This window comes from Schistocerca piceifrons, chromosome 7 (genome assembly GCF_021461385.2).
Source record: "Schistocerca piceifrons isolate TAMUIC-IGC-003096 chromosome 7, iqSchPice1.1, whole genome shotgun sequence".
In the NCBI taxonomy this organism is placed as follows: domain Eukaryota; kingdom Metazoa; phylum Arthropoda; class Insecta; order Orthoptera; family Acrididae; genus Schistocerca; species Schistocerca piceifrons.
In genome coordinates, this window is record NC_060144.1 from 411,851,699 (window position 1) to 412,140,056 (window position 288,358).

Below are 288,358 nucleotides of genomic sequence, written 5' to 3' on the forward strand. Positions count from 1 at the left end.
TGTGGTTAGAACAGGAAAGAATTGTATGTGGGACGCGGTTGAAGTTCCAGCAGGAGAGAATGGATAGGGCATGAAGGTGCATGGAAGATGGGACAACTATGTAGCAGCGTGCAGGGTACCAGGATTGAGGATTAGTGGGTAGGATATTGGGTGCCAGGATTGACTGTTGCGGCTAATGTATTGGATCCGAAGGTGCTCCAAAGAGAGAAGGTGTGGGAAGTGGATGAGTTTGAGTAGGACGTGAGAATGTAGGCGGGCGCAGAAGGCGAGGCAGGGTGCATATCTTTCCAAGATTTCATGGGACTTGTAGAATTTAGGGGAGGTGGAAATCAAGGCAATCTTGGCGTCAGTTAGGATGGGGTGGATGAGGGATTTGTAGGTGAGTAAAGTGGTAGAAGGATGTAGGTGCAACCTTCTTCTTCTTCTTCTTCTTACGTTACGGCCTCTATAGGACCACAGGTAGCCCCTTCGTGGACTGAATTTTCTTCCTCTTCTTCTCCCAGAGCCTCTTCATTCTTTCTTTTCTTCTCTCCCGCTCTTCTTCCGAGATCTTCAGTTTCCATTTCTCCTGTCGGCTCCACTGGTGACACTCTAATCTTTTCCTGTGTTCTTCTCTGTCACTGATCTCCGGCATATTAGTCGGTGTATATTTGTTTCTCCAATTTTCCTTTCCATCGACCTTGATCCCCAGTTCCAACCAGTCCTTCCGAAGTTCAACAACCCACTTGGTTCCTGTCTTTCCCCTTGTCATCCCTGTTGTTTCCCACACTCTCTTCGTCATTCTGTCCATACTCATCCTAACTACATGCCCAGCAAACCTTGCCTTTTTGAGTCTGATTTCCCCAGATATTGTTCTCATGTTCCGGTACAATTCTTCCCTATATCTTTGCATCCACCTCTTTTGGGACCAAGTATTTTTCTCAGTATTTTTCTCTCTTCTTTCTCTAGTTGTTCTGCCCCATTTCTTCCTAGTGTCTTTGTCTCAGCAGCATATAATACTGCATTTCTCACCGTTGCCTTGTTGTGGCTTATCTTTGCCTCTGTGGATATATTCTTTTTATTATATGTGTCTCTCGTCATGCAGAAGGCTGACCTCATCTTCTTTATCCTCTCTGTTATTCCCTCCTTGCTCCTGTTCCTTCCTGTTATAAATTTTCCCAGGTATTTAAATTTGTTCACCATTTGCACAGTGCCTTCCGGTGTTTCCCAGTCTGTAGTGGTGTTTAATGTCTTTGTCTTGTTATAGGAGATCCTCAGTTCCACCTTTCTGGTTACCTTACTTAAGTTGTCGAGTTGTGTCTTTGCGTCTTCTTCCGTCTCACTTACTATTGCTATGTCATCTGCAAAGGCTAGGCAGTCCACTTGAGCCCTGTTGTCCTTTTTGTCCCCCACATGGTTCTTTGGTATTCTCATTTCCTCGTTTATTGCTCTCCACTGCCTGATAACTTCGTCCAGTGCCGTATTGAACAACAATGGTGACAATCCATCTCGCTGCTTAACACCAGTCTTGATCTCAAATTCTTCCGACAGTACTCCTCTGAAACTCACCCTTGCTTTTGTGTTTGTCAGAATTTCTTTTATGAGTTCTTGTGTAGTTCCATCAAGTTCCCTGTTCTTCAGGATCATAACAAGAGTCCGTCTGTCGATGGAGTCATATGCCTTTGTGAAGTCCACGAAGGTTATTACTGTCTTTTTGTTTTTAAGGCCCTATGCTCTACCAGTTGCTTCAGGATAAATATCTGTTCTATACAACCTCTTACCTTCCTGAATCCCGCTTGGTAGTCGCCAACTGTACTTTCTACCTGTTCTTTTACTCTCTTGAGCAATAGTTTTGACAGCACCTTGTATCCGACCTCTAGTAGCGATATTCCTCTGTAGTTGTTTGCATCTCACTTGTCCCCCTTCTTATGTATTGGTACTATAATTGCATTCTTACATCCTTCTGGCGTCTTCTTTGTTCTCCATATCTGGTGAATTATGTTGGTCATGTTGTCTATTGCTTTGTTGCCTCCCCACTTTATCATCTCGGCTGCTATACCATCTTCTCCAGTTGCCTTATTATTCTTTAGGTCGCTTATGGCTTATGTGCTACTTCATCCCTGGTTGGAGGGCGTGGCTCTCTCTCTTCTGTGTCAGTCCCCAGTTCAAGCTCTTTTTCAGGTGGTTCACAGTTCAGCAGGTCGTGAAAGTGCTCTGCAAAAGTCCGACAGTTCTCCTTCGCACTGGCAGCCAGCTCCCCTTTCTTATCTCTTAGAAAGAGTTCTCTACCCTTGTATCCAACCAAACCTGCTTGTAATACATACTTTTTGGCCTGTCTCGTACTTTGTGTTGGAGGGTAAGGCTGCGTGCTTTCTACATCAGTTTTCTGTCAGAGATGTAGAAATGTGGACGACGGAAACGCTGAGTGGTGCCGTAAAACATGGTGGCTTGGCTTTTCTGTGGTTTTGCTTGAAGTTTACAAGCATTAATCTACGAGACAAGGAGATCAGAGTGGCACTGGAGACAGGTATGGGAGATTTGGAAGGCGTAGTGAGTAGCTAAATAGGCAGTGTTGTGATCATATTCATGACGTAGATTGGGGGGAAGGGGGGAGTGTCTGCAGTGTACATGATGTAAGAGAAAGGGGGCAGGATAGAGCCTTGAGGTATATCAGCTGTAGGGTGAAATATGTAGTAGCAGATGTGGTTGGTTGTAGTGCATGTAGGACGGTGGAGTAGGAAGGATGCTGTTAGGCAGACACAGTTAAATGGGATTGCATAGGTATGTAGCTTGAAGCCATCTTGAAGCTATTATCCAGATGAGGGCAGCCAGAGGTGTTCTTATTGGCCATTTCTGTGATTTTTTGAAATTTATTTGGTCTCCTAGCTGTCCAGCTATGTTGTTATTTAATATGTTTCTAAACTGCTTATTAATGCTGTGAAGGTTCGATACATCGCTGTCTCTTAATTGCTTATTGTCACTCCGAATAACACAAGCTTTTCTTTATTTCATGGTGACGTGTAACAGCAGTGTGCTGGGGTTGTTAATAATTGTAAATAGTACTCGTAGCAAGTTTAATGGGATGCAACTAACAGACCTAGGAACTAACACTGCAAAAAAATAACCAGATAAATCAGCGCAGAATGTTTCATCCTCTGACTGTACCCCGGTGTTTTCATATCTTGGGATTCAGAGATGAATGTCGTCTCTTGATAAAATCTTGCGATGTGGACATAGAGATTTGGCACTTGTGGGAAGGGAAATTCGCAGTTTGACGATTGCATTATACAGCTGATCTGTTGAACAACGTATCGGAAAAGGCGAGCATATATGTGGTTTAGATATGCCAGTTATGAAGGGTGATCTTCGCAATATCGTGAGGTTAAAAGACAGATTCTGTACATTCCTTATTATTGATTTTCCATGACGTCCTGCAAGTTTGAGCTATGAATACCATGTTATTTTAAAAATGGGTACTTGAATTCTTGCAATTTTTCATTCTTCCGTCATGTTAGAGGTTTACCAAAACCAGTACCAGTCATCAAATGCTTCTTTCGTTATAATACCTGCAAAGTCTGAATAAGGGAGATGTATTAAGAAAGTTATTTTTCAACAGCTTGAATTTTGTTGGAATATATAGCGCACTTGACGGCGCAACTAAAGAATGCCGAGATAGTTACTACTGATTGACCGTCTCTGTAAGGAGAAAAACATCGATTATTCAATGATTGATGATAATTTGCGTCGCGAAATTTAAAATTTCAGGTTTTTTCACATTTCTAATTAGTTTATTTTAAAATGTTGTGGAACAAAAACGAATAACGTTTGAAGGGAGAGTCATCGTGGGGCTCAGTTTGTTAAGCTAATGAATTGTTCCAGAATTCTTAGCAATTATTTTCAACTTATATAGTACAATGCAGTTAAATTAATTACTCCCATATGCAAGTAGCAGGACGTGTGCTAACACAACAGGCAACCCTGACCGTAAAATTAGAACGGCTTGAACCAAAAATAAGCGTGAAAAGCATTGGTAGTGGCTTAAAGCACTTTCCTGGAATCGACAAGAGAAACTTTGGCACCAGAAAGTAAACTTCAGTCTGCTGGGGAGCTTTAGAGGGCCCGTTCACAAAGCCCTGAAATGCTTTTAGCTGCTGCTTTCACAATTGATGTTGCAGCACACATATATTAGTGGTACCTATGAAAGATGCGTCTGCCGAGAGCTTGTGTACGACGCTAGAGTACTCCAGTTTTTCCATTCCTTATGAGTCATCAGTCGTCTTACTGGTATGATGCGGCCGACCACGATTTTTTCTCCTGCGTCTACCTGTTAATCTGAGGATAGTTCCGCAACTCAACATCTTCAGTAATTTTATGTACTCTACTGGCCATTAAAATTGCTACACCACGAAGGTGACGTGCTACAGACGCGCAATTTAACCGACACGAAGAAGATACTGTGATATGCAAATGATTAGCTTTTCAGAGCAAACACACAAGGTTGGCGCCGGTGGCGACACCTACAACGTTCTGACATGAGGTAAGTTTCCAACCGATTTCTCATACACAAACAGCAGTTGACCGGCGTTGCCTGGTGAAACGTTGTTGTGATGCCTCGTGTAATGTTTGAATACTCCATTAGTAGTGTAGCACTTGACACAGTCACGTCGATTAAATATTTGGGCGTAACATTGCAGAACGATATGAAGTGGGACAAGCATGTAATGGCAGTTGTGGGGAAGGCGGATAGTCGTCTTCGGTTCATTGGTAGAATTTTGGGAAGATGTGGTTCATCTGTAAAGGAGACCGCTTATAAAACACTAATACGACCTGTTCTTGAGTACTGCTCGAGCCTTTGGGATCCCTATCAGGTCGGATTGAGGGAGGACATAGAAGCAATTCACAGGCGGGCTGCTAGATTTGTTACTGGTAGGTTTGATCATCACGCGAGTGTTACGGAAATGCTTCAGGAACTCGGGTAGGAGTCTCTAGAGGAAAGGAGGCGTTCTTTTCGTGAATCGCTACTGAGGAAATTTAGAGAACCAGCAGTTGAGGCTGACTGCAGTACAATTTTGCTGCCGCCAACTTACATTTCGCGGAAAGACCACAAAGATAAGATAAGAGAGATTAGGGCTCGTACAGAGGCATATAGGCAGTCCTTTTTCCCTCGTTTTGTTTGGGAGTGGCACAGGGAGAGAAGATGCTAGTTGTGGTACGAGGTACCCTTCGCCACGTACCTTATGGTGGATTGCGGAGCATGTATGTAGATGTAGATGTACTTTCGAATTCGCTTACTCAGGCTATGAAGTTGTGAGACAGCTAAAACAGGCCATCCCAAATATATCCAAAATGAATAAATTTTGTCAAATTATTTCGGCTAGTATGGTGAATCTCATGACGTTCGCAAGCAATTTTTATCATTCATCGTCGCCGAATTACGACACCGACTTTGTTTTTTACTAATGGGACTACATATATACTTCTTTCTGTGTCATTTGGAAATAGCTTCTAAGAGAACTTCAGCGACATAATATCTAAGGGACTTGATCAAATAATAGTATGAAGATAACAGCGACGCAAACCACTGTCCCGCCATCAGGAGAAGACATTCCACAAATATCTGCCCTGTTATCCCAAATGTAATCAAAGATGTGACTTTGGTACTGTTCTTGGTTTACCTGTACGTTTGAAGCCAGTCAATCTGTGTTCTCCTGTTGTATCAATAAGGTAACTTTGCTCGTAAAGCTATTGAGACATTCACAATGCATACAACAGTCAATTCGTTTATCGCGAATGTCGCCAAACTAGACTGAGGGGCAAATAAAAGTGCCGCGGACGAGTGGATTCGATTGGACGAGAACGTATGCATATAACCACACTCCGTGACACGACCACCATCTGTACGCCCGCCACGTGATCCACATCGGTTCAGAGCCTAGTGCAGGCTGCGTCAATGTTGAGTGGAGCAGTGCAAAGGGGGCGAGGGGGTACTTCCAGTGGAGCTGCGGATGATAGTTGTGGAAACCTACACGACAAGAAAATAGTGGAAACGGTGTGGTCAGTTGTTTGCCGAGAAGTTTAATGGTGCCAAAGTGTCAGCAAAGAGCGCCACGTGACGCTCAGCCCGGAAACTGCGTCAGACAGGATCTGTTTTTGAACAAGTCAAAAAACATTCCGTAAGTGCCCGCACACGAGAAAATGAGGATGCAGTTCGCCAGCAAGTGCTTCAGAGTCCTACTAGATCAACCCGTTGCCTGTCGCAAGGGACCAGCATATCACGCCGATCATACAAACGAATACTCCACCTATACCTTAACGTTGAAATCTACCCCCTCCTTCCTAATTCCAACAGTAGTGCACATTACACAATGCCTTTTATGAAGATTTGTGAGGAGCGAAGATTGCAACAAACTTTCATGTTTACTTAGCTTGTCGTGTTGAGATGGCTCCAGTTCTTCTTTTCTAGGTGTCTGATTCATAAAGCTGAAAATGCCACACCAGGTTCTCACCGTTGATTTGAACTAAGTAAATCTGAATATTACTGTTGCAGCGTTCTTTTTACCTAAACATATTTTCCCACATTTTAGTATATAATACAGTATTTTGATTTTTCACATTAACAAAGCCGAAATTGCATTGTTCGCACAAAAATACAAAAATACGTTCGATAACATCAGAGGCACGCTTACCACTCTCACACTCTGCGGAAAACAAATTTCTACTAGCTTTAATTTCGATTATTATTTCATAAATGAATCCAGAAATAAACATAGTAAGCAATACAGGATTGCGTAATTCATAATAGAAATTTAAGGTATGGCAATAATTCGTAATTTCAAATGTTTCTAAAAAAAATAATTTTAACTATACATTCACAATTACGACGGTAATCCCAAAATTAAGGTCGCCTATTCTTTTATAAGTTCATAGACCTGTTTACTTCTACAATGGTTTACATCAGTTTACAGCTTGAACATTTAGCTATTTTTCGACGTAATCACTATTTCTGTCGATGCATTTTTGTGGAGGCTGTGGTAGATTTTGTATGCCCATGTCATACCAGCTCGCCGCCATGCTGTTCAGTAAGTTATGAACCTCTTTTTTCACCTCGTCGTCGGAGCTGAATCGTTTTCGGGCCAAATGTTCTTTTAACCTAGGGAACAGGTGACAGTCACTGGGCGCCAAGTCAGGAGAGCAACGGTTTGCCGAGCAACGTACGGCCGAGCGTTGTCATGGGGAATGTGTACGCCTTGCTCAACAATCTTCTTCTTCGGTTCTGAATCGCCCGTTTGAGTTTTTTCAGAGTCTCAAGTTTTTTCAGAGTCTCACAGTACCTGTCACCGTTAATTGTGGTACCAGTGGGCATAAATTCGATCAACAATAACCCTTTCCGACCCCAAAAAACGGTTGTCATGACTATACTGGCAGACTGTGTTCGTTTGAATTCCCGCGGCTTTGGCGAAGAAGGATGCCGCCACTGGCATAATTGTTGCTTGGTCTCGGGTGTAAAGTGGTATGCCCAGGTTTCGTCACCCGTGACAATAGAGTCCAGAAAGTTGTCATGTTCGGCTGCAAGGCGGCGAAGAAATGCGCGGGAAGCATCATCTCGTTGCCGCATGTGGTCCTCAGTCAGCATGCGTGGCACCCATCTTGTGCACACCTTCCGGTAGTTCAATGTTTCCGTTAAAATTCTGTGAGCGGTGCTTCGGGTAACCTCAGGAATCAACGTGCAGAGATCATCCAGGGTGATCCGCCGATCTTCTCGCATGCTTTGCTCAACCTTCAACACTGTCTCCTCAGAAACTGAGGGTCTCCCGCTCCTTTGCTCTCTACACCACGTACGAACATTTTTGACATCCATGCACGTCTCACTATACACTTCCATCAATTGGCGATGGATTTCAATCGGCGCAGTGCCCTTTGCGTTCAAAAACCGAATAACTGCGCGCAATTCGCACTTGGCGGTAACATCCAACGGGTGCTCCACCCTCAACGGCTGCCAAGCCAAGACTGAGCGCCTCAGCGCCGCGTGCGCATGTTTACACACAGTGCGTGAAGCACTCTTCGTAACAGTGTGACCAACTGCCACACAAACAGAGTTCTGTACTTACAAAAAAATAGGAGACCTTACTTTTGGGATTACCCTTGTAGTACTTATCGATTATAATATCGAGACTGAAATATTTTGTAAAGTAATTCCTTTTCATAAATTTTAGCTTGAAATATAACATACTGTATATAAAATTACATGAAAGTTTTCAGAAAAGCAACTGAGATAATATTAACCTGTCCAGATTGCGAAAAATAATACTGTCATTTACAACTACTGTTGAGGAAAAGTAATGCTAGAGGAGGTTAGTACTGTATTTCCTTCCTTCATTGAGGTTCTTTGTGCCCTGGAACTCCGTCCAGTAGGCCACTTTTATTTGCCCCACCCTGTATTAGAGCAATGATGCGGTTGTATAGTGAAGAGTATCCAGATCGTGCCAGGCATGCACGGTCTGTCTTTGAAAACATTATAAAGAAATTATACAAACTGTATCTGTGCAAAATAAAATACATCAAGCAAAAAGAAGAGTAATTGATGAAGGAAATGACACTAACATTTTAGCAACAGTGATACGCAATGCAAACGTCACTAGGAGGCATGTTGTAAGTACGAGAGGGATCAAGCAAACGAGTGTTCTGTAAACACTACATTCAGTCACATTTCATCCTTTTCACACTTCTCTGGATCTACAGTTTCATGACAATGACTTCCAAAATTGTTAACAGTTCTCCGACTGTTATCTACGAAAAGGGCAAAGTTATGTGGCATATATATGCTAAACTTTGTTTAAGGAAGAAGCCTCGTATACCAACCAAGAGCATATCAATCTTCGCAGTATGCATCAATCGTCAGTTGACTCAGGGAAGTGGACAGAAACAACGCAGCGCGATTTGAGGCGCCATGTCACGGATTGCGCGGCCACTCCCGCCGGAAGTTCGAGTCCTCCCTCGGGCATGGGTGTGTGTCGTTCTTAGCATAAGTTAGTTTATGTAGTGTGTAAGTCTTGGGACCGATGACATCAGCAGTTTGGTCCCTCATAAATTCACACATTTTTTGAAAAAACAACGCTCTTCGTCTCTCAACGTTTGGTGCGAGTTTTTCAGGACCCGTATCATTGGTACCTGTTTTATTGATAGGAATCTACATAAAACACTCGAGTATCTCGAGTTCCTCAGATATGCTGCTGTCGCAGTTATTGGAAGACATCCCACTGGACATATGGAATTTATTCCGGCGTGACGTCAAACGTCGGAACGCAAGACGGGAACGTTCAAGAGGAGAGGGCTGTGAAGAACACGTCAGTCAATTGCACGCGGACCTACCCCTCTCTAGCACAACAATACGACGCCAGTGCCCTCTACACGAAGAGGACATAAGCGCCGCGCCGCCTGGTAGCGGCCCAGTTGAAGACCAGCCGTTCCACAAGCTCTACAGCAGCTGCTTAGGAACTGTATAATATACGGAAGAGATTTTTCTTATTTTGTCTCCCATTGCTTGCGACACATCATTGTAAATTCTCAAAGTTAAGTATTGTCATTTATTTTACTGTAATAAAAATTCATTAATACGATTTACTTGTATTGTTGTCTAGCGATCGTAGAAGCAGGGTTACTAGGCACTTCATATTTGACGAGTACGCAGGACACAACTGAAATTAGTGTGGTACCATGACAGATGTCTCATTCTGCACATGTAATGACAGAAGCTCCTTAGTGAACATTTGGAGAACACTGCAACCGTCGTTCAGGAAGCGCAACAGCGACGACCCCCGAAGGTATGAAATACTTTGTAACACGGGCCTGTGCTGCCGTTTTGTACATATGAATTTTAACGTGCAGCATTGTTTCTCCGGAATTACTTTATAGAGTGTAGCAATGCTCAGGATCAACATTTTTAGCACTTGTTTGACAGCCGTGATAATAAACACACAAACCGAACCTGAGTTACGTGCTTGCTTATATTTGGAATATTACAGCAGACTTTTGTAGAACCTCTCCTCCCTACGGCAGGACATTGGTTTGCAGCGGTTATCTTGATATCAGCTACATCTACATCTGCATGGATACTCTGCAGATCATATTTAAGTGCCTGGCAGAGGGTTCATCGAACCACCTTCGCAATTTTCTATTATTCCAATCTCGTATAACGTGCGGAAAGAGCAAACACCCATATCTTTCAGTACGAGCTCTGATTTCCCTTATTTTATCGTGGTGATCGTTTCTCCCTATGTAGGTCGGTGTCAACAAAATATTTTCGCAATCAGAGGAGATACTATTTGATAAGTCCCATTGTATTGCAATGTATGGAACTGGGGACCTATAAACGACGGAGAGGCTTCGCCCCCGTCCTAGCCTTCAGTGGTTCGCAACCCCACAACAGGCTACAGCAGTCCGCTCACCCGACCGCCGCCCCACACCTAACCCAGGGTTATTGTGCGGTTCCTCCCCCAGTAGACCCCCCTCCCCGGAAGCGTCTCGCACCAGACGAGTGTAACCCCAACGTTTGCATGGTAGAGTAATGATGGTGTACGCGTACGTGGAGACAATGTTTGCGCAGCAATCGCCGACATAGTGTAACTGAGGCGGAATAAGGGGAACCAGCCCGCATTCATCAAGGCAGATGGAAAACCGCCTTAAAAACCATCCATAGATTGGCCGGCACACCGGACCTTCACACTAATCCGCTGGGCGGCTTCGTGCTGCGGTCCGGCACGCTTTCCCGCCCGGAAAGCAGTGGTTCAAATGGCCTTGAGCACTATGGGACTTAACTACTCAGGTCATCAGTCCCCTAGAACTTAGAACTACTTAAACCGAACTAACCTAAGGACATCACACACATCCATGCCCGAGGCAGGATTCGAACCTGCGACCGTAGCGGTCACGCGATTCCAAACTGAAGCGCTTAGAACCGCACGCCCACACCGGCCGGCGGAAAGCAGTGCGTTAGACCGCACGGCTAACCGGGCGGGCCGGCCGCGGTGGCCGAGCGGTTCTAGGCTCTTCAGTCCGGAAGCGCGAGAGTGCTACGGTCGCAGGTTCGAATCCTGCCTCGGGCATGGATGTGTGTGATGTCCTTAGGTTAGTTAGGTTTAAGTAGTTCTAGGTTCTAGGGGACTGATGACTTAAGATGTTAAGTCCCATAGTGCTCAGAGCCATTTGAACCATTTAACCGGGCAGCCGGTAAGTCCTATACATGTTAAGTCGTTGAAGTTTTCTTATAAGCTTCTTTCAGATGCCAAAGGAAAAGTATAGAGTTCCACTGGACGTAGTAATTCAGCTACCATAAACGATAAAAATTACTTGCGAACGCAATGAAATTCGCCATATGGTCTACTATAACTTGGCGAAAACCGCACTCGACTTTTTTTTTTCATTCTGAATGTATTTAAGGTGGCTGTCGTAGCTGTCTTAGATTTTATTCATCCAATGTTTCAAAATAACATTTAGCGAGTCCTACAATTTTGGGCATAATTTCAAATCTTTTCTAAACTTTTTCTCACTTATTTGCTTAACATCAAAATCTAACAGATCAACTCACTTGTAATGGATGGTTATAAGACATTTGCAGCTGTTAAATACGTGCGAGTTCGATTCTTTTAAGAGTCGGGGATTTTCGGGTTTTTATTTACTGAGGGAGTTAGTGAAAACCGCAGGTCATTATTTCAGTAAGTCGGGATCTACAGTAGTAACTTGTGAGTACTTTCATGCTCAGTAGATGGACCTCACGTCCTATACAGAACAGCACTTCAAATCATACCCTTTGCTGCCGTTTAACTGTGCCTTATGCCAATATACTGACCTTGAGTCATGCCTTTAGACGTTGTAACGCTATAGCTTTTACAGTCTCTGTGATGTTCTTTGCAACGGGGAACGCAAGCCTTTGGTTGGCTGCGAACGGACATCTTTGAACGATAATGAGAACATGATCGCGCTTTATAGAACTGGTAGAAGCGAACTGTTGTATGAATTGCTATATTTGAAAACTATTTTTGTTTTCGGTCTAACGTGATTTGTACGCTGCCAATCGTATTATCAATCCGCGTGGCAAGTGCGGCAGAGATCTACAGCTTTTAGGCGAGCAATAAGCAGTACTTTGAATTATTACTCTCAGAACAGTAATTAACAGGAGATGAAAATTTGGACAGATTTAAGCTCAGAGTTATAATTTAGAGTACTGTGGGCCATTGAAACTGCTATCTATGAAGACGAGATGCAAAGTACGTCATACTGGCCTACAATATACTACACGCTTTCATAAGCAAGTACGAGTATCTGCGTTTCAACACAAACGCACGACGTAAGTAACAGTAATGCCATTACATAAAAGTAGAGTTTACACAGCGGGATTCTCATTTAGAAATCGCATTTGAATGTTGCTTGTTTGTGGGAAAAAATGTTCGAATGTGTGTGAAATCTTATGGGACTTAACTGCTAAGGTCATCAATCCCTAAGCTTACACACTACTTAATTTAAATTATCCTAAGGACAAACACACACACCCATGTCCGAGGGAGGACTCGAACCTCCGTCGGGACCAGCCGCACAGTCCATGACTGCAGCGCCTTTGACCGCTTGGCTAATCCCGTGCAGCGTCTGTGGGAAGATCGTGTTACGCCTCGTAAGAAAGAGAAACGGCTACGCGGAATCGAAACCGGGTCGCACGACGGATTGATCAGCCTGCGTTCTAACCTAGCCTTCACATCTCAGCGATATGCGGAGTCGCCAGGAAAGACACGTGTTTCGTATTCCATGTTGAGGGGCTCCATACCAGCAGAAATGTTCAAATTTTCAGTTTTTCTTTTTTTTTCATTGATCTTAAGCTACGGAATGCCGGCCTTCCTTGTGTGCATGTAATTTGTACATTACTGCCGTATTCCTGGTTTATTCATTCATTTACACAAAACACGGTGTGGCCTGACCATTTTCCAAGACTTTGAACAGTTGATGAAGGTAAGATTCATCTATTATTTAGGAGACGGAGACTCAAAAGCTTTCAAAGCAGTCAAGGATGAGAAGCCACATGGAGAAAATGTAACTATGCGCTAGGTCATCCACAAAAGCGAATGGATACGAGGCTGCGACGACTCGAAACAATGGAAGATGGGAGACGTTTATATGGTAAGAATAGATTCACAGAACCTAAAATCTAAAATTATTATGTCGTGGCCATCAGGCAAAATGGTAGTACGAAATAAATCTCGGGTGAACAACATGGTATGAGTGTGCATAGGACACAATATTTCGGCAATCGACCAAGTTGCCATCATCAGGTGCGCAGTACATCAGCGCACTTGATGATGGCAACGTGGTCGATTGTCGAAATATTGTGTCCTATGCATGCTCATACCATGTTGTTCACCAGAGATTTATTTCGTCATAAAATACGCCTGGAGAAATTGAAGAATCACATCAAAATGTTAGTAGTTAGAAAGCTGTATGGGCAATTTTGTTTCGCCTCTTTTCAACAGACCATAAACCTACTTATGATCTGAACTGTCAAGGCAGTGATTCATGGTGAAAATAGATGACAGCAAAATCGTGAGAAAAATTTATTCACAAACCAACTATACTTTTTGTCATGCTGGAGGTCGTAAAAGAAACTTTCAGAGATTTGTCAGCTACAAGAATACTGAAGAAATGGCCGCACCCAGAATTATGACAAGTCCATCAACAGTGTAATCTGGCCCAGAATTCGTGAGACAGTGTTTGTATCAATTAGTATACTGCGTTTTGGTGTGTTTGATGCAGTGGCAACGTTCAATGAAAGAAATGTTGCAAGGAGTGAAGTCGTAAAAAGATTGCTACAAACTGTTGATGGTTTCACACTGAGACAAATGTTAAATTTAGATAAAGAAAGATTTAGGGCATCAGAGAGAGCTATCCGAGACTTTGAAACAAGGTCAAGAGAATGCAGACGAGCAGAAAAAGCGGTATTGCAAGATGAGATAGAAGAGCGTGCTGACAATCGATCTTACGGAGCTGGAATGAATTGACGATTTTAATGACTGTTTCCCGTAAGTTGTACTTTTAAAAAAATAAAGGGTTCTTTTCTCAGTTTCTACTTGCCAGAATTAGCTCAAAATTCATAGTAGTATTGTGCATATTTTAACACATGAGCTTTCTTATTTTGTAAATCTCAAAGAAGTTAGAGCCTTGCGTACATAGAAAAAGTAGGTAGTTTTTTACGCCAATGTCCACGATTTACAGAAATAATTACTATCTTAAAACTAACCAATATTTTTGGAAATATTTCTGCTAAAGCGGCAAGAAATGTGTACTGTACAAGCCATACTTTTTACAAATTTTTGTTCGTAATAGTTTCTGATAAAAGGTACCTTTCATATGAATAAATTTTACCTTACTTAAGATAGGGATTGCCGCGCGGAGTGGCCTCGCGGTTTGAGGCGGCTCCTCCCGCCGGAGGTTCGAGTCCTCCTTCGGGCACGGGTGTGTGTGTTGTTCTTAGCATAAGTTAATTTAAGTAGTGTGTAAGTCTAGGGACAGATGACCTCAGCAATTTGGTCCCTTAGTAATTCACACAGGCTTGCACATTTTTAAGATAGGGATTACCAACCATCCCGGACCCTTAAACTGTAGGTGCCCTTTACCCGGTTGGATAACTAGAGAAGGGTGGGGAAACTCATGTAGTCGAAGTGGCGTCCTGTTGGGAGACATGCAACAGACCACTGAGCCACGCGAAATTATGTATTACTGGTTGGTAAACGGGGTCTTGCCCAGGCACTCATTTTGCCAAGAAACGAAAACACAAAATGAATTTTAATATCCCGGGCACTTTCTGTACGCTGGTCACAGCTGCTTTACGTTTTTACAACGCTGTTTTGTAAACGTCTCTATGGCAAAGCCTCTTCGTAGCTGTACAGACGGCGACTATTTTCTCCTACAGCCGTTTCCGCTTGGCAGTTGAAAGCTGTCAAAAGCGCTGCCAGGTGTCAGGGATTTCCTCAAGTTGACTCCACTGTAGGAGTGTCTTAGCAGAAAAGAATAAAATTATTACAACTTTAAGTATGATGCAGCATTTTTTCACGTATCTCAGTGCTTATGAAGTCAAATCTCCTGAACAATGTGTCGTACAATGATATATTTGTGTAGGTATGTTCTGTGTCATACGTGGATATTTTCAGCGAAATATGTCTTCATTACAGTTAGCAGCAAAGAAGTTATAAATTTGAACGTCATGGATGTTGCAGCAGTCTTTCACGCATCTGAGTCCTTATGACGTCGTATCTCCTGATCTATGTATAAGCCTCCCCACCGTCCAGGTACTGCTTCCCGCGGACTGTATCCTTTATTGGGCCGAACAGGTGGAAATCCGAAGGTGCGATATCCGGACTGAAGGGTTGGTGACAAAAGAACAGTCTAATGAAGTTTTGTGACCTCCTCTCGAGCGCGCAGAATTGTGTGAGGTATTCCGTTGTTGTGGGGAAGTTCGTTTGTACTTTTGTGACGACGAACATGCTGAAGTCATTTCTTCAATTTCCTGAGGGTAGCACAAAACACTTCAGAGTTGATCATTCCACCATGAGAGAGGACATCAAACAGGATAACCCCTTCAGAGTCTCAGAAAACCCTCGCCATGACTTCACCGGGTGAGGGTGCAACTTTGAAATTTTTCTTTAGAGGATAGGCAGTGTGGCGAAGCTCCATGGATTGCCGTTTTGTCTCCGGTTCGAAGTGATTTACTCGTGTTTCATTGCCTGTGACGATGTTCGACAGTAAGTTGTCACGATGAGTCTCGTGACGCGCGGGCAGTTCCACACAGATGGTCCTTCGTTGCCCTTTATGGTCTTCGGCTAGGCGGCGAGGAAACCAGTGGGCGCACAACTTTGAGTATCCCAACTGGTGGACGAGTGTGTCAGCGCTACCAACATAGACGTCCAGTTGTCCAATGAGGTGTTTGATTGTTATCTGTCCATCACCTCGAATGAGAGTGTCCGCACGTTCCAACACCACAGGAGTCGCAGCTGCGTGCGGCCGGCCGGCACGCGAGAGATCAGACAGGTTTGCGAGACCTTCTTACGATGATGACAGACGCCTCTCCCAATTGTTCACAGTGCTTTTGTTCGCTGCCGGGTCCTCGTAGACATTCTGCAAGCGCCTATGAATATCTGCGATGCTCTGGTTTTCTGCCAAAAGAAACGTAATGACAGTTCTCAATTTGCAACGCACCTCAGTGACAGGCACCATTTTGAAGGCTATGTATAGTGCCGCCATCTTTCGGAACTTTATGAAACTATAGGGGCTAAAGCGGGAGTATTCCACGATCTTCCACAATAGATTCTACATTTTTAACCGAAATTGCCCGACAAAGAAAACTGTGTTGCATTAGTTATTTAAAGCCCTTCATATGTGTTTTGATGTAAAAATAAGCTGAAGAAATTTTGGAGGGAAAAAACTTCAAAACTTTTCGGGATTTTAAAAGAAGAGAATTTTCAACTAAAACATAGAAAACATTAGTAGATTATCCTATAGTTAAATATAAGTCAGAGTATAGAAAACACATTCCATTATACATAACAAGTATTGAAGATGTACCAAATTACTGGGCATTTACTGAATGCCGGCCGGAGTGGCCGTGCAGTTCTAGGCACTACAGTCTGGAGCCGAGCGACCGCTACGGTCGCAGGTTCGAATCCTGCCTCGGGCATGGATGTGTGTGATGTCCTTAGGTTAGTTAGGTTTAATTAGTTCTAAGTTCTAGGCGACTGATGATCTCAGAAGTTAAGTCGCATAGTGCTCAGAGCCATTTGAACCATTTACTGAATCTTACTGAGGTACAGAAGGGGTTTGCTCATAAATATCTTTTCTGCTACCAGTCACGATTTCTTTTTATTCCTTTTTTTTTACACGACACGTGTCGGGAAATGATTCCCATTTTCAATAGTGTTTTCTCTTTGTAATATGCCCTTTTTACGAAATATTTTCGTAGTGTGAGGTTCTGCTTTGTTTTGTTGACTTAACTGCAATATATAAAACACTCGAAATTTTTGTTATTTTGTTATATACATTACACTGAAGCCAACAAAACAAAGCAAAACCTCACACATTGAAACCTTGTGTAAAAGTGGCATAGTAGAAAGAGAATACACACTTAAACATGCGAACCATTTCCCGAAACGCGTCGTGTACAACATGAATTAAAGAAAATCGTGACTGGTAGCAGAAAAGCTATTTATAAACAAACCCATTCGTTTCACAGTTGCAGGCTTTCGCAAGGCCATTTATAGTGTACAAAATAAGAAAGGTGAAGAAGTAACGAAATGGAAATGAGCGTTTGCGTAATTGGCCGGGAGGCCCCTTGTGGGGCACGTCCGGCCGCCTTTGTGCAGGTCTTATTACATTCGACGACCTGCGCGCCAGAGGGGGATGAAATGATGATGAAGACAACACAACACCCAGTTCCTGAGCGGAGAAAATCCCTGACCCAGCCGGGAATCGAACCCGGGCCCGTAGGACGGCAATCCGTCACGCTGACCTATCAGCTATCGGGCCGGACAGAAGTAACGAAATAGACAGTGAAGAGGATAGAACCCGCTCAAGATTCCATTGAAAAAATCGTAAGTTACAATTAAATAAATATGAAGGTAAAATTAAAGGCAAATATCAATTGTAGGGTTACCACAGGACAAGTTACAGAACCAATACGATGGCAGTAGAGGAAATTTTTAATAACTCAGTATGTGGGAAGGTGCGTTTTGAGTACTTAGGCGGGATAGATAGTGTTTTACAGGCCAGTGTTACATTTCACGATCCGCTCCGGACGTCACCGGGGATTACAACAGGAACCCTGAAGTTACCACGTAGTTAATTCGCTCAACATGTTTCACCAACACTGTGTGTCGCTGTCAGCCTCGCGCTATGTGATTAAATTCGTTGCGATGTACTGCGATATTCAAGCCGAAACACGAGCCATCGAATGGTTCTGGATGCACACCTATGACGGATACAGAGTAATTTTTGCGCTGCGGTTAGTAACAATGGTCAGATATAGGAAAATCTAGGATGAACACTCTGCATTCGTAGGTGCGGAGCAGGTTTTTGATAATGTGGAATGGGATAAAATGTGTTTCATTCTTTGGCAGTGCGGTATGAACTACAGGGGTAGACAAGTAATCCGCTACCTTTATACGAGGGCTGTCCAGAAAGTAAGTTACGATCGGTCGCGAAATGGAAACGATTATGAAAATCCGATAAAGCTTTGCAAAGATGTGTTGGGCAGTGTCTCTAGTATGACTCTAGGTAGAATTATGTCGCTCTTTTCATTCCTGAGCTCTTAGTGAGCGCGTAAAGATGTTATAGAAAATATTGTCTCCCGCCAAGTACGAGGGCCTGGTGAGAATTTTCCCCTGAAGCTATGCAACCAACATTACATAACTGTCGCGCGGTTTCTTCTTCAAGACAATTCTCAGCCTCATTCTGCAGGGGCAATGAAGATGTTCCTGCATCGTTTCAATTGGAAATGTTTGGTTACCCACAATACAGCCCGTAATTGTCTCCCATTGAGTTTCATCTCTGCTCAAATGAACCGCTGGCTATGAAGACAACATTTTGGCACAGACAACGAGCTTTAGGCCAGCGTAGAGAATTGGCGGAAAGCGCTGGCGGCTGTCTTCTATGATGAGGGTATTGCAAAGTTGGTACAACGCTACGACGAATGTCTGAGTCAGAACGGCGACTACGTAGAGAAGTAGCTGAAAGGTGTAGCTAACTGTTACAAATGAAACATTTCTGATTTTCACTGTGAGTTTCATTTCGCGATCAATCGTAACTTACTTTCTGGACAGCCCTCGTACGAAGCAGGATGGAGTCAGAACTGACGAAATGCTACAAAAGCCGAAAACCAGAAGAATGTCACCACTGACATTTAGTTTAAAGAAGCAGAGAAATGAAGAACCATCTCGGGTTAAGAGTTGAGTGTCACGAACAGAAAATCGGCTAGATACGTTTTGTTGTTTACACTGCAGGAACTGAATAGTGTATTTTATCAAAACGGCAGGTGTGATGTCTGTAAATCCAAAAAAAATGGTATGCGAAGAAGGTGGATATACAGCAGGAATGCTCGTTAAACCTGGATGGGTCTTGAGGAAGTGATCGAACTTATTTATTTATTTTTATCTCGGAACTATCAAACATACTGCTTACTTCGTAAGGTGTAGTAGCAAGGACTACTCAAGGTAAAACGGATTTCTAAAAAAAGAAACAGCTACTAACAGCTAAAAATATAAATCCTTAGAGTAGCAAAAGAAACTTGAAACGGTGTGTTTTGTAAGTAAATATTTCGATTGCAAAGTAAATCCAAGATATTGCTGTTACATTCCTATAACAATCACTGATACTTACGACATTTTTGTAAGTAAGAGAGACACACCGCGCGGCCACCTCGCGCGGCCAAGCGTCATTAATTGCGTATTTGCACATCACAGAAAAGTCGAATCTGCCCAATCTAAATGTAATCTAAATGTACTGTACGAAGTCCGATCTATGTTATTCCACATAATGCAAAATTATTTGTTGAATTGTATTTAATATAAACAGGGTCCAACGTCGCCAAATTCATCTGCTCGCCATTGAGCCTCTCTACCAGCAAAGCAGGTAACAAAAAAAAAAAAAACATAACAGACCATTATTAGTAGAAATTGTAACACATCGTGATTTACTTTGTTCAATTGTGATTTTCCTATACAGTTTCTGCGATGCTCACTGTGACTCGTCCCGACTTCCGAACAATTGAGATTCGGAAGAAGGCTACATCAGCAAATTTCTCAGTTCTGAAAAAAAGTAAAAAATATTTTAGTTTCCATCTCCTAGGTCTCTCCTCTCTTATCGAGAGAGTTACAGTTTGGAGAATGTGAAACATGGACAGGGGAAAAGATAGAAAATTAAATGATTAGAAACATTTGATATGAACTGTTGAGACGAAACCTATGATCACCTGATTAATGGCGAGTTTGTTCACCTTTGAAGCTCAGTACAGCAGGGAGTTTGCGTGGCGTGGATTCGGGAAGTGCTTAGTAGGTTTCCGGATGTGTGTGGCACTAGACGTCTAAGCACAGGTCAGGCAGTTCCCGTAAACTGCTAAGTATATCCCAGATGTGTTCCATCGGGTTCATATCTGGCGAATTATTGGCCAAGGCATCAACGTGAGTTCACCATCACGCTCCCAAACCACTGAAACAAGATTCCGACATTGTGACACGGACCGTCACCCTGCTAGAAGATGCCGTCGGCGACGGGGAAGGCGCAAACTTGAACAGATGGGTGTTCCGCAGTAATGTTCATATAATTCACAGCAGTCATGATGTTCTCGTAGACTACCTCAGATCCCATGGAAGCCCATGTGAGTGGTCCCATAGCATAATACTGCCCCCACCGACCTGCGTCCGGAACCGCTGCATGTTTCGAGCAGTCGCTTGCTTGACTGACGGAGTACCTGCATGGGACCATCGATCTGAAGTAACAAGAAACTCGTTTGTTCGACTAGGTGTCACGGGGCTCAACACGGCAACACGTACGAGTTGCCTGCTGCTGGGCACCACGTTCGACACTGTGCGCTGAACGGCGTGCTCCGAAACAATTGTGTCTGCACCACAGATCACTGCCTATTTCCCTGTACAGAGAGAGCAAGCCTCCGACAGCTATGTTCTTCGAAGACGGTGGACGGCCAACACCTTGTCACCTACACGTGATTTCACGGTCCTTCCTCCACTTTCCACAGATGCTTACGACAGCTGCTAGCCAACAGCCGACCAACTCCGCCGTTCCCAATCTGCTTTTTGTCAAAGTTGCTTATGTCAACAGATCTCCACATTTGCTGACCATATCGTCGCTAGAACGATTTCCCATACGTCCCAACTCCGGCTATACGAGGTGCAGCAATAACGTAATCAGACTAGTTAGAAAAAAAATTTATTTAAATTTTTAACCAGCTACACTGGTAGCACATTCGATGTAATTTCTTTGTGCCTACACACACTTACGATGTCTTTTGTTTCGCTGTTGGTAGCTTAGCTGGAACTCAAATTCTACTATACAAGTAAAACCCCTTTTTACAGTTGTCTGCATGTCCCGTACTCCTGCAAAACGACGAATTTCACCTTTACGAATAAAAAACTCACACTGGGCCATGTCGGTTGAATAAGGTTATGGTAGCACTGCAGTGAACTTTGACGCGAAAACCGTCCCACACATAAGGCAGTATGGGACGGCAGTTATGAGGAGCTAACAGAGGAGTTCACTCTTGATTTGAACATCGTAGGTATGCACCACTTGCTGTTGTGATGGGGGAGACTGCCTGTCGTAGCAAGCTGCAGGGTTGCCACCCTAAGGTGGAAACACGTGAGTCTCATTACTTTGTCATTGCACCTCGTACACTTTCCATGCCGCGTCACGTTCCCACTGCGGTGCCGGCGGCTGTGGCCGAGCGGTTCTAGGCGTTTCAGTCCGGAACCGCGCTGCTGCTACGATCGCAGGTTCGAATCCTGCCTTGGGGGATGGATGTGTGCGATGTCCTTAGGTTAGTTAGGTTTAAGTAGTTCTAAGTCTAGCGGACTGATGACCTCAGATGTTAAGTCCCATAGGGCTCAGAGCCATTTGAACCATTTTAAGCCCACTGCGGCATCAGGTTTCAATCAATCTTGCGGCGGGTAATGACCACAATGTTTGTTACAAGAAACTGTTGCAGATCAAATGGATTGCTCGAGTAAGAATGGAGACGTTCTGCCATGAGTCAGTGAGAAAAATTATCTAATGAAAAGCACAATCAACCGAGGAGACAAAGTGGTTGGGCACATACTGCGACACGAGACGTTGTTGAAAACAAGTTGAAGGGGTGATAGAAGGAAAGAAAGGCAGTTGCAGACCTAAATATGAGCTCATAAGGCAAATCGAGGATATTGTGGTAAGCAGCTGTTACGCAAAATTAAAGATGATGATGATTGGTTTGTAGAGCGGTCAACTGCGCGGTTATCAGCGCCCGTGCAAATCCCCAACCTTTGCTCAGTCCAAACTCGCCACTTTCATGAATGATGATGAAATCATGACGACTGCACAAACACCCAATCATCTCGAGGAAGGTAAAAACCCCTACCCCCGCCGGCAATCGAACCCGCGACCCCGCGCTCAGGAAGCGAGAAAGCGACCGCGAGACCACGAGCTGCGGACTGAATTGAAGAGGCAGCGATGGGGGCGTACAGGGTGTATCATACAAACCTTCGGGTTGATGACGAAAACAACAATAATAATTTATGCTTGCCATTTTCTAATTAAGAAATCTTAAAGTAGGGTGTTCCCTTCAGAATACTTACCTTCAAGGATGAGAACCTAAGTATGGAGAACAAGTATGAACAGTCGACGAAAGAACCAGAGGGGAGTTCGAGTGTATAACAGGTAAATTTATCTACTTTGCGCGCCGCGGAATAACGAAATGTAATATGTCAGTGTAAACGCGACGTAGTTTATGTAAGTAAAGGTCATAGAAGGGAAAAAAGTTGCATAGGCTAATGGACGTGTATTTTGTTTGTGTGGCAGAACGGAACAGCTTTCGTAACATTCAGGTTTCATCCGTAACTTCGCCGCGTGTTGCTGCTGCACGCTCGTGCATGCGGCAAACCGCGCTGCCGGCGACCGAAGGAGTTAAGCTGGGCATCTGCCTGCTGGGTAAGCGCCAATAGATGGAATGGATTAATTACCGGCGCGGCCCCACAGCACCGAAGAGCACCTAGTGGTAATCGAACAGTGAACTCCGACCTAAAGGTCACCCACAGCGTCACGATGAACAGTGTATGGAATACTTAGGACAATTTCCGGACCGGCCGCGGTGGCCGAGCGGTTCTAGGCGCTTCAGTCCGGAACCGCGCGACTGCCACGGTCGCAGGTTCGAATCCTGCTTCGGGCATGGATGTCTGTGATGTCCTTAGGTTAGTTAGGTTTAAGTAGTTCTAAGTTCTAGGGGACTGATGACCTCAGCTGTTAAGTCCCATAGTGCTCAGAGCCATTTTCAACAATTTCTGGCTGTCACACATCCATATAACTTCGAAAATTCTCTATTTTATAACAAATATATATGATAAGAGTATCAAGAGACAGTGTTCAGGTATAGCGAACTCATTGTTGCCACATGTAAATTCTTTTAGTCTCCCGTTTTTGCGTTAAACAGTAGAGGCACTAAATAAATTTATTAATGAATTAAATTACCTCCCGCTACACTTGAGAGGGCTACGAAAGTGAGCTGGTGCGCTCCTGCCGCCAGTCTCCATCGATTGTCATCCCGATCGTTATGAGTCGATTTTCGATGCGTGCTTGTCTTCTTCGCATCTTTGGCGGTTGGCTGTTTGACTGCGGAGCGCGCGCTCTGCAGGAGCTTGCCTTATACAGTGACCTGTGGCGGTAGCGAGTGACCGAGTCAGTACGACGAAGGAGCGTGGGCAGCTGCTGCAATGTGTTTCGCCGTTTGAATGCAGATCCGCTGCCGACGCTGCTCACGTCCATCACTAATTTTCACTTAAAAAAATTGTAATGTCTTCATGTTAAGACTATTTAATATGCTATTATCATGTATCTGAACCTCGTACCTGTGAGTAATACTAAAGAGAAGGTTAGTCGGGTCCATTAATCTGATAAGACTTTAATTTGTTACAATTGATTAAAATCAGTCCTTGGAAGCAGTTTTAGAATTTGATATTGAAGCCAGTTCCTATCTAAGTCATGAAGCATTCAGTTGTGTCAGTTAAATTTTATTAATGGGGTTTTATGAACTTTGTTTTGATTAGTGAAAATTGCTTGAGTAAATTTTTAAAGATCTATGTCTGTGTTTGTAATAAAGAAGTGTATGGTAACTACAAGCTGGTTACGTGTTTAACTTCGATGTGTCGAAAGGGACGATGCATCAGAAAGATATAAGTGATTATTTTCTATTTTTTAAATCAGCCGCCATAGACGGTAAATTTACGTAATGAATGACGATACTTTTTTCTACTTTTCACGTACCTTATTGTTTACAGATAAAACCAAGTTTGGCAGTTTGCTATTATTCTAAACTCCAATTTTGACAGTTTGCTATTATTCTAAACTCCAATTTTGACAGTTTGCTATTATTCTAAACTCCAATTTTGACAGTTTGCTATTATTCTAAACTCAAGTTTTGACAAATGTTCAAATGTGCGTGAAATCTTATGGGACTTTACTGATAAGGTCATCAGTCCCTAAGCTTACACATTACTTAACCTAAATTATGCTAAGGACAAACACACACACCCGTGCCCGAAGGAGGACTCGAACCTCCGCCGGGACCAGCCGCACAGTCCGCGACAGCAGCACCCCAGACCGCTCGGCTAATCCCGCGCGGCCCAGTTTTGACAGTTTGCTACTACTCTCACCATTATTCAGTGATTTTAAACCGAAAGTCACCAGTATCACAAATTTATCTAAAAATGCAGAGTGTATTATTGGTACCGCTACAGCAGAGGCTATACCTTCCCATGTTTCCCGTGCGTTCAAACTCTGTTCTTTTGCTTACATTTTTGCCAGTGCTCAACTGCAGAAAGTACCTCTCTATGATACGATGAGCGTTCAGTAAGTAATGCAACACATTTTTTTCTGAAAGCAGATTGGTTTTATTCAGGACTCCAATACACTGTGTTATTGCCCGCTCTTTTAGCTACAAAATCCTACTCTTCAACCTAATGTCCGTTCAATGCGACGGCCTTAAGTCGTGTTACTGGGAACGCTTGCGTGCCAGCACGGTACATCTCTACTGGTCGACGTCGGAGCCAAAGTCTTGCTGCATCAGTAACCTACCCATCACCCATGTACTGCTTCGCGCGGAGTGCATCCTTTATACGGCCAATAAGACGGAAGTCGGAAGGCGCGAGATCCTAGCTGTAGGGTACATGAGGAGGAACAGCTCAATAAATTTTTGTAAGCCCCAATCGCGTGAGCAGACTTGTGTGAGGCTTTGTGTCATTATGAAGAAGGAAAAGTTCATTTGCATTTTTGTGGTGACGAACACGTTGAAGCTGTTTCTTCACTTTCCTAATGGCATCACATTACATTACAGAGCTGATCATTGCGCCACGAGGAAGGACACCGAAAGGAATAACCACTTCAAGAGTCCCTGAAGCTGTCACCATGACTTTACCGCCTGAGTGTGAGGCTTTGAACTTTTTCTGTGGAGGATAGGTAATGTGGCGCCACTCCACGGATTATCGTTTTGTTTCCGGTTCGAAGTGATGAACCCATGTTTCATCGCCGGTGACGATGTTCGACATGAGCTTGTACAATCAGCCTCGCAGGGTGCAAGGGATTCCGCAAAGATGGTTCTGCTAGGCGGCGAGGAACCCAACGGGCACATACGTTTGAGTACTCCAACACTGGGATGGGAGTGTCAGCATTACCAAGAGAGACGTGAGGTCGAGTAGCGAGATGTTTGATTTTGATATGTCGATCACCTTGAATGAGAGTGGCCGGCGTGCCGGAAATCGGACAGGTTTGCGCGTCCTTGTCGCGATTATGGCACACGCCTCGCCCGACTCACCGTGCTTGGAACGTACCTCTATTACATTTTGGAGCCTACGTATAGCGACGCCACCTAACCGAACTTCATGAAACTATAGGGACGGAAGCGTGAATATTCTACAACGCACAAATAAATTCCGCATTTTTTTTCAACCGAAACTGGCCGAGAAAAGAAAGTGTTGCATTACCTATTGAACACCCCTCGTATTTATAACAGTATTTAGTGTCACAAAAACGAATAATTGTTATGTCTATAATGAAACCGAATGCACGAGAGCTTCTTAATTGAAAACACTGTCTGTCGCTAATGACGGGCACTGATGACGTCGGCGTTAGCGCTCATAAGTTCTAAACACACACACACACACACACACACACACACACACACACGCACACACACACACACAAATGATGTGGTTTAATTTATAACGTTTGTCTCTCAATAGTAGCTAGATGTCAGTATATATAGAGAGAGTGTATATTTTAACTTGAGACAGTTAAATATTTCGAAAACTACGCAGTGTACGAAAAAATGGCTCAAAGTGAAAAGTTAAGATTAGCAAAGGGGACGTCTGCCTGTGCTACAACTGGCCACATTCTAGTTACCCTCCTGCGTGGCCGACTTCAGCTTTGTATTTTCAAACGGGAACTCATATTTTTATTGAATATTCGAAATCTACGCAAAAAAAAAATACAAGCGGGTTTGCTTAAACCATTGTTTCCCATTCGTAGCAGATAGCACTATAATCGACAAATACCAAGCGTGACTCATTTTGCGATTAAGAACCTACTAATTTGTTCTACATTTCATTTACCATCTATATGTAAGCTTTTCTGCTCTAACGGTTGATATCTATGTTGGATATTTACTTTAGGGTTGCAGATTTGATTGTACAGGACAATGTTGTTAGCTGTTTCAAAGCCTGGTTAGAAACAACGCTGAGCTTAATCCAGGAACAACGACATACATGTAATAGTTCTCTGTTCCCTTCGAAATTCTTGATTCCACCACTCCTGTTGCCTCTCACTATGGGAGTGCTTGGTTTCAGTGAGTCCCCTTTCCTCTCACCATTGTGGTGCTTGATTCTGGTGAGATCCCTGCCCTCTCACCATTGGGGTGCTTGGTTTCAGTGAGCCCCTTGCCTCTCACCATTGGGGTGCTTGATTCTAGTGAGACCTCTTGATTATCACCATTGGGGTGCTTGATTGTAGTGAGTCCCCTTCCTTCTTACCATCTGGGTGCTTGATTTTGGTGAGTCATCTTGCCTTGTACTATTGGGTTGCTTGATTTCGGTGAGTCCCTTTACCCTCACCACTGGAGTGCTTGATTTTGGTGCATCCCTTTGTCTCTCACCATTATGTTGCTTGATTTTGGTGAGCCCCTTGGCCCTCACCATTGGGGAGCTTAATTCTTGTGAGTTCCCTTGCCTTTCACCATTGGGGTGTTTGATTCTGGTGAGTCCTCTTGCATCTCACCATTGCGGTACTTCATTTCGGCGAGTCTTCTCACCATAATTGTAATTCATAATAATTGCTTAAACTGACGACCTCCCATATCGATACATTTATTAATTTGTGCATGGAATCCATACATACAACCTAAAAGCAAGTGTATTGGAACGTTTGTGCAAGCATTTATGATGCGTTCTTTCATACTCTGTCGAGTAATTGCTATATCTTCATACACTTTGTCCTTCAGAGGAAGACACAAGGAAAAATCCTACGACATAAGGTCGGGTGATGCGGCAGCCCACGTTACTGGACCACCTCTACCAATCCAACCACCACTGAAGCCACGATTCAGTGCTTGTTTGGTCTTGAGGAGTAATATGACAGACAACCACCATCTTGCACTGTTCCAACCACATGCTCTGTCACAGTGTGAGGGGTTCATCTTCCAACAGAATGGGTAGCTCATTTTGCAATAACTTGACACACCTTTCCCCGTTCAGTGTTCCTACCACAACAAGGGGGACGATTAATTTGCCGTCTGTAATACCCCATCAAATGTTAACACACCCAGGACGCTGACGAGCAGTTTCATGTATCCAGACTGGGTCTCACACTCCAATAGTGCATGCTATGCTGATTAACTTCACTATAGTTCGTAAATATTGACTTGATAGAGAACATTACCTGGCAAAAGAATTGCGGATCTGTATGCATTCGCATGAATGCCCAGTCCACATCTCATTCTGAAAACCACTACCATGAAGTTCTTGATGCATGTTGATTCGGTAGGGGTGGTATTTGTAACGTGTACCGTCATCCAGACTATTATGTAAGCGATTCCAGACTGTCATGGATATTTGAAATGCCCTGGGTTTGAAACAGTTCCGGAAGAAACACACGAGCGTGAAGTTCATCCTCTGTGTTCAAGAACACAATGACTTCGACACAAATGGTCTTCGTTGACCGTCATAAACAATTAACAAACCTTGTAACTGGTTCCTAACAGGAAAATTAGTTTACAACTAAACGCAAGTAGTTCGAATACCAGCCTTGGCTGAGGAAACAACATAATGAAAGCCTCTACAGTTCGTTCTCCACTAGTTCGACTATGAAATCTTTAAGCCCTCGCTCTTCTGGAGCGGAGCACTTTGGAATAGACTAACACGTGAGTTATGATCCGTACGAGTTTACAGTTTCTACAGTCTAGCCAAATGAGTCTGACAGAATACCAACGGACACGCGAGCACCTTACCGAGTTCCTTTGGCGGAGAATGCAGCTTGCGGTGGAGGCGAGGCTGGATCCGGAGCAGACTTCCTCTCTTGACTAGCTGCGTCGTAACTGCTGTGATCGGCGCGGATGCGGTCCTAAATTCCCTCATAGCGGAGGTACACCTCCTCCTGATTTGCTACACGTGTCACTGGCGGATGCAGCAAAAGGCTCTTGGGAGGAGCAACCTCTGTTGCTAATTTACACTCCCTCTATGCTTTGACCTGGTTTACGTGAAGGTCGTCTGCAGGTCGCGCTGCGAATGGCAGTGCCGGAACGTGACGTAGTCCCAGGGACTGAGCTGGCAACCAACCCGCCGGCAGTGTGTTGTTGTGTGGCAAAAGTGCCTGACGGCTTTTGCGACAGGCCATTCCTCTTCCCCTCCCAAAGTGACAAAGGCGAGGCGAGTCCTCAACGAGGTCACTGGTCTCTTGTCTCAGTCAGGGAGGTGAAGGCGGAATAGGATCAACTTCCACTGGGGTGTCCCACTGGGGAGAAGCGTCAAGGCTGACATTCCAGGAAACAGATAAATTTTCTATCGATGGAACAGAGTTACGCCGCTGTCGGACCTGATTGAATGTAACTGCGATAGCCGCCATGTAGAGTAACTTCCAACATTGCACGGCCAAGGATACGTGTCACTGCGGCAGGGAGCCAGCAGAGACTTAGCCAGCAACCAACCCGTCGGAAGCGTGTTGGTGTGCGGTGTCGGCGCCTGATGGCTTTTGCTACACACTAATAGTATTACCATGTGGACCATCGCAGTTGCTATTGCAGTTTCATTATTGATGTTATCCGTTACAGTTTCAGTCGTCACACTTCTTTCAGTAGTATACAGTTGTACAATGCGATGAACAGTTGCATGGGATCGTGGCCTATCGGCAAAATGTTCGGCATTAAGAGCAAAAGCGGTGTCCAACTTTCCTGCATCCTCGCCATAAATTAAAATCATTTCGGTCTCCTCTGCAACAGAATTAAAACGGATGTAACCTCTGTTGTGCGATCTGTACCAGAACCGGCTCCAGTGAGGGGTGGTGCCGAGACATTCGCTGTTCGTGCTTATAAAGGCCCTAGCACTGCAATCGGGCGTGCCACGTGGTAGGTAGCTGATCGATGGGGCGAGAGTGTGAGTGTTTGCACATTATGGGTGTATACATGGCAGCTGCGCCTGTCATTATAACTTCATGGACATTTTACCTGATTACAACGGTTGTGGTTTGTGTTCGGCAGGTAACCTAGTAGCGGCCAGAGCGAGAGTTACGGCCGTCTGATGGAAAGGTATACAGAAATCAGTCGTCCTGATGGCAAGGTTCGAGGTAGAGATGGGTCGTTCGCGAACTAACGGGTCCAAAGGAACGGCTCACCAAGATGAACGGAACGAGCGAGGAACAAATTCTAAGGAACGGTCTTTCATAGTTCACTTCGGTCGCGACTTTTTACTGCAACGTAACCTTCCAGTACTGGTGGTTGTATAAGTCCACTTAAGTAGGTAGATTACCGTCGCTTTGACATGTCCTACCGCTCCTGCAAGCTACCGTCTGTAGTAAATGGTTTCTTAAATTCCTGTGGTTCACGAAATTACTGGCCCCTATGAGTTATTGCTGGGTACTAATAATTTCTAGCGGAAGGTTTTAACGAACCGGTAGAAATTTGAACGCAACGAATAACGCATTTTTTGAACCACTACAGAAGGCACCTATACAGGGCTGTATAGGCATTATATAGCTTTTATTTGCTTTCATGACCCAGAATTCTACTGTGGTACTGACTGCCACCTATTTTTTATGATGCAAGGAGTAAATAATCAGTCGAGGGTAGAGATTAATTGATATTTATTGAGTACCGATGGTATTTCAACAACTAGTCGTGTTTCTCTTGCAATGTACATCATCATAACCGGTCTCTAGTTAACATGGTTCAGTTTCGCCACGTAATTATGGAATGGGACAGAGGAGCGCAGAACTGGCTTCAATGTAATTCTATACAACCGCACAATTATATCTAAACCTTCGGTTATTACATTCAGTTACTATAGATTAGGTTCGATTCCCGGAGGGGTCAGGGATTTTCTCTGCCTCGTGATGACTGGGTGTTGTGTGATGTCCTTAGGTTAGTTAAGTTTAAGTAGTTCCAAGTTCTAGGGGACTGATGACCATAGATGTTAAGTCCCATAGTGCTCAGAGCCATTTGAACCATTTTTACTATAGATTACTCAGAACAAGTTCCACAAAGACAATACAAGCAAAACTAGGTCAGGCTGGAAGAGCATCTCGCAAATCTTTATCAAATCAGTGGGCATTAAAATCCGATACTTTTCCTAGTGGCACGTGTATTTTACTTAACGCACAACATCGCCAACAAATCAACTCGTTATGGGGGTGCACAAGAAACATCACTTCAATGCTGTTCAACCCACATGGCCAAGTTTCAGCAGCCAACAGAAACCCAGAAAAATATGGACCCACACGATTATTCCTTCCCTATTTTACACTCGCTCACTATCGTATGGTTCAAATGGCTCTGAGCACTATGGGACTCAACTGCTGAGGTCATTAGTCCCCTAGAACTTAGAACTAGTTAAACCTAACTAACCTAAGGACATCACAAACATCCATGCGCGAGGCAGGATTCGAACCTGCGACCGCAGCGGTCTTTCGGTTCCAGACTGCAGCGCCTTTAACCGCACGGCCACTTCGGCCGGCTCACTATCGTATGATTATTCATCGTGTACAATATATTTTCGGACCGAAACTACAATTTATCAATGCGGCGGTTGTCCCAACCGACCACGTGGCGCGAAAGCAAGTTCACAGAGAAAACGTATGGAAAATAAATAAAAAACCCAAAATTTTACTGTAAATGGAAGAGCAGATTAAAATACATTGAATGAGTGAATTTCCGTTAAATACAGAGCAATAACGTGACCGTGAGCTTAAAGCACATGGTGCGTTGCCTGAACAAGGCACTAACGCAAGGTCTACTGAAATTCGAGTAAATTAAGAAAATCAATTCCCTTATGGGGTTCAGCGGTAATTTCGCACCTGATTTCAACATCTGGACTTCATTACAGAGCAGATTTCAGACAATCTAATACCTATGTTAACATTACCAAAACGAGAGCTGCGTCTCCATGTCTGTCCAGCACCACGGCCCAGGAACAAGTGCTCTTCCAACCGAATTCGCCTAACCGTTCCGCTTACAAACGTGGTGTGGGTGGCGCGCCTACCTGACAGAGGCAATACGAGCGCCTTCGTGTCATCTTTGCCCTGACCTGCAAACTTGGTCTCTGCTAAACTTGTTCACGCTTGGGGGGTTGGTACTACCCTACCCTAGAACGACCATTCATGGAGTGTTACAATCTGTGCCTAAAGCTTTCTTCTAGTTCACACACTCACACATTTATACCGTCCAGGCCGCACAAAGGAAAGGAAAATGGGAAACGTGGTACACAACAGAAAAAAATTCAATAAATAACCCTGTTTAGTCCATTCACTCCTTTTGGACACCAGCTGAGGTATTACCTGCAAGAGAGGAAACTCTTGCTAATAATTTCTGCGTGATAGCAATTTATTAAAACATTGGAACAATACAACAAGTTCCGTTTCACTACTTACAGTTCCGGGGAACGGGAAACGGTCGGTCTCGTTCCCGCAACGGTACGTCGGCCGGTCTCGTTCCAGCCTCGGTCCTGTTCCGTCTGTCTCGGTCTCGGTCTCGCTCGGCCGGACTCGTCCTCCTTCGCGTGGCCACTCGTCGCAGCTCCACTGCCGGCTGCTCATAGTTAGTTCAGTATCGAGTTGCTATTGTTCGTTTCGTTCGCTTCGCACGCCCATTCTTCACCTGTTTCAAACCTTTTTTGAACTCTGAACTCCACGACCGCTAATTAATAAGTATTATATAACTACGTAAATTACATAAAAATTACGTGGTATGTAATACGTACATCTTTTCAGGTAACAAAGCGGCGTATGAGCTTACTTCACTATTTCGATAAACAACAGAAGAAATACCTGTAAAAAGGCAAGATTTTTTGTTATTACACGTGCAAAGACGTCGGCACGGCACACACGAGTGGCCATTTTCCGTCTTGTTTTGATCCAAAGTAAAAGAGCATGTTCATTGTTGTGGAAGGCAGACCGACTTACAACCGAATGAAGCCCGAGCTTCGTAATCGAGTGTATGGTGTCACATTTTGTAAAGAGAATATGATAACTCCTACAATATTACTTCAATGGTACAGGGAGGCGCACGAAAAATCGGCCCCGAGTATTAGACTACTCATTGTCGCTTACCAGTCGTCATCTATTGTTTCGCAGTTGTTTGCATTAGCTTATCTGTTATTTCTTCACTGCCTAATTATTACATGTTTATCTATTCTGCTCGTAACGGTCAACAAATCGTGCGTAATTGGCGAGCAGTCTGTACTCGGGGCCGGTTTTTCGTGCACCACCTTATATTACATCACCGCGATCAGCCACATAATGCTACAGCTGGCTAAACGAGATGTTTTGCAGAATCACGAAAATTACAAATGTGTGAGAATTCTGTTATGAATAAAAACTCTGTACTCCAGGGGGCAGGTAAGTGCCACCTCTTGGCGCCTTCCATTTTCAGTCACCTATGGTACTAATTTTCAATTTTTCAGAAGAATCATATACGAAGCACAATGAACGGTGAACGAGTAAAAATGAACGGTTCCCAAAAAAGAGAGATCACCAGTGAACTAGTTCCCGAGGATGAACGACTTTGCCCATCTCTAGCTCGAGGGCGGTCGCCGAAATCAAGCATTTCCATTGTTTGGGGCTCACCACAATCAAACCCGTATAATAAAAAAAGGTACGTTATCATACAAGTAGTGTATTTGCCAGAATGAAAATGTCTTGCCATATTTTTTGCACTGTACAATCACTTTTGCAACACTTAAGTCAGGATCGAACATAAATATCAACTGTTACAAAAAAAGATTTACAGCTACACCGTAAATCAAATGAAGACTCAAATGCGTCGGTTCTTAATTGCAGAAACAAATGCACATGATATTAGTCGATTACAGCACCATCTATCAAGAACTGGATACAACTGTTTCAGTAAACCGAACTATTTTTTGGCGTGGACTCCGAATACGCATTGTAAATGAGGGTTCCCATTTCAAAATACAAAGCTCACCCCGCCCAGGCAGGGGGCAGGATGGGTGGGGGCGTTGTTAGGAGGTGCCCAGTTGTAACACAGACTTTTCACCTAGAACATTTTCTTTTTAATACTTTGCATCGTTTTCGAGACATTTAGTTGTCTGAAGTTAAAACAAACGTCTTGTATTTACAGAAGGTGACCCTCCTGATAGTCGTCAACCACATTTCCTCTGGTGTTTCAGCAGATATTTGCCACTACGTTTTTGCAATGTGTAGCTGGAGGCAGCCCAAACAAATACTGCCCATCACGTCTTTTCTGCAGTACCCAGTGACAACCGCAAGTGTCGATTTGTTTCCCGTTGCAAACAAACAGGTTTTTAAAGTCGGAATCCTACGTTCCAATTCTACAAAGCTGTCCCAGATTAGTCTAACGCCATATCTGGTTCATCGACATGTATGAACAGGGACAGTAACATCCGAAGAATAACCAGTACAGCAGCAGCGACTGAGCAGCGCTGCCGCATGGCGCCGGTAGTCAGCCCGAGTCTGGACGGGGCTGTCGCTGATGGGAGTTTTACTGTCCCAGTTAACACATATCGATGAAATGGTTATAAAACTAGATTAACTTTGGACCGCTCCATCGAACGGAGACGTAAATCTGTGCTTTAAAAGTAGTGACGCTTTTCATCTCCACTGGACATAGCATGGGAGACGTGATTAGGAGTATTTGTTTGGGATGACACCAGCTACACACTGCAAAAATGACATTCCAAATACCTGACGAAGCACCAGAGAGAACGCGCCTGGTAACTTTTTGGAGGGACACCGTATTATACACTCCTGGAAATTGAAATAAGAACACCGTGAATTCATTGTCCCAGGAAGGGGAAACTTTATTGACACATTCCTGGGGTCAGATACATCACATGATCACACTGACAGAACCACAGGCACATAGACACAGGCAACAGAGCATGCACAATGTCGGCACTAGTACAGTGTATATCCACCTTTCGCAGCAATGCAGGCTGCTATTCTCCCATGGAGACGATCGTAGAGATGCTGGATGTAGTCCTGTGGAACGGCTTGCCATGCCATTTCCACCTGGCGCCTCAGTTGGACCAGCGTTCGTGCTGGACGTGCAGACCGCGTGAGACGACGCTTCATCCAGTCCCAAATATGCTCAATGGGGGACAGATCCGGAGATCTTGCTGGCCAGGGTAGTTGACTTACACCTTCTAGAGCACGTTGGGTGGCACGGGATACATGCGGACGTGCATTGTCCTGTTGGAACAGCAAGTTCCCTTGCCGGTCTAGGAATGGTAGGACGATGGGTTCGATGACGGTTTGGATGTACCGTGCACTATTCAGTGTCCCCTCGACGATCACCAGTGGTGTACGGCCAGTGTAGGAGATCGCTCCCCACACCATGATGCCGGGTGTTGGCCCTGTGTGCCTCGGTCGTATGCAGTCCTGATTGTGGCGCTCACCTGCACGGCGCCAAACACGCATACGACCATCATTGGCACCAAGGCAGAAGCGACTCTCATCGCTGAAGACGACACGTCTCCATTCGTCCCTCCATTCACGCCTGTCGCGACACCACTGGAGGCGGGCTGCACGATGTTGGGGAGTGAGCGGAAGACGGCCTAACGGTGTGCGGGACCGTAGCCTAGCTTCATGGAGACGGTTGCGAATGGTCCTCGCCGATACCCCAGGAGCAACAGTGTCCCTAATTTGCTGGGAAGTGGCGGTGCGGTCCCCTACGGCACTGCGTAGGATCCTACGGTCTTGGCGTGCATCCGTGCGTCGCTGCGGTCCGGTCCCAGGTCGACGGGCACGTACAGCTTCCGCCGACCACTGGCGACAACATCGATGTACTGTGGAGACCTCACGCCCCACGTGTTGAGCAATTCGGCGGTACGTCCACCCGGCCTCCCGCATGCCCACTATATGCCCTCGCTCAAAGTCCGTCAACTGCACATACGGTTCACGTCCACGCTGTCGCGGCATGCTACCAGTGTTAAAGACTGCGATGGAGCTCCGTATGCCACGGCAAACTGGCTGACACTGACGGCGGCGGTGCACAAATGCTGCGCAGCTAGCGCCATTCGACGGCCAACACCGCGGTTCCTGGTGTGTCCGCTGTGCCGTGCGTGTGATCATTGCTTGTACAGCCCTCTCGCAGTGTCCGGAGCAAGTATGGTGGGTCTGACACACCGGTGTCAATGTGTTCTTTTTTCCATTTCCAGGAGTGTATATAATATAAAGGGTGATCATTTTAACTGAAGAAATGAAATATCTCGAAAACTACACATCGGATCAAAAGAAGTTATAACTCCAGTCTGTCTCGGAGGGAGACATCCAATGATATCACACTCGTGGGTGGCGGGGAGCAACTTCGAAATCTTCAATGGGAACCTCCGTTATTTACTGCAGATTACAATTCTACGCAAAATCTACATCCGTTTTGTCTTAAGCATTTCCTTCATTTTGGCACAGATCGGAGGAATGTAATGGGTTAGTTCAAATGACTGTAAACACTATGGGACTTAACATCTGAGGTCATGAGTCCCCTAGACTTGGAACTACTTAAACCAAACTAAACTAAGGACATCACACACATCCAAGCCCGAGGCAGGATTCGAACCTGCGACCGTAGCTGCCCCGTGGTTCCGGACTGAAGTGCTTAGAACTGCTCGGCCACCGCGGCCGGTGAATATAATGGGTACACAATCGTAAATTACGACATGCTACTCAATGACCCCTGAAAGTCACGTGGGGTCCCACCAACATGTTGCGAGGGTAACAGGCCAGTATTTCATAACTTCTATTTGGAAACTGCGTTCGCAACGTTGTATTCCTTCGACATATAGAACAGGGGACTACTCAAAGCGCCAATTTGTCCAATTGGAGTAAGTGTTCAAACGTATACCACCAACTTCAATACAATTAGTGATGACTGTACATAGGACGCAAGCATATCAGCGGGAATGGTAGCGCAGACGTTCGTGTGCGGTCGACCTGTCTTCATGGCCAGTTGACACTCGCTGGTACACCTTATCTTTCAGATATCCCCACAGAAAGAAATCCGGCAACCCAGCGGTCCAATTAATAGGGCCACGTCTGGCGATCCACAGACCAGTGTAAACTCTGTCTAATACCTCCCATGCTACATTAGAATAATGCGCTGGGCAACCGCATGCTGAAACCACATACGTTGTCGAACGTCCAGGGCAACATCCTGCCGTAGTACCGGTAGGCCCTGTTCCAAAAAAGTTCGATATTAGCGTCCATTAAACGTGCCGTCGATAAAATACGGACCACAGAGTTTGTTTGCCATGATGCCATACCGTACGTTAACCGACCAGGCACGTTAATGGTCAACTTGCGGTAACCAGTGCGGGTTGTCTGCACTCCAGTATTGGATATGCCGCTGGTTAACGCAGCCACGGTTTGTAAACGTAGACTCTTCAGGAAAAAAGTACCTCAGCAAAAAACGCGAGGGAACGTGTCACAAAACACTACCCGGTTACGAAAATCGGCACCATGAAGTTCTTGGTGCAGTGACACGTGGTATGGGCGATACTTATGACGATGCAGTACTGTGAAGATGCTAGCTACGGATATACCCTAATCGCGGTGTTGTTGCCGGACGCTTATCCGTGGTTGTGACGCACAGCCGCTAGCACAGCTGTTTCATTAGCTTCGTTTCCTTTTGCCGGTCTGTATGCTGCCATCAGATATAAATGCATTCACACCGTTGTAAAAGATTGAACGAGAGCGAGCTTTCTCTGGAAAACGCTCGGCATGCAAGGCAACAGCAGCCTCAACATTTCTTCGACATTCTCCGTAAATCAGGATCATTTCAGTTTCTTTTTGTGTTTATAATATTCGTCATCCACTTACACGTTTGTTTTTCCAAATGATAGGTAGGTATGCGGGTAATAAACATTGCACAAGTATTGTGATGTTTAGAGCCGCTTTCCGTTCTTCGTGAGCTCCGGTCGCAATGTACTGCCTATTATGATATGTCGTAGTCCCCCTGAGAAATATAACGTTGCGAATGGGATTTCCAATTAGAAGCTATGAAATACTGGCCTGTCCTACCCACGCAGGATGTAGGTGGAGCTCCACGTGCCATTGGAAATTCAAGGGCCATTGAGTAAAAGGTCGTAAATTACGATTGTTTACGATTGTATAACCATTTCCATACCTCAGATTACAGCGCCACACGTGGCGAAATGAAGAAAACGCTTCAAAATCGTAATCTGCAATAAAAAAAATGTGGTTCTCACTAAAGATTTAAAAGTTGACTCCCACCACCTACGCACGGGGTTGGGTGGGGGTCGAGTGTGGTATCGTTGGATGTCGTCATCCGCGACAAACAAAATTATAACTTTGTTTGGTCTGTTTTGTAGTTTTCGAGATATTTCATTGTCTTCAGTTAAAATGAACACCGATCAGCTAGAATATTGTGACCATATACCCAATAGCTGGTATGTCCATCTTCGGCATGGGTAACAGCGACGATGCGTCGTGACATGGGAGCAGTGACGCCTTGGTAGCTCGCTGAAGGGATCTGGCACCACATCTGCACACAAAAGTCGGCTAATTGCCGTAAATTCCTGGGAGGGTGGCGATGAGTTCTGACCACGTTCAGTCACGACCCACATGTGTTTCATCGGGTTCAGATATGGTGAGCTGGGGGGGGGGGGGCAGCACATCAGTTGGAATTCGCTACTATGTTCCTAAAACCACTCCATCACAACCGAGCGAGGTGGCGCAGTGATTAGCACACTGGACTCGCATTCGGGAGGACGACGGTTCAATCCCGTCTCCGGCCATCCTGATTTAGGTTTTCCGTGATTTCCCTAAATCGTTTCAGGCAAATGCCGGGATGGTTCCTTTGAAAGGGCACGGCCGATTTCCTTCCCAATCCTTCCCTAACCCGAGCTTGCGCTCCGTCTCTAATGACCTCGTTGTCGACGGGACGTTAAACACTAACCACCACTCCCTCACACTCCTGTCCTTGTGACATGGTGCATTACCTTGTTGAGAAATGCCACTGCCGTCGGGAAACATGGTCGTCACGAAGGGGTGTACGTGGCCTGCAACCAGTGTACGGTACACCTTCGCTGTCATGGTGCCTTGCACAAGCTCCACTGAACTCATTGATGCCCACGTCAATGTTCCCCAGAGCATAATGGGGCTGCCATGCCACAGTGCAGGTGTCCAGCATCTGTTCCACTGGAAGATGACGGAATCGTGTGCCCCCCATCGGTATGATGAAGAAAGTATCGAGATTCATCAGACGATGCAGCGCTTTGTCATTTCGTCAACGGACCATGCAGCGCTCTGCCATTTCGTCAACGTCCAGTGCCGATAGTCAGATGCTCATTTCAGTCTCAGTTGCCCATGTTTTGGTATTAACATTGGCACATGCACGGGTTGTCAGCTACACAGGCCCATAGTTAGGAGTGTTCTGCACAATGTGTGATCAGACATCTCTCAGCATCTGAATGAGTGGTGGCCGCCCTGTGGTATCGATAGCTACGATGCCACGGCGTAGGTGAAAGTTCTTAAGTTGGCATTGCGACAGACACCGACGACAGCGCCCTCTAGCGAGTGCTGTGGAGGTCTACGAGCTCCGCTACAGATTCTGCCCATTTTCATCAAGAGCAACGGTCTAGAAACATCACTTCAGAGGGTGTTGGCTTGCCATTGACACTTTGTACTAGTTATGACGGGAATACGGTTTCGCACCTACGTGCTCCTCAATGCAAAATTATGTATTCAGTTACTATTGTGATATAGTAAAACCATTTCTAAGAGCAGTACCATTTTCACCTTTTCCTGCTTCTACTCACTTCCTGCATTCGGCCAACTTTTCAGTTTTCAGGAGCAGAACCACGCGCCGCCTTCCAGGCGGGATACAAAACGTCCAACCCCACGATGTGACTTCACGTTGGTTTCACCATGTGTTGAACACACTCACCACAGCACTCCCGGAACATCCGACATATCGTGCAGTTTCCGAAATGCTCGTGCCGAGCCTATGGGCCATCACAATCTGCCCTCGGTCAGTCTCAGATAGATTGCGCGCCTTCCCCGTTCTAAACACGAACTGCACGCAGCACACTCACTGATACTACATGCATCGTGTGTGTGTTTGGACAGCAATCAAATGTCGGGGGAGATCAGGTTAGACGTTGGTTAGATGTTGGTGTAGACTGGAATGCAGAAGGCAGTGAAACGAACTGCACATAACACAAAAGAGAGAGATGTTGAGCAGTTAGTGAGTCAACACATTATTTATTCTCATAAACTCAGTGATAAAACGTCAAAAATCAAAAGTCAAACCAATGGAGAGAGAAAAGATAATGATAATTATGTCCGTTGAGTATCAAGTACGGTTGACTGAATCACACAAAACACTACCGAAAAATGGGGTGCATAGAAAGAAAGCGGTGGACAAAAGTGAACTTCCAAAAAAGTTCTATACTTTCGTGTCGGAACACATATGGGAATATCACTCAAATATTTGTTTGTCTAGGTTGGTAGTGAACCAATCTAGCACGGAATTTAAACTTAGTGACATTATCAGTTGATTTTTGTTCACTCCATGACAGTCATCGGATGTGGTCTTCAGTTTACTTACATCGAACTTATTTATAAGTACCAATCTAAACTGAGTTGTTTTAATTTAAGTACGTGGTAAACAAATCTGTAGCCCCGTTTCATTAACAGAAAGTTCAGCTTTCAAGTATACTTTGATTTGACTTGCGTATAGGCTAATTGAGAACGTAAGGCTGTGTTTTCGGAATTCGTGGGGTGAATAAAAATAGTAATGGTCAGTGCCTGTTCAGAAGAAGACCAAGAATTTGACGAAATGGAGAACCATGTGGCGCCATCTTCAAGGTAAGAGATTATTCTGTGATTAAAGTACACACATCAAAAAAAGTTTTGAATCACCTCGGTTCCGAGAGTTCTGAAACCTTTACAGAAAATTGGAATAGAGATCAACATAAACATCATTTCCGCCATTTTCACTGCTCATAAAAAACACAACTTGCAATTTTGTACCATCATACAGTGAGACCTTCCGAGGTGGTGGTCCAGAGTGCTGTACCCACCGGTACATCTAATACCCAGTAGCACGTCCTCTTGTATTGATGCATGCCTGTATTCGTCGTGGCACACAGTCCACAAGTTCATCAAAGCGCTGTTGGTCCAGATTCTCCCACTCCTCAAAGGCGATTAGGCGTGGATCCCTCAGAGTGGATCGTGGGTCACGTCGTTCATAAACAGCCCTTTTCAATCAATCCCTGGCATGTTCGATAGGATTCATGTCTGGAGAACATGCTGGCCACTCTAGTCGAACGATGTCGTTATCCTGGACGAAATCATTCACAAGATGTGCACGATAAGGGGCGCAGATTGTCGCCCACGAAGACGAAGGCCATGCCAATATGCTGTCGATAAGGTTGCACTATCGGTCGGAGGATGGAATTGACCTATCGTACAGCCGTTACGGCGCCTTCCATGATCACCAGTGGCGTACGTTGGCCCCACACGATGCCACCCCAAAACAGCAGGGAACCTCTACCTTGCTGCACTGGCTGGACAGTGTGTCTAAGACGTTCAGCCTGACTGGGTTGCCTCCAAACACGTCTCCGACGATTCTCTGGTTGAAGGCATATGCGACACTCATCGGTGAGGAGAACGTGATTCCAATCCTGAGCCATCCATCCGGCTTGTTGTTGGGCCCACCTGTACCGCGCTGCATGGTGTCGTGCTTGCAAAGATGGACTTCGTCGTGGACGTCGGGAGTGAAGGTGCGCATCATGCAGCGTATTTCGCACAGTTTGAGTCGTAACACGACGTCCTGTGGCTGCACGAAAAGCGTTATTCAGCATGGTGGCTTTGCTGTCAGTTTTCTCCGAGCCATAATCCGTAGGTAGCGGTCATCCACTGTAGTAGTAGCCCTTTGGCGGCCTGAGCGAGGCATGTCATCGAAAGTCCCTGTCTTTCTGTATCTCCTCCATGTCCGAACAACATCGCTTTGGTTCACTCCGAGACGCCTGGACACTTCCCTTGTTGAGAGCCTTTTCTGGCACGAAGTAATAATGCGGACGCGATCGAACCGTGGTATTGACCGTCTAGGCGTGGCTGAACTACAGACAACACCAGCCGTGTTCCTCCTTCCTGGTGGAATGACTGGAACTGATCGGCTGTCGGACCCCCTCCGTCTAATAGGCGCTGCCCATGCATGGTTGTTCGCATCTTTTGATGGGTTTAGTGAAATCTTTGAACAGTCAAATGGAATGTGTCTGTGATACAAAATCCACAGTCAACGTCTATCTTCAGGAATTCTGGGAACCAGGGTGATGCAAAACTTTTTATGTGTGCATATGAAAAAGATAAGTCTTTTAGATTGCATGCATGTAAGGTTTGTTATTTAGATAGCAAATTTTTTTCCAAGGCCTATTAAACACATTTATTTTAACAGATGATAAGTAGTAAAGAAAATGTCCCTCGAAAGCTCTTCGTCGCTCCTGGAGATACGACTTGTACTTTCAAAGACATTATTTTTAAAAATGATTTCAGTGACTTAATGATTAACAAACAAACCAAGTTCATCAAATTAATCTTAAAATAAAGTAATTAAAATGTAACAGTTTTTATTTGGATAACCGATTAAAAAACCACAATTCGTTCAATATTTTTAGTTTTTATTTTCCTAGATCTAATACAGGTTTCCACATGTTCCTATTCACTGCAAAGACTAATAAATAGAAGAAATAAGATTAACACAGTTGTTTCTGAGTGAATATAAACATCATGTTTTTTTATGTTATAAAAGCGTGAATCATATCCCAAATCTAATTATTAGTTTAAAGTTAGGAACAAAAATTATAATTCCATATAACTGACAGTATTCTATTTGTTTTTAAAATTATCAACTTTTTCTTCTACATTTGAAAACTGTTTCATCCATTTTACGGTCCAACTAAGTCTACACCTACATCCGTATTCTGAAAACCACTGTCAAGTGCATGGCTGAGGGTTCTTCCCAAGGTATCACGTATTAGGGTTTGATGCCGTTACAGTCGCGTGTGGAACGCGAGAAAAAATATTTCTTAGATAGCTCCGGATGCGCTGTAATTAGTCTAATCTTGTCTTCACTGTTTCTACGTGAGCGATACGTAGGGAGTTGTATATTCCTAAATTCCTCACTTGTTTTTGAAACTCTGCGCAGGATAGTTGGCAGCTATCTTCAGGTTTGTTACAGTCAGGGTTTTGAGTAAAAGTGTAACGCTTTCCCATAGGTCAGACAAATCTGTGGCCATTCGCTTTGCCCTTCTTTGTATGCGTTTAATATCCCCAGTTCTCACGAGTGTTTTGTAAGCTTTATAAGACGGGACGCTACCAGCCAAAAGTATAGGTTTAAAAAATAGTTTATCTAAATCAAACAATTGTCGGTTTCGGATTTTTTAAAAGTCGGTTTTCAGATGATTCTTACTGACTTTCTTGTTTCCCTGTTGGGGTCGCGTCTCGAAGTAGTTGATTCTGTGAACTGTAAGCTAAAGGTTGAGAATTTGGTAACTTAAGCGAGAAACATTTTTTTATTACTTGACAGAAATAGACAGGTAATGTCCATTAGGTTAATAACACGTGGAAAGAGGCGATAATTTACGTGCTCCTTATTTCTGTTGCTACGAATTCGTCGTGTATTTCTGTTATTTGCTTTAAAATAACCATAATTCGGCACGAGCACTGTATCAGAGCTCTCAAATTCTCGTAGAACTTTTTGAAAACATACCATCGTAGTTTCACTGCTGCCTACACTCTTGACATTTACAAAACGTTGCCCAAGCGTCATGTAAGTAACAAAAACTTAAGTAAGAAAGATGCTAAAGCAATAAAGATGTTAAGTTAACCGACGCTGTGTTTATGAGCACAGCGAAATATGTATTTTAAAAGGAGCGAATTGAAGGACAAAAGAAACAAGTTATATCTGGAAGGTCTATTATATGAGTCATTTTATAATGTATCGCTAAAATTTAACAGCTTTCTACATGTCTTTAACACCTCATACGTTCGTTGCACTTAACAAATGTTGCCGGGAGAAATAGTCAGCAGCTGAGTATGTCCTAATTAGCCACAACTTCATTCTTTCTCTCAATACACATTTCTTCTCTATCCGTCTTACATACATATACGTCGATTTATTAAGTATCTGTGTTTTCTCCACATTCCCCGCATTTGATTCAGACGTTGTAATGTTGTACTTCTATCCTTCTTGTGCATTCCTCCCTCTTTGAATGATAGTGAGTGAAAGCGTCTGTATATTGGGTTTTCATAGTGTTTGGCATGGGGTAAACTTCTTGTCTGCTACTGTGGCAGTTTAGCCAACTCCTGTGTAGGCTTAGCGTGAGGCAAAGAGGTTTCGTTCCTCCTGGTCGAAGCGCTATTGTGCTTAAGTTGGCAGGGCGCAGAAAGAGTTTTATCTGACGACTTTCGCTACTTGTGTGGACCGCAAATCGTCTGGCGTGTTCTTCACTCATTCCTGGTATTTTTAAGAGAGAAAGTTACTGTAAGTTTCAGACTGGCTGAACTCTTGAGCCGTTTGTTTTTGCAGCTTGAAGCCTTTATAGTCAAGTCGAATATTTTATTCAGAATAAAATGGGAGAGTTTTTGTAATTCTTCAGTTTTACTTACAGATAATTACTTTCGCCAGCCAGAAGTTAGGTATGTGGGAGAGTGATGTGGGAGCTATACTCAGTTAGAATTCGTGTTTCTCAGTGTGAATGTGCATCTGCTTGCGTTTCTTATATTATAATTTCTTTTGTTTCGTAATTTTCAATTCCATTCCGTAACTTCTATCCGTTAGCACATGTGCCTTTGTTTGTGCGATTCCACGTGTTAGTTGATGGTTTGGAGAGCTCTCAGTTAGCGGAATCTGTTTCACCTTGCAATTATTTCACGATAATTTACTTTTGTGAGTATTTCCTTGCGCGGATTAACCCGTTTTTCGGAATTTTAATATTTCTTTCCTGGCCTGGCTTTTTATGGCTTGGACCACGCATTTAAGAAACAAACGAGCCTCCATCCCGTCGGTTTTCTGTTCTTGCTCCATACTGGTAGGGCTTAAATTACATTGTCTTCACGTGTATGATGTGTCTTACATACATTCCGGATCTGATTTGCATTTCGATTCGTAGTTCTTGAGTTTTCCGTGATATGAGTTATGCCGGTGGAGTAAACCCTTCGCCGACTATGTGTATCTGTGGTGCTCGTCGTATTTCTTCCAGTTTCTTTTTTTATTTTCTGTGTGGTGTTAGTGTGAATGCGAAGTGTGTGTGTCATTTCTTACCATTGAGATATTCCTATTTTATGAGACCCAATCATTTACAAGCCCATCAGGCAAGGTATCCGATTATTTGTTGCACCCGAATAATTGTTTAAGGCAGGCACCAACAACCATTACGTTTTTTTACGAGAGTGTACTGCATTTCTAATTGTCTATAGTAGAGTAAATGTTCAGTCCAAGTTGAACTGAATTTCACTGTTGCTGATGGCAGTAACATCCCACACATTCCAATCTTTGTTCCATGGGATACATCCTAGAGCGTTTTCTGTTGTGCAAGTGCATACAGGTCCATTCATTTATTTTCTTATTAAGTAAAGATTTATTTTATAAAGTAATCAACGTAGAAACAGGTTGCCTGTTTGATTAATGATAGGTTTAAGCTGTGAGTCATCTACTTTCAGGCTACCCGTATACAAATAACTGGTATTTTGAATATGCTCTGTTTATTGATAAGAGGCACATCTTCTGTTTATTGAGTTGCAAATTATTTACTGTTGAGTAAGAAAATTACGTGCTGCTGGAGATGCTTTCAGCTGATCCTTAGACTTAACCAGCAATCATACTACTGGCTCATTTAATCTGTTAATTTAAAAAAATATTTGATATAATCGATTACTTTATTTAATGGCGACCTTAAACTAAATTTCCATTCGATTAAATCTAAATACTCGTATATAGCTTACTGAATATGTCTTTTAGATACCATTAACTATACACACCGTTCAAGTTGTATAGGATAAATACCAGTTTGAGATTTTATTGACTGTTCAAAGATTTCGTGATAGTTAAACTAATGGTTTATGAGTGTGAGCTACACTTATGGCATTTCTCCATTACCTCGCTAATGAACCGAAATGTGTGACCTGCTGTATCTATCACTGTGGTATTTGTGATGGAAAAGATCGCGAAAGGTTTGTTGACTGCGAAAAGAATTCATACAGAACCAAACAAGGTCGGGTAACTGTTTTGTCTGGCGTCTATTTGTGAATAATGGACGGTCAAAATGAGAGAGTAAATATGGTAAAGTAGATTTTGAATGCGGTTGTGGAGAATGATGTTACAGTGAAATGGATTGAGGAACAGGGGATGAAATAATCGTGGCTGGGGCGTTTTTTACGTAGAGATTGCCTGATTCATTGAAGGGAAGAGAGAGATAGGAAGAAAACGCTTGGGATGCTGGATGACTGGAAATATGTACAAAGTTACCATCAGGTTAGGGGAGAGATAGTGAACAGTGGAAAGTGGAAAACGTCCAGTCAGTACCTGTCAGGAAAATGATATACTAAATAAGAAGACACTGCCACGCATTTCCTCTCCATACTGTCAGGACATTAACGTTGGTTGGTAGTATTTTATTTAGTAAGATGGCGTCTGAATACAGATCAGTACGTACAACACCGATGATGTTGAACTTGTTACGCTTCGCTTGTAGGAGGCTAGTAGGGCAATTTCTTGAAACCGTGTCTTCCTAACTAGTTATTATCTGGGCAGCACGCATGCGAGCCTGGCAAGCTAAGTGTTGCGAACGTAGTTGGTGGAAGTTTGGAGGCAAGGAGCTTCCTAATGCTGTGGTATTAAGATAGATAGTTGTAATCTTCAGTGAAAACCACAACGAAGACGCAAGTTGGGCGAGCGCTGTAGTTTGTCGCAGTAAGAGGCGTAGAGCTGGGGGGGGGGGGGGGGGGGGGGGGGGGGGGCACGCTGGGCTACAAGCTGCGGGTGGCGGCAGGAGGGGGTGTCGTGGTACTATAACCTTTTCCTTCATAAGCTTCAGTTAGAAGGCGCTGACGTCTACGTTCCTTACAGTGTCTAATGCGAGTGACAATCAGAGTAAGTCTGCCGACGTAGTACGAAATTATCTCCATCGGCTGCACTAACTCAATAAACTACTGGAGACCATACTACAGTATCACTGTTTCAGAGTCACTGTACGAATATGTTGGAGAAAATCATACTGTATAAAGCAAAAAGTGAGCTGCCTCAAGGGTCATTGTTGGCTCCTTATTTTATGTAACTTCTACATAAGCAACATTTGGGCAACAACATCTCGGAAGCTATTCCACTAAGGTGACAAAAGTCATGGGAAACCTCTTAATATCGTGTCGTACATCCTTTTTCCTGGCGTAGTACAGAAACGCGTTGTGGCATGGGCTCAAAAAGTCGTTGGAAGTCCCCTGCAGGAATAGTGAGCCATACTATCTCTATAGCCGTCCATAATTGCGAAAGTGTTGCCGGTGCAGGATTTTGTGCGCAACAGACCTCTCGATTAAGTCCCAGAAAAGTTCAATAGGATTCATGTCGGGCGATCTGACTCACCAAATATAACCTCGAATTTTCTAAAATGTTCTTCAAACCAATCGCGAACAATTGTGGCCCAATGACATGGCCCATTGAAATAACAAAAAAATCACCGGATATATCTACAATATTTTTCTAAAATATTAAGCCACACAGTATAAAACAACACAAAATCAATGTGAAATCGTTATTCACTTGAAATGTAACGGGAACAGTTATCAGATACAGTCACACCAGATGTTATATATATATGTATATATATATATATATATATATATATATATATATATATATATATATATACGTTTGGGTAATGTAGACATATTTGAAAGTGGAAACCTTCGAAACAGCTGTCTAATAATCAATAATTTTTTTTAATCAGTGGTACTGTAACCTTACTTACAATGTCCTTTCAAGACATATGTTTCGCAGCAGGCCCAATTATCAAGAAAATAATGCTTTTTATTGACTTCAGAGGTGCACAGTTAAGCCACAACTACCGTTCTGATCGACAGTGTCTAAAATTTAGGAAACATCACAAATAACCGGACAAAAAATTTAAATAGGAAAAAACATGCTGGGCAGCACAACAAGACACCTATGTATGGCAGAACAAATTATTGTGTATTCTGTTACCGAGCACTATGCTTTGACGTGAGCAAGAGGTAGTTAAGTCAACTCGACTGATGGGCAGGTAAACGACACAATGAGAATTGACACTGGCACGCTAAAATCGACGTTAAGTAACTGTCCTCATGTTCTGTAATATAGCATCATCCGATCTCAGACAATAGGCGGTGACCAAATGCATCAAAACAATTTCTAGAAATTCTCCACTCAGCAAAAGTTTGTTTCACCTTCCACATATAAAGCATAAATCTAAAACATCCTGGAGCTACCTCAAACAGATCAAATACAGGCATGCAAAATGCTAGGCAGCCCTATAATCCTTAGCCGAGAATACGATTGTGACGCAGTGATGCAAACACCAGGAAAAGTATCCAAGGAATAGAAAAGCAACTGGAATCACTCAACAGAGGAAAGTCCACTGGACCTGACGGGATACCAATTCGATTCTACACAGAGTACGCGAAAGAACTTGCCCCCCTTCTAACAGCCGTGTACCGCAAGTCTCTAGAGGAACGGAAGGTTCCAAATGATTGGAAAAGAGCACAGGTAGTCCCAGTCTTCAAGAAGGGTCGTCGAGCAGATGCGCAAAACTATAGACCTATATCTCTGACGTCGATCTGTTGTAGAATTTTAGAACATGTTTTTTGCTCGAGTATCATGTCGTTTTTGGAAACCCAGAATCTACTATGTAGGAATCAACATGGATTCCGGAAACAGCGATCGTGTGAGACCCAACTCGCTTTATTTGTTCATGAGACCCAGAAAATATTAGATACAGGCTCCCAGGTAGATGCTATTTTTCTTGACTTCCGGAAGGCGTTCGATACAGTTCCGCACTGTCGCCTGATAAACAAAGTAAGAGCCTACGGAATATCAGACCAGCTGTGTGGCTGGATTGAAGAGTTTTTAGCAAACAGAACACACATGTTGTTATCAATGGAGAGACGTCTACAGACGTTAAAGTAACCTCTGGCGTGCCACAGGGGAGTGTTATGGGACCATTGCTTTTCACAATATATATAAATGACCTAGTAGATAGTGTCGGAAGTCCCATGCGGCTTTTCGCGGATGATGCTGTAGTATACAGAGAAGTTGCAGCATTAGAAAATTGTAGCGAAATGCAGGAAGATCTGCAGCGGATAGGCACTTGGTGCAGGGAGTGGCAACTGACCCTTAACATAGACAAATGTAATGTATTGCGAATACATAGAAAGAAGGATCCTTTATTGTATGATTATATGATAGCGGAACAAACACTGGTAGCAGTTACTTCTGTAAAATATCTGGGAGTATGCGTGCGGAACGATTTGAAGTGGAACGATCATATAAAATTAATTGTTGATAAAGCGGGTACCAGGTTGAGATTCATTGGGAGAGTCCTTAGAAAATGTAGTCCATCAACAAAGGAGGTGACTTACAAAACACTCGTTCGACCTATACTTGAGTATTGCTCATCAGTGTGGGATCCGTACCAGATCGGGTTGACGGAGGAGATAGAGTAGATCCAAAGAAGAGCGGCGCGTTTCGTCACAGGGTTATTTGTTAACCGTGATAGCGTTACGGAGATGTTTAGCAAACTCAAGTGCAGACTCTGCAAGAGAGGCGCTCTGCATCGCGGTGTAGCTTGCTCGCCACGTTTCGAAAGGGTGCGTTTCTGGATGAGGTATCGAATATATTGCTTCCCCCTACTTATACCTCCCGAGGAGATCACGAATGTAAAATTAGAGAGATTAGAGCGCGCACGGAGGCTTTCAGACAGTCGTTCTTCCCGCGAACCATACGCGACTGGAACAGGAAAGGGAGGTAATGACAGTGGCACGTAAAGTGCCCTCCGCCACACACCGTTGGGTGGCTTGCGGAGTATAAATGTAGATGTAGATGTAGAAAAGTGGAAGATCTCGTAAAGGCTTCTCAAAGGCAACTGTATGATTAATTTCAGTGAAATTACAGCTCTGATGGAGCTGTGATATTAATAATGTTTCTCTGAAGTTTCACTTCGTACATTATTATACTTGTTCGTTAATGTTTCTGTGTGTTCGTTTTAGGACCTAAATTTTTTGCGTTATATGCGTCACTGTTTGCTGTATATAACGACTAATCTTCACATCAAGTCCTATAGTTAGATAGATAGTCTTCCTATACATTAAGGCCACATATTGATAGGCAAAACAGATGACATGCACAATATTGGGCGTCACTGCAAATAGATCATTAAGTTTCGCTGGGATTGATGTTCTGTTCTGATAGCTGATTTTCATCTTTTAACAGCAGTCGCATATTCTTATCCTGTTATGTACCCCCTTCACTGTAATACCAAAATAAAATCTTTCTCTCGCTCCACAAATTTTCTTGAACCTTCATACCCTTATCTTGAATTTATGTCATTTACATCTACCAAAAAATTCTCTGGCTGACATTTTTTTCAGTACTCAGTGCGTTCATTGGTTCATCTACACAAGCCCCCCTCATAAATTTTGCAGGACTTACAAAAATCATTTGTTTGTCTTTCTCCCGAAATTATCCTTTACTGATTTCCACACATTATCCAAATTTTGATATCTCCTGCTATTCTTGCATAGTTTTTCAATTTTTGTTTCTTCAGATACCCCCTTTTAGAAAGTATGATTATTCTTCTGTACAATATATGGTACACTTTCTCTCCCATCTTCACACGTTTATAATTTAGGATTGTAAAGGATGAGCCAGACAATAGGAGATTTTACTTTATTATATGAGCCTCCAACCGGTAACTTCATTTCTCCATTACGGCCAAGCCACGGCCGGCAGTGTTAGCTGCCTGTAAATTCTTTCGTCCCACGGTCTGGTAACAGGAAGTCAGCACCGAGAAAGGGCACCTTGTTCACGCGCCTCTCTCGTGTGCTGACGAGGTAACGCCGTCCCAGGCGTCGCTTAGCAGGCAACGCTCTGGAAAGTTCCATGCCGCCCGCACGGTTTGCTCGGTCCTGACCAATCAGGGTGGAGGAAGCCGCGTGGTGCGTCGAACATACCCGGCCGCCCGTCGCCGGGCCCCCTCTCTTGTATTCTTGCTCACCCGCGAGTCGGATGCGCGTCCTGTAGCATTGAACATCTCCCGCTTCTCCCGGTGCTGCGACACTGTGGACTTAGTTTTGGCAGACAACCACTTTCGGTAGCTTCGCGAACAATGTTCGCCAAATTGTAAGCTCTGGCTCACCCTCACCTCCCTAGGCCTATGTAGCCCCTTTCATCATGCTTTAGCCAATAAATGGCCTTTCTCTACAAATTACTCTATTATTCCATAACGCCCACCGCCAGCCCATACCCGCCATCCTGTACAGGATGTTAAGGGTTTTGTCTGATCATGTAATTTATACAGACGAATCGTTACTTCTGGTTCATCACATACTGAATATTCTTTCTACCTATTTAATCATATAGATATACCTCTAAACTTGATTTTTTTTTTCAAATGAGGATATACAGGGTGGGTGAGTAGTCGCTCCCTAGTTTCAAATGTCCATAATTTTTCTGATTGTTGATATTTAGTAATTAACGCTGTTATTTTTTGTTATGGGGTCCTCGAGAATACCTTGACCATCCGTATCATTTCTGTACGGTGGACGATGAGAAGACAGGAAAGTAGACTTTATGCAAAAATGTGGTTCAAATGGCTCTGAGCACTATGGGACTTAACATTTATGGTCAACAGTCCCCTAGAACTTAGAACTACTTAAACCTAACTAACCTAAGGACCTCACACAACACCCAGTCATCAAGAGGCAGAGAAAATCCCTGACCCCGCCGGGAATCGAACGCGGGAACCCGGGCGCGGGAAGCAAGAACGCTACCGCACGACCACGAGCTGCCGACAGACTTTATGCAAAAGGCCGCACAGATGGCTTCGTGGTTTGAAGTGTGCCGATCTGTAGGCGTTGTTCAGTCATGGTGGCAGGGTTTTCATGGACCTCATGCCACACTTGATGTCAAAACCACTAGAAAAGTCACACCAAGCTAATGCCAAGTGGGTCGGTTGTCGATAAACCACGAAGAGGGCGTCCTTCGGCTGCGCGGTATACAGAAAACGTAGCGCCAGTGAGGGACGTCTTGACGCGCAGTCCTCGTGAATCAGCACGACAGGTATCTCATGAGAGTAGAGTCAGCATGTTGTATTAAAGAAGGACATGACCTGGAAACCATAGAACCACCATTATATTCAGGATTTATCGTTGCAGGATTGTGAAAGTTGGATGAAATACGCTGTCATGGCATAACGATTGGCCGGATTTTTGAAGAACATTCTTTAGAGTGATGAGGTGGTGTTCCACGTAGGGGGATTCGTCAGTTGACTCAATGGCCATTGCTGGGCAGAAAAAAATCCAGGAATGACAATTTAAAAATCGGAGAGTCGACCAAAAATGAGAGTCTGGTGCGGTATGACTGCTGATCGTCTGATTGTTTCCTTCATATTGCGAAACACCATGAAAAACAACCGGTATCACCAGAGACTGAATGCATATATGTGGCTACTGATATCACAATGGGACTATGTTGCGGTTATCATTTTTCAGCAAGACGGAGGACGACCTCATTTTCTCTGAATCGTTCGTGCCTCGGTGGACGAACACTTCCTAGCACATTGGCTGGGACGGCTGGGAACCCGCGAATGACCTCCGAGAAGTCCCGACCTCATCCCTTGTGACTTCTTCTTCTGGGCTTGGGCCAAAGAAGACAAACCCACGCACTGTGGAACAATTAGATGAGAGGATCTCATTTGCCCTCGGAAATGTGCCTGTGACTTTTCTGCGGAAATCAATTGATGACATTCCTATACGTTTACGTCGTTTGATCGACAGCGCAGGAGAATACATTGGGTTGTAGTGTAGTACACACATTCTCATGGTTCTGAGAACCGACAACAAATTGTTCCGTGAGCAAATATTCATTAATATAAAAATTACGGATATTTGAAACTAGTGACTTTGAAAGTGTTGTTAATAAAAATTCTCTATTTAAACTAGACTGAACTGCATGTGACTGCTTTAGTCTTTAATAAAACTTGCATCTGACTGCGTATTTAACTGAACTGAACTTTATCTGACTGCATCAAAATATCGTTGGAAAATTAATACTCAAAATACACATCTGACTGCATGAAAGTTTAGTGGTAAAATAAATGAGTCACCAACTTGCATCTGACTGCGTCTGTGGACTTAGCTCGTGCACCCCTTCCCGTTTAGCCGATAATAAAACATACATTCAACTCAGCCGTAGTGCAATGGCATAAAATTGTCATTCTAGATAACTTTACTCATTTTGGCCCTGTTTGTTACTTAATAAAAATTCTGTCCTGATCTGAATAATTTGCCAACTGTGCAATGGCATATAGATTATTTTACTCTGATAAATGAAATTATTAGCTTTACTCATGGGAACTTTAATGTACCTTTTGGTTCAATGCAAGCACAGGATGCGGAGAACGACATAAGGTGTGAGATGAAACTCTAATTTTATCTAAAAAATATTTATTGTTCAAACTTTTAAGGCATATGTGAAAAACTAAAAAAAAACTTCTATAGCATGGATTTACGAGAAAGTTTCGCAAAACGCTTATTGCATCAACAATGGGATTTGTATCTAGCTTTTAGACATTATTTAACCAAAGAAAACCTATTTTATTAATTATTCTTTCTAGTTTCCCCAGGTATGTGCCGAGTTTCGCTCAATATATAGCTTATTATGTGCGTAGCGCCAATTCTTACTTTGATGCTGTCACGACCCGGCTGCCTCCTGCAGGCATCTAGCTCCGACTCGAAACACGTCTGCTGTCTCTGCGCATCTCCTCACCACTACTCAAACTTTTACCGCGTGCACCTAGCTTTGTTAGCTGTCAAAGATCTTACTACTCGAAGATATACTACTCGTCCAACCTTGCGGTTCGGAACTATCGACATTTTTCACTGGCTCTATCCTGATCGAATCTCAGCACATACCTTTCAACTTCTCACCAATCCTGAATTTATTTCAATTATTTGACTTGACCAAATTAATGCCTTGTTACATTACGTGTAACGGTGGTAAGATTGGAGAGACCGGGCGCAGCTCTGCGTCACCCCGTCAAAGGAAAGACTGAGAGTCTGTGGAGAGAGCCTGGCAGGCCCATATGGAGAGCGAGCCGACAACAACGCACCAGGGCTCAAACGAGAGCCACTAAGGAGAGCATCATTTGAGAATCCTAACGTGCCAAACAAAGAGAGAGAGCAATCGAGGTAATAAAGAATGATGGTTGCGATGACTGCTTACTATATGGTGGTATGTGTCGTATCACGGCAACAGCGCAGTGCTGTCGTGCACACCATTTGAAACCGGAACGAAGTTACTGTCTTCTGCTCAAAGTAATGCACAGGCAAACCGCAATTTCAGTCAAGGAGGCAAGTGTCGAGAGCATATCGCATTCGTACCAGAGTCGTCTTGCTGCTATTGCTAGTCTGAAGAGAAGCTGGCAACCTGGATTGGGCCGACCGCGCTCTGAGGTTTTTGACTTCATAATGCCCGCACTCCAGCGAGCTTCCAACTTCAAAAAATAGGGACTGGCCCCTGTGGCCGAGCGGTTCTAGGCGCTTCAGTCTGTTTGCGGCCCTTGTGGCCGAGCGGTTCTAGGCGATTCAGTCTGGAACCGCGCAAACGCTACGGTCGCAGGTTCGAATCCTGCCTCAGGCATGAATGTGTAAGATGTCCTTAGGTTAATTAGGTTTAAGTAGTTCTAAGTTCTAGGGGACTGATGACCTCAGATGTTAAGTCCCATAGTACTCAGAGCCGTTTGAACCATTTGAAAAAATAGGGCTAGTACCAACTGCTAGGAAGACAGTTGGCAAGGGGACTTAGAAATCGACATCGTCTTCGGTCCACTAAGGTTTAACATCCTGCCGTAACTCCAACCGACGACACGTGGTCGTCTTTACACCACTGCACTCCTCGAGGAACGAAAAGAGCTGTTTGAATTTTTATCTGAATTCAATGTTTGTCGCTATCTAGATAAAATAATTAAATCCTATCATATTCATAAATACTGGTTTCAACATGTCAGGGATCTGTCTATTGCGGGCTATTTTCTCTTTGATTTTTTTAATTTTAGGTAATTTCTAATGAATGTTTGGGAAACCCCGATATAAAATTAATAACCCGATGACAAGTTCGCGAGTGAGTCAGTTATTAATAATGGTTCCGAAACCTGCAATGATACGTACTGATTATCCATTATTCGGGGTTATTTTTTTGTTAGTGCCCTCTCGCGAACGCACATGTAAGTAACCCGATGCGTCTTGGGCCGGTTAGAGTTGTTTTGCTACGACCGCAGTATGGCCTCACCTACATGCCCTGCTGAATCTTGATCCATCACTGTACCAGTTTGCTGGTTCACTGTCGCCTGCATATAGTCTCCAGTAGCATTTTTCCGAGGCTTTACGCTCTTTCCGTGTTAGAAGAGTTGCTGGACACATTAGCTGTAATGTCACGTGTTGTGGGTTGGCAGGAGAGCCAACACCGTGATTCTAGAGGAAACCGAAAGGCACGCGTTTTAGCTCACGCAGGCTAGCGTGAGGTCTGGAACAGATCAAGGAAATTAGACTTTAGAAAAAAAGGACGTAGCTGTTGGAATACTTAACTTTAATCCGTAAATGGTGAACATCGCTCTTGACGGTACATTATTCATAATCTCAATAGTAACTGATAATGTCGCCTTGCTAGGTCGTAGCAAATGACGTAGCTGAAGGCTATGCTAACTATCGTCTCGGCAAATGAGAGCGTATTTTGTCAGTGAACCATCGCTAGCAAAGTCGGCTGTACAACTGGGGTGAGTGCTAGGAAGTCTCTCTAGACCTACCGTGTGGCGGCGCTCGGTCTGCAATCACTGATAGTGGCGACACGCGGGTCCGACGTATACTAACAGACCGCGGCCGATTTAAAGGCTACCACCTAGCAAGTGTGATGTCTGGCGGTGACACCACATCACGAATGGAAACGAACTCTAGGCCCTCTGAAAAGTGCACGCGGTGAGTGCAGTCGGCTGTTGATAGCGAGGTAACATGGATCTCTCGACGAGTCGCCTGCCCCCGTGTTTATTTCCAGCGCTGAGTGTATTTGCTAATAGAATTATTTCATTTAGCGGACCCTCGGCAGTGGCTGTTGACTGTGCGCTCCGAAACGCAAATAGCGCCACCCGGACAGCCGTGTTTGTTTGCTGTTGCGAGCGAAGGGAAAGTTGCATATGCTGTGAGTGAGCTTCCCAGGCTCTGCAGCACCTCTGCACGTGGTGAGGCGGTGTTCCAGCAGGGGAATCGTGGCGTCATATTGGTCAGGCTGTGTCTGCGAGAAGGTCGTGAAGGAAGCGAGATTAGCGTTTGACGCCCTGGCGATGATTCTGTCATTAGATACGAAGGACAGACTCGGAATCGGGAAAGATGTGAACGGAAATTGGCTGTGTGCTTTCTAAGGAATCATGCCGTCAATCGCTTTACGCGACTTTGAGAACCTGAATAGCGATGTTAAAGCGGGGGTTTGAACGGCAGTCCAAATACTAATCATTCTAAACTTTCATAACACCGATATAACTTGAAATTTGGAAAACGCTGATGGTCAGTGGTAGAGTCCTGTTTGCGACTACCTTTTTACCCTGCTAACTTTCTCGTGGGAACTTGGCCGAGGTTTGCAAAAAAAGACTGTCTCAGTTACGCCAAGGACCGAGCATTACTCTAGTCAATTGCCGGCCGGGGTGGCCGAGCGGTTCTAGGCTCTACAGTCTGTAACCGCACGACCGCTACGGTCGCAGGTTCGAATCCTGCCTCGGGCCTGGTTGTGTGTGATGTCCTTAGGTTAGTTAGGTTTAAGTAGTTCTAAGTTCTAGGGGACTGATGACCTTAGAAGTTAAGTCCCATAGTGCTCAGAGCCATTTGAACCATCTGAACTCTAGTCAATTGCACAATGACGACATCACTAGTACTTTGCGGCACGCCTTCCTGTATGAAATTTCGGGGCAAACGTCTCGATCGTCATATGTTGCACATTTCACGCAGATTATGTCGTGGTCGTGCAGGAATTGAGAATGGAGAATAAAATCTCAGTTCTTCGCTGCGAAATTCTTTGCTGGAGAAAAAAACGCACAAAATATGAATACAGTTCTCAAACTTCACAAAAGGCCCATAACAATAACAACGAAAAATAGTAATCGTGATCATTATAAAGATCTGTCTGAAACATTGAAGATTTTAACTATACCACCTGTGTACATTCACCTATCACTTGTGTTCGTCACAAATAATCTTAATACTTACTGCACAAACATTCTATACTTGACTATGGACAACGTCAGGCCAGCCCGGTTGGCCGTGCGGTCTAACGCACGACTTCCGGGGCGGGAAGGAGCGCCTGGTCCCCGGCACGAATCCGCCAGGCGAATTTGTGTCGAGGTCCGGTGAACCGGCCAGTCAGTGGATGGTTTTTAGGCGGTTTTCCATCTGCCTCTGCGAATGCGGGCTAGTTCCCCTTATTCCGCCTCAGTTACACAATGTCGGCGATTGCTTCGCAAACGATTTCTCCACGTACGCGTACACCACCATTACTCTACCACGCAAACGTAGGGGTTACACTCGTCTGGTGTGAGACGTTCCCTGCGGGGTCCACCGGGGGTCGAACCGTACAATAACCCTGCGTTAGGTGTAGGGCCGCGGAGGGGTGAAGTGGACTGTGGTAGTCGTCGTAGGGTTGTGGACCACTGCGGCTGCGGCGGGGACGGAGCCTCCCGTCGTTTCTAGGCCCCAGGTTAACATACAATAAAATACAATGCAATAGAATTGACGACGTCACGGAGAACTTACACTTATGAAGAAAGAATAAAAGAACAAAAACCTCAAATTAGCATTTCCTACCAATGATGAAAGTTGTGTAACGCATTTCCCTACGAGATTAAAGATACAATTAAAGCTTGATTCAAAAGGCATTTAAACTGTATCTAGTAAGCAGTATGTACTCTTAATAGAAGATTTACTTGAATAACACAGAGTAGGGGTTCCATAAAAAATGTAGCTTGAGTACACGAAAACAAAGCACCTCTGTCACTTCACAACAAATTTTCGCACTAAACTGACCGGGCGGGTTAGCGCAGTGGTTAGCACACTGGAGGATGACGGTTCAAATCCCCGTCCTGCCATCCAGATTTAGGATTTCTGTAATTTCCCTAACTCGCTTATGGTAAAAGGCAGGATGGTCGTTCGAAAGGGCACGGCCGCTTACCTTCTCCATCCTTCCTCAAGCCGAGCTTTTGCTCCCTCTCTAATGACTTGGGTGTCGACAGTACGAGAAATACGAACACTTATCTTCTCCTCCTCCTCCTCCCGCAATAAAATGATTTTTTTTTTAAATCTTGAAGGCCTTACACCAAAGATGTATAATGGATAACACTGACATGCTATCCTTTTTCTGAGCTCAATATCTCATTGTGTATGGAGGGATGCCAACTACGATTTTTGAAGCAACCAAATGGGAATTCACAAATCAAACATCATCGTCATGGTCCTCACGTCAGTTGTTATGTTTAGTGTGTATAGTGACTGGCGTTGAGCAGAGCATTGCACATTATGGACTTGTTTAGAAAAATTTATTAACAATAGGTAACCTAAGTCGGGGATAAACCGAATGTGGTTGCACTGTTTTCAACAGTCTGCCCTTGTGTTCTGGAGGACGATGACTCTAGCCCAAAATCATCTAGCCATCCATTCTCTGAATTACTTAACCCAAACAGGGGATGACACCACTACAAGGCCAAGGTCGTCTACTGTCCCACTGTTGTCAAACTAGAGACAAAACTGTGGAAATGTCACTATACGGGCTGATTCAGCTGCCCCTACCGATATCGATTTATGCAATTCTGAATATTTGGCCTTCAAAAACCCCTTGGGAGACTCACATTCCCTTGCTCAACACACGGGAACTACTACTCTTATAGAAACAATGAACAGGAAATTTTTGTAGGAAATTTACTGTAGTTAAATCTTGTATCGGGATATATTACCGCTGGAGGCCACGATTTTCGAGTTATTGAAGAAAAATGTATACAAAAGTGACCTTGAAACGCATCTCCATCCCTCACCACAGTATGTTGTTCGTGGCACTCCCTCCCACCAGTGTACAAAAATTTCCGACTACACAAACTATTCCCGATATCTGACTGTACTGGTCTCTGTTGATTGGGCTATTACGCCACTAGCATGGTGGTACTTCGTTAACGCTATTAATTTAACCGTGCCCGTGAGGGTAATGAAAGAAAGACGACGTTTGTAAACGTTACGCTAAAACTAATAATGTTGGAAATTCGATTGAAACTTCATTCTTACAAGCACAGTAGGTTCGTAGTCGAAGGCCTGTAAAAATTCACAAAAGTTTGGTAAAATTTACGCGAACGTCAATTTTAGAATTTTTAATTGCTCGACTAAGTCGGTTGCGTAATAAGGCCAGTCGATGAATACCAAAAAAGGGCAAATGCAGGAAACAATTCGTGCAGTCGCAAATTTTTGCTCAGTGGTAGGAGGCCGTGTCATGAACAACGTACTAGAAATCCTCACTGATGCTGAGTGTCGTAAGGGGGGAGGGGGTGCGTTTGAAGGTCAGTTTTGTAGGTTTTTCTTGAATAACTCTAATACTACGTTCTGTAAAAAGGCCCTCTTCACTTTTTTCTGTAGGACTAATACTTTGCACATAGCGGGCGAGGGAATAAGAAAATCTCGCGCGTGGTTTTTAAGACCAGATATAGCATTGCCGGTTGCATAAAACGACATCGGTAGGGGCAGCTAGACCAACCTGTATATGACTTAAGAAGATCAGTCTTATTCTAAAAGTGATCCACGGAAGAATATAAACTACCACAGCTACAACAACAAGTGCTACTACTACTACATTGCTGGGCATTAAAATTTCAACATGAAGGCGGCATGAAATAAACGTCAAATTGGCATTAAGCGTAGTGCATACTTTGAAATGCAGATGATTAACATTTCAGCAGAATTGCACTAAACAGCTTGGAGTAAGGCGATCTACGTTCTATATAGAAGGAAAGTGACTTCTCTGCCAGAAATCGTATTTGAATGTTAATTGGTTCAAAAATGGTTCTGAGCACTATGGGACTTAACTTCTAAGGTAATCAGTCCCTAGAATTTAGAACTACTCAAATCTAACTAAGCTAAGGACATCATACACATCCCTGCCCGAGGCAGGATTCGAACCTGCGAGCGTAGTGGTCGCGCGATTCTAGACTGTAGCGCCTAGAACCGCTCGGCCAATCCGGCCTGCGTTAATTATTTGTGATAAGATCGTGTTAAGGCTCGTCTATCAGTGTGTGTTGGAATTCAGCAGCAGCATTGTCGGGGCCTATCCAGACGTCAAACAATACTTCTCCACCTCTATAGCAATGTTCTGCAATCGTAGCAAGTGGCAAGTAATGTTGTGCCAATCTCTCGGCTCGAAATGTTTCCATTGGCGTAGAGTTTGGGGAACCCCCAGGCCGGGACAGTAGTCCAACACCCTCTGTATCGAGGTAAGTCAGTACATCAGGGCCAATAGGTGGTCTTGCGATATCCTGTTGAAAGATGTCTCGGAAACCTCAAAGATATTGCACAGCGACTCGCCTTAACACGTCAGAACTGCAACGGCTGCTGCCAAAATTATTGACTATGTGAGTCAGAAGTGATCGTGTTGTGTACACAATGGTATCAGTCGTAGGATATGGTGCGGATGTTTGGGCTCATAGACTGCAGCTAGTGAAGCCAGTATCGCTAGTCAGAAGAGTTCAACAATGAGTGCTACTCCACTACTCCGAATAATGCTCTGTTAGTAATTCTAGGAATATGTTCAGTGGACTTGAAAATTAGGGATAGGGGGTGGTCTTTTACTGCTTAAAGGAAGGAGACCAATACGAAAACGTTAATAAAAGATGTCATATTACAACATTCCATTAGAGCTACTGACAGCCTTGGGAGAGCCAGGCCTCACAAAACTCTACCATCTAGTGAGCGAGATGTATGAGAGAGGCGAAATACCCTCACACTTCAAGAAGAATATAATGATTCCAGTCCCAAAGAAAGCAGGTGTTGACAATTGTGAAAATTACCGAACTATCAGTTTAATAAGCCACGGCTGCAAAATACTAACACGAATTCTTTACAGACGAATGGAAAAACTGGTAGAAGCCGACCTCGGGGAAGATCAGTTTTCATTCGGTAGAAATGTTGGAACACGTGAGGCAATACTGACCCTACGACGTATCTTAGAAAATAGATTAAGGAAAGGCAAACTACGTTTCTAGCATTTGTAGATCTAGAGAAAGCTTTTGACAATGTTGACTGGAATACTCTCTTTCAAATTCTGAAGGTGGTAGGGGTAAAATACAGGGAGCGAAAGGCTATTTACAATCTGTACAGAAACCAGACGGCAGTTATAAGAGTCGAGGGGCGTGAAAGGGAAGCAGTGGTTGGGAAGAGAGTGAGACAGGGTTGTACCCTATCCCCGATGTTACTCAAACTGTATAGTGAACAAGCTGTAAAGGAAACAAAGAAAAATTCGGAGTAGGAATTAAAATCCATGGAGAAGAAATAAAAACTTTGAGGTTCGCCGATGACATTGTAATTCTGTCAGAGACAGCAAAGGACTTGGAAGAGCAGTTGAACGGAATGGACAGTGTCTTGAAAGGAGGATATAAGATGAACATCAACAAAAGCAAAACGAGGATAATGGAATATAGTCGAATTAAAGCGGGTGATGCTGCGGGAATTAGTTTAGGAAATGAGACGCTTAAAGTAGTAAACGAGTTTTGCTATTTGGGGGGCAAAATCGCTGTTGATGGTTAAAGTAGAGAGGATATAAAATGTAGACTGACAATGGCAAGGAAAGCGTTTCTGAAGAAGAAAAATTTGTTAACATCAAGTATAGATTTAAGTGTCAGGAAGTCGTTTCTGAAAGTACACTCCTGGAAATTGAAATAAGAACACCGTGAATTCATTGTCCCAGGAAGGGGAAACTTTATTGACACATTCCTGCGGTCAGATACATCACATGATCACACTGACAGAACCACAGGCACATAGACACAGGCAACAGAGCATGCACAATGTCGGCACTAGTACAGTGTATATCCACCTTTCGCAGCAATGCAGGCTGCTATTCTCCCATGGAGACGATCGTAGAGATGCTGGATGTAGTCCTGTGGAACGGCTTGCCATGCCATTTCCACCTGGCGCCTCAGTTGTACCAGCGTTCGTGCTGGACGTGCAGACCGCGTGAGACGACGCTTCATCCAGTCCCAAACATGCTCAATGGGGGACAGATTCGGAGATCTTGCTGGCCAGGGTAGCTGACTTACACATTCTAGAGCACGTTGGGTGGCACGGGATACGTGCGGACGTGCATTGTCCTGTTGGAACAGCAAGTTCCCTTGCCGGTCTAGGAATGGTAGAACGATGGGTTCGATGACGGTTTGGATGTACCGTGCACTATTCCGTGTCCCCTCGACGATCACCAGTGGTGTACGGCCAGTGTAGGAGATCGCTCCCCACACCATGATGCCGGGTGTTGGCCCTGTGTGCCTCGGTCATATGCAGTCCTGATTGTGGCGCTCACCTGCACGGCGCCAAACACGCATACGACCATCATTGGCACCAAGGCAGAAGCGACTCTCATCGCTGAAGACGACACGTCTCCATTCGTCCCTCCATTCACGCCTGTCGCGACACCACTGGAGGCGGGCTGCACGATGTTGGGGCGTGAGCGGAAGACGGCCTAACGGTGTGCGGGACCGTAGCCTAGCTTCATGGAGACGGTTGCGAATGGTCCTCGCCGATACCTCAAGAGCAACAGTGTCCCTAATTTGCTGGGAAGTGGCGGTGCGGTCCCCTACGGCACTGCGTAGGATCCTACGGTCTTGGCGTGCATCCGTGCGTCGCTGCGGTCCGGTCCCAGGTCGACGGGTACGTGCACCTTCCGCCGACCACTGGCGACAACATCGATGTACTGTGGAGACCTCACGCCCCACGTGTTGAGCAATTCGGCGGTACGTCCACCCGGCCTCCCGCATGCCCACTATACGCCCTCGCTCAAAAAGTCCGTCAACTGCACATACGGTTCACGTTCACGCTGTCGCGGCATGCTACCAGTGTTAAAGACTGCGATGGAGCTCCGTATGCCACGGCAAACTGGCTGACACTGACGGCGGCGGTGCACAAATGCTGCGCAGCTAGCGCCATTCGACGGCCAACACCGCGGTTCCTGGTGTGTCCGCTGTGCCGTGCGTGTGATCATTGCTTGTACAGCCCTCTCGCAGTGTCCGGAGCAAGTATGGTGGGTCTGACACACCGGTGTCAATGTGTTCTTTTTTCCATTTCCAGGAGTGTATTTGTAAGGAGAATAGCCATGTATGGAAGTGAAACGTGGACGATAAATAGTGTAGACAAGAAGAGAATAGAAGCTTTCGATATGTGGTGCTACATGCTGAAGATTAGATGGGTAAATCACATAACTAATGAGGAGGTATTAAATAGAATTGGGGAGAAGAGAAATTTGTGGCACAATTTGACTAGAAGAAGGTATCGGTTGGTAGGGCATATTCAGAGGCATCAAGGGATCACAAATTTAGTATTAGAGGGCAGCGTGGAGGGTAAAAATCGTAGAGGGAGACCAAGAGATGAATACACTAAGTAGATTCAGAAGGATGTAGGTTGCAGTAGGTATTGGGAGAGGAAGAAGCTTGCACAGGATAGAGTAGTATGGAGAGCTACATCAAACCAGTCTCTGGACTGAAGACCACAACAACAACAACAACATTACAAATGTGGCAAAATGAATGAGGCACTCCAGGCACAGGCAGGAGTACCAATTTATAACATCAGGGAGAGATTAAAAATGAGATTTCTTAATCTGTCGAATGAGTAGTTACATTACCTGACCGGTCATGCCCCAAATGTTACGTATCTATACAAAAACAAGGGTAGATGAGTGATAGCTGGGTCTGCAGCAGTGTGAGGACACCAGAACACACATTGTGGGACTGCGTGCTCTAGTAAAGATGTTGGATCCCAAATCAACACTAAGGAGCTAGTCGACCTGACGCATCTTGGACGATACTGCAACTGTAGTATCCTGGAAGGCCAAGGAACAGTTCACGAAGCATTCAACCACACGTTAGCATGCTGCCATCTCCGCTGGACAACATTTTATGCTGAAGCAGAGAATGAAATGGTTTCCCAGGAATCTAAACTGCGTTGGTGCAAGTGATTATGGAAGTGTGGGCTTTAAGACGTAACATTGATTAGAGGAATTGTTTGTTGTAGAAGAAACGCTGATGGCGTACTGCCGACGCCCAATGAATCCAGCAGACAATGGTTGTTGACAGGGATAGTATGAGAGCCGATCCAGTAGCGAAAATTACCATCGACAGGTTAATGAGCAAAATAAATGAACAAACACAGAACACATTCCATATTACTTGAATTGGTAGTTGGGTAACTGGTTAAGGGTTTTATAGTAGTTTTGTAGTAGTTTTGTAATAGTAGAAGCAGAAAAAATAAGTTTCAGAAATAGTTTATATATGAATTTATTATTATCCAAGAAAATGAGATTTGTACGGCCTATCTCAACTTTCCAGGTAGTAGGCTATAATTGTGAAGAATAAATAAATAAAAAAGGGCGACAATAACACCCCATACCATCACGATAGGTGCTGGGCCCATACGAAGATGAATAGTGCAATCTAGCAATGTCCATTCTCTTCAGAACCACGTCGTACGGAAATGTCCGTCAGGAAGTTGTACACACGGTATTCATTTATAATGACTGCTTGGTACCACTTGTGCCTGACAAGGGAAACTCCCCATCCCACCCCCTCAGATTCAGTGGTAAGAGGGCCCAGTTAACAGCCCATCAAAAACTGATCATAGATCAAGCGTGAAAACAGGAAGAATGTGCAATGAACTACGAAAAAAGACAAAATAGAAACAGTGAAAGGTCCAAGCAAAGAAGTGCAGTATAGGGCAGACTGAAGAAGCGACGGCGTCGTGGTTATGTGATTACGGATGCATGACTGCCTAGCGGGTGAGCCCTGTTCAGACCTCCCTAGTGCATTCTTTTCTTCTTTTTTTTGCGCTGTTTGATACCTTCAAATTTGTGTCTGTGTCGTGGTGTAACGTCCGTTTGCAAGAGCGAGGTCCAATGAAGAGACCTATAATGATAGCTGATTCCGCACAACTACTCTATTAGCAGCCGAAAGGAAGTGACTTTCGAATGGTAACCGCAAACGTTTAATGAGAAGGCGACAAGTCAACCGAGTCCGCCACCGAAAAACATGTCTGGTGTGTCACACACGGCATTAGTGACAGTACGTGTGTCATATGGTAGGAATCTCTTACCGGCGCACCTAATTTGTACGCCTGGTAAATGAGTGAGATATGCCTCCTTGCGCGATTTAGCTTTTCGTATGAACGTGAACATGATTACTCCCAATCAAATGATGAAAACAGAATAGTTTGTCACATAAGCTGCAACAAATGAAAAATCACAAAGCTTCTCTGTGCTTTGTCAAAACATATGTTTTTGAGGATTTTGAAGTTGCGTTCCGTTTTGGATATTTTGATTCTTGAATTCCTTTATTGTAACATAGTTCAGACCCGTTTATTTGGTGTTTTCATTTCTGTGAGATGTCTGTGTGGTATCTCACCTGCTCTCACTATTCATCACGTTTACTTGCGATGGTAACGTATTCCTACCACCTGACTCATATTCTATAAACAATGTCTAGTATGGCACCTGGCAAGACTACAGAAAGAGAACAAACATTTCAGTGATGGGACGGACAGTTCATAATGTTGTGCAAAAAAATTAAAATATGTAGCTGGCGGGTGTTTTGAACTCGGCTCGTCTGCATTACTGTCCAACACCCTGACCACTTTTTTGTGTGCGCGATTGTTCTGCCACTTTTTTTCGCTTAACCACAACACGATAGCTCTTGCAGCTGCTCTACGTTGCACTCCTGGTCCTTGGACCGTTCACTCCCCAAGCGAGTAACGCGGCTATGGTCAACGTATGGATCTTCTCTTGGGAGTCACGTACCTTCTTTCCGATGCACCACTGCCAGTTTACTGTATCCCTCGCACCCTCACATTGACGAATTAACACAAAAATGGCGACACTGTTAAATACTAAAGGATCCTTGTCGACTTCTCCCCAAGCGAGTAATGCGGCTACGGTCAATGTATGGATCTTCTCCTGGGAGTCAAGTTTCTTTTTCCGATGCACCACTGCTAGTTCACTGTATCCCTCGCACCCTCCCATTGACGAATTAACACAGATATTGCGTCGCTATTAAATACTGAAGGATCCATGCCGACTTCTCCCCTTCTTCCTGTTTTCATGCTCGAATAGTGTTCAGGTTTTGTCGGGCTATCCACTGGCCCCTCTTACCACTAAATCTGAGGGGGCTGCGATGGGGAGTTTCCCTTGTTAGTGCTGTCCCTTGTTAGTGCTGAGCTCACCATGTCGGTGCAACTCTCACCGCTGACGCGTCGCGGGAAGCCGCAACAGTGTCGCCGTGGAGCCGCAGGCGCTGTCCCACTGGTCGTGTGGACACTCGTCTTACTGGAAACGAGCTCACCGCTGACTGAATGAATGTGGCGTGGCTTCACGGTCCTGCGCTGCTGAGCGAACGATATGCTACGTAGCAGTGGGTGTGGTCTTTCTGGAATCATCGATTCCGTATTCGCCTGACACTCGTAGAACGCCGAGTAAACGTGAACAGAACATCGCAGAACGATATAATTCCGCTCTATAGCCTTAGGAATAAAATGCGAGCATGCAGAATATATCACACCAACTGAAGAGTTTCCAATAAATACAACACAGAACGTCGTTCTGAACGGAAAGAAATCTTCAGACGTAAAAAGAACTTCGGGCGTACCCCGACGGAGTGTTATTGCACCATTACTTTTCACAATATATATAAATGATCTAGTAGAAAACGTTCGAAATTCCATGTGGCTATTCGCGGCAAGGAGCGACGCCATAAAATTGTAGCGAAGTGCAGTAAGTCCTTCAGAGGGTCGACGCTTGGTGCAGGGAGCGGAAATTGACCCTCAGTATCACAAGACCCTTTATTTTATGGTTACGTAATTGCAGAACAATCACTGGTTGCAGTAACTTCCATAAAGTATTTAGAAGTATGCGCACTAAGCGATTTCAAGTGGTTCAACCACATAAAACTAATCGTGATTGAGGCAGATGCCAAACTGAGATTCATTGGAAGAATTATTGAAAACTGTGGTTCAGCTGTAAAGGAGACTACTTATTTGGCACTGGTGCGACCGTTCTTTGATACTGCTCTGGTGTTTGGAATCCCTACCACATCGGAGTAAAGGAAGGCATTGACGCAATTCGGAGGCGGACTTCTAGATTTGTTACCAGTAGATTCGACAACACGCAAGTATTACGGAGATGCTTCGTGAACACAGGTGGGAATATCTGCACGGAAGGCGACGTTCTTTTCGCGAAACTCAATGAAGAGAATTCAGAGAACCGGCATTTGAAGCTGACTGCAGGACGATTCTACTGTCGCCAATGTATATTTCCCAAAAAGACCACTAAGATAAGAAAAATTAGGACTCTTACGCAGGCATACAAATAGTCGTTTTTCCCTCGCTCGATTTGCGAGTGGAACAGGAAAGGAAATAAGTAATAGTGTTGCAAGGTCCTTTCCGCCACACACCGTGCGTTGCTTCTGGAGTATGCAAGTAGATGTAGATGTAGAAGTACTTAACTAACAAACTAATTTTGTTTTCGCAGCACTGTAATTACATAGGGTGAAACAAGAATAAACAGACAAATTTTCCGGCCGGAGTGGCCGAGCGGTTCTAGGCGCTATAGTCTGGAACCGCGCGACCGCTACGGTCGCAGTTTCGAATCCTGCTTCGGGCATGGATGTTTGTGATGTCCTTAGGTTAGTTGGGTTTAAGTAGTTCTAAGTTCTAGGGGACTGATGGCCTCAGAAGTTAAGTCCCATAGTGCTCAGAGCCATTTGAACGAGACAAATTTCAATAGCAGTTTATTGGGAGTTGAGCAGGAGATTCAGGACAGAGACCTGCGTCCTAGTATCTCATTCAAAGTCCCTACAGTGGCTACAATTTTGCTGCATAGTGTCAGGCGATTCTCCCTAAAACTTGACAGTCTGTAGCACCGTTGGATAACATTTCCGGATGTGAATTTTATCGTCAATCTGTTCTTCAAAATCCGCTTAATCCCCCACGAAGTTTGCTGGTACATTTTTGTTAAATCTTGTAATAGACACAGCTTTCCCAGATTCTATACAACTCATTCGGTATAAATACACTCCTGGAAATTGAAATAAGAACACCGTGAATTCATTGTCCCAGGAAGGGGAAACTTTATTGACACATTCCTGCGGTCAGATACATCACATGATCACACTGACAGAACCACAGGCACATAGACACAGGCAACAGAGCATACACAATGTCGGCACTAGTACAGTGTATATCCACCTTTCGCAGCAATGCAGGCTGCTATTCTCCCATGGAGACGATCGTAGAGATGCTGGATGTAGTCCTGTGGAACGGCTTGCCATGCCATTTCCACCTGGCGCCTCAGTTGGACCAGCGTTCGTGCTGGACGTGCAGACCGCGTGAGACGACGCTTCATCCAGTCCCAAACATGCTCAATGGGGGACAGATTCGGAGATCTTGCTGGCCAGGGTAGCTGACTTACACATTCTAGAGCACGTTGGGTGGCACGGGATACATGCGGACGTGCATTGTCCTGTTGGAACAGCAAGTTCCCTTGCCGGTCTAGGAATGGTAGAACGATGGGTTCGATGACGGTTTGGATGTACCGTGCACTATTCCGTGTCCCCTCGACGATCACCAGTGGTGTACGGCCAGTGTAGGAGATCGCTCCCCACACCATGATGCCGGGTGTTGGCCCTGTGTGCCTCGGTCGTATGCAGTCCTGATTGTGGCGCTCACCTGCACGGCGCCAAACACGCATACGACCATCATTGGCACCAAGGCAGAAGCGACTCTCATCGCTGAAGACGACACGTCTCCATTCGTCCCTCCATTCACGCCTGTCGCGACACCACTGGAGGCGGGCTGCACGATGTTGGGGCGTGAGCGGAAGACGGCCTAACGGTGTGCGGGACCGTAGCCTAGCTTCATGGAGACGGTTGCGAATGGTCCTCGCCGATACCTCAGGAGCAACAGTGTCCCTAATTTGCTGGGAAGTGGCGGTGCGGTCCCCTACGGCACTGCGTAGGATCCTACGGTCTTGGCGTGCATCCGTGCGTCGCTGCGGTCCGGTCCCAGGTCGACGGGTACGTGCACCTTCCGCCGACCACTGGCGACAACATCGATGTACTGTGGAGACCTCACGCCCCACGTGTTGAGCAATTCGGCGGTACGTCCACCCGGCCTCCCGCATGCCCACTATACGCCCTCGCTCAAAAAGTCCGTCAACTGCACATACGGTTCACGTTCACGCTGTCGCGGCATGCTACCAGTGTTAAAGACTGCGATGGAGCTCCGTATGCCACGGCAAACTGGCTGACACTGACGGCGGCGGTGCACAAATGCTGCGCAGCTAGCGCCATTCGACGGCCAACACCGCGGTTCCTGGTGTGTCCGCTGTGCCGTGCGTGTGATCATTGCTTGTACAGCCCTCTCGCAGTGTCCGGAGCAAGTATGATGGGTCTGAGACACCGGTGTCAATGTGTTCTTTTTTCCATTTCCAGGAGTGTATTTAACAACTCGATTCATTCCAGATAAACGTGAACAGTCGGCGAATCCCCTGCCTGTGTGCACCCTCTGAATCGCTAACTAGCCTTCTTGTCTAAAAAAAATTATGCGTCTCCATCTACTCATTTCGCGTTATCAGTTAAGACAATGCCGGCCGCTGTGGCCGAGCGGTTCTAGGCGCTTCAGTCCGGAACCGCGCTGCTGCTACGGTTGCAGGTTTGAATCCTGCCTCGGGCATGGATGTGTGTGATGTCCTTAGGTTAGTTAGGTTTAAGTAGTTCTAAGCCTAGGGGGCTGATGACCTCAGATGTTAAGTCTTATAGTGATTAGAGCCATTGAACCATTTGAAGTTAAGACAATGCGGATTTTGTGTGTGTGTGTGTGTGTGTGTGTGTGTGTGTGTGTGTGTGTGTGTGTGGGTGTGTGTGTGTGCGTGTGTGTGTATGTGTGTGTCGATTGTTAGCTTGCAGTTCGCTGAATGGCACTGCATGTTTCGCATATTTTTTTATCTAAACTAATCCTCAAGAGCTTTTACCTACATTAGCGACCTTAATGCAACTTTTTCAGTGAATGTGTCATCAGCGGAGTCAGACTGAAACTGACGCAATAGTAGACCCTTCAGACGTATGCGATAAAGTCACAAGTCGCTCGCAATGAACACAGTCGAGAAATACGACTTCGTCCTGTTCTGCAAATCTCCGTCGTATGTGAATGCCACTTTTCTTATCAACTCTTTGAGAGGCTAAGACAATGGAAAATATTTTGACAAAACTCGTGTATATATCAGCAACGGTTGACTCTCGTAATACACTGCAAGAATAAGTTTCCTATTCCAAACCTTACACCTTCCTTCAAATAACAACATTCCTTTTATGTATAAAAATTTCGATACATCGAAAATAACGATATTTTACACCCAGTACATCGGCAGCATCAACATCATAGTATTTTGAAAAATCAGTTTATCGTTAATCTTATGTTGTTCATATTGGACTGTGAGTTGGATATAAATGACGAAGTGAAACAATTATCTGTGTTAATCACTTTTATCTTCTTCCAACATGTTCTCAAACTATGAGACCACAGCTCAGTTCCAAAACAAGAAAATTGGGTCATTATCCAAGAAATATACCGCAATGAGTGTTTAATAACGCTTTGTTGATATTAGGAAGTTGTAAAAATGTAAACAAATACAGGGTGTCTCCTTAGGAATGGTCAATATTCACGGATATGACAGGAACACCCATTTGAAGCAAAAAGTTCACATGGACGTATGTCCTATCCTAAAATGGTTTCCAAGATACAACACGTTTAATGTACATTTGTTTTTGACCTAGTTGCACACACGTATGAATCTTACCCAACCAACCTCTTTGACGTGTTATTCTAGCGAAACTTGCCTCCGTACTTTCAACATCTTTGCTCGAAATGTCGTTCTGCCATGGGAATAGTAGTGGACCCAAAACTGAACGCTGTGGAACCCCCTTTGTGATTTCTCTCCAGTCATTAAAATGTTCTGTCTTTCCAACACAGTCAGAATTATTCAACCCAACTTTTTGTACTCAGTTCGGTAAGTATGATTGAAATCAGTTGTGTGTATATCTATCAGTTCCATAAGTAACAATATGTTCTATCCGGAAAAACAATTAAAGTAGAGTGTACGTCCATATGAAGTTTTTTGCTGAAATGGTCGTTCCAGTTGTAACACTTATATCGATTAGGAGTATGTTTATATTATGTAGCTGTGTATCTGCAATTATGGAATGTGTATTTTGTGTTAGCTTAAATCATTGATTTGTGACTGGAAATTTAGAGTTTTGTAGTGTATATATGAAAAAAGCAAAATGATTTGTTAAAATAATAAGTTTTTTATAATATGCGTATGTTTGCAAAAAAGGCAATGGTTATTGGAAGTGGTAATATATATAAAAGACGTAGGGAAGTCCCTCTGCAACGGAAGTAGCATGGCGCGATGTAAGAGGTGGTTTTGACGGTCGAACATGGCGGCTCCTCGCTGCGACCAGTGCGCAGTATGTGGCTACCCGTAGCACGGAACACTTTGAACTTGCCAACAGAGGCCATTGGAAGCTGTTTTAGAAGGTATTTTTGCCTCCGATGTGCATGTGGCTATTGTTTGGTATTCTCGGTAAAAAGGAATGGCTCTAATATGTTGAAAATCCGACGCCAAGAAGAAATTTTATAGAGCATTTGCACATTAAGAGCCGTGAGTACAGTTAGCCATTATGTCGCTTGCCACCAAAACTTCACCACTGCTTTACTAACTTCGTACATCCAGCTATGTATATGGGCATGGACCGGTTAATTTGTGTGTTTGGTTTTAATAATAATCCAAATGCTATAAATCTGTATCTGGAACCATATCTTCTATCTCGATCATGAACCTATGCAGGGTCCTCACCTAAGTGGAACTAAAGCCGCGTATCCTGTTTTAAAAGAACAATTCCTGCATTCATGTATTTCGAAGCATTTTTTTTTGTCAAATGTAAAAGGAGTAGCATAAGTTAAAGTTAAAACCACTGAAGTGAAGTCAGATAGGATTTGGCTAAAGTACTCTCAGTTTATTGCAAAGTATAGTTTTGCAAGAATACAGTGCCAGAGTGTGTAAATGTTATTGTCTAAAATATCTGCTTCACAGGTGATAAAAAAGGTAAATAAGTTAAGCTCATTTTAAAAATAGTGTGGTCTTAATTTCTATCATGAATAGTTCCTTTTTCGAAGTTAATTAAGCTCAGTGTTGAATTTTTTGCCTTAAAAAGTAAATTATGAACTACTCCAAGGGAAATGAAGGATTAGCTTTGTTTGAATTAGTCTTTTTTACTGAAATAATCATAGAGTTTGGCTAGTGACACTATACTAGTTATGGGTCTCCATCATATTCTCCACATATTAGAAAGATAGTTGGTCTGTTACTGTTGCTAAAGAAAACTGATAATGTAGAGGTGTAAACTGTGTATTTGTGATATTATTTATCTTTATTTGTGTTTTTATATGTCAGTTAAGATAGACGCCCCTCATGTCCAAATTTAGCTGTGCGCTTCATGCAGTAACATAATGACCTTGAGTGCAGCTGTTATTAGTATGAGTTTGGTACTAATTTGCTTTCTATAATTACTGGTGTGTGTGTGTGTGTGTGTGTTATTGATAACTGCTGCTACACACAGCTTAGAGTGCCCTGTGTCAGTTTGTATCCTGTGCGCTATTCAAAAGGTAATATCAACGAAAGTAACTTTAATAACCAATGTTCAATTTTCTTAAATATATATTTCCAAATTAATGTGCCTAATTGGGCTCTAGACCGTTCATTTTTTTCATCCACATATGAATTTTACCACTTTCATTAATTCCCAAGGTTAAAGTCCGTTTTGTTTTTCTGTTAATTTCACCATAATCAAAATTATAGTCCATTGTCCATTAGACACACGCACGGTAAAAATTCGAAATCCTCTCACAGGGTAACGATACCATGTTTCACGGTACGCTTGTGCAACATACGCGGCAAGTTAGCGTTACACATGGCTTTTCCCGTGACAGGATTAATGATTCGGTTGTTAGGGAAGAGTGACATAACCAAGCTAGCCGGTATACAGTCGTATCCTGAATATTAACCGTTCTTCCCAGGACACCCTGAAAATGCATATTTGCTCTTTAATTCGCAATGTAAGCTGGTAATATTCTTTGAATTACAAGCCATAGTATTCATACCTGCACGATCTTCGGACTGTATTTCTTTTTGTTTTGTGTTTCAGTGTGATACTGAGTACTAGGAAAAAAAGCTTCCGGGTGCTTTTTACTGCAACATTTTGTAAGCAGCTCTGTTATCGTTTATAATGCTACAATTCATTTCCAAGTTATGGTAAAAAGTGATACATAATAGTTAGTGGCTAAATGAAGCTTAACGCAGACAGCTGGCTACATCTAGGGAAATTAGTTCCCAGTACACCTCTCATGAGGGTGTTAGTCCTCGAAACGCATAATGAAGAAAATAAAAGTGACTGGCACAGATGTCTGTTCTAATTTGTCTTTTATATTTATACATCGATACTTCCAAGTTTTTTGCTATCTCTAGTTAGGATCCGTTAATGCCCCGGCTGCACCTTTATCCTTGATGGTGGGAATCCTATAAACCGGCATGGAGGACAGCAAAGATCTGGCGATGTGAAGTCATGACGGTGCAGCATAAACATATCCTTTTATAATCATATGTAACTATACTACGCAGGTCGTTTTTTCATTCCATGGGAAGGAACAATCTAATGATGTGTCAAAGCTGATGAATACGCAGTAAAACCCTTCTATCGCTACATTGAATCATGTTCCTCGGAAACCGATAATAATAATCTTACTGGTAAATTGTTGGCGAAGTTTCATTGACATTCAATATGGAATTGCAATAAAACGGACATTTATTTGTCATTGCATTCATGCGTTTCCCTGTAAGGCGGCAATATTTTGCCTCCATACATGTAATATTATATCATTTCTCTTGCATATTTTATTCGGTATGAGATCGCAATTTACGATGGGTAATCGGGTCAGTGATCACTTGTTTGGTTGATACTACGTAGTGCACAGTCTAACATAACAATCGCTACACCCCGTCTCGTTTTTGTTACCCCCGGCGACAGCAGCTGCCCAAGCGGCCAGCAAGCGACGTTTCTGAATACGATAACGGGTGAGTGCGAATACTAACGTTTACATTGATTTTTTACACATTTTTTACAATAAGGTGTGTAGTGCCATAAAAGTCGACAATAACAATGATGGAGGAGCAGCCATATTTGATGATCTTAAAAGAAATCGCCACAAAGCCATTCTAGGCATCAAAAAAATGACACCACATTTGTGATTATTTAGTTTCCTAAGGACCCTGGGAGACGCGAAACGATGCATTACAGGACAGTTTATTTACGATTCTCTTGCAACGAACACACATTTACTGAATAATGCGGTTTTCCTTTAATAAAAAAAATGTTGGTAAACACCAAAAGACATCATCTTTTGCAGAAAGACATCGTATATCTATGTAACAAAGAAAAGTTCTCCTCGCTAAATCAGTGAATGTGGAACGAAGGAAACCTGTATGGAATGTAATACCTGTATTATATAACGCATCAAATAAGCGTCACAACTGTAGCTTAAGGGAAAATCACACAGAATGATAATATATCGCCAAAATCAATAAAAATGTTTCCCAATACAGGAGAAACCAAGTCCACAATTGTTGCCAAATCTGAGCTACAAATGGCAAGAATATGGAACACATTCGCTTTCGAAGCAAAAGCAATTACATTTGCAAAAATTTTCGTGTATCCTATTAGAAAGTCAAGTGAAGTGTAAGAAACGGCGAATCATTGTAATCAATAAAAAAATTAATATCAAGGAAGGTGCCTATGATAGTAACAACAGACAACAACAGAAATATATGCATGTGATGTACGAAATTCGTTTGCATACTCTTGCTTTCAGCGGAATAATCTGCATATATAGACATATTCGAAAGCTTTTGTTCGTGAATGAGTTGTAGCTTACATCATTGAATCAATGTGATTCGGTTGTTTTTAAATGTATTTAACGATAATTCATGTCTCTTAGTATTTTACTAACACATGGAACGCACTTTTATGACAACTGTTCCGTTAATTAATAGGAAATAATTAAAAACAAACATTATCCTTACGACCCATGCAACTGGGTGCTTTCTCACCGCTTGGAACGCTAGCGTCGCTCCAGCTGTGAAACGGTAACAACTTTCGCGTCAGAGATTGTCGTAATTCTATATATTAGACAGTGGTAGCACCAAGTACTAACATATTCTGTAATGTTGCATACTTGGGAATTAATTTGAGCTGGAGGCTGGCAGCAGAAGCGGTGACCATTACGCGTTCCTGTGAAAGTGGCAACCGTCAGAAGAGAGGTTCGAAAAGAAGCCGTGTCGTGTTCGACTGAAAGGGATGTTTTACTGCTCTAAAGGGAACAGAGTGTCGACTGAGAGGGATGTTTTACTGCTCTAAAGGGAACAGAGTGGCGGCAGCGGCTTCACAGCCCTGATGGCGGCCTCCCCTGGCGAGGCGGTGAGCCGATGCAAGACGCACTCCTAGGGCTAGCAAAAAACCGGCGAAAACAGCCAGGTGCTGGAAGCCAGAATGGAGAGTGATAGCATGTTATATGAGAAGGAGCCATCCTTTTAGTCTGAAGAAATGCACCGGGGTCACGAACGGCGGAGGCAAATTGCAATATTTCTGGCTTAGTCAGCCATCATATTGGGCTCCAGGAAGCTGTTCCCAGAGCAGTGGAGATGCAGGAAGTGTATAGATGACGAAATGTGGTGTGAGGTACCTGTGACAGATGTTAGATTCGGTACCATTCCCGTGAGAAAGACCACCTGCATAATGCTACTGCTCTGTGATTGGCTGCTGTGTTCGGAGCAAGGGCGCCAAAACGTTAAAGCATAGTTATTATTATTACTTAAACTACTCATTGGAATCACTTCACTTTTTAATATAAATATCTGTCAACAGCTGACTATCAACCACTCATTTTAGAATTATTAAAAGCAATTTAAATCAAAAACGAAAGACTGACGAAATTGCAGACGAAGCACTTCGGAAGCGTTCGGGTCACGCCTTTTCTGGTATGGCGCGCGAAATGTTTCGGGCTGTTCGTCACTCTGGATTAGCCAGTCGAGAAGAACAGACACGTTGTCTGTCGTAGGATGTGTTTCCAATTGTTATTTAAGTTCTTGTTCGTCACTCTGGATTAGGCAGTCGAGATGTACACTCATGTTGTCTCTGTCAGGATGTGTCTACCAGTATTCAGTATTAAAAGATTCACTCCGGTAGTTATGAGGCACAGACACGTGCCACAAATAGTGTAAAGATACATTTTCGTAAACATTGTGTTTTATCGTGTGTTTTGCTGTCTCAGAACGTGTTGTATTAAGATCATGTAGCCTTCTCGTGTGGCTATATTAAAATACGCGAGTGGCATCCCAAAGAAGTGATACATTATTTCAGAACAGAACCTACGACCTGCGTGCTGTTTTCTGAGCTGAGAACATCGACTTGAAGACAGCAGGTTAGTGAACTATAACAGAACCACTCAGTGCAGTGGAAACAACTAGGCGCCTCACGTGTACTGCATGTACAGAACAGATGTGCTCAGTGACACGTCATCTGCAGTAATGCAGAGGAGGTAAAGGAGGATGATCATTATTAACACCAACAATCAATTCATTCTTCCTTTCTTGCCGTAAAATTGAGCCTTCGCAGATCTTCTGATGGGAGACAGTGAGCTACGTTTCCAGCCAAAAAACAGAGGAGTGAATTTCATTGATGGAGTCCACAGTCGTAAAAGGAGTTTTACAATGTTCTAGAACATCGTTCTACATGGAGTATGAAGTCCAGGTGATTGGTTGGCAGCTTATTGACCGGTGTAGAGGGAGGAACTGCTTTTGTGACAAGGATTGGGATTTGTTGCAAGTTTCACACACGCAGACCCTTGCTGGAAACCGGTGTACGGGTGTTGAAAGAGGACACTATGCTCAGGGAGCAGCTTATACACTTCGCTGACAAAAGCGTCAGTGAATAATCTCACAGTAAGAATTTGAAAAGTGTCGCTTTCGCTACTAGGAGCAAATTAAGTCGTTTCTCTGTAAGCAGACTGACGACTCTTTGCTGCTCTGTGCGGTCTGAGGCATACTAAAGTGCTTCCTTATAACCAAATACTTGAGTTTCTGATTCTGGCTTATGAGCAATGAGTGTTTGGAATCCGTACTGGGTCAGATTGAAGGAGGACATCGAATCAATTCAGAGGTAGGCTGCTGGATTTGTTATCGGTAAGTTCGAACAAAGCGTTAAGGGGAGATTTGCTATCTTTTGGTTCAAAAATCGATTTTTTTTAATTGCATTTTAGAATCCACCCTTGAAACGGTTTTTCCGAATACGGCACGGAAATGTTTGTTATTCGCGGTTGAATAAAAAAATGCACTTGCCTGAAATTTGCCTTTCACACGCACCAGTTTTTTTTCGAGAATTTCGACTTTTTAGCCGGGAAAAATTATTCTTTGCGCTTGCCCATGACTAAACTGATAAAGTGATCAAGGAGCTTACGACGTACTACGTCTTGGCAATCCGACGGCATTCCAATTCGGTGGAACGGATGAAGAAGGCAATTTGGGCAACGTATTTCCACAAGTGTTCGACGGATGACCACCCACAACACCAAAATTGTCCGGCTAGTTGGTGCTAGCGGCGCCTTGCAGAGGCTATCGGACACCTGGAAGAATATCAACACGACCAGTGTAGTGGGACGAAATTAAGCGTCACCCATCCACCAATGTCAGCCCAGTTTGCAGGTGACTATTAGTTCAATTTAGTTTTGTTTATGTATTTTTCTTAATATTTGTAATAGCTGTGAATTATCTAAAAGTTTTGTATTTTTTTTATGTGTTTCATGTACGGAGAGGGCGGCGCAACGAACGGAGACAGCATCTTCGTTGCCGCGATCAGAGAGGAAATTGCTGGCCGCTATACGTCGCGGGTCGACAGCCAAGGAGCAACAGAAGATCCTGGAACCGAATTGTTGCGTCGTGCTTCTAAAAATTAAAAATGAATTTTTTATACTCTTTTGGTACAACAATGACGTCATATAGAGCTTAATCTTATTGAAAAGTCAGTCACTGTCTCTCAACGGTCAAGTTCACATCTGTATGTGTAGGAAGCTAATAAAATAGTGTATGCTACTAAAGTTGAAACACGTGTTCTGAAGATTTATTTACGAAGAATTATGTGAACGGATTAATAATATATTTGACAAGATTAGTGATTCTGACAGCGTTCACCGAAACTTTGAATCTCAAAAGTTTATTTAATGTGTGATTCTGATATCGATTAGATCAAGATAACGTGTGTCAATATAATTTCTGAGGAGAAACAAACGAAATTTAAATCGAAAAAGTTACAAAAACCAATTGGCCCAAGTGATGTAATTCTTTGCATACGACTCAACTTATGTTTTACAGTTTCGTTCAAGAACCATTCTATGACAATTTAAAAAAGAATATAAATCATTTTGAAGTGGGTTGTAACTGACGTAGGTGACGAAGTCTGCACATGGTCATATATCAAACGAAAATCGGTTATAAAAAAACTTACGTCGTTACACTACACCGTGGCGACCTTAGAAACAGGACCTGTGTGCAACTAAGGCACACAGGTACGAAACAAAACATCAAGAGTCCTTCGGAAGTCAACGCGAGTTTTCGTGGAGCTTTCACCAGCCACCGGCGACTTCGCGGGTGTGGGCATCTGACGGAGCGCAGCCAAGCAGTACGGTCACGCAGTTGTTCCACGAGAAGGCGCATCTGTTGGGCAGCAGCTGAACGCTGCAAACCCCGACAACCTTTTTTCTCCCTAAACTAATAGGCCCAGTACGTCAGCTGCGGGGCGTTCCTCCGGCTGGTATTAGAGGTGTTGCTCAGGGCTTCGCCTGTCTACGGCGGTGCCGGGCGTGGTCGCAGCCAGTGACGTTTCCGGTGTTCGACTCAGCGTCCTGCCGGTTGCGGAAGCGGGGTCGCAGCATCTCAGCGGCTGCATCGACGGCTGTTACATCTGCAGCCCATAGCAGTGGAAGTGGAGTGTTGTATATAGGGAGTGTGCTTTTATAGGATTGTTGATTACAAGTCTGCGTGTGTAAATAGTTAATATCTTATAATAATGTCGGGAAGTGAAATGTCAGATGAAGAGCTATCTATGTCCGACAGGAGCATGAGATCCCTTTTTAGGGCGATCGCTAAATTAAAACAATCTAACGGGGATTTTCTAGCTGAATTAAAACAGTCTAACGAAGAATCTGCTGCTAGATTAAAAGAGGAACTAAAACAGGAATTAAAACATTCTAACGAGGAATCTACTGCTAGACTTAAAGGGGAGCTAACAAAATCTAAAGACAGGTTACAGGAATATCTTAATGAAACCAGTCGAGAATTAAGTGATAAAATAGAGTCTTCTAAAGTTGAAATGCAGGAAAAATTAGTAGGACTTAGTAATAAGATTGCTGATAATTGTAAAAGGTTAGAAGAACATATCCAGGAATCGCGCGAGGAAAAAGCTCGCATGCGAAACGATATTACTGACTTAACCGAGAGACTAGATAGTGTCAATATCTTAGTTGTAAATGAAATACAGAAAAATAACGATATGTTACGAGAGGAATTTTCTATGCAAACGGAAACTGTTCGTAGAGAATTATTGGAATCTATTAAAGAGGTCTCTACCAAACCTGTAGAGATTTCTTCAATAGATAATGTAGAATTAGAGACATTAACTCATCAAGTAGAAAAGGACCATACCGAAATCGAAAACATGAAATTTTTAATTACTGAAATATGCAGTAACCTTGAGACTGCCAAAGATAATAACATTGACGAAGGTACAGAGCGTTCACATCGTGAACACAGTGAAGAATCGATATTAGCTAATCGCGTATCCAATACAGAAATGCGAATACAGGAAATTACTAAACGGTTATCGGAATTAGATAATAATGAAAACATTTCAGGTAGCAGAGGTAATAACATAATCAGAGACAACAGTCCCATCGAATTTGCTAGCTCGGACGACATCAATATGAATAAAGAAATCACGGCAAGCCAATCCGATGCAACTCCGTCTCTGCAATCTAAACAAAATCCGACTATTTCTCTCGCAGAACGTCTGGATGACATAACGACAAATTCAAATGTAGCAAGTCGATTTCCTGTATTCAAACCAGGAGGCGAACTTCACCCTATAATCTTTATAAAAGCTTTTGAAACATCATTATCTCCTAAATGGAGTAATGAAAAACGCATTCAATTTGTAATAGGACATTTAGAAGCAGAAGCTGCGGAATGGGCAGTACTGCATAGAACTGAATTTAGGGACTGGGATGATTTTGTTAAGCAGTTTAAACAAAATTATTGGTCAAGAGGAAAACAACAACACTTAACTTTAGAGTTGTTAGACCCTCCTCCATATTCTAAACGGTGGGGAGGTTATAGGAATTATTTTGAATGGCATTTAAACCGTGCTAAATTAATTGAAGAACCAATTATTGAAAGTCATTTAATACGAGCCCTAATTAGTAGGTTACCGTATTATGTAAAGGAAAGAATGATAGAAAGAGAATGGTCACAACCTTGCGAATTATTAGGATATTTAGAACAGGTAGATATACTTAACAGAGAAAGGGAAGACGAGAAATTTAGATTTGGTAGAAATTACAATCCTCGAAATAATAATAATAATTCAGAACCACGAAAAGCTAACAACAACAATCATAGCCGGTTTTGTTATATAAATCGTCAATCTAAAGATAAAGAGAGCCAACAAAATCATGGTAATAACTCTAAAGTGCGGAAATTACACAATAAAGATCATGAGATAAATCATCCTCAAGTAATTAATGAAGGTCAAGTGGTAGGTGACGTCATCATAGAAAGTTCGGAAAACTAGTAAAGTCCTTTAGTACGGGTCAACTAAAGGGAACTGTTAGTCAAGATTATACAAGACCCAATTGCAATTTATCATTAAGCTGCCAAAAGGACGGTGACTGGCAACAAGATTTACTTCAGGAAGACAATCAGATAAGGGAGAATATAACTTTTAAACCCGTTATTAAAGGTTATATTAAAGATACCGAAGTAAATATTATAATTGATTCGGGTAGCGAAGTAAGTATTTTATCTAAAGAATTATTTCAGCTTAAAAGAAAATATTGGAATTTCCCAACCTTACCTGTAACTGGGGTGAAAATTATAGGAGTTACTGGTAAAAAAAGTCAAAATATTACTGAGGAAGTTTATGTAACTTTTGAAATTGCTAAACAATTAATTGCTCACTCTGTACTCGTCGTAGCCAACTTAAATGTGGCCATAATTTTAGGTATAGATTGGCTGTGTAAATATAAAGCTATATTAGATTTTAAAGACTCTTCCTTAACTATCCATAAGGAGGCATGTGCTTTTAAAGTGAGGTTTTCTAATAATCAAGCACCTGAAAATTGCTACGAATCCTTACAGATTAAGTACGCACCGACCATGAACCTATTAACAGATTTTAGTGATCTTGAGTATGCAGTATACCAATGTCAGGCTAGTAATAGTATCGAAACCGAAGTGAAAGAAAAATGTTATTCTACGAATTGTCTATCCGAACAAGAAAAGGAAGAGTTGGAATCTTTGTTGTTAGAATTTAGAGCCGTCTTCTCAGATGAACCGGGGAGAATTAAAGATTACGTTTGTAAACTTAAGATTAAAGATCAAAAACCATTCTTTAAGAAACCTTATCCCATTCCAGTACAATTCAAAGAACCGGCTAGTAGAGAAATAAGTAAGATGCTAGAACAAAACATTATCGAACGATCATGTAGCGCTTTTAACAGTCCGTTGTGGGTAGTTAAGAAAGCTACTGGTGGGGTACGACTAGTTCTGGATGCCCGGGAATTAAATAAAATTATAGAGATGGAAAGAGACAGACCTATTCCTATGGAGGACGTACTTCTTTAGATTGCTGGTTCTCGTTATATGAGTACAATGGATCTAACCGCCGGCTACCATCAAGTAACATTACACCCGGATTCACGGCAATATACGGCTTTTCTTTTTGAAGGCAGACCATATCAGTTCCAAGTTTTACCTTTTGCACTTAATATATCAGTGTCAACTTTCATTAGGGCATTAGATTCTGCTTTGGGTCAGCAATTGTTACAAAAGATTATTTTATATGTAGATGATATTTTGGTAGCTACTAAAACGTGGGAAGAACATGTAACGATATTACGGGAATTGTTTAACCGTTTAATTGACAGAGGAGTTACTTTAAAATTATCTAAGTCTTACTTCGGAAAGGAGGAAGTGAGACTTTTGGGGCATATAGTGGACCGTAAAGGTATTAGGCCAGACCCAGCACGTATTGAAGCTATTGCTCGATGCCCGAGTCCTAGAAATCGGAAACAATTGAAATCATTCTTAGGAATGGTAGGATTCCTGAGAAGATTTCTTCCAGGGCAGGATATTGTTAATCCTAAATTACTAGATTTATTGAAAGAGAAGTCAGTATGGCTCTGGGGACAAGAGGAAGAGGAAGTTTTTAATAAGATAAAAGGAGCGTTAACCGAAGCCAAAATGTTATACCACCCAGATTTCAATCAGGACTTTTGTATGTGTACGGATGCCTCTGATTATGGTGTGTCTTGTGTAATATTCCAAGGTGATCTGACCAATGAAGAGGGATTATATCGTCCTATTTGATTCGCTAGTCGAACTTTAAATAAACATGAAAGAAATTATTTTGTATCCGAAAAGGAAGCTCTCGCAGTGGTATGGGGTTTTCAACGATTTAGAGGATTATTAATGGGAAGAAAAACAATTGTATATACTGATCATCAGGCTTTAATCTTTTTGAACAATTGCCGGTTACTTCACCGTAGGCTATTACGTTGGGTATTATGCTTGCAAGAATTTCAGTACGAAATTAGGTATATAAAAGGATCTCAGAATGTAGTTTCAGATGCTTTGTCGAGGTTTCCCGTAGGAATGGAGAATATTAATATTGCAGAAGAACCAGGAACAAATTACCATGTTTATTTCCTTTTAACTAAGGAGAACGAACGTAAGGTTAAGCGGATAGTAACTGCTGTTAGATGCAATCACAGAAATGACGATCAATATAGGGACCTTATACAAAACCTTAATAATGGGGACGAAACAGTTAACACCCGGGGTGTGTGGTTATATTTTAACGACTTGTTGTATTGGAAAGCACAGAGGGAACACCAGAGATGGAAAATCTGCATTCCGAAAACTGTTGTGGACGAGTTAATTACTTATATTCATGAAGGTTACGGGCATTTTGGAATTCATAAATGTATTAAACATCTAATGAAGTATTATTATTTCAAAAATATGTCCCGTATTGTGAGAAGTATTATTAGGGCTTGTGAAACCTGTCAAAAGGTTAAAGTTAATAACAAATCTAAGCGTTATAAATTATATGCTGTAATTCCTCGAGGTTTGTGGGATCTACTGTCATTAGATTTTTTCGGCCCTCTGCCTCGTAGTTCAGGAGGATTAACTTATGTGTTTGTTGTAATGGAATGTTGGTCCAAACATGTGAAGCTATATACTTTGAAACGAGCGAATACAGCAAGCGTTATACGCTGCCTCACCCGAAATTACTTTGTTAACTGGGGCATTCCTAAACGACTTATGTCTGACAACGGTAGTGCCTTTATTAGTCAAAGATTTCAAGATATGATAAAACAATATGGAATCAAACATATCTTAATTTCGAAATATCACCCTCAAAGTAATTTAGTAGAAAGAGTCATGAAAGAATTAGGACGATTATGTAGAACTTATTGTGCACATAAACATACTCGGTGGGCCAAACTAATGCCTGAATTCGAAAAGATATTAAATGAATTGCCTCACCTAACGACGGGATTATCACGTATAGAAATTTTAGGGAAACAAATTATAGGTGAGCCTTTACTAGCTGATCTACCTTGGCCACCGGTAAATGAGATCCAACAATGTATTCCAGACGAAAAAGTTTGCGAACAGATTGTAAAAAAATGCCGAACGGAGAATTAAAAGTTATAATCAACAGGCTATAGAACCCTCATTTCAGGTAGGAGATCTTGTGTTAGTACGATCTCATCCTAAAAGTTCTAAGATCGGTAAGGAATGTAGAAAATTCTTCTTTATCTTTGAAGGTCCATATGTTGTACATAAGATTGTACATCCCAAAGCATTACTTCTTTTGGAACCTTCATCAGGTGTAATTAAAGGATTATATAGTGTTGATCAAATAAAACCATTCCTAAATAAGTTAATATTTAGTATATGTTACACACGGAAGAGCGTTCATAGTTTATTCATGTGAAGTTTTTCGTGATAGTTACGTATTATTTTAAAGAATGAAACAGAAAGCTTAAACAAGTGTTCTACAATAATCTACTGGTACTTCAAAAAGAGAAAGATAACCAAAAGGGGGATTTATATGGAAGAAAGTTTGCTCTTAGGTCAAAAGAAATTTTGCATATTTTAAATTTACTCGGATAGTAGGAACCAAAGGGGATGGTTAATAATTTTAGGGACCATGGGCGTCCAGAGCTATATGGCTCACGAGAACATAGCAGAGTGCCTTTAATATAGGTTTGTAATAGTGTTAATATAGAACACACCAAACGGGGCTCTCTCGCTTGTTTCTCCTAAATAAATTGCCATTACCCAACAAGGTGTCCGAAGGTAAAGAAAGCCGTGCCAAGATTCTAAACAAAGTTTTGCTTGATTTCTTCTTGACCTCAGGCATCAATAAGGCATTAGGGAAAAGAATGACGTAAAGTAAATAGTACCATTAGTTATTGTGAGAAACTTATTAGTAATATACAATTTTGGAAAGAATAACTCTAGTAAGTGAATAAAACTGAAACTAATTTATCATAATTTGAACGCTCTGTCCTAATGTAACAACGTTAAGGAACGTACTAAATTAGTATTTATTAGCAACTATTAAATGAAGAGGAGTAATCTCCATATATTCGGTTATGAATTACCATAGTAGCACAATTAAGAGTAAATGACAAATAGTCACAACAATATCGTATCAAAAGGATTAAATCTATCTAAGAGCAAGGACTCTAGATTACGTAAAATGTGAGGAAAATGTATTAACATTTAAATATTGTATATTGAAAAGTTTTATTTTCGGTTAAAACCTGACAAACTGAGCTTGTGGGTGGGGTATGTAGTGGGACGAAATTAAGCGTCACCCATCCACCAATGTCAGCCCAGTTTGCAGGTGACTATTAGTTTAATTTAGTTTTGTTTATGTATTTTTCTTAATATTTGTAATAGCTGTGAATTATCTAAAAGTTTTGTATTTTTTTTATGTGTTTCATGTACGGAGAGGGCGGCGCAACGAACGGAGACAGCATCGTCGTTGCCGCGACCAGAGAGGAAATTGCTGGCCGCTATACGTCGCGGGTCGACAGCCAAGGAGCAACAGAAGATCCTGGAACCGAGTTGTTGCATCGTGCTTCTAAAAATTAAAAATGAATTTTTTATACTCTTTTGGTACAACAATGACGTCATATAGAGCTTAATCTTATTGAAAAGTCAGTCACTGTCTCTCAACGGTCAAGTTCACATCTGTATGTGTAGGAAGCTAATAAAATAGTGTATGCTACTAAAGTTGAAACACGTGTTCTGAAGATTTATTTATGAAGAATTATGTGAACGGATTAATAATATATTTGACAAGATTAGTGATTCTGACAGCGTTCACCGAAACTTTGAATCTCAAAAGTTTATTTAATGTGTGATTCTGATATCTATTAGATCAAGATAACGTGTGTCAATATAATTTCTGAGGAGAAACAAACGAAATTTAAATCGAAAAAGTTACAAAAACCAATTGGCCCAAGTGATGTAATTCTTTGCATACGACTCAACTGATGTTTTACAGTTTCGTTCAAGAACCATTCTATGACAATTTAAAAAAGAATATAAGTCATTTTGAAGTGGGTTGTAACTGACGTAGGTGACGAAGTCTGCACATGGTCATACATCAAATGAAAATCGGTTATAAAAAAACTTACGTCGTTACACTACACCAGCCGCTCTCCAAAGAAGTTCAAAAAGTGATTCATCCGAACTACGAGGCCCTTTCGGAGGACGAGTTATTGTACCGGTGCTTGGGAGGCAACACACAAAATTCAAATCAAAGTTTGAACGCGTGTGTTTGGAAGTTAGCCCCCAAGCATTTGCATTCTGGTGCGAAGACTATGGAGATTGCGACTTTCCTGGCAGTGAGCAGCTTCAACGACGGGTATTCAACAATTCTGAAGATCATGACAACGATGGACGTCACCCTGGAACTCTATTCGACGCACTTCGCCAAGCATTCGGACGACCACCGGATTCAAGCGGCCGAAAACCGCTAACCGGCCGTACGAGCGGCTCTGGAGCAGCGCTGGATGGCCCAAATCAAGCAGAACGTCCTCTGTGAGGAAGCGGAGATTATGCGTAAGTTGTATAATATTGATTTCAAACGCGTTTTTCTCGAAATGACTTTTATTTATCGCGCGGTATGGTAACTTCAAATCTACTGAACCGATTGGCACGATTATTTCCGACGAAGCTAATTTTCTACTAGTTGTACCACTTTTATTCCGACCCATCAACTATAAATATTTTTACTCGGCCGACGAAGTCGAAAAATCGATGAAGAAAACCCCATTTTTTTCAGATGGCTGCCATTTTGTTTCCTATGGTCCAAATAACTTAAGCAAGGTACAATTCCTAACGAATTTTATATACTTCTCTAACGTCAACTCAGTTTTGATTTCAGACGAGCCTGCTGACCTGTGACATACCGCGCGTGGAATTCTACATCGAAATTTGTTTCGTTCCGACGACACTTCCGCCTTTGCTCTTCGATATTTCCGGTCGAAAAAATTCCACTTTGTAGAGGAAATATCAATAAACATTTTGACCAAATTTGACACTGATATCTATGACACATCCCGAGAAAAAAATTCTCAAAGAAGATGTTTTTTTCGGGCTAAAAATAGTAAACCTCCCCTTAAATGTTACGGAGATGATTCGGAAACTCAAATGGGAATCCCTGGAGGGAAGCCGGCGTTATTTTCCGGAAACACAAATGAGAAAAATTTAGAGAACCGGCATTTGAAGCTGACTGCCGAATGATTCTGCTGCCTCCAGCATATGACATATCGCGCGTAAGGACCACGAAGATAAGATACGAGAAATCAGGGCTAATTCAGAGGCGTACAGACAGTCGTCTTTCCCTCGCTCTATCTGCAAGAAATTGACAAGTAGTGGTTCAAAGTACCCTCCGCCACACACCTGTGTTACACTGGAGTAGTTTCAGCACAAGGAGTTTTGTGGATGGTATATTACGTCCACTGTGTAGCCAGAATTTATAGGTGAAACGGGTAACTGGAAACGAGTGATTTGGAGAGATGTGTCATACTATACGACGTATCAGCCCGACGGAAGAGCATGAGTTTGGTGAACTCCTAGGCGATGTTACCTGCCATCGTATGTCGTACCAGTATTGACGTGCAGAGAAGTTAGAATTAGGGTGTGGGGGGGGGGGGGGGGTTTCGCCGTTAGGGTGTGATCCCTAGTTGCGCTTAAGAGAACGTAAATGCGGACCCTGTCATAAAGCACAATCTCTGAAGCGATGGTTTGTGGAAAAACAACATTCTTGAAATGTCCAGGTCTGTCCAAAGTCTTGATCTGAACCCGAAACCTTTGGGAGGAGTTATAACGTCGACATCAGTCCGAACCCCAGCGTCCAACATCACCACTTTCTCTGATTTCGGCTCTTGACGAGGAATGGGCTGTTATTGCTCCACCTACTTATTGAAAATGTCCCCAATTCTGTAAAAGCTATCAGAAGGCGAAGTGTGGGCACACGCCACATTATGTGGTGTATCTCACCACTAACATACGTACCACAGTAAGTACCATGATTATTATTGTTCCTCTCTGAAGAACGTTGTTTCGCTGTACCGATAGAAGAGTTTGGTGCAGGATTTAAATTTTAAAAAAAGAAACAAAATTCCGTGACTCGAATTCACTACGGAAAGACTTCTAGTGATTGCCTTCGCCTGCAGCTCGGCAGTCCACGCTCTCGTGCGATATTCAACAGAATCGTAAAACTTTGAACTTTGGTTTCTAGAAAACGTTTGAGAAGAGCTTTGTATTATCATGGCATTTGCTACACCTAAATGCGTGTCACAACCGTGTGAGAGATGAGCAGCATCTGTGATCCTTTCGGTTAATGCATCCCCTTGCGAGTGCGTTGTGCGAGCAGTTGTACCGGCGTGGCCATTAGTGGTGAAGACTAATGGAGCGGCAGCCTCAAGTTGGTCTGCGCAGTGTCACGCTTTAGCTGGACTCGCCCGTGGCGTCCAGGAATAGCTCTCGGCAAACGGCTGCCACAACACCTCCTGTCGTCCTAAATATTTACCGATGCACCCCCAGTCGTGTTGCCGAGTCCAATCGATTGTCCTTCGCTGCGAGCAGTTAAACAACAGGGACTGCGGCTGTCTCGTTGCGGCCAGACCGTTAAATGGCAGTGAGTCCGCGAATGCGGTTGCTGGTCTCTCTCCGATAATGCTGGAACATTTGTTTGACTGAACTGGTCTCTAATATTCTACAGAACCCTAGGCTTTTCCACAGTCTAGCTGAATCTTTGCTCCTCATTTTCGATACTTCATTATTTGTTTGATTAAACTAAGATACTTAAATTTTCTGATAGTTCCATTATTTTTGTTACAATTTACTTTGCATGTTTTTAATACTTTTAATTAGCTTTTCGCCAGAATACTTAAACAAGCATTTTCGCTGTTTTCTTTAACAAATTTATTTGACTAGTCACAACCATTACACTTTCTGAAAATATCGTTTAGTTCTACATGTGCATCTATATACATACTCCGCAATCCACCATACGGTGCGTGGCGGAGGGTTCCTCGTACCACAAGTAGCATCTTCTCTCCCTGTGCCACTCCCAAACACAACGAGGGAAAAATGACTGCCTATATGCCTCTGTAGGAGCCCTAATCTCTCTTATCTTATCTTTGTGGTCTTTCTGCGAAATGTAAGTTGGCGGCAGTAAAATTGTACTGCAGTCAGCCTCAAATGCTGGTTCTCTAAATTTCCTCAGTAGCGCCGGCCGGTGTGGCCGTGCGGTTAACGGCGCTTCAGTCTGGAACCGCGTGACCGCTACGGTCGCAGGTTCGAATCCTGCCTCGGGCATGGATGTGTGTGATGTCCTTAGGTTAGTTAGGTTTAATTAGTTCTAAGTTCTAGGCGACTGATGACCTCAGAAGTTAAGTCGCATAGTGCTCAGAGCCAGCCATCAGTAGCGATTCACGGAAAGAACGCCTCCTTTCCTCTAGAGACTCCCACCCGAGTTCCTGAAGCATTTCCGTAACACTCGCGTGATGATCAAACTTACAAGTAACAAATCTAGCAGCCCGCCTCTGAATTGCTTCTATGTCCTGCCTCAATCCGACCTGATAGGGATCCCAAGCGCTCGAGCAGTACTCAAGAATAGGTCGTATTAGTGTTTTACAAGCTGTCTCCTTTACAGATGAACCACATCTTCCCAAAATTCTACCAATGAACCGAAGACGACTATCCGCCTTCCCCACAACTGCCATTACATGCTTGTCCCACTTCATATCGCTCTGCAGTGTTACGCCCAAATATTTAATCGACGTGACTGTGTCAAGCTCTAAACTACTAATGGAGTAGTCAAACATTACGGGATTCTTTTTCCTATTCATCTGCATTAATTTACATTTATCTATATTTAGAGTTAGCTGCCATTCTTTACACCAATCACAAATCCTGTCCAAGTCATCTTGTATCCTCCTACAGTCACTCAACGACGACACCTTCCCGTACACCACAGCATCATTGGGAACTAATCCCATATGCTCGTACCTGAGTTAGGAGTCTGCAGTGGGGCACCGAGTCAAACGCTTTCCGGAAGTCAAGGAATATGGCATCTATCTGATACCCTTCATCCATGGTTCGCAAGATATCATGTGAAAAAAGGGCGAGTTGCGTTTCGCAGGAGCGATTCTTTCTAAAGCCGTGCTGATGCATGGACAGCAGCTTCTTTGTCTCAAGGAAATTCATTATATTCGAACTGAGAATATGTTCTAGAATCCTGCAACAAACCGATGTTTATTTTAATAAATCTGCTGTTGCTATTGTAGTAGTAATAGTAATCATCCTGGAATATGGTTTGATTCAGCTACCCAGGCTAGTCTATCGAGCGCAAGTCTTCTCCTATCATGTAGATGAAATTTAGGTGTCGGATCGGGACTCGAATCCCCGACATTTGCCTTTTGCGGGCAAATGCCCTACCGTTTGAACTAAGACTAAACTGTTTATCCACACTACCTTTTCTTCAAGGAGTACTAGTCTCGCAACATATGCAGGATGGACGATTGGTTGCACGCAAACGGCCGTTAAATCTGTTCCGAGTCTTGCGTTACTATTTTTTCAAGACGAAATGTCTCCCATTATGAAGTTCATACAAGAAATTACTCATTCCACGTTAAACTATCAATGAAGTTCTTGGAATGTGGTTCAGCCCGAATCCTCATATCCACTAATAAACGTTTGTATTTTATGAACATCGTCAGATCTTTGACCACAGTCTGGTGCGGTGCCAACTCCAGTGTTTTATTGGCCAGATATCGTGCGTTCATTAGGACCAGGATCGAATATGGTTGCAATGTGTTCGATACTACTAGTGTAAAGTATATCCGTAAATCAAGTACTTATACAATATAGCTGCACCAGACTCCTCTTGGGGCGATGAGGTGGTGGTGGTAAGTTCCTATGGGACCAAACTGCTGAGGTCATCGGTCCCTAGGCTTACACACTAATTAAAATAACTTAAACTAGTTTACGCTGAGGACAACACACACACCCATGCCCGAGGGAGGACTCGAACCTCTTACGGCTCCCCCCATCGGAGGTTGAGTCCTCCCTCGGGCATGGGTGTGTGTGTTGTCCTCAGCGTAAACTAGTTTAAGTTATTTTAATTAGTGTGTAAGCCTAGGGACCGATGACCTCAGCAGTTTGGTCCCATAGGAACTTACCACAAATTTCCACTTCCCAACTCGAACATCCGGTGGAGGGAGGGAGCGGAGGGGCAGAGGGGGGGCGGGGGGGGGGCGGACTTTGACGTCAATTCCTAAAAACGCACTATTAGTAGAGGCATTGGAAATGTCTCTTTATTTTAGGCACCAATAATTGTCCTGCAGGTATATACTACATAGGATAGCAGCTAATGAATCATCCATCCATTAAGAAATGTGAAAAGTCACACACTGTTCTGGATAACAAAACATTTCATCGCTCAGCAATTTCGACTCAAGTGCACTTACGATGCCGCCGATTTTCCTTTGATGTGCTGCTGTTGGTAACGGCTTGCACAATGAAACATGAGAAGTCATCACGTTAGCCAATGATATTATCCTTTCCGAAGTGAAGAGCAGATTCAGATGTAGGTAGGCGATGAGATTCTGCTTCGTAATTTCTTTCTTGGAAATTACGAAAATACGAAAAAAGAGCGAAACGCTTATGATAATACTTTGTAAGTCTTCACGAATTCAGGAGAAAGTGGAGTACTTCTGACGAAGAACGGTATAAATATCACTAGTACTCGTTAGGTTGGTAGCTGATGGTACAGCTGAAATTGCTGCAAGTGAAACGAGCAGCAGTCATATTTATGATCTTGGTTATCACAAATATTTGGCTGTTTTCTCTGATTATGCAACGATTTCCGACGGTGTGGTTAGCCAGGAACCTAAGAGCGCAACTGCGACAGGAGCGAACAGCAATGAAATTTATAATCTTGGTTGTCATGATTATTTGGCTCTTTTTTCCCGTTATATGGAACTACGACGTAAAATTAATCGTAGTATTTTAAAGGAGTTAACTATCTAAAAGATTAACTATATTTTAAAGGCGTTAACTATCTAAAAGATTAACTATCTAAAAGCTCGTTCGATGGACACCTAAGTATTGCTCCTGTGGCATCCATACCAGATATGATTGTTAGTTCAAATAGAAAAGATCCAAAGAAAAGCAGCACTTTTCACCACATGTTCGTGTGGTAACCGTAAAAGCGTGATGGACGTTCTCATTTACCTTCAGTGCTAGACGCTACAAGAGTCGCTTTGCACATTACGGAGTGGTATACCGTTAAAATTCCCAGAGGCTAGAAAAGCCTCCCACGTATATCCCGCGGAAAGGCCAGAAGGTAAAATTGGGAAGTTTAGAGCCCAAAACAATCGTTTATTCTACGCACCAAACGCTACTGGAACGGGGAGTTAGTGACAGTGCTACAGAAAGTACCCTTTGCCACCCACCAGATGTGGCTTGTGGAGTACACAGGGTGTCCCAGGAGGAATGGTCAGTATTCAGGGATATGACGGAAACGATTATTTGGTGCAAAAAAGTCTAGTAAACATACCTTAGTAGGGAAGAGCACTTCTTCGATGCCGTGGAACAGGCTTCTTCTAATGCAGCTCTTTCCTTTCCATATTTTGAGAGGTAGTAGTATGCACCAAAACAAGCAAAAGAGTCCAGTAAACATGAACTCTAAAATACATACCTTAACAGCTAAGAGCTTTTGCTCATCTTCGCTACTGTGAAACATGTATTCTGCTGAACAAGTGCTTATAGCTAGATACTTTTTTTGGCGTTTTAACCCGTACTATCTCATTCCAAAAGCTGGAAAACAAAGAGCTTGCAGTAAGAGATATTTGTTTCACAATATGGAATACGAATAAGTGTTCATAGCTGTTAAGGTGTACATTTTAGAGCCCATGTTTGCTATACTTTTTTTCACCGAATGGACGTTCTCGTCATATACCTGATAACTGATATTTTCTCCTGAGACAGCCTACATACACTTTAAAACAATAACAAAAAAAGTCGCACCACGAAGGAGTTATCTAAATGGGATGTACACACAAACAACCACAATTTCAAAAAAATTGAATGATTCGTAAAGAGAAACGGCTTAACAAATCGAGCAAGACAATAAATCGTTGGTTCACCTCTGGCCCTTATGCAAGCAGTTATTCGGCTTGACGCTGATTGACAGAGTTGATGAATGTCCGCCTGAGGTATATCATACCAAATTCTGTCCAATTGGCGCGTTACATCGTCAAAATCTCGAGCTGATTGGAGGCACCTGCCCATAATAAAACTAAAACTCCTCCCAAACAGACCATGAAGGCCCAACTGTACCGACCGGCCGCCATGTCATCCTCAGACCATAGGCATTACTGGATGCGGATATGGAGGGGCATGTGGTCAGCACATCGCTCCCCCACCTGCCCATAATGCTCCCAACGTTCCTAGTTTGGGAGAGATCTGGCACTGCACTGGCCAAGGTAGGGTTTGGCAAGCACCAGGACAAGCACTGGAAACTCTCGACGTGTGGGCAACCATTTTTTCCCTGAGAGATAAGCTCAGGATGGCTTGCCATGAAGGGCAAGAAAAGGGGGCGTAGAATATCGTCGACGTGCCACAGTGCCGTAAGGGAGCCGCGGGTGACAACCAAAGGAGTCCTGCTATGAAACGAAATGCCACCCTAGCCCATCGCTCCCGGTTGTCTGGCGTTTGGCGGGTGTGAGTCAGGTTGGCATCCCATTGCTGTGTATGGCGTCTCCAGACACGTCTTCGCTGATTATAGCGACTCTGTTCGAAGCAGGAATCATCACTGAAGACAGTTCTACTTCAGTCAATGAGATTCCAGACCGAATGTGGCCGACACCATTATAAACGGGGATATTTGAGTACAGCAGTCAGTGGTAGTCGGCGCAACGGTCGCCATGAGCTCAAACTTCTTTCTGTGAGCCCCATGTTAAGGGTCCCTATGGTCCCTGACGCATCGGTTGCACCTCGGATAGGTGATAATGATGAATCTGTTTCTCTGCGCTTTGAATGCTAGGTCCTCACGTTCTGTCGCCTCTCTAGGCCGATCACCTCCTTCTCGACCCATGGTTCACACATTCCTGCCAACATCTTCGCATAGTGATATCACTCCTATTCAAATGTGGAGTGATTCACCTATTACTCCAGTCTGGTTGTTTGACCCTAACTATACGTCCTCTCTCAGATGCTGACGTCTGCATATACCGAGTGAGATGGCGCAGTGCTTAGCCCACTGGACTCGCATTCGGGACAACGGTTCAAACCCGAGTCCGGCCAGCCTGATTTAGGTTTTCTGTAATTTTCTTAAATCGCTTCAGGGCAATGCTGGGATGGTTCCTTTGAGAGGCCATGGCGGATTTCTTCGGCTTCCCCCTTATCCGATGGTACCGATGACCTCGCTGTGTGGTCCCCTTCGCGAGATCAGCCAACCAATCAATCGACATCTGCGTGTATTGTTCAAAAAATGGTTCAAATGGCTCTGAGCACTATGGGACTTAACTTCTAAGGTCATCAGTCCCCTAGAACTTAGAACTACTTAAACCTAACTAACCTAAGGATATCACACACATCCAAGCCCGAGGCAGGATTCGAACCTACGACCGTAGCGGTCTCGCTGTTCAAGACTGTAGCGCCTAGAACTGCTCGGCCACCCTGGCTGGCGTGTATTGTTCATCATGAGCCTTTCTGCAAGGCAGAGCTACTGTTCATCTGAGTACACAGAACGAAAAATCGTTATGCTCTGATATCTGTGTCGTTTGGTTTACCGACGGAGCCCACTTTCATTTGGATAGGTTCGTCAACAACCGAAATTTGCGCATTTGGGGGACTGAGAATCCGCATTTCGTGATCGAGAAGTTGAGAGAGGGCAAGCTACTATCTCACCTATTTTTCGCACACGGAAAATTATTAGAGATGTTATTACAACCTGACGCACCTTGAGCGAGGCGCTAGAAAGTTAACGGCCTTTGCAGACGTTGATGGAGCCTGGTAGGGGGCTGAAAGCATGAGGTAGAGAATAAATTGCGATCCGTGTGCCTCATCGCTAGACCGTGAGATTTTTGCATTTCTTACGTGGCCGCGATCGATTCACAGGTGCCGCCTCTACGTCTCATCTGGCAGGCTGCAAGTCACGTCGGCGCACGAAGCAAACAGGGTGACGTCCTGCCACTAAGGCATTGTCAGGGCGTACAGATCCCAATCGTCACTTCCTGTCAGCTGCACCTATATAGAGAGACTTCAGTAGATTTGATCAATCAAAGTCTGCTCAGCGTCAGATCAATTCAGCCTACGTTATCCACATTTTTAGGGCCAGAGTACTTGACTTACTGATCACCTAGTTAAACTGTGTTTGCTAACCAGGATCCACCCAGTGGACTAGTAAATAACCTATTAGTTGTTTAGAGTATTCAAATAAAAAAATGGCTCTAACCACTATGGGACTTAACATCTGAGGTCATCAGTCCCCTAGACTTAGAACTACTTAAACCTAACTAACCTAAGGACATCACACACATCCACGCCCGAGGCAGGATTCGAACCTGCGACCGTAGCAGCAGCACGGTTCCGGACTGAAGCGCCTAGAACAGCTCGTCCACAGCGGCTGGCTTTAGGGTATTCAATCTATATCTTGTTTAGTATAATTTAAGTCTTGTTTGGAAAATAAATGTTGTTGGTACACTAAATTTTGCCAACATTCTCATTGAATGAAATTGAACCACCAGAGTTACCTTTCAAAGTCTCTCCACCCTCAATAGGAGACTGTGTGGTGTGCAGTGTACAGTCACAGAACAATCAGTGCGATATTCCTTGATGGCACGGTGGCCACCTAACGGCACGTGAATGTTTTGGAAGATGATTTTATCCCCATTACCCAAAGTAGCCCTCATTTTGACACGATGTGGTTCGTGCAAGACGGAGCTCGAGCCCATCGAAACAGGGGAGTCTTTGATGTCCTGGAGGAGCACTTTGGAGACCACATTCTGGCTCTGAGGTTGCCAGAGGCCAATGATGGCAGACATATCGAACATAAGCTAAATCCGAAGTAGTAGTGACGTTTACGTGTTGAATAAAGTGTGTGCACGCTGTAGTTTGCAGTTAATTTACGTTTTTTTTTCTTATAGTTCAATAATTGTCACGCTGTAGAAGTGGATATATCAATGGGTTGCTAATGACTTTTAACCTGACACACACACACTATAGTCGCATCGGATTTCGACCTCTGGACTCCCGTGTCGCGATCAGTAACGTTATTGACAAGTGATGCGGCAGTGGAGGTAGACCAGCGCTGCGAGGTGTTCTCGAGCTTCGAGAGCGCCGCGTGCTAATGAGAGGACAGACATCTGGCTGGCTACACAGAGGGGGCGAGGCGGCACGCCCGGAATTAATAGCGCGGACCGACTTGACTTCCCGCGGTCGATAGCCGGCCGGCGGCGACCTGTGGGTGTAGGCGTGGCCCTCTCTCCCCTCTCCTTCCCCCACCCCTTCCCGAGCCCATTCCAGCTATTCCCGGCGGCTGCTGCGCGATAAGGGAACGCCGCTATGACGTCACGCCGGGCGGTCTGACAACAGCTGCCACCGACGCCGACCGCACTCGCTTCGTTTACATGCGGCACAGCTTGCGGAAGACGAAAGTTAAATTTCGGAAAACTTTTTTCGTTTTCATGTGTAGATATGTGTAATAGCGATCGTGACGATGGTAGCATTATGTAGTAGTAATAGTTGGTATTACTGTGCTTTTAACCATGGAGTCGTTCTTATTTTACTTAAACTAGTTGCAAAAAGAAGCACACAAAAATACAGTGTGTCCGGGTTAAACATACTTAATATAAAATGTAGTAACTCAAGACTTAATTGAAATATTTATTAGCGATTTGCTTCTGCACGTAAGAATCTCAAAATGTGTTTGCTGCACTTGGTACCGCGTGCGCATGCGCGCAACTTGTTTGTTCATGCAAAAGTGCGTCAGTAGTAGTGATGGGGCAATCGACTGTTTTTAACATTCGATTGGTCAATTGATTGTTTCTTCGTTCAGTTTGTTTCTTTGGTTGTTTCAAATGGCTTTGAGCACTATGGGACTTAACTTCTGAGGTCATCAGTCCCCTAGAACTTAGAACTACTTAAACCTAACTAACCTAAGGACATCACACACATCCATGCCCGAGGCAGGATTCGAACCTGCGACCGTAGCGTTCGCGCGGTTCCAAACTGTAGCGCCTAGAACCGCTCGGCCACTCCGGCCGGCAGTTAGTTTCTTTCAGTCGAAGGAAACAACCGAATGAAAGTAATCTCAGAGACCATGCCAGCTATATGAATGTTTTCGCTCATTGACTTTATTTGAATGGTTTCATTCAGTGTGAGACAACCGACTGGAACATATCTCCGTCGGTTGCGGACGTTATACACTGAAGAGCCAAAGAAACTGGTTCACCCGCCTAATATCGTGAAGGGCCCCCCGTGCACACAGAAGTCCCTCAACACGACATGGCAGATACTCGACTAATATCTGAAGTAGTGCTAGAGGGAACTGACACCATGTATCCTGCAGGGTTCTCCATAAATCCGCCAGAGTACGAGAGGGTGGAGATCTCTTCTGAATAGCGCATTGCAAGGCAGCCCACACATATTCTCAATAATGTTCATGTCTGGGGAGGTTGGTGGCCAGCGGAATTGTTTAAACTCAGAAGTGTGTTCCTGGAGCCACTCAGTAGCAATTCCGGACTTGTGGGGTGTCGCATGTCCTGCTGGAATTGTCCAGGTCCGTCGGAATGCACAGTGGACATAAATGGATGCAGATGATCAGACAGGACGCTTACGTAAATGTCAACTGTCAGAGTCGTATCTAGACGTATCAGGAGTCCTACATCACTCCAACTGCAGACACCCCACACCAACACAGAGCCTCCACGAGCTTGAACACTTTCCTGATGACATGCAGGGTCAATGGATTCATGACGTTGTCTCCAAACCCCTCCAGATCCGGGCCCATGCGAAGCTTAAAGCTTTGTATAAAGGGTATAAGAATGGGGCCTTTGGCTCCGAAAGCTCTTACTGATGACGTTTCGTTGACTGGTTCGGATGCTGACACTGACTGATGGCCCGGCACAGAAATCTGCAGAAATTTGCACTTCTGTCTCATTGAACGATTCTCTTCAGTCGTTTTGGTCCCATTCTTGCAGGATCTTTTTCCGGCCGTGGCAATGTGGGAGGTTTGATGTTTTAGCGAATTCCTGATACTCATGGCACACTCGTGAAATAGTCGTACAGGAAAATCCCCACTTCGTCGCTACTCCGGAGATGCTGCGTCCCATCGCTTGTGCGCCGACTATAACACCACGTTCAAACTCACTTAAATCTTGATAACCTGCCATTGTAGCAGCATAACCGATCTAACAACTGCGCCAGACACTTGTCTTATATAGGCGTTGTCGGCCGGAGCTCCATATTTTGCCTGTTTACATATCTCTCATGAGGTTTGAGTGGTTGTACTCAAAGGGAGTCAACCGGGCTGATACGTCGGTTTCGGCCGTTATATGATGTTTTCCACTCACTCGCCTGCTTTAAGTGGTTTCATTCAGTGTAAGACAACCAACAGACACAAGTATCTTCGGTTACGCCAGTTATATGAATATTTATTTCCACTCGGTTTCTAGCTGTGAGTGATTTCACTCCCATACTTTTTCATTTTTCACTCTTTTCCGTGAGGGCGGACGCGTGGCGCCGTCGTAGCCGCCTCCTGCTGCTGCCCGGGCCAGGGTCGCAGCCGGCACGAGGAGGTGGCGCGCTGGCCGGCGCCAGCAGAGGGCAACATTCCCGAGCCCTGCGCAAGACCTGCACATTTTGAGTTATCATACTTGTAGGAGCAAACCGCCAATAAATATTTAAATTAAGTCTCGAGTTATCATATTTTATATTATTGTATGTTTAACTCGGACGCCCTGTATTTTTTGTTTGGTGTGCATCTTTTTGCAACCAGTTGAACCCTTAACTACTATGGGTGTTGACAGGAACACAATTATTATGGAGGGGTCTCTCACACCATCTTTTTATTTTTTTATGTATAAAACCACTATTCTGGAGAATCTATATGTTCATAACTTCCTGTTTTTTATTACTCTTATTGAAAAGTGACTTTATGGAAATTTGCGTTTTCTAAACAATGCAAAATTTAAAACACTTCGAAAATTAAAACACAGCAAAATTTGCAGTTCACTTTTATTTAATGCTCAAAATGGTTCAAATGGCTCTGAGCACTATGCGACTTAACTTCTAAGGTCATCAGTCCCCTGGAACTTAGAACTACTTAAACCTAACTAACCTAAGGACGTCACACACATCCATGCCTGAGGCAGGATTCGAGCCCGCAAACGTAGCGGTCGCGCGGTTCCAGACTAAAGCGCCTAGAACCGCTCAGCCACACCGGCCGGCTTATTTAATGAGTTACTAAAATAACAGCACATAGTTATCTCTCTACTCACTCACAGATTATCATCGGGGGTATAGTATTACAGATTCGCAACGTAACTGTATGGAAAAGTACATTTCAGTGACGGCAAATTGTATTTGGAATCAGCTTTGAGTTTACTCCTCATCGTTTTAGCCTTAGAGTGGTTATTCCACCACATAATTGTATGAAGGGAGAAATTCCGCTAAATATTTATTTTAAAACTCAAGAAGACAATAATTACTTTATGTATTCTTCTGACACCATGAATAAAATTTTAATTGCTTTCAGCCAGTATGCATTTCACGCAGACCCTCCTACGATTCCCCAACCAAAGAGGATCACCACACTGTTGACACGGATATCTTGTTTTCCATTTCATACAAGGACAACAAAAGGCTAATGTTTTTCGTTTTTCCTGTATTTGAGGCTCGTATGTCAAAAACAGCATGTTTCCTCTGAGGCTTTACGGAATCTGCTGCAGTCCAGGCACTTGCAAGAGATGCTGAATTGTCTTGTTCTTACGTTAGTTAGGGGCTTCTGTTTTCTCCATCGAAATCATCTTTCTGTTCTTAACGAAGAAGTACGCTTTTCCATCGTCATCACCTGCTGCATCTTCCTCACTTCTCTCTGTGGCTGAATTAGTACAGCGATCACTGAATACTCGAAATCAGGGTCATTATCACTGTCAGAGTCTTCGTCTGAGAATTCACTGAGGCGTTCTTGAACACCCACATCAGACTCGCGTAGAAAACGTTGCATGGAGGTCTAGCTTTCCCCACCAAAACGGTAACGTTCAACGAAAACGTGACACGCAAACACTATGCCACATCTGTGAGACCTCTCAAGGCCAAAATAAGAATCAGATTGAAACAACAATGCCAGATTTCTGGCTCGAGTCAGAGACCATCCATGGTAATTAACGTTTAAGTAAAATAATAACCTGCGCCTGAGGACTGGCTGCACAGAGAAGATTTGTGGAGACAATTCTGGCAAAAATGGAGGAAAACGAGGCACATCTCGACTTCGTCTGTTTCTCGGACGAGGCAGCATTCCACACTGCTGGCTCGCACAGTTAACACGCACAGATTCCATTGCGCCACCTCCTGGCGCCGGCTGTTCCCTGGCCCCGGCAGCAGCAGGACGCTGACGTGGAGATTGCAGGTCGCTCAGAGGCTAAATTTTCATTTGAAAATAAAAATGAATAACTTCGTTAGTAGGCAAAACAGCAACCGATTGTGTCGACTGTTTTCATTCGGTTGCTCTCGCTGACTGATTTCACTCAGAAGAAGTGAATGTATAATAATCCAAGTGACATGTAAAAAGCTACAACCGACGACTGATTCGCTTGCTTTGCATTAGGTTGCTCTCAGACTTCTTCACTTAAAAGAACGAATGAATATTTCAACCGATACGTAGTGTTACAACCGATGGCTCGATTGTTTTCCGACAACCGACTGAATCGATTGTTTTCACTCGATTGTTCCCAACACTCAGTAGCCACTTGGACTCCAGAGCAGAAGGTGTTCTGTGCGCTTCTTGCACAGCTGAAGTGTGTCTGGAACATTGATACAGCGTTCTTTTCGGCTTGAGTATGGACTGCTACCAACTGACGATGTTATCACTTACGTAGCAATCAAGAAATGGTTCTAGCGGCTTCTCGAAACTTTGAGTATGCTTTCGATGTCGGGTCACCACGCCAAGCATGCAGTTTCAGAGGCTACTGTTGAATTAATCCATACGTTCTTCCAGCGGGGAAGAGCAGAGAATATATCTAACCACTTTGCTAGAACAAGTTGAGGCAGAGAGCCAAAACAACAATTCAAGGCAATTCTTCCAATAGATAAAAAGTAGGAAACGTGGATTTCAGAGCCCAACTATTTTCATTAGAGATAAGAACGGTAACTTGATAAATGGTAAGGAAAGAATTGTAGAAAGATGGAAAGAATACTTCTCAGAACTGTTTAATCGTCCAGACCCACAGAAGATGTTACCTGAACACTACGGAGGAAAGAAAAGATGAAGAAGTATGGGAAGTTAGTGAAGAAGACGTGAAGATCGCAACCAAAGGAGTCAGAAACATCAAAGCCCCAGTAGAGGACACAATAACATCAGACTTAATCAAGGAGGGAGGTCAGAGCTTACACTTACAGATATATAAACTGATCCAGTTGATATTGGAGAAGAAGACACTGCTAGAAGAATGGAAATTGGCTATTATATGCCCAATATACAAGAAGGGAAGCAAAATGGAATGTGGTAACTACAGAGGAATCAGCTCGTTGAATGTAAAGTATAAGGTACCGTCCATCATTATCCTCAGAAAATTGGAACCATTCATAGACAACAACATACAGGAGCACCAAGCTGGCTTTCGACAAAACCGATCGACAAAAGATCACATTTTCACACTGACACAATTGTTTGAAAAACACTAGGAATATGAAAATGATATCTACAGTCTGTTTGTCGATTTTCAACGTGCATATGTCAGCATCCACAGGAATAGCCTATACAATGCAATGCATGACTTCAGAATCCCTGAGAAACTAGTGAGAATGGTGCAAGCTTGTATGTAAGGGTCAGAGGCAGCAGTTTGTTTCCGAGGAGTCACATCAGAAATATTCGAGACTGATACAGGCCTGAAACAAGGGGATACTCTCTCATGTGTTCTGTTCAATGTCAGAGAAAATAACAAAAGAGTGTAGGCAACAGGAGTGGGCTGGAGTACAGATGGACAGTAAATTCAATTGTCTCGAAAATACAGATGACATAGTACTACTAAGTGAATCAAAGCATGAGTTGAAAGGAATGTAACAAAAAATGGACAGTTACGCACAGAAGGTTGGGCTCAAAGTGAATCAAGACAAAACAGATTTCAAATGGTTCAAATGAGTCTAAGCACTATGGGACTTAACATCTGATGTCATCAGTCCCCCTAGACTTAGAAATACTTAAACCTAACTAACATAAAGACATCTCACACATCCATGTCCGAGGCAGGATTCGAACCTGCGACCTTAGCAGCAACGCGGTTCCGGACTGAAGCGCCTAGAACCGCTCGGCCACAGCGGGCGGCAAACAGATTTCAGGCAAGTAGGAAGAAGACAAGAGCAGGAAGAATTTCTTGTTAGAGATGGCAAGAGGTTCAGAGAGTACACCAGTACAAATGCTTGGGATCTTGGTTTACTACGGACAACAACATAAAAATGGACATCAAAGAAGGAATAGCAGTGGAAATGAAATTCATGCATTCCCTCAGGGAGACGCTCGGTTCTAAATCGATCTCAGTGAACACCAACACGAAAATCTACAACACAGTGATATGCCCACCAGAAATGTATGGCTCAGAAACATGGAGCATGACTAAGCGAGAAAAGGAAAAACTATTAACATTTGACAGGAGAGTAATGAGGAAGATATGGGGACCAGTTTTCGATAACGGAGAATGGAGGAGGAAAAGCGAGAAAGTCTACCTACTAGGGCGATAACCAACTGTCCTACAGAAGATAAAGAGCAAAAGAATACAGCCGGCCGGGGTGGCCGAGCGGTTCTAGGCGCTACAGTCTGGAACTGCGAGATCGCTACGGTGGCAGTTTCGAATCCAGCCTCGGGCATGGATGTGTATGATGTCCTTAGGTTAGTTAGGTTTAAGTAGTTCTAAGTTCTAGGGGACTGATGACCTCAGACGTTAAGTCCCATAGTGCTCAGATCCATTTGAACCATTGAACCAAAAGAATACAGTGGGTGGGCCATGTAGTCCGTATGCCAGATGGAAGACAGGTGAAGATGGCACTATAGGAGAAACCAAACACCCCATTGGACGACCAAGGCAGTGCTGAGTGGACGATCTGACGAAGGACCTGGCAGCCCTGGGGATTGGAGACAACCAGAGGAACTGGGCACAAAACAGGAAGGAATGAAGGCAGCTTGTGGAAACAGCGCGTGGTCTGCAGCTGGATATCTATCTATCTATCTTCCAGCGGAGCTCTCGTTAGTGAATCCAACAAGCAAGTAGACAGTTACGGTTACCTCGTTCGACAGCACACGATGTCGTCGACAAAAGGTCGCGCCTACAGGCATAGCAACTGAAGCTCGTCAAAAGATTAAGCCTGTGGTGTCACCGCCAGACACAACACTTGCTAGGTGGTAGCCTTTAAATCGGCCGCGGTCCGTTAGTATACGTCGGACCCGCATGTCGCCACTATCAGTGATTGCAGACCGAGCGCCGCCACACGGCGGGTCTAGAGAGAGTTCCTAGCACTCGCTCCAGTTGTACAACCGACTTTGCTAGCGATGGTTCACTGACAAAATACGCTCTCATTTGCCGAGACGATAGTTTAGCATAGCCTTCAGCTACGTCATTTGCTACGACTTAGCAAGGTGCCATATTCATTTACTATTGATATTGTGAATCATGTACCGTCAAGAGCGACGTTCATCATTAATGGATTAAAGTTAAGTATTCCAGCAGCTACATCCGTTTTTCTAAATTCTAATTTCCTTGTCATGTCCCAGACCTCACGCCAGCCTGCATGAGCTAAAACGCGTACATTTCGGCCTCCAATAGTAAAACTGTGTTGGCTCTCTTGCCAACCACAACATTGGCGACGAGGCAAAGCCGCATTCTTCTCTAAACTGCCCTGATTTACTTGTGTAATGGCTTCGCCACAATCTCCAGATGTACTGTCCGAATTTTATCGCTTACGGAATCAGCAGACGCAGGCATTACTGGATTCCCTTGGACAGCTCGTCCAGGGTCAATGTGCAATGCAAAACGATGCGGCAGCCGCCGCTCCATCGCTAACGCAGCCACAACACGCTTTTGCACCAACTTTTCGACCTTTTGATGCTGCACTGGAAAGCTGGACGGAGTGGTCACGCCAATTTGGATTCCATCTCGCCGCCTACAGAATTCAAGGTAACGAGCGGCAGCTTTATCTCTTATCATCGGTCGGCGTACAAACGTACTATGTGACTATTTCCCCGACGCGACGTAGCAACTCCGTCCTATGAAGAAATTTTGTCTGCATTAGATGCATATTTCAAAGAATCAATCAATGTAGTTGCGAAAAGGTATACCTTCTTTCGTACAAAACGTACGGCAGGTCAGACTAATCGGGAGTGGGTTGCAACCTTGCAAGGCCTTACTAGGAATTGAGCTTTTGAGTGTCAATGTGGACTCCCTTATTCAGATACTATGGTACGTGATGCAATTGCACAGAACGTTTCTGATGTTTGTATAAGGGAACAGATTTTGAAACTAGTCAATCCCTCCCTTCAACAAGTGATGGATATATTGGATTGGCAGGACACACTTGACTTAGCTCAGTAATCATTTGAAACTTCGCCACCCATGTGTCAGGTTAACCGGCCCGCCGGGCGAGCTGCACGGAACAGTAAACAGTCCTCGCGCCCAGCCGCGCCACTGCCGCCAGGCTCTCAGCCACGTGTGCCACGCCGGCAAGCAAATGCAGTGCTAAAATCATGCCCGCGGTGCGCTACTCAACATCCGCGTGAGAATTGCCCGTCACACCAAGCTATTTGCTTTTTCTGTAATAAAAAAGGACATGTTCAGAGCGTTTTCCAGAAAAAGCTCAGATCGGAAACTCACAACCATTCCACGCCCTTTGCTTCGCGCCGGATTCGAACCAAGGATACTCAGGATCGTGAAACTTCGCCCATGGAAATTCATGTAGTTCATTCCACTCCGCTCAGTGCCACTCTCTCTAACAGTGATTGTGTTCATCCCACAAATAGTGTGCGTCGACATAGCCGGAAATCCCGTCAAGTCGCAAGTGATTATGTACCAGTGTCAGTTCACGTTGCACGAGACAGTCGCTCTTGTCGTCAGCAGGACAATAAACTTTTTGTAGACTTGGACATTAACGGCAAAGTGACACCATTCCAGCTTGATACCGGAGCTGCAGTTTCACTGATCAATCAAGACACGTACAAACAGCTGGGCACAACCGAGCGAGGTGGCGCAGTGGATAGCACACTGGACTCGCATTCGGGAGGACGACGGTTCAATCCCGTCTCCGGCCATCCTGATTCAGATTTTCCGTGATTTCCCTAAATCGTTTCAGGCAAATGCCGGGATGGTTCCTTTGAAAGGGCACGGCCGATTTCCTTCCCAATCCTTCCCTAACCCGAGCTTGCGCTCCGTCTCTAATGACCTCGATGTCGACGGGACGTTAAACACTAACCACCACCACCACCACCAGCTGGGCACACCTCCGTTGCATGCTGCAAATGTTAAGTTAACTAGTTATTCAGGTCAAGATATCCCTGTGTTAGGACAGTGCAGCCTTCCTGCAACATACAAAAGACAAACAAAACTTGTGTCATTTTACATCCTTCGTTCTTCTTCTGCAGTGAACTAGTTTGGTTTCGATTTATTTCAGTTGTTTAACTTGTCTATAGTAAATCAGGTCCTATCAGTGAACCAGACTGTGCCTTCCGACAGTGTTTCTCATCGATGTGAAGAATTTGCAGACATTTTTGCTCCGGGCCTTGGTTGTGCTAAGAACTATAAAGCACATTTGGAACTGAAAGTAAATGCGCAACAGAAATTTTTCAGAGTGCGCAATGTTCCCCATGCATTGTGTGATGAGGTCGCAAAAACATTACACGATTTGGAGTCACAAGGTGTAATTGAGCGTGTGCAGGCTTCTCTCTGGGCATCACCCTTAGTAATTTTGCCAAAACCTTCGGGAAAATCCACAACTAGTGATTGCAACTTTTCCTTTACCCCGCCCGGAAGATCTTTTTGACAAACTGTGACCGGGTAAATATTTTTCGAAGTTGGACCTCGCAGATGTGTACTTGCAAATACCGGTGGACGAAGAATCCCAACGCGTTTTGGTGGTTAACACGCATCTTGGGTTGTATCAATTCAAATGACTGCCATTCAGGTGTGCATCCGCCCCTGCATTGTTTCAGCAATATCTACAAACTGTTTGTGCGTCGGTCCCTACTACAGCAAATTATCTGGACGATATTGTGATCTCCAGAAAGACTGAAAAAGAACATTTGGCCAATCTCAGAACATTATTTCAGGTCTTGCGACAAAATGGTCTTCGCTTGCGGAAGGACAAATGTGTGTTTTTAGCTCGTGATTTGACATACCTGGGACATGTATTCCATGCCCAAGGCAAACATCCCAGTCCCACGCACCTTCGTGACATACAAGACTTGCCTTCGCCGGAGAATTTGAAGCAGCTACAGAGTGTGCTGGGAAAAATAAATTACTATATGTGCCACATGCCTCTTCCATTTCAACTCCGCTTCATCGCTTACGCCGTAAAGTTGTTCCGTTCGTCTGGACGACTGAATGCGAACGCGCCTTTCGCCAGTTGAAATCGGCGTTGCTTTCCAATACTTGCCTTACGCCATTCGATCCCTGGAAGCCCCTTTTGTTGATGGTGGATGCATCGGATTTCGGGATCGGTGCTGTGCTTGCGCACAAAGATGGATCACATGATCGCCCTATTGCCTTTGCGTCCAAATTGCTCTCGTCTGCGCAAAGAAATTATTCACAGATCGAGAAAGAAGCTTTGGCTCTCGTATTTGGTGTTACAAAGTTTCATGATTTCTTGTATGGTCGTCACTTCACCATCATCACAGACCACAAACCTTTGACATCGCTTTTTCATCCGACCAAGCCTGTACCTCCACGTACAGCGCAGAAATTCATTCGCTGGTCTATTTTCCTCTCGCAGTACCGCTACGATATCTTGTATCGGTCCACTGCTAAGCACGGAAACGACGATGCGTTGTCCCGCTTGCCTGTTGCTGAGGATAGGGCATTCGATTCCTCCGAACTTGCTTGCATGTTCATTGATGCGGAAACCGATGACGTGGTAGAATCGTTTCCGATTGATTTTCGTCGTGTAGCTACAGCCACAGCTGCCGACCCTGTCCTTGCTACCGTTCTGCGTTTTGTTGCTACGCAATGGCCCTTGTCAAAGTCAAGGATCGGGGACCCGTTGGTTCGCCGATTTTTTGCTCACAAGGAGTGACTTTTTGTTCGACGTGGTGTTTTGCTGTTGCGTTCTGATAATGATCAGTCCAGGGTCGTGGTCCCACGTTCGTTACAGTCCTCCGTCTTACAGCTTCTCCACCAAGGACATTGGGGTATAGTGGGAACGAAACAACTTGCTCGTCAGCACTGTACTTGGTTCAGAATCGATGCCGCGATTACGAATATGTGCTCTTTTTGCATGGTGTGTGCCGAACAACAATCAGCACCACCGTGGAAATTCTTTGCATGGCCAAAAGCCACTTCCCCTTGGCAACGCTTACACATCGATTTTGCTGGTACATTCTGGAATGGTCGATGGTTGGTTGCGGTAGATTCATTCAGGAATTTTCCTTTTGTTGTCCGGATGTCTTCCATGACGTCATCTGCCACCATCCAAGCGTTATCTGCTATCTTTTGCATTGAAGGTCTTCCACAGACTATTGTTTCCGACAATGGCCCACAATTCATGTCCGCAGAATTTCAGTCATTCTGCAAGGCCAATGGTATTCAACATCTGACGTCCGCGCCGTTTTCGCCACAGTCAATCGGTGCCGCTGAACGATTGGTCAGGACTTTGAAGACACAGATGTTGAAGTTAAAAGAGTCGCATTCTCGGGAGGACGCGTTATTGCTCTTTTTGTCCTCGTATCGCTCTCAGCCCCGAGATGGTCGCTCGCCGGCTGAGTTGCTCCACGGTCGCCCTCATCGAACCTTGATGTTTTTCCTACATCCGCCGTATCAGGTTCCTGTGCAGCGGCAGACACTTGCTTTTGCCCCAGGCGACGTTCTCTACTACCGCCACTACCGAGGTTCACGGCGTTGGCCTGAAGGGCGCATTCTTCGCTCTCTCGGACACGCTATGTACCTGGTTTTGGGGGCCTCTGGTGAGGTGCGCCGGCATCTCAGCCAGCTGCGCCCCTGTCGTCGCACGGGATCTGCCGCTCGCCGTCCGCTTTCAGTGACGGTGCCGTCCGGTCAGCGCCCTGGGGACCCATCTACTGGCTCCTCTCAGCCCAAGGTGTTACCGACGCTGCCTTCCATTTTGCCCCATGGCGACGCGCCGCCGCCACCGCCGCCGCCGCCTGTTCTCCCGTCGGCGACGCCCGCAGTGGACGCGTCGCTGCAACCGCCGGGCGCCTCCCTGGGTCAGGCGCCGCCGATCGCTTCCCGTGACCAGTTGTCCTCCGACATGGAACTCTTGCCCGCTCCGGACCATACGTCGTCTTCGCCCGTCGGGTGCCCCGGCCCGATGGAGGTCGACCCTTCGGCCCCTCCTGTCTCTCTGCGGGCGCATACACCGCATGTTGGCGTGCACCCTGGAGCCGGTTTTCAGCCGTTTCCTAGCTCCCCGCGGTCCGAATGGCAGGGTGCGGGTGGCACAGCCTCACCTGTTGTTAGGCTCCCCACCTCGTCGCATACGTCAACATGGGGTCCTCCCCACGGCGGGCGGAAGCCTTATGCCACAACCGTACGCCGATTTGCGGGGGAGGAATGTGGTGTCACCGCCAGACACCACACTTGCTAGGTGGTAGCCTTTAAATCGGCCGCGGTCCGTTAGTATACGTCGGACCCGCGTGTCGCCACTATCAGCGATTGCAGACCGAGCGCCGCCACACGGCAGGTCTAGAGAGTCGTCCTAGCACTCGCCCCAGTTGTACAACCGACTTTGCTAGCGATGGTTCACTGACAAAATACGCTCTCATTTGCCGAGACGATAGTTTAGCATAGCCTTCAGCTACGTCATTTGCTATGATTCAGCAAGGCGCCATATTCATTTACTATTGATATTGTGAATCATGTACCGTCAAGAGCGACGTTCGTCATTAATGGATTAAAGTTAAGTATTCCACCAGCTACGTCCGTTTTTCTAAATTCTAATTTCCTTGTCATTGTCCAGACCTCACGCGAGCCTGCGTGAGCTCAAACGCGTGCATTTCGGCCTCCTTCGGTAAAACTGTGTTGGCTCTCTTGCCAACCACAACAAAGCCTCTGGTAAAAATGGATGAAAACGAGGCATTCCTCGATTTCGTCTGTTTCTCGGACGAGGCTACATTACACACTACTGAGAGAGAGAGAGAGAGACAAAAATGTAAATGTATATATTACTACAATGACTAAAAAATTTTCGTGAAGTGACTCTATACAATTTGAAATGACAAACTCACTAACGCTTTAAGGTGGTAGGTTGTAGACTAAAAGAAAGCGAGCTCATTACACTGTCTGTTAATGAAATTTATGCAGAAAGAAGTATGGAAATAGATTTTTGTTTTCCTCTGAGAAAGGTCATAGTTTGTAGTAACCGACGGAAAGTCATGGAGTTAAACAGAAGTAATATCTGGTGTTCCCTCTGCTATTCCTGCTCTACATAAATGATTTAGGTGACAAATCTGAGCAGCCGTCTTAGTATGTTTGCAGACGACGCTGTCATTTAGCGTCTTGTTAAGTCATCGTATGATCAAAACCAGTTTAAAATGATTTAGATAAGATATGTGATAGTGCGAAAGTGGCAGTTGACTCTAATTAATTTAATGTGTGCTTTCAAAAAATGGGAACTTTATTCAGATTAATACAAAATATTTATAATAAAAAAATCACTTTCTAAATTCAGTAAACTTAGGCATTACAGCACTGTAATCAAACCAAAATGTCTTTATGGAGAAGAAACTTTAATTTTGAATAGAAAGAGGTGTATTGAAGAAATTCAAAAGAAAGAAAGAAAGATTATTAGGAAAATATTAGACTCCAAAATTGATGATGGAGAAACTTATAGGCTGGAAATAATAAGGAAATAGAAGAACACACAGACACACGTGGTGACATGATAAAACGAAGACTTACATTTTATAGACACACTAAAGGAATGGCACTCACTAGGTTGACAAAACAAGTAGTAGAATTCTACGAAAATAGAAGTAAGGCCAAAACTGAGCCACTTAAATGGATAACAGCAATTAAGGAGGATCTTCAAGTAGCCGGTATAACTCAGACAGACGTTACACATAAAAAAACATCCAGACAAATGATATTTGATTGGAAAGCAGGTCAGAGGGAAATTAGAAAACGGTGTGGAACACTGTGTTCTGATGAAAGAAATATTCATTCTGAAAGGATGAAACAAATTTGGACAGAAAGGAAGGCTAACGATCAAAAGCGACATTGAGGAATTGTACCTCGCGTGGTCCTATTGGGCCCATACGTGAATAATAATAATAAATTAAAGTGTGAAGTCATCCGTGTGGGTAATAAAAGGTATCTGCTAAATTTTGGTTACGCGATAGTCACACAAATTGTAAAGGCTGTAAATTCAACTAAGTACTTAGGGATGCAATCATGAGTAACTTAAATCGGAACGATCGCATAGATAATGCTGCAGGGAAAGCAAGCAAGTAAAAGAAGTTAGTACTCGCACGGAAAGATTTAAGTGCTCGTTGTTCCCGCGCGTTGTTCGAGAGTACAATGGTCGGGAAATGGCTTGAGCGTGGTTCGATGAATACTCTGCTAGGCCCTTAAATGGGAATTGCTGAGTAATCATGTAGATGTAGATGTAGAGAACATTCTACGGTGACGGTATTCACAGACTGGTCTCTCGTTGGGACACATGTGTTGAAAACTAAATGGTAGGCATGAAGAACAAAGATTTTGAATGTTAATAAAGTTTGTTATACTTGAAAAGCTTTAGGAGGTTTCACATTAAAAAAAATTTGGAGGCATTTCATTTCTTCACGTCCTCGTGCAGCTTTGCTCGGAAACAAAATGAAAAAAATTATCCAAACAGTTTCCTGCGTAACTAACAGGTGGTACTCTCTCTTAGTTTACACCACGTAGGTTGTACATTGAAATACTTCAGATAACTTATGCAAAATTTCGTGGATGAGAAGAAGAAAAATATGTTATGTATGAGAGGCAAGCAAAATGTTGAAGGTTGCAGCGTAGAAGCAACGGGCGTGACTCCGATGCGGGTATATAGGCACCGACATCTAGGGACTGGATTAGCGTGGCAGTCGTATCTTTCCAACGTGCGTGCGGTAAACGTCTAAACGTGAACTAAGGCGACGTTATAACAAATTCATCCAAACAGGACTAATGTGCTGTTGCTCTTTTCTTGGTTGTCGAAAGAAATAGGATTATTACGCTTTCGGTTCCTTAAAAATGGTCTTGAATGATCGACGGTTCCTGTGGACGATGATATGCAGCAGGAAGTTAGGGACTTCTTCACGCAGCAGGACATGGTGATTTGCCAAACGGGTATCTTCGAGATAGAGTGTTCATGGCATGAGTTCGACAATACTCACGGGGATTTTGCCTTATTGGTATGCCGATTCTGGACTTACGGCCTTCGACCAGAAGCTTTTTGATCGTCCCTTATACTACTGCATAAAATGTGTACATATTTTAAATATGTATTGTCGCCTAGGATTTATTGTGTCGTCACAGACTGCCTACAGACGTTCCTGGTGTGATAAACACTTAGGTACCCAGTCGCACGTCAACTGACGTGACAACTCACTCGATCTAAAGCTCATAGAAAATGTTTCGAACAGACGAGTGAAACGTAGCGATCAACATTCCCGCAATTTGGTAGGGGCACGATCTAAACGTTAATATTTGTGGACACTCTTCCTTTCCGAGTTTAAATTACTAGAAAAGGTAGAGGAGATGTTACACACTATTGGCATAATGTCTACTGAGGGTGACTTGCAGGGTATCCGTGTTAAACATAAAATAATTTAAAACGTAATAACTTGAGTAGTAATTGAGATATTTACTGGCGCTATGTTTCTATAGTTATGGTAACTCAAAAGTCTTTTTTTTGTTTTTTCACACCTAATACACCTCGATATGCGTAACATTGATGACACGACAGACATCTAATCTGGATTCCACGTCTCTCCAAGTGTTTTGCAGCATTGCAGATGTAAGATTTGCGATAGCTGCGCGAATGCGATGACACAGATCTGATGTATCACGAATTGGTACCTGGTACACTTGGTTCTATATAAACTCCAACAGAAAAAATCAAGTGGCGTAGTGTCTGGGCTTCTGGGGGACCAAGCAATAGAGGGACCACGTCTGACCACCTCTCTCAATCTGGGAACTAATGATCCACGAAATCCCTCACAGTACTCTCAAAATGGCATTGTGCGCCATCTTGTTGAAAGATCGTATCATGAGGAAGTTGTGGCACAGCATACAGCTCCAACATGTCTAAATGTGTCGTTGCATTAAATGTGTGTGTGAATTCCTAAGGGACCAAACTGCTGAAGTCATCGGTCCCTAGACTTACACATTACCTAAACTAACTTAAAGTAACTTATGCTAAGAACAACACACACCCATGCTAGAGGGAGGACTCGAACATCCGGTGGGAGGGGCCGTGCAATTCGTAACATGGCGCCTCTAACCGCCTGGCCATTCCGAGTGGCGTTGTTGAATTAATTGTAGGCTGCGTAAAGAAGAATGGACCTATAACTCCAACAGTCCACACCACACGTTCAGGTGTCGATGACATGGCTCGCTCAGGCCGCCCAAGGACTACCACTGCAGTGGATAACCGCTGCCTAAGGTTCATGGCTCGTAGGAACCCTGACAGGAACTCTAGGAACCTAGGTGATGCAAAACTTTTTTTGATATGTGTATATATAGGGTGGACAAAAATTGTGTCACGAAATTTTAACTCTGGAGAGCTGATGCCATAAGGAACCAAAATTACTAATGTTGTGTAGGTCGACAACGCACCATTTTTAAACTACAGGAACCTGACGCCACGCGCTCCGGTTGGCGGCGCGGTTGCCCAGTCCACCTATTCGACACCTGTGCGTGTCACGTTGGGGAGTGACGGAGCGAGGGACGTTTGTTTGTGTGAGCCGACAACCATAACACTGCCCGTCAACCGACGAACGGCAACAGGGCAATCCCACAGCCAATCGAAGCGCGTGGTGCCAAGTTTCCGTAGTTGTCGACCTACTCAACATTAGTAATTTTGGTATCTACTGACATCAGCTAGCCCGGGTTAGAATTTCGTAACACAATTTTTCTCCACCCTATACATATATTATTAATCTGAATGGAGTTCCCATATTTGAAAGCACACTTCAAATTAATTAGACTCAACTGCCACTTTCGCACCATCAGATATCTTATCTAAATAATTTTCAATTGGTTTTGATCACCTGATGACTTAAGAAGACGGTAAATGACAGCGTCGTCTGCAAATATATTAAGGCGGCTGCTCAGATTTGTCTCCTAAATCGTTTATGTAGAACAGGAATAGCACAGGGAACGCCAGATATTACTTCTGTTTTACTCGATGACTTTCCGTCAGCTACTACAAACTATGACCTTTCTCACAGGAAATCAAGAATCTATTTTCATACTTCTTTCTACATAAATTTCACTAATAGACAGTGTAATGAGCTCGCTTTCTTTTAGTCCACAACCCATCACCTTAAAACTGTAGTGAGTTTGGCACTTCAACTCGTATAAAGTCACTTCACGAAAATGGTTTAGTCACTGGAGTAATATCTACATCTACATTTTTGTCTCTCCCCCCCCCCTTTCTCTCTCTCTCTCTCTCTCTCTCTCTCTCTCTCTCTCACTGGTAGTATATGGACCAAAACAATGTGCATTGAGCCGTAGTGAAATGGTGCCAATAATTTGACCAAGGAAGCACATACGTGGGTGATACTGATTGGAAAGACAGGCCATGGACAGCCATTTTAGAGAACATTTCCAGGCAACTGTGGAAGAACCTCTGTTGGATAACGATAAGGACCTTCACACAGTAGTTCTCAAAGGTTTCATACTAAAAGGGTATTTCTGTCGTCTAGAAATTGAATGACTGCTAGAACGTTCCGACAATTGTTTTCAGAGACTTGCTGACAACGAGGGTTGCACAGAAGGTAACGCATCGCATTTTTTTCTCAGGCGATAACAATCCTACTAATGCGAAACATTACATATGTATTATTTGAAGTCTCCTGAGTAAGTGCGCCAAGTTTCCGTCACTTCCGAGCGATAGTGCAGTTGCAGGACAGTTTCCAAACGGCGTCTGTAAGTGATGTACGTTTCAAGCAACGTGCCGTCATTGAATTTGTCACTACAGAGAAAGAAACTGTGGGAATATTCACAAACGCTTGTGCAAAGTCTACGGAGCATCTGCTGTCGACAGAAGTACAGTCAGTCGGTGGGCATGGAGGGTGAGGTCATCAGAAGGCGGTTGGGCGGAGCTCCATGATTTGCAGCGGTCGGAGAGGTCATCCACGGCTGTCACACCTGACGTGTAGCGAGCTGATGTCATTCGCGAGAACAGACGCATTACGACTCGGCACTTGGCGCTGCATCTGTCAATCAGCAAAGCAAGTTCACAGGGCAAGGATTGGTACCGACATTGCATACACACCCTTGTTCGCGCTGGAGGAAAGCCGTAGAAAAGGACGAAGATTACGTGGAAAAATAGGGTGTGTTGACAAAACACCATTCTTTCATGTATGTAATTCCCATTACATTCAATAAAGTATTGTTGAGAAAAAAATGCTTTGCACTACTTTCTGGGCAACCCTCATATGTTGAAAAATATGGAGTGTAGCACAGCATTCAATGAAAGTTATTTGGCTTGCCATGATAACGTGTAACTTACTTTTGTGACCCCGTAGTACAGGGGATGGACAAAAATACTAAACACCGAAAACAGAACACGTTGCCGTGCCTAATACACAGTAGGAAATCCGTTGTGACTTAAAACAGATTCCAGTCGTCTGGGGGAGGATAAGTGCAGGTTAGGTATGGCTTGTTATGGTATCTTATAGCAATCTTCCCTCAAAACAGGGGCAACTTCAGGGAACGATGATGAGATGGACAGTGCTCAGGCACCCGTCTCACCAAAGTAGACCACAAAGGCAGAATAACATTAAGATTTGGTGGTGGCAGCCAGGAGAGATATGACTTTTCATCCTGCTGCTCACGAAAATTCCTGCATGATGCGAGCTGTGACAATAGGGGTTCAGTCGTCTTGAAACACAGTATCCCCATTGGCATATTGGGGAACAGATATTGCGCCATCATATGGACCTGACCCGCCGAAATGGTAACTTGGTCCTTGACAGTAATGCATCGTTGCAGAGTAACCATGGAGCCCATGGAATACCACGATATGGAAGACCAAACCGTCGCCGAACCCCCGTCATGTTTGCCTCTAGTGCTGCGAACTCGGCCAGAAGCAGGAAACAGTGTGGAAGAAGACGCATCCGACCTAATGACTGTCTTCTATTGGTCCATAGTCCTGATTTTATGTCTTCAGTACAACGTTTTCCTGTTACAGGCATTTGCGTCTTAGAATTCCAGATCACCCTGCAAGTGTCAGTTTTCGGGGCTGCCTGCTCGCTTCATCGGTGGATTTGCTGATGTTCTGCAAATGCCACTCGCGACTAAGCTGAGGGTGCGGCTTAGCCCCGCTTGCTGCTGCGAACGTTGGCCTGGCAATGGAAAGATTGCAACGCGATGCAACAGATGCAAGTAGTAAAGAGGAGCTCTATTTCTTAAAAAGGCCTAAATTAACGGGACTTTAAGTATTCATACAGTGTGTGAGTTTCGGATACACTATACACTCTATTACTCTACTTTCCTTTCTTTTGGACGGTTGTTTCAAGTGATCACTCACGCTATTATTTGATGTCGAAGATAGCTGAGAATTTTAATGATGCAAAGTGAAGGAGTTTTCCTGTTCCAAACTATTTACATTGTAGATCCGTTCTCAGCTATTCAAGTCAATGTTCATTGACAAGTTATTGATGATTAATGTAGCTACATTTCTTCATCTACCGAAGTTCCGACTTTCATTTTCCAGCGACTTTCAGTTGTGGCGACTCTGTTTCATTTTATTGTTTAATTCTAATAGTTTCATTTCACTTTCGACGTATTATTTTTAATTATTAAATTGTGAATTTAACTGGATCCATGAATTTCAGTTGATACTAAGAAAAGCAACCTTTGATACTGATTCTAACAGACCATTCCTCCATAAACCAGTCACCGGTCGCGGTGGCCGTGCGGTTCTAGACGCTGCAGTCCGGAACTGCGGGACCGCTACGGTCGCAAGTTCGAATCCTGCCTCGGGCATGGATGTGTGTGATGTCCTTAGGTTAGTTAGGTTTAAGTAGTTCTAAGTTCTAGGGGACTGATGACCTAAGATGTTAAGTCCCATAGTGCTCAGAGCCATTTGAACCATAAACCAGTGATTACGGCAAAGCATACATATAGTAGGGCAACGGGCGTTCCTTTATGTGCAACATTTTGATTTTCAAATCAGTTGCTAGTTTTATGGGGGCTCTCTATAGCACCTTATCCGGTGCGCCATGTATGAGCAAAAGTTTCACATTGTCAGCCCAGGAAGCACACGTAGAGGTGCATAACTGATCCGACTGATGACGCCTGCCCCCTGTCTCTGTCCATTTCCTCCTCCCAACTATCTGCGTATGTCTCCTCCTCCCCCTTCCCTATCCATCTCCTCGTCCCCACCTGTCTCAATCGCCAAGTTACGACGCCTACCCCAATAGCAGGCTGGAGGTTCATACCTCCAAAGCACATCATTCCATGAGATAGTAATATGTGTATGAGGTTTGGCTGAAATCGACCCAGGAGAATAAGAGGAGTCTTTTACCTGTGGCTTTACCAGAGTACGCATATATCACACACATGTGTTTAACACATTTTACAAATACGCTACTGGCCATTAAAAGTGCTTCACCAAGAAGAAATGCAGATGATAAACAGGTATTCATTGGACAAACACATTATACTAGAACTGACATGTGATTACATTTTCACCCAATTTGGGTACATAGATCCTGAGAAATCAGTACCCAGAACAACCACCACTGGCCGGACTAACGGCCTTGATACGCCTGGGCATTGACTCAGACAGAGCTTGGATAGCGTGTACAGGTACAGCTGCCCATGCAGCTTCAACACGATACCACGGTTCATCAAGAGTAGTGACTGACGTATTGTGACGAGCCAGTTGCTCGGCCACCATTGACCAGACGTCTTCAATTGGTGAGAGATCTGGAGAATGTGCTGGCCAGGGCAGCAGTCGAACATTTTCTGTATCCAGAAAGGCGCCGGCCGCGGTGGTCTAGCGGTTCTAGGCGCGCAGTCCGGAACCGCGTGGCTGCTACGGTCGCAGGTTTGAATCCTGCCTCGGGCATGGATGTGTGTGATGTCCTTAGGTTAGTTCGTTTTAAGTAGTTCTATGTTCTAGAGGACTGATGACCACAGATGTTAAGTCCCATAGTGCTCAGAGCTATTTCAACCACTTGAACCAGAAAGGCCCGTATAGGACCTGCAACATGCGGTCGTGTATTATCCTGCTGAAATGTAGGGTTTCGCAGGGGTCGAATGAATGGTAGAGCTACGGGTCGTAACACATCTGTAATGTAACGTCCACTGTTCAAAGTGCCGTCAGTCCAAACAAGAGGAGACCGAGACGTGTAACCAATGGCATTCCATACCGTCACGCCGGATGATATGCCGGTATGGCGATGACGAATACACGCTTCCAATGTGCGTTAACCGCGATGTCGCCAAACAAGGATGCGTATATCATAATGCTGTAAACAGAACCTGGATTCATAAGAAAAAATGACGTTTTGCCATTCGTGTACCCAGGTTCGTCGTTAAGTACACCGTCGCAGGCGCTCCTGTCTGTGATGCAGCGTCAAGGGTAATCGCAGCCACGGTCTCCGAGCTGATAGTCCATGCTGCTGCAAACGTCGTCGAACTGTTCGTGCAGATGGTTATTGTCTTGCAAACGACCCCATCTGTTGACTCAGAGATCGAGAGGTGGCTGCACGATTCGTTACAGCCACGCAGGTAAGATGCCTGTCATCTCGACTGCTAGTGATACGAGGCCGTTGGGATCCAGCACGGCGTTCCGTATTACTCTCCTGAACTCACCGATTCCATATTCTGCTAACAGTCATTGGATCTCGACCAACGCGAGCAGCAATGTCGCGATACGATAAACCGCAATCGCGATAGGCTACAATCCGACCTTTATCAAAGTCGTAAACCTGATGGTACGCATTTCTCCTCCTTACAAGAGGCGTCACAACAACGTTTCACCAGGCAACGCCGGGCAACTGCTGTTTGTGTATGAGAAATCGGTTGGAAACTTTCCTCATGTCATCACGTTGTAGGTGTCGCCACCGGCGCCAACCTTGTGTGAATGCTCTGAAAAGCTAATCATTTGCATATCACAGCATCTTCTTCCTGTCGGTTAAATTTCGCGTCTGTAGCACGTCATCTTCGTGGTGTAGCAATTTTAATGACCGGTAGTGTATGTTACCTGTATAAGTAGGAGTTTTCACCTTACAGTTTCGTTTTCACGCAGTTCATTGTTCATGACGTCATATCTCCTGAAAAATGCATCGTACAATTATGTGATTTTGCGGGTACATTCAGTCGTATATTTGGAAACTATCTGCGAAATATCTTGCGAATAGAGGTAGTAGCAAACAGATAATAAATTTAAAGGTCATGCATGATGTGGCAATTTTTCACTCATCTCAGTGTTTATGACATCTGTCTTCTCAAGCACGTGTCGTGCAACGATATAATTTTGTAGGTAAGTTCAGCAGCATATGTGGATATTGTCTGGGAAATTTTTAGCGAATAGAGTCAGTAGCAAAGAAGTAATAAATTTAAACGTGGCATTTTTCACACATCTCAGTGTTTGTGACGTCATATGTCCTAGTCCATGTATAGTAAATTGATATAATTTTGCAGATATATTCAGTGGTATATATGCATACTGTTTGCAAAATGTGTCACGAACATAGTTAGTAGTAAAGAAGTAATAAATGAAAATGTCATACTGATGCGGCAGTTTTAATACACGAACAGAGAATATGTAGTAAGTGATAAGCTTTTTTCCTTTCATCATTTTATGTGGACTGTAAGCGAGAAAAAATTTCTTAAAGGTTTGAAATTATGTTTGACGTTCGTTGCAAGTCACTAAGTGCTCTCATTCTCAAATACTGAATGACTTTGAGTATGGGTATTCGCGCCTCGTAGCTACATTGCTTTTTCACCCCCCTCCCCCCTTTTGATAGGTACCAGGTTCTTACCTTCAACCGATTCTTTCCATTCAACATGTGATACGTGTACCAAGTCTAGTTGAAATTGTCCCAGTAGTGTAGAATGAGATTTGGAACATACATGTATACATACATGCATTTTTATAACCCGTATGGGTTGAATTAAGGGCAGGTACTAGGATATGGTCGTACACTGGACTGGGCAAACGATACTCGCGTTCGAACAAGCTCAAGATTTCACTGTATGCGCAGACCTCGATACAGTATCAAATGCTGTCGGAACAATCACGTGACATTTGACTCTATTAAAAACTAAAAAATTGCCACAAGCACAAGCTACAGCTCTGCTTGAAGTCTGAAGTTTCGCGAAACACAGGTGGAAATGATAACAAATCCTATCACCGTACAAATTTCTGTTGTACGTAAACTAATTCATAGTAAATCATAATCGTAATATTTATGAAAATCATGTATAAATAATTACAGTGATTCTTTCATGTAAATATAACAGTCAAAGGCGGAAATATTGTCCTCCAAAACTATTACTTGACTCTGATCCCAATACAATGCTTTATTCGGTTATTAAAGGTTATAACAATTAACCAAGTGAGTTGCAAATAAGTAATTCATTCCCTGTTCACGTATTAGAACAACCCGTGAAAAAGGTAAGCAGCTTTAAGACTAAGATAATATTGAGATGAAACAAGAAAGAAAATTAATAGGGAGCTGAATTCTTAATAAACGAAATAAATCATGTTAAACTGGCTGTAATTGCGATCGCAAGAATATATAACAGTAGCAAGACCCTTTGTAGACACCATACCAACACACGTCACTAAGACGCAGAACGAGCTAAAGCTCGAGGCTTAGATTAAATCGTAATTGAAATCACATACTTATTTAGTAGTGACTATGTTTCCATATGCTCCACCTCTGTAAGAGACTGCAGCAAAAGTTTTGCAGTTATTATTGTGATTAAAATCCTTAACACATTGCTAAAGCTATGACACGTCATGGAGGTGATACCAACAGAAGTCTTTAGATAGTGCAGCGATCAATTGCTCAAGCAACGCCCAACATTCTTCGAGCTGTCACGTCAACTGCTCGAACTGTTCGTACTGAAGTACAGCACTATTCAAACACATCCTTTCATATGAAGTAGTAACTAAAACAAATACAAATGGACAAGATGGGAACTTGGTAGGAATGGCTGGATACAGTAACCAGGAATTGGAGCAAGAATATTTAATGAGAAATCTACAGAGTAGTCCTGAAGCAAATCACGAAATCGGTGCTGTAACTTACGAAAAAGTAAATAGCAAATACACTCGCACTGTTATCGGTTCTGGAATTTGGAGTGTCCATATCATCTTTTGCGCTGCTGTCTTTGGAGTACCAGCATAATCTTTATCGCTACAACTCCAGGACGTTCAGAGTACTGCAGCAACAAGTTGCTTATGGATACCCACCTTGCTTTGAACTTAACCTTATGGTTCATCTGAGTACGCACAAAATCCTTTGTACTACAGCCGCAAGTTGTTCGGAGTACCCACTTCATCCATAATATTGCAGATGCTATTTGTTCCTGGTACTCACACCATCCGTAGCATTCAGCCGCAAAGTTCCTTAGGGTACTCACATAATGCTCCACACCATCCTTAGCATTCAGCCACAAACTTCCTTAGGGTACTCACATAATCCTCAGCAGTCCAGTGATGCCCACTCACAGCGTGGCTGGCGAACTGTCATGGCAGCCTCCTGTGGCCTGGAATAGGAGTATCACCGTCAGTACAAGAGATAATGAGCTAAAAATTACTTTACAGACACACTGACAGAAAAAAATCGCAATACGAAAAAATAATTCATGTACAGTAATGAAATTGCAGGGCTACGTATGTCCAGAAAAATATTTAAATAATTAACATTGCAAGCTCACAGGCTAATGTAAGTGTGACATAAGCCATTACAATTGTGGTATATTAATAATTGGTGTAATCACCAGCATGATGAATGCAAGTATACAAAGATGCATGCATTGTGTTGTATGGGAATCAGCTATCAGTTTGTGGAAGGGAGTTCCACGCCTGTTGCACTTCGTCTGTCAGTACAGGAACGGTTAATGCTGATTGTGAATGATGCTGGAGTTCTCGTCCGATGACGTCCCATTGTATTCGATTGGAGGCAGATCTGGTGATCGAGCACACCAAAGCAACATGTCGACACTCTGTAGAGTATGTTGGGTGACAACAGCAGTATGTGGGCGAGCGTTAGCTTCTTGGAAACAACCACTGGAATTCTGTACACAACAGGTCGAATCACCAGACTACAAACAAATTTGCACTCGGGGTGCGTGGAATAACCTAGAGAGTGCTCCTGCTGTCACTTGTAATCGCACCCCAGACCGTGACTCTGACTCTAGGAGTAGATCCAGTATCTCTAGTTCGCTAAAACGTTGATTGCAGGCCCTCAAGTGGTCTCCTTCTATCCAACGCACGGCCATCACTGGCAACGAGGCAAAACCAGCTTTTATCAGTAAACACAACAGACCTCCACCCTGCCCTCTAACAAGCTCTCGCTTGACATCACTGAACTCGCAGATGGCGATGGTTTTGGGTCAATGGAATGCAAGGGCGTCTGCCTCGTAGCTGTCCTTCATGTAACTGGTTTGTAACAGTTCGTTGGGACACTATTGTACCAACTGGTGCTGAAATTGCTGTTGCAGATGCAGTACGATACGCCTAGGCCACACGCGATGTGGCCGTCCAGAACCCAGTCTTCTTGCAACCGTACATTGACGTGACCACAGCTGCCAGCAGTCATTTACAGTGACTACATTCTTGACAAGTCTTTCTGTAGTATCACTGAAGGAATGTCCAGCTTCCCGTAGACCGATTACACGACCCCATTTAAACTCAGGGAGGTGCTGATAACAGCGTCTTTGTCGCCTTAAAGGCAATCTTGACTAACATCAGCTCACTATGTTCAATCTCAAAGACAGCTAACGCTCACGACCGTTACAGCGTTTATTTAAAGCAAAACTGATTTCCAACTTCTTAGTGACGCTACAAGCACACACTTATGAGACTGGCTCGAAATGTGAATAGACATCATTTTTCAGATGTAGACCCGGCCGCTGTGGCCGAGTGGTTCTAGGAGCTACAGTTTGGAACCGCGCTGCTGCTGTGGTCGCAGGTTCGAATCCCGCTTCGGGCATGGATGTGTGTGATGTCTTTAGGTTAGTTAGGTTTAAGTAGTTCTAAGTTCTAGGGGACTGATGACCTAAGATGTTAAGTCCCATAGTGCTTAGAGTCATTTGAACCATTTTTTCAGATGTAGAAACACCCACACCATGCCACACAACTACTCCTTGTTGCTGCGATTTTTTCCCGTCAGTGTATGTCTAGTACCGGAACACAATGGCTCAACAGCAGAAACGGAAGCGATTGTTCTTGTAGAGTAGATCCAGGGATCGTCGCTAAGTGTTAATGTTTGATGCATGCTACACCATATGGAAGCACTCGTTCTAAAATAATTTCACAACCTAAGAGCGAGTGCCAGAATGAGATTTTCACTCTGTAGCGGAGTGTGCGCTGATATAAAACTTCCTGCAGATTAAAACTGTGTGCCGGACCGAGACTCGGGAGTTGTGCTTGGGTAGCTCAGTTGGTAGAGCACTTGCCCGCGAAAGGCAAAGCTCCCGAGTTCGAGTCTCGGTCCGGCACACAGTTTTAATCTGCCAGGAAATTTCATAAGAGCGAGTGGTTGGTAAATACGATGGTCAAGTATTACATTACTGTGCAAAACTTAAGGGCGTGATAGATAAAAGCAACATATCACCTGCTGGGTGGAAATGAGTGAAAGGACGGGACCATGTTGCCACGGTCTCCCAGTTATGCACAGGAAAGTGGACGTCACACGGCGTGAGCTCAGCGTAGCTATAGCGCCAAATGAGGTTGGACTCGCAACACGAGGAACTTGAAGGAATGGGAAAAGACAGCGTGCAGTTACAGTGCACTGTGGTGGAATTATTCGTTACCACACGCCTCAGACACATAATTAGGACGATATCATACGGGGTAGAATCATGGGAAACTGAAAGGACGCAACTTCACGAGTGTAGCCCAGGAGTTTGATATTGCTCACACCATTGTTTCACGTGCATGGGGAGCGTTCCGAACCACATGTACTATTGCGAAAGGTGAGGAAGTTCAAATGGTTCAAATGGGACTTAACATCTGAGGTCATCAGTCCCCTAGAACTTAGAACTACTTAAACCAAACTAACCTAAGGACATCACACACATCCAAGCCCCAGGCAGGATTCGAACCTGCGACCGTAGCGGTCGCGCGGTTCCGGACTGAGAAGCCTAGAACCGATCGGCAACAACGGCCGGCAAAGATGAGGAAGTGGTCGACCACGCTCAACTACAGCAGCAGATGACTGCTACATAGCACAACAGTCAAGGAGGTATCCACTCCAAACCGCATTTGCAGCCACATTTACTAGGTCTGCAAGGCACACAGTCTTACGCTCCACAGTGGCAGGAAGACTGCATGGGGGTGGTCTCAGCCCGACGACTAGTGGGTTGAATTCTGTTGGCACCTGTACATCGGTGGCATCTTTGCGATGGTACCGAGAGTGTAGGGACTGACCAATGAGGAGTGTGCTAGCGTGCTCTTCTCGGATGAGAACAGGTTCAGTCTGAATAGTAACTCTGGATACACCCTCATACATAGAGAGATGGGAAAATTTAATGTACTTGGGAACATTGTTGAATGTGATCGTTTTAGTAGTCCAGGTGTTACGGTGTGGGCAGGCATGATGTTACATCAACGTTGTGACATCCAGTTCTTTGAACACGGGTGCAGTCTTGGTCAACACTACTGTGACATTACAGTCCTTATCCATATGCGTAAGTGGTGTATTCCGTCCTGACTTAATTTCTATGGATCACAATGCGCGACATCATCTAACAGCTCAGGCGGAGGAGCTCGTGGAACGAGAGGATATTCAGCGAATGTCCATTCCCTCCTTCGAGCACGTGTGCGATGCTTTGGAGAGACGTCCTGCAGCACGTCCAGATGCGCCAACAACTGTCAAACGGTCGTCAACAGCGCTGTTGAAGGAATGGAACGTCTTACCACAAGGACTCCTTACCAATCTTATGGCTAGCGTGGGAGCACTCTACAGAGCGTCAGTTGCCGTAAGTGGTGATCACACTCCCTGTTGAGAACCATGACTCGCTCATTTGTGTCCAGGGGAACATCATAAATCGCGGTGACTTTGAATGAAAGTATGATCTCTGTTAGTTTCACTGTGTATTTCTTTCAGTTACCTTCTTCACTGTACTGTAACAGTTCTTTCTGTTTATAGTCCAAATTTCATCGAGCTATGCTATTTGGCAGTGACACATCACGTTTTTCTTCTTTTTTTTTTTCTTGCTGAAGACCTGCGCTCCAAATTCTCGTATGTTCGGGCCTGCGCGTTGTTAAGTACAATTGCTTGGTAGTTTGGGGCTATACACTATAGAATCTCCATCTTTACTCTGCAAGATTTTGATTACATTGACCACCCTTTCATTTTTATGAGCTACAGTATTTGCATTTTCTTGCTTTGCACCCCTTGTGATTCTTTGCCTGATAAATCATTGGTTTAGAATGGGCGCCACGTGTTACGCACATGAAAACAACCATTTTTAATGTGCAAATTGCTACATGAATAGGGTATTTGATCTCAGATCAAGTAATTAACAAATGCATTTCCACATCATTGTCCGAGCACAATTAAACAGTGCTGAGAATTTTAAACTTTATGAGACGCAAGATGTTTGTCTATACAAATGAAATGTTGTTTTGAGTCGATTAGCAGGATGTCATTTAATATGGCTGTGGTTGTAGTGAAATTGTTTGATCTGGTTATTACCACTCGTTCGCACCTTACAGCCTTGTTCGTGCAATGAATCGGCTGGGGAAACGTCAACCGCAGCGATAAAAGACTGCGAATCCGCAGCGTATGGACTGAGTGACAGTGTAGGAAAGGTAAACTGAAAGCACCTTATGCTGCAATAAGGCAATAATGTCGCTGTGGTGACGTCAGTATACAACCGAGCGATTACCGTGGATCGTCTGTAAATGATGACTACTAGATGCAGTGGTTGGACAAAAATGTTTAAACACTGCAAGAAATGCATGCTAGAAAATAAATGCGTATGCTAGCCACGCCTGTAGGTTCCATTGTTGTATTTCACAACTAATGGCACCTGTGTAATATCCTCAATACTTTACAATTACCAGTTGTGGTCAGAAATTCGTTCTGTGCAGTTTTGAGTGCGTTATATCACAGCTAAGTGAATTCGAGAATGGGAGAAGTGTTGGTGTCTGTAGAGTGGCTGCTTCCATAACCAAGGTGTCCGAAGTATTTGATGTTTCCAGAGGCACCGCATCGAAGATTTATACAGGTCACTGGTAAAGCGGAAAACCTGTAGTAACTAAATCACGACGCAGAAAGAAGTTAGTGTTGGGCGATTGTGACAGACAGTGACTGAATACGACTGTGACGAATAGTAAGTGGACGAAAAAATGTGTTTGTGTGAATTCCTAAGGGACCAAACTGCTGAGGTCATTGGTCCCTAGACTTACACACTACTTAAACTAACTTACGCTAAGGACAACACACACACCCGTGCCCGAGGGAGGACTCAAACCTCCGGCGGGAGGGGCCGCGCAGTCCGTGACGTGGCGCCTAAAACCACGCGGCCACTCCGCGCGGCTAAGAGGACGACAGCTGCAAAAGTCACTGCAGAACCTTGTCAGCACCAGAACACCAGGAGCAGGGAACTGCAGGGCGAGTTGGACGTCCAAGGCCACTCATGAGTGATGCAAAAGCTCGTAACAGGAAAACGTGGTGCTGAAGCCAAAAAACCTGGGTATGGAACAAATGGAAGAAAGTCATTTGGTCGGATGCGTCTTCTTCTGCTCTGTTTCTAAATTTCGGGTCAGTTTACCTCCGAAGAGTGAAACCTGGAGGGGTTTCGGCGACGATTTGGTCAGCCACATCATGGGATCCCATGGGCCCATGGTTACTCTGCAAGGGCGCTCTACTGTCAAGGATCATGTGACCTTTTTGGCTCATCAGGCCCATCCCATGGTACAGTATCTCTTCCCCAATGGTGAGACTGTGTTCCAAGAGGACACGACCCCTGATCACACAGCTCGCCGAGCCCAGGACTGGTTTTGTGAGAATGAAGATGAACTGTCGCGTCCGCCTGGCCACCTCAGCCACCAGATGTGAATATTATTGAGCCTTTGTGGTCTACTTGGGAGAGAAGGACGCGTATTCGCTATCCACCTCCATCGTCGTTTTAACTCTCCACTATTTTGTGTGCACTGTGCTATACGATACCCTTGAAAAACCTACAGGGCAATCATTTATCCATCTCGAGATGACTGGAAACTGTTTTGAATGCCGAAGGTTTTCCTACGTCGTATTAGGCACGTTAGTTCGTTGTCTTTTTGGTGTTTCCATATTTTTGTCCACCACTTGTATACACTACTGGCCATTAAAATTGCTACACCAAGAAGAAATGCAGATGATAAACCAGTATTCATTGGACAAATATGTTATACTAAAACTGACATGTGATTACATTTTCACGCAATTTAGGTGCATAGATCCTGAGAAATCAGTGCCCAGAACAACCACCTCTGGCCGTAATAACGGCCTTGATACACCTGGACATTGAGTCAAACACAGCTTGGATGGCGTGTGCAGGTACAGCTGCCCATAGAGCTTCAACACGATACCACAGTTCATCAAGAGTAGTCACTGGCGTATTTTGACGAGCCAGTTGCTCGGCCACCATTGCCCAGACGTTTTCAGTTGGTGAGAGATCTGGAGAATGTGCTGGCCAGGGCAGCAGTCGAACATTTTCTGTACCCAGAAAGGCCCGTACAGGACCTGCAACATGCGGTCGTGCATTATCCTGCTGAAATGTAGGGTTTCGCAGGGATCGAATTAAGGGTAGAGCCACGGGTCGTAACACTGTTCAAAGTGCCGTCAATGCGAACAAGAGGTGACCGAGACGAGTAACCAATGGCACCCTATACCATCACGCCGGGTGATACGCCAGTATGGCGATGACGAATACACGCTTCCAATGTGCGTTCACCGCGATGTCACCAAACACGGACGCGACCATCATGATTCTGTAAACAGAACCTGGATTCATCCGAAAAAATGTCGTTTTGACATTCGTGCACCCAGGTTCGTTGTTGAGTACACCATTGCAGGCGCTCCTGTCTGCGATGCAGCGTCAAGGGTAATCGCAGCCATGGTCTCCGAGCTGATAGTCCACGCTGCTGCAAACGTAGTCGAACTGTTCGTGCAGATGGTTGTTGTCTTGCAAACGTCCCCATCTGTTGACTCAGGGATCGAGACGTGGCTGCACGATCCGTTACAGCAGGGCCGGCCATAAATTCTGCACGCGTGCGGTGCTCCTGCACATGTGCAACTTCCGGGTCACAGCGTGCACGCCGCAGCCATCAGCGTTCATGTAGTGCATGTTTCTACGCACAGATGTCGCTTTATCCACTTGCTGGAATACTGTGTACCGGCCCATTATAGTGCTCTTTCCACAGCTTGCACGTCAACCATAGGAAGGTTTTTCGCGTATTAAACATTTAAAATACTGTCACAGTCTACTCACTGAGACGTCTACTTTTATGTTAACTGTTTAACCCAGTAAGACAAGTAATATAGTTAATAACCGTGGGTTTTATTATGGCAACTTGACTGACGGCAAGCAAATACGCGTAATGTTTTTGATCTAGTATTTAATAAAGAGGACACTTAGCGACTTCCAACTCCCCTTCTTCCCACTCCTCCCCCGGGCTTCCCCTACCCCCGTCCCTCTACTACTCCTCCCATCTCCTCTGCCATTGGCATCTTTGCACTCCCATCTCCCTCCCCCTCACCCTTCTCCCCCTCTTGGCAGGTCCCCGGACTCGCACACGTTACGTGAACATTAACGCGCCGGAGATCATCGCCATCCGTTTCTCGTGTGTGCCGTCGTGTTTTGTGTTTAGTTAGGTTAGGTTAGTGTTGTTTTAACGTCCCGTCGACAACGAGGTCATTAGAGATGGAGTGCAAGCTCGGATTAGGGAAGGATGGGGAAGGAAATCGGCCGTGCCCTTTCAAAGGAACTATCCCGGCATTTGCCTGAAACGATTTAGGGAAAACACGGAAAACCTAAATCAGGATGGCTGGAGACGGGATTGAACCGTCGTCCTCCCGAATGCGAGTCCAGTGTGCTTTGTGTTTAGTGTTAACCGTCACACTCCATCGTTCACATGTGCCATCGACATCTTCAGTGTTTGTGCGTTGTGTCAACAGTTTGTAGTGTGGATTATCGTCGAGTGTGAACGGCTCCATGTTTTTGTATTTATGTGTTACTGTTTTATTACCCGCCATTATGTAAATTATGTGTATTCCTTATGTTTTTTCTCGTTGTCTATTCTACGGCTGAAGAGCAGCGTAGAATGCTGCTGCCAGCCTGCCTGTTGTACAGGTTTTAAAATCACAATAAAGAAAAAAAAATAGCGACTTCCAACGAACCTTATTCATGATTTCAAATAACATTAAACTAATGCAAGGTTTCCTATAACTAATTCTCGATGCCCTCAGTTACACCCACATAATTTCTGTCTCACTGACCTCTGAACAGAATGATAACCGCAGACCTCTCGATGATCACCTGTTATTTCAATACCATTATTGTAACATTTTTCATCAGTTCCGTTTGAAATCTACATAATAACCGACAATTAGATGAATTTATGTTTTATCGACATCAGCTGAGCATGGTCCTTCACACATTAAAAAAACCCTAAATATAAGTATACAAAAATCGGTTTAATGACCAATTTTCCTGATAATAATGTAACATGGACCAGAATGAGGCAATAATGCACCGTTAGTAAACAATAATTTTTAATTATGAAAGGAATAAATCAAAACACGTTTATCACTGGTCATGAGAAATGATATAGCTAATATAGGGCACAAAAGCACGGCTAATTAACAAACGCAAGCAGCTGCGAAGATTTTCATCACTTATGCTTGATCGAAACCATGATTTATTCATTTTCATCACCGAGAAAACTCTTTCACAAACATATGTCGACCCGAACATGGACATAACTCTCGCGGCTTCTCGGTGCAGGCGTGGAAATTCTTGTTGTGAAAAATTTTCGTAGAATTCTTTTGTATTTCGCACTGCAAATAACTTGTCCTTCATTCTTGTATTGCACTCTAGGTCGATCAGTTCCATCTGTAGATCATTCGGAGCATCTTCAACTGAAGACGAGAACGGTCGAGCAAAGAGGCGAATGAGAGGAGACAAACTCGTAACATCTGCAAATCGTGCTCGAAATTGTTCCTCAATTTTTACAATTATTGACATGTATTCTTGAAATCTAGCACTTTCGTGGACCAGTCCAAGAGTCGGGGAATGTGCAGTGTTTTCTGTCAATAGCTGGCTCCCCCAAAGCGCAAGCTTCCTTTCAAAGGCATTTACTTTTCCCAACATGTCAGAAATTAAATTATTTTCACCTTGAAAACTGACGTTCAGGCTGTTTATGTGAGACGTAACGTCCACGAGAAATGCAAGGTCTGATATCCATCAAGGGTCTTCCAACATAAGTTCACTTTTTCCCTTCTCATGTAAGAATGTTACTATGACCAAACGTCAATAAAGAAATATTTTCAGCATTTTACCTCGACTGAGCCAGCGTACTTCGGTATAGTAAGGTATGTCGCCGTACTCCGCTCTTAATTCATGTGTCTTCAGATAGTTTACAGTACGCACAACAATTTTCATGACGTTTGCTAACGTTACTGATTTTGCACAAAGCGCTTCTCGATGCAGAATGCAGTGAATTCCATACAACGTCTCGTCTGTGCGCCCTAGCTTTTTGCGCTTCCGTGCTATGAGTCCTCACTGATGGCCTTGCATTGATGGTGCTCCATCTGTGGTCACTGAAACTAACCGATTCCAGTCCATACCGACACCATCAATCGCTTGCTCCACAGCTTGGAGTAAGTCCGCACCTGTAGTAGTCCCTTTCAAAGGCACTAAGACCAAAACGTCCTCCGTTACACAAAGTACGTTATCGACACCTCGTATGTGTATCACAACCTGGGCTGTATCTGTAAGATCTGTTACTTCATCGAGCGCAACAGAGAAAGCAACAAAGTCTTTAGCCTTATTTATTAGCTGCCTGTGCACATCGCCGGCCATAGCACTGATACGTCTTGTCGCTGTTCGTTCGGATAGACTGATTTCTTGAAACCTACTAACGTTCGTGTGACACACAACTTCTGCAGCATCAATCAGACACCCTCTCACAAACTCCCCTTCGAAAAAGGGTTTCCCAGATTGTGCAATTCTTAATGCGATTTTAAAACTTGCTCGCAGTGAAGATTTAGTGTGGTTGTCATTCTGGATAATTGAAAACAGTACATAGTACAGCGTATAGTAAATATACATAAATGTAAAACAAGAAACCAAGAGTTCAAGAAGTATCAGTTACTTTGACGTACAGTAAAATCGAGTTGATGTGTCTCATCCATTTTCTTAAGAACATTTAAGTTTGCTTGCCGTTCTTCACTGTTGAGTACACGACATTCGTCTTTGTGATATGTATTGTAGTGTCTTTCAATTGAAAACTTACGCTGGCCGCCATTTATTCTGCGGCACAGTAAACACTATGAGTTTTCGCCAATGGCTACAAAAAAGAATTGTAGTTTCCAGTCATTTTTAAACAACTGAGAACATAGATCTCCACCCGGAGTAGCCGAGCGATTCTAGGCGCTACAGTCTGGAACCGCGCGACCGCTACGGTCGCAGGTTCGAATCCTGCCTCGGTCATGAATGTGTGAGATGTCCTTAGGTTAGTTAGATTTAAGTAGTTCTAAGTTTTAGGGGACTGATGACCTCAGCAGTTAAGTGCCATAGTGCTCAGAGCCATTTCAACCATTTATCCTTTGCTTTTTCACAGTACCTGCCATTTCTCAGTACTTGTCTGTTAGGGTTACGGTCACCAGGGGTAAACGAGACTGGGTATGTTACGCTCTCGCTTGTACCACATAAACAGGGAAGTGGAGCCGCTGCCGTTCATTTAGGACACATGTCTAGTAACAGATGTCGCTGTCGCTCGCTGTCACACACGTGCGCACATGTGCAGCACTTCTGCACGTCTGCACACTGTGCAGCGTTTGGTCGGCCCTGCGTTACAGCCATGCGGATAAAGATGGCTGTCATCTCGACTGCTAGTGATACGAGGCCGTTGGGATCCAGCACGGCGTTCCGTATTACCCTCCTGAACCCACCGATTCCATATTCTGCTAACAGTCATTGGATCTCGACCAACGCGAGCAGCAATGTCGTGATACGATAAACCGCAATCGCGATAGGCTACAATCCGACCTTTATCGAAGTCGGCAACGTGATGGTCCGCATTTCTTCTCCTTACACGAGGCATCACAACAACGTTTCACCAGGCAACGCCGGGCAACTGCTGTTTGTGTATGAGAAATCGGTTGGAAACTTTCCTCATGTCAGCACATTGTAGGTGTCGCCACCGGCGCCAACCTAGTGTGAATGCCTTGAAAAGCTAATCATTTGTATATCACAGCATCTTCTTCGTGTCGGTTAAATTTCGCGTCTGTAGCACGTCGTCTTAGTGGTGTAGCAGTTTTAATGGCCAGTAGTGTATCTACTCAGTCATGGATTCGCAAGACACGAGACTTACCACTTTTGATTTTCTGCGTACATCAGCACGAAGAGTAGGTCGGTTAAGACCTCTCCGGACGTCTGCTAAGCAAGGGTGCTAATACTAGTAGAACGCAACTAGACAAGTAAATTAGTAACGCCGTCTCTGACGTGTCAGCGGGGATCGACAGCGACAGTCACCCCACCAACGAATCCTGGGTTGTGTGAACAGATGTAAATAAGACGTAGAAAGTATGACAGCACCTCAGTATATCAGATCACTTGATGATGACATCTCAGTTGGATGTTGAAATTCCATGGTACTTTGACACTAACGAGCTGTGATAAAAAAAGGGAATTTTTGTTTTTCTTAAAGAATCATTATTTATTCATCGGCATCAACTTTGTCCTTTCAAAGTAATCGCGTTGCATCGCACAGGAATTGCTGAATAAAGTCGACAACGATCCAGTACTTCTAAGGCAGATTATAGTAGAATACGAAACACGGATACACAGGTATGACTTGGAAACCAAGGCCCAATCGTCCCAGTGGTCAGCGCTTTTCCGATCTTGGAAGCACTTCTTGGACTCACTTTTCGTTATGGTGTTCAACTCCTTCAGCAATTTTGTTTTTATCTTATCAATGGTGACAAAATGACGTCTTTTCATGGTTCTCTTCAGCCTAGGGAATAAAAAGAAATCGCTGCGAAGAGTACGGTGACTGAGGCAACAAAATGGTATTGTTTTGTTCCAAAAAACCACGAACAAGCATTGAGGCGTGACTGGGACCATTATCGTGATCCAGTTTCCGCGAGTGGTTTTGCCATAATTACGGTCGTTTTCTTCGGACTGTTCGTCGCAAACGGTACAGAACTTCCAGGTAGTATTCCTTATAGACAGCACACCCGTAATATAGGAGCTCATTGAGTTCTATCACATTGTTCTCGAAAAAAACAGTGAGAAGAACCTACGCATCTGATAGAAATTATCGAAATTTTCGGTCTTGGCTCTTGAGGCAGTTTCCATTGGGACGACTGGGTCTTGGTTTCATATCATAACCGTATATCCATGTCTCGGCACCGTTTATAACCTTCTTGAGACGTTCTGGATCTCTGTCGACTTCATTCAGCATTTCCTCAGCGATGTCTATGCGAGGTAGTGTTTGGTCGAAATTCATCCGCATCGGAATAAATTTTTCTGCTAAAAATTCCATGCTCAAAACATCCCAAAAAGGTGCATGGCATGAGCCAGTCGATATTCCGACATCATTAGCAGCCTCCCTGGTGGTGATAGCGTGATTTTCCAGAATCATTTTGCTAACTTCTTTCACACCGGCGTCAGTAACTGACTGCGACACTTATATCGATTAGAAGTAGGTTTATATTGTGCAACTGTGTACCTTCAATTATGGAGTGCGTATTCTGTGTTAGTTAAGGACAGTGATTTGTGACAGGGAATTTAGAGTTTTGTAATATATATATGAAAAGAGCAAAATGATTTGCTAAAATAATGAATTTTTATAATGTGTGTATGTTTATAAGAAAGACAATGTTTATTGGAAGCTGGTTCATGGTTAGGGCATTTCTATTGTAATATGTAAAAGACGTAGTGAAGTCCCTCCGCAATGGGAGTAGCACGGCGCGATGTTAAAGGTTGTTTTGGCGATCGAACTGGGCGGTTCCTCGGTGGGAACGGTACGGAGGAAGTGGCCAGCTGTAGCACAGTACACTTCGACGGTGCCATGAGAGGCAATTGGAAACTGCTTTGCAAGGGATTTTTGCCTCAGATGTGGATCTGGCTATTGTTCGGTATTCTCGGCAAAAATGAATGGCTCTAATATGGTGAAAATCCGGCGCCAAGAAGAGATTTTATAGAGCAATCGAACCGCAAGAGCCGTGAGTACAGGTAGCCGCCATGTCGCTTGCCACCAAAATGTCGCCACTGCTTCACTAACTTCATACATCCAGTCTGTGTATTGCCATGGACCGTTTAATTTGTATGAATGATTTGAATAATATTTCAAATACTATAAATCTCTGTTCTGAACCATATCTTCTATCCTGATCACGAATCTATCCAGGGTCCTCTCCTAAGTGTTAATGAAACCGAGTATCCTGTTTTAAAAGAGCTATTATTGCTTTCAAGTGTTCTAAAGTGGTTTCTTTTTGGTTTGTCAAATGTGAAAGGAGTAGCAAAAGTTAAAGTTAAAACCACAAAACTGAAGTTAGATACGATTTGGCTAAAGTACTCTCAGTTTATTGCGAAATATAGTTTTGCAAGAATACAGTGCCAGATTGTCTAAATGTTATTGTCTAAAATATCTGCTTCACAGGTGATAAAAAGGCAAATAAGTATAGCTCATTTTAAACACAATGCGGTCTTGATAACTGTCATGAATGGTTCCTCTTTTTAAGTTAATTGAGCTCAGTGTTGAATTACTTTGCCTTGGAAAGTGAAATATAAATTATGCCAAGTGAAGTTAAGGATTAACTTTGTCTTAATTAGTCTTTTCTACTGAAATAATCACAGAGCTTAACTAGTGATACTAGTTTTGGGTCCCCATCATACTCTTCACATAATAGAAAGATAATCGGACTATTATTGCAGCTAAGAAAAATATATATATGCAGGTTGGTCCATTGATAGAGACCGGGCCAATGTCTCACGAAATAAGCATCAAACGAAAAAACTACAAACAACGAAACTCGTCTAGCTTGAAGGGGGAAACCAGATGGCGCTATGGTTGGCCCGCTAGATGGCGCTGCCATAGGTCAAACGGATATCAACTACGTTTTTTTAAATAGGAACACCCATTTTTATTATATATTCGTGTAGCACGTAAAAAATATGAATGTTTTAGTTGGACCACTTTTTTCGCTTTGTCATAGATGACGCTGTAATAGTCACAAACGTATAAGTACGTGGTATCACGTAACATTCCGCCAGTGCGGACGGTATTTGCTTCGTGATACATTGCCTGTGTTAAAATGGACCGTTTACCAACTGCGGAAAATGTCTGTATCGTGTTGATGTATGACTATTGTGGTCAAAATGCCCAACGGGCGTGTGCTATGAATGCTGCTCGGTATCCTGGACGACATCGTACAAGTGTCCGGACCGTTCACAAGATAGTTACGTTATTTAAGGAAACAGGAATTGTTCAGCCACATGTGAAATGTTAACCACGACCTGCAACAAATGATGATGCCCAAGTAGGTGTTTTAGCTGCTGTCGCGGCTAATCCGCACATCAGTAGCAGACAAATAGCGCGAGAAACGGGAATCTCAAAAACGTCAGTGTTGAGAATGCTACATCAACATCGATTGCAACCATACCATATTTCCATGCACCAGGAATTGCATGGCGACGACTCTGAACGCCGTGTACAGTTCTGCCACTGGGCACAAGAGAAATTACGGGAGGATAACAGATTTTTTGCACGCGTTCTGTTTAGCGACGAAGCGTCATTCACAAACAGCGCTAACGTAAACCGGCATAATATGCACTATTGCGCAAAGGAAAATCCACGATGGCTGCGACAAGTGGAACATCAGCGACCTTGGAGGGTTAAAGTATGGTGCGGCATTATCAGAGGAAGGATAAAAATGGTTCAAATGGCTCTGAGCACTATGGGACTTAACTTCTGAGGCCATCAGTCCCCTAGAACTTAGAACTACTTAAACCTAACTAACCTATGGACATCACACACATCCATTCCCGAGGCAGGATTCGAACCTGCGACCGTAGCGGTCGCGCGGTTCCAGACTGTAGCGCCTAGAACCGTTCGGCCCCCCGGCCGGCGAGGAAGGATAATTGGCCCCCATTTTATCGATGGCAATCTAAATGGTGCAATGTATGCTGATTTCTTACGTAATGTTCTACCGATGTTACTACAAGATGTCTCACTGCATGACAGAATGGCGATGTACTTCCAACATGGATGTCCGGCACGTATCTCGCGTGCGGTTGAAACGGTATAGAATAGCAAATTTCATGACAGGTGGACTGGTCGTCGAAGCACCATACCGTGGCCCGCACCGGATCTGACGTCCCCGGATTTCTTTCTGTGGGGAAAGTTGAGGGATATTTGCTATCGTGATCCACCGACAACGCCTGACAACATACGGTAGCGCATTGTCAATGCATGTGCGAACATTACGGAAGGCGAACTACTCGCTGTTGAGAGGAATGTCGTTACACGTACTGCCAAATGCATTGAGGTTGACGGACATCATTTTGAGCATTTATTGCATTAATGTGGTATTTACAGGTAATCACGCTGTAACAGCATGCGTTCTCAGAAATGATAAGTTTACAAAGGTAAATGTATCACATTGGAGTAATCGAAATGAAATGTTCAAATGTACCTACGTTCTGTATTTTAATTTAAAAAACCTACCTGTACCAACTGTTCGGCTAAAACTGTGAGCCATATGTTTGTTACTATTACAGCGCCATCTATCACAAAGCGAAAAAAGTGGTCCAACTAAAACATTCATATTTCCTTACATACTACACGAATAGGTAATAAAAAGTGGGGGTTCCTATTGAAGAAAGCGCAGTTGATATCCGTTTAACCTATGGCAGCGCTATCTAGCGGGCCGACGTAACTAGACGAGTTTCGTTCTTTGTAGTTGTTTCGTTTGATGCTTATTTCCTGAGATATTTGGCCCAGTCACTATCAGTGGACCACCATATATATATATATATATATATATGGCAAATAAGTATAGCTCATTTTAAACATAATGCGGTCTTGATTAACTGTCACGAATCCCTACAATCTATGTTACCAGTAATACAGGGCGGCCTGGACGTTATCACATAATGTTGAGAACTTCTGGTTGTGACTATGAATTAGCATTTGCAGCTGTGACTTATTAAACTGATAGTTTGGTAATTTTCACATCCGTCAACACCTGCTTTCTTTGGGATTGGAATTATTATATTCTTCTTGAAGTCTGAAGTTATTTCGCCTGTCTCTTAATCTTGCTCTCCAGATGGTAGAGTTTAGTCAGGACTGGCTCTCCCAAGGCCGTCAGTAGTTCTTATGGAATGTTGTCTACTCAGATCTTTCAGTGCTCTGTCAGACTCTTCACGCAGTATCATATCTTCCATTTCATCTTTCAGTTAACAACTTCCGCTTTATTGCGTCTTTTCCATCTAATCCATTACCCTCTGTCACTGTTAACAATTGTTGTTGTTGTGGTCTTCAGTCCTGAGACTGATTTGATGCAGCTCTCCATGCTACTCTATCCTGTGCAAGCTTATTCATCTCCCAGTACTTACTGAAACCTATATCCTTTTGAATCTGCTTAGTGTATTCATCTCTTGGTCTCCCTGTACGATTTTTACCCTCCACGCTGCCCTCCAATGCTAAATTTGTGATCCCTTGATGCCTCAGAACATGTCCTACCAACCGGTCCCTTCTTCTTGTCAAGTTGTGCCACTAACTCCTCTTCTCCCCAAGTCTATTCAATACCTCCTCATTAGTTATGCGATCTACCCATCTAATCTTCAGCATTCTTCTGTAGCACCACATTTCGAAAGCTTCTATTCTCTTCTTGTCCAAACTATTTATCGTCCATGTTTCACTTCCATACATGGTTACACTTCATACAAATACTTTCAGAAACGACTTCCTGACACTTAAATCTATACTCGATGTTAACAAATTTCTCTTCTTCGGAAACGCTTTCCTTGCCATTGCCAGTCTACATTTTATATCCCCTCTACTTCGACCATCATCAGTTATTTTGCTCCCCAAATAGCAAAACTCCTTTACTACTTTAAGTGTCTCATTTCCTAATCTAATTCCCTCAGCATCCCCCGTCTTAATTCAACTACATTCCATTATCCTCGTTTTGCTTTTGTTCATCTTATATCCTCCTTTCAAGACACTGTCCATTCCGTTCAACTGCTCTTCCAAGTCCTTTGCTGTCTCTGACGGAATTACAATGTCATCGGCGAACCTCAAAGTTTTTATTTCTTCTCCATGGATTTTAATACCCACTCCGAATTTTTCTTTTGTTTCCTTTACTGCTTGCTCAATATACAGATTGAATAACATTAGGGAGAGGCTACAACCCTGTCTCACTCATTTCCCAACCACTGCTTCCCTTTCGTGTCCCTCGACTCTTATAACTGCCATCTGGTTTCTGTACAAATTGTAAATAGCCTTTCGCTCCCTGTATATTACCCCTGCCACCTTCAGAATTTGAAAGAGAGTATTCCAGTCAACATTATCAAAAGCTTTCTCTAAGTCTAAAAATGCTAGAAACGTAGGTTTGCCTTTCCTTAATCTTTCTTCTAAGATAAGTCGTAAGGTCAGTATTGCCTCACGTGTTCCAATATTACTACGGAATCCAAACTGATCTTCCCCGAGGTCGGCTTCTCCAGTTTTTCCATTCGTCTGTAAAGAATTCGTGTTAGTATTTTGCAGCTGTGACTTATTAAATTGATAGTTTGGTAATTGTCACATCTGTCAACACCTGCTTTCTTTGGAATTGGAATTATTATATTCTTCTTGAAGTCTGAGGTTATTTCGCCTGTCTCATACATCTTGCTCACCAGATGGTAGAGTTTAGCCAGGACTGGCTCTCCCAAGGCCGTCAGTAGTTCTAATGGAATGTTGTCTTCTCCCGGGGCCTTGTTTCGACTCAGGTCTTTCAGTGTTCTGTCAGACTCTTCACGCAGTATCATATCTTCCATTTCATCTTCATCTACATCCTCTTCCATTTCCATAATATTGTCCTCAAGTACATCGCCCTTGTATAGATCCTCTATATACTCCTTCCACCTTTCTGCTTTCCCTTCTTTGCTTAGAACTGGGTTTCCATCTGTTAACAATACCAATACCAATTCCCGTACCTTCCATCCTACTGGAGGAGTGTCCCAAGCCTCGATTCTTTCTCCTCTCCCCGCCGTTTCTTTTTTTTTTTTTTTTCATCAGTCTTGTGACTTTGTTTGATGCGGCCTGCCACGAATTCCTCTCCTGTGCCAACTTCATCATCTCAGAGTAGGACTTGCAACGTACGTCCTCTATTATTTGCTGGATGTATCCCAGCTCTGTCTTCCTCTACAGGGTTTGCCCTCCACAGCTCTCCTCTAGTACCACGGAAGTCATTCCCTCATGTCTTAACATATGTCCTATCATCCTGCCCCTTCCCTTTGTCAGTGTTTTCCACATATTCTTTTGCTCGACGATTCTGTGCAGAACCTCGTCATTATGTAACTTATCAGTCCACCTAATTTTCAACATTCGTCTGTAGCATCACATCTCAAATGTTCGATTCTCTTCTGTTCCAGTTTTCCCACACTTCATGTTTCACTACCATACAATTTTGTGATCCAGGCGTACGTTCTCAGACATTTCTTCCTCAAATTAAGACCTATGTTTGATACTGGTAGACTTCTCTTGACCACAAATGCCAGTGCTAGTCTGCTTTTGACGTCTTTGCTTCGTCCGTCATTGGTTATTTTGCTGCCTTCGTAGCAGAATTCCTTATCTTCATCTATTTCGTGACCATCAATCCTGATGTTAAGTTTCTCGCTGTTCTCATTTGTGCTACTTCTCATTACTTCCGCCTTTCTTCGATTTGCTCTCAATTCACATTCTGTACTCATTAGACTTTTCATTCCATTCAGCAGATCCTGTAATTCTTCTTCACTTTCACTCAGAATAGCAATGTCATCAGCGAATCATTGATATCATTCCGCCTTGAATTTTAATTCCACTCCTGAACCTTTCTTTTATTTCCATCATTGCTTCTTCAGTGTACAGATTGAACAGTAGGGGCGAACGACTACATTCCTGTTTTACACCCTTTTTAATCCAAGCACTTCGCTGTTATTCCCTCTTGGCTTTTGTACATACTGTATATTACCCGTCACACCCTATAGCTTGCCACTGTTTTTCTCAGAACTACGAACATCTGGTACCATTTTAAATTGTCGAACGCTTTTTCTAGGTCGACAAATACTATGAACGTGTCTTCATTTTTCTTCAGTGTTGCTTTCATTATCAATCGGAACGTCAGAATTGCCTCTCTCATGCCTTTACCTTTCCTAAAGCCATCTAACACATCCTCAATTTTCTTTTCCATTAGATGCATGAGCTGTTAAGCTGATTGTGCGATAATTCTCACATTCGTCAGGTCTCGCAGTCTTCGGAGTTTTGTGCCTGATTTTTTTCCGAAAGTCAGATGGTATGTCGCCGGGCTCACTCATTCTACCCACCAACGTGAATACTCGTTTTGTTGCCACTTCTCCCAATGATTTTCGAAATTCTGATGGAATTTTATTAATCGCTTCTGCCTTATTTGATCTTAAGTCCTCCGAAGCCATTTTACATTGTAATTCTAAGGATCCCTTATCTCTTCTCAGTCGACTCTTGTTTCTTCTTCTACCACATCATACAAATCTTCCTCCTCATAGAGGCTTTCAATGTTTTCTTTCCACCTATCCTCTCACTCCTCTGCATTTAACAGTGGAATTCCCTTAGCACTTTCCTGTATGCTGAGTCTGCCCTTCGACAATCATTTCTTTCCAATTTCTTTGCATTTTTCATGGAGCCATTTCGTTTTAGCTTCCCTGCACCTCCCATTCATTTCATTCCCCAGCGACTTGTATTTCTGAATTCCTGAGTATCCAGGAACATTTGTGTACTTTCTCCTTTCATCGATCAACTGAAGTATTTTTTCTGTTACCCATAGTTTCTTTGCAGTTACCTATGTTTTTCTTTCAAAATTCAGCCTACTCTTCATCACTACTATATTGTGATCTGAGTCTATATCTGCTCCTGGGTACGTCTTACAACCCAGTATCTGATTTAGGATTCTCTGTCTAACAGTGATGTAATCTAACTGAATTCTTCCCGTATCACCCGGCCTAAATTGTTAAGCTACAAGCTACAACGAGATAACCGATTCCACCGAGATTTTATAGGCTTCCAAAGGTTCACAAAGATAGGGCACCTTAACGCCCCGTTGTTGGTAACATTGGTATCCCGACATATTCACTTGCTAAATATGTGAAGGATATGCTTAATCTTTGTATCGGTAATATATTTTGTTGGACGCCTTAACAACTTTATGTTTACCGGTAAGGGTTCCGACAGCCTTGTGAGCTTCGATATTGTCTGTCTTTCCACCAAAGTGCCTTTTTTACATACGCCAGCCGCTGTGGCCGAGCGGTTCTAGGCGCTTCAGTCCGGAATGGCGCTGCTGCTACGGTCGCAGGTTCGAATCCTGCCTCGGCCATGGATTTGTGTGGTGTCCTTAGGTTAGTTAGGTTTAAGTAGTTCTAAGTGTAGGAGACTGCTGACCTCATATGTTAAGTCCCTTAGTGCTCAGAGCCATTTGACCCATTTTTTATGTACTGTATTCCAATCTCTGTCTTCTTCTAGGGAGTTTTTACCTTCTAGAACTTCCTCTGGTACAAACGGAGCTATTCTTGATGTCTCAACAGATCTCCTATCATCCTGTCTCTTCGTCTTGTCGGAGTTTTCCATACATTCCTTTCCTCGACGATTTTGCGGAGAACCTCCTATTTCCTTACCTTTGTCTGTCCATTAAGTTTTCAACATTTTTATGTAGCCCAAACCTCAGATACTTCGATTCTCTTGTTCTGGTTTTCTCACAGCCCATGTCTCACCATCATGTAATGCTCTGCTACAAATGTTCATTCGTAGAAATTTCTTCCTCAGTGAAAGGCCTATGTTGGCTACCAGTTGACTTCTCTTGGCTATTCAACACATCCAGTAATTGTTCTTCACTTTCACTGAACACTGCAGTACCATTGGCGAATTTTATCATTGATATCCTCTCATTTTGAATTTTAATCCCACTCTTGAATCTTTATTTCTGTCATTGCTTCGTCGATGTATAGACTGAACAGTAGAGGCGGAAGACTACATTCTGATCTTACACACTTTTTAATCCGTGCACTTTGTTCTTGGTCATCCAATTTTATTGTTCCCTCTTGGTATACACATTGTAATTACCCGTCTCTCGCTGTACTTCACCCTTATTTATCTCAGAATTTCAAACATGTTGCACCAGTTGACGTTGTTGGACTCATTATCCAGGTCGACAGACACAATGAACGGGTCTCGATTTTTCTTTAGTCTTACTTTCATTATCAACCGCAACGTCAGAACTGCCTCTTTGGTGCCTTTACTTTCCTAAAGCCAAACTGATCTTCATCTAATAGATCTTCAATTTTCTTTTCCGTTCGTCTGTACATTATTCCTGTCAGCAACTTGGATGCATTAGCTGTTAAGCCGATTGTGCAGTAATTTTCACGCTTATCTGCTCTTTCTGTCTTCGGAATTGTGTGGATGATATTTTTCCGGAAGTCTGATGGTGTATCACCAATCTCATACATTCTAAACAGCAACGTGAATAGTCGTTTTGTTGACACTTACCACAAAGAGTTTAGAAATTCCAGTGGAATGTTATCTATTCCTCCTGCGTTATTTAATTTTAAGTCTTCCAAAACTCTTCTAAATACTGATTCTAATACTGGATCCCCTACTTCTTCCTGTTTCTTCTCCTATCGCGTCATCAGACAAATCTTCCCCCCCTCATAAAGGCCTTCAATGTAATCTTCCCACCAACCCGCTCCTCCGCTGCATTTAAAAGTGGCCCTCCCATTGCACTCTTTAATGGTAACGCCCTTGCTTATAATTTCACCGAAATTTGCTTTGACTCTTCTGCATGCTGAGACAGTCCTACCGACAATCATTCCTTTTTAGATTTCTTCACATTTTTGAAGCAGCCATTTCTAAAATACTAATACGACCTATTCTTGAGTATTGCTCGAGCGTTTGGGATCCCTATCAGGTCGGATTGAGGGAGGATATAGAAGCAATTCAGAGGCGGGCTGCTAGATTTGTTACTGGTAGGTTTGATCATTACGCGAGTGTTACGTAAATGCTTCAGGAACTCGGGTGGGAGTCTCTAGAGGAAAGGAGGCGTTCTTTTCGTGAATCGCTACTGAGGAAATTTAGAGAACCAGCATTTGAGGCTGACTGCAATACAATTTTACTGCCAACTTACATTCCGCAGAAAGACCAGAAAGATAAGATAAGAGAGATTAGGGCTCGTACAGAGGCATATAGGCAGTCATTTTTCCCTCGTTCTGTTTGGGAGTGGAACAGGGAAAGAAGAAGCTAGTTGTGGTACGAGGTACCCTCCGCCACGCACCGTATGGTGTATTGCGGAGTATGTATGTAGATGTAGATGTGGAATTAGTTTCCTTGCACTTTCTATTTATTTCATGCCTAAGTGACTTTTATTTCTGGATTCTGAATTAACTTGAACATTTTTGCACTTCCTTCTTTCGTCGATCAACTGCAGTATTTCTTCTGTTTCCCATCGGTTCTTCCCAGTAACCTTCTTTGTATCCGTTTTTCCTTCCAACTTCTTTGCTTGCCCTTTTTAGCGATGTCCATCTCTCTTCAGCTGTACTGCCTACTAAGCTATTGCTTATTGCAGTATCTGTAGCCTTTGAGAACTACAAGCGTTATCTCCTCGTTCCTTAGTACTTCCGTATCCCACTTCTTTGCGCACTGGCTCTTGCTGAGTAATCTCTTAAACTTCAGCCTACTCTTCAGCACTACTACATTGTGATCTAAGTCTACATCTGCTCCTAGGTACGCCTTATAATCCAGTATCTGGTTTCTGAATCTCTGTCTGACCACTGAAATCTTCCTGTATCTCCCGGTCTTTCTCAAGTATAACTCTTTCTCCTGTGACTCTTCAACAGAGTTTTCGCTATTACCAATCTGAAATTTATTGCAGAGCTCAATTAGTCATTCTCCTCTCTCATTCGTACTACCAAGCCCATATTCTCCCGCACCCTTTCTTCTACTCCTTCCCCTACAACGCATTTCAGCCCCCCATAACTATCAGATTTTCACCTCCGTTTATGGACTGAACCACAAGTTCAATATCCTCATAAACTGATGAGCCAAAACGTTATGACACCACCTACTTAAAAGGGTGTTGAACCACTCCTGGAACGCACTTCAGCAACGATTCTGCTTGCCATGGATTTGACAAGTACTAGATAGGTTTCCAGAGGTTTGTGGCACCAGATGTCTATGCACGTGCCACACGGTTCCCGTAATTTACTGGCAGTTGGTTTGTGGTCGCGGACCAGGCACCCAATAGCGTCCCACTTGGGTTTCATCGGATTCAGATAAGCCGAATTTGACAGCCAAGACATGAACGTGAGTGTTCCTCAAAACATGGCAGCAAGGTTCTGGTCTTGCGGCACGGACAGTTATCCTGCTGAAATATACCATCGCTGTTGAGGAAGACATCAAGCGTAAGGGGCTACACGTGGTTCCTAATAACGTTCACGTAGTCCACAGCTGTCACGTTGCCTTCAATTGCTACCGCAGGTCCCATGGAAGACCAGGTGAATGTCCCCCATAATGTAATAATAATGTAACACTGTCCCACCGACCTGTCGCCATGGTGAGCTGCATGTTTCGAGCAGCCGTTCGCTGGCCGACGGCGTATCTGGAAAGACCGTAGACCTGGTTTAACAATAAACGGGACCCATCCGACCAGGCGACACGATGCCACTGATTGGCGGCGCAACCCCGATGATCCCGTGCCCACTGTAATCATAACTGGCGATCAACATGGAAACACGTAGGGTCCTCTGCTGCGGAACACCATGTTCACCACTGTGCTCTGAACAGTGTGCTCCAAAACAGTTGTGCTGTACGCTGTCGTCAAACCTACCACAGATCGCCGCCTATCCTGCTTTAGTGAGCGGGCAAGCCTCCAATCCCTGTGTTCTGTGACAGGGTATGCACGTCGAAATTCTTGTCGCCTACACGTGGCTTCAACATTCTCCAACCACTTTCCGTAGATGTAACCCGCGGACAGCCGACCAGCTTCACCGTTTGCGAGATGCTCGCTCCCAGGCGCTGGGCCACAACAATCTGGCTTTTGTCAAAGTCACTTAAGTCGGCGGATTTCCGCATTTGCGCCACTTATCGTCGCTAGGATGATTCCCCGTTCGTCTCTGCTCCGCTCATATACTACCCTTACCATGTCACGTGCCATCACCGCCACGTGGCAGCATAGAGCCTGATGGTGGGCAGTGGTCATAATGTTTTGCCTCATCAGTATATACCTTCTCTATTTTCTCCTCTTCTGCTTGCAACGTCGGCATGTACTTGAACTGTTAATGTCGGTGTTGGTTTGCTGCTTGTTCTGATGAGAACAACCCCACCACTGAACTGATTACAGTAACTAATTCCCTGCTCTACCTTTCTATTCATAACGATTCGCATTCCCTTTATTCCATTTTCTGCTGTTGATATTACCTAGTGGGAATAGCACATCCATTTTCAGATTTTCTAGCTTCTCTACCACTTTCGAACGCCTGACGTTCCACGACCCGACTCGTGTCTATTCAGTTTTTCTCTCATTGTCACCTCCCCCTTGGCAGTCCCTCTCCGGAGATCCAAATGCTGACTAGTCCGAAATCTTTTGCCAACGGAGAGCTCATCAAGACACTTTTACAATTATAGGGCTCATGTCCTGTGGATACACATTATGCAGTCGTTTTTATTGTCTTCTGCTTCCTCATGCCATATATAATTACCGATTCTTCTGTCTTTAGGGGCAGTTTCCCTTCCCAACTTCTGTACGCTCCTCCGCCACCTTTGACAAGGCCGTTAGCAGGATGAGGGTGGCTTCTTATGCCGGAAGTCTTCAGCCGCCATTCAGATCATTTCTACTCAAAACTTAAGAAGTGAAACGGTTGAACCCGGTACTGAGAACGTTTTGAATACTAGTCAGAGAACCTATACCTTGCCCACGGGTGTTTTCTAGATGCGCTAGTAAAAAATAACTGACAGCACACCTGGCCACAGCGAGTAGCACATGAAGATGAGGACATTTACCACCGCCCGGCGCAATGGAACGAGTTGCACAAAACATTCATACATACGACTCACACGTTATCCAACAATGTGAGTCTCTATCAAGAACTTAAACTCTGAGGACTATGTTGCTAAACAGCAAATTCGAAGAGCCCTATGTCCTACAGTAACTGTACAACCAGCAGAAACAAAATACGAAGCTTAAGAGTATGCACTACTGCGTTTATCCCACTTTGTGGCGGATTATCCGGAAAGATAAGACTAACTCTCCAGAAATATCAAGTGAAGACCATATTCCGCCAGCCATCTAAGACACGGGCACTGCTTCACAGTGTCAAGGACGACCTCGGATTACAGACGTCCAGGGTCTATCAGATTCCCTGCCAATGTGGCATGACGTACACAGGCCAGACGGTGTGTCCTGTCGATGATCGCTGCTGTGAACTGCAACGGCAACCCGGAATGCAGCATCTTCACATGTTTTTACACAGAAGTCTAACTTTTGAGACTTTGTTATTAAAGGACTGATGGAGATTCGAGTAAGGGAATAGATGATACATCATGATAGTCGGTACACCCTTGGTAAGTCCAGGAAACCCGAACTGAGTTTGATTAAGAAGAGGAAGGAGATATATCCCACAAAGAACTGACGTCGGGGACAGGCGGAGCAACAGCTGACACGTCACCATCATACGTCCCTGGCTCCGAACCTCCGACAGTCGAGTCGGTGGGATGGGATGGGGAGGCGAAGAAGAGATGAGGCTGCAGATCTCGCACGGAGTGGCAAGCTACACGGAGGGGGAAGGAGATATAAGCCCCACACTGGCTTTTAGGCACTCAGTTCGTCAGAGCACTTAATCATTGCAACTTATCCACCTCTGTAGCTGTACAGTCAGCACGGTGGATTAGTAAACGAAGGGGCCCGGGTTCGTTTCCCGACCGAGTCTGAGATTTTCTCCGCTCAGGGACTGGGTGTTGTGCTGTGTTTCTGCTCGTATCGTCAGAAACAACATTCCACCGCTGCGATGGCTACATCGGCACGTAGGAATGCCAATAAACTGAAAAACATGATATATAAATTATGACAACGTGGTAATTTCCTGAAACATTGTGCCCATTGGACAATGATATTTGTCCGTTCAGCAGTGAGCTGTTTCGTCATGCATTAAGTCAGAAACGGTTGAAGAGTAACATGAGTCATATATATACCAAACTTGGCTGAAACTGTTCTAGTCGTTCCTTATTAAGCTTCTATGTCACCCTCTTTTCAGCTCCATTCCTGTGAGTTGTAGATGGTTCTTAACCCAGTAGAAACCATCGTGGACATGCGCAAAGGTATCACCATTCATTGCAAATCGTTTGAATGGTACTGGAACGCCTAGAACACGAACAAACAAAACTAACATGTATTCATTTTTGTATATCAGTATTTTGCCTCTGTATTCAGTCTTCTGACTGTAATGCTGTTGTCACCCAAAGCACTTGCTACAGTCTTTTACATAAGCTGTTCAGAATGCGTCGTTCCGATGTTGTACTGGCACCACGGCGGCAGTAGTGATTGTGAGAAGTGTGAACAACGTAAACAGTGTAACAGAGTACTATCGTACCACGTCAGACGTGGTATTCTACTATGGTTAGCCAAGCGTTACACAAGGGGCACACGTCATGTACTCTACACAACTTGGCATCTAAGAAGATACTCAGTAGATTGTTCTACCGACCTACAGATCCACCATTTTTCACAATATGGACAAAGGATCGCTGTAAGCCTCAGTTTACAATACGGAGATGGACGAGCGACTATTGCAGCAATCTGGAGCAAGTGACCAGTTCCGCGTCAGCATTTACTTTATTCACTTCATTTACATCACGCGACAAGTAAACGGAAAATGTTTTCGCGAGATTCTTCTATCCTATTTTATCATTGTCACTGTTTCCAAAGACTGTCCGGCAGTAGTGCAGTCGAAGACTAATGGACCTCTCCGACAATACGTGACATTTATTTATATTCGGGGAAGCCTCTGCGCCGGTCATTCCTCCCTGCAGGTCATTCTGCCATTTCACTAATCAGTAAATCGGACGGGGTGATTTTCATAAAATTTTAAAGAAGGAAGGAAGATTGGGTTTAACGTCCTGTCGACATCGAGGTAACCAGTGACGGAGCGCAAGCGCGGATTGTGTCAAGGATGGGAAAGGAAATCGGCCGTGTTCTTTCAAAGGAACCATCCCCGTAGTTGTCTAGAGAGATTTAGGGAAATCACGGAACACCTACATCTGTATGGCGAACGCGGGTTTGAACGGTCGTCCGTAAAATTTGAGAGAGCATGATCTGTTCTTTAGATGCGTTATTCTTTGAGTGATAATTAACTTAGAAGTTTCAAGTTTATGATTGATTTCCTGGACAGATACAAATTTCCTGTAAAAGTAAAATATTTAGGTTATGTAGAAGATATCGATTATAATGTTTTGAATAAAATGATCCACACTGTCTCTAAAACACTTGTTATTAAAATTCACGACCGGCTTCGTATCAATTGAATACGCATGCTCAGATAATCCGAACAAAAATTAGTAAGATTTTTTTTACCTAGAATGATTAATAACAGTTTGAAGAATAAGGGAATATTGAAAAGCAGTATTATATGGCAATACTTGAAGAGTATTGACGGAGAGTCATTTTACCAAGTCATAGCGTGAAGGTAACTGCCTTCGAGCCACTCTCCACCATTCAGCTGATCCCGGCGGAGGTTCGAGTCCTCCCTCGGGCATGGGTGTGTCTGTTTGTCTTAGGATAATTTAGGTTAAGTAGTGTTTAAGCCTAGGGACTGATGACCGTAGCAGTTAAGTCCCATTTGAACATTTTTCCACCATTCACGTCAAGTTGTAAACAAATACCAAGCTGAAGGAAGTGGTCCATAGTTAACATGAAGGAATCTCAGAACTTGTAGAAATAAAACGTAGATAAAAACCCAACGGACCAAACAAAGCTGTAGACTAATAACGCGCCAAGACTATTTCAATGTATGAACCCCATAAACCAGACGAGCCTCCCGGTACCACGAGCAGGAAGGTGCTTGAGCGACGGCAGCCAAGGCAGTATTGACCTGCCGGCCGCAGTGGCCGAGTGGTTCTAGGCACTTCAGTCTGGAAGAACTCGGCTGCTACGGTCGCAGGTTCGAATCCTGCCTCGGGCATGGATGTGTGTGATGTCCTTAGGTTAGTTAGGTTTAAGTAGTTCTAAGTCTACTGGACTGATAACCTCGGATGTTAAGTCTCACAATGCTTAGAGCCATTTGAACTATTTTGAAGTATTGACCTTTCTGCAATGCGGAAGATGTTTACAGGTGCCGTCAGATGTGATGGAAATCCAAGCGTCGCTACAGAAGGCAAAAAGAGAGAATTTCCATTACCACTCAGAGACTTTATTAATATTTTACATTTTAATTGTCCGCTTTCAGTATTTTTATGCATGGGACTCATTTTTTCTGTACTATGTTGCATATTTTTAAGTAGTTTATTACATGTACAAACCCCCCCCCCCTCCCCCCTATACGCTTTCTAAAGCGACGTCCAGGTTTCTGTCACATCTGCCACGACCTGTAAACATTTTCCGCATTGTAGAATGGTCAGTACTACCTTGTCTGATGTCGCTCAGACACCTTCCTGGATGTGGCACGGTAAGGCTGTTCCCGTTTATTGGGTTCATGAACTGCTACACCAAAACTATGTGACCACTATCCACCGCGATGATTGATGCACGTGACGCGGCAACAATAGTATGTAAGTGGGGCAGACACGAACAGGGGTTCACCCTAGCGAAGAAATGGGCTCCAAATCAGGAAATCCACTGAGATAAGCGACTTTGACAAAGGGCAGATTACGATTACGCACAGCCTTTGAACGATATTTCGAAAACGGCGTAGCTTGTCTAATGTTCACATGCTACTCTCGTGAGCAACTACGGAAAGAGGTACACTATGTGATCAAAAGTATCCGGACACCCACCTCCACTCCCCCCCCCCAAAAAAAAACATACGTTTTTCATATTAGGTGCATTGTGCTGCCACCTATTGCTAGGTACTCCATATCAGCAGCGACCTCAGTAGTCATTAGACGTCGTGGGAGAGCAGAATGGGGCGCTCCGCGGAACTCATAGACTTTGAAAGTGGTCAGGTGATTGGGTATCACTTGTGTCATACGTCTGTACACGAGATTTCTACACTCCTAAACATCCCTAGGTCCACTGTTTACTGTGTGATAGTGAAATGGAAACGTGAAGGGACACGTACGGCACAAAAACGCACAGGCCGACCTCGTCTGTTGGCTGACAGAGACCGCCGACAGTTGAAGAGGGTCGTAATGTGTAATATGCAGACATCAATCCAGACCATCACACAGGAATTCCAAACTGCATCAGGATCCACTCCAAGTACTATGACAGTTAGGCAGCTGCTCATAAGCCTCATATCACTCCGGTAAATGCCAAATGACGCCTCGCTTGGTGTAAGGAGTGTAAACATTGGACGATTGAACGGTGGAAAAACGTTGAGTGGAGTGACGAATCACGGTACACAATGTGGCGATCCGATAGCAAGGTGTGGGTATGGCGAATGCTCGGTGAACGTCATCTGCCAGTGTGTGCAGCGCCAACAGTAACATTCGGAGGCGGCTGTGTTATGTTGTGGTCGTGTTTTTCAAAGAGGGGGATTGCACCCCTTGTTGTTTTGCGTGGCACTATCAAAGCACATTGATGTTTTAAGCACCTTCTTGCTTCCCACTGTTGAAGAGCATTTCGGGGATGGCGAATGCACCTGATCGAACGTATGCCTGCGAGAGTGGAAGCTATCGTCAAGGCTAAGGATGAGTCAACACCATATTGGATTCCAGCATTACCGATTTAGAGCGCCACAGGTGTTCGGACACTTTCGATCACATAGTGTAGATGGACAGTTCAGCCAGGTGTCCGGATACTTTTGATCACATAGTGTAGATGGATAGTGAAACTACCACGAGTCGCGAAATCGTTGGAAGTCGGCGATTCTTCATAGAACGTGGGGTTCGGAGGATTGTATGATCTGTAAAATAAAACAGATGAAGAACTGTGGCATCTCTGCCGAAGGAGCAGTATGCTGATACACTAATAAGCGTTTCGCGGCACACCGTTACCGTAAATTGTCGAACATGGAGCTCCGCAGCATACCACCCCTATGTGTTCACATGTTGACCCAACGACTTCGACAATGATGATACAGTGAGCACGGGACCATCGGGATTCGACCGTGAATCATTGTAAACGTGTCGGCTCTTGAGATGAATGATGTTTCTTGCTACAACAGGTCGATGTTTGTCTCCACAAACGCCGTCGTCGAGGCGAACGGTCGCTAGAAACGTGCAGCACGCCACGGGCGGAGCAGTATTATGCTATGAGAGACATTCTCCTGCGCTTGCATCGGGCCTGTGGTTATAATCGAAGACACGCTGACAGCTTCCAACCACCTGCATCCCTTCATGCTTGATGTCTTCCCCTATGGCAATGTCGTCTTTCAGCAGTATAACTGTCTGTGTCTCGGAGCTAGAACCGTGTCACAGTGGTTTGAGGAGCTGTTGTCTCGCCGACCAACATCGCCGGATATAAATTCTAGGAACTCATCTGAGTTGCTGTCGGGCACCATGACCGTGTACGAAAATTAGCAGCCCCTTATTTACAGGAATTACATACCTGTGCGTAGACGTCTAATGCCACATTCCTCCAAAAACGTACCAGCAAATTGTCGAATCCCTGATACGCAGGATCAGTGATTTCTTTCTTTCCAGAGACTGACAAACAAGCTATTAAGAAGGTGATCATAATGTTTTGGCTCGTAACTGTCTTGGTGCGTTATTAGTCTACAACTTTGTTTGACCCATTTGGTTTTTATCCTCATTTTATTTCTATAGGTCCTGCTATCCCCTTCATTTCAACCATAATCGCCTTCAGTGCGCTATTTATTTACAACTGACGTGAACTGGGGGAATGGCTCTAATGCAACTACCTTTAAGCTATGTCTTGTTATAATAAATCTCTATGAGTACTCTTCAAGTATTGCTAGAAAATACTACTATTCAGTATCTCGTTAGTCTTCAGACTGTTGTTAATAATTCTTTGTAAAGAAAAAAAAAGCGTTTTCCTGACTAATTTTTGCACAGATTACCCGAGGATGCTTCAATTGATGCGAAACAGGTCGTGACTTCTAATGAAAACTATTTTGCAGCAATTGAGAATCATTTTATTCAAAATGCGGAAATTTGTGTGCGGCTGTCCGCAGTTTAAAATAACGTTACAGCTGACATCTTCAACTTTTGTAGTCCTGTCTTCCTCAGTTGCGTGTAATATTACAGTACACTGATAATTTTTACTTTATGGACCGTCTGGGATATGTAAATGTGTTTGGTATATTCCAGGCCACTGAAGATACCTTGTAGAAAATAAAGGCGAAACGCGTATGGCACTAAAATTCTGTTTCATTCAGTTGCTGTCAGACGGTCCATAAAGTAAAAATTATCAATATACCGTAATGTTACAGTTGTTGAGAACCACGCACAGCAAGATGTGTGTGATGACAAACGGCATTTATCGCATATTGTAGAGGTGTCGCAGCGCCCCGTCACGAGAGCGCTTAGTCCTGCAGGACTCACCTTCCACCGCAGCCCTGACCGCCTGACCCAAATACGCGCCTGCCAGTGACGTCACGCTCACCAGGCGCATGCGCAACGCAGTCCTGACCCAGGGCTGCAGCCCCAGCGATGGGTAGCTGCTCTCTGCGGCCTTGTGCTGTGTGCTGCGTGTGCAGCCGTGGCGGCGGCGCTGACGTCCAAAGGCAGCTCGCGCGGAAGTTACTGCCCGTGCTGCCATCTCCTTACGCCTCTCCCAAGGATTATGTTCGGACGTAAATTACGTCGTGTCGCACCCCACCGCCTTGCGTGAAGTGCACGTTGTAACGTTTGTAAATGCAGCAGAAAACCAGTGACTGCTCCAGACGTTCCTGATCACATGTACAGCACTCACCCGAACTCACTGCTGATACAAAGAGAAAAGGAATGTTGCTGTTTTTAGATGTTTTGGTAAACCTAAACTCAGACAGTCGGCTAGACCACTTTGTATTATGCAAGCCAATTCACACTAACTTACACTGTCTGCTACCTTGTTGAAAGCTAGTTAATGGTCCACTGTTGGTTAGTTAGGTCTATCACAGCTTCACCAGAGCCCCGTCAGCCGTAATTTTCCGTGGAAAGAGGGACGAGGAGATTCAGGAACAGCTGAATGCTTGGGATGAAACTGTGGAAGAGTATAGGATGAAGTTTAATGTAAAAAAATGTAAGATCCTGGTTACAACTAGAGAGAAAGGTAGACTAACTTGCGAAATAAGGATTGGAGGTGAAGAACTGAAGGAGTTGAAAAGTGTGAAGTACTTGGGAAGTGTGGCAGAGGAAAATGGAAGAAATGAGAAAGAGATCAATGAATGTGACAGAGAGGCAGTAGCATTCCTGTGAAGTGTTGGGAGCCTAGTGCGGAACAAAGACGTCCCACAGAAAAAAAAAAACAAAGAAGTTATATATAGAAGTTACGACAGCCCAACTTTGACCTATGCATCTGACACGTGGGTAGTCGAGAAAAGAGATGTAAACAGATTACAGGGATGAGAAGTGAAGTTCCTCAGAAGTAGAGCAGGAGTGACAAGGAGAGACATGGTGAGGAATTTAAGGGTAACGGAAATACTGAAAGAAGAACACTTGCAGAGTAGGACAGAAACATCAAGACTGAGATGGTATAGGCACTTTTGGAGAAGGTAAAACATGACGATTCCCAAGAAGATACGCGAAATAGAGATGCGAAGGAAACTACCAAGAGAAATCCCAAGGGACAGGTAGCTGAAAGGTGTGGAGGAGTGTGTTAAAGCAAGAAGCTATGATTGGACCAGAGCGAACACAGGAAGATGGTGGGACAACAGGACTACATGGAGAGGCTTATGTTTCAAACAGACCCAGCATGGGGCTGGAACCTGGTCAAGATGATGATGATGATGATGACTGCACTATCTGATCAAAAGTATCCGGACACCCCTCTTAAATGTGGCACTGACTACTAGACGTCACGAGGGCGGTCCGGTCAGTACAAAAGGAGACGTGAAGTGTTGTGTTGTCAGTACAGAAGTAGTAACAGCAGAACGGGTTGCTCAGGAGAACTCAGTGACCTGGATCGTGGGTTAGTCATTGTATTCCACCCAAGAAATAAATCAGGGACATCTCAACCCTTCTAATGCTGTCCAAGCCAATTGTTAGGGATGTGACTGTGAAGCGAAAACCCGAACGAACAACCACAACTTGACTAACATGACGCTGTCCTCCTGTAGTGGCGGATAGGAACCGTCGGGCATTGCGGAGGGCGGTTGTAAAAAATCGCAACAAAATCAGTGAAAGGCATGAGTCGTGAGTTCCAAAATGCTTCCTACAGTCCAGCTAGCACTGTAACACCACAATGGGTGTTGTTACATGACTAAATGAGTGCCAAAACAAATCTCCATACTACCTGACATACCAAATTGTAAAATTAAATCAATCTTCATGCAACTAATTAATCTCTGCTCCAACAACTGCATCCCTGTAAAAACAATATGGGTCGATACATTTCTTTTCAGTCTTATGCGCACGTCCTGTGTCCTGATTTCCATTTCTCACCCTTCCTGAAAGTGTTTGGTCAAGCGTGAATGAATTGAATGAAGTAGCAGACGAACCAGAGAAGTGGTGGGTTTCTTAATCTTCTACCAACCTAAACGGTGTCGGTGGAAAGCAGAGAGCAGGAACAGGAGGGCTTGGCCAAAGATGAGCAAAGCTAAAACGTTTACGTAGCAGAGGTTGGTCATGGGCCTCCCCCACCACCTCGGGCGGTTCAGACAAAGCTCCGCGCGACGGTTACAGAGAGTTGTTTGGAAGACAGGTAAGCGACCAGACTTTCCTTCAGAACGTCTGTGTCGAACGAAGGACAAATAGGTATTTGAATGTGTTAATAATTTCTAATCTCATCAATTTCTTTTCCTAGTCGTTTTTGTATTACCATTTAGGTTCTGGTTACAATTTTTAGTTCAGTTAATCAGTGGGATTATAAGATGATTTCCGTTAGGCGCGACCACGCGGTCTATAGACTCAAATCGTAGCCCAAGCCTTAACAATTTCAGCTTGCGGTATTATTTTATTTGTAATGGACTTTTAAATTATCAGTAAAATTGTATCGAGCGTACATTTGGCAAAGAATGAGACGATTTAATTCGAAGCGCTTCACGCAAGGCTATGCAGCCACCCAAAATCCTGCTCGATGCCAACCACAAGGTACATACAATACTTCTTACAAAAATGCTATCAACATTTTGTTTGGCATGTGTATTTAGTGCATGTGAATGTGTGCATTTCGGAACTGAGCAGTGACCACGTGCTTCCCAGATATCCCCACCCCACAGGACTCCCCAGCCTAAGGTGAACGTGAGGCCATAGGCTCGTTCATAAAAATGTATAAACCATGTTTTGTCTATCTATTAAATACAAAAGACTACTGTTAACATGCGAAAACTTAGCCAAAATAAACATTTCATCATTTGAAGCTATTTCCGTGTTCGTTTAATTTATTGTTTCCTATACGGCAAAAAATAGTGTCACTTTTGTTTCATTGATAATCATGCTACTAAAATACGTAATTCTTGGGACAAGTGTAGCTAACGGGACGTAGTGTTCTCTGACTGCCCCATAGTAAATCATTGCGTTATCCGTTGTGACCTTTTCAAACTCAATCTGTTAAGGGATTGTTTCCTAAATTTTAGATGGGCCTAAACCTATATTCAAACAACGGGCAAAGTTAATCAGACAACCTACCGTCCAGTTACAGCACAAACCTGTGGTTAGAGAGTTAAAAAGAACTGGTTGCAACGATCGAGCAGCTCCTCATAAACCACGCGTTTCTGTGGTCAATGCTAAGCAATACTTGCGGTGGTGTAAGCACCGACGCAGCTGGACATAGGATGATTGGAAACGACTGATTTGTAGTGATGAGTCACGCAATACCCCGCGCGATCCAACGAAAAGAGTTGGATTTGGCGAACACCTGGAGAATGTTACCTGCCGAAATGTGTAGTGCCAGTAGTGAAGTAGGAGGAGCTAGGGTTACGGTATGGTGGTGGTTTTCATGGTTAAGGTATGGTCCCCTTATTGCGCTACTTACTGAAGGATCTGAACGCACTTTACAGCACTGTATACTCAGTACAATAGAGGAACAGTTCAGAAACGATTACAATTCACCCTGTCATAAAGCGGAATCTTTGAGACAATAGTTTGCGAACAATAACATTACTAAAATGGATTGGGCTGTCCAGAGTGTCGATCTGAACCAAATAGAAAATCTTTGCCATGAATTAGAACGTCGATTTTGTTCCAGATCCTCGCGTCCAACATCGCAACCCTATATGGTTTTATCTCTGTGAAGAATGTGCTGCCATTTTTCCACAGCCATTGAGACATGTCATTGAAACTGTCCCAGTGGTGTTCAATCTCTCGGCGAAAGATGGACACAAACCATACTGATTTCGGTTAGTAGATATCCTGATTCCCATGTTCACATAGTTCATATCCCAGAACCCAGAGTTTTCACCATCCTGAGCTGTTTTAAATATATTGATATACAGAGCTACAACTGTTTATGACAAGGAACGCTTGGACTCCTTGACTGACCATATGAAGTACGTGTTTTGAAACTATGGTTACGAGTCGGAATATGTGTAGTTCGCGCTATCCAGGAAAAAAAAACGCGAAAATGTTGAACAACCACGTAACGATCCACCTTTTATACTTCTTCTTTGTTGTGGTGCTGAATGTAACAAAATATGTGGGTCTTCGAACATAAGACCTGTTTAACGAAAGACTAAGAAGATAAAGGAGATTCTGCACCCTGCTAGCGACAGTTTTTGTCTCAAGATCTTTGGGATTTATAAGACACTTCGTGAGTGTGGTAGCAACTACATCTGTCAGACCATCCGTACCGTTTCCGACTACTGTGCCGAGCAGCAAAGGCCCATTAAGAGTCGAGAATTTGAGAGATCAGCAATTACTGAGCCCAATATAGTAAATAAACACAAAATGTTTGATAAAACTAAAATATTGTCCCATGTTTCTGTTATTAAAGAGGTTGTAGAAATTACAATGTATGAGAACAACTTTAATCGGGACAACATACAATGTATAATCGGAGTGGTGCATGGAAGTAAGGTGTCCAATAAAGGAGGACACAAAGTAATTCCACTAATTGTTTGTGTTCTGACTGCACCACCAGCGCAAACACTGACACAATATTTGCAGCATGTCGTAATGACGTATTCTGACCAATCAGAAGCTTCTATGGCCGCCACAGAAGCAGTCACAGCAACACACCTATCCATCCCCAACACCAAATACGGCTCTCATCCCAACTATTCCATCGACGACAAACTTTCTTACCTTATCCACCTTATCGTCCATCAAGTAAATAAACGTAAATCCACTATATTTGTCTCCCTTGACATCCAAAAAGTCGTTGATTGCATACGAGATTTTGGACTGCTCTTCAGGCTACAAGACTATGCACTCCCACTTAATTATGTTCGCGTTACAGCGTACTTTCTTCACCACCGTCCTACATATGTCACAATCAACCTTATCTGCTTCGGCATATTTCAGCCTACTGCATGTGTGCCCTAAGTCTCTGCCTTATCTCCTCTCCTTTACATCCTACCTAGCTACTAACCACACACTTCATCTTTCCCATGCCTCCTTCCAATGTCACTTTAAGTTCTTGGTGGAGTGTTTAACAAATGGAAACTTCAAGTAAATCCACAGAAAAACCAAGCCACCATCTTTGTTCGCACCACGGCGTTTCCGTCGTTACAGGGTGTCTCAGACATTTTGGATCAAATGATAATGGGTCCACAACCGATTATATTGAGCCAGGAAACCAACCTATTATACTAAGGGAGGAAACCAATGGTCGGAAAAGCTTATTTATTGTGTTATGGGCGCGCGGAGTGGCCGAGCAGTTTAAGGCGCCATGTCACGGACTGCGCCACCCCTCCCGCCGGAGTTTCGAGTCCTCCCTCGGGAATGGGTGTATGTGTTGTTCTTAGCACAAGTTAGTTTAAGTAGTGTGTAAGACTAGGGATCGATGACCTCAGCAGTTTGGCCCCATAGGAATTCACACACATTTGACATTTGATGTTGTGTTATGGACATACGTAGCGTACAATGCATAACAACAATGTAACTCACAGTAACTGTTCAGAGCGACGACCGCCACTCTTAGCACATGCATTGCAATGGCGCAGGCAGTTCTGCCGCATTCTCGCAAAGATTCCAGGTGTCTGCTGTACGCTGAAACATGCAACTTACTTCATAGCACGTTTGTCATGTGACGACCGCGTGCATTGCACCAGCTCATTAACCCGTGCTGCACACACATAGTTATCCCGTGCAGTCGTCCACTGCATCAGACAGCTTGTGTTATGTCCATGGTGAGGTGTGTCACTGTGTACAGTGCATGATTTATAGTCAAAGATGGAACGTTACCCCCACAAGAGTTGGCAGACTTGCATTTAATATATGATGCAGCAGGATGTAGTGGCCGTAAAGCAGCACAAATGTACAGAGAACGTCTCCTCAACAGGCGCCATCCTAACTGGAAGTAGTTTACCTCCGTGGTTATCAGCATACGACAGACAGGGTCGTTCACGCCACAGAAAGCGGCCAAGGTCCCGCCAAAGACATTTGCGAACATCTGACTCTGAGGAGATGGTGTTGAATCGTGTAACTGACCATCCAGCAATAAGCACCCACCAACATGCCTGTCAAACGCACGTTTCGATAGATACTGTGTGGAGAGCAGTGATGGAACAAAACAAAGAACTTGTGAAAGCACTGGTACCAACTGATTTTGACCCACGCGCTCACTTTCGTCAATAGGTTGTCCATCACAGTGCTGAGTACATTTTCTATTGTTCATGGATGAGGCCGCATTCACTTGCGATGGTCGCAACAGTCATATCTGGAGTGAGGATAATCCCCACGCCACGAACATCGGTGGTCACCAGCAACGATTCTCTGTCAACATATGGGAGGGAATCGTCCAACATCAGGCAACAGAATCTTATTTACTTCCTGCCCATTTGACTGGTCTCTTTGCCCCGTATTCCCGTGAGATCTGTTGCAACGGTTCTTGGAGAGTGTACCCCCTGTTTTCCGCGAAAGGATGTGATTTCAAGACGACGGTGCACCAGGCCACTTCGATGTTAATGTCCACGAGCACCTGAACAACATGTACCAATGAACCTGGATGGGATGGGAGGTCCTGTACCATGACCAGTGCGATCGCTGGATGCCACACCTCTTCACTTTTTCCTGTGGGGTTACATTAAGACATTGGTGTACGAAGCACCCATAGAAACGGCCGAAGACCTGCTTCTAGGGTCCAAGCTGCCTATCTCCTGGTACGACAAACATCAGGGATCTTTCAGAGAGTGTGGTAGAACTTCATGCACCATTGCCATGCATGCACTGAGACTAGCGTTCTTATGTGGTGTATGCTGCGTATGCCTGCAACACAATAAATATGCATTTCCGACTATTGGTTTCCTGTCTCAATATAATCGGTTGTGGACCCATTATCATGTGTTTCAGTTTGACCCAAAAGGGTTGAGACACCCTGTACATTTCCACACCTCCATTGGCAAACAATCCATTCCTCTGGCTAACAGAGTGAAGTATTTAAGAATAACGCGCGACAGAAAACTAACATGAAATACACACATCCTTACCATCCAAAACAAGGCCTGAAACCGATCAAAATTACTACTAACAGGCCGCATCTGGGTTCTACATTCATCTACCATTACCCTTTACAGTCTTCTACCATTATCCTCCTCTAAACTGTCCCATACGCCCCATCCTCACTTATGTCGAGGTTGTCTGGATCTCAGTCTCCCATAAATCCTGTTACTTCCTTGAAATCCTTGAAAGACATGCACTCCGCCTCGCCTTCCGCAAAGGCATATCTTCTCCATCTAGCATCTTATGTCAACTCATCCACTTCCCACACCTTCTTCTCTTCCTAGAGCACCTTCGGATTCGATACATTAATCGCAAAACCCTGTCCCAGTGCCCAGTATCTCACTCACTAATCACCAATCCAGTTAACCTGTTGCGTCACTGCATCCATATTCCACCTTCCATGCATCTCCATGCCTTATCTATCCTCTTCTGGCAGAACGTCAAGCAACTGACACTCTAGATACTGACCCTTCTTTCCAACCCTAGTCACAACGTTCCACCTCACACCGTCCTTCTATTTTCCTCCCTCCCCCTTTCACCACCTCCTTTAGTTGCTTTCTACGGCTGCACAGGGACTTATATCATTCCACCTCCCTCACGACCATGATCATTTTCATGCTCCACCAGCATCACCATTACACCAAAGCTTCATTCATATTGCCATCAGTGATTATACTGTATTTTAATTGTAATATAAAACCGTCTAAAGAGTTTTAAAAATCATAAATATCGTCCACCGAAGCATTTATTTAAGAAAAATATTATCATTGTCAACTATTTTATGCTTAAATCACAAATATTGTCTATCAAAGTCTTTTTAAAAATCTTCAACCATCTAGTTGGTTAGCAGCAGTTTGCGATGTATTTCTGTCCTCGGCCTTCCTCGTGAGAGCGGTATAGGTGGTGCAGCTGGTACCCTCCATGACCTGGTTGATGTCTCCCAGTCTCTGTCTTCCTCTTGTACTTTTGCCTTCTACTGCCCCTTCAGAGATACTTTTAATGGTACATAGTACCATCGTGTCTCAGTAGACGGCCGATCCATGTGTCCCTTCTCTGTTACCTTCATGAGATAAGGCTTCTCATCCTCCGCTCTGTAGAGCACTTCTTCGTTTGATATCCTGTCTACCCAGGAAATCTCAAGCATTCTGTGGTAGTCCACATCTCGAAGGCTGTTATTTTATGTTTTTCTGCTTCTCCGAATGTCCACGTTTCACTTCCGTACAGCAGCACACTCAGAAGAAACGTCTTGATGAGGTTTCTTCTGAGATGCTTGTCTAAGTTGCTGGATGTGGATAGATTTCTTCTCTTGTTAAAAGCAGCTTTTGCCTGTTGGATTCGGCTTGCAGTATCCTCCCTTGACCTTCAGTCTAATGTAATTTTACTCCCTAGATAGGCAATGGATTCGACGGTGTTCAGTCGTTCATTGTTAATCGAGCATTAAGCAACTGTGTTTTGCCTGTTCATCACTATTAGTTTTGTTTTACCTTTATTAATTTCCATATTTTAGGAAGAGCTGAGGGTGGTTACTATCTGGGTCAACATCGCATCTAGGTGGCGCAGTGGTTAGCACACTGGACTCGCATTCGGGAGGAAGACGTTTCAATCTCGTCTCCGGCCATCCTGATTTAGGTTTTCCGTGATTTCCCTAAATCGCTTCAGGCAAATGCCGGGATGGTTCCTTTGAAAGGGCACGGCCGATTTCCTTCCCCATCCTTCCCTCACCCGAGCTTGCGCTCCGTCTCTAATGACCTCGTTGTCGACGGGACTTTAAACACTAATCTCCTCCTCCTCCTCCATCGCATCTGATTGTTCTGCATCTTCACTTAACACTATGATATCGTCAGTTAATCTTTGCATGTCTATTTTCTTACCATGAATTGTAACTCCTCCTATTATAAAATAATAATAATAATAATAATAATAATAGCTTCATATATTGCCCTCTGAACGTATCCACTGAAGAAGGCGGGAGAGATTGAGCAGCCCTCTCGCACACCCTGCTTAATAGTAGCTTCTCCTTGATGTTCTCCATACCTTATCACAGTCACCTCTTCTCTACGCAGTCTCTGCATTGCTATTATTATTATCTATAATTACGTATATTAAAACATCTTTTAAATTTGTATAACCTATCGCTGAAGAGCGGTTTGTTCCGCTGCCAGCCTACCATTTTGCGGAGAACTGAAATAAGAATAAATAAAGAATAAAGCAGCCGCGTCAGTCAACAATCTGAAGGCGTGTGCATTGTGTGTGTGATCCCACTACCCTGCTAGTTAAAATTAGTGTTGGAAGTACAGTTCGTTTGAATGCTAACTGTACATTCACAAGAACTATTGCTTACAAGTGTATTTTTGGAATAATTTTATCTTTCGAATAAATTACCAACAGTTTTGACGTTGATGTACTTGATTAGCGGGTTTGTCTTCCATAAAATGTTTTTAGGTTTCAAAATGGTTCAAATGGCTCTGAGCACCATGGGACTTAACATCTGTGGCCATCAGTCCCCTAGAACTTAAAACTACTTAAACCTAATTAACCTAAGGACATCACACACATCCATGCCCGAGGCAGGATTCGAACCTGCGACCGTAGCAGTCCCGCGGTTCCGGACGGAGCGCCTGAACCGCTAGACCACCGCGGCCGGCGTTTTTAGGTTTCATCGGGCACCTTGAGTGTATCATCATGAAATATGGTACGCTGTTTGCCGACTTAAATACCAAACTTTTGGTATTTATTTTTTCATGAAAGCTCTGTTCCATACATTTCTTACAGGTGACTGACTTTAGGTCTGGACATTAAGTAAGCTGCGTTTTATTTTTAACCAATTATGTCGGTATTGCTGATGTTTCGCGAAACGTGGAGATCGAAATGACATTACTTCTGCTACATTTGCCTCGCATAGTTTTTAACAGATCTTTATAATGAATTTGTTTCTCTGAAACTGGCTATCGTACAAAGAAAAGCTCGCAGCTGAGGCGGAAATTTACATACTGCGTTTATATCAAAGGCTGTCATTATGCTGAAATGTCCCTCTTTAATCGTTTTCGACTAGTATGTTACAAACCGGGTCGTTGGATGTGCAAAATCTATTGTGACCAAATGAAACTACGTTTGTCCGGCCGAAACTGTTGGTTCTTTGATTGCTATGGGAGATTACACAAATGAATGAAGGATTTGCTTAACTTCGACACAGTTCTTTGACACAGATAGAATCCAAGTTCGATTTTACAGACAGTACTCCATGGCACTGGCCCCTTACCTAGTTTGCATTTAAAGTGAATCTGTCGCCCAGCAGAAAGTTCCAAGTCACTGGAAAAAAGAGAAGGTGACTCCAGTATACATAAAAGGTAAAAGAACGGACCCGCAAAATTACAGACCAATATTCCTACATCGCTCATGCGAAACTCAGCTTGCCCTTTTCTCACGTGATATACTGAGAACTATGGATGAAGGGCAACGGGAAGATTCCATACTTCTAGCTTTCCGGAAAGCATTGCAGGATGTTAACGAAGCTACGGGCATATGGAATAAGTTCGCAGATACGTGGGTGGCTCGAAGACCTCTTAAATAATAGAACCCAGTATGTCCTCCTTGACGGCGAGTGTTCATCAGAGACAAGGGTATCGTCAGGAGTGCCCCAGGGAAATGTGATAGGACCGCAGTTGTTATCTATACTCATACATAAATGATTTGGTAGCAGGGTGGGCAGCAATCTTCGGTCGTTTGCTGATGATACCGTGGTGTACGGTAAGACGCCGAAGTTGAATGACAGCAGGAAGGTACAAGACGACTTAGACAAAATTTCCAGTTGGTGTGATGAATGGCAGCTAGCCCTCGTGTAGAAAAACAAGTTAATGCGGATGAGTAGGCAGATGTTCGGATACAGTATTACTAGTGTCCTGCTTGACACATTAAGTCGTTTAAATATCTGGGCGTTACGTTGCACAGCGATATGAGGTGGAACGAGCATGTGAGAACTGTGGTGGGGAAGCAAGTGGTCGGTTTCGGTTAATTGGGAGAATGCTAGGAAAGAGTAGTTCACCTGTAAAGAGACCGCATATATGACGTGGTGATCTATTCTTGAGTGGGGCTCGAGTGTTTGGGGTCCATACCATGTCGGATTGAAGGAAGACATCGAAGCAATTCAGAGATGGGCTGCTAGACTTGTTACTGGTAGGTGCGAACAACACGTAAATGTTACAGAGATTCTTCCGTAACTCCGTTAGGTATCCCTGGAGGGAATGCGACGTTCTTTTCGAGAAACACTATTGAGAGAATTTAGAGAAGCGCTATATGAAGTTGACTGCCAAACGATTCTACTACCACCTACATACATAGCGTCAAGGACCGTGAAGATAAGATAAGAGAAATTAGGGCTCATACGGAGACACAGTCGTTTTCCCCACGATCTATTTGCGAGTGGAATAGGAGTGGAAACGAAATGTAGTGGTACACCGTACGGTGGCTTGCGGAGTATCTATATAGATGTAGATGTAGATTTAGAATCTAACGTCGACAGATCGGTGAGTGTGACTGCAAAATACACTGGCCATTAAAATTGCTACACCACGAAGATGACGTGCTACAGTTGCAAAATTTAAACGACAGGAAGAAGATGCTGTGATATGCAAATGATTAGCTTTTCAGAGCATTCACACAACGTTGGCGCCGGTGGCGACACCTACAACGTGCTGACATGATAACAGCCATCTACACGAACAGTTCGATGACGTTTGCATCAGCATGGACTATCGGCTCGGAGACCATGGCTGCGGCTACCCTTGACGCTGCATCTCAGACAAGAGCGCCTGTGATTATGTACTCAACGACGAACTCTGGTGCAGAATGGCAAAACGTCATTTTTTCGGATGAATCCAGGTTCTCTTTACAGCATCGTGATGGTCGCATCCGTGTTTGGCGACATCGCGGTGAACGCACATTGGAAGCGTGTATTCGTCATCGCCATATTGGTGTATCACCCGGCGTGATGGTATGGGGTGCCATTGTTTACACGTCTCGGTCGCCTCTTGTTCGCATTGACGGAACTTTGAACATTGGACGTTACATTTCAGCTGTGTTACGACCCGTGGCTCTACCCTTCATTCGATCCCTGCGAAACCCTACATTTCAGCAGGATAATGCACGACCGCATGTTGCAGGTCCTGTACGGGCCTTTCTGGCTACAGAAAATGTTCGACTGCTGCCCTGGCCGACACATTCTCCAGATCTCTCATCAACTGAAAACGTCTGGTCAATGGTGGCCGAGCAACTGGCTCGTCACCATACGCCAGTCAGTACTCTTGATGAACTGTGGTATCGTGTTGAAGCTGCATGGAAAGCTGTACCTGTACACGCCATCCAAGCTCTGTTTGACTATATGCTCAGGCGTATCAAGGCCGTTATTACGGCCAGAGGTGGTTGTTCTGGGTACTGATTTCTCAGGATCTATGCACCCAAATTGCGTGAAAATGTAATCACATGTTAGTTCTAGTATAATATATTGGTCCAATGAATACCCGTTTATCATCTGCATTTCTTCTTGTTGTAGCAATTTTAATGCCCAGTAATGTAGTTGGTTGTCCAAAACTTGTATTTCAGTTCATGTTGTACAACACGCATAGCTCATTGTGGGGTTACAAGAATACTGATTAAATGTAATTGCTAAAGACTCTGACTTGAGGGAGCTTGTGAATAGTACATCAGATGCCATTTCCGTTCACTTGTACAAAGAATAATTCTGCAGGCGTCGTCGAATTCTGCAGAACAGGATTACAGCACGCGACATACAAAAAGTATGAGTGTCAGTGGAAGTGAAAATGGAACCGTGAATGATGCGAGCGGCAAAGGAATTAGTGACATGTTAATATGCAGCAGACTCATCGAAGCGGCGTGGACCGTCACAAGCGACTGCACCAACCACAACCCCATGACCATTTCCTACCACCGTTGTCGAAGCGAAATACCGCGTGCATTGTAGTGAATGGCACATGAACGTTTGCGTAAATATCCATAGGGTTGTGTTATTAAACTTGATTTTTATTTTTTTCTTTCTGATTATGTTCAATTGTTTGTTAGTGTAAGAGCGTTATTTATCATTCTTTCTTTTTCCATTTATGAGCACTTGTAGCTATAAATTGCCAGAAACAATTAACTACTTGTATCATATAATTTTTAAACACATTGTGTAGAATGCAAACAAGGCAACCGGTTCAGTAAATAATGTAATAAAAAATAAAAAATAAGTCGACAACAGCTGCACCCATCTATGTTTACACCTGTACTCCACAAGTCACCTTATGGTGTGTGGCGGAGGGTGCTTCTGATACCACTATCTGGTCCTCCTCCCCTGGTCTAGTTGCTAATGGCGCGAGAGGACAATGATTGTGGGAAATACACGTATCACCTCTAATTCTCGAATTTTCTCGCTGTGGCCGCTTCGCGAGAGGTATGTGGATGGAAGTAATATGCTGTCCGACTCTTCCCGGAATGCACTCTCTTGGGATTTCAACAGTAAACATCTCCGTGATACACAACGTATCTTTTGTAGCGTCTGGTACTGGGGTTAGTTCAGCTCCTCCGTAAGGCTCTTGCGCCGACTAGGACTGATGACCATAGATGTTAAGTCCCATAGTGCTCAGAGCCATTTGCGCCGACTAAATGATCCCGTGACGGAACGCGGAGCTATTCATTTGATTTTCTCGTCTTTCTTATTAATCTAAACGTGGCAAGAGTCTCAGATTAATGATAAATACCTAGTTATGGGTCGAACAAGTGTTTTGTAAGCAACTTCTTTCGTGGATGAATTACATTTTCTTAAGAGTCCTCCAATGAATGGCAGTCTGACATCTGATTTTCCTATCGTTTTTTTTATGTGCCCATTCTACTTTCGATAGCTCCGTTTAGCTATTCCTAGGTATTTTACGGTAGCTACTGCTTCCAGTGATTTGTCAGAGTTATCGTTATTATACAGCAGCGAATTTCTTTGCCTATTTATGTGCAATTCGTTACAGTAATCTACGTTCAGGGACAACTGCCAATCCCTGCACAATTCACCAGTCCTTTTCAGGTCATTCCACAGCTCGGTATTCTTGCTTTTCTACCTTCTTATCGACAAATGTACGAGTATTATCCGTAAACAGCCTTATGGTGTTTCAACTAGATCATTTATTTACAGCGTGAAGCACCTAAAACTTGCACCAAAAATATAGCGAAAAGGGAAAGGGCCATTGATGCGCCGTTTTCTCAGAATGGACTGGTAGGTAGGGGCTCGTATTGGTATCCAATAAACGGACAGTAATAATATGTATAAAATGTATTTTTTGTGCAGACATACACTTTTGAAATGTAACAAACCCTGTTGGCATTAACAAACCAAAAGTAGGGCAAATCAGAACGTCAGTGGTGTTTGTTGCAGGATTCTAGTGCGAGTCGTTTTGAGATATCGTATTTTGAAAAGTCCCCACACCGACACTTGTACAATACTTGTGATAGCGCACACTCAAGAACAACACAAGTTCATGCAGCAGTTACGGGGACTCTGACTAGCAACGAGACAACTGCCCATCATCACAGGTTGTTTCGAAAATGACCACCGGTAACGTCAATACATGCTTACAGTCTGGTATGAAACGACTGCTGCACCCATCGGAGATCTCCGAGTAGTCTTTAATTTTTTTTTTTTTTTTTTTTTTTACACAGTTTCTGACTTGAGCTTGAAAGTGCAGCTCACGTGGCACAAAGCAGAACCAATACCCTCGGCTCATCACATTCAGTTTCTTTGGTTTCACAAGTGCAAGGATTCTTCTTCCGGTTGAGATTTCAGGTACGTCCCTTGGGCGCTGCCCGCAGCTGCTGCTCCATTTCGGGCCCCGTCCGGCGCACCATCCCCGTCAGAATGCCGTCTGACCACCGCAGCAACCCGTGAGGCGCCCCACATTCTGCGACCTATCCAGCGTCAATGACGAGCACACGGACGGAATCCGTTATGGTGTTGAGGCGGTGGGCGATCGTCAGCATTGTGCCCTACTTGAACTTGTGACGGATCGTCTGCTGCATCAGCGTGTCCGTCTCGCTATCGACATTGGCCGTTGCCTCATCCAGCAGGAGCACCTTGTTGTTCCTGAGGATGGCCCTCGCCAGACACACCAGCTGGCGCTGCCACACCCTCAGGTTGCCGTCTCCCTCCGTCACCTGAGCATCCAGATTGCTCACCGCCTATTTCAGCTCCACCTCCTCGAGTGCATCCCACAGCTTGGCGTCATCGAACTCCTGGAAGGGATCGAGGTTTAACCTCATGGAAGCGAAGAAGAGCACGAGTTCCTGTGGGATGATGGAGATGCTGCGGCACTGGTAACGCAGCACGATGGTCAACGAATCGATGTCATCAATCACCAAGGCGCCCTCCATTGACGTCAAATGGAACAGTGCCGCGATCAGCGACGACTTACCAGCACCCGTGCGGCCCACGATGCCTTTATTACGTGTTGGCGCAATAATGAAATTGACTGCTTTGAGCACAGGTGAAGCAGTCTCGCTGTATCGCCTTTGGAGGGCCAGTCCTTTGGTTCCATATCATCGGATGTAGTTGGTATTTCATTGTAGACGGTGTCTTTCAATTTTACCCATAGAAAAATGTCACCGGGCATCAAATTCGGACAGGTCAATGCACATGTCCTCTATGTCCAATCCAACGATTTGGAAACATTTTCTGAAGACGTGCTGTAGTACTTCCTGCACTATGGGCTGGGCAGCCATCATGTTGGTACAAGAATTCCTCCTGGTCTGCAGAGAACCGTTTTCTAACATCGGTGGAACATGGTCTATTAGTGGGCTGCGGTATTAGTGCGCTTTCAGTGTTCCGTCTATGAAAAACGGGACTATGAGCTGATGGTTCACTATCTCACAACAAACGTTTGCACTCCATGGACGCTGTCGTTCCACCTGATGAAGCCAACGGGGATTTTCAACTGACCAATATTGCATGTTTCGGCGGTTTACTAGGCCATGATTGGTAAACGTGGCTTCATCACTCAAAAAGATACATTCTACAACTGCAGTATCGTGTTAATATTCAAGTACAGAAGTTAACACGTCTCTCACAGTCATTTCCGTGCACATCTTGATGGAGAGATATTTGTTAGGGATGGGAGAATGCGTAGTGAACTTTCCTGACTCATACCACTTACACGAGCGATTGTACGGGAGCTAACTTGAGGATCAACTGCAACAGAAGCAAGAACATTAGTTTCCCACTCTTCTGTCGTGTACCTTCTGTTACGTTGTCTAGGTGTTACACTACCACTTTTACGTAACAGGTTAAAGAATTTGATAAACAACTGGTGAGATGGTTGACCTTTATTGGGATATCTTACCACATACACTGTACAAGAACGAACTGCACTCTTCCTACAGTCTCCATACGCCGTGAGCGTGCCGGCTTTTTCTGTATTGGTAAATCCCGTCGTCCTCTCACGACCTTCTGTTCTGACTGCCACCTAGCAACTGACTAGTAAGTCGCAATGCACTGAAGGAACACAAAAGCACCCAGTAAGCAAACATAACAACATCGTACCTAGCAACTACGCAGGTTGAATAGCACATACAAGTGTCTGTGTTTAAACTTTACAAAATACGATATCTCGTAAACGACCCCCCTAGAATCCTGCAACAAACAGTATTGACATTCTAATTTACTCTACTTTTAGGTTGTTGCTGGCCGCGATGGATGTGCGGTTCTAGGCGCTCCAGTCCGGAGCCGCGCTGCTGCTACGGTCGCAGGTTCGATTCCTGCTTCGGGCATGGGTGTGTGTGATGTCCTTAGGTTAGTTAGGTTTAAGTAGTTCTAAGTTCTAGGGGACTGATGACCACAGCAGTTGAGTCCCATAGTGCTCAGAGCCATTTGAACCATTTTTTTTAGCTCTCTAATTATTATTACAATCTGTTTATTGTGAACAATACGAGCCCCTAAATACCAATCCAGTCTTTGAAAACCGCACATAAGTTGCACTTCCCGTTACAGCAAGATTTGAGGTACATGTCTTAGGTGATTTTCCCTGTATATGTAATCAGTAACGGCCCTACCACACTTCCTTGGAGTACTCCTGAAATTACATCTATATTTGTCGATTTTGTCCCGTTAAGAGCGACGTGTTGAGTTCCGTTTGCAAGGAAATCCTGAATACGTTTACAAATTTGGCCCAAAACTCGGTAAGCTCGTACTTTTTTCACTAAGTAACAGTTCTAAATTACATTAAAGGCCTGGCTGAAGTCGAAGAATGCGCCATGAACTAATGTGCCGATCTCTACAACGATCTGTAGTTTCATGGGCGAACAGAACGAACTGACAAGGGAATGGTCCAGTTTGACATGCCGAAACTTACCCTGAAATTTTCCAGGAAGGTAAAATACATTTAAAGAAATTCACTGTAGTAATTTTAACTGCTAAGGCGCATTGCAAGTATTTTTAAAGAAAGGTATAAGTTACTTATTTTTGCCGCGCGAAGAATCGCTTTAACAGCAGTTTGTACAGCGCTCCCTGCCTAGCGCTCGAATTGGCGAGGAGGCAGTACACAGACATGACAAGTGAACGTAACGCCACGTAGCTTGAAGTCCGGAGTGCACACACGTGAACTTTTAAGCACTTAAACCGTACCGACAATGCTTCACATCATTAATTTTTTTTAATAACTTGCAGTTCATATCGATAGCTAAACTGTTCCAGATGTAATTGTTACACGTATGACTAGCAGAGGAAAGAAAATCAAGGGCGCGTGAGATGTTACATTACAGACGACTTTCATCAATTGGAACTTTAAATAATTGACTTCAAACGTTTTGTAACTATTCTTGTGGCACAGTTCTTAAGATAATTTTTTAATAATATACAATAATGGAAAAGTTCCTTGTTTATTCCCTATGGGCGGCACAAAAATGTGTAGTGTCTGTTTAATGACGAAAACATACGTTTTCCTTATATCAGGCATATCTCAGAAATGAAAAATTAATGCATAGTCATTACTGGTTTTATTTAGACAGAACTGGAATGGAGTAGGAAATGGCCGTGGACATTGTTCTGCATAGTGTGCAGCGTACCAGTAGTACTTGACCAAATTAGTAAAATGTAGTCATGGAAACAAACAGTGCAGCAATGACTGAAGTTTAACGATACTGCTCCGCTAGTAAACCTGAAATGACAAGGAGCGACCGGAAATTATACTGTCAGACAATTATCTGAAAAATGCTTTACATTACTGATTTTTTTTGAAATCGGGAGACTGAATCATATTATTAATTTCAGATGGAATCAGAATTATATTAACAGACTTTTCGTCGTACTCCTAAAGATAGAGATGTCATTATGATCAGGCCAAGTGTCCATCAAAAGCAATGAATCATTCTCTGCAAATAGTTAGAAAACTTATCGGATATAACACTGAAAATTATTCTCTCCCATTTCTCCAGATTTTGCTGCGTCGATTACAGGAGGTTTGCTAATAAACAGTCTCTTTTTCGTCAATTTAGTGTCCTAATTTGCCTTGATGTTTCTGAGGACAGAGATAAAGTTCCGGAAACAATGTCATTGTTGTATACTAATATTCCACAGCATTCATCGACTGCATAAGCGACTCTGTCTTTCTTTTTTTTTCTTTTTTTCGCTCGAAATGAAGAAGTGCGGTTTGCACAAAACCTAACTGAAGGGCTTTATACCCAGCTTTTAGGGGATAACGAGAAACTTCGTCTTCACGTCAGCTAATTCCTCTGTGGTATTAGCGACTAATGATTTCTCCTCTACACATTTCCTTAGGGCAAACTTCGTAATTTTGCGACTTGCTGTTATATATAATTTACTGAATCTGTTTATCCAGATAGAAGAAGCCTGGAAATTAGTAATGTTCATCTCACTTGTAATTCCGAACGTCCGGTCTCGTAGATCTCCCTCAGTATCATTGCACTGACAGATCTTTCCAATAGTTTCACTTCCACACTTATGCGTGTTGCAGTTTGGTCCACATTTCGTATTTGGTGCAATTCTTTCTGCTGTATTCAAATCATATTCAGATTCTACGAAACGAAACCGGGTTTGCATACTGGCTGAAGTTTAACTGCTTTTTTCCTCCTTCGTTGAACTAACAAATTTACAACCTTTTCTTGGTCACTGAAAGCTATTACTGTGCATGTTTTCTCTGGGCTTGGAAGGTACTCTATTTTTGTTCTGGACTTAAGTTAGGACAACAATTATTGTTCGAACCACAATTCACGGAATTGTCCAAGTTATTTCCTGTTTCTTCTAATGTTTCAGCAATCCCTAATGAAATGCCATCACTGGAATGAATGTTCAGAAAATTGACTAATAAATAACTCATATGTAGGTGATTTCGACTACATACCACGTCCCTTATACACTGAGGCGACAAAGATCATGGGACACCTCCTAATATCGTGTCGGATCTCCTTTTGTCCAGCGTACTGTAGCAGCTCGACGTGGTGTAGACTCAATAAGTAGTTGCAAGTCCCCTGCAGAAATATTGAGCGGTGCTGCCCCTATAACCGTCCATAATTGCGGAAGTGTTGCCGGTGCAGTAAAAGAAATGGTTCAAATGTATCTGAGCACTATGTGACTTAACTTCTTAGGTCATCAGTTCCCTAGAACTTAGAACTACTTAAACCTAACTAATCTAAGGACATCATACACATCCATGCCCGAGGCAGGATTCGAACCTGCGACCGTAGCAGTCTCGCGGTTCTAGACTGAAGCGCCTAGAACCGCTCGGCCACCACGGCCGGTCCGGTGCAGTATTTTTGCCTCAAACTGATCCCTCGATTGTGTTCGATAAATGTTCTGTTGGATTCATGTCGGGCGATCTTGGTGGGTGGCCAAATCATTTGCATGAATTGTCCAGAATGTTCATCAAACCAATGGTGAACCAATATGGTCTGGTGACATGGCACACTGTCATCCATAATTTTTTTTTTTTTTGGGGGAGGGGGGGGGGGGTGCATGAAGTCCACGAACGGCTACATTACCATTTTCAGCCAATGACACGTTCAGTTAGACCAGAGGAAGTCCATTATATGTGAACACGTGAACACAGCCCACACTATTACGGAGCCATAACCAGGTTGGACACTGCCCTGTCGACAGCGTGTTTCCATGGCTTCGTGGGGACTGCACCGCACTCGAACCTTACCATCATCTCTTTCCAACCGAAATCGAGGCTCATCTGACCATACCACGGTTTTCCAATCGTCTAGGACCCAACCGATACTGTCACGACCCCAGGAGAGGCGCTGCAGGCGATTTCGTGCTGTTAGCAATGATGTTCGCGTCGATCGTCTGTTACCATATCCCATTGATGCCAGATTTCGCAGCACTGTCGTAACGGATACATTCGTTGTATGTCGCACATTGATATCTGCCGTTATTTCACGCATTGTCGCTTGTCTGTTAGCACTGAGAACTATACTCAAGCGCCGCTGCTCGTGGTCGTTAAATGAAGACCATCGGCCTTTGCGTTGTCCGTGGTGAGAGGTAATGCCTGAAATTTGGTACTCTCGGCACACTGTTGACACTGTGGTCTCGGAAAATTGAATTCACTAACGGTTCTAGAAATGGAATTTCCCAGGCGTTTAGCTCCAATTACCATTTCGCGTTCAAAGTCTAGTAATTCCCGTCTTATGGCCATAATCACGTCGGAAACCTTTTCACATGAATCACCTGAGCACAAATGACACCTCTGCTAACGCACTGCCGATTTATAACTGATGTACGCGACGCTGCCGTCACTGCATATGTGCATTCGCTGTCCCATAACATTCTCAGTGTAGCTTACTTTTACAAGCTTGAAAATTGGATTCTATATTACTGTCAAACTCCGCAACCTACACAAAGATAGAGGCTGTTTGCAAGCATATACCAAGAAATCACAAAGAAAAGTATTCATTTTTATCTCCATTGTTAGCCCTCGGCGGTATCACGAAGAAAGGCTGCTTATTATTATGTATGTTAATGAGTTGCCATTTCGAGCAAACAATAACTGTGAATAATTGTCAGGCAAACTATGAATAAAGACTGAAATTCGCTTCACAAATTACCATCGCGTTCTGGCACGATATGTTTTTCCCGATATGCCGTCAATCAAGGACATGTGCCGGCCGTGTTGCACATGCGCTGCCTGCTACAGCTACGGCAGGGGTGTACAATTCTCTAACCTCCTGGGAACCTACGAATTTGGCAAGTTTTAACTTTTTGTTTTGTTTTGGAAAATACTTGCAGTGTTTCTTAGTAGCTAAATTCGGGAGGACGACGGTTCAATCCCGTCTCCGGCCATCCTGATTTAGGTTTTCCGTGATTTCCCTAAATCGCTTCAGGCAAATGCCGGGTTGGTTCCTTTGAAAGGGCACGGCCGATTTCCTTCCCCATCCTTCCCTCACCCGAGCTTGCGCTCCGTCTCTAATGACCTCGTTGTCGACGGGACGTTAAACACTAATATCCTCCTCCTCCTTAGTAGCTAAACTTTTGACATTGTTTCGTTCGGCGTATTCTTCCTGAACAAAAATTTCAGGGCAGGTTGTCAGATTGGACAGTTCCGTTGTGCGTTTTGCAGGATGTATGTTTCCGGAATCCATGTTGATTTTTATAGAGGAGACTTTTGTTCTCCAAAAGCCTCACAACGTATTCCATAATTCTAAAACAGGCTCGTCTGAGGCTTATAGAACAATGCTATTGAGTTTTATACAGCTATATAGGTCAATTATTGCATCCGCTCTTGAAAATGAGAATGGCCTTCGCATTTTTGCAGCCGTTAGGTACCCTGGGCTGCTCCAGCGAGCTAGGATAAACCAATGCTAGAAAGGGCAACGTTCTTTCGCATAGTCTCTATAGAATCTTAAAGGTAATTCATTTCGTCTTGTTGTCTTCCCACTATTAAGCTATTGTAGTTGCTATTCTATTCTGTGATCAGTTGTTTCAATATCTGCCATATTGCCGTCCTGTGATGACTGAAAGGAGGTTTAGGAAGATGGAATTTGGTATTTCGGCCTTCTCTCTGTCATCTTCCGTTTCGTTACCAGTATGGTCACTGAATAAGATGATTTAGATCAGTAGATTTTACATAAGGGAAAAACTTATTAGGCTTCTTAGTCAGATCAGTTGACAAAATTTTACGGTTAAGTTCATTGAACACTCTCTCACTGCTCTCCTTAGTATCGTTTCGTTCACATTTCATTTGTCTCTTAAATTTTGCCTCCGCTCAGATCTTTAATGAGTTCTCTTTGCTTCCGTTGCTTCCGACAGGACTATTGAAACATGGTGCGTCTTTTCCATCCTTCAAAATCTTGCTTGGGGCGTCCTCATAATGGAATATTTGACGTTAGTTACTCAGGTACCCATCAATTTGTATTCTGTCACTCTTGCTAGGCAAAAATATTTTCCTACCTTTCTTAACATTTGTTGTAACACCCATGGTGATTGATGCTTTTGCACCCTCCTCTGCGGTAACTGATTCGATAAGTTCAGTGCCTTTTGTTGTTAGGAAATATAAGATGTTACCCACACGAGTTGATTCTCTTACTTTCTCTCTTCGGACTACACCTTCAGAATAATGTCACACAATTTCCTGTCTCTGGACCACTTTTGGTAACATAACTCTCTCATTCTGTGGCTGTCAAACTGAAGTCTATCCCTATCGCAACCGTATGAACAGGAAACCTTCTCGCAACATTTAGCAAGTTCTCTCGTAAGCGCTCTGCCACTACAGCACCATAGGCAGCTGGTCAGTAAAATGTTAGTTATTTAGCTACTCAGAAACGTCCTATTATCCTGTATAGCCAATTTTGATGCTTATCTTCACCAAGATTGTTCACATTGGGAATCCATAATATTATTGGTTGCTTTACTGCAATAAATACGCCGCCATTTATTAGCGTCTTTAACTTCTCTCCCCAGTAATTTAAATTATTATGTCTGAATAATATCTGGTTACCTGAATGGAAACGTTTGCGCGAGAGAAGTTGATTCCTCAATATTTTTAACACGAATGTCTCCCACACTCACAGGTATTAATTTAATTCCTATTTAAATCCTCAAGTCTAAAAAGCAAAATGTTAAATGGCATGAAAATAGCAGCTACAGTCCGCAATCACACTCGTCTGCCTGTCGACGTCGAAGTCAGCACCTGGAATAAAATTTCAGTGGATCTGCAGAACTCTGGCGACCGTCGATTTTGAAAATTTCTAAAATAGAGGCGCAATCGTACACCGTGCGGAAACCATCTTGGTTGCTATGGCGTACTCGCTCTGCAGCATGGGAATCAGTGTCCAAGTTGTGTATTAATTTCGATAAAAGTGTATAAATTAATCTCTCAAAATAGAGCAGAAACGACCGTGATGCGGGCTTTACAGATATCCCAGGATACAAAGTTCCCTACGAGTTATGGCACACCAAATAATGTTCCTAGCCACAGACAAGGGAGAAGTTAAAATAACCTGTACCTTTCCCATTCATGAAATCGTATTATTCCATAAATAGTTTTCATAGCTACATTTATGGATAAATCATCTCCTTATATGAGACGAAATGTTGTCACAATTAATGAAATCACATTCTATATTCAAAATGGTAACTTCCAACAATGACGCTAATTACAGTTCAGCTGCGACCATACCATCCGATTCTTCTCCGCAATTGCTAAGTCATAAGTAAGTAAGTACATAGTGCATCTACATATCTACATCTGCATATACACTCCGCTAGCCACCAAGCGGTGTGTGGCGGAGGGCACAATTCGCGCCAAAGTCATATTTCCCGCCGTCTGTTCCACTCGCGGATCGCGCGAGGGAAAAACGACTGTCTGAATGTCTCAGTACGAGCTCTAATTTTCCTTAACTTTGAATGGTGATCATTGCGTGATTTGAAAGTTGGTGGTAGTAATATATACTCTACATCCTCGGCGAAGGTCGGATTTTGGAATTTGTGAGCAGCCCATTCCGTTAAGGCAGGTCGTCTATCTGCAATTGTGTCCCACTTCAAACTTTCTATGAGATTTGTAACGCTCTCACGATGGATAAATGTATCAGTCACGAGTCTTGCCGCTCTTCTTTAGATCTTCTCAATCTCTTGAATCAGACGCAACTGGTAAGGGTTCCATACAGACGAACAATATGACTGGACGAACTAAAGTATTGTAAGCAATTGCTTTTGTTGAGGGACTTCATCGCTTCACGATTTTACCAATAAACCTCAATCTAGAGTTCGCCTTACCCGTTTCTTGTGTAATCCGACCGTTCCATTTGAGATCATTTCGAATAGTCACACCCAGATGCTTGCCCGATTTTACCGCTTCCAAAGAGTGGGCATTTATTTTGAACTCGTACATTAGTGGGGATTTTCGATTTGTTATACGCAGTAGGTTACACTCACTAATATTGAGAGATAATTGCCAGTCATTACACCACGCATTTATTTTCTTCAAAACCTCATTGATTTGTTCACAACTTTCATTTGATACTACTCTATTGCAGACTACGGCATCATCGGCAAATAGTCTATCACACGTAATATTCCACATTATATCCACAGATTTTTTTATATCACCAATACCAATCAGAGATTCTCTCTCTCTTTCTCTCTCTCTCTCTCTCTCTCTCTCTCTCTCTCTAGCAGTCGTAATGAGTCTTTGATTCATACAGATTTCTTGCGCTAATACGCATAAACTTATGCGCTAAAAGAGAAAAAGTGACAGGAAGAGGGAGGTACTAGGCGCCTAACCTGGCTTTGATGTATACAACGGGACCAGAGAAAGTAAGTTACCCATATCGTCCCACGCTAAGAACGTTCTGCAACAAGAGTGCCTCGCATTGTCAGAAGAGAGTACATGTTCTGTGTCTCCTGCAGACACAGTTCTCCTTTGGTGCGGATATCAGTTACATCACAGTATGTGAGTGAAACGACGCGATAACTAAAAAAATTTACTCCAAAGTTGAAGTACGCTGTACATTACTGTTCTTCCGGGCAAAACGTCTAAATTTCACACAGATTCACCGTGAAATTCTGGCGCTATACGGACCGCACGCAATGTCGCGTCCAGCAGTAGCGAGTTACCGCCAATAATTCGGCCAAGGCCGCGCAGATGTCGGTGATGCTCATCGAGACGCAAGGTAGTTAGTTGATAACGACATCGACCCCAGACGACAATGTCCAGGCAATCAAGACACTTAGTCGTAGCAGTCGCAGATATTCCGACGACGAGGACGTCCAAAAACCGGTTCTCTAATGGCTCGCTGACCGAAGAGCGAATTTGTACACTGGCAGAAGGAAATCCCGACTCCATGAGATAATTAATGTAGAGTAATGAAATCTCGCGAATACATTTGTCTATGTAACATACTTATGTTATTAACATTGCAATTTCACAGGTAACCGTAAACGCGAGAAAAGTCATTGCAAGTGTGAAATGCAGATACGTTAACAACCGGTGTAACCATCAGAACACTGAATGTAATCATGCAAACTTGCATGCACTGTGTCGTACAGGTGCCGGATGTCACTTTGTGGAACGGAATTCCATGCCTGTTGCACTTGGACGGTCAATTACAGACACGGTTAATGGTGGTCGTGCATGACGCTGGAGTTGTCGTCCGATGATGTTCCATACGTCCTGGATTGGAGACAAATCTGGTGATGGTGCAGGCCATGACAACATATCTGAGACGTGGGGCTTAGGGAAGGCTGGAAAAGGTGTGGACGGGGCCTTACTCAGTTACCGTTGGTTGCTCAGTAAACACGTACACTTTATTTAAGAAAATAATTTTTTTTAAAACAATCATTTTAAAAAAAATTGACTGTAACAGAAGCTACACTGACGGCTGAAGGCCTTATTAAGAAATAATTCAAAATTATTTGTAGGATGAAGGCAACAAGCAATACTTCAGAACAATTAGCGGCTGAAGGCCTGAATTACAAGTAAGGAAGACAACTACACGTTGAGAATACCAAAATAATTTTTAAAAAATCATTAAAAAATTGACTGTAATACAAGCTACACTGACGGCTGAAGGCCTTATTAAGAAAGAATTAAATTATTTGTCGGATGAAGGCCACAAGCAATACTTCAGAACAATTAACACCTGAAGGCCTGAATTACAAATGAGGAAGACAATTACACGTTAAAAATACCAAAATCATTTTTAAAACAATCAAATAAAAAATTTGAGTGTAACACGAGCTACACTGACGGCCGAAGGCCTTATTAAGAAGAATTCAAATTATTTGTCGGCTGAAGACCACAAGCAATAGGAATAATTTAAACAAAATATTATTTTTTAAACAATTGACACAATCAGACCAAATAAAGAAGGGAGTGATCCACAGACAGTGCTCCAAGGATCGACCTGGGAAAGTCCCTCAAACGTAAGTAAGGTGAGACAGGCAGCCCAGTGCTATCCTCACTTAACAGGATGGCAACTCAAACCAGTCACAGTTAAACGCAAGACCAACAATCTCGCAAAATCTACCTAACGTCCGATGCCCAATGCACGGTAGTATAACCCATGCCAGGCAAACGGGTGGACTACACTGTTGACATCGTAAAACGTGAAACATTATACAAGAGAACATGTTCAAATGCAAGAATGATCCGAGGTAATCACACACGCACACACACACAAGTGAAGGTTGCACTACTCGAGTATAACGATCTATTCAACTTAAACTCGCTGAATCCAGACCTCGACGTGGTCGTGCGCTCTCGCGACCACATCCTTCCATCGGGCAGGTGTCCCGGCGAGTACTGGCGCTGTGCGGACCTCACTGCTCCTCCGTCCTAAGCGAACTATCTGACACACGGCGACCCGGAAACACTAGAAGTCGCTCCAAAGATAGCATCACAGTACTTGCTATCGATAAGCGCTGCTGCTGCCACTGACGGACAGACAAAGCGAGCAAATTTAGTGGTGCCAGTGAACAGACTAAGAAAACGAGAGGTCGCAATCCCAATACACTACGCCAACCTGTCAATGGCACCAAGATGAGCCGGAGCACAGCTCAATATCGACACTCTGTAGAGTCTTTAGGGTTACAATAGCGCTATGTGGATGAGTGTTATCCAGTTAGGGAACACCCACCGAAATCTTGTTCATTAATGGAAGAACAATGGATCGAATTACCAGACTCATTTGCAGACAAATTTGCAGTCAGGATGCTTGGGATAACCACGAGACTGCTTCTGCTGTCAAACGAAATCGCACTCCAACCATAACTCCAGGTGTAGGTGCAGTGTGTACAGGCCGCAGACAATTTGGCTGCAGACACTCACCTGGTCCCCTTCTAACCAACCACGGCCATCACTGGCACCGAGGCAGATCCGGCTCTCATCAGAAAGCAGAACAGACATCCACTAAGCCCTACAAAGAGCTCTCGCTTCACACCACTAAACTAACAAATGACGATGGTTTTGGGTCAGTGGAATTCACGCTGCATGGCATCTGGCTCGAAACTGTCTTTGAAGTAACCGGTTTGTAGTATTTCGTTGTGTCATTGTCGTGTCAACTGCTTCTCGAATAGCTGTTTCAGTCGCCGTACGATGCGCCAACAGCCATATGCCGAACAAGACGGTCTTCCCTCTTAGTTGTGTCATGTGGCCGTCGGAAACTCAGTCTTCTTGCGACAGTATCTCCCCTAGACCATTGCTGCTAGCATTCATCTATAGTGGCTACATTCCTGCCAATCCTTTCTGTAATATCGCGAAAAGAATATCTAGCCACGACCTCGATCAAACTCGGTGCCACCCAGGGTAGCCGAGCGGTCTCAGGCGCCTTGTCACCTTTCGCGCGGCTCCCCCCATCGGAGGTTCTAAGTTCTCCCTCGGGCATAGGTGTGTATGTTGTCCTTAGCGTAAGTTAGTTTAAGTTAGATTAAGTACTGTGTAAGCTTAGAAACCGATGACCTCAACAGTTTGGTCCCATAAGAGCACATATCTCCAAATTTTTTTTCAAACTCGGTGACCTGTTGACAGTTTTCGTCGCCTTAAGGACATTCTCGACTGACGTCAAGTCACTGCATCCAGTCTCAAAGGTAACTAACGCTCACTACCGTTACTTCGCGTATTTGAAGCAAATCTGATCTGCATTCTCTTAGTGGTGGTATTAGTGCCAGTCTTATGCGGCTGGCGCGAAATTTAAATAGGTTTTTTCTTTCAGATGTAGAAACACGCCTACCACTTTTCGCTTATCTCAGTCAACTTCTTCTTGGTGTTGGAATTCCTTTCCGGCAAGTGTATCGCCGAGGAACTGAACGATTGGTAGAACGCTGCCACCGTCGTTTACAGAGAGTTGGTAGCCATGGTGAATAGAGTGTGTCGGCCGCTGTGGCCGAGCGGTTCTAGGCGTTTCAGTCCGGAACCGCGCTGCTGCTATGGTCGCAGATTCGAATCCTGCCTCGGACATGGATGTGTGTGGTGTCCTTAGGTTAGTCAGGTTTAAGTAGTTCTAATTCCAGGGGACTGATGACCTCAGATGTTAAGTCCCACAGTGCTTAGAGTCATTTGAATACAGTGTCGTGTACCTATGCCACACTCACGTGCAGTGTAAAATTCAGTAAAAGTTATCTGGCCTGCCATAATAATGAGGAAGTGCCTGCATGAAGTCACCTCGTGTATTCCAATGTGTATTCCAGATTTCGGTTTCAGCCAATTTTCTATTCATACTATGTGAGCAGTATTACCACCTCAGTGCGTGCAGCTGAGCGGATGAGGATAATGCTACTATAGCTATTGAGTTATTGGATCCCGACTTTGTTTCCTTATTTAAAAACGTTTTTCTGATAATTTTTGTACATGAATGCTGGTTTCGGTTTCTTTCATGTCGTGTGGAAGACTGCCGCAGTGCGCCGACGGCGGCATCTTCGTCGCTGCCGCCAGAAATAAGCCTACCAGTGCCACACACATCCAGACATTATTTATGGTGTTGCCCGATTCAGAGATAAGCTTTATAATTGACTATTGTCAGTGAAGTTAACACTTTTACCAGAACAGTTGAAAGAGCTTTCGCTCAAGACAGTCTTTCGACGTTCGAATTTGCAAATTGCTTATCAGAAAACATTAAAAATTTTGTTGAGGGTTACACCTTGGATAACAGAAATCCGAACACGGCCATGAAAGATTCACTCAAACATTTAGGTAGTGTAAGATTGGTTAACTGAAAATTGAGCTTCTGTTACGATTCTTTTCCTTTTTTGTTCTTCTGACTTTTGATGGCAACCACCACAATTTCTCTCTTGTTCCATCCTTTTCATCTCAGAGTAGCACTTGAAATTTAAGTCCTCAATTATTTGCTGGATGTATTCCAGTCTCTGTCCTCCTCCACAGTTTTTAACTTCTACAGCTTCCTCTAGTACCATGGAAATTATTCTCTGATGCCTTAACAGATGTCCTTTCATCCTGTCCCTTCTTCTTCTCAGTTTTTTCCATATATTCCATTCCTTGCCGAATCTGAGGAGGACCTCATTATTCGTTACCCTATCAGACCATCTAATTTTCAACATTCTTCTGTAGAATCACATCTGAAATGTTTCGATATTCTGCTGTTCCGGTTTTCCCTCAGTCCACATTTCACTACCATACACCGCTATGCTCCATACGTACAATCTCGCAAATTTCTTCCTCAAATTGAGGCCTATGTTCGATACTATTAGACCTCTCTTGGCCAGGAAAGCCCTTTCTGTCAGTACTAGTATGTTTTTTATCTCCTTGTTACCCCGTCCATCATAGGTTTCTTGCAGCCTAGGTTGCATAATTCCTCAACTCCGTTTACCTCGAGATCACCAATTCTGTTGTTAAGTTTCTCGTTGTTCTCATTTCTGCTATTTCTCATTACTTTAGTCTTTCTTCTATTTGCTCAAACCATATTCTGAACTCATCAAACTGTTCATTCCATTCAGCAGATCCTGCAATTCTTTTCAATTTCATACAGGATAGCAATATTGTCAGCTAATCTTATAACTGATGTCCTATAAACTTGACTTACAATTCTACTCTTGAACCTTTCATTTATTTCCTTCAATTCCTTCTTCGATCTATAGACTGAACAATAGCAGTGAAAGCCTATAGCCCTGCCTTACACCCTTTTTTAACCTGGGCGTTTCCTCCTTTGCTTCCACTCTTGTTGTTCCCTCATGGCCGCTGTACATATTGTACATTACTCGTCTTCCCCTACCGCTTAGCGCTACTTTCCTCAGAATTTCGAACATCTTGCACCATCAGGTATCGACGAACGCTTTTCCCAGGCCTACAAGTCCTGTGAACGTGTCTTGCTTCCACCAACAACTCCAGCGTCAGAACTGTCTCTACGGTGCCTTTACCTTTCCTAAAGCGAAACTGATCGTCATCTAACACATCCTCAATTTTCTTCTTCACTCTTCAGTACATTATTCTTGTCAGCAGCTTGGATGCATAGGCTGTTAAGATAATTTTGCGATAGTTCTCGCACTTGCCGGATCTTGCAATCTTCAGAATTGTGTATATGATATTTTTCAGAAAGCCTTTGATTTATCGCCAGTCTTGATGTACAACCCCAATGTACTATTTTCATCCATCCGCTCTCTCTCTCTCTTCTGCATTTATCAGTGGAATTGTATATGTAGAGATGTAGGATTCCCTTGCTTTAACTCTACCGAAAGTGGTTTTGACTTTTCTATATGCTGATTCAATCCCTCCGACAATCATTTCGTTTTCGTTTTGAATACAGTATGGGAAAGGCAGTGATCAATGTCTTACAAATATTTACTATTGAAAACAGTCTTGATCACGATCTATTTATCAAGGTGACCGGTTTCGACCGTTACTGTGGTCATCTTCAGACCATTGAGTAGGAACCTCTTTCTGTTGGAGAGTCACTACTTTAATTTTTTTATTCCTGAATTTCCCCGAACATTTGGGTACTTCCTTCTTCGTCAATCAGCAAAAGTATTTCTTCTGTTATTCATGGTTTCTTCGCAGTTACCTTCCTTGTGTCTATGTTTTTCTTTCCAGCTTCTATGAGTGCCCTCTGTAGAGATGTCCATTCCTCTTCATCTGAACCGCCTACTAAATTATTAATTATAGCATTATCTATAGCCTCAGAGAACTTCAAGCCTATCTCTTCATTCCTTAGTACTTTCATATCCCACTTCTTTGCGCATTTATTCTTCTTGACTAGTCTCTTAAGCTTCAGCCTACACGTTATCATTAGTAAATTCTGATTTGAGTCTACATCTGCTCCCGGCTAAGCCTTACAATCTAGTATATGATTTCGGAACCTCTGCCTGACTATGACGGAATCTAATCTTCCCGTATTATCCAGCTTTTCCAAAGTATGGCCCCCCTCCTGTGTTTCTTGAACAGAGCATTCGCTGTTACTGCCTGAAATTAATTGCAGAAGTCAATTAATCTTTCTCCTCTTTCATTCCTACTACCAAGCCCATATTCCCCCACAACCCCATCATCTCCTCATTCCCTTACGTACTGAATTATCTTAGGCACGTATACCCGAACTATTGTTGTCAGCGTTGGTTTGTTGTCGATGCTGATAAGAACAACTCTATCGCTAAACTGTTCACATGAATTCACTTTCCATCCTACCTTCCTATTCATAACGAATCCCGTTATATATTGTATGTCGCGTGCTGTAATCCTGTTCTGCAGAATTCGACGACGCCTGCAGAATTATTCTTTGTACAAGTGAACGGAAATGGCATCTGATGTACTATTCACAAGCTCCCTCAAGTCAGAGTCTTTAGCAATTACATTTAATCAGTATTCTTGTAACCCCACAATGAGCTATGCGTGTTGTACAACATGAACTGAAATACAAGTTTTGGACAACCAACTACATTACTGGGCATTAAAATTGCTACAACAAGAAGAAATGCAGATGATAAACGGGTATTCATTGGACCAATATATTATACTAGAACTAACATGTGATTACATTTTCACGCAATTTGGGTGCATAGATCCTGAGAAATCAGTACCCAGAACAACCACCTCTGGCCGTAATAACGGCCTTGATACGCCTGAGCATATAGTCAAACAGATCTTGGATGGCGTGTACAGGTACAGCTACCCATGCAGCTTCAACACGATACCACAGTTCATCAAGAGTACTGACTGGCGTATTGTGACGAACCAGTTGCTCGGCCACCATTGACCAGACCTTTTCAATTGGTGAGAGATCTGGAGAATGTGCCGGCCAGGGTAGCAGTCGAACATTTTCTGTATCCAGAAAGGCCCGTACAGGACCTACAACATGTGGTCGTGCATTATCCTGCTGAAATGTAGGGTTTCACAGGGATCGAATGAAGGGTAGAACCACGGATTGTAACACATCTGAAATGTAACGTCCACTGTTCAAAGTGCCGTCAATTCGAACAAGAGGTGACCGAGACGTGTAAAATATGACATCCCATACCATCACGCCGGGTGATACGCCAGTATGGCGATGACGAATACACGCTTCCATTGTGCGTTCACCGCGATGTCGCCAAATACGGATGTGACCATCATGATGCTGTAAACAGAACCTGGATTCATCCGAAAAAATGACGTTTTGCCATTCGTACCCCCAGGTTCGTCGTTGAGTACACCACCGCATTCGCTCCTGTGTCTGATGCAGCGTCAAAGGTAACCGCAGCCATGGTCTCCGAGCTGATAGTCCATGCTGCTGCAAACATTGTCGAACTGTTCGTGCAGATGGTTGTTGTCTTGCAAACGTCCACATCTGTTGACTCAGGGATCGAGATGTGGCTGCACGATCCGTTACAGTCATGCGGATAAGATGCCTGTCTTCTCGACAACTAGTGTTACGAGGCCGTTGGGATCCAGCACGGCGTTCTGTATTACCCTCCTGAACCCACCGATTCCGTATTCTGCTAACAGTCATTGGATCTCGACCAACGCGAGCAGCAATGTCGCGATACGATAAACAGCAATCGCGATAGGCTACAATCCGACCTTTATCAAAGTCGGAAACGTGATGGTACGTATTTCTCCTCCTTACACGAGGCATTACAACAACGATTCACCAGGCAACGCCGGTCAACTGCTGTTTGTGTATGAGAAATTGGTCGGAAACTTTCCTCATGTCAGCACGTCGTAGGTGTCACCACCGGCGCCAACCTTGTGTGAATGCTCTGAAAAGCTAATCATTTGCATATCACAGCATCTTCTTCCTGTCTGTTAAATTTCGCGTCTGTAGCATGTCATCTTCGTGGTGTAGCAATTTTAATGGCCAGTAGTGTAATTTTCTGGTTACTATTACTCTATACTCATTTGACCAGAAATCCTTGTCTTCTTTCCATTTCACTTCACTTACAAGCTCAATATCTAGATTAAGTACTAGCATTCCCTTTTCACATTGTCAGCTTCCCGGCCTCGTTCAAACTTGTGACATTCCACGTCCAGACATGCAGGAAGTTACCCTTTCGTTGGTTATTCAATCTTTTTCTCATGACCGTCTCCCCATTGGCAGTCCCCTCCCGAAGATATGAATGGGGGACTAATCCGGAATCTTTTGCAAATGAGGAGATCATAATGACTCTTACGTTCAGTGGATACACATTATGTGTCTTTAATGCAGTGTTTCCATTGCCTTCTACATCCACATGCGGATGATCATTGCTGATGCTTTCGCATTTTAAGGGCAGTTTCCCACCCCAAGGGCAAGGGAATGCCCTGAACCTCTGTCCGCTCTTCCGCCCTCTTTCACAAGGCTGTTGGCAGAACGAGGGTGATTTCTTAAGCAGGAAGTCTTCGGCCGCCGCTGCCGATGTTTTTATTAAAAATTTAAGCAGCGGTGAGGTTCAAACTCGGGACCCATGATGTTTTGATTACTAGTCAAAGACACTAACCCCAAACCATGGATGAACCAGAGGTTTTAACGCCGCACCACCAAGAGGAATCCATCGTCTATACAACACCTCCACATCTGTAACTTACTCAAAACTATAAAATACCTGTGTGGAAAGAGGTACCAACAGCACGCAAGCGCCAAAGAAATTTGCAACTTTGAGATTCTCATCCTGTTGAGAGTTCTTTCTGCCTCTTTCGAGAACTGGTGTGCTTCTGCCACGTGTAACACAGCGATGGTGTACATCAAGCTGTCATGCACTCCTGACGTCATCGCTCTTAATTTATTTCCGGACATCCTAATAAAATTCTATTTGCAGCAGCCTACATCTGCTCTTGCGCCAACCGCTAACGCAGAAGTCAGTACCCTGCTCCTTTTCAACAAATTTATTTTGCATTGTGTTACTATTGTTCTATCTGTCTTCTCAAGGTGCGTGCGTCGTTAATGAAGCCGACAAGAATGTGTTTACAGGAAAGGTACCAAACCAATGGCCTGTTTAGCGTCGCGCTGGCCGGTGCCTCAGGTAACAACGTCACCGTGCAGTGTTCTCGGGGAAAGTCCCTTAGGTATCACTTCGCAGGCAGCCCGCTACACGTGTGTGTACTAAATGTAAATGTCGTGTGACTAGGGCTTCCCGTCGGGTAGACCGTACGCCGGGAGCAAGTCTTTCGATATGACGCCACTTCGGCGACTTGCACATCAATTGGGATGAAATGATGATGATTAGGACAACACAACACACAGTCCCTGAGCGGAGAACATCTCCGACCCAGTCGGTAATCGAACCCAGGCCCTTAGGATTGACATTCTGTTGCGCTAAGCACGCAGCTACCGGGTACGGACATGTGTACACTAATCAACCAAAACGTTATGACCACTCACTGACCACCGCAACCTTGGATGCCACTTGGTGGCGTTGCGGACACGTGAAGCGGTAACAAAAATATGTAAGCGGAGCGGACACGGACTGGTATCAACCTAGCGAAGGCATAGACAGCAAATGGGGAAATCCATTGAGATAAGTGTCTTTGACAAAGGTGAGATTATTATTGCACAGAGCCTGTGAACGAGTATCTCTAAAATTGCGGAGATGGTCAAATAGTCACATGCCAATGTAGTGAGCATCTACGGAAAGGGGTAGAAGGATAGCGAAACTACCACAGAACATGGGGTTCGGTGGCTTGTCTGCTCTGTAAAGTAGGATAGATAGCGATCATCTGTGGCATCTCTGGCGAAAGATCACAATGCTAGTGCACGCACAAGTGTTTTGAAGCACTCGGTTCATCGTATATAGTTGAGCATGAAGCTCCGCAGCAGACCACCTCTACGTGTTTTCATGTTGACCAAACGACATCACCAGTTACGACTGCAGTGGGCAGGGGTCCATCGAGATTCGAACGTAGATCAATGGAAACGAGTCGACTCGTCGGGTGATCCACATTTTCGCTAAACTACGTCAATGGCCGCCTCTACAAGCGCCGTTAGCGAGGTGAAGTGCAGCTCGAAAGTGCAGCAAGCCAGGACGCAGGCTGGTAGAAGCAGTATCATGCTCTGGGAGACATTGTCCTGCACTGGCGTGGGACTTGTAGTAATCGAAGACACACTGACAGCTGTGAACCACATGCATCTCTTTATAATTGATGTCTTCCTCGACGGCGATATCATCTTTCATGTGTATAATTGTCCGCGTCTCGGAGATAGAAGCGTGCTACAGTGGTTTAATGAGCATTATAGTGAACTGCCGTTGATGTCTCGGCAAGAAAATTCGCCTGATGTAAATCCTGTGGACCCAATCTGGCCGCTATAGGGCGCCATCACCCCGTAGGCAAATCAGCGGCCCGTTATTTACTCGAATTACATTCCTGTACCTAGATTTCTAATGCCAAATACCGCCACAAAACTAGCAAGAAACTGTCTGATGCCTAATTCTCAGAATCAATGATATATTGCGTTAGAAAGACAGACAAACAAACTATGAAGCAGGTGGTCATAATGTTTTGACTCATCAGTGTAAGCTGCCCCTGCGTGAATTGCAAAACTGAGACGTTCCTGCTCATATCCCTACCTTTCACAGCGTATTTCTGTAACTCTTCGTACATACAGGGATTGAAAAAAATATGAAAACACCACAAAGACAACACATTGCTATGCCTAATTCTTCTCTTTGGTCTAACCCTAAGTAAGGGATAGTGGCATCACTTGGTAAGCCCCTTGATGACCTGCCTCCAGGAAGATCTTTTTTGGGCATGGTCACTTGCCTTGTTGCAATCTCATCCTGGTCAGGCTGTTAATTTTGTCTATCCACGGCAATGGTCCGCGTCCTCTTGGTCTTCGGCCATTGACTTTTCCCTCTACAGTTTTTCTTTCCATTACCTCTTGCCTTCTGGCAACCTGATCAAAATATTTCAATTGATTTTGGTTGACAAGAGTCGACAGTATTGTACCGATACCGAGCTACCTCAGGATCTATTCATCAGTTCGCTATGCTATCCATGGCATTCGAAGTAATCTTCTATTACACCACATTTGCAGAGCATCAATCCTGTGACGATCCGACGTCTTTCTTGTCCATTACTGCATGGAAGGTTAGAGTTTGAACGAGAATGAGCTTTGAATTTGCAGTGATGGAGGTGTCTTTCGATATGTGAGCAAGTTTTGCTGTGGAGTTCCGCGCGTCTACGTATCTCTGACTCGCAATCTCCAGTATCGGTGACAACAAATCCAACTGACGACCTGTTAGACGGCAGTGCTTGTGAAATCAGGTCCGCTGCCTCAGGGCGATCTGTGATCATCACTTTGGTCTCTGCACTGCTGATTTCAAGACCATATTTTCTGCTTTATTCGGCCAGCCCTCACACGATGGTTTCCTGTTGATTTTCGTCTTTTGTAATTACCAGTGTCATCTGCATATCTGAGAGTATTAACTTTTCTACCGCCTACAACGATGCTGCTGGACCAGTCTTTAAGGACCACCCTCACGTTGTGCTCACTATTTGCATTGAACGATAATGGAGAGAGCATTAACCTTGTCTCACGACGGCATTAGAAGAAAAGATGGCTGAGAAGCTGTTATTCGTTCTAATTGTTACTGCGTTCGAAAAGTACAGTTTCTAAATGTGGTATACTAAAGTGCGCGTCATTTATGTTGGTGGCCGAGTTTAGGTTCGATCTGCGCACCTGACGTCACAAAACACAGTCAGCCAATGAACAGAGAACGACGTTGCCAGATCTCGACTGCAGTGCAGAGCACGGACGAGTGTCTCCAGTTTTAGAAACGTTCAGTGATAAATAAAGTAGTAAAACAAAAGCAATGTCTTGATAGCGGACTTTCTTTTATAGAAAGTTTGGAAAAAGCATTCTTTATACCAATTGCTTCATATTCTATTAATTAATTAAACCAAACAAGCAATAAGACTCCTAATTCAGGCGATAGCAAGGAAAGGTGTTTGTATCAATCTCACGACCGCTTTTTCGCAATAAAGAACAGCGGTAATTGTTTATTTCCTGTTGTACTTCGACAAAGCATGAGTAATTCATAATCGTACCAACAGTGTTTGTCAGTAATTTGCAGACCGACGAGTTGCATTAGCGTAATGGCTGAGATGTCGGGCTACGAAGTGTAAAGTTATGACTTCAAACCTTGGGCGGTGCATAATTTTTTCCTTTATTTAAAAACAACATCGAAGTGTCTTACTTCACGAATTTTATTCGTTTGAATGCAGTTTTTTGAAATTTCTAGTGCTTTGTCTCTTCATTAACCCTTTCACTGCTGCAGACACGTGCTCCCCGCATTCCGCACTGTGCGCGATTTTGTCATCACTGCACTGCTCGCCTGTGCAGACACATGGTGTTCCCACTGCTTTGATACACTTATCATTCGATTTCACAAAAACTATTTGCCCCAAAAATTAGATTTTTACACATCTTCTTGACTGATACCTTCCCCCCATAAATGACTTAATTTTGTTTCGATGTTCGACCCAGTTATTGTGCAGCATTAAATGTAGTAAACCACTGCACGAAATTTTGAAGAGTTTGCAGAGGTAAAAGTCCATAGCGTATACTTTCCGTATGGTCGATTTTAGTTGCCACAATGTTGAGAACGAAATGTGGACAAGATACCTAAATTTCGTATAAAATTTACTGCATAACAATATCTCATTTAATTTAAGTACCACATAGGTGTCGTATGTAATATTGAGAAATATTCCGTCTTTCGCGACTGTAAAAAAGTTTTATTTACACCGGGCGCGTTTGGCTTTATTATTTTAAAGCGGCCGTGGTGGCTTTACTTCATGAACTGCGCGCTCCCCCCTAAACGTAAGCTTGCGAACTATGCTATACTATGGCGCTGCTTCTCTTGACGCGTGCGTAGTGTGCAACTGGCAACGCAGCAATCTCCCGCGTCTGGGCGGGCATGCGCGAGCCGCCAAGATAAAAGAATTGAACTATAGATGTCTCGGCGTACCCATCTCGATGAGGTTAGTCCATAGCTTCGACCATTCCACTTTCTCAAAAGCTAATTCAAAACAGCTTCCAGTGGTCTTGGAATTGACAAATACAGGTCCAATATGGATTTCAAGGGAATCTTATACCATTATTCCTGCAAAATAGTGACAATTTCAGATACAAATTATGGAGGCTGGTACCCTAAAAATATACTTCTCTTCAAAGCAGACCACTAAGGCTCAATAATACTTAGATGTGGTGATTTTGGTGGACACAGCGACACGATTGGGGAACAAATATTGTACCATGTGATCGACCTGATCAGCCAAGACGGACACATAATTTTTGGCAGAAATTCGACCTTGCAGAGTAACCATGGGGTCCATGGAATACCGCGATATGGCTGCTCAAATCGTCATCAACTCCCACCATATTTCGCTCATGCGACGTAAACTTGGCCAGAAGCTGAAAACTCATCCGACCAAATAACATTCTTCCAATGCTCCTTAGTCCAGGTTTTATGGCTTCTGCACCATGTTTTCACGTAACGGTCATTTGCATTACCGTTGTGTGGTTTTGGATTTCTAACTCGTCCTGTCAATCTGTTCTTCTGGAGCTTCCTTCGTGTTGTTTTGATCCTGACAGGGTTTGCGGGTGCGACACTCAGTTGTACAGTGATTTTTGCAGCTGTCGTCTTCTTACATTTAGTCACAATCATCTTCAACGACCGTCTGTCATGATCACTGAACACACACGTTCGTGTGCGTTGTGACTTATTTTCCCTTTCTTTGTATGAGGTATAAATATTGGATACGGTGCTTCTTAAAACACCAAACAGTTCGGCTACCTTGCTTACGAAAGCACCCATTATACGAGCATCAACAATTTTCCAACGTTTGAACACAGTTACCTCCATCTTAATGCACCAACTGCTACACAGACCACTGTTCTGACCACGGCTGACACTTGCGACGCATTGAGGACATTGCACAGAAGCCCTTCGTTGTCGAATGCAACAGCGCAACTTGCAGGCTTGGCTGGTACCTCGATTCGTGTTGCAGCACGCATTACTCGCCGTGTGGCCAGATCTGTGTCCAACATCTCTATATGTAGCAGATGACGTTTCGTTGCTCGTAGGATGTTACCAATTCTGTACTTAGAAACGTGGTGCCGATATCTTACGCCTATCGCAAAATACAGTGAACATTATTCGAGGCAGGTATAGCCTGGCGTAACTTCTGTGCTTTACGCGCTTGGGTGATCAAAAATAAATGATCATATCCTCGTTGGTGAATTTTGATGCACAAAGTTACCTTGTAGATGTATTCCTGCTCACGAAAGCTTTCATGTTCATATGTTGTTTGTTGTTGCCGTCATCAGTCCGAAAACTGATTTAATGCAGCTTTCCGTGCTACTCTACCCTGTGCAAACCTCTTCATCTCCGAATAACTACTGTAACTTACATCCTTTTGAATCTGCTACTGTATTCATCCCTTGGTCTACCTCTATGATTTTCACCCCACACAATTCCCTCCAGTACTAAATTGGTGCTCTCTTGAGGCCTCAGAATGAGTCCTGTCAACCGATCCGTTCATCTAGTGAGGTTGTGCCACAAATTTCTTTCCTCCCAAGTTCTATTTAGTACCTGCTCATTAGTTACGTGATATACCCATCTAATCTTCAGTATTCTTCTGCAACACCACATTTCAAAAGCTTCAATTCTTGTCCAAACCGTTTATCGTCCATGTTTCACTTCCATGGATTTTCTCTGCCTCGTGATGACTGGGTGTTGTGTGATGTCCTTAGGTTAGTTAGGTTTAAGTAGTTCTAAGTTCCAGGGGACTGATGACCATAGATGTGAAGTCCCATAGTGCTCAGAGCCATTTGAACCATTTTCACTTCCATAGATAGCTACACTCCATACAAATACCCTCAAAAAAAGACTTCCTGACACTTAAATCTACATTCGATGTTAAGAAACTTCTCTTCTTTAGAAAAGCTTTTCTTCCATTTCCAGTCTACACTTTATATCCTCTCTGTTCAGGTCCTCATTATTTCGCTTCCCAAATAACAAAACGTATCTGCTACTTTAATTTATTTCTTAATCAAACTCTCTCAGCATTACTCGATTTAATTCGAATACGTTCCATTATACTTGTTTTGTTTTCGGTGATGTTCATCTTATATCCTCAAGGCACGATCAATCCCATTCAGCTGCTCTTCCAAGTCCTTTGTTGTCTCTGAGACAATTACAATATCATCGACAAACTTCAATTTTTTTATTTCTCCTAGTGGACTATAATTCCTACTCCAAATTTTTCTTTGATTTCTTATACTGTTCGTTCAGGGTGCAGATTGAATAACATTTGGAATAGGTTACAACCCTGTCACACTCCCGTCTCAACCGCTGCTTCCCTTCGTGCCCCGCGACTCTTATAACTGCCATCTGGTTTCTGTACAAATTGTAAGTAGCCTTTCTCTCCCTGTGTTTGACCCCTGCCACCTTCAGAATTTGAAAGAGAGTATTCCAGTCAACATTGGCAAAAGCTTTCTCTAAGTCTACAAATGCTATAAACGTAGGTTTGCCTTTCCTTAACATATCTTCTATGAGAAGTCGTAGGGTCAGTATTGCCTTGTGTGTTCCTACATTTCTCCGGAATCCAAACTGATCTTCCCCCGAGGCAGTCCGCGGCTCGTGGTCTTGCGGTAGCGTTCTCGCTTCCCGCGCACGGGGTCCCGGGTTAGATTCCCGGCGGGGTCAAGGATTTTTTCTGCCTCGAGATGACTGGGTGTTGTGTGTCTTTCATCATCATTTCATCCTCATTCACTCGCAAGTCGCCTTAGTGGCGTTAAAGAACTTGTGGAGTGGCGGCCGAACCGCCCCGCGAGAGGTCTCCCGGCCACCAATGCCATACGCTCATAATTATTCCCCGAGGTCGGCTTCTACCAGTTTTACCATTCGTTTCTAAAGAATTCGCGTTAGTATTTTGCAATCATGACTTATTAAACTGGTAGTTCGATAATATTCGTATCTATCAACACCTGCTTCCTTAGAATTGGCTTTATTATATTCTGCTTGAAGTCTGAGGGTATTTCGCCTGTCTCACACTTCTTGCTCACCAGATGGTACAGTTGTAGAGTTCTTTCATGGCTGGCTCTCACAACGTATCAGTAATTCTGATGGAATGGTATTTACTCCTGGGGCCTTCTTTCGACTTAGGTCTTTCAGTGCTCTGTCAAATTCTTCGTATCATATCATATCTCTCTTCTCTTCTTACTCTACGTCCTCTTACATTTCCATAATATCGCCCTCAAGTGCATCTCCCTTGTATAGACTCTCTATATTCTCCTTCCATCTTTCTGCTTTCCTTTCTTTGCTTAGGACTGGTTTTCCATCTGAGCTCTTGATATTCATACAGGTGGTTCTCTTTTCTCCAAAGGTCTCTCTAATTTTCCTGTAGGCAATATCTATCTTACTCCTAGTGATGCCGGTCGCTATGGCCGAGCGGTTATAGGCGCTTCAGTCCGGAACCGTGCTGCTGCTACGGTAGCAGGTTCGAATCCTGCCTCGGGTATCAGTGTGTGTGATGTCCTTTTTATAAATTTACTAACTTACCAGCCCAATTAAGGGATCTAACATTCCACGCTTCGAACCGTAGGACGCCAGTTACCTAATGTATCTTCGCTAGTTATTTATGATCTCTTGGGCTCCCTCGCCTTTCAAATAAAGCTGTTACGTAAATTTGCACAGTTATTAATTACTGAAGTTCCTGAATTAGGTTTTAGCCCAAAGTGCCTCAGATTACAGAACACAACATGTTGTTATCAATGGAGAGACGTCTACAGACGTTAAAGTAATCTCTGGCGTGCCACAGGGGAGTGTTATGGGACCATTGCTTTTCACAATATATATAAATGACCTAGTAGATAGTGTCGGAAGTTCCATGCGGCTTTTCGCGGATGATGCTGTAGTATACAGAGAAGTTGCAGCATTAGAAAATTGTAGCGAAATGCAGGAAGATCTGCAGCGGATAGGCACTTGGTGCAGGGAGTGGCAACTGACCCTTAACATAGACAAATGTAATGTATTGCGAATACATAGAAAGAAGGATCCTTTATTGTATGATTATATGATAGCGAAACAAACACTGGTGGAAGTTACTTCTGTAAAATATCTAGGAGTATGCGTGCGGAACGATTTGAAGTGGAATGATCATATAAAATTAATTGTTGGTAAGGCGGGTACCAGGTTGAGATTCATTCGGAGAGTCCTTAGAAAATGTAGTCCATCAACGAAGGAGGTGGCTTACAAAACACTCGTTCGACCTATACTTGAGTATTGCTCATCAGTGTGGGATCCGTTCCAGATCGGGTTGACGGAGGAGATAGAGAAGATCCAAAGAAGAGCGGCGCGTTTCGTCACAGGGTTATTTGGTAACCGTGATAGCGTTACGGAGATGTTTAACAAACTCAAGTGGCAGACTCTGCAAGAGAGGCGCTCTGCATCGCGGTGTAGCTTGCTCGCCAGGTTTCGAGAGGGTGCGTTTCTGGATGAGTTATCGAGTATATTGCTTCCCCCTACTTATACCTCCCGAGGAGATCACGAATGTAAAATTAGAGAGATTAGAGCGCGCACGGAGGCTTTCAGACAGTCGTTCTTCCCGCGAACCATACGCCACTGCAACAGGAAAGGGAGGTAATGACAGTGGCACGTAAAGTGCCCTCCGCCACACACCGTTGGGTGGCCTGCGGAGTATAAATGTAGATGTAGATTTATTAATATACGTTGTTATAAATTGTTACTGTTCTAATGCCTTCCCTCGTGAGTGAAATCACACAAAGAGTATCTAATAAATTATTTAGGATGACAGTGAAATATGGTCAGTAAAAACAACTAGGAACGTTTTAGCGACTCGAAGACATACATGGACTGCGCACGTATTAAAATATGAAATTTTAATGAAGTCAGGTTTTGGCACCGAGTCAGGTAGCATGCAGCCTTTCACGGACCATCGTTCGTGGATTAAATTATCGATTCAGCTGTTACGATTGACATTGTACCTGACGAACAATAGTCGGTAGGTGCACATTCATCAGAGAGCCTTTCCTAGATAATCACAGGTCATAAACATTTAATGAACTGTATCAATCGTCCCAGAAAACTTAGAAGTGTGTTTAGATCAAATTTCGCTCATCATTTTGCCTTAATGTAGCCGTCAGATCATTCTACTGCACCAGGGTTGTTACGCGTCAAAGTCGTGTTCTTTCGTGTGAATTCGATTTCCCAGATCTAATATCTATCGTGACATCTTATTCAACACGTAAATTACTCTAGAACGGCTTTTCAATTTGGAGGTTAAGAACTTTAGTGTGAACACTTTCCCTCTTATTGAAGAAACGAAAGTACCCTGGTCACGCAATATTAGGGAGACGAACCTATCGGGTATAAACTGGGCAAAGTCATTCTGAACGCTTTCACCAAAAAGTGTCTTGAGCAATTAATGCGATATTCCGTTCGCAATGGAATTATTTTAGAGCTCGTTGCTACAAGTCGACAATCAATACAGAGACAGAGATGAGCGGTAACGAAGTCATCATATTTACAGTGGGTACTACAGTTAATAAATCCATCAGACCACTTAGAGAATGAATGGGCATCATTTAGTTCCAATGTAAGGGACGCAGAGGAATTATGAGCCAAGTTGGAACCGATTGTAAATCGCGCTCTGTAAAGAAATGTGCCGAACAAGTAGATTAACGAAAAAAAATTCCATTTTGGTTTAATAATAGAATTCGGAAAATGCTGAAAAAACAGAGATGTTTACATTCTCGATCCAAAAAAAGAACACCGAAATGTCAACAGGTAAAACGTAGTAGACATTCATGCGTCTTTAAAAAAAATTGATGGGCGAAGCGTATAATTTCCGCAGTTTTATCTTGAAGAAAGATATTGTCAATATTCTTAAAAAAAATTCTGGCCCTACGTAAAATCAGTAAGCGGGTCGGAGAGCTCAATTCAGTCACTCGTAGACGAGTTTGCTGTGGCAACAGAAGACAGCAAAAAGAAAACTTAAGCTATAAATCTCGCTTTTAAAAATTCATTCACGGAGTAGGATCGTACGAGCATACCGTCGTGTAACCGTCGCACAAACTTCCGTACGGTGAACATAAAAACAGACATCCCTGACGCTGAGAAGCTGCTGAAAGAGTTGAAGTAAGGGGCCAGGTACACATGGAATAATATCGGTTTTACGGAGAATACTCCTCAGAAGTGACCTCATATTATTTTGTATTTATAGCGAATCTTATGCCCACAAGACTGTCCCAAGTGACTGGCAAAAAGTATAGGTGACTCCTGTATATAACAAGGGTATAAGAACGAACCCGCAAAGTTACAGTCTAATATCTTTAGCGTCGTTTTTCTGCGGAGTCCTTGAGCGTATTCTAAGGCGGAATATAATAAATTCCCTTGAGAGAGAAAAGCTAACATCCGCAAATCAATACGGATATAGAAGCATCTCTCCTGTGAAACTCAACTTCGTATCTTGAGAGGCATCGAGAGAAACATGGATGCAGGGCAACAGAAAGATTCCATATTCCTAGATTTCCGAAAAGCGTTAGACACAGTGCCACACTACAGGATCTTAACGGTGGTCCAAGTATACGAAATAGGTTCTCAGGTACAAGAGTGGCTCGAAGAATTTTTAAGTAAAAGAAACTAGAACGTTTTCCTAGACAACAAGTGTTCACAGGATCCAAAGGTACCAACAGGAGTGCCCCAGGGAATTGTAATAGGTCCGCTATTGTCTTCCATGTACATAATCGATCTGATGGGTAGTATGAGCAACAATCTCGACTATTTAGTAATGACTTTGTAAAGTACGGGACACTGTCGTCTTTGAATAACTGTAGGATGATTTGGACACAATTTCTATTTGGTGTGATGAGTGTTTTTGTGCTCTGAATGTAGAAAAATGAAGAGACGTAGGAAAAACAATAAAGAATTGTTCGAATACAGCGTGTGTGTGATGTGACGCATTACACAATTGGACCTGTGAAATATCTAGTTGTAACGATGTAAAGCCACATGGTATGGAATGATGATATGAAGTCAGTTACAGGTAAGTCGAATTGTCAGCTCATTTATTTGGAGAATTCTAGGAAAATGCAGTCATATGCATACATAAAAATGTATGTATATATTCAACCAAGTCTGGTACACATTCTACTTATTGTCTGGGAAGAAGCGCTTTTGGGTGAAGAATCACCTAGCTCCCACAGGGGTAGGATTGGAGGTGAAAAGAGTTGGTAATCCCTAACATACAGGCTGCCTGCACATCAAGCATGTTTGCAGATTGCATTTGAATGCATTCCAGTGGTTATCCATGCAGATGGGCCCAGCTGAGCAGAGAGACGGAGAGAAGTTGGATAATGAGAATGGGTTAAATGATGTGGACAGACAGAGGTGACGAGGAGATGGACAGAAAGAGAGGGGTGAGAAGGAGATGGTCAGAGAGAGGGTGAGGAGGAGATTGACAGAGAGAGGAGAAGGAGAGGGAGTGCAGGAGGCGGTTCACAATGGAGAGATGTAGTGGGAAGTTGGAAAAGGGAGAGGAAGGAGGAAGAAGTGGACAGAGAGAAAGGGAAGGGAATTATGGAGAGAGAGAGAGAGGGGGGAAGGGGAAGGAGGAGATGTGTAGAGAGAAGGGTGGTAGGATATGGAGAGTAAGAGTGGTGTTCAGAGAGTGGGCGAGGAGGAGATGGGCAGAGATGGAGAGGAGGAGGAGGAAATAGTCAGAGATAGGGGGAGGAGATACAGACGGGAGAGGAAGAGAAGGACAAAGAGAGGAAGGGGAAGGAGATGAACAATGAGGGTAAGGAGGAGACGGATAAAGAGAGGGTGAGGAAGAGATGAACAGAGAGGCAGAGGAGGAGGGTCTGGAGAGAGGAAGAAGCAGAAGTTTGACAGAGAGGTGGTGAAGAAAATATAGGGGGAGTGGGAGATGGACAGACAGATGTGGGGAATATGAGACAAAAGAGAAAAGGAGGAGAACATCGATAGAGTGACGGGGAGAGAAGATTTGAACAATGTACATATAAGTCGTACATGTACATGGGCAAAGCTGTGGGTAAAAGAGTGGTTCATCAGCAAAGGAGACCATATAAAGAGATGAACAGAGTGGCAGGGGAGGAGGGTCTGGAGAGAGGAAGAAGCAGAAGTTTGACAGAGAGGTGACGAAGAAAATATAGGGGGAGTGGGAGATGGACAGACAGATGTGGGGAATATGAGACAAAAGAGAAAAGGAGGAGAACATCGATAGAGTGACGGGGAGAGAAGATTTAAACAATGTATATATAAGTCGTACATGTACGTGGGCAAAGCTGTGGGTAAAAGAGTGGTTCATCTGCAAAGGAGACCATATAAAGAACACTTGTGTAACCCATTCTTGAGTTCTGCTCGAGTGTTTCAGATCTCCACCAGGTGGATTAAAGGAAGACATCGAAGCATGGCTGAGGTATGTTCCTAGATTTGTTATCGGTAGGTTCGGCCGAGACACGAGTATTACGGAAATACTCCGCAAAATCAGATGGAAGTCTCTGGAAGGCATAAAAAGTTCTTTTAACGAAGGGCTACTGAGAAAGTTTATATCTGCCACTGACTGTAGAACGAGCCTACTGTCGCCAATACACATCTGGTTTAAGGGCCGCGAAGACGCACTAGAAAACAAGTTCTCTCGGAAGAGTACAGACAGTTGTTTATCCCTCGCTACAGCAAAGGGTACCATACCATCCGCCGTGCGCCATATAGCGGCTTGTGGAGTATGCATGTAGATATACATATACAAGAAATATCGTTAACAACACGCTGAAAAGCACTGCTACTGAGGCTTCACACCAAGCCATAGCTGTTGAAGTGAGTCCATTCCATACCTTTCATTTACCACTATAAGATAGCAAAATAGTAATCTCTCTCTCTCTCTCTCTCTCTCTCTCTCTCTCTCTCTCTCTCTCTCTCCCTCTCCCTCTCTCTGTCACTCAGTCGCTCTCTGGGCCGATCAGTGTAAAGTGAAGTTACTATCGGTGCTATCGTATGTGGTCGTGGAAAATCGTTGATAAATGAAATCCATTCTGCTGGAAGATTATCTTTGAGCTATTCACAGGGGCAAGAGATATTCATATTGAGCTTAAGGCTGGAGAGTGTCATCAAGTGAGTGCAGTTTTAATGATCCAGTTTGGCAAGTAGTAGGCTGAATACTAATGAAGTGTCATCAATTACCTCTCTTTCACGCCCATCGATTCTTACAAGTGCCATCCAGTTTCTGTACAAGTTCTAAACAGCCTTTCGTTCCCTGTATTTTACCCCTATTACCTTCAAAATTTCAAAGAGAGTATTCCAACAAACATCGTCAAAAATGGTCTCTAAGTCTACAAAAGCTATAAATGTAGGTTTGCCTTTTCTTAATCTACAGTATCTTCTAAGATAAGTTGTACGGTTGTAACAACGAAAATACAGGAAGCATGGCACCTGCTACAGATATATAATTTTTTTTTAATTTTATGTAAATATGTGTAATTTAAATGCTTTCTTTTAATAAGTAAGGACATTGCTTCACTTTATGTGTACATTTAGTTAGAAGTCTGTTGACGTTTCATTGTATGTATCTGTGATTTACTGTAAAACTTATAAGCTCTGGGAAAAAAGCCAAAGGAATTATTTGCATCGACTAGCAACGATAATAGCAGTCCTTATGCGTTGTAAAATCTTTGGGTAGGGAGTTGTTGTGCAGAGTTGTTGTTGTTGGTAGAAAGTATTAACGGCTAACCCAGCAGCACAACTGAATGTGATTTGATTGGTAAGATTTATTTAAATAATAATCAGTTAAACTCAGGGCGATTGTGTCCTCATTGCCCGCAGACGTTGTTACCAAGCAGGATCCTTGTTCCTTTTTTCCCTAATATGCTGTGTGTCACAAGAAACAAATTGAATAGTTACAGCCTGATTATTAATGAATAATTTCACTTTTCAGAATTTTAGCCTCAGTCTACTTTCAACTAACTGTTGTACAACAGAGGCTTCATTATATGACTGAAGTAAAGCAATTTTATTTTTCAAGTTTGAGAATCAATCACTGGAAAAAATTCAAATGTAAAGAAATGCACAAATAAAGAGTGCGGAAGTTTTATTTATTTTATGTATAGCTTGGAGCACACGGCTGTTTGGTTTGGTACGTATTCTAGTATTCAGTTCTGTTCAAATCACTAAAAGGGGCTCAGTTGTTCAGACAATAGTATGAAATCTAATTTGCAAAATAAGTAATGGCAAAGTAAAAAGTGCTTGCTTTTTTTCTAAATTTTAATTGATGACGTTATGCTGAGGTCACTGAAAGTCATTGTTCACGTAACGAAGTTCAGTGCTAACATACAGTTTAATTGCATATTTTCAAATCATTACTCGATTGCCTTTTTCAAAATTTAATGTCAAACATAACGTAAGAGTGACTTCTCAGTTTTCTTTATCATTACATACTCACTTAAAATTAGTGTAAAAAAAAGTTCAAACTTTAGTTGCCACGTCAGTGTTTAATAATACGTTTTTCTTTCCCATCATCTTGTACAGGATTTTGGATGTAAATTGCCCTAGTGGGCTGGCGACCGTTAATTACTTCCTTTTCGTTCATTAGTGTAACTTTTGGATACATGATCAGTGGTACCCCTTTCTGTCCAGTGTTCTTCGTGAGTCAATGCGCAAAATAACTTTCATTTTCCAAATTATAGCCCTGTTCGTTTTAATTACTTTTATTTTAGTAGGCTTTCCATCAGAAGGGTCGGTTGTACACTTTCCTCCTACTTATCGGTATCACTTCTTCGGGAAAGATAGTCATATACAATTAGAAAAAATCCATTAGGCATACACGCGATCCACGGTCATATTTTATATCGCAAACAGGATAGGCCGATTAGTAAGAGGGAGGTTACAGAATTAGTGCTGCCTCGCGTGTTCCTACATTTCTCCGGAATCGTATTATGTAAAATAAATCAAGTAATAAAAGAATTTTTCACATGTATGATAAAGTTCAAAAGTCAAAGAGTAAATAGATTATTCAAAGAGTAATTATTGTTTCATATTTCGCATTATATTCTTCACAGCAATAAATATGTTGTACTACACACTTTCTAAAGTAACCTACGTTCTTTCTCAGCGTTCAAGCTATCTCCATAGCAAATTTCATCAAAATCGGTTCGGCGGTTTAGTCTTGAGAGCCTAACAGACGGAGTTACTTTCGCACTTGTAGTATTAGTAAGGAAAATACGCAGTCAAATCACCGACAAGTTTTACAGCTTCACAAACACCAGATACTTTACACCACACATAAATAGCTTCATCTTGAAACACCTTACGAGTCCTCAATACAAAAGGCATCGCACAATAAAACTAAGACGTACCAATACCCTTATTAAAAACTTCACTAACATTAATAGTTCGTTAAGTATTGACGTAACGCTTATTAAAACTTTCAAGACCACCAATAAGGGAAAAATTCAAAATACCACCTACTAAATTCCTTTCAACTTCACTTCATTTTTCTCCTTGGCCCCAGAACAGATTTCAGTATAATCAATGGCCTTGTAAACAGCAGCGCGTGAACGGTGAAAATAGCTTCCAAAATAGAAGTTTTACTGGCTGAGAGATGTTACTGCAATAATAAAAGTCCACCCAGTCACTTTTAACAGCAGAAATGGGAATTATTGTGGAATCTCAGATGTCCTTCTAACCCATGCGTCTCACAGCGATTTTCACTCCATGTTCAAAGTCAATTAACTCGCGACGTGCCGCCGTGTTCGTATCACATCAGTCTGTAATCGAGTGTTCAAATGTCGTGTATGCACTTGAGCCCTTTGCTGACTATAGCCGCAACAATCGTGAGTCATACAAGGAAGATCTCCCTATGAGACAATCCTTTCCCTGATTTTTATAACAATTTTTGTCACTATTTTTATGATCCCCATCTGAACACTCTTCCCCCCCCCCCCCCCCAATCAACTATAGACCTTGCCGTTGGTGGGGAGGCTTGCGTGCCTCAGCGATACAGATGACCGTACCGTAAGTGCAACCACAACGGAGGGGTATCTGTTGAGAGGCCAGACAAACGTGTGGTTCCTGAAGAGGGGCAGCAGCCTTTTCAGTAGTTGCAGGGGCAACAGTCTGGATGATTGACTGATCTGGCCTTGTAACACTAACCAAAACGGCCCTGCTGTGCTGGTACTGCAAACGGCTGAAAGCAAGGGGAAACTACAGCCGTAATGTTTCCCGAGGGCATGCAGCTTTACTGTATGGTTAATTGATGATGGCGTCCTCTTGGGTAAAATATTCCGGAGCTAAAATAGTCCCCCATTCGGATCTCCGGGCGGGGACTATTCAAGAGGATGTCGTTATCAGGAAAAAGAAATTGGCGTTCTACGGATCGGAGCGTGGAATGTCAGGTCCCTTAATCGAGCAGGTAGGTTAGAAAATTTAAAAAGGGAAATGGATAGGTTGAAGTTAGATATAGTGGGAATTAGTGAAGTTCGGTGGCACGAGGAACAAGACTTTTGGTCAGGTGAATACAGGGTTATAAATACAAAATCAAATAGGGGTAATGCAGGAGTAGGTTTAATAATGAACAAAAAAAATAGGAGTGCGAGTAAGCTACTACCAACAGCATAGTGAACGCATTATTGTGGCAAGATAGACACGAAGCCCATGCCTACTACAGTAGTACAAGTTTATATGCCAACTAGCTCTGCAGATGACGAAGAAATTGATGAAATAAATGATGAGATAAAAGAAATTATTCAAGTAATGAAAGGAGACGAAAATTTAATAGTTATGGGTGACTGGAATTCGAGAGTAGGAAAAGGGAGAGAAGGAAACATAGTGGGTGAATATGGATTGGGGGACAGAAATGAAAGAGGAAGCCGTCTGGTATAATTTTGCACAGAGCATAACTTTATCATAGCTAACACTTGGTTCAAGAATCATAAAAGAAGGTTGTATACATGGAAGAATCCTGGAGATACTAGAAGGTATCAGATAGATTATATAATGGTAAGACAGAGATTTAGGAACCAGGTTTTAAATTGTAAGACATTTCCAGGGGCAGATGTGGACTCTGACCACAGTCTATTCGTTATGAACTGTAGATTAAAACTGAAGAAACTGCAAAAAGGTGGGAATTTAAGGAGATGGGATCTGGATAAACTGACTAAACCAGAGGTTGTACAGAGCTTCAGGGAGAGCATAAGGGAAAAATTGACAGGAATGGGGGAAAGAAATACAGTAGAAGAAGAATGGTTAGCTCTGAGGGATGAAGTAGTGAAGGCAGCAGAGGATCAAGTAGGTAAAAAGACGAGGGCTAGTAGAAATCATTGGATAACAAACGAAATATTGAATTTAATTGATGAAAGGAGAAAATACAAAAATGCAGTAAATGAAGCAGGCGAAAAGGAATACAAACGTCTCAAAAATGAGATCGACAGGTAGCGCAAAATGGCTAAGCAGGCATGGCTAGAGGACAAATGTAAGGATGTAGAGGCGCATGTCACTAGAGGTAAGATAGATACTGCCTACAGGAAAAATAAAGAGATCTTTGGAGAAAAGAGAACCACTTGTATGAATATCAAGAGCTCAGATAGAAACCCAGTTCTAAGCAAAGAAGGGAAAGCAGAAAGGTGGAAGGAGTATACACAGAGTCTATACAAGGCCAATGTTCGTCAGGGCAATATTACGGAAATGGAAGAGGATGTAGATGAAGATGAAATGGGAGATACGATACTGCATGAAGAGTTTGACAGAGCACTGAAAGACCTGAGTCGAAACAAGGACTCGGGAGTAGAGAACATTCCATTAGAACTACTGACAGCCTTGGGACAGCCAGGCCTAACAAAACTCCAGTGAGCAAGATGTATGAGACAGGCGAAATACCCTCAGACTTCAAGAAGAATATAATAATCCCAGTCCAAAAGAAAGCAGATGTTAACAGATAAGAAAATTACCGAACTATCAGTTTAATAAGTCACAGCTGCAAAATACTAACGCGAATTCTTTACAGACGAATGGGAAAACTGGTAGAAGCCGACCTCGGGGAAGATCAGTTTGGATTCCGTAGAAATGTTGGAACACGTGATGCAATACTGACCCTACGACTCATCTTAAAAAATAAATTAAGGAAAGGCAAACCTACGTTTCTAGCATTTATAGACTTAGAGAAAGCTTTTGACAATGTTGTCTGGAATACTCTCTTTCAAATTCTGAAGGTGGTAGGGGTAAAATACAGGGAGCGAAAGGCTATTTACAATTTGAACAGAAACCAGATGGCAGTTCTAAGAGTCGAGGGACATGAAAGGGAAGCAGTGGTTTGGAAGGGAGTGAGACAGGGTTGTAACCTCTACCCGATGTTATTCAATCTGTATATTGAGCAAGCAGTAAAGGAAACAAAAGAAAAATTCGGAGTAGGTATTAAAATCCATGGAGAAGAAATAAAAACTTTGAGGTTCGCCGATGACATTGTAATTCTGTCAGAGACAGCAAAGGACTTGGAAGAGCAGTTGAACGGAATGGACAGTGTATTAAGAGGAGGATATAAGATGAACATCAACAAAATCAAAACGAGGATAATGGAATGTAGTCGAATTAAGTCGGCAGATGCTGAGGGAATTAGATTAGGAAATGAGACACTTAAAGTAGTAAAGGAGTTTTGCTATTTGGGGAGCAAAATAACTGATGATGGTCGAAGTAGAGAGGATATAAAATGTAGACTGGCAATGTCAAGGAAAGCGATTCTGAAGAAGAGAAATTTGTTAACATCGAGTATAGATTTAAGTGTCAGGAAGTCGTTTCTGAAAGTATTTGTATGGAGTGTAGCCATGTATGGAAGTGAAACATGGACGATAAATAGTTTGGACAAGAAGATAATAGAAGCTTTCAAAATGTGGTGCTACAGAAGAATGCTGAAGATTAGATGGGTTGATCACATAACTAATGAGGAGGTATGGAAAAGAATTTGGGAGAAGAAGGGTTTGTGGCACAAGAAGAAGGGACCGGTTGTTAGGACATGTTCTGAGGCATCAAGGGATCACAAATTTAGCACTGGAGGGCAGCGTGGAGGGCAAAAATTGTAGAGGAAGACCAAGAGATGAATACACTAAGCAGATTCAGAAGGATGTAGATTGCAGTGAGTACTGGGTGATGAAGAAGCTTGCACAGAATAGAGTAGCATGGAGAGCTGCATCAAACCAGTCTCAGGACTGAAGACCATAACAGTAACAACAACATCTGAACACTGGTGATAATGTATGATTTCCATGTTCTACGCAGCTCAGGACGTTCTTGAAGTGAGCTTCTTTTTCTAAAACTTGCATTCACTTTGTATAAATAGTAAACGTATCCATTAAACACACGACTTTAAAAGTAATTATTGCTCTTTTTCTTTACTTTAACGAGTAGTCTCATGGCCTGTTCCCTCTTCTCTTCCTTGGTCTTCCTGTATCACTCTTTCTTACAGGTCCATTGTCTATTACTTGTCTGATTATTCTTACTGTTCCCATTTTTCAATGTTCTTCTTCCATTTTGTTATCCCGTTTTCTACTGTTTCATTCATGCGAAGCATACTGAATTCTTTCCAATTTCAGGATTCTTTATTTGATCTCTCAGCGTAAATCCTTATACTTCCCTTAAAAAATTCGTTTAGTTCACTGTATCGTTCTTTGGTCTCTCTTAGTTACTGTCCAAGTCTCACTTCCGTATATGAGCATAGTTGTTGCCATTACTTTGTAAATTCTTTCTTCGCATCGTTCCAAGTTTTATTGGCTAATGTTCTATGTATAGTGCCACATAGCATTTGAAATACAATCATATACATAATTTACATAACATCAAAATAGGTGAAAGTGAGAAACCTGTTCAGTGGACATTCCGTTTAGCATTATGTCAGCGCCCTATAAAAGTCATAACTTTGATTTTATTTTGTGATATTTTCCAGTTATAGAGTTTAGTTATTGCGTTCAAATCGATGTAGAGCAAATTGTAATTGATCCTCCATCTTTTGTAAAATTATTTGGTCATCTGCAAAGGGTACAGTACTTCAATCTTTGTTTCTATGAATTAATTTTATTCCTGGGTTAACTTCTTGTTTTCATTGTCTAGAAATTTTGTCTGAATTAATTAAAATTTCATTATTTAAACACAAGCATGTTTGGGGTAACCTCGTCTCTCCATTACGTTCCACAGCATATATCCATTCACTCTATGGAAGGCTTTTTCATAATCTACAAAGGCAGTAAGAGTCTCAAGATTACGTTCTCCTCTGTTTTTAACAGTCTTCCGCATTGTTGTAATATCGTCACTGCATGATGAGGAAACATTATGGAAATGGAAGAGGGGTTAGATGAAGATGAAATGGTAGATATAATACTGCATGAAGAGTTTGACAGAGCACTGAAAGACCGAAGTCGAAACAAAGCCTCGGGAGTACACAACATTCCATTACGGCTGCTGATAGCCTTGGGGGAGCCAGCCATGAAACAACTCTTCCATCCGGTGAGCAAGATGTATGAGACAGGCGAAATACCCTCAGACTTCAAGAAAAATATAATAATTCCAGTCCCAATGAAAGCAGGTGCTGACAGGTGTGAAAATTACCGAACTATCAGTTTAATAAGTCACAGCTGCAAAATACTAACACGAATTCTGTATAGACGAATGGAAAAACTGATAGAAGCCGACCTTGGGGAAGATACGTTTGGATTCTGTAGAAATGTTGGGACACATGAGGCAATACTGACCCTACTACTTATCTTAGAAGATAGATCAAGGAAAGGCAAACCTACGTTTCTAACATTTGTAGACTTAGAGAAAGCTTTTGACAGTGTTTATTGAAGTAGTCTCTTTCTAATTCTGAAGGTGGCAGGGGTAAAATACAGGGAGTGAAAGGCTATTTACAATTTGCACAGAAGCCAGATGGCAGTTATAAGAGTCGAGGGGCATGAAAGGAAAGCAGCGGTTGGGAAGGGAGTGAGAGAGGGTTGTAGCCCATTCCAGATGTTATTCAATCTGTATATTGAGCAAGCTGTAAAGGAAACAAAAGAAAAATTTGGAGTAGGAATGAACATATATGGAGAAGAAATAAAAATTTGAGGAGTACGGATGACATTGTAATTCTGTCAAAGACAGCAAGGGACCTGGAAGAGCAGTTTAACGGAATGGACAGTGTCTTGAAATGAGTATATAATATGAACATCAACAAAAACAAAAACGAGGATAATGGAATGTAATCGAATTAAATCAGGTGATGCAATGGGAATCAGATTAGGAATGAGACACTTAAAGTAGTAAAGGAGTTTTGCTATTTGGTGAGCAAAATAACTGATGATGGTCGAAGCAGAGTGGATGTAAAATGTACACTGGCAATGGGAAGGAATGCGTTTCTGAAGAAGAGAAATTTGTTAACATCGGGTATAGATTTAAGTGTCACGTAATCATTTATGAAATTATTTGTATGGAGTGTAGCCCTGTATTGAAGTGAAACGTGGACGATAAATAGTGTAGACAAGAAGAGAATAGAAGCTTTCGAAATGTGGTTCTATAGAAGAATGCTGATGATTAGATGGGTAGATCACATAACTAATGATGATGTACTGAATAGAATTGGGAGAAAATGAATTTGTGGCACAACTTGACTAGAAGAAGGGATCGGTTGGTAGGAAAGGTTATGAGGCGTCAATGCATCACCAATTTAATACTGGAGGGCAGCGTGGAGGGTAAAAGTCGTAGAGGGAGATCAAGAGATGAATACACTAAGCAGATTCAAAAGGATGTGGGTTGCAATAGGTACTTGGAGACGAGAAAGCTTCAGTAAAAGGACGTCAGCTATTCTTTTCAGACTATTATTAATTATTCGTGCATATAATTTATAGTCAGTGATCAACAGATTTATTCATCTGTCATTCTCACAAGTACTTGTAGTTCCTTTTTTACGAAGTCTTATTACCTCCATCATTCTCCAAGAGTCTGGCATCATCTTCTTCTAAAAATACACAAGTGAAAACCTGAAGTATATGCGACGAAATGTGAATGCAGAGGTCCAAAAAGTGTAACCAAAATTGTTTTATATTTGAGTCACTATTCCCCAAAAAGTTCTTTTTAACCTGTGAATAGGAAACTAACTTCATAAGATGTAGTATAGAAAGATGTATTAAACTATTTTATGGCGTATTTTATTGTCCATTGTAAGTAGGCTGTTTAGGTTTTTATGTTGGTAACGCCACGTTGCGCACTGTATGAAAATCACTGACTGTGCTGTAAACAGTCGGTGGTTGGTTGGACTCATTGTTGGATTATTCGCTCGTGTAGTGTTGGGCAGTTGGATGTGAACAGCGCGTAGCGATAGGCAGTTGGGAGGTGAGCCGCCAGCAGTGGTGGATGTGGAGAGAGAGATGCCACAGTTTTGAGAGGTTACTATAAGCGGACGGTCTGGACGTGTGTCCACTAGAAAAAGGAAATTTGTAGAGATGGTTGTCATGAAGTGATAGATATATGTGATGACTTTTAATCATTATGAGGGTAAGTAAATTGTTTGTTCTCTATCAAAATCTTTCATTTGCTAACTATGCCTATCAGCAGTTAGTGCCTTCAGTAGTTAGAATCTTTTATTTAGCTGGCAGTATTGGCGCTCACTGTATTGCAGTAGTTCGAGTAACGAAGCTTTTTGTGAGGTAAGTGATTCATGAAAGGTATAGGTTATTGATAGTCAGGGCCACTGTTTTGTAGGGATTATTGAAAGTCAGACTGCGTTGCGCTAAAAATATTGTGTGTCAGTTTAGTGATGATCAGAATGAGTAAAGAGAGAAATGTCTGAGTATGTTCAGTTTTACTCAGCTGTCTGTATCAAATAACGTAGGAGGTTTTCCAGCACTGTCCTTGATAATTTTTCTAAGTGGACGTTACACCATGCATAGCATGAAGCAATATGTACATTGGGGGCCATTGAGGATACTTCAAAGATAAAATTGAATTAGTATTTAGAAAGAGATATGAATGTTTTATAGATACATACGATCTTACATATTGCTTTAAATGACTGAAGCAAATTTTCAGTTACACCAGTTAGGAATGAGAAAAATAATTAGCTTGGTAGTACGCACTACTGAATTGTTATACAATGTTCAGAACTACATTTTGTACCACTCTGGTATTTTTTTTAGCGAACCGAACGACCCAGCGGGCGAACTCTGAAATTCAGTTAATTATACAGCGTCGTAGGCTACCTGCAAAGTCGATAATTAAAACGGTAAATGCACAGGCAAAACCGCAGACATATAAACTGCCGAGTTACTCGCCCGCAGTATCATGACTGACAGGGGGGAGCAAATGAAATTGTTTACTCTCTGTTTTCACCCCAGGCTGGAACACATTCTGTGGTCAGCAGCTTCGATCAATGATCTGAAAAACTAAAAAACAGTGTAAGAAGTCCGAGAAGGGAGATGAGCTTTAAATGCCTTGTCGACGGCTAGATTATTAAACATAAAACATCAGTTCAACATAAAAAAAATTGGGGAAGAATTCGTATGTAGTCGCGTTAATATTTTAGGGAAACCACGCAGAGCAGGGTAGCTGGACAGAAGTCGAAGGCTCGAAATCTGAAGCTCGAAACTTATGACGGACTTCAGTGCGAGATACCTTTAATGGCATCCACAACGAAAGTGATTCGAAATCAGGCAGAAAATCCAAAGAGGTTGTGGTCAGATGTAAAGTATACCAACGGCAATACACAATAAATACGTTCACTGTGTGGTACCAGTGGTAATATCACCAATGACAGTGCCACTAAAGCGGAGTTACTGATCGCAGTTTTCCGGCATTTCTTCATCAAAGAAGATGAAGTAAATAGTCCACAATTATAATCAAGAACTGCTACAAAGATGTGTAATCTAGAGGTAGATATCCGCCGGTGTAGGTAAACAGCTTAATCAGTAAAGGCAAGTTTTCCGTTTCAGAGTGTACATCAGTTAGTTTTCTTTCAGATTACGCTGACAAAATAGTTCCATAATTAGATATCACACACAACCGCTCATTCGACGAAAGATCCGTGCCTAAAGACTGGAAAGTTGCACAGTTCACACCAGTACCCAAGAAAAGAAAAAGGAGTAATCCTATGAATTCTAGACCCATATCACTGACATCGATTTGCAATATGATTTTGGAACATATATTGTTCAGAAAATATCGTTCTTGTAAATCACAGCTAGCTCTTTATTCAGGCGAAGTAATGAGCGTTATCAGTAGGGGATCTAAAACTAGATTTCCAGAAGGCTTCTGACATCGTTCCTGACAAGAAACTGCTTTTCAAATTGCTTGGCTATGGAGTATTGTCTCAGTTCTGTGGTGGGGTTAGCGATTTCCTGTCAGAAAGGTCAGAGTTCGTAGTGATCGACGGAAAGTCATAGAGTAAAACAAAAGTGATATTTGACATTCACCAAGGAATTGTGACAGGCTCTCTGCTATTTCTAATCTACGAGAGTTATTCGGAAATTAAGGAACGATCGGTCGCGAAATGGAAACCACATTGAAAATCTGATGAAGTTTTGCACAGGTGTGTTGGGCAGTGTCTCGAGTATGCCTGTCGATCGCGCATTACGTCGTTCTTTTCAGTTCTGAGCTCGTAGGGAGCACATAAAGATACCTAGAACAATAGTGTCTCCCGCCAAGTACGAGAGCCTGGTAAGAAATTTCGCCTAAAGCTATGCAGCCAACATCACATAACTGTCGTGCGTTTCCTTCTTCAAGACAATTCTCAGCCGCATTCTGCACGGGCAATGAAGATGCTCCTGCATCGTTTTCAATTGGAAATGTTTGATTACCCACAATATAGCCCGTGATTGTCTCCCTCTGAGTTTCGTCTCTGCTCACATGAACCGCTGGCTATGAAGACAACATTTTGGCAGAGACAACGAGCTGTAGGCCAGCATAGAGATTTGGAGGAAAGCACTGGCGGCTGCCTTCTATAGGGTGTTACAAAAAGGTACGGCCAAACTTTCAGGAAACATTCCTCACACACAAATAAAGAAAATATGTTATGTGGACATTTGTCCGGAAATGCTTAATTTCCATCTTAGAGCTCATTTTAGTTTCGTCAGTATGTACCAATTCCATGGCCTCCACTCTCTCCTGACCTCAACCCTCTTGACTTTCATTATGAGGGCATTTGAAAGCTCTTGTCTACGCAACCCCGGTACCAATTGTAGAGATTCTTCGTGCTCGAATTGTGGACGGCTGTGATACAATACGCCATTCTCCAGGGCTGCATCAGCGCATCAGGGATTCCATGCGACGGAGGGTGGATGCATGTATTCTCGCTAACGGAGGACATTTTGAACATTTCCTGTAACAAAGTGTTTGAAGCCACGCTGATACGTTCTGTTGCTGTGTGTTTCGATTCCATGATTAATGTGATTTGAAGAGAAGTAATAAAATGAGCTCTAACATGGAAAGTAAGCGTTTCCGGACACATGTCCACATAACATATTTTCTTTCTTTGTGTGTGAGGAATGTTTCCTGAAAGTTTGGCCGTACCTTTTTGTAACACCCTGTATAACGAGGCTAATGGAAAGTTGGTACAACGCTATGACAAACGTCTAAGTCGGATCGACGGCTATGGAGATAAGTAGCTGTAAGTTGTTGTAACTCTTGCAAATAAAACAGTTTTGATTTTCACTGGGTTTCCATTTTGCTACCTATCGGTCCTAACTTTCCGAGTAGCCCTCCAACATAAGTGACTGACGGGAAACTCTGAGCAACCCTCTTAAATTGTTTGCAGATAAGTATAGTACAAAGTCATCAGGAAATCAAAACGAACTGCAAATTGATTTAGAGAAGGTATCTATATGGCGCGAAGAGTGACAATTGATTCTAAACAATAAAAAGTGTACTAAAAGGAATCCATTAAATTTCGGTTACATAACAAATCACACAAATCTAAAGGCTGTCAATTTAACTAAATACCAATGACCTAGAATTACGAACAACTTAAACTGGAACAATCACATAGGTCAAGTTGTGAGAAAGGTAAACCTAAGGCAGCGATTTATTGGCAGAATACGTAGGAAATGCAACAGGTCTAGTAAAGAGACTGCCTGCACTACGCTTGTCCATACTCTGCTAGAGTATTGCTGAGCGGTATGGGATCCTTACCAGAAAGGATTGACGGAGGACATAGAAAAAGTCCATAGAAGGGCAGCTCATTTTTTATTATTGGCAAATAGCTGAGAGAGGGTCACGGATATGATACGCGAAGTGGGGTGGCAAACATTAAAACAGAGGTGTTTTTCGTTGCAGCGAAATCTTTTCACAAAGTTTCAATCACCAGCTTCCTCCTCTGAATGTGAAAATATTTTATTGGTGCCAATCAGCATAGAAAGAAATGATTGTCATAATGAAATTAGAGAAGTCAGAGCAGTACGCAAAGATGAAACTGCTCATTTTTCCTAAGCGATGCTCGAGAGTGGAAGGGTAGACAAATAGTCTGAAGACACTTCGATGAATCCTTTGCCACGCACTTAATTGAGAATCGCAGAGTAGTCATGTAGATGTAGGTATAAAACCTGTCGCATCGTCTAGTTACTGTTTTCTGTGCATTTCTTTCCTTTGCCTATTCAACATTATTTTAATCACTAAGTTGAGTTTTAATCACTTCTGTGATAAATAATGTAAGAACGTACGACACCACAGCGCCTTTTATTTTTGAATACGTGACTCATTATGTACTGCATGTGTCAGTACATATTGCTCGAAGTAAATTTTTATATTTTTACGTAATAATAGCGCCTTTGTCATGATTCTTGTATATCTGTTGGTCAAGATCCTTACGCAGCTTTGCTTGCTCAGAGGCTTATGCTAGATTAATTAATCTTCAAATATCGACTAAACACAAATGCAGTTTTTTTTACAGATAATGGACCTTGATGAGTGGTAAAACAGGCAGGGTGCTTCCCGTGCCAGAAGATAGGTAGTATACGATAATTTTGAGGCAATTTCTGAGTTACAGCAAAAGAACGTTAAATTCTAACAGGTTATGACCCTGATTTTATTATAAGGTATAGTAGACTCTTGATTAGTCGCAGTAAATCCAGACTCAAACTGGAGCTATTGCTCAAGGCATGTGCACTATGCCTGTCGTGGACTCAGCTTACAAACTACGACACAAGCTCATCATGAAGACAGATTACCGACGACGATAAATAGCCATCATGAACCTGTTAACGGCCCACGGGGCACAAACTTTGTGAACTCGGCGTACAGATGGTCCATGCACTTAATTAATCTGGCTTACACGCCGTTCGGGGTGCACTCAGCCTCGTGATGCCAATTGAGGAGCTACTCAACCGAATAGTAGCGGCTTCGGTCAAGAATACCATCTTACGACCGGGAGAGCGGAGTGCTGACCCCACGCCCCTCCTATCCGCATCCTCCACCGAGGATGACACGGCGGTCGGATGGTCCCGGCAGGCCACTCGTGGCCTTAAGACGGAGTGCTTACACACCGTTGCATAGTTTCATAGGCGACTCAGTGCACACGCCACAAGGTGGCTTGCGGAGTATGGGTGTAGATGTCGATGTAAACAGACGCATATGCTCGACGTGAACAGGGCTTGCAGACTCTGGCCCATGCTCGTTTGTACTTGGCTTTCAGGCCAGAGCACGTTATATTCGCGAACGTGGCTTACAGACCATGGCTCATCATCTTTTGTGAAGGGAGGCTGCACTTTGTACATAGTTGTGGAACTGACTCGCTGGTCAATGTTCATTCCGCTTCAGCAACTGCACAAATACCTTTCTCGTTTTGACGAGACGGAGCTAGTAGTTCTGAAGTGGAGAAATCCTGCTCTTAACAAATATTTGTCCTGCGAAATGCTATGGAACAATGCATACAAATCAACTGTCTACTCCGCCTAACGTTTGTTGATTTTAAAAAAGCGTTTGACACTGTACACCGAGAATCATTGTGGAATTTTTTAAGCCTGTATGGAATTCCCGACCATCTCACTGGCGTTCTCAGAAACCTGTACCTAGATGTGAGTTGCTGTACAAGAACAGAAGATGGGAACTCCCCTTCCTTCTGTATTCTGACAGGCATCAGACAGGGATGCATTTTGTCAATGGACATAGCACATGAGCAGGTGTCAGTAAATATTGTAGAATGCTCGAAATTTTTGGGTGTACATATTGATGAAAACATCAACTGGGAGAAGAATATTACTGAGCTTCTCAAACAGTTAAGTTCAGTTGATACAAGCGTATCAAATTTCTGACGTATTTTGCGTATTTCCTCTCAATAAATGTCTTACGGAATAACTTTCTACGGCAACTCGTCACTTAGAAAGTAAGTACCAATTGCACAAAAGCGAGCAGTAAGAATGACATGTGGTGTTCACCCACTGATGTCATGTAGGTGCCGCTTCAAGGAGCTAGGCATTTTAATTGCGCCATAACAATACATATATTCGCTAATGAAATTCGCCATAAATAATCCATCACATTTGCGAAGAGTACCAGTGCCCTTATCTATAACACTAGAAAGAAAAATGATCTTTATTATGAATTGTTGATGCTGTCAGTTGATCATAATGGGCTCAATAAGAGGCAAAAAAAATTTTTATCATTTGCCCAGTAACGTAAAATGTGCGGCAGGTAGCGAAACAAGTTTTAAATCTAATTTAAAACCATTTCGCCTGAACAACTCCTTCTATTCCACTGTTAAATTTCTACTTAAAGACTGGTAGCCAGTAAATCAAGTGTCGTTGCCTATGTGGGACTAAAAATAATATGTTCAATGTTCACTAATTTTAAGAGTAATCATGTAAAAATATCCCGTAAACTGATTCATTCCACATCGTTTCGATAAAAAAATCGTTCAAATGATCTATGGAATGTGTGACTAATTAACTAACTCAACAATCCTTTTCATATTAGTCATAGATTTCATAAAGAGAAAAACTATGGACAACACCAGTATGGGCATATGTTTGAATGAACACACTAGGCTTCTATGGATTTCTTTGATGACATTGTTCTTCTGGCAGAAATCCCAAAATGTTCATAACTGACTATCTAGCTGGATGGAATGGTTAGTTCTGAAAGGCTAAAAATGCACAGCGATAAAAGAAAAACAACGTAATAAAGTGTGGAAATGTATCTCCTCCGAGTATACGGTAACAGATGATTCTACAAGATGTTGACCGAACTCCATATCTCGGCAATCTTATGTGTAATAACCGCGGCGTTGGTGCAGACATTACCAGCAGAACTGGGAACGTTCCTGCAGTATTCCAACGAATGCGGTCCTTATGATGATTAGACTTGGTGCCCAGAACACTCCATGGAGTCGCCAATCAATAACTTTATAAGTACGTCCGCAAAGCTTCGACTGTACTCCTCTATCATCCTACCTTTGGCCATATATGCATGTGATACCTGTAAAATGTCAGAAAAATCGACACCCAAGCTCAATGATTTCGCCAACGATGCTTGAGGCGAATTTTGAAGATAAGCTGTTGTGACCGCGTTTCAAATGATGAAGCACAGAGAGGAAGTGGACTACGCAGCCTGCACATAATTGTTGCTGAAAGAAGACTGAAGCTTGCATCGCATGCTCTTAGCATGGAAGACGGAATAATCAACAAATCAGCATTTTTATGGAAACCAGCGGATGGATACAACAATAGGACGAACTTTTGCAAAGGGTCATCAATGCATAGGCATGAAGTGGGAGGAAGCTGAAATCACGGCAGACGATCGCGTTCACTGGAGGAAACTTGTTGCCCGATATGCTACCTGACATTGGAGGAATTAAGTTTGTGTGCGACTCCATTACGAAAGTCGTCGCAATCCATGCTGTGAATACTAGTCGGCCAAAATATTATTGCACCTGGGAGTGCGGGCACTTGCGTTGGCTCCTGTGTTTACCTGTGCGCTTGAAGGTCATCCTAATGTGCTCGGCTGTTTTAACGGCCAAGCAACTTATTTTTGTATGTCCATCCTTCTGGTTGGAGGTTTGCGGAACTTCGACCGTTCACTTATTAACCTTACGAGGTTATTTATTATATGGCTACCAGTTTCGGTGCTTCAGTACACTATCTTCAGTCCTTAACTGACGCTGAGGGGGTTAACTCAAATCGTATACACGATTGCATCAGTGGCCAGCATCTATGAACTGGGTTTCGTAGACTACCTGTAACAACGATATTGTGACTCCAGCCATAAACTTCAAGAAGAATATAATTATTCCAATCCCAAAGAAAGCAGGTGCTGACAGGTGTGAAAAATACCGAACTATCTGTTTAATAAGTCACAGCTGCAAAATACTAACACGAATTCTGTATAGACGAATGGAAAAACTGATAGAAGCCGACTTTGGGAAAGATAAGTTTGGATTCTGTAGAAATGTTGGAACACGTGAGGCAATACTGACCCTACAACTTATCTTAGAAGATAGATCAAGGAAAGGCAAACCTACGTTTCTATCATTTGTGGGCTTAGACAAAGCTTTTGACAATGTTGATTGGAACAGTCTCTTTCTAATTCTGAAGGTGGCAGGAGTAAAATACAGGGAGCGAAAGGCTATTTACAATTTGCACAGAAAACAGATGGCATTGATAAGAGTCGAGGGGTATGAAAGGGAAGGAATGGTTGCGAAGAGAGTGAGACAGGGTTGTAGCCTATTCCAGATGTTATTCAATCTGTATATTGAGCAAGCTGTAAAGGAAACAAAAGAAAAATTTGGAGTAGGAATTAACATATATGAAGAAGAAATAAAAACTTTGAGGGGTACGGATGACATTGTAATTCTGTCAAAGAGAGCAAGGGACCTGGAAGAGCAGTTCAACGGAATGGACAGTGTCTTGAAATGAGTATATAAGATGAACATGAACAAAAAGAAAAACGAGGATAATGGAATGTAGTCGAATTAAATCAGGTGATGCAATGGGAATCAGATTAGGAAATGAGACTCTTGAAGCAGTAAATGATTTTTGCTATTTGGGGAGCAAAATAACTGATGATGGTCGAAGTAGAGAGGATATAAAATGTAGACTGGCAATGCCAAGAAAAGCGTTTCTGAAGAAGAGAGATTTGTTAACATCGAGTATAGATTTAAGTGTCAGGAAGTCGTTTCTGAAAGTATTTGTATGGAGTGTAGCCATGTATGGAAGCGAAATATGAACGATAAATAGTTTGGACAAGAAGAGAATAGAAGCTTTCGAAATGTGGTGCTACAGAAGGATGCTGAAGATTAGATGGGTAGATCACATAACTAATGAGGAGGTATTGAATAGAATTGGGGAGAAGAGGAGTTTGTGGCACAACTTGACAAGAAGAAGGGACCGGTTGGTAGGACATGTTCTGAGGCATCAAGGGATCACAAATTTAGCATTGGAGGGCAGTGTGGAGGGTAAAAATCATAGAGGGAGACCAAGAGATGAATACACTAAGCAGATTCAGAAGTATGTAGGTTGCAGTAGGTACTTGGAGACGAGAAAGCTTGCACAGGATAAAATATCATGGAGAGCTGCATCAAACCAGTCTCAGGACTGAAGACCACAACAACAACAACAACAACAGCCATAAACACCAAGAGTTGGGTCTTGATGGTTGGAGAAGCAATATCGTTGTTACAGGTAGTCTACGAGAACCAGTCCACAGATGATGGCCTCTGATAACTATCAAGAGTTCGTAGTGGATGGTTAGAAACACATTATCTTTGTTACAGGTAGTCTGCGAAAACCTGTTCACAGACGTGTATACGATTTTAATTAAATCCCTCAGTGTCAGTTAAGGCCTGAAGATGGTGTACTGAAGCACCGAAACTGCTAGCTATATAATAAATAACCCCATAAGGAAGGCTGTAGGTGTTCCATTTTATTAAATAAACAACTTGTTCCTGGATCTATACGGACTCCCATAGCGTATACAACAGTCGTAAAAGTTGAGGTGGTTTCTGTTTACTATATTTTTTCGTGCGTTTCCGATAACGGCCACAGGAGGCCAAGCAGAATAATATCGTGATTGGATAGTACAGATAGTAAAAGCTAGACAGTCCAGAAACAAAGCAGGTGATACTTGCGTTCCGGGGTCGTAACGCATGTGACGTTGCCAAGAGGCTTCACCTCGCACATACACGTCTGTCACTGGGCGCTTTGGTTTGGCGGGGTCTGAATTGGAAGCCATCGCGAGTTGCGAGATGAGCCTGGAGATGGAGCGGTGCACGCGAGCGACATACAGAGGGTAGGGCTGGCTGCCGGCGGTACGGTCGCGTGTTTCAAGCAGCGGCTGGGCTCGGCGCTGCGTCGCGGGCATGGAATGCGTCTGGGCTGCAGTGGTGGCCATGCAACGGCCAGTTTCTGTCGGAACGATATGCAGGAGCAGCGGGTCGTATGGCGGAATTGGGTTTCGTCGGACCGATTTGCGGCGTCTCACGGTATAGCTTGCAATTTTGAGTCCGTGTGAGCTGGTCTGAGGGATATTGGCCTCATCGGTGAGCTGCTTTATCTGAACGTTACTAGTCTGGAATTGTTCTTCGGTTCTCACCAGTAGTGGTTACCATTAAAGCTCTCGTACTCGCAGTATACTGTGTTCACCTACACCATGTCGGCATAGTTGTTATTTGATATGGCATGGATGTCACCGCATTCTTAGTTCCGTCCAGCGCGTCACTTTCTACGGAACTTCTTGCTTGCTAATTAATGCACTTGAGGAAAAAAATCACAACACCAAGAAGGAGTTGTGCGATTTAAACAAATGTTGGTAGGCGTGTTTCCACATCTGAAAGATAATGTCTATTCAAATTTCGCGTCAATCGCAAATGAGTGGCAATAGTTTCGCCACTATGAGGATGCAAATCAGGTTTGTTTTAAATACTTGCTGTGATGGGCGTGAGTGTGTTAGTTTCTTTTGAGATTAGATGTGCTGAATTGGTGTTAGTCAAGAAAGGAGAAAAAGAATCCATTATCAACACCTAACAGAGTTTGAACGAGGTCGGGTTATAGGCCCGCGACAGTCTGAATGTTCCTTCTGCAATATTGCAGATCACAACACCAAGAAGGAGTAGTGTGCCATAAAAGAAAGTTAGAATATAGGCACTGTTCGTGACTGCAGGCAGCCTTGGTCTTGAGAACGTTCTGTCGCAAGAAGGTCGGGCTCCGGACGACCACAGGATATCACCGAAAGGGAAGACCGCCGTGTTTGGCATATAGATCTGGCGCGTTGTACTGCATCTGCAACAGCAGTTTGAGCAGTTTTTGGAACCACAGTGACACAACGAACCGCTACAAATCGGTCACTTAAAGGGCATCTCCGAGCTAGGCGCCCTGTAACGTGCTTTCCTTTGACGTTAAACACTGTCATTTGCGACTTACGTGGTGTCAAGCGAGAGCTCACTGGAGGGCCGGGTAGAAGTCTGTTGTGTTTTCTGATAAAAGCTGGCTCTGCCTCGGTGCCAGTGGTGGCCGTGTAGGGGGAGACCAGTTGAGGGCCTGCGACCAACCTGTCTGTGTGCTAGACACACTACACCTACACCTGGGGCTATGGTATGGCAGCAGGGACGCTCTTGTGGTGCGAGTTAACGGGCATTTCGCTCTCATTTAAGTACACACCTGGAAATTGAAATAAGAACACCGTGAATTCATTGTCCCAGGAAGGGGAAACTTTATTGACACATTCCTGGGGTCAGATACATCACATGATCACACTGACAGAACCACAGGCACATAGACACAGGCAACAGAGCATGCACAATGTCGGCACTAGTACAGTGTATATCCACCTTTCGCAGCAATGCAGGCTGCTATTCTCCCATGGAGACGATCGTAGAGATGCTGGATGTAGTCCTGTGGAACGGCTTGCCATGCCATTTCCACCTGGCGCCTCAGTTGGACTAGCGTTCGTGCTGGACGTGCAGACCGCGTGAGACGACGCTTCATCCAGTCCCAAACATGCTCAATGGGGGACAGATCCGGAGATCTTGCTGGCCAGGGTAGTTGACTTACACCTTCTAGAGCACGTTGGGTGGCACGGGATACATGCGGACGTGCATTGTCCTGTTGGAACAGCAAGTTCCCTTGCCGGTCTAGGAATGGTAGAACGATGGGTTCGATGACGGTTTGGATGTACCGTGCACTATTCAGTGTCCCCTCGACGATCACCAGTGGTGTACGGCCAGTGTAGGAGATCGCTCCCCACACCATGATGCCGGATGTTGGCCCTGTGTGCCTCGGTCGTATGCAGTCCTGATTGTGGCGCTCACCTGCACGGCGCCAAACACGCATACGACCATCATTGGCACCAAGGCAGAAGCGACTCTCATCGCTGAAGACGACACGTCTCCATTCGTCCCTCCATTCAAGCCTGTCGCGACACCACTGGAGGCGGGCTGCACGATGTTGGGGCGTGAGCGGAAGACGGCCTAACGGTGTGTGGGACCGTAGCCCAGCTTCATGGAGACGGTTGCGAATGGTCCTCGCCGATACCCCAGGAGCAACAGTGTCCCTAATTTGCTGGGAAGTGGCGGTGCGGTCCCCTACGGCACTGCGTAGGATCCTACGGTCTTGGCGTGCATCCGTGCGTCGCTGCGGTCCGGTCCCAGGTCGACGGGCACGTGCGACTTCCGCCGACCACTGGCGACAACATCGATGTACTGTGGAGACCTCACGCCCCACGTGTTGAGCAATTCGGCGGTACGTCCACCCGGCCTCCCGCATGCCCACTATACGCCCTCGCTCAAAGTCCGTCAACTGCACGTACGGTTCACGTCCACGCTGTCGCGGCATGCTACCAGTGTTAAAGACTGCGATGGAGCTCCGTATGCCACGGCAAACTGGCTGACACTGACGGCGGCGGTGCACAAATGCTGCGCAGCTAGCGCCATTCGACGACCAACACCGCGGTTCCTGGTGTGTCCGCTGTGCCGTGCGTGTGATCATTGCTTGTACAGCCCTCTCGCAGTGTCCGGAGCAAGTATGGTGGGTCTGACACACCGGTGTCAATGTGTTCTTTTTTCCATTTCCAGTAGTGTATATGGCCGAAAGAGTCAGCCCTCAGGAATTGTGAAACGAACCCTGTCGTCCAGGACTGTGTGCCACAAAGAGCGCAGTTTCGCCACGAGTTGGGGAAATTCACAGACGTCTATTGTGTTGAATGAGGCCTAGGCGCTGTAGTGTGCGTGGGAGACAGGCGCGAACCTACGTCATAGGGAAACCCCGTAGAAGCTGTTTGTGACCAAGGAGGTGTAGCAATCTTAAATGTGGAGGACCTAAGATCGGGCATAAAAAAAAATTATAACTATTTAATTCTGTAGTAATGCAGGGATTGAAGCCACAGTAATTTTAATCTATCATCCTTCATAAATGTTCATGGTGATCCAAATAAAACTTGAATGTTGATCACATCTATAATTGTTTAGTATTTTCTGTTAAAGTGAAATTAACAAGTTTTGTAACAAAGACCTGAATGCTAAAATCTGAACGCTTTGGTCGATATTAACGATCGACATTTCATATAGAAGCGTATGATTAAAATAACAAATCTTGTAAATATCAACTCTGTAACTTTATTTGGTTAAAAGATATAGAAAATTTAAATTATCGGTATTTTCAGTTAAGCATCAGATAATCATTTCCTCCACACAAAAGACATTGAACGATACAGTATAACATCTTATTGAATCATTAGTTAATAGAATATTTGTTATAAAGTTTAATGCATAACAGTTACTTTTGTTCTTTATTTATTTATCAGAAAGCACATTCATGCAGGGCTAATGGCCGTGGCATTCAAAGCTAAGAAGGTAATTGTATTGGTTTAATGTAAAAGAATTAAAAGTTTATAATGTAATGGATATTAATGTTACTTTATTTAGAATGTGCATGTGGTCAAGCTTTGATTATTTAAATATGCTAAAATGTAAAATAATGTAGAATAAGCTGTAGCCAATCAGACGGACGGCTTCAGCGAGGGTGTACGGCGCGCCGGAAACGCGGCCGGGGACGGGCAGGGGAACAGTGCTGGCAGAGACGCGAAAGCGGACGGTCGGTCTTTAGGCAGCAAGGAAGTGAAACGACTTAGAAATTTTCGCGTTGTGTGGTATCGCGGTGAGCAGCCGCGCGTTAGATTTCACACTCTAACTTTTTGCGTAGTTAACAAGGTGAAGTATTGGACTTTTAACTCTCGATGAGATTGTGAATGATCAAACTGTGTGAAGTGGATATGCGCTCGAGTGTAATAGTAATTCTAAATGCGACCACTTTCACTATTAGTTTGCTTTCTGGATAAACATAATTCTGACCAAATCGCTACTATGTGGCCTACATCATTTATGGGTCGTTAATTTAGCTCCCGATATTACTATTACTGTTGTTATATGTTATATTAAAGCTGTATGTTTACACAAGGGTGAGACAAATGAAAACCTTAAATATCTTTTTAAAATATTATTTATTGTACAGAAGTGGTACAAAGCTGTATCACTTTTCAACATAATCACCCCCACACTCAATGCAAGTCCTCCAGTTCTTACAAAGTGCATAAATTCGTTTAGAAAAAACTTCTTTTGGTAGTCCGCGCAACCACTCATGCACCGCGTGGCGTACCTTTTCATCAGAACGCAACTTATTTCCTCCCATTGCGTCTTTGAGTGGTCCAAACATATGTAAATCACTTGGGGAAAGGTCTGGTGAGTATGGTGGATGAGGAAGACACTCAAAATGCAGGTCTGTGATTGTTGCAACTGTTGTACGGGCAGTATGGGGCCTTGCATTGTCATGTTGCAAAAGGACACCTGCTGAAAGCAATCCACGTCACTTTGATTTGATTGCAGGCCGCAGATGGTTTTTTAGGAGATCTGTGTATGATGCACTGGTGACAGTGGTCCCTCTAGGCATGTAATGCCCTAAAATAACGCCTATTTCGTCCCAAAAGAGAGTCAGCATAACCTTTCCTGCTGATGTTTTTGTTCGAAACTTCTTTGGTTTTGGTGATGAGGAATGGCGTCATTCCTTGCTCGCTCTCTTCGTCTCCGGTTGGTGGAAGTCAACCCAAGTTTCGTCCCCAGTAAGGATTCTTGCAAGGAAGGCATCACCTTCTCGTTCAAAGCACCGAAGTTCACAAGCATCAACACGTCGTTCTCTCATTGCAGGAGTCAGCTGCCGTGGTACCCATCTTGCAGACACTTTGTGAAACTGGAGCACATCATGCACAATGTGGTGTGCTGACCCATGACTAGTCTGTAAACATGCTGCAACGTCATTCAGTGTCACTCGGCGGTTTTCCTTCACTATGGCTTCAACTGCTGCAATGTTCCACGGAGTCACAACTCGTTGTGCCTGGCCTGGACGAGGAGCGTCTTCCACTGAAGTCACACCATTTGCGAACTTCCTACTCAATTCGTAGACTTGCTGCTGTGACAAACATGCGTCACCGTACTGAACCTTCATTCGTCGATGAATTTCAGTTGGTTTCACACCTTCACTGCACAAAAACCGAATAACAGAACGCTGTTCTTCCCTGGTGCAAGCCGAAACTGGGGCGGCCATCTTTATACTGATACTGCGACGGTATGTGTGCATCTGCACTATGCTGCCACCTACAGGCCATTCTGCACACTGTTTGTAGCACGATTGCCAACTTACAGGATAATGGTGCGAAATTTCGATTTGTTATTACAAATTTCAGGTTTTCATTTGACTCACCCTCGTACAATTTCGCAAACTTGCCATCAGCCAGATAATTTAACCAAAAGGTCACAAGTGTCTAATTTAGGACGTGTAATGCGACACGTGCGGTTCCACCCTCTATACGAGTTCGAGCCAAGACATTTCCAATAAGAGGAACCGTATGTGAGCCAGAACATCTTTGGGATGCTAGCTCACAGTGGTTATCGCACGCCCCTGCCATTCATGAACAGCATGCAAGTGGGTGTTTCACAACACTATAATGCCCCGCCTACTGCTGTCGTAACCCAACTTGCACTAAGAGTGTCGACATGTTGCCTTGGCGTGCTTCATCACCCTGTCTGTCTCCAATAGAGCACATATGGGACATCATAGGACGACAACCCTAGCTTTATCCACAACCAGCATTAACTGTCCCTGCATTGACTGACCAGGTGTAACAGACATCCCACTGCACCTGTACAACACAATGCATGGACGTTTGCATGCTTGCATTCAACATTCTGGCGGTTACACCGGTCATTAATGTACCAGCGTTTCACAATTACAATGGCTTATCTCGCGCTTACATTAAGCTGTGGTCTTGCAATTTTAATCACTTACATGTGTTATCTAGACAAATGCATTACCGAAATTTCATTACTCCACATTAATTATTCTTTGGTGCTGCGATTTTCCTCGTCGGTATAGTTGGAAATAGTAATTCTGGAATTTCTGTCCCTGAACAGAAGGCGATTTGGAAGATTGTGTGTGTTCCATTGCGTCTTTGAGTGGTCCAAACATATGTAAATCACTTGGGGCAAGGTCTGGTGAGTATGGTAGATGGGGAAGACACTCAAAATGCAGGTCTGTGATTGTTGCAACTGTTGTACGGGCAGTGTGGGGCCTTTGAGGCTGGCTCAGTGTAGCCTTAGTATTGCGAACTTTGTTTAAAGTTTGAAAAGTTTTAGCTTCCCTTGAAAGGCGGAACAGTGTAGCCTTGTTGTGAAATTGTGAACATTTGTTTAAAGCTTGAATGATACAGTTCCCGTGAAAGGAAGCTTCACTGTACCTTCACAATTGTGTATATTTGCTGAATCTTTTGAAAAGTTTTTCTTAAATTCATCTTTAAAGGCCTCTCACGATAATTTCTTCTAAATTTTAATCTACCCTTTAAAGTTGGTTCAAATGGCTCTGAACACTATGGGACTTAACATCTGAGGTCATCAGTCGCCTATAACTTAGAACTACTTAAACCTAACTAACCTAAGGACATCACGTACATCCATGCCCGCGGCAGGATTCGAACCTGCGACCGTAGCGGTCGCGCGGTTCCGGACTGTAGCGCCTAGAACCGCTCGGCCACATCGGCCGGCCCTACCCTATCAGCAGGGTCGTTGTGCGCATAGCAGTATGACGCTGTAGGAAGATTTCCTGAAACCGGAAGTTAACGGCCGCCTGGCGGGACTAAATCCGTCCGAGTGGCGTGGCTCACGTGACACGACAGTTCCGAACCTTGAGGCTGCTGGCGGCGGCTGTCGCAGCAGTGAGGTGCAGCATCTCGCAGTCGTTATCGATACCCGCTGCAGGTAAGGATACCAAAGCATTCAGGCAGAAATCATACAGCACAACTGTAGTTACTTTATGACGACAGCGACTTGGTCTGATTTGCTAGTGAAGCAGACACTGAACAGGGACACTGTTCAATGAACGTTTGCAACTGCCCACCTTTATAAACACATAGAGAGGGCCACCACAAATAAAAATCGTATTCATATTACTGCATTTACCATTCCATAATATTTTCCAAACCTTGCAGTCGTCCCTCGCTACAGCACATAATGCAACCAGTACGCCTTCGTGATAAAAGTAATAACAGAAATCGCTACTAACCTATGTCCAGTCTTATGATATCTAACGTTGCACCTTCTCTGCAGCTCGACTTGGAAGGTTTCTAGCTTATTTTTGGTATTCAATGAAAGTAGTGTGACCTCTCTTTTTATTCGGAGTGTAATACTTCGAAAGTGTAAACTAGATCTTTTCCAAACAGAACCATCAAAATGTCGATATGTTACGCCACGGAGGTTCTGAGTACATGCAGTGTGATCTTTGCTCGTTAGTAGCACTGTCGTTGCCAGTGGAGCATTCTGTGCGAAGTAAATGAGGGAGTAGGCTGTTGGTCACTCGGCTGCGCAGTCTGGATGTAACAAGCAGAACACAGAGATGTAAACGCAGAGGATGTTGCATTTTGGAAATGTGATTTTGTAAAGACAAATTTGAAAAGTCTGAAGATGTTCAGGTAACGTTGTCGCTGCATTGCTTGCTCGCCTGTAATTTCTGATGAGTTTGCAAGAAACAATCTTTTATCGTGATTTTTATTTACTGGTTTGGGTCAGTCAGTTTGACTGCCGAGACAAAATTAAGCAAAATTATCTGCTCACAATGTTTTCACTCTGAGTCATAGATTCACCACTCTTTTACCATTTCAGTAACTAATTAAATGGCAAAATTGTATTTTTATAAGAAATTAATTTTGTAAAGAATGTTGTAATTGTTAAGGCATCAGAGTTTCACAATACAGTCTTCCGTGCTATTCTCTTCTATATCATTCAGTAAGTTCAGTTACTTCCATAGTCTCCTCACGAAAAAAAAATGTTTTGTAATCTTGTGTCGCTACATTGCACTTAGCGGAACACAGTCATTCAAAGTAAAGCACGATGTGCTTAGTACAGTTGCATGAGCCCGCCCGGCTAGCCGCGCGGTCCCGGCACGGATCCGCTCGGCGGATTAGTGTCGAGGGGCCGGCCGCTGTGGCCGAGCAGTTCTAGGCGCTTCAGTCTGTAACCGCACGACCGCTACGGTCGCAGGTACGAATCCTGCCTCGGGTATGGATGTGTGTGATGTCCTTAGGTTAATTAGGTTTAAGTAGTTCTAAGTCCAGGGGACTGATGACCTCAGATGTTGAGTCCCATAGTGCTCAGAGCCATTTGAACCATTTAGTGTCGAGGTCTGGTGTGCCGGCCAGCTTGTGGATGGTTTTTAAGGCGGTTTTCCATGTGCCTCGGCGAATGGCTGGTTCCCCTTATTCCGCCTCAGGTACACTATGTCAGCGATTGGTGCCCAGATATTGTCTCCGCGTACACATACACCATAATTACTCTACCATGCAAAAATTTTGGGTTACACTCGTCTGATATGAGACGTTCCCGGGTTGGGAGGGGGGCGGGTGGTCCACTGTAGGCCGAACTGTACAATAACGCTGCGTTCGGTGGGGGGCGGCGGTGGGGTGGGTGGACTGCTGTGTTCTGTAGGTGCTTTAAAAGAAGAGCTGTCTTCTTCCTATTTAACGGCCTGAAAAGGACTTGAAAAAGTAAATCATTCTACGATCGCCAGATTTGTGAATGAAGGCATTAGAAAAATATTTCCAGAATCTTCTGCAGATGAAGGGTGTTTGTGTTTATTTCAGATTCTGCTCCCTATATGATCAAAGCAGGAAAAGCCCTCCCGAGTATTTTATCCCAATTTGATTCATGTGACGTGCTTTGCTCGTGGAGCACATCGCCTTGCTGAAGAAGTACGTTCCACGTTTGTGAATATAAATAAGCTGAATCCATCCACAAAGAAAGTGTTTCTAAAGGCTTCTGCTCACATCAAGACCTACAAAGAAAAACTACCAAATGTGCCTTTACCTCACTAACCAGTGGTAACTCGTTGGGGTAGGTCGGGTGGAGCTGTGTTGTTTTACAATGAACATTTCGAGGCCATTAGAGGGGTAGTAAACGACTTAGATAGTGCAGAGGCTTTGGCAGTTTGCCAGTGCAAGGAAGCTTTTAATGATTCCGGTATTAAGAAAGACATTGCTGTGATTAACACTCATTTTTCCCATATACCTGCAAGTGTTAAAAAGCTTGAATCTCAAGGTTAGGCGTTGAATGAATCTGTTCACTTAACGAATTAAATTATTCCAGTGAACTCCCCATTGCCGGAGGTATCCCCAAAAAAACTTAAAGAAAAATTTGAAAACATTTAAACAATAACCCAGGCTTTGAATCCGTACGCCAAATTGATAGTTTTATTAATGGGACAGGTGAACTCATACCAGAAACAATAAGTGCCAACATAGCACCCAAATTCAAATGTTGCCCAGTTACCTCAGTTGATGTAGAACCGTCCTTTTCTGCTTATAAAAGTTGTTTGGTGATCGAAGACAAAACCTTACTACCGAACATTTGGAACAGTACTTGGTCGTTTACGTTTACAATAGTAGACAAATGTAAAATAAATCGTAAATGATGCTTCAGTTCAATAGCATTAATTAAAAGATAATGCTGTTCAAACATATTCATGATTTTATATTCTTTTTTTAAATAAAATATTACCGAGTTTTTTAGTGTGCTTCTCTGAGTGCGATATATCTCGAAGTTGGTCCTGTACATACACTATGTGATCAAAAGTATCAGGACACGTGGCTGAAAATGACTTACAAATTCGTGGCGCACTCCATTAGTAATGTTGGAATTCAGTATGGTGTTGGCCCACCCTTATCCTTGATGACAGCTTCCACTCTCGCAGGCTTACGTTCAATCAGGCGCTGGAAGGATTATTGGGGAATGGCAGCCCATTCTTCACGGAGTGCTGCCCTGAGGAGACGTATCGATGTCTGTCAGTGAGGCCTAGCACGAAGTCGGCGTTCCAAAACATCACAAAGGTGTTCTACATGATTCAGTTCATTACAGAGGTGTTATTGTCGTGTAACCACTCCACCACAGGCCGTGCATTATGAGCAGGTGCTCTATCACTTTGAAAGATGCAATTACCATCCTCAAATTGCTCTTCAACAGTGGAAAGCAAGAAGGTGCTTAAAACATCAGTGTAGGCCTGTGCTGTGATAGTGCCACGCAAAATAACAAGGGGTTCAAACCCCATCCATGACAAACACGACCACGCCATAACACCACCACCTCCGAATTTTACTGTTGGCATTACATACGCTGACAAATGATGTTCACCGGGCATTCGCCATATCCTCGCCCTGCCATCGGATCGCCACATTGTGAGCCGGCAGGAGTGGCCGTGCGGTTCTAGGCGCTACAGTCTGGAACCGAGCGACCACTACGGTCGCAGGTTCGAATCCTGCCTCGGGCATGGATGTGTGTGATGTCCTTAGGTTAGTTATGTTTAATTAGTTCTAAGTTCTAGGCGACTGATGACCTCAGAAGTTAAGTCGCATAGTGCTCAGAGCCATTTGAACCATTTTGAGCCACATTGTGTACCGTGACTCGTCACTCCACACAACGTTTTTTCACTGTTCACTTGTCCAATGTCTACGCTCCTAACACCAAGCGAGGCGTCGTTTGGCATTTACCGGCGTGATGTGTGGTATATGACCAGCCGCTCGACCATGAAATCCAAGTATTCTCACCATCCGCCTAACTGTCATAGTACTTGCGGTGGATTCTGAAGCAGTTTGGGATTCCTGTGTGATGGTCGGGATAGCTGTCTGCCTATTACACATTAAGACTCCCTTCAACTGTCAGCGGTCTCTGTCAGTCAACAGATGAGGTCGGCCTGTACGCTTTCGTGCTGTACGTGTCCCTTCACGTTTCCACTTCATTATCACATCGGAAACAGTGTACCTAGGGATGTTTAGGAGTTTGGTAATCTCGCGTACAGACGTATAACACAAGTGACACCCAATCACCTGACTAGGAAACAGTGTACCTAGGGATGTTTAGGAGTTTGGTAATCTCGCGTACAGACGTATAACACAAGTGACACCCAATCACCTGACTACGTTCGAAGTCCGTGAGTTCCGCGGAGCGCCCCATTCTCCTCTCTCACAATGTCTAATGACTACTGAGGTCGCTGATACGGAGTACCTGTCAGTAGGTGGCAGCACAATGATCCTAGTATGAAAAACGTATGTTTTTGGGGGTGTCAGGATACTTTTGATTACTTAGTGTATCGATTATTTCGCTGCGACTCACTCGCATCGAATCCTCTTGTTACCGATAACAGTAGCCAAGACGGAAAAATTCTTGAAACACAGTATGCATCTCCATTTTAAAAAATTTTAGAAAATAATCCCAGAAAGGCCCCTTTCTTAATTTCTACCAGAAAGTATTCAGAAAATGATATCAGCGTTCTAAATGTACCGATTTTTCGCGTGGCTGGCGTTCTTCCTCGTAACTGATATGCACAGGTTCGACTTTGAGATAAAATGCACACAGTAACTACCACGTTTTTTTTATTATTTGATCTTGCATATTTCGACACTTTTCATTCATTTTAATAATTTTTCATGCATATTTTAAGGACGTCACACATATCCATGACCGAGGCAGGATTCGAACCTGCGACCGTAGCAGTCGCGCGGCTCCGGACTGAGCGCCTAGAACCGCGAGACCACCGCGGCCGGCCAAGGTCCGCTCGATTTATTGTTGTGGTTAGTTTTTAGTTTCTTGTGCATCCCTTTCAATCGCGCCGTGCGAGTCAAATGTCACATGATGGTTCGAACAAGCTGGATTCTGTATCGAACGCTGCAGCATATTGGAAAACCTCGAATCTGTTCGAATGCGAGTATCGTTTGCCCAGTCGTAGTAAGTTGTCAGGGAAAAAGTACTGTTTTCTATCATTAGAACGTAAAAAATCACAATATTTATATCTTCCGATTTCCCAACTGCAGTAAAGCCAAAAAAAGGGGACTGCAGAGCAAGAGAGGCAGGGAAACACACGTAGGCAAATTTCATATAAAATGTATAAAACATTCTCGGACTTCTTGCCCCGTCAGTTCAGGGTAAAACCTCGAGCTTTCGACGATAACCTTCATCGTCTTCGTCAGTCGCAACTAACTTTCAAAACCGCTGGTGTGATGGCCTTATATGGTCCAAATGGCTCTGAGCACTAGGGGACTTAACTTCGGAGGTCATCAGTCCCCTAGAACTTAAAACTACTTAAACCTAACTATACATATAGGTAGTCAGTCACACACATCCATGCCCGAGGCAGGATTCGAACCTGCGACCGTAGCAGTCGCGTGGTTCCGAACTGAAGAGCCTAGAACCACTCGGCGACCGCGGCCAGCTTGGCTTTATATAGTGGCCTTATATAGCCTAAATACTTCTTCTGATTGCTCGGTAATTACGCCATGCTTTCGCAGATGGTGTCAACTCTGCGCTGGTCGCAGTAGCGTAAATATTGTGACGAATATCTCTGACTCTTCGCTATGTCGAGAGCTCGCTTCCATGCACCGCTAAGATTGTACGCCAGTTGAAGATTTTCTCACACATTCTTATTCCTACAGCTTCTTAATTACAGGTTCCCAGAGTGTGGGAGCCTGGGACAAACGTTGACCCCATCTGCGACAGCATGACGTAATTACCGACGAGTCAGAAGCCATCTTTGGGCTATATAAGATGATGGAGGTAATCGTTGAAAGCTCGAGATTTTATCCTGAACTGACACGGCAAAAAGTCCGAGAATGTTTTATACATTTTATATGATATTTGCGTGCATGTGTTGCTCTGCCTCTCTTGCTCTGGAGTCGCCTTTTTGCGACTTTACTGCAGATAGGAAATCGAAAAATATGAATTTTGTAATTTTTTAGATTCTTATTTTTGAAAACAGTACTTTTCTCTGTCTACATACTACGACTGGGCAAACGAGCCTCGCATTCGAACTGGGTCTGAAGTGAGGCGGTAAGAGGTCCAAGAATGTTTTATACAACAATAGCGTCGCAGAAGACTTTGTTCTCGGCACATAAAATGCCAACGTAAAAATTTGCACTTGATAATGAGAAAAAATGCTCGGAACGTATCATGCTATGCGCACGATAACTGTACAGTGTTTTGTTATTTAAATCATGAATTATACAGTTGCAGGTTTTCTAAAAGCCATCAATTACGATAAATGAAATAAAGAAGTGATGTAATATGGACAGACACGTATAACCAGTCGTAGAGAAAACGAATGGATGGCTTGAATATCCGTAAGGATTCAGAGAAAAATCTGTAAAGGAAAACCCTTGCAGGGTTCTAATACGATGAGTGAAGTATTAAAAAGTAAATGTCGTGTGACTAGGGCTTCCCGTCGGGTAGACCGTTCGCCGGGTGCAAGTCTTTCGATTTGACGCCCCTTCGGCGACTTGCGCGTCGATGGGGATCAAATGGTGATGATTAGGACAACACAACGCCCAGTCCCTGAGCGGAGAAAATCTCCGACCCAGCCGGGAATGGAACACGGGCCCTTAGAATTGACATACTGTCGCGCTGACCACTTTTTTTAATTAATTTTTTTTATCGTTGTGTTTGGTCGTTGAGGACGTAACATGACCTCCGTTCAAATTCGTTTGTTGATCCTTCCACTCAATTTTTTATTACAGAGGCCAACCAGCTTTCTGACCGAACACGCTGAGCTACCGTGCCGGCAACCACTCAGCTACCGGGGGCGGACAGTGAAGTATTGATCTATCATTTGTACTCCTTATCAAACAGGCAGGACAACGGACATAACACGAATTCGGAGACATGATGCTGGAATCATAACAGATCGGTGCCAACACGAAAGTGTAACAGCAATGTTTGGGGTACATAAATGGGAATCTTTGAACGAAAGGCGATTTTGGTCTCACGGAGCTGCTTTGGATGACTTTACGGAACCGATATTCGATAAAGATTGCGCAACAGTTCTACTACCCCGCAGTGTATGTCGCATACGATTCGTGTGAATAAGGTAAGAGAGATCAAGGCGTGTGCAGAAGAACATATAGGTAGTCAGTCATTTTCAACTCGCTCAATACGTGAATGAAGCAGGACAGAAATACCGGAGAAAAAGAACGCCACAGCATGCACGTACTGTGCAGTGGCCTCCTGAAAATATACGTAGATGTAGATGTGGGAAACCTCAACTCCACTTAGATAAGTGGGCGAAGTTGGAGGAAGGGGGTTGGCGACGTTTGTTTTCGAGGCGGTGGCGTCCAGACCGCCGTGAAAAGGCGTCACTATCGACAACCGCCGCTGCGGTGGGACAATGGAGCGAATGACGCGCCCCCACCCGCGCCCCCGCATCCCACCCCCACCCACCGGGCTGGAGGACTGGAAGACTGCTCGGAGTGCCGGCAGCCACCTGAGGCACAAAAGCTGCGCCCCGCGGCACTTGGCGGGCATCGCGTAATCAGCACTGCGGCGCAGCTGCATAGAATCTTAGACAATGCCACAACAGCCGCACAGCGACGAGGCGTTAATCTGAATAACGGGAAAGGAATACTGACCTCACTCACCACAGGCTGATGCACAAGCAGCGGCTGACACTGAATCCCTGCCTAATCACTTGTTGCCAGCAGCACCGTCTCAGCTCTTCTATTGCTCCAATTGTTCACACGCTTTTATCTTATAGTCTATCTCATTTAATAGGTTGGGTAGTGTACAATGGCAGCATAATATTTCTAGCACACTGATAAATAAATTAGAATATAAATATAATAATGGAAAATACTACAGGAGGTAGTATATCTATATCTACATCTCAACTCCGAAAGCCACCTTACTTTATGTGGTGGAGCGTACTTCGGGCATCACTATCTTATCTCCCTTCCATGTTCCATTCGTGAATGGCTTGTCGGAATAAGACTGTCGATAAAGCTCCGTATTAGCTTTAATTTATCGACTTCTTTCGTTGTGGTCTTTTCGCGAAACGTATGAAGGAGGTACTGATGTTTCTCAACTCTTCCCAGAACGCACACTCTCGGAATTTTTAATCGTAAACCTCTCCATGACCCATAACACCACTCTTGTAAAGTCTGCTCTTGGAGTTTGTAGAGCATCTGCTTAATACTCTCACGCCGACTAAGCGATCCTGTGGCGAAACGCTCGCTATTCTTTGATCGTCTCTCTCTTCTGCAGCCCAAACAAGTAATGGTCCAGTCGGTAGAGAAAATGTTTTGTAAACCATTTCTTTCGTGGACAAAATATATTTCCTTACGATTGTGCAAAAGAGTCCCAGCCACCGTGGCACCTGCGTTTGCTAGAACAAGTTTTATGTTGTCACTCCGCTTTACGTTTCACCTGATGGTTATTCCGATGTATTTTACGGAGAATACTGTTTCCCAAAGAAAGCAGGTGTTGATAGATGTGAAAATTACCGAACTATCAGTTTAATAAGTCACGGCTGCAAAATACTAACACGAATTCTTTACAGACGAATGGAAAAACTGGTATAAGCCGACCTCGGGGAAGATCAGTTTGGATTCCGTAGGAATATTGAGGCAATACTGACCCTACGACTTACCTTAGAAAATAGATTAAGGAAAGGCAAACCTACGTTTCTAGCATCTGTTGACTTAGAAAAAGCTTTTGACAAAGTTGATTGGAATACTCTCCTTCAAATTCTGAAGGTGGCAGGGGTAAAATACAGGAAGCGAAAGGCTATTTACAATTTGTACAGAAACCAGATGGCAGTTATAAGAGTCGAGGGACATGAAAAGGAAGCAGTGGTTGGTAAGGGAGTGAGACAGGGTTGTAGCCTCTCCCCGAAGTTATTCAATCTGTATATTGAGCAAGCAGTAAAGGAAACAAAAGAAAAATTCGGAGTCGGTATTAAAATCCATGGAGAAGAAATGAAAACTTTAAGGTTCGCTGATGACATTGTAATTCTGTCAGAGACAGCAAAGCACTTGGAAGAGCGGTTGAATGGAATGGACAGTGTCCTAAAAGGAGGATATAAGATGAACATCAACAAAAGCAAAACGAGGATAATGGAATGAAGTTGAATTAAATCGGGTAATGCTGAGGGAATTACATTAGGAAATGAGACACTTAAAGTAGTAAATGAGTTTTGCTATTTGGGGAGCAAAATAACTAATGATGGTCGAAGTAGAGAGGTTATAAAATGTAGACTGGCAATGGCAAAGAAAGCGTTTCTGAAGAAACCTTTATAAGAGACACTCAAATAAAAAAGGGGTAGATAGAAAAAAGTAAGTAAACTGTTTATTCTTTTAAAAAATAGTCGCCGTAACTGTTAATACATTTATGAGACTGTGCGGCAACGCGGTCAATGCCTTCAAGGAAAAATGTTTGCCGTTGCTTACACAAGCATGTATGTATCCAGGCGTGCGTTCGAACTAAAGACTGCCACGAATGTCTTTCTTCAGGGCACCAGAAGTATGGAAATCGAATGGAGGGAGATCGGAACTGTATGGATGGTGCGTAAGAGATTCCCAGCGAAACTTCTGCAGCATAGTCGAAACAACATTGGAAGCATGTGGGCCGACATTATCCTCCAACAGAATTATCCGCCCGTGAACATTCCTGCGCGAATGGGACTTCGGGCGCTTAAATTTTGCAAAGTTACAACGTGGACATTCTCTGAGTTCCGACTGCACGAGCCAGTGAGATTCATGTGCGCCTTATAACGAACGGCGGGCAGCATGATTGAAACGCAGTAGCGTGAGAAGTCGTTTAGAGGCGTCTGATCTGGACGGTGTGCTGGTGCGGTTAACGGCATGGAACTCTGCAGGTGGGAAAGATGCTGCCTGGTTGCGTAGTGAATGAGCGCTAAGGAATAAGGGACTCTTAACCATTTACAGGTATCATGTGGTTTACGCGTGAATATTTTCTTGATTTGCGTTGCGAGTTTGGCAGTGGAAAACTGTAACGAATCTTGTTTGACTTTAAAGCCTGTCTCTCGCATGGTGATGCTGTTCTTGTATTTTTGTGAAGAGCGTAGACTTCGACGCGTGGTACAGAAACGGTATGCTATTAATTCATCCGAATGGCAGAGTATTCACATTCGCCACACTCCCTGCCAATGGGTGCTATTCAGTGTTTCCCTCATTCATAGATTTTCTTTTGTTTAAAGTTCTCACGTGTGAAGTTTTTTGTGCCATGTATTTTGAGCACTGATGTCATATGTACCGCGGCTTAATTACATTTTGGAGATAATTACATGCTTTTTCTACTCAAACAATTCTTTAATCAATTGGACTTCCTTGCCAGCATTTTCCTACGTATATGAATTCGAGCCGAACTGCATTTTGCAGTTAGCACAATAACGCTCTATACAGGGAGCACTACTTTGCCATCAGCAAAGACAATATTCTTTGAAAAATACTTTTTGTTTAATCTCAAGTGTACCACCAGTCACGGTGAATATTACACATCTTTATTCTACCCATGTTTCTTCAGAACGTAAGGTAAGTGACGCAGGTTGACGGAGCTGGAAGAATTGATGTTTTTCATCCTATCAAGTGTTACTATTTTATTTAATATATTTATGAATTATGCTAACAGTTTGGGCATATCATCCTCATTGCATCTAGTGGTGCTACAAACACCAGTGTCTAAGTTTTTCAGACCCAAGTATCTGCTTTGCCCATTATATTCCGTTGCACGAAGTAACTCTTTCCTGTTCTAGGTCATATTGTCTAAACATTGTGATTGGATTGTGTTACATTATAAATTCAAGAATTTTAATTTTGTATTTGAGAAGGCATTCCAGTTCAGAGCATAATTCGGATTTACTTTTTGAAGATAATCGGTTGTAAAGCAAGATAGGGAGCGTAAAAGGTCAATTGCACATTGATCATATTGCAATATCGTATCACAAGTCTTGAAACGTTCAAATACGCAAAGGAGTAAATACTGACACAAGCCACTATCCAATCCGAGTGAAATTATATTTAAAATCCCACAAATTCAGCAAAAAGGCACCAGTAAATCCTGAATTTGAAACTAGTAAAACCCAACCACTATTATTAGCAAACGAACTCGACAAAACTTTATCAAAACTGACCAAAAACCAGTTCTATGTACAAACGCGGAACACCCCCCTTGGTGGAATGAAGATTGTGAAAAGGCAGTTATGTCTTGACGCTAGGGATACTAAACATAGTAACACATAAAAAATACACAAGACATGTTTCTGGCAACTAGAAATAAACTTGAAAATTAATTAAACAAACGAAGGAACAATATGAGAAGAATCATTAACCATTTAGAACGAAGCTAAATGAATTGCGGTACCAAAATCTTTCCTTCAAGAAGGAAAACGGATAACTGAAACTTAACAACCAAGAAATCTGCATAGAACTAATGTTTTACAAAATTCTCAATTTCTCTGAACCAACAGAAAGATTCCCACCACAAAGTCTCCTAAAACCAAATCCAGATTCACAAGCACCACGTGAAGAGCCAATTGCTAAACAAATTAAAAAGCTAAAAAAGAACAAAGCATCTACTGAACACGGAATTGTAGCGGAACTCTTGAAATCCACTTGCCCAAAAACCTTAAAGTAACTCACACTGATCGTGCAAAACGTTTGGCGAACTAGGAAAATTCCGGTTGAATGGAAAACTGCGTTGATACCAAATAAGACGAGAGACAGAACTGATGTTAATAACTATGAGGAATTTCCCTTTTTCCCGTCACGTAAAAAATTCTATGTCAGTGTCTCCTGCGTCGAGCACAACAATTTGAACGCAAAATTGGTGGATATGAAGCAGGTTTCAGGCCAAACAGGTCTTGCCTTGAACAAATTTTAGTTCTGAAATTAATTCTCATATATCAAGAAATTTGCAATAAGAAAATACTTTGCACCTATGTAGATTTAAAAAAAAAAACCTTATGACACAGTGACCCTAAGTCCCTTTTCCAAATTCTGAAATAATTATCAGTGAAACATTAGGTAATACAAAATCTAAAGCAGAATTCAGGGGGGAAATTTCGGAAATTAAGAAGTTGAAACAGGAATGAGAAAAGTCGGTGGACTCTCTCGCTATTACTTTTCATCTGTGTCGTAGAATATAAATCCATGACCAAACATTATTAGAATAGATTGCTTCGCTTTTGCACAAGGCCTGTTGATTATATTATAGCAGATTCAAACAGTGCAAGAACAAACATAATTTCTTAACCAAACAACAGAGAGATGACGTTCACAAATATCATTCGAAAAAAGGACATTTCTACCAATAACCAGGCACCCAAAACTCTAAAACTAAATACGGGAAACGAGAGAGTTTTTCAGTTTAAGTAATTACCAAATTCGTTCTTACAGAATGGTGACTGCTTTCAGGTATACAAAAGACATCCATAACAAAAAAAACACTTCAAAATACAAAAAACTGAGACACTACAACACAATCATCAAACCAGAGTGTATTTCCGGAGGCGTAACAGTTGATTTTAAACACACAAAGAATGTTGAAGGAATATAAAACGGGCAATGAAAAGTAATCATATTCAAATTATACTGAAGAGGAAATATAAAGGTCGAAAAATATATCAATATTTATTCCGATTGGGAAAAAAACTCAAGCTGCAATTCTATGTTCATATTAAAAGAATGAAACCAACCCGATTAACTGGACAAGTTGTGGGATTCTGTGAAACCCGCAGTACAGCAATAACTGAAGCAATAAAATGGATCGATGTAGCAAAAGAAGTCTCGAAAGAAGTAGAAATAACACTACTTTTTGTATCTGAAAGAAATTTTTTTGTCATAAAACACATTAGTGCAAAATTGACCTGATAGAAAAAACGATGAAGACCGGAACAACTTGGTAAAACGAGGGCAAAAGAGCTGAATCTGAGAGAATCAAACAAATAAGGACAAAAGGAAAGCTAAAACAAAACCCTGAAAATGTCCCTTGATGTACGTCGCGTTGTCCAGTAGGGCCCAAAAATGATTTTGCCCTGTATGGGTCATTTTCAAACGATAACTTGGGCGCGGATCATAACACTCCCCACACCCCTATCCCCCACGAGTTTTAGCAGGTGCGGTCTTACACTGGTGTGGAAAATTTAAGGAAGAAAGTAACTTTCGCAGGATATGTCACTGATAAGCAACATACACTACGTGATCAAAAGTATCCGGACACCTGGTTGAAAATCACTTACAACTTCGTGGCGTTCTCCACCGGTAATGTCGGAACTCAGTATGGTGTTGGCCCACCTTTAGCCTTGATGACAGCTCCCACACTCGCAGGCAGGCGTTCAATCAAATGCTGGAAGGTTTCTTCGAGAATGTCAGCCCATTCTTCGGGGAATCCTGCATTCAGGAGAGGTATCGATGTCGGTCGGTGAGGCCTGGCACGAAGTCGGCGTTCCAAAACATTCCATACGTGTTGCATAGGATTGAAGGCCTCTGTGCACGCCAGTCCATTACAGGGATGTTATTGTCGTGTAACCACTCCGCCACAGGCCGTGCATTATGAACAGGTGCTCGATCTTGTTGACAGATGCAATCACCATCCCCGAAATGTTCTTCAACAGTGGAAAGCAAGAAGGTGGTTAAAACATCAATGTAGGCCTGTTCTCTGATAGTGCCACGCAAAAAAAACAAGGAGTTCAGGCCCCTCCATGACAAACACGACCGCACCATGACACCACCGCCTCCGAATTTTACTGTTGACATTACACATGCTGACAAATGTTGTTCACCGGGCACTCACCATATCCTCACCCTACCATCGGATCGCCACATTTTGTACCGTGATTCGTCACTCCACACAACGTTTTTCCACTGTTCAATCGCTCAATGTTTTTGCTCCTTACACCAAGTGAGGCGTCGTTTAGCATTTACCAGCCCTATGTGTGGCTTATGAACAGCCTCTTGACCATGCAATCCAAGTTTTCTCACCTCCCGCCTAACTGTCATAGTATTTGCAGTGGTTCCTGGTGCAGTTTGGAATTCCTGTGTGATGGTCTGGATGCATGTCTGTCTATTACACATTACGACCCTCTTCAACTGTCGGCGGTCTCTGTCAGTCAACAAACGAGGTCGGCCTGTACGATTTTGTGCCGTACGTGTCCCTTCACGTTTCCGCTTCACTATCACATCGGAAACAGTGGACATAGGGATCTTTAGGAGTGTGAAAATGTTGCGTACAAACGTATGACACAAGTGACACCCAATCAACTGACCACATTCGAAGTTAGCGATTTCCGTGGAGCACCCCGTTCTGCTCTCTTCCTATGTCTAATGACTACTGAGGTCGCTGATATAGAGTACCTGGCAGTAGGTGGCAGCACAATGCACCTAATATGAAAAACGTATGTTTTGGTGGGTTGTCCTGATACTTTTGATTGCATAGTGTAGCTCGATGAAAATTGAATAACATACAGAAAGAGCTGATATAGTGTAACTGAAAGAAATATGCAATGAGACGAAATGTATTGACACTTTTGTCCAAAAACAAGGGTTACACTGAAGTCATCGTAATTTATTATGGTGTCTTGGACCTTGAAAAAGGAGGCAGATGGTTTTTAGTAGGGTGTGTAATCACCACGGACGGTAAAGCACGCTCTGCAACGTCCTCCCATGTTGGCCACAAAGTTGGTAGGCAGCCCTTCTTCCAACAGCGTGGTCGACAACTTCGGATGGTTGTTGGTGCATGTGGGTGTGCTCACTGGAATTTAAGTCGGGGGAAAGGGCAGACCAGTCCATTCGTCTAATACACTCTCGTTCCAAGAGTTCCTCCACTGGGGGCGTTCGATGCAGTCGCGCATTGTCATCCATAAAACTGAAGTCAGGGCCTAACGCACTCCTAGTAAGGAGCGAGTGGGGAAAGAATGCAATCTCACAATAACGTTGACCGGTGAGTGTGCCGCTTTCAAACCTGAACCACCAAAAAAAATCGTGGTAGACTATGTCTCTGGGTGAGTTACGTGTTCCAACCTCCAGCAATATGACGAAACATCCAGAATTACTGCTTAGACTGAATCTGCTCTTACTCCGAGAAGAGCCCACTCTTCGTTGATCCAGTCCGCGCGTCCTTCGCACAAATCACAGTCCTGGAGCGTGTTTGGAACGCAACGTACTGGCTATCGGGCAAACAGAGCACTCGCTGTTTGACATGGAACCCTTCTTTCCTGTAACGCAACGTAACGGTCAACTTTCGCTGTAGTTGAGCGTGGTCGACCACCTTCTCCCCTTTGGACAGAACGTTCCCCTTCCACGTGAAATAATTCGTCTACATCTGCGTGATTACTCTGCTATTCACAATAAAGTGCCTGGCAGAGGGTTCAATGAACCACCTTCATGCTGTCTCTCTACCGTTCCACTCTAGAACAGCACACGGGAAAATCGAGCACTTAAATTTTTCTGTGCCAGCCCTGATTTCTCTTATTTTATCCTGATGATCATTTTTCCTTATGTAGGTGGGTGCCAACAGAATGTTTTCGCAGTCGGAGGAGAAAACTGATGATTGAAATTTCATGAGAAGATCCCGTCGCAAAGAAAAACGCCTTTGTTTAAATGATTGCCACTTCAATTCACGTATCATGTCTGTGACACTATCTCCCGTATTTCGCTATAATACAAAACGGGCTGCCATTCTTTGTACTTTTCGATCTCTTCCGTCAGTCACACCTGACGCGGATCCCACACCGCACAGCAGTATTCCGGGATAGTGCGGACAAGTGTAGTGTAAGCAGTCTTTTTGATAGACCTGTTGCACCTTCTAAGTGTTCTGCCAATGAATCGCACTCTCTGGTTTGCTCTACCTACAATATTATCTATGTGATCGTTCCAATTTAGGTTATTTGTAATTGTAATCCCTAAGTATTTAGTTGAATTTACAGCCGTCAGATTTGTGTGACTTATCGCGTAATTGAAATTTAGCTGATTTCTTTTAGTACTCATGCGAATAACTTCACACTTTTCTTTATTCAGGGTCAATTGCCACTTTTCACACCATACAGATATCTTATCTAAATCATTTTGCAAGTCCTTTTGATCATCTGATGACTTTACAAGACCGTAAATGACAGCATCATCTGCAAACAATCTAAGACGGCTACTCAGATTGTCTTCTATGTCATTAATATAGATCAGGAACAATAGAGGGCCTATAACACCTCCTTGGGGAACGCCGGATATTACTTCTGTTTTTTGGATGACTTTCCGTCTATTACTACGAACTGGGACCTTTCTGACAGGAAATCACGAATCCAGTCGCACAACTGAGGCGATACTCCGTAGGCACGCAGTTTGGTCAGAAGACGCTTGTGAGGAACAGTGTCGAAAGCCTTCTGGAAATCTAAAAATATGGAATCAATTTGACATTCCCTGTCGATAGCAGTTATTCTGTGAGCAATACCAAACTCCTTGGCTTCACTCTTCACACTTCGTCCTTTTCCTGTTCCCCGATGATTCTTTCCGGTGTGAAGTAATCCAAATGTTGTCTCGGGCCATATTGTAACGAAGAAAACCATCACAGTACACTGCATTTGCTTGCTAATTGGCATATGGGCTTTTCCCGTTCCTTCAATTATCTCTATTTCGAGGTGGACCAAATTTCGTGCTATAACGACGCTGCTCTAACGCCATGTGACTTCCTTCTTTCTGTTGACGACTGGGAAACGTCTGGCAACAAGCTCCTGCAGTTTCATTCATTCCATCGAGTTGTTAATATATTACGTTATTTTATGTGCCTCGTCCTTAAGTTTTGCAGAGCAGTATATTTTTCCATGTCTATACTAATATACAAAGACAAATCGTAGTTTAATGTTGTCAACAAAAATTTCGACACGTTATTGATCGATTTACTTCAGATTTTTATGTGTTACTCTAATAAACACTGTAATTCCCGCAGGCTATACATATTACAAACATATGTTGTTGTGGTCTTCAGTCCTGAGACTGGTTTGATGCAGCTCTCCATGCTACTCTATACAAACATATATGGTACATAAATACAGGGCTATTACAAATGATTGAAGCGATTTCATAAATTCACTGTAGCTCCATTCATTGACATATGGTCACGAAACACTACAGATACGTAGAAAAACTCATAAAGTTTTGTTCGGCTGAAGCCGCACTTCAGGTTTCTGCCGCCAGAGCGCTCGAGAGCGCAGTGAGACAAAATGGCGACAGCAGCCGAGAAAGCGTATGTCGTGCTTGAAATGCACTCACATCAGTCAGTCATAACAGTGCAACGACACTTCAGGACGAAGTTCAACAAAGATCCACCAACTGATAACTCCATTCGGCGATGGTATGCGCAGTTTAAAGCTTCTGGATTCCTCTGTAAGGGGAAATCAACGGGTCGGCCTGCAGTGAGCGAAGAAACGATTGAACGCGTGCGGGCAAGTTTCACGCGTAGCCCGCGGAAGTCGACGAATAAAGCAAGCAGGGAGCTAAACGTACCACAGCAGACGGTTTGGAAAATCTTACGGAAAAGGCTAAAGCAGAAGCCTTACCGTTTACAATTGCTACAAGCCCTGACACCCGATGACAAAGTCAAACGCTTTGAATTTTCGGCGCGGTTGCAACAGCTCATGGAAGAGGATGCGTTCAGTGCGAAACTTGTTTTCAGTGATGAAGCAACATTTTTTCTTAATGGTGAAGGGAACAGACACAATGTGCGAATTTGGGCGGTAGAGAATCCTCACGCATTCGTGCAGCAAATTCGCAATTCACCAAAAGTTATCGTGTTTTGTGCAATCTCACGGTTTAAAGTTTACGGCCCCCTTTTCCTCTGCGAAAAAAACGTTACAGGACACGTGTATCTGGACATGCTGGAAAATTGGCTCATGCCACAACTGGAGACTGACAGCGCCGACTTCCTCTTTCAACAGGATGGTGCTCCACCGCACTTCCATCATGATGTTCAGCATTTCTTAAATAGGAGATTGGAAAACTGATGGATCGGTCGTGGTGGAGATCATGATCAGCAATTCATGTCATGGCCTCCACGCTCTCCCGACTTAACCCCATGCGATTTCTTTCTGTGGGGTTATGTGAAAGATTCAGTGTTTAAACCTCCTCTACCAAGAAATGTGCCAGAACTGCGAGCTCGCATCAACGATGCTTTCGAACTCATTGATGGGGACATGCTGCGCCGAGTGTGGGAGGAACTTGATTATCGGCTTGATGTCTGCCGAATCACTAAAGGGGCACATATCGAACATTTGTGGATGCCTAAAAAAACTTTTTGAGTTTTTGTATGTGTGTGCAAAGCATTGTGAAAATATCTCAAATAATAAAGTTATTGTAGAGCTGTGAAATCGCTTCAATCATTTGTAATAACCCTGTATATACAGGCTTTATCGATCTATCCGCTGCTTACGATACGATCAACCATCGGCTCCTTCTGAATAAAGTTTATGATATAACTGAAGGCTTCACACTCATGTGCAATATTAGAAACCTTCTCCAGAGCCCCAGAATTTTTGTGGAATTTCAGGGTAAGAAAAGTAGATGTAGAACTCGGAAAAATGGGCTACCACAAGGCAGCGTGCGTGCGCCACTATTATTCAAAATCTATACCAACGATCAACCTATCCTTGAAGGAACTCGAAGGCTATCAAAATCTTTGGAAGAATTCACTGTTCACTATCATGAGAATTACTTGAAACCTAATCCTATCATACTCAGACCTGCGCTTTCCACCTGAAGAATAAACAGGCAAATAGATTCTTAAATAAATATTCTTTGGAGGCATCGTGCTCGAACATAATCCTACTCCCAGATATCTTGGAGTAACTCTGCATCGTGCGCTAACATACAAAAAGCATTGCCTAAACACCAAACAGAAAGTGGCAGCCAGAAATAACATAGTGCGAAAATTGACAGGTACATCACGGGGTGATAATCCATGCGCTGTGCGCTCAAGCGCACTTTCTCTATGTTATTCCTCTGCTGAAATGCATGTTCGGTACGGTACAAGTCCAGTCATGCCAGAAACGTAGATGTGGCTCTAAATGAGACTTGCCGGATTATCACGGGTTGCTTGAGACCTACTCCTGTGCACAAACTCCATTGCCTCGCTGGCATATCTCCTCCTGAAATCAGACGTGCGGTAGCTGCGTGATATGAGAAAAGTAAGGCCACAACGAAGTAAGCCCATCTACTATATGGTCGTCAGCCCGCACATCCTAGGCTGAAATCAAGAAAGAGCTTCTTAACAACTACTGAGGCTCTCATCGAGAATCCACATACGGCAAGGATCTCGCGATGGCGGGAGAAATGCCGGTATTTGGAAGAATGGATGGCTCCAAAGGAAGAACTTCCCCCTGGACATTCGGAGAAGTGGTCAATATGGAGGTCTTTCAATAGATTACGATCAAACACACCGAGATGCAAGACCAATCTGCGGACTTGGGGTTTCTCTGTGGACTCAGTTCTTTGCCAGCGTGGCGTTGAGCAGACTAACAGCCATTTCCTTCAGTGTTCCTCATCACCAACCACCTGCACCATGCAAGACCTTATGAGAGCTACACCAAGTGCACTTGAAGTGCCCAATTTTTGGTCTTCTTTTGTGTAAAATTATGTCAACACTCAAATAATTTTTTTATATTTCTGTACTTTTGACACGATAAATAAACATAAAAGGGAGACTTTTTAGCAAAAATCTCGGAAGTTCTTTACCAATTTACTTCAGATTTTTACACGATACTGTAATAAACGTTCGGATACACATACGCTATATATTTTTTTTACATATCCATACTTCTACATGAAGACAGGTCATAGTTTAATGTTCCTTGAGAGGGAACAGCTTCTGTTCACAAACAAGTACGGTTTTAGAAAGTATCTCTCGTGCGAAAGTCAGCTTGCCTTTTTCTCACAGTATATTCTGTGACCTCTTCATGTAGAGCAACAGATTAAATATTCCTATATTTCCGTAAAGTATTTGACACAGTGCCACACTGTCGACTGTTAAAAAAGATACAAGTATATGGAATACGCTCGCAGATATGTGAGTGGCTCGACGACTTCTAAAGTAACAGAACTCAGTACGTTGTCTTCTACAGTGAGTGTTCATCAGAGATAAGCGTACCCTCCGAAGTGCTCCAGGAAAGTGTAACAGGACCGCTATTATTTTCTATGTAGATAAATGATCTTGTGGACAGGATAAGAGTCTGCGGCTGTTTTCTGATGATGCTGTGGTTTATGGGAGCGTGTCGACGTTGAGTGAATGTAGCAGGGTGGAAAATGACTGTAAAGTTGCACGGGTCACACCAATATTCAAGAAAGGTAGTATGAGTAATCGACTAAATTACAGACCCATATCGTGAACGTCGATATGCAGTAGGATTTTAGAACATATATTGTGTTCGACAATTATGAATTACCTCGAAGAAAACTGTCTATTGACACACAGTCAACATGGGTTTAGAAAACATCGAAGGGATTTCAGATCGATTCCATATTTCTGGATTTCGGGAAGGCTTTTGCACCGTACCACACAAGCGGGTCGTAGTGAAATTACGTGCTTATGGAATATCGTCTCAGTTATGTGACTGGATTTCTGATTTCCTGTCAGAGAGGTCACAGTTCGTAGTAATTGACGGAAAGTTATCGAGTAAAATAGAAATGATTTCTGGCGTTCCCCAATGTAGTGCTATATAAACGATTTGGGAGACAATCTGAGCAGCCGTCTTCGGTTGTTTGCAGATAACGCTGTCGTTTATCGACTAATAAAGTCATCAGAAGATCAAAACAAACTGCAGAACGTTTTAGAAAAAAATATCTGAATGGTGCGAAAAGTGTGAGGTCATCCACACGAGTGCTAAAAGGAACTCGTTAAACTTCGGTTACGCGATAAATCAGTCTAATCTGAAAGTCGTAAATTCAACTAAATACCTGGGTTTACGATTACGAACAACTTAAAGTGGAAGGAAAACATAGAAAATTTTGTGGGGGAGGTTAACCAAAGGCTGTGTTTTATTGGCAGGACACTTAGAAAATGTAACAGACGTACTAAGGAGACTGCCTACACTACGCTTGTCCGTCCTCTTTTAGAATACTGCTGCGCGGTGTGGGATCCTTACCAGACAGGATTGACGGAGTACATCGAAAAAGTTGAAAGAAAGGCAGCACGTTTTGAATTATCGCGAAATATGGAAGAGAGTCTCACAGAAATGATATAAAATTTGGGCTGGATATCATTAAAAGAAAGGCGTTTTTCGTTGCGACGGAATTTCTCACGAAATTCCAATCACCAACTTTCACCTCCGAATGCGAAAACATTTTGTTGACACCGACCTACATAGCGAGGAACGTTCACCACAATAAAATAAGGGAAATCAGAGCTCGTACGGGAAGATATACGTGTTCATTCTTTCTGCGCGCTATACGAGATTGGAATAATAGAGAACTGTGAAGGTGGTTCGATGAACCCTCTGCCAGGCACTTAAATGTGATTTGCATAGTATCTGTGTAGATGTAGATGTAGATGTAGACTAAATTTGTAGGTGGTGTGATGAATGGCACCATGTTCTAAATGTAGAAAATATGAGTCAGTGGAGATCAACAGGAAAAACAAACCCATAATGTTCGAGTACAGCATTAGTAGTGTGGTGCTTGACACAGTCTCGCAGACTAAATCTCTAGGCGTACCGTTGCAAAGCTATATAATATGAAATGAGCATGTCAGGATTGTAGCAGGGAATGCGAATGGTCGACTTCGCTTTATTGGGAGAATTTTAGGAAAGTTTGATAAGTGTAAAGGAGACTGCATGTAGGACACTAGTGCGAGTCGTTGTTGAATACTGTTCGAGTGTTTGGGATCCGCGCCAGGACCGAGTAAAGGAGACTTCGAAGCAATTCAGAGGCGAGTTCCTACATTTGTTACGACTACGAAGAAACGATTAGAAGATTAGGGCTCGTACGGACGCATACAGAACGTCATTATCCCTCGCTCTATTTGCGAGTGGAACAGGAAATGAAATGACTAGTAGAGGTACAGGGAACCCTAAGCCACGCACCATACGATGGGTTGCAGGGTATGTATGCGGATGCAGACGTAGAATGTTGTCACCAGAGATCTTGGAAACCTCTTGACCGATTTCTCTAAATTTTTACACGATGCTCTGATAAACGTTTCGAGAGATATGGGCTACACAATTTTTAAATATGTATGGTATATAAGTATATAGATACACTGTAAGTGGAAAAAGGTAGTTAGAAAAAAACTCGAAAAGTTCTACACCGATTTACTTCAATACTCTAATAAACTTTCAGACGAATATTTTACATCTTTTTAATATATGTATTACATAAATATATACTGTACAAAAGAGAAAAGTTGTTTTAAAAAAATCTCGAAAAGTTCTCGGCACATTTTTTTTTAATTTTTACAGAATACTTTCGAAAACGTTCAGACGGTTCTAGGCAGCGTATTCTTAATATATGTGGTATATAAATATCTATAGACTATATAAAGGGGAAAAGTTGTTACCAAAGAATCTCGAAATGTTCTTGACCAATTTGTTTCAAATTTTTACACAGTACTCTAATAAAAATTCGATCGGGCGTAGCCTTCATGTTTATAACCGCACACGGTATATGACTATCTATACATTACGTAAAGAGGAAACATAGTTAGCAAAAGTCACCTTTATCGATTTACTTCAAATTTTCACACAGTACTCTAATAAACGTTAGGACGAACATTGGCCACATACTCTTTAAATATGTAGATGTGTCTATACCATTATATAAAGAAATGGCGACATTTAACGTTGTTACCAAAAATCTCTAAAAGTTTCTGACTGATTTATTTTTACATGAGACTTAACTAAACGATCGGATGAACAGAGGCTGCAAATTTGAAATATATACTGTATTTAAATATATAAGTAATATACAAGGAATAAATGTTAGCAAAAATATCGACTAGTCTTCTATTTACTTCAAATTTACACACCACACTCTAATGAAAGCTGGAAGGCCACGGATTATATATTTTCAAATATACGGAGCTTTAAATCTACATAAGATATAATAGGCAAACGTTGTTGGAAAAAATCTCGATAATTTCTTGATCGATTTTTATTCAAACTTTTGTGCAACAATAGACACTCATACGGACACAGACTATAGAGTTTTTTATACAACATTGTGCAGGCTTCCTGTTGAAACCGACCGCGAGAAAAAAAATGCTGTGCAATGAAAATGTGTGTTTTAGTTTTGTTTCTCGTAGTCAAATTTCACTATGATATCTGGGCATTTAAGTCATTAGACAAATTGTTTCTCCTATATTTATTAGTTCTCATTATACAAAAACTGTACTCGCAACAATGTGCAGTTTCATTTTATTCCTCGCAGTCGGTTTTAACAGAAAACCGCAAAGCTCTATTTACGGCCTATGATTAGAATACTACCATGGAATCTGACTCGTCCGAAACTTTGTAATGCTACCCGTTCGCATATTAAAACCATGCGAAATACTGTCGTTGAAGTTCCTGTCCTCACATATCCAGTAACTGGAAAGGTCTCTCTCATTCCCCATGTACCAATGATCACAACCGATTCACCCATTCATTTTAAACGCCTTTAGTTTCCTGTCAAGGTTTCCTTTGCAACATCAATAAACAGAGAGGCGGCTGGGGGGGGGGGGGGGGGAGAAGAGGAGGTTGGTCGATAGGGATGAGGAAATGAGCACAGAGAGAGGAGGGAGGAGATGGACAGAGACATGGGGAGACGGATATTAGGACGTACATCCAGTTCTCATACATATTTAGCAATTGCAAAACACTGCCGGGTGCACTAGTGCCAAATATTATGCAAGGGCGGAGGAAGAGTGGGGGGCTGGGGAGAGGTCTAGCTGCACCAGGGAGACGCCTACCGGCAACGACATAAACTAAGAACTCATAAGTTAGTCATGGTTAACTTCTAGTTTCAGTGCATAAGTTAAAATTCGCTCTAAGTTTGACGCCCTTCAGTATATGATATTGTCCTCTAAAATCAATTAATCTTTTTGAAAAATGGATATGCTAACGTTATGATCGGAACACTTGTTCCGTTTCCTATTTTTCCCTCAATACAGCTTTATTGGAAATAGTTGTTCCTGATTTCATACAATCTCTACATAATTCTATTTTGTCTGAAACTGATATTCTGAGCCCGTGGCTGTGTACAAATTACAGGCTGACTCTTACACAGAAGATAACAGCAAGCAGTCACTTTTTATAATGCTACTTATTTATTTAAATAGACCCGTTTACGGTTTCGGATCGACAGGTTCATCATCAGACGGCTTATTCACGTTTAGGTGCATTTTACATTAGCTTTTACTTTTTGGTCTTCCAAATGATGAAAATTCCGTGGGGTTGTGGTGTCTACAACCAAAACAAGATGTGAGACAATGTGGATTTAACTGTTGTGCCTCACAACGATTTTAAACGATGTAAACAAACTTTTGAAAACATCATCGCTTTCATCTGAAACTAAATATTTAATTATTTTTTTATTTGAGCACTGACCAACAGAATTTTCCCTGACAAAGGCAACTAAGACTTAACCTATTCATTTATTACACACAATATACAAACCCAAACATTGACAACATTACTTTCAATAATTAATACAAAAGAATAGCCCTGGGTTGCAAGAAATCCTAACAATAATACATATCCAAAAAAATATGAAATTAAAGAAATATGAAACTACCTCAAACTCTGTTACTTGGCTAAACTCATTTCAATCACGAACTCCGATAGTGGAAACCCCATTCTTTTTCATAAGTCACTTATCTCACAGAAAATGTTCATAACACGAACTACAGCAATTACAGCAAGTAGCAACAACAGCTAACTAATTAAAAGGATTCTAACTACTATAGACTCTAACTGCTAGGGGACATATGGTTAGCAAAAGAAAGATTTTGTTGAAAAGCAAACAATGTATTTAGAAAATTTTATCTTATTCATATGACATCCAGTTCCAAAAATTATATAGTTGTCAATAACTCTACTACCGAAACATTATAAACCATACATCCATTATCATACCTTTCCTTGCATCTTTTCTAATAAGAAATTTCATCTCACTTTACATTGCGTGTCCTACCAACACAGAGTCTCCACTAAGAAAAACATGTCCAAATACTTCTCCATCCTCTCGCGAACTGCTAGTCCGTCCAACCACAGAATCTCATGCCGAGGGCGCAGAGCCCTGTCAGCGATATTAACACAGTCTATAGCGCTGCCAACTTGCAAACAGGCTACTTACATAACTCCCCTGCTCCACTCAAAAAGTTTTACAAAGTCTTTTGGGCAGTGGCCAAGACTAAGTTGGTAAAATTTTTATATTAATAATATCAAATAGAGAAGATGCACACAAAGGTCAAGTAACATGCCGTTGGTCAATAAAGTAAAAATTCTTCTCAAGTCCCTAAAGACAGTCCTAATAATTCATCAGAAGAGAAGTCTGCGCTAGTTTTACGCACAAAGATTGAGCAGTATATGAAAGTGCACAAGTAAGTAGTGGACAACCATGCAGTCTTCAAGATGTAGTGGTTTCCTCCCCACGGAAACAAAGTGCTGACTCTTGACATGAAGATTTCAGTTAGTATCGTAAGATTGGTAATGAGCCGCAGTAGGGCAGATCCACAGAAGTATCAGTCGAAGTCTTGAAGAATATTGGTAGAACTGGTGGGTCACCACAGAGCAGACCTACTGTAGCATCAATCGAAGTCTTGAAGAGTTTTGGTAGTACTGATGGGTCACCACAGAGCAAACCCACATCGTTGGTTTGTACCGTACCAAAGATTTAAACCAGATACAGGGAAAAAAGATAAACATTATCCACTAAGACACAACGCTGACGAAACTGTGTGTTGAGTGATCAAGACAGACGGTCAATGAAGAGGATTGTGAAGAAAAGCAAGACGACGACAGCTACAAAAGTTACTACAGAATTGAGTGTCGTACATTCGAACTCTGTCCTCCCCAAAACACCACGAAGGGACCTCCGTTAGCTGGGAATTTTGTAATGAGCTGGAATTCCAAAATGCCCGTAACAGGCAAACCTGGCGCCGAAGCCATTAAACCTGGGCTATGGAGCAATGGAAGAAAGTAATTTTGTCGGATGAGTATTGTTGTACACCGTTTCCAACTTCTGGGTGAGTTTACGTCACAAGAGTGAAACGTGGTGGGTATTCTGTGATGATTTGGGTGGCCGTATCACGGTATTTTATGACCCCCATGGTTACTCTGAAAGGTCGCATTACTGCCACGGATTAAGTGACCATTTTGATTGATTACGTCCATCCTATGGCACAAACCTTGTTCCTCAAGTGTGATGCCGTGTTCCAAGACGTCAGGGTACCTGTTCACACAGCTCTCACAGTTCTGGACTGGTTTTGAAAGCACGAGGATGAATTTTCAAATCTCTCTTGGCCACCACAGTCATTAGACCTCAAAATTATTGAGCCTATGTGATCTACTTTGGAGAGAAGGGTGCATGATCGCTATCCACCCCCATTATGTTTATCTCAGCTTGCCACTATTTTGCAGGAAGAATGGTGTAAAATTTCCCTCAAAACTGTACAGAACCTATATTTATCCATTCCGAGACGACTGGAAGTTGTGGTGAATGCTAACGAGTTTCCTACACAGTTTTAGACCTGGTTTTTGATGTTTTCATATTTTTTTCCACCCTTTGTAGTTCAGGTGGGAAGTGGTTCTGTTGTGTTTTGGAGGTATTTGTCGTACCATGACTTGGGCCAGTCATTCAGGTTACCGTGAACGTGAACCGGGATGTTGAATTCGAGGTCCTGCGTCAGCAATCGTTCTCCATCCCTCTGCATCTCCATCACGAGTACGCTGTGGGCAGTCCCTTCCTCCGAGAACTGTGTGCACAGGGTTTCTTGGAAGTAGTCCTGGTTTAACGAACACTTGCCCACCATGTCACACCTCGAATGACCAGCTGAATCAACAGATCTCAATACCACAGAAAATCTCTGAAACTGTTAGTAACAATGGGTGAGACGTAGCTATCAACAAACGCGCAGTCTGGTAGCCTTACGGTGTCTTACCATCAATGACTGGATTCACCTGGGTATCACTTACCTGAAGAAACAGTTAGACTCTCTCCCTTTTCGAACTCAGGCCATTATCAACGCCAGAGGCGGTTAAAACGGGATAAACGTGATGTCTGCTTCGAGTGACAAATTTTTTTTTATCTGGTGTGCTTACACATATGTGAAGTACTTAAGGGCACTTTCATGCTACATTTTATATTAGCGTTGAAAAAGGTCTATCTATTCTATATATTCTATTCTATCGCTTGAGCCTTGTCCCGCAGTTACGCAGGATCAGCCATCGTTAATCGGATTTGGCATGTTAATGTTGAAGGGGTGGCCAGATGCCCTTCTTGCCACCACTCTGTAACCCCTAGGATGGAATTATTGTAACCCAGCTGTCTGCATTGAGTGTAATCCATAGAATAGTGCGAACGTGTTCAGATGTCTGCGAGCCGTGTAACTGAGGCGGAACAGGGGGACCATCCCGGTATTCACCTATTGGGATGTGGAAAACCGCCTAAAAACCACATCCAGGCTGGCCGGCACATCAGCCCTCGTCGTTAATCCGCCGGACGGATTCGATCCGGGGCTGGTGCGCCTACCCGAGTCCAGGAAGCAGCGCGTTAGCGCTCTCGGCTACCCTGGCGGGTACTGGCGTTGAAAAAGGTCTATAAAGCCATTTTAAAAATCCATCATTGCTGTTGTGACCCTGAGTCGGAACTCCAGCAAACAAAATTTCCCTCAAACATTGCGAGCTACGCAGAATGGCCGGCCCGGCAGGCGCTGCGAGGTCGCCAGCAGATTCTAGTAGTGTCCTCCTCAAGAGGTAGCTATCAGATCGGAACTATGTTTCACGTGACGCATCAAGCGGGACACATAGTGCGGAACTTGTATCTTTGGGCACCAGAATATAAGTCACTCTCTGCACCTTCACAGGCAAACCGGCTCATACAGGACCTGGTCACATACTGGTTGTGGGAGTAAACATTCTTCGCAGCAGCCAGATGATACCACAGTCACCATCTTCAATAGAGACCAATTCAACAGGGAAGGGCCCCTTCTGTAATGCATTTTGTCCTATTACGGAAAAGTTAATACTGTATTTATACAAGCGTAATGAGCTGTGTGCTGTCATGGCAATCTTTGCCGTGCACGTGAAGTACTCATGGAACGTATAATTCTGATCTTTATGTTAACTCTTTGTCATCGCCGGAATTTTACGAGACATATCACGACTGATCTGAAATGACGCCCTCTTGTTCTGCTATTGATTATGAAAGACGCAATGTAATGTTCGCTTTAAGTTGTAATAAACGCCTTGTTGTATATTTACAGCTTTCATTCGAGTAGACAATAGAAACCTCCTTAGATTTGATAATAATTAATCAACTATATGTGGAAAATATCAACCCTTCGCTTGACGATTGAAATAAACAAGTACTTCTCTGTGGAAAATAGTTATTAAAGAAGCTACTGCTTATGAACTTGTATGGTACGAACTCTTTAGGAATGAACTCTTACATTTGGATTAATCATTAGTCACATACTCCGAACGCACACTTAGTTTGTTTAAAACTTAGTCTGATAGCCCTCGGTTATTTTTATTATTGAATATAAAGACCCGTCAGAAATTGCTGCCTACACCAGACGAGACGGACGGAGTATTGGAGTATTCTATTCGCAAAATAAGTAGTGGTTCACTTTACATTATCACAACGAGGGAATAGCGCACTGGCGCTTCACCTGCAGGAAAGCTCGTCATTCTTCTGTGACCTGTAATCTGCTACCTTAACAGGAAGACTGTGTTCCAGAGTATGTTCCAGTGAGAGCCAGTTCTAGTTCCAGTTGCCGTCACCACTGCCGCTCTAGTTCATCACAGCTGCACGGCGCCGCATAGATAGAAGACTGGTGTGCACCTACTGAACTCAGCCTCAGAGCAGGACCGTCACAGGCTAAGAACAGAGCACAACGAACTCTTGAAGGTGTATGTTGTGAGTCTCTGAATAATTGTATGTATTGGAAATCGAACTGTAATAATTTCAGTAGCTGTGCTTGTAAGTCTGCTGCCTAATGTTTGTTTGAGACTAGCGTCCCTTTTTACACTGACATCAATGGCACTTCGGAGTTCGTTGTCAACACAAATGTTGTCGACGAAGTGAAGCTACAACAATTGCTAAGTTCCGTTTGCATATTCAGAAAATTTTCATATTTACCTTCATGAAAAGCAGTTCTAAGTTATTCAGAACATCAAAATTATTTCTGTTCCTTTTCCCCAAATAAAATTTGTAATTTTCCTAAGATTTTAACAGCCGTAAGAGAAAAGCCTTTAATTTTGAAATGCATTGTTGTGTCATGCTAAGGTTGCTCTATAGTATACTGTATGATACTATGCTACAAGGATCGAATATAAGCACCGTTCACATACGTAGAAATGGATAATATTGTTATCAACACCCTCTCATTCATCTAGCAAAATTTATTAGCCTGCTTCTCTAAATAAAAGTCATTAGTCTGACGTAGCGGTGCTGGACTGAAGTGACACAGGTGACTTTGTGTTGTGCTGGATGTCGCGACGTGTTAGCAGCCGTCTTATCTGTAGTGGGTATCTTGAGGAAATTGCCACTCTTGTGTTTACCCACCACGTTTCGTAACGCTTCCATTCACAAAAAGTATAATGTTTTCTGTCTTACATTCGATTTTGCAGCATATTTTCGAATGGAATCTGCTCGTGCTATTGATCATATGCTCAGCCTCAGATTTCTCCTTTATACAGGGTGACACACGGAAGACGGATGGCTTTGAACTGCGTAGTACTGAGGGCGCGGTGGTGGGAGATGGTCGTGATGGGGATAGTTCTGATCAACACAAGACGCCATTTCATTTACTCAGTCACTATGGAGCAGTGGGACTTGCAACGTCGAGTGTTTGTCTATGACAGTTTCGTGAAAAGTGGTGAATCTATTATTGCTACGCAGCGATTGTTTCGTGCGCGGTTTAATGTCGGTCGACATGGAGCTGTTCCGAGCGGTAACACAATCCTCAGATGGGTGTAAAACTTCAGATCAATTGGAAACATGCTGGATAAGAAGCATCCTGACCCGAAATGCAGAGTAACGACAACAGAAAATGTTGAAAGGGTAAGGCAAGCGGCAGTCAGAAGCCCAGGACGGTCAGCTGGACGTCATGCTAGTGAGTTACGAATCAATCGTGAATCGGTTGGACGAATTTTGCATAAGGAATTAATATTCCATCCCTACAAAATGCTCATTGTCCAACAACTTAAGGAAACTGATTTTGCTGTATGAGAAGAGTTCGCTTACAGAATACAAGTTATTTTGGGATCGAATGAAAATGAAATTTTATTGATGAGCGATGAAGTTCATTTTCATTTAAATGGGACTGTGAACAAGCAAACCCTACGTTGCAGAGTGAAAATCTCATTCTGAAAACCTACGTTACTGGGCTCCAGAGCATCCACACCTTATCCACCAGCGTCCTCTACACTCCAAAAAAGTAACAGTCTGGTGTGCTCTTGGCTCTGTTGGCACTATTGGACCTTATTTTTTTGAAGAGAACGGGGCCACAGTTACTGTCAATTCGGTTCGTTACATTTGTATGCTTGAAACAATCTTGAAAGCAGAACTAAGAAGCCGACGAATCCCTTTTAAAACGCGTTTGGTTCCAGCAGGATCACACGCTGCAAACACTTCTGACAGTTCTTGGACCCATGTTTCCTGGCCGGATTATCTCAGGTTTTGGCAATGTTCCTTGGCCTCTCAAGTCTCCCGACTTGTCAGTATGTGACTTTTTTCTGTGGGGGTACCTTAAGAACTTTGCCTATAACCACAAACCACGATATTTGGACGAGTTGAAGACTGCAATCATTCAAGAAATTGCTGCCATCCCTGCAGAGATTTTAGTCCGTGTGATGGAGGATTTGGGAAGAGACTTGAGTCCTCCATTCGAAATAATGGACATCACCTTGACGACATTATTAATCACAAATAACTTTGTTAACTAAAATGGCAAATAATGAGTTTTGATTTTGTGTAAATAAACATGCATTAATTTTAAAGTTAGCTGAGTATTATTTCATTAAAAACCGCCCGTCTCCCGTGTGTGACCCTGTAGGAGACAATGTCTTCCACAAAGCATTTGTAATGTATTTTATGTGTACATTTTTAGAGCAAAACTCTGTCTCGTCATCGTTCAGTGAAATTCCGGCAAGGGTACCGGCGAAGCAGCAATCCATGGCCGGTCCATCGTCTGGTTTATATATTTTTCATTACATTCTCACCAAATAAAATGTAGCGCTAACTGCAGTAGATCGAATAATTCGTACGTGTAGGTTATGTTGATATTTTATAGTGCAACAGGTTTAAGTTTATGACTTCTAAGGTTTTTACAGTGGCTGCTGAAGTGTATGAATTTAGTAGAGCAAAAGACGGTACGATAGTATCTAAAAGTAATGGCAAATGATTGTTTTGTGTCGCAAAATTTATGCTGTTCTTTGGCGCATATGTCTTCTTTATACAATGACCACACTCCTGTGGGGTTTTTACGGGGATGATCTTTTTACAACGGTTTCGATGCAATGTGGAATTTTGTGTAAAGACAATGATAAAGGCAAACGGTTAAAATTGGTGCTTTTTCACTGCGAATCTGGAGCCTACATTTTTTTAGCTCTCAAATTTAGCACAACCACGACTTTGCATCCATCATAGATAAAATCAGAAAGCATAAAAACTTGTCAGAAAATGTAAGATAATGTCATCTATGAATAGAGAGAACCTTTACATTTTTCCCACGTTATACACGCAAAATGAATATCTGATCCCTCGCCTTATTTGAACTGCAGCCCCTGTCCCTATTAACTGCACTAAGTATACGTAAGTCTTATCTCAATTATGTAGTTCAGCATACCGTCCCAGAAGTTCGTCGTCTGCACCATAATGCTGATATCTTAGTATTTCGTTACATGCTCACAGGTGAGGCAGTGCTCGGCGACATCTGATTTAGACGCTGCTTGAAGCGTTTGTTCTATAAAGCAATGCTTAACAATTCTTATACTCTGACCAGCATACAAATGGTGTGCTCTATCCACACGATAAGCGGCATATAAACGTTTTTTGGTCCTTAGATTATCTTTCACAAGTAGTAGACCTTGAAGTTTAGTTGCAAAAATGTAGATGGTGGTCAGAAACGGTCCGAAAAGCTTGTAAGAGTGTTGCAGGTGGGGGTTGTGTCGAGAAATAATTGTTAAGAAAACAATTCAATATGATGTGCCGTTTCCGAGTTGCGTTGCGTTGAAGTTGGCGAGTCAGGTCGTCAGGTGCGCAGATTCAAGCACTTGCACGCGCTAAAATGCGACAATGCACAGACGTCTGTGGGCCCGTGTTCAAATGCTCATTACCAACTATAATGTGCCTCTTTCGGAAGTGATAAATTTGAAGTATGTGAGTGAAAGCTATGTTTGGTCGGCTTGAAGAAACCAAACAAATAACACGTTTGATGACAGTTTGCTTGAATTCGCGCGCGTGGCGACCTGGTAAACTACAAATACGTAATTTCACTGGCAAACAAGTCGAAAAGGGATCTACGTATAGGTTTGTTTCTTAACGATTACTTCCCAGCGCAAACTCGGCTGCAACGCCATTATAAGCTTTCCAGTCTGTTTCTGACTACCCTGTACGTACAGTAGGGTGACGGATAATTTAGTTAACAGGGAACAGAAGCTTTAGTAAAGTGTGAGACACGACGTCAACATATCAATGTTCTCTCTCTCTCTCTCTCTCTCTCTCTCTCTCTCTCTCTCTCTCTCTGCTCATAGATAAGTGGCTCCTAAGCTGTTTCTTGGAGAAAGGTCCTCTTGTGACGTTTTATTATTACTTTTTAATTTCGTTTCAGGCCAACTAGGAAGCACGCCAAGATAATTACAGTTTCCTTCATCCTTCTCCAAAACTCTTTCTCTCAGAATGGACTCTTTCATGCAACCATTTGACTCGAGTTGTTTTCTGTTTGTTTTATCGTCCTGAAAAGCTTTGGATTTCTTGACTTCTCGTCTGAATTTGTTACTAACGAGTAAAGTCTCTTGCTCAACCTGCATTTCCTCTAAGTCCTTCTTTTCCATTTTTGTCTTTCCTTTTTCTTAGTCTGTTTCTCGTTTTCCAAGAATTTGAAGATCTTCTTTGTTAATATACCTTCTTTCATTGTCTCTAGATGTCCACGGAGGGTTATACGACTTTCCGTGATGCCATCTGCTATTCAAGAGCAGAATGAGTCTATTTCCTTATTTGGTCTCAAAATATCTATCCACACTGCAAAAATAGGATAAGTATGATGTGTTAAGTGAACTGGTACGGCGGAAGCGGCAGGACACATTTTCTTTACTTATAACTTTTGTTTTGGCATAGCATTATGCCTGTTTGTTTTATTGTTTTACGGAACCGGGAATGAATGGCTGGGGCGGCGTGCATCGTGACCCGTTCAGTTCTATTGCTGTCGAAACAGCGAACAACGAACTCTGCGCTCGCCACCCGGCTAAGACAATTAGAGAAGCTGTCGAAATACCGTGTGAAGGGTTTACGACAAAATTAAATGAGCTGCAAACGAAAAACGTAGACACTTTGAAATCAAAATCATTGTTCCTTGACTAGATTTGAATTGCAATACCAGCTTGAGTTCAGTCGCCTCAGTCACTGCGCCATCTAAAATTTTTGTCAATTTTTGGTGAGATCTTATGAGACCAAACCGGTTAGGTCATCGGTACCTAAGCTTACACACTATTTAATCCAACTTAAACTAACGTACGCTATGGACAACACACACACACACACACACACACACCCATACCCGAGGGAGGACTCTAACCTCTGACGGGGGGAGCCGCTGAGCCACCCCACAGGGTTGGGAGTAACAAGTGCTGCCGAAAACAGGCAGGAACGCCAAAACAGGAAGCCGCCGCGTCGCTCAGGAGGACGAGGTCCACGCATGATGACCGGTCGAGGCATTTATAAAAGCCCTACACATGAAAGATATTAGGACAACAGCGTCATCGCTAACAATTTCATCGTGAGCTTTACGTGGCAGTATCTTCCACGTCGTATGCAGTTTATCAAGTAATAGTCCGTCTTCACTCGCAATATTTTATTTTTCTGTTCATGTCCAACGTGTCTCGAATCTACGACTACATTTCCAAGGTCGAAGTTAACGCTCTTCACATATCCGCTTCATTTTGTCATCTCGCGGTAAGTTAACGACACAGTTGCTAACTTCATGAGGGCGTCTCAGTCGATATTAACGAACGAATAAAGTTCTATTCTACTTGCATTGATAAGTATGTAAATTGTACATTTGATCAGCTAATGTAGTAATATTATCATAATATTTCAGTCTATGAACATGCGAAGTGAAACGATGTAACCTATTGCGAAGAAGTGAGAGCGAGTATTGTGAGGTTTAGGGGGAAGGCGGGTGAAGGAGGGAAGGACACACAAAGAGAGAGAGAGAGAGAGAGAGAGAGAGAGAGAGAGAGACAGACAGACAGACAGACAGAACAGACAGAGAGAGAGAGTAGAAGCTCTGGGAAAAAAGAGGATGGAAACATGTGCTTTAATTCTTTTGTCCTATTGTGTACAGACACATACATTGCTGAAAATAAAAATTAATTCTTGTATGCACTGGCTGGTCATTCAGCATGTCAACAGGTTGGAAAATATGTTGCGTCCTATTTGGTCAAATGTTTGAGTGGGGCGAAAACTAACTCCTAGAAATTATATACTCGATTTTTTTTGCCCAAGTTTTGAAGAGAAGGAAATAGACAAATGTAGTGTCTAATTGTCTAGCTTAAGATCTAGATCTGCATAAAAAATATTTGTAAATTAGCTGCTATCCATGTAAATAAAGTGTCAAAAGTGTCAAAGTTCGTCTCGTCAAGGCCTAACTACTTTGCGCATAAGTTACTTGGTGTAGAAATTGTGGCATTATTTCTTTCATGTTGACAAAATAAAACAACATAAATTGAAACTTTTCAGCTCCCTCTTAATAATAATATAATACCGATCCATATTTAAATATATTTCATGCTTTCTGAACAAAACTTGAAACTCTAAAACAGTTGAGCGAAACGGCAAAACGTTTTGAAATATGCTTTGTCTAAAAGTAAGAAATAAAATAGATTAGAGAAATATTTGACATGCCTCATTAGCTGTACACTATTTCGACTATCATTCAAATGCGCTTGAAAATTTCTCTAATCTATTAAATTTCTAACGTTTTAGAGAAATCATTTCACAAAAGATTTGACTGATCTTTTAAATTTAAAAAAAAAATTATTATCTCCGCCTGAGAATTCTCAAAGGCACATTTTGAGATCTATACTGAAGTCTGGCAAGTTATATTTGCTGTAATGAGGGTGAGTTCGTACTGCAAATTTGCCATTCATTTTCTGCTAGACGAAAAACTGAAGAAGATGTAACGCCCTAAAACGTCAAAGTAGTCACTGAAGTGTAGTGGCAGCTCCAAAAGGCGTTGGAATTAAGCAGGGTAATGAAGTATTGTGCTTAAATACATTGTATTCCTTCTTGGGGTTCCGAAAGTGACGCAGCCTTATAGTATAATGATTATTATTATGTAGATATGTTTCTTGTGTTATTGAGGAAGAAATGGCTTACACATTATTGAGAATACAATTCATCGTCACCCAGTGTATTAGATACGGATGCACCAAACAAGTCCACTACAAGTGGCTGTACGACGAGTTTCTGAAGACTGTAAATGTGGCAGATTAAACCGAAAACAGTCGACCCGAAAGGAAAGTGGATCGGTGTGCATTACGCGTCTTCTTTCAATCTCAGGTGGTCTTGTAGCGCCTGAACTCACCGTTGGTTGTGCGGACAAATCGTCACGCAGCAACAGTTCATACTGTTGCCTGACGACATTAGGATGCGTATAACTTTACGTCAGTGATTCATGTCGTATTTCTTGCCAGAACGGAAAGAACTTAATAAATGGTGTGGTCTGACAAGGAGTGTTTCCACCATGAATGCACAGAGTTCACGCCTTTGGGCTACGTGCGATCAATATTATCTGCACGTGTCTCCTCTACTTGCACAAAACATGAGAATTTGGTGTACAGTATCTGGCAGGAGAATCTCCATCACACTCTTTCATGACGCAATGAACAGCGAACGCTGGATACAGATGGTGCAACAGTTTTTAAACACTTTACCTGATGAGCAAATACAGCACACAGCATAAAATTCTTCAGGCTACGTGACCGCAGTGTCAAGGTTTTTTTTTTTCTTAGGACAGTGTTTTTCACGGAAAAGTCATCCTGAAGGCGTCGTCGCCTGCTCAGTCTCCTAATTTATCCCCAACTAGATTTTTTTCTTATGGGACCACTTGAAAGACGCTGCTTACTAAACTCAGGTCCTAATTAAAGACAAAATTGGACGATGAGCTGCTGCAGTTACTCTACGAACGTTGCACAATGTATTTTTTATATTTACATCCATGTTCTGAAAACCACAGTTGTGTGCATGGTGAAGGGTACTTCCCGCAGTACCGTGTATTAGAATTTCTTCCCCTTCGGGTCACCTGTAGAGATGGAGAAAAATAACTGTTTCAACGTTTCTGTTCTCGCTGTAATTTGTCTAATTCTGAAGTGTATGCCAGGTTTCCTCCCTTAATTGTGGTTGCTGGAACTTGGTAAGCAGCCTTGTCGCGATAGACGACGATCTTCAGACAATTGTCAGATTTTTCAGCATTTCCGTAACGCTCTTTTGAGTCAAACAAACATGCCACGTAAGTTTTCTCATTTCGGATGCCACAACTACAAATTTATTGAGGGGCAGTTTCATTTTACATTCTGGCTGTTATAAAATCACACACACAAAGCATAACGATGTAAATTAAGGAATTAGGAGTACGCACTTGAATATGCCTACCAGCAATCATCAGCTGATCGTGTTGCAAATAACAACGATATTACAACAGCCAGAGTGTAAATTGGAACTGCCCATCAAACGTATGACAATTGTGTCCTCATTTTTGTATCTTCAATGTCTAGTGTAATGTCCTCTTTCTTATGGGACTCGCGCACTTGTGTAGTATCGTACGATGCGTCGCGTAAGTGTTTTGTAAACGGTTTCCTGTTTCGACTGATTGCATTTTTCCAATATCTTACCCTTGAACCATCTGCTTTATCTACGGATGAGCCTATGTGAGGATTCCACTTCGTCATTTTCTTCAAGCGAGGCACCACAGTCGTTTATTTGTTGACGGACACTGTGATATGGGGTGTTCAAAACGTCTCTCGCAGTGCCGTATGATTGTTAGCCGCGTGTGCCGTATGATTGTTCGCCTGTCTGGGTTACTTCCCCCCATGGGGACTCTCCCAACATTCCACTGTTTCGTTTATCTCAGCCAGCGTCAGTAAAAATGAATATTCAATAAATTAATAACTGGTATTTCACTGAGTTTCATTTCGGTATATTCACTATGGCATACGGCACGCGCAGCTAACAATCGTACGGCACTGCGGAGAGACTTTTTGAACACCCCGTAGTTCCACCTGGACTGTTATTTACACGTAATTACACTCCTGGAAATGGAAAAAAGAACACATTGACACCGGTGTGTCAGACCCACCATACTTGCTCCGGACACTGCGAGAGGGCTGTACAAGCAATGATCACACGCACGGCACAGCGGACACACCAGGAACCGCGGTGTTGGCCATCGAATGGCGCTAGCTGCGCAGCATTTGTGCACCGCCGCCGCCAGTGTCAGCCAGTTTGCCGTGGCATACGGAGCTCCATCGCAGTCTTTAACACTGATAGCATGCCGCGACAGCGTGGACGTGAACCGTATGTGCAGTTGACGGACTTTGAGCGAGGGCGTATAGTGGGCATGCGGGAGGCCGGGTGGACGTACCGCCGAATTGCTCAACACGTGGGGCGTGAGGTCTCCACAGTACATCGATGTTGTCGCCAGTGGTCGGCGGAAGGTGCACGTGCCCGTCGACCTGGGACCGGACCGCAGCGACGCACGGATGCACGCCAAGACTGTAGGATCCTACGCAGTGCCGTAGGGGACCGCACCGCCACTTCCCAGCAAATTAGGGACACTGTTGCTCCTGGGGTATCGGCGAGGACCATTCACAACCGTCTCCATGAAGCTGGGCTACGGTCCCGCACACCGTTAGGCCGTCTTCCGCTCACGCCCCAACATCGTGCAGCCCGCCTCCAGTGGTGTCGCGACAGGCGTGAATGGAGGGACGAATGGAGACGTGTCGTCTTCAGCGATGAGAGTAGCTTCTGCCTTGGTGCCAATGATGGTCGTATGCGTGTTTGGCGCCGTGCAGGTGAGCGCCACAATCAGGACTGCATACGACCGAGGCACACAGGGTCAACACCCGGCATCATGGTGTGGGGAGCGATCTCCTACACTGGCCGTACACCACTGGTGATCGTCGAGGGGACACTGAATAGTGCACGGTACATGCAAACCGTCATCGAACCCATCGTTCTACCATTCCTAGACCGGCAAGGGAACTTGCTGTTCCAACAGGACAATGCACGTCCGCATGTATCCCGTGCCACCCAACGTGCTCTAGAAGGTGTAAGTCAACTACCCTGGCTAGCAAGATCTCCGGATCTGTCCCCCATTGAGCATGTTTGGGACTGGATCAAGCGTCGTCTCACGCGGTCTGCACGTCCAGCACGAACGCTGGTCCAACTGAGGCGCCAGGTGGAAATGGCATGGCAAGCCGTTCCACAGGACTACATCCAGCATCTCTACGATCGTCTCCATGGGAGAATAGCAGCCTGCATTGCTGCGAAAGGTGGATATACACTGTACTAGTGCCGACATTGTGCATGCTCTGTTGCCTGTGTCTATGTGCCTGTGGTTCTGTCAGTGTGATCATGTGATGTATCTGACCCCAGGAATGTGTCAATAAAGTTTCCCCTTCCTGGGACAATGAATTCACGGTGTTCTTATTTCAATTTCCAGGAGTGTATTTTATTTAGTTTCTCACGAATGTCGTAATGTATCTTACTAATTAGCAACGGACATGGCAGTTCTGAAAACGAGCGCATATACGTCCGAGTGTCAGATTTAAAATAGAATGTTAAGTGAATAGAGTGATAGTTATCATAGAATCTATTGCCACGTTCTTAGACAAAGCCAGGGCTTACTTTCATCGTTAAAAACCAAGTATCAATTACACCCGCGCTGGAAATAATCGGATATATTACGACATGTTATCACCTACAGCACTTGAGAATCGCCTCTAAGGTCGAAATTGGCCAATCGTGCAAAATTAAATAAATGAGTGTAAAGAAAAGCTGAGGACTAATCATTACAATTTCACTTCATTTCCCCATGAATTGACAACGGTGTTACTTGAATGATGCCTATTGATTTCGTATAGGAAACTACGTTTGTATTTTTTCTTGAAGCGCACAATTTCGCATTTCTACAGCTTCTTTACATTACGTTCAAGAACACACGAAGCGTGCTGAGTTGCACGAATCACACAAAGGATGTCTCTTTCAACGACTTTCGCAACTTGGTCTTCTCCCGTAATGTTGCATTAGTTCTGGAACGCCGTGTACGAAAAATGCCCTGAATCGTGTAGGAGCAGATTCACTGCATTCGCTAGCACCACAAGTCGGTACGCGCAGAAGGCGTACCGTGCGCCGACGCGATTTCCGTCACTCCTCGTATCAGTGACGTCAGGAGTACTCGCGGCGACAGCGAAGACGCGCCGTACAGTGGTCGTACGGTGCGGAGGCCCGACCTACTTATTATTGACGCCAGACGTCGCCGGCCGCGGCGGACGAGCGTCCGGCTGGCGCCCGGAAGGGCGGTGCGACTTACTCGGCTGGTGACGTCGGAGGAAGCGGGTGTCGTCGCCGGGTACCTGGAGTGGCACTCGCGTAGTGTGTACGGCGAACAGTAAGAGCGAGGGGAAGCGCGGCGGGCGAGACCCGCTGTCAATCGCGGCGCGCAACAAGTAGCCGGCGAGCGGCGGGCGGCGGGAGGCGTCGCGTCGGTCGCGTCAGCGGTGGCCGGCGACGGCGCGGTGTGGCGTCGCGGGCTGCGCAGCGCGCACTGCCGCCACAGACGGCCGTCCCCGCGCCGCCCTGCGCCGGCGCCGCCGCCGCCGCCGTCGCCGCCGCGATCGATGGCCCGCGGGGGCGGCGCCGGCGCTGCCGCTGCCATCTGCCGGCCGCCGCCGCAGCTACGGCCGCTAGTGGGGCGAGTATTTTTGGCTACCACGTGGGGCACGCCCGCTAGTTGCGCTGCAGCGACAGCTGCGGGGCTTATTAGGAAAGTAAGAGCGCTGTCACCCGCTGAGAAGGATGCGAGCGACAGCGGTGCAGCAGGAAGTCGGATATGCAAAACATTTTTATAATGGTACTAGCTTTCTACCAGTGGCCTCTGCCACATACGCGTTTACCGTATATATTTCACATTAATTTTCTGCTGCTTTACTACTTCTACGTCTACATGATTACTCTGCAATTCACATTTAAGTGCTTGGTAGAGGGTTCATCGAACCACAATCATACTATCTCCCTACCATTCTACTCCCGAACAGCGCGCCGGAAAAACGAACACCTAAACCTTTCTGTTCGAGCTCTGATTTCTCTTATTTTATTTTGATGATCATTCCAACCTATGTAGGTTGGGCTCAACAAAATATTTTCACATTCGGAAGAGAAAGTTGGTGACTGAAATTTCGTAAATAGATCTCGCCGCGACGAAAAACGCCTTTGCTTTAATGATTTCCATCCCAACTCGCGTATCATATCTGCGACACTCTCTCCCCTATTACGTGATAATACAAAACGAGCTGCCCTTTTTTGCACCCTTTCGATGTCCTTTGTCAATCCCACCTGGTAAGGATCCCACACCGCGCAGCTATATTCCAACAGTGGACGAACGAGTGTAGTGTAAGCTGTCTCTTTAGTGGACTTGTTGCATCTTCTAAGTGTCCTGCCAATGAAACGCAACCTTAGGCTCGCCTTTCCCATGATATTGTCTATGTGGTCTTTCCAACTGAAGTGGTTCGTAATTTTTACACCCAGGTACTTAGTTGAATTGACAGCCTTGAGAACTGTACTATTTATCGAGTAATCAAATTCCAACGGATTTCTTTTGGAAATCATGTGGATCACCTCACACTTTTCGTTATTTAGCGTCAACTGCCACCTGCCACACCATACAGCAATCATTTCTAAATCGCTTTGTAACTGATACTGGTCTTCGGATGACCTTACTAGACGGTAAATTACAGCATCATCTGCGAACAACCTAAGAAAACTGCTCAGATTGTCACCCAGGTCATTTATATAGATCGGGAACAGCAGAGGTCCCAGGACGCTTCCCTGGGGAACACCTGATATCACTTCAGTTTTTCTCGATGATTTGCCGTCTATTACTGCGAACTGCGACCTTCCTGACAGGAAATCGCGAATCCAGTCACACAACTGAGACGATACCCCATAGGCCCGCAGCTTGATTAGAAGTCGCTTGTGAGGAACGGTGTTAAAAACTTTCCGGGAATCTAGAAATACGGAATCAACTTGAGATCCCCTGTCGATAGCGGCCACTACTTCGTGCGAATAAAGAGCTAGCTGCGTTGCACAAGAACGATGTTTTCTGAAACCATGCTGATTACGTATCAATAGATCGTTCCCTTCGAGGTGATTCGTAATGTTTGAGTACAGTATATGCTCCAGAACCCTACTGCAAACCGACGTCAATGATATAGGTCTGTAGTTCGATGGATTACTCCTACTACCCTTCTTAAACACTGGTGCGACCTGCGCAATTTTTCCAATCTGCAGGTACAGATCTATTGGTGAGCGAGCGGTTGTGTATTATTGCTAAGTAGGGACCTATTGTATCAGCGTAATCTGAAAGGAACCTAATCGGTATACAATCTGGACCTGAAGACTTGCCCGTATCAAGCGATTTGAGTTGCTTCGCAACCCCTAAGGTATCTACTTCTAAGGAACTCATGCTAGCAGCTGTTCGTGTTTAAAATTCTGGAATATTCCATTCGTCTTCCCTGGTGAAGGAATTTCGGAAAACTGCGTTCAATAACTCCGCTTTAGCGGCACAGTCGTCGGTAACAGTACCATCGGCACTGCGCAGCGAAGGTACTGACTGCGTCTTGCCGCTTTTGTACTTTACTTACGACCAGAATTTCTTCGGATTTTCTACCAAATTTCGAGACAATGTTTCGTTGTGGAACCTATTAAAGGCATCTTGCATTCAAGTCCGTGCCAAATTTCGCGCGACTGTAAATTTTAGCCAATCTTCGGGATTTCGCGTTTTTCTGAACTTCGCATGCTTTTTCCGTTGCCCCTGCAACAGCGTTCGGACCTGTTTTGTGTACCATGGGGGATCAGTTCCATCTCTTACCAATTTATGAGGAATCTCTTAACTGCTGTTGCTACTATATCTTTGAATTTGAGCCACATCTCGTCTACATTTGCATAGTCAGTTCGGAAGGAATGAAGATTGTCTGTTACGAAGGCTTCTAGTGACACTTTATCCCCTTTTTTAAATAAAATTATTTTGCTTTTGTTTCTGATGGATTTGGAAGAAACGGTATTGAGCCTAGCTACAACGACCTTGTGATCACTAATCCCCGTATCAGTCATGGTGCTCTCTATTAGCTCTGGATTGTTTGTGGTTAAGAGGTCAAGTGTGTTTTCGCAACAATTTACAATTCGCGTGGGTTCGTGGACTACCTGCTCGAAATAATTTTCGGAGAAAGCATTTAGGACAATCTCGGAAGATGTTTTCTGCCTACCACCGGTTTTGAACAAGTATTTTTGCCAACATATCGAGGGAAGGTTGAAATCCCCACCAACTATAACCGTATGAGTGGGGTATTTATTTGTTAGGAGACTCAAATTTTCTCTGAACTGTTGAACAACTATATCATCGGAGTCTGGGGGTCGGTAGAAGGAGCCAATTATTACCTTAGTTCGGCTGTTAAGTATAACCTCCACCCATACCAATTCGCACGGAGTATCTACTTCGACTTCACTACTACTGACAGACACAAACACTCCACCACCAATTCTGCCTAATCTATCTTTCCTGAACACCGTCTGAGACTTCGTAAAAATTTCTGCAGAACTTATTTCAGGCTTTAGCCAGCTTTCTGTACCTATAACGATTTCAGCTTCTGTGCTTTCTATTAGCGCTACGTCTGCGGGATGTTAATGTATCTCCAGTATTCGGCTGTGTCGAATCACCTTTGATTCTACATCTACATCTACATCCATACTCCGCAAGCCACCTGACGGTATGTGGCGGAGGGTACCCTTAGTACCTCTATCGGTTCTCCCTTCTATTCCAGTCTCGTATTGTTCGTGGAAAGAAGGATTGTCGGTATGCCTCTGTGTGGGCTCTAATCTCTCTGATTTTATCCTCATGGTCTCTTCGCGAGATATATGTAGGAGGGAGCAATATACTGATTGACTCCTCGGTGAAGGTATATTCTCGAAACTTCAACAAAAGCCCGTACCGAGCTACTGAGCTTCTCTCCTGCAGAGTCTTCCATTGGAGTTTATCTATCATCTCCGTAACGCTTTCGCAGTTATTAAATGATCTTGTAACGAAGCGCGCTGCTCTCCGTTGGATCTTCTCTATCTCTTCTATCAACCCTATCTGGTACAGATCCCACACTGGTGAGCAATATTCAAGCAATGGGCGAACAAGTGTACTGTAACTTACTTCCTTTGTTTTCGGATTGCATTTCCTTAGGATTCTTCCAACGAATCTCAGCCTGGCATCTGCTTTACCGATGATCAACTCTATATGATCATTCCATTTTAAATCACTCCTAATGCCTACTCCCAGATAATTTATGGAATTAACTGCTTCCAGTTGCTGACCGGCTATATTGTAGCTAAATGATAAAGGATCTTTCTTTCTATGTACTCGCAGCACATTACACTTGTCTACATTGAGATTCAACAAATTGACAAATTAAGTTAAAATCTTCTGAGTGGTTAGCTCGCGTCATATTTCTTCAAACGATCTTCTTCAGGACCCTGTATGTCCTCTATAGAAACCTTTTTTTAATGCATAATGGAAGGTTGCGATACAGCGTCACCGGTTTAGCAGTGATCTAACTGTCTTGGCGTAGTAGTAAAACTATCCTACGTTACAATGACATAATTGTATTGCCGTCAAAGGTATGGCGATGGGGCTTGAAGTCCAATACCACTCTCTAACGGTGGGAGTTCATTTCTGTCGGTAAGAAGTTAAGCCACCAGATTGGTAGTTATAGTTGCGATATCATGAATGGTCGAACTAAAACTGTCACATTATGAGTGGCTGTACCAGAGCTACCGATAGCCGTGGTCCGAATCCGAGTCCTTGAGTATTGTAAGAGGAACAGGGTGGCGGTGCCAATGCCGGCAAGTCGTGGTGCCAATCCGTTGCAAGCCATCGACCGTGTCGCAGTAGTCGTTCACTTTATCTTACAGTCGCCTCATTTTGCCTCGAATGGTCGTCCTTAGAGAGATAATTTTGTCTCCCCATGCAACGTAACACCAGCGTGAGGCGACAGGCATCCAGGCTCTACTGAAGTACCTCATTATACAGGCGCTGGAGGCACTGATCTTGTTCCACGTAGTGAAGCCATAGGTGAGAGAGGGATGGACAACTGTATGGTACATTTAGAGCTTGGCTTCTAAGTTCAGGTCCCTTCTGATGAAGAAAGGGTACAACGTCTCTGTCAGCTTCAGCACCTTTTGGGTGACTTACTCCGTGTATCGGTGGAAGAGCAGATCGTTATCTATCCTGACTCCAACACGTTTGATATTCAGAGGCCATGAGACCCAGACACCTCCAATAGTGATGTGGCGGAGGATAGGGCGCCGTTTGGTGAAGTAGAGTGCCTTGGTTTTGGCGACATTGAGGCCAATGTTGTTGGTACGACACCAGGTGAGCGTTGCGTCCACCTCCCTCTGGAGACGAGCAGTGAGCTGCTCAGTGTTGCGGCAGGTCGAATAGAGCGCCGTATCGTCAATGTATTGAGACAGGTGGCAGTGTAGGATGACTAGCATATCATTAACGTAATTGTTAAGGAGGATGGGTGACATCACTGAGCCTTGAGGAGTACATTTCAACATGTGTCGTAGAAAGGTGCTGTTGTGGAGGAAATCATCCACGATCTTAATACAGACGTCCAGGATGGTCGTCTGCAACAGTATTTTGTATACGAGATTGTCTTGCCAAATCCTGCCATAAGCATTCTGCAGGTCCAGGAAAACAACTGCCATCGACATGGCGGAGTTAAAGCACTTGCTGACGTGTTCCGTGATTCTGAGAAGTTGTAGTTCGGCCGACAGATGTGAAGGGAGCCTGAAATGTTCTGGCTGTACTGTCCCAGCCGCCGCCAGAGACTGAAAAATGCTGTAGAGGCTCAAATATTGTAGGACATTCGTCTTGGTATTCAAGAGGCTGATGGACCTATTGTTGGTAGCGACCATGAAATCCTTTGTCGGATTGAGGACTGCTGTGAGTTTGGCCTGATTCTACTGAGCAGGGGAATGAGAAATCGGGAGACAGCTGTTGAGAGTCGTTTGTGAATAAGACCAGAGGCTTGCGTGAAAGCCAAAGGAGGTATCCATTTAAGATGTCATCCAATCCGGGAGCCGACTGCCCACATTTCCAACAGTGGATCCGTTGGACTTCTACTGGAGACATAAAATGAAAGGTAGTAAGAGACGGTATGTTTCTGATAGCGGCAACGGCCATCAGAATATTGTATTCATCCTAGAGTTCATCATGCGTGATGTCCTGGACTAGCCATTGATTCTGGGCTTCAAATGCATTGGAAAGAGTTTCCACAGCACATTGGGCATCATAAGTTCGGCCATCCGCCATGCTGGGGTTGGGACGGTTGGTTCTCAGTGTGGAGCACCTGTGGGCGTCAAAAACAGCCCATTCTGTCTTATGTTGGAGGAGAAAGGTGTACATCTGTCCTCCCATTAGTACGTTTTCCAGTCGGTGAGGCAGTGGCAGAATTCACGTTCGAGACGCCTCATGTGATGCTTGTCCTGAGAGTCATGAAGCTGCTTCCACCGCCGGTGATAGCGGTTCTTCTGGATTTTCAGGTAGTGCAATAGGAGAGGCAAGTCATCCAGTTTGGTTAAAGCCCAAGGTACAATGAAAGTGGAGGTCTTCATTGCCTTACAGCTTTTCATAGTTAGGTAATCGACAGCACTACCAAGATTGGCAGATGCTTGCTAGATGGTGTGTTCACGACTCTGGCAAATTTGTCCCAGTCCATGATGATCAAAACAGAATTGACGTTGAAGGACAGTGCTACATTGGTAAGGTACAGGAGCACCAGTTTGTGATCTGACGCCAGTTCGTGAAGCTTTTCCAACGAAAAATGCACCATGATGTTCTTGAAAACAGCCACATCCAGAACATTGGAACAGACTATGTATAGGAGTGTGAGGGCCATAGATGGACAGTGCCCGAGTATCTTCCAATTCGTGGAGGATTCTACCTTTTGGGTTAACGACGCGAGAACGCCAGCTGAATGCTTCGCACTGAGATCTGTCCCAAGGATGAATCTGTCAAACGATGTCAATTTGCGGAGGCCCACTTTGAGAAGTGCCTGGTTAGAGTTGATTCGCTGCAGCACAAGTAATGACTTTAAGGCAGATAGAGACAGTGGCTGTTGCGACCTCTATATGTTCCATTGGTGGATGGCCACTTTACTGCGGAGGAGTGCCTTACATAAGAACTCTGTCATGACCCCACCTTTTCGCTGGAGGCTGTCCATGTGATAGCAGACCATTTTGCACAGATGAAAATTGTCCGTCAGTTTGAGATGTGTTTCCATAACAAGTAAATACCCACATAGTGATTGTAGAGGAAAATATATAGCTCAGTCTTCATCTGTTGAATGCCATTGGCATTAAAAATACAGACTACCAGATCCCAAAGGGACCCTTTGACCAGGGTGATGACCTTCGTAAGCCCATCCTCTGACTGACGAATCTTCTGAGTTGTTTCACGAATGACTGCCCTGATGCTGGGCTGTGTGAACAGGCCGATGCTCTTGAGGATCTCTCGCATGTCATTTCGAAATGAAGATCCTGTCTCCAGCACTGGGGGAATATCTCAGGTGGACTGCTTGACCCTTTGGGGAGTAGGGATGGATGTTTTGAAGGTGTTGCAATGGAGGGTTGGGGCACATCAACAGGTTGCAGATGGCCTTTCTGTTTGATGAGTTTTGGTATTCGTCACAGGAGATGGATGAGCAGGAGGTAACCAAGCTGCAGCAACAAAGGTGGTCGTAGGGGACTGAGCTGGAGGGGTTCCTGTACCTGAGATATGTCAGGTGCCCGAGTATCTTCAGTCTGATGGTCGTTGGGTTGGTCTCACAAGAAGGAAAAATGGATGTGGTCCCGTCGTGGTGTGGGTGGCCGATTCGTCCTCTGTTTGTTTTTCAGAGGGAGAGAAGACTTCATCGCCTTCTGGTATATAGGGCAACCCTTCCAGGTGCTGTGGGTCATGAGGAGCGCCCAGGCAACTGGCGCAGTTGGATTTTTCCAAGGCCAGGAGTTGGCAGTCCTCTGATTCATGTGGACCAGCACAGTTGACACACCACAGTGACAGCAGTAATCACCAGAGTGTCTTGACGTTGGCACTTGCAGCAGGTGGATTGTGTGTCGTGTCCTTCATAAAATTCGGTATGCACCTTGGTGAGCAGTAACTACCTGGTTTGATAGATACATTCGACAACTTCTCTCCTATTAAGGGAGACAACATGGACTGGCAAAGGGATTAGCGTTCGCGTCTTAGGTTCCCTCTTGTTGTATTGATGGAGCAAAGGGCCCAATAAGTTGAGAAAGAGCAATTCATCCCTAATGCCCACTTCCTTAGCTTTAGGTGGAAGGTCTTTGATTTTGTTTCTTTGTCGCCAGGAGCCTCATGTGTGTAGTGATTCATGGCCCCCGACTTCACAAAGTCGAGGAGTATGAGGCAGTCTTCCTTCGTGCCAAGCATGTACTTAACATGGTCCTTCTGGTAAACTGCCTGTAACTGACCTTTAATGAGGCGTTGCAGTTCAGTGTTCAGTTTAATATCATTCGTGGGATTGTAAACCACGATAAGAGGTAACTTCTCCTTCTTTGGTGGGGCTTATGGTGTATTCAGAGAAATAGGACCGGGAGAGGGACTCATTTGCTGGTCCATGACTCGGCTTTCACTGGTAGGGAGCCATCAGAATCCGTACCACTGTCGCTGCGACGGGCGCTTAGCCTCAGGGAGGACCGAAAGGGGCGCAGTCCCCAGAAGCCGAGATGGTGTAGACGAAACAGCATTCGAAGGTGCATCCAGGTCTGGTGATTGCATCACCGTTTTGTTTCTGATATGTCATGGCTGTCGGTGGATGAGAGATCTATCACCAGGCAGCAATGGGAGTCGTCGGACGACGAGATGGAATTGGAAGATCTGCCCCGTACGCGAGATGTAGAAGCGAAACGGCCAGAGCAAGATAGGGAGAATTATTGTCCGCAGAGGTGGCTTCCAGGGCGTTATTTGTATTTGTCGCACGCCGCGGCCGAGTATTCACTTCCTTGATAGGAGGGAGCCACGATGCCGGAATCCTATAGCCGCCCTCTACTGAAGTTACATGCGTTTTCAGAAATTTCAATTGCTTCCCGGATTTTTCTTCTATAAATATTGGTTTCCTTAGTCAGAACACGTACTTTATTGAAATAGATGTCAAGGTTACACTTCTCGTGATGTTTCGTTACCGCCGATTCCATACTTCGCTTTAGTCGTGTGTGGCGTACGTGTTCCTAAATACGTTTCGGCTGTATACTACTCTTCGGCCACTGACATACGTCATTTCATAGACCCTGCAGTGTGAAGACAATCAGGTGCATCTGTTTTCCATCGGGAATTTTTTTTTTTTTTTTTTTTTTTTTTTTTTTTTTTTTTTTTTTTTTTTTTTTTTTTTTGGACAGCATGAAGTGGCGTGAAACCATTTCTCGTTAGAACTCCATTTATGCCAAATAGCTCAAAAGCCCTCTCTATGGATGAACTATCATAGTCTCATAGTCATTGGCCTTCATTGTCTTCTTCAAAAACTGCATCTTTCCAAATTCTTGTCACCGCTGATAAGGAAAGCACGTGAAGACATAGCGTTGAGCACTGCTTGCTTCTGGGCTGGGTGGTGGTACGTATTGGCGTCTAAGTGCCTATTTGTGTTAGTAGGCTTTCTATGCAATTTGTGTTCTAGAGTCCTGTCAGAAATTCTATATACCATCACATATAGGAACAGAAGACCGACCTCACTCTCAGCATCCAGAGTGCAGCTGATTTAGGGGTAAATTCCATTTAAGAAATTGTGAACCCATGAATCTCCTCTTCGCAACCACATAGCGGAGCTAACGGCAAGGCTTCAGAGGTGCACTACCTAACGCCTGTTGCTTAAAATGTTCCACAAAGCAATAGGCATAACTGTGATTACATCCATCATAACACGATGCTTGTCTTTAAACCTTCAGCAGTGTCAACAATAATTTAAATAATAAAATGTTACTATGCATACGTTCTTTCAGGATTAGCACAACGAGCATCGGGTATTTATTTCCACTTTCAGGGTCTGTGGGAGTTTACATAGGCATTGGATGTGTTGGCGGCGTGTGTGGTATCCTGTGTTTGTGATGAGGTAGGTGGGGGTGGGGGGGGGGGGCAAGGATAGAGGCGCTTGGGGGAAGGAAGGGGAACGGGAGGGGGGGGGGGGCGGGGACGAAGGGAGTGAAGGGCGCTAGACTATCACATTGACACCCAATTTTTTACTATATCTGAGAGAAATAATGGCTGTTGTCCACAAATTAAGGGAAAATATCGGAATCTGTTGTGGGAACATAACGCATCATGTTTACAATCGACAAAACTAAGTTGTTTTTCGAAGTATATGCACAGCTAGTTAACATACTGATCATTGTTTTCACTTCTGTGTAAAATACAAGTTAATACGTATCAAGCTCACACAACACAGAGCTTGAAGCTTTTTCTGTTTCCCAATTCGTATCATAGATACTGGAGATACAGGCTTTAACAAAGGTATTTTAGGACGCACTGCACTATAGATAAATCCAGCCAAAAATATGTTACATTCGAAAGAAATTTCATCGAAAACAAAGCAATAAATTTCGGCAGCTTCACAGAATACTCGATAATTTATTGTTAGAAGGTAAAATGAAAATTCAGAAGATTGGTTCACATGTTGACTTATGAAATAAGCAAAAGATATATCAGATGTATTTCACTTATTTTGGACTCGTGGATCCTAAGAAGAATGTCGATAAATTAAGAGTTTACACGGAACTATAAAACCTTTTGGTGTACATATAAAATCTTACAACTTTGTTTAAAATCTGAAAGTAACTGAAAGGGGTGGCAAACATGAAATACAGAGCATCACAGCATGTGTCGTTCTGGCAGTCGTAACAGGTGACCTATTCCGTCAGTCCAAAACGTTTCGAGACTTGATTAATAAATAAATAGAGAAAAATTAATATGGTGATTTTAATGCTTCGGATGTTCTAAATATCTCCCATCCCACCGCCCCTCCCCCATTGATTACAATACACAGAACACTCGAGAACCACGTGAAACTGTCGAAAAAATCCTTCTTTGGGATATTGTTCAACTCGCGCTTCACATTGGCTTTAATTTCCGTTATGTCGTCAGAGAGTTGACAAATCATGTGAACTTCTGCACTTTGTCGTTATGTGGTTGTGTCGTATCGATTACATCAAGTCTCATCGCCCGTGACGATGTTTTCCAGAAAAGAGTTGTCCGTGTTTTGCATTTAAATAATGTCGCTGCAGGTATTCATGCGTCGTTTTTAGGGTTCTGTACCTCAATCGATAAAAAATGGAACCCATATGGGACCACTTTGTTGTCCATCTGTCTCTCCCATTTGCTCAGAAACGGGTGCACGCATCAAAGTCAAATTTATGTCATACTAAGATATAATTAGCCGGCAGCTGTGGCCAAACGGTTCTAGGCGCTTCAGTCCGGAACCGCGCTGCTGCTACGGTCGCAGGTTCGAATCCTGCCTCGAGCATGGATGTGTGTGATGTCCTTAGGTTAGTTAGGTTTAAGTAGTTCTAAGTCTAGGGGACTGATTTCCTTAGATGTTAAGTCACATAGTGCTTAGAGCCATTTTAAGATCTAATGTTCCTTGCTTCCCCTTGTCCTAGAATCATAAAATTCTGTAGGAGCCGGGATTTCACAGTACAAGTAATGGGAAAAAGCAGATTACTGTTAATCACACAAAAAATATTTCTTTTGTCAATTGTTGTCCGACATCCAATTTAAAACATCCTCGAAAGTCCTGTAATTCCCGAGACCGATATCTTGCCAGTATCATTGTCGATAACAGGCAAACACCTCGATGGATGAACTGTTTATGTACATGATTAAGTTTGTACAGAATCCTCAGAATGCGAGTTCTACTCGCACCTGGCCCACTTTTGTTTGGGAGTCTAGCTGTGCGGGACCAACTATACGCACACCATTCAGTTCTTCAAAACATTCTGAACTATGTCTGCAATGCATGATTCAGAGGCGTTGCAACACTGTGATTTGTGATACAACAATGATGACACACTGCGATCGCACGACTACTGCTTAGCACTCCCCTCTCGCAACTGACTGTTTGAATCCACATGTATGATGTAGGTGATGACTTGGTAAAGATAGCTACTTAAACTGGAGGCACTAACGTGCTCCTCGTGCAACAGTTTCAGCGTCATGATAGGCCTCATCTTAACGCTTCTGTTACGCGTTTTAACATGGCGCTGGAGAATGAACTGATGGCGGAGGGTACGGCTCACATTGCAGTAGTGCCAGGTGAGTCTATCAATAGATCAGGTTTCACTAGGCACGGCCTGCATTTCAATAGGTATGGAAAAGGGAGGTTGACAAAGCTTATAGGTGACAGTGTAGTGGGTGGTGGTGGGTTCACTCATGGAAAAATTCCTGTAGTAGGTGGTGTTACTGCTGCACCATTTTTAGATTGAAGTCAGTTGATACAGTAGGTATCCTTGCTTAAAGGAAGTTCTCTAACAAAGAAATCACCTTCAGAGGAGGTCAGGTTCCCAAGTAGAGAAGGAACTAGCATAATTCATCAAAACATAACAGGTATTAGAGCTAAAGTTAGTGAACTGCTTATAGATGTTGACTCTGATGTTATCGGTATATCGGAGAACCACTTAAACAATTTGACACTTCAGACGCTTTCTTTACGAGGATACAGATTATATGGCTGTTTTTCAAGGACTTCTTTACGGAGTGGGCGAGTAACCGTGTACGTAAAAAACAGTATTCCATTTGAGTCTGTAGACGTATCACGGCACTGCACTGAACAGATATTTGAATGTTGAACAGGGGCAGTGGAATTCAGTGAAAGTAAACCTCTAATTGTGACTTCAGGTCATTTATCCTCAAGCTAGAGGGGGTTCTTGGTTCCCTTTACAGGAAGTACCAAAAATTAGTTATATGTGGTGATTTCAGTATTAATTTTGTATGTGATTGTGCAAGAAAACGATGTTGCAAGGTCTCCTAAATTCATATCTGATGCAGACTGTTTTATCCAACCAGGGTGCAGGGGAACAGTAGCACAGCCATAAAAAATATTTTTATTCATTCATCATTGCTAGATAGGCAATCTGATGTAAAAGGGTGAATGGCCTTTCAGACCATGATGCACAAATTTTAACACTAAAAGGTTTTTGTATTTAAACACATTTATATGTAATTAAAAACTATGTAGAAAATCTAATCCAACGCCAAAAGAGAGTTTTTTAAACTTCGTTAATGAACAAGAGTTATTCATAAGTCAGGTATATGTATAGCATTTAGCAATTATCTTCTGAGCATTGCTACTGAATTAAATAAAAACTTTGTTTCTACAGGGTATCAATACCTCTCTTGGAAAATGCCTTTCCGAGATTGAAGTCTGAAATACTCCTCTGTGATAATGACAAGCGGGAGACTGAGTTAATAATTTAATCAGTGAAGACTAAGGCCTCTCATGGATATGATGGCGTGCCTAGAAGAATATTAAATACTGTGCTGCACATATTAGCCCTGTACTTAGCCATATTTGTAATTTTTCCTTTAAGATGGTCAGTTTCCTGAACGATTAAAGTACTCAATAGTAAAGTCGTTTTGTAGAAAGGGATAATGCAGACAATCTTAGACCTATTTCCATGCCATCAGTACTTGCTAAAGTTATTTTTAAAAATGTTCGGATGTGTGTGAATTCCTAAGGGACAAAATTGCTGAGGTGATCGGTCCCTAGACTGACATACTCCTTAAACTGACGTAAGCTAAGAACAACACACACACATACCCGAGAGAGGACTCGAACCTCCGGCGGGAGGGCGATGCAATCCGTGACATGGTGCCTCAAGCCACGCGGCCACTCCGAGTGGCGCTAAAGTTACTGAAAAGGGTATGTATGTAAGGATATTTGATTATTTTATTTCACATAATTTGCTGTCAAATGTGTAGTTCGGTTTTAGATGTGGTTTAACAACTGAAAATGCTATATTCTCTTTTCTCTGTGAGGTACTGTATGAATCAGACAAAAGTTTTCGAACGGTAGGAATCTTTTTTATTTAACTAAGCCGTTTGATTGTGTTCAACACAAAATGTTACTCCAGAAGTTGGACCATTATGGAATATGGGGAGTAGCTCACAATTGGTTCACTTCATACTTTAGTAACAGACAGCAAAATGTGATTATTCACAGTGTTTAGAATGGCTGTCATATGGGATCTGAGTGGAGCATGGTGAGATGGGGGGCGCCCCAGGGATCACTACTGGGGCCACTCCTGTTGCTTATTTATATAAATGATATACCCTCTAATATTACCGTAATTCTAAGATATTGTTGATGACAATAGCTTGGTAGTAATGAGTGTTGTGTGCAACATTGGCTATATTTCACATAGTACAGTACCTAACATAAGTTGATAGCTTGTAAAAAATAGAGTAACATTAACTTACAGTAAGACTCAGTTTTTACAGTTTCTAACGCACAACTCGACAAAACCCGACATTTTAATTTCACAGCATGGACATATGATTAGTGAAACTAAACAGTTCAAATTTCTAGAAGTTCAGATACATAGTAAACTGACGTGGAAAGCCAACGTTCAGGATCTTGTTCAAAGACTTAATGTTGCCATTTTTACTATTCTAACGGTATCTGAAGGAAGTGATAGTTCGACACGAAAAGTGGTCTACTTTGCTTATTTTCATTCGCTTACCAGGTGTGGTATTATATCTTGCGGTAAGTCTTTCCGTTCTCTAAGGATATTTTTTGCTGAGAAAGATGCGATTCGGGCAATAAGTGGTGTAAGTTCACGAACCTCTTGTAGAATCCCGTTCATTAGTCTGGGTATACTGACATTGGCCTCGGTATAAATATTCTTTATTGTTGTTTCTTGTTAACAATATCAGTTTATTCCAAAGAATTAGCATCTTCCATTCAGTTAATACTGGGCAGAAATCAAATCTGCATTTGGATCGCACTTCCATGACTCTTGTGCAGAAAGGTGTGCAGTATACTTCTGCATCCATTTATGCCATCAAACCTGGTGGCATTGTTGTAGATGTCTTTTCGGAATATTACCTTGAGCAGATAGTTACAGAACCAACTCGTCAGGGCAATGCCTTAGACCTCCTGGCAACAAACAGACCTGAACTCATCGCATCAGTTAACGTAGAGGAAGGTATCAGTGATCATAAGGCAGTGACAATTTGTATGACGACGGGTCCTACAAGGAATGTTGCTCAGCAAGAGCGACAGGATATAAATTTCAGAATATCTCAGCAGACAGCATCAAATAATCGGTGATGAGGACGAAGATGTGAAGAACAAATAGAAAAAAATTCAAAGGCATCTTTCAATATGCCCTAGAGAAGTACGTTCAGAGTAAGGTTTTAAGGTTTTAATCGATGGGAAAGATCCATCACCATTTAATAGCTGTGTTAAAACTCTACATAAACAAAGAGCACTTCATCTCAGATTCAAGAGAAGTAGAAACATAGCTGACAAAAGCTGAACGAAGCGAAAATGAGCGTAAGGAGAGCAATGAGAGAAGCGTTCAATGATTTTGAAAATAGCACGTTGTCAACCGACATGAGTAAAAACCCTAAGAGATTTTGGTTGTATGTAAAATCAGTTCAAACGCTCTAAGCACTATGGGACTTAACATCTGAGGTCGTCAGCCCTCTAGACTTAGAACTACTTAAACCTAACTAACCTAAGGACACCACAAACATCCCTGCCCGAGGCAGAATTCGAACCTGCGACTGTAGCAGCAGCGCGGTTCCGGACTGAAACGCCTAGAACTGCTCGGCCACAGGGGTCGGCTGTAAAATCTACATCTGCGTGATTACTCTGCTGTTCACAATAAAGTGCCTGGCAAAGGATTCAATGAACTACCTTCAAGCTGTCTCTCTACTGTTCCACTCTCGAACGGCACGCGGGAACAACGAGCACTTAAATTTTTCTGTGCGAGCCCTGATTTCTCTTATTTTATCATGATGATCATTTCTCCCTATGTAGGTAAGTGCCAACAGAATGTTTTCGCAATCAGAGGAAAAGATCCTGTCGCAACGAAAACGCCTATGTTTAATGATTGCCACTCCAATTCACTGGAGAATTGTCAGTATTGTAGCACACTCAGTATAATCCGTTTATTGAAACTGAACTACACTTCTCGAACAATCACTATACACACACAAAATCAAATAACTTGTAGACGATCATTCATCAAGAGCGTCGGTGAGGTCAGACGGAGCTGGTCCTAGCTCGGCAAGGCACTGGCTGTACTGCTGCTGCGCTGGCCTTATAAAGCCGGCGGAGGCCGGCGGAGTACTCCAACTTTCCCTGTATCTGCGAGGCGACCTCTGCAGAAAAAGGTTCGCATTAGTCGCTAACAAGTTCTGTTTGTTTGAAAGAATTATTTTCCTCTTGGTTGCGACTGCAAGTGCTTGTGTATGTTATATGGTACACAGGGATGTCTTGAGTGTAATCTGCCTGGCAAGGGCCGTCTGTGGCAGACGTAACATTCGTGTATCAAGTCTGTGACACTATCTCCCGTATTTCGCGATAATACAAAACGAGCTGCCCTTCTGCGGATCCCACACCACACAGCAATACTCCAGAATAGGGCGGACAAACAAGGTGTAAGCAGTCTCTTTAGTAGACCTGTTGCATCTTCTAGGTGTTCTGCCAATGGTTTGCTCTACCCACAATTATATCTATGTGATCGTTCCCATTTAGGTTATTTGTAATTGTAATCCCTAAGAATTTAGTAAAAATACAGCTTTCAGATTTGTGTGACTTATAGTGTAATCGAAATTTAGCTGATTTCTTTTAGTACTTATGTGAATAACTCCACACTTTTCCTTATTCAGGTTCAATTTCCACTTTTCGCATCATACAGATATCTTATCTAAATCATTTTGCAAGTCGTTTTCATCATCTGATGACTTTACAACACGGTAAATGACAGCATCATCTGCAGACAATCTAAGACGGCTACTCAGATTGTCTCCTATGTCGTTACTATAGATCAGAGTCAATAGAGGGCCTATAACACTTCCTTGGGGAACGCCGGATATTACTTCTGTTTTACTCGATTACATTCCATCTATTACTACGAACTGTGATCTTTCTGACAGGAAATCACGAATCCAATCGCACAACTGAGGCGATACTCTGTAGGCACGCAATTTGGTTAGAAGACGCTTGTGAGGAACGGTATCGAAAGCCATATGGAAATCTAAAAATATGGAATCAATTTTACATCCCCTGTCGATAGCAATTATTACTTCATGAGTATATAGTGATTCACAAGAACTATATTTTCTGAAACCGTGCCGACTGTGCTAATAAATCGTTTTCTTCGAGGTACTTCATAATGTTCGAATATAGTATATGTTCCAAAACCCTACTGCAAAACGACATTAGTGATATAGGCCTGTAATTCAGCGGATTACTCCTACTTCCCTTTTCTGATATTGGTGTGACTTGAGCAATTTTCCAGTCTTTAGGTACGAATCTTTCTGTGAGCGAGTGGTAGTATATAATTGCTAAATATGGAGCTATTTTATCAGCATACTCTGAGAGGAACCTGACTGGTATACAATCTGGACCGGAGGCCTTGCCATTATTAAGTGATTTAAGCTGCTTCGTTACTCCGATGATATCTACATCTATGTTTCTCATCTTGGCAGTTGTTCTTGATTGGAATTCAGGAATATTTACTTCGTCTTCTTTGGTGAAAGAGTTTTGGAAAACACTGCTTTAGTGGCACTGTCATCAGTGGCTTCAACGTTGTCATCGTGCAGTGAAAGTAATCAGCAAGTGGGTCCAAATCATCTATCCATTCTCTCATCGACCACACCGGCACTGAAACAGGAGATAACAGAGAGAATGCCGAAATAATGAATTCGGTCTTCCGAAGTTGTTTCACCGCGGAAAATCATAACACTGTCACTCCTTTCAATCGTCGCACAACCATCGAAATGGCAGATACTGAAAATCAGCGACAATCGCTTAGTGCTAGCAAGGCTTCAGGACCAGACGAGATACCTATAAGAGTCTATAAAGATTATGTGAAAGTACTTGCTCCCCTTATAGCAGTAATTTTTCGTAGATCGCTTGAGCAACGAAAGGTACTTAACGGCAGGAGAAAAGCATCCCGTTTTTAAAAAAGACGGTAAGACAGCTCCATACAATTATAAGTGGAAAAACAACAGGGATGCGGCCCCTCTCAACATTGTTACCAAATTTATTCAAGATGGCGGATCTAAGACGGAGGCAATAGATATGGCCACATCGCAATGACATCATGGCTGGAAGTTCAAATTTTGGAGGGAAAATAGGTCAGTTGGGCTACCTCCACTAACTTAACTCCCTCCCCTTCCCCCTCCCCTCCTCTCAAACATAAGGATGGGTGGGAAGATCAAATTTCATCAGGACAATGCAACACACCCTGGTTAAATCCACTAACCCAAGAAACTGACAAGAAAGAAAGGTTATTTGGGCTACCTCCACTTACCTAAGTCAACCGACCGCCACCTCTTCCTAGGAACTGGCTGGGAAAGGACTCAGCCTGTGCTGGATAGGATGGACATAAGTCTTTCTTTTGCATTCAGTGTTTATTTAAACAATATGAGGCAGTACCGCTATCAAGAGTCTTCATCATGAGGTCTGGAGTCCAACTGACCTAGTACACAGTACCGCCACCAGAGGGTGCTGTCATTTCTTCTGTGACATAATCCAAGATGGCGGTCTGGAGGGGGGATGGCAGGAAAAGGACTCAGCCTGTGCTGGGCTGCTGGATAGGATAGATGTAGGCCTCTAGTCTGCAAGCAGTATTTATTTAAACAATCTGAGGCAGTAGCTCCATCCACTGTGTCCACCACGGCCCAGAGTCCAACTGACTTAGTACATGGTACTGCTACCAGAGGGCGCTGTCATCCCTTCCATGACATAATCCAAGATGGCGGTCTGGAGGAAAATGGCGGGAAAAAGACACAGCCCTTGTTGGGCTGCTGGAGAGAGGAAGAAGTGTACTTTATTTATTTGGGAACAATATATTTAAGGATGGATTTGACATAGTATATTTATTACACTGATACAAAACACTTTCTGACATGTTTGGGGTCACAGTACACAGCACACAGAGCTTCAAACTACTTGTGAATCACCGAAATAATGCAGTACACTGATGTACAGACACGCAAACAACTCGTAAATTACCGAAATAATGCGTTGCATACCCTATAGGGCTGCAAACTACTCGTAGATCACCAAAATAATCCATGTACAATGATCTGCAGACACACTCACTAATTGTGAACTGTCGTAATAATGTATAGCTCACCTTACAGACCTGCAAACTACTCCTAGATCACCGAAATAATACTTGTAAAACGCTCTCCAGACACGCTCACTAATTAAACACTGTCGAAATAATGCATTGCGCAGCCTACAGACATGCAAACTACTCGTAAATCTCCGAAATAATGCAGTACATTGATGTGCAGAGAGGTCAACAACTCGTAAATTGACAAAGTAATGCATCTAAAAGACTCTGCAAACACACTCGCCTATCGTCAACTATCGAAATCATGCACTGCACACCTGTTCGCAAAATAATGCACCAGACACCAAAACAGTTCATTAATTGTCAAAAGATAAGGCATGTGCAACACTCACAATGCTTAAACAGGCAAAAATAATCCAGTGCACAAACACTCAGTGCACGTAAAAAACGCTTTTTGAACTATCATCACCCGCAACTACCAGAGGATCCAATGCACACACGCAGGGCCAGCCGGAAGCAAGCCACCACTTGGGCACTAGCCATTTGCTCTCGCGCCGCTGCTGAGAGCATGTGAAAGTCACATCTACAGTTCTTCGAGGTATATACTGACGTCACATCTCTATGTAAATAAGCGCCAAGTCACCCTCTGGACTGCGCGCACATGTTCATTGCTGGTGGCGTGATTCCTCTCTCTACCTATTGTCCAGCGAAAACCTAATTTCCAAGCAACTCACCCTCACAGATGCTGCAGAAATCCGTTCCACTGCTTCTCGGAATAGCACAGGCTGCCTTCTCACTAGCGATCCTAACGGGACATGCGAACTGCATCAGCCATGCATGAGTGCCTACCTGCTCAGTGTGGCTGATGCATCGCTGCGAAACGCATGCATGGCGACTCACCATCTAAAAGTTTCTCAATGTTATGCTCATGTCACATGGCTATGTAAAATAAGAGCCAAGTTGACCTTTCGGAAATTGTTTAGTGTCCCCAGAGATAATTAACGGTCGCTTTTGTAAGAGCTTTCGTGATGTCTCAGCTTGTCTGCATGGAAATTCTTGCCCTAACAGAACCTCTTTACGAACAAAGAGCACAGAATAACGCCGAATGCATGCTTCCTCAAGCGTCTAATGTGGCACCCCATCTGTCACATGTTACCCTTCCTGATTTCAACATACGCAAATGTTCACAATGCTATGTAGAGACTCGTATGTCCCTTTACAAAGGATGTCTTGTGAATGAATGGTTCATTAGGATTGGCTCTTATTGAATTTACATGCGAAATTACTGTTGCTGCTGGTGTGAAAGCAATGTCTGCCTTTCTTTGTCCTTCTGCAGACGAGACTTTCAGTGGCAAAAAAACTATTTTGTACAGATCTCCATATTGCACCAACAGTTAAATCCTGTAAAGTGGCCTACAGATCGTCAGAAACAGAAAGACTCATACTAAATTACTCTGCTCTGTCACTGAGGGCTGGAGCTTGAATATTAGAGTGTGAAACTGATCTTCACCCCTGGCAAAATATCACTGCGTACTGTGTCGACAGAGTAAACATACGATTCGTATCCTGCACATTACAGATATCGCCCCAATTTCATCATTCATATAGCTATCGGCTGTCAGACAGTCGTACATATAACGCAAAGACCGACAGCATAAGCACTTGCACCCTAGGTATACTCCTCGTTAGTCAGCCGCTGTGGCCGAGCGGTTCTAGGCGCTTCAATCTGGAACCGTGTGACTGCTACAGTCGCAGGTTCGAATCCTGCCATGGGCATGAATGTGTGTGAAGTCCTTACGTTAGTTAGGTTTAAGTAGTTCGAAGTTCTACGGGACTGATCACCCCAGATGTTAAGTCCCATAATGCTCAGAGCCATTTGAACTATTTTTTTATAGTCCTACCTGCACTAGACATTTCCCCACAAGGTCAGGAGGCCATCCACTCCTGACACGTGACCAGAACGTTCTCAGTGGACCAAAGTCACTCTCAGAACTGTTGTGCAAAGATGGGCTCGTTTCCCCCTGGCACAAAGATCTCACTGTTTCTGGTCCGGGCTTTTTTGTTTGCCTGTTTTCTACACACATCTCTAGACTCTGAGATTACAAGACCATTTGTAATTTCACATGGTTTGCCAGAATATCATACCATGTGCGTGGTACTTCTCGATATCAAGCACATAGCAATATCGCTTTCTAGCTTTAAAAGGTTTTTTGGCTTTTCGTATTTAACCAAATATAGCATTGATGATGATAATTCATGGCAATGTTTGCCGACAAGATAAAGAATGCAACCTTTTAACACTAGATTGTGTACTCACGTCAGTTCTCCTTGGCTGTTTCTTGGTACGACTTGGAAAGAGAGAAAAATTAATGAATGATCGACGATGCGTCGGTTCTCGATTGGTTTAGGAGACGTATGGA